The sequence below is a fragment of the Saccostrea echinata genome, unplaced genomic scaffold (genome assembly GCF_033153115.1).
Source record: "Saccostrea echinata isolate AGI-Se365-2 ecotype Australia unplaced genomic scaffold, CSIRO_AGI_Sech_v1 ptg000030l, whole genome shotgun sequence".
Lineage (NCBI taxonomy): Eukaryota > Metazoa > Mollusca > Bivalvia > Ostreida > Ostreidae > Saccostrea > Saccostrea echinata.
The window spans coordinates 18,768,521-19,056,878 of record NW_026889779.1 but is presented as its reverse complement, the minus strand read 5'-3'; the positions used below and the strand labels follow the sequence as shown (position 1 = coordinate 19,056,878).

The 288,358-nt window shown below is 32.8% G+C and overlaps 10 protein-coding genes and 4 long non-coding RNA genes across 17 annotated transcripts; 3 read left to right on the top strand and 11 right to left on the bottom strand.

The window, feature by feature from the left end:
* Positions 1-35,551: 35,551 nt before the first annotated feature.
* Positions 35,552-37,983, bottom strand: LOC133196495 (uncharacterized). Its single transcript, XR_009722363.1, has 3 exons — positions 37,901-37,983; positions 37,140-37,236; positions 35,552-37,041 (listed from the first exon to the last, which is right to left on the bottom strand). It is a non-coding gene; the product is annotated as an uncharacterized LOC133196495 (long non-coding RNA).
* A 39,067-nt stretch (positions 37,984-77,050) lies between these two features.
* On the bottom strand, positions 77,051-78,324 carry LOC133196493 (uncharacterized). Its single transcript, XM_061332376.1, has 2 exons — positions 78,228-78,324; positions 77,051-78,068 (listed from the first exon to the last, which is right to left on the bottom strand). Exon 2 carries the CDS (start codon positions 78,062-78,064, stop codon positions 77,435-77,437), a length of 630 nt encoding a protein of 209 aa, XP_061188360.1. The 5' UTR covers positions 78,065-78,068; positions 78,228-78,324; the 3' UTR covers positions 77,051-77,434.
* A 469-nt stretch (positions 78,325-78,793) lies between these two features.
* LOC133196494 (uncharacterized) lies at positions 78,794-83,514 on the bottom strand. 2 transcript variants are annotated; one of them, XR_009722362.1, is made up of 3 exons: positions 83,451-83,514; positions 81,996-82,065; positions 78,794-79,367 (listed from the first exon to the last, which is right to left on the bottom strand). It is a non-coding gene; the product is annotated as an uncharacterized LOC133196494 (long non-coding RNA). The 2 variants fall into 2 exon arrangements; XR_009722361.1 differs by lacking the exon at positions 83,451-83,514 and having other exon boundaries at positions 81,996-82,358.
* A 1,875-nt stretch (positions 83,515-85,389) lies between these two features.
* LOC133197474 (uncharacterized) lies at positions 85,390-86,537 on the bottom strand. Its single transcript, XM_061333534.1, has 2 exons — positions 86,323-86,537; positions 85,390-86,111 (listed from the first exon to the last, which is right to left on the bottom strand). The coding sequence occupies exons 1-2, from the start codon at positions 86,520-86,522 to the stop codon at positions 85,487-85,489; spliced, it is 825 nt and encodes a 274-aa protein (XP_061189518.1). The 5' UTR covers positions 86,523-86,537; the 3' UTR covers positions 85,390-85,486.
* A 708-nt stretch (positions 86,538-87,245) lies between these two features.
* On the bottom strand, positions 87,246-91,322 carry LOC133197475 (uncharacterized). The gene is made up of 3 exons (XM_061333535.1): positions 91,280-91,322; positions 89,263-89,386; positions 87,246-89,040 (listed from the first exon to the last, which is right to left on the bottom strand). The coding sequence occupies exons 1-3, from the start codon at positions 91,305-91,307 to the stop codon at positions 88,419-88,421; spliced, it is 774 nt and encodes a 257-aa protein (XP_061189519.1). The 5' UTR covers positions 91,308-91,322; the 3' UTR covers positions 87,246-88,418.
* Positions 91,323-120,214: 28,892 nt separating this feature from the next.
* On the bottom strand, positions 120,215-120,808 carry LOC133196905 (zinc finger MYM-type protein 3-like). Its single transcript, XM_061332752.1, has one exon. The coding sequence runs from the start codon at positions 120,806-120,808 to the stop codon at positions 120,215-120,217; it is 594 nt and encodes a 197-aa protein (XP_061188736.1).
* A 17,755-nt stretch (positions 120,809-138,563) lies between these two features.
* LOC133196903 (uncharacterized) lies at positions 138,564-167,613 on the bottom strand. Its single transcript, XM_061332751.1, has 8 exons — positions 167,405-167,613; positions 160,170-160,316; positions 149,071-149,154; positions 148,874-148,969; positions 148,573-148,671; positions 148,430-148,462; positions 148,210-148,321; positions 138,564-140,128 (listed from the first exon to the last, which is right to left on the bottom strand). The coding sequence occupies exons 1-8, from the start codon at positions 167,496-167,498 to the stop codon at positions 138,646-138,648; spliced, it is 2,148 nt and encodes a 715-aa protein (XP_061188735.1). The 5' UTR covers positions 167,499-167,613; the 3' UTR covers positions 138,564-138,645.
* Positions 167,614-182,224: 14,611 nt separating this feature from the next.
* Positions 182,225-183,352, top strand: LOC133196902 (thyrotropin-releasing hormone receptor-like). Its single transcript, XM_061332750.1, has one exon. It carries the CDS (start codon positions 182,225-182,227, stop codon positions 183,350-183,352), a length of 1,128 nt encoding a protein of 375 aa, XP_061188734.1.
* Positions 183,353-188,256: 4,904 nt separating this feature from the next.
* Positions 188,257-191,263, bottom strand: LOC133196901 (E3 SUMO-protein ligase ZBED1-like). The gene is made up of 5 exons (XM_061332749.1): positions 191,065-191,263; positions 190,763-190,937; positions 189,456-190,647; positions 189,033-189,311; positions 188,257-188,319 (listed from the first exon to the last, which is right to left on the bottom strand). The coding sequence occupies exons 1-5, from the start codon at positions 191,261-191,263 to the stop codon at positions 188,257-188,259; spliced, it is 1,908 nt and encodes a 635-aa protein (XP_061188733.1).
* A 9,989-nt stretch (positions 191,264-201,252) lies between these two features.
* On the bottom strand, positions 201,253-204,147 carry LOC133197473 (uncharacterized). The gene is made up of 3 exons (XR_009722430.1): positions 203,961-204,147; positions 202,131-202,213; positions 201,253-201,489 (listed from the first exon to the last, which is right to left on the bottom strand). It is a non-coding gene; the product is annotated as an uncharacterized LOC133197473 (long non-coding RNA).
* A 5,868-nt stretch (positions 204,148-210,015) lies between these two features.
* LOC133196492 (uncharacterized) lies at positions 210,016-211,531 on the top strand. The gene is made up of 3 exons (XR_009722360.1): positions 210,016-210,258; positions 210,885-210,953; positions 211,070-211,531. It is a non-coding gene; the product is annotated as an uncharacterized LOC133196492 (long non-coding RNA).
* Positions 211,532-216,584: 5,053 nt separating this feature from the next.
* Positions 216,585-230,293, bottom strand: LOC133197472 (negative elongation factor A-like). Of its 3 annotated transcripts, XM_061333531.1 has the most exons (12): positions 230,074-230,293; positions 225,339-225,510; positions 224,633-224,794; positions 224,205-224,294; positions 223,083-223,228; positions 222,717-222,780; positions 221,356-221,477; positions 220,691-220,820; positions 220,100-220,326; positions 219,060-219,159; positions 218,638-218,840; positions 216,585-217,575 (listed from the first exon to the last, which is right to left on the bottom strand). In XM_061333531.1, exons 1-11 carry the CDS (start codon positions 230,272-230,274, stop codon positions 218,662-218,664), a joined length of 1,593 nt encoding a protein of 530 aa, XP_061189515.1. In that variant the 5' UTR covers positions 230,275-230,293; the 3' UTR covers positions 216,585-217,575; positions 218,638-218,661. The 3 variants fall into 3 exon arrangements, with proteins under 3 accessions (XP_061189515.1, XP_061189517.1, XP_061189516.1); XM_061333533.1 differs by lacking the exons at positions 225,339-225,510; positions 230,074-230,293 and adding an exon at positions 225,244-225,259; XM_061333532.1 differs by lacking the exons at positions 225,339-225,510; positions 230,074-230,293 and adding an exon at positions 225,038-225,050.
* Positions 230,294-230,860: 567 nt separating this feature from the next.
* LOC133196900 (uncharacterized) lies at positions 230,861-232,960 on the top strand. Its single transcript, XM_061332748.1, has one exon. The coding sequence runs from the start codon at positions 230,861-230,863 to the stop codon at positions 232,958-232,960; it is 2,100 nt and encodes a 699-aa protein (XP_061188732.1).
* Positions 232,961-260,851: 27,891 nt separating this feature from the next.
* Positions 260,852-270,421, bottom strand: LOC133196062 (uncharacterized). Its single transcript, XM_061332010.1, has 6 exons — positions 270,415-270,421; positions 269,560-269,737; positions 265,053-265,276; positions 263,635-263,841; positions 263,046-263,129; positions 260,852-261,486 (listed from the first exon to the last, which is right to left on the bottom strand). Exons 1-6 carry the CDS (start codon positions 270,419-270,421, stop codon positions 260,915-260,917), a joined length of 1,272 nt encoding a protein of 423 aa, XP_061187994.1. The 3' UTR covers positions 260,852-260,914.
* Positions 270,422-288,358: the final 17,937 nt, after the last annotated feature.

Below are 288,358 nucleotides of genomic sequence, written 5' to 3'. Positions count from 1 at the left end.
GAATTAAAACCGTATGTTTAGTGTTGATAACTAAATCTAAAGGTGTTTCTCCACTTCTTCAGACCGGTCACGGTAGCTCAATCGGTAGAGCGAATCTCGGCCGCGACAGACCTAAGTCGATAAAAAAATAGGTAGCAACTGTTCCTTCGCCATGCACTCGGCACTTTGAAGTGAAAATTGCGGGTCCTTCGGATGAGACCTTAACCGAGGCCCCATGTCACGGCAGGCGCTGGCACGATAAAGATCCCTCACTGTCAATGAGAAAAGTAGTTCCATTTAATTAACTTCAGGTAGGGATCATTCCTTTTCAACTGAATTTACAAACAAAAATATGACATTTTATAGATTAAAGCATTTAAATGCACAGAGAATGTGAGGTAATTTTTATGTGATTATATTTGTCAGTAGCAACAGACACTGCATTTTACAATACCCGAATTTATTGCGAATTAACCTTTTAAAATTAGTTAAACAAAAAATAAATATAATTTACTATAGTTTACTATTAGTAAATACTTTGATTTACTATGAAATGTTACCGTTTAACTTTTTGTGAGATTTTAAAGTTTGAAATCTCTTTAATTCTATACCAATTACTCAGTACTTAAAATTTGTAAATAATATATTGATATACAAGAAATATTTCATTAAATATTAAAAAAAATATGCATGTATGAATTTTAGAAGATAAAATATAAATATCTTATCTCCATAGTAAAAATACTTTGCTTCACTTTGAAAACTTTGATTTACTGTAGTGAAACTTTGATACTAAAGGCTAAGCTAACTATAGTTTATAATACTATTTTTGTTAGAGTTAACATGAGCCTTATCCGAAGCTCTTAGATCCTAATATTTCTGTCATACTCCTGTTGTTTCCTTATTTATAAGAGGAAAGATTCTATGATTTCCTCCCACTCGCCTATATACTTCCTGGGGTGAAAGGTAGTATCAACATATCATTTTTACAGATAACTTTTTCATTAAAAATCTAATACTGATTACTGTAAACCAACTATTATTCGCGTCATCTTTTTTTCGCGATTCGTCTGTTTGAAATCAATCCGCGACGTTTAATTTTCGCGACTGAGGAAACATTCTCTACAAATACAAAGCAAAATAAATGGTTCACTGCGATTAATATTCGCGAGTTAAAGTAGGCCGCAAAACTCGCGAACCTTTCTCGCACTTGAATAAAAGTTGGTTCAAAGTACTTTGTACTGAATAGTCAGTATGGCATACTTGGTATGTATGATGAAATTTTCTCAATACCCTTTATATAGGGTATAAAGTACTTTGAATTTACAGTAACACTCTATTTTCTAGCACTATGCACATCTAGGGGCCGCAGCATTATTTTTTGTATCCAGATGGATAGAGCTCACGATCAAGCACTGTCATTATTCAAAAAGTTTAATTTGATTTATCAAAAATAATCACTAATCAAAGAAAGTCAAAATCAGAATTCAACATCGGGGTACATGCATGTATTTAATTGAATTTTTTTTATATACATACCTGCTTTTTTCGGTGAATTTGAGTATACCAAATCTGTAGTAATTTTATTTCTATATTAAACAATCAAACAACAACATGTTTTTATATAAATAATGGCGTTTCCTTAACTTCTTTCTGAACATTGGCATATTTATAAAAGACTTACCCTGGCAGATACGAGATTTTTCTCGGGAGGGGGACCCTTAACCCTAAAACACTTTTAACTCAGAAGAAATTTTATGCAATCAAAAAGAAGAAAAAGGGACGAAAACCGTATTTCGTAAGATTCTTTAAGGATTGGGGGGAGGGGGATGATACAGTTTTATATCATGAACATATTTACTTCATATGACCTTAAAAGAAGTTTGTGTTTTAAAAGAGACCAAGGTATCTTTTTATCAAAAAATACTATTTGACACAAATGTACAATGCATATACGGGATTTTTCTCGGGAGGGGGACCCTTAACCCTAAAACGCTTTCAACTCGGAAGAAATTTTATGCAATTAAAAAGAAGAAAACGGGATGAAAACACGAAAATCTTATTTTTGTAGAGAAAAAACGTTATTTTTTACCCCCATTTGATCTCTAGGGTGAAAATGAAAATTCCTAAACCTTAATGCACATCTGCAATGCACTCCAATTCGTCTTCCAAAAGATGATTTGGCTACTGGGTAAAATGTAAGAGTTCAGGGATCCAGGGGTTTTTGTAGAAAAACGTCATTTTTCGACCCCATTTGTCCCACAGGGTGAAAATATTAAAAAATCAAAAACCTTATTGCACATCTATAGGACACTAGCAATCATCTCTCAAAAGATAATTTGTCTAAGTAAATGTAAGAGAAGTTCTTGGAACCAGCTTTATGTGGAAAAGCGTCATTTTCGACCCACATTTGACCCCCAGAGTGAAAATGAAAATTCCGAAACCTTATTGCACATCTACAGGACACCACAAATCATCTTCCAAAAGATAATTTGACTACTGGATAAAATTTAAGGGGAATTCAGGGAACCAGATTTTTATAGAAAAAAACGTCATTTTTGACCTTTATTCTGCCACCAGGGTAAATGTAAAATTGAAAATTCCAAAACCTTATTGCACGTCTACAGGACACCCCTAAAGTATTCCAAATGATACATATAAATTGATTACTGCTTAAAATAAAAGAGGATTTTGAGAAAGAAGAAAGTGTTACAGACGGACGGACGGACCAGGTTTACAACAATATATATACCCGAACTTTCTTTAGAAATTGCGGGTATAAAAAGCAGCATAAATTCAAGCACATAGATTGCGCCAAATTTTACCATGATGACTTCATGTCTGCAAGTGCATTATGGTCAGTGACTTGTTGATATCTTGCTGTATGGGATTTAACAGGCGACAATAATGAATGTATTGGTAAGTTTCGATGAAGTTTAATTCTTTTTACTTTTTACAAATTTGCATATTATTTCATTCTCTGATATTATGAGGCATTGTTATTTTTGCGTGATGTCACAGTAACCATGTTCCGTATAAATTATGTCCCACCTCCTTTAATTGGTCTTAACAGTGCTGCTTTACCTTGAAATACATATAGAAATACAATGTATTAGTTAAAAGGAATTCAATTTCAAAAATCCGTTCAAAGTCAATTTTGTTGATGTTTTAAATAAGTTGCCAGTTATCTTTGCCATCGTTTGAGATCTCGAAAATATTTTTACACATGCTCTGTTCAATAACAAAAACTTAAATAGGAAATGTTTCAGGAAATATTGGACCAAAACAGAAATGTTTAAAAACATGTAATGATATTTCCTGATTTCATTATAACTGAAATTTCCATATGAATAGGATTTTATTGATTGATATTTCGGTCAAGCACTAATGATATTAGCAATTCGGAAAAAAAGTATCCTTGTCACTCACTGGTCTAATAGACTCAAATATTTTAAATATTTTAAATATTTTATTCTCTTTTTGGGTGTAATTAACATCTGTAATATAGATCTTCAAAAAAACACCTCTGTCATAAGTAAGCAAAGTTTCTTTAGACATAATGCTCACCTGAGTCTCACTAAATCTCTTTCTCTCTTTGATTATTATGCTTGATCAATGAACATGATAATGAAGAAATTGGGTTTATAGCTAGACCGATGGAGTCAACATGTTTTACAGATATGTTTTTAAAAAGATTACAATAAAAGCAATGTTATCGCTGTAGCAGATTGAAATGGGTTTGGGAAAGGTTTAATTAAATACAAAACTTGCATTTTATCCAAATCCCAGCCTTAGATATCATGTTCTTAGTAAATTTGAATCTCATTGAGTTCATAAAAATAAAAGGTCCTGCCAGTCTTAAGAACATTGTGATTGATTTTTTTTTAGATATTCTTATCAAAATTTGGATAAAAGGACTTTGATGTTACTAACATTTGCTACAAAGAGAAACTTTTTTATAACCTTTCTCTTATTTAATACATTGGGTATAAAACGTTGTAAAATTACGTTTAATGCGTTTGTGTTTTTCATTTTAACTAATTTACTAACTTCAAGCAGAATTTATCTCTTTGCATTTGATCATGTATCAGGTTGTAGATCTTTTAAAAAATAAACCGTGGGTTTTTGCTGAAAAAGATGAAGATAAGGAACAGAGATCGATCTCAAAACATCTACAAACAATATAAATCTGTGAACAGGGCATAAAACACGGAACCTCGAAAAGTCAAGAGGTGGGATTAGGTGCCTAGCAGGAGTAAGCATCCCCTGTTAACGAGTCAAAGCCGCCACGACCCCTATGAATTGATCAGGTAGAAGGAACATTCCGTAGTCAAATTTAGTATTAAAACAACAAAGGCCTAATAATGGCATGAAACACGTAAGCCATTGTACGACCCAATGACAGGTTATATTTGCAAAGTACCTAGAATACACTAGTCTTTTAAGGTACATATTTGATAAAAATAATGAAAATTTCTATCCTATGTGTGGGGTTAACCTTACTCATCATCACAAGAAACATTCCAAGTTCTCATATATTATTTATTCCTTTCTTTAAAATTTATACCATTGTTGGTTTCAGTTGTTGTAATTCCGATTTCCTGACTATTGTCTGTTGAAATTAAACACGTTTCCGTCAGAAATGTCTGGATAATCGCTTTTCCAGTGATGTTCACATCTTCTGTGTCGTTGGTAAAGTATTTCCGTTTTGCTATACAACCACAAACTGGATGACAGTACTCTATTTCTCCGTCACACCTGCATTTCATCTTACAAAGTCGACCGTAATATTTGTCAGGGCATGGTGTGTTGCAATTTTTTCCGAGAAACCCAGGCTTGCATTCTTCAAATGTTTTATTGGGAGTGAGATTAACAAGATAAACAACAGCAGCAACAATAAAAATTGTCAATTGTGTAATATAATACCACATAAATGAATCTGAGAAAATACCTTGCCGAATTTCTAAATCGATGCAGTAGACCTCTGTATTAGCTTATGTTATTTCTCATTTTAAAAAGTTCAAAACACACTTTTAACATACCAATACATTTGTTATCTCTTTCTTCGTAATTTTGGCAACAAAAGGTTTCATTCTCTCTGTAAAAAGGGATAGAAGAAAATACACGATAAATATTCAGTATGTAGCATTTTTCTTCTACTCCCATTTTTTCAATTTAATATAAGCATTAAATTACCTTCTAGATTTTGAATCCCAACATACGTTGTCCCCCGTCAAGGCATATGCTGTTTTGCTTACTAGATAAATCAGAATAAGAAAGAACGCCATATTTTTAACAATGCATGAATAGAAATATAAGCATTAAACATAACAACACACTAGACTGGTACCACATTTGAAGAATCACACTTCGATCAATAAAACACTCTACATTCAATCATGAAAATGATGTGATACACTCGAGACCTTCGTTAATTTTCCACAGCACTACAAATTTCAGGAAATACTGAAACTAACATATGCCAAAAATTAAAACATAGCCTATAATCAGTATGTTCCCCTTAACTGTTGTAATTCACAATCCATAAATATATTTTGAGGTTATTCTGCTGTGCATTATTGATAGTTTTTTTTCTTTTCAAACATGTAATCAATTAAAATGAGAGTTCTTTGGAATGCAAAAGAGAGATTTATACCAAATTAACATTTTAATCATTGTTTCAAAATTGGAAATCAAACTGATTTCCATGTATGAATAATGCTACAGTGATTTCGAAATTTATTTTTGTTTTTAACATATTAAAAAGGGAACGTATAATCTCCCGATTTCAATCTTATGTCTTTTCCTCCCAAGATAAAATAATGAAAACTTCATGGATGCAATGATTATCTTTTTATTCATAAATAAAACAGAAATATATTCATTAACATTGATGAAAAGGAGTAGTTAGAAGGGGGAAAAGGGAACTTTAGATTAGCTATCTAAATCGCTACAATTTATCTTGAACTGAAAAGGTCCTTCTTATAACAATAATATTTATTGTTCAAAATGTTAATATGCTAGGAAATACGATCAAGATATATTTCACCTATCACAAATTGGTTTTTATACGTTTCAAGTAGAATATTATAATATAGTAGAAGACCAAATGCTGAATTAGGTACTTTATCTTCACCTTACAGAGTTATAAAACTAAGAGAAAATTTACAAAATTATACACTTTAGCATGCATAGCTTTAAAAAGGAGAATTGGAACATGTGAACTCTTGGGAATTTAAAGAAGTACATGAAATATAGAGAGAACAAATAGTATTCAAGTTCAAAGTCCATTTAGACAATACAAATCGGGAGTAGAGCAAACATGGACCTCAAAAACATGAGATGTGGGATCAGGTGCCATGGAGGAGTAAGCATCCCATACCGATAGGCCATCCCCGCCGTGTGCTCCTTGTCATGATCGGGAAAATCACTAGACAATTCAGTGTGTAAATAATGGCCTAACAATTAATAATAAAAAAAGTCAGTCAGCATTTGACTTAATGATAGGTTACATTTGCTGACAAGGGCATTGTATCGACCATAGAACTTGGGAAATGATGACTTCAAACAAGACTGTTGATATCCTTGTTTCATCAACTTGTTTGTCAATAACTTGCTTCTTTTAAGAAATTGTTCATACAAAGAGCAGGCTCTTGCGTATCGAATCAACTGGGCGACAAAAAAAAACCCTCGTGAAGGTGATTTGAGTATATTGCTACATAAGTAAGGGAAGTTGAGGAGTGAAAAATTGAAGTCATCACGTTTATCATAAAGCTTTGTTGTTCAATTGACATTTAAGTCTATTTCTAGTAAAATATCCAAATATGAAACAGATGTGTCAGACTCTGTGGTATCTTTTATTTCAAGCTCACTGGGATTATCGAGTCGACATAAGAATGGGCGAAACTATTTTTATTGATAATAAGTCGTCGATATATTAAAATGTGGAGTTGAAGGTCAAAGCAAATGTTTTTCTTTTCATGTAGAAATTTTGAAATAAATTCTGATTCATAGGTTTGCTAACAAGGGAGCGCAATTGTAAACCATCGAAATTTAAACAGATTGTTGAGAGACTTGATCTCCAAATATGACATTAGATATTGTCAGTCAGAAACTCAAGCATCTTTTTAATATCAACTTCAGAGTACTTGTATGTACAATCAGAATACTTTTTAACAAAATAATTTTGCAAATGACCAATATAAGTATATCTACAAGTTCCATTTTTATTAATAAGCAGCTGTCTATTATATCAAGAAGCCTGGACTTTAATTCATCGTGGGAAATGGTTGTATAAAGTGTTGAAAAGTCGTTCGTTTTTATGTTATTGATTTTATTAAAATTGTGTGATTTCAAATTTTCTAAAAGTTTCTTGAAGTTTTTAAGTATCCACATCTGATTCACACCACTTCTCGAATATACTCTTGTACAGTACTCCCTTAGTTTTTCTTTCATTGCTGTAAATATTTTAGTGAGGAGTAAAGAAAGAGGCTTGGTAGAACATTAACTGGAGCCCACAACGTAACTTCGTAAGCATTTTTTATTTGTTTTGGATTTCAGTAAAGGTGTGCTTATTCAAATTTATTTTAATTGTTGGGAATATTAAGGATGTACATGTACTTTACAATTTACCTTTCCCGCTGATAATTTTTAAGATGTTCTAAGTTTAAAATGTTATACCATCACACGTTCGTAGACAAAAATTCAGCATACATTTTCAGGAGTTTTGAACAGATATTAAGTAATAAAAATCCTTGTATTTCAAAAAAAATCAGGGGAAAAAAAGATTTAGTAGATATTACTCAATACATTGAATCTGAAAAGGTGTACATCATTTCCAGACATCATAAAATTGTACAAAGGTCCCTCAATTATTGTAACTATTCAGTTATATAGGAAATATGATTGATTGATTGATTGATTGATTGTATGTTGTTTAACGTCCCTCTCGAGAATTGTTCACTCATATGGAGACGCCACCACTTGCCGGTGGAGAGCTGCAAATTTTGTCCTATACTCGGCACTTACGGCCATTGAGCAGTGAGGGGTCTTTTTCGTGCCAGCACCTACTGCGACACGGGGCTTCGATTTATATGGTCTCATCCGAAGGACCGGTCTCCACGTCCCACAGTGGGATTCGAACCCGCGACGTAAAGATCAACTCCTTACTTCGCGACTCTAGAGCAGACGCTCTAACCACTGCGTTACGCGGGCAACAGGGAATATGAAAATAAAGTTCAAAACTACGTTGCGTATGTCCTTAAGGAAGCGATTGATGATTGACTTAATGAGTTTTTCTCATTTTTACATATAATTTGCCTTACGTTAATGGTATCATAATATGAAAATTTCAACCATGGTCATCAGGGATAAAAGGATAATATGGTTGTCATGGTAACCGCAGTTTTTCAATATTTTGATATTTATGAGATGAAATTTTATATATCCCATACAGGTATCAAAATTGAAACAAAAATAAAATAAAAAAATTTAAAAAAATCCACTAGATATTAAATAATATGATTTATATTCAATGAAACTAAAAATTGTATCGGAAACTATTGATAGATATAGTAATGCCACCGCTGCTTTGGGGAGTATTCATTGAAAATATGCAGAAATATTTACACCTCTTGAGGAGTTCTCAACGTCTTGACAAAAAATTACCCAATGAATTTTCCGAAATCTATATATTTTGTACAAATTATTATAAGTCACTTATGGTTTAAATATGAAGTAAGATCATCACATTCAATTTGAAGCTACATGCATGTCAATACCCACCCACCCCCCTTCCTAAAATATAAGATTTCATAAATTTTCGTATGATGGTTTGCTGCTGAACATTAAATATATATAGTCTGTAAAAAGAATAAAGAAAAACAATAGGTATAGATTAATAAATATTTTTTTCTGAAAATTTTGCGTTTGTTGTTCATTTTATATGTAAATCAGAATAACGAAAGGAAAAAAAATCATGTACTAAAAAAAAATAACAACATGCACATTTGTTATACCCGCACTTTCTAACGAAAGTTCGGGTATATTGTTGTTACTCATGTCTGTTCGTCCGTCCGTATCACACTCTCCTTTCTCAAACTCCTCTTACATTTTACATAGTAGCCTAATCATCTTTTGGGAGATGGTTGGTGGTGTCCTGTAGATGTGCGGTAAGGTTTCGGAATTTTCATTTTCACCCTAGGGGTCAAATGGGGGTCGAAAAATGACGTTTTTTATGCAAAAAGCCCCTGGTTCCCTGAACTCCTCTTACATTTTACACAGTAGCCTAATCATCTTTTGGGAGGTGGTTGGTGGTGTCCTGTAAATGTGCAGTAAGGTTTCGGAATTTTCATTTTCACCCTGGGGGTCAAATGGGGGTCGAAAAATGACGTTTTTTATGCAAAAAGCCCCTGGTTCCCTGAACTCCTCTTACATTTTACACAGTAGCCTAATCATCTTTTGGGAGGTGGTTGGTGGTGTCCTGTAGATGTGCAGTAAGGTTTCGGAATTTTCATTTTCACCCTGGGGGTCAAATGGGGATCGAAAAATGACGTTTTTTTTATGCAAAAAGCCCCTGGTTCCCTGAACTCCTCTTACATTCTACACAGTAGCCTAATCATCTTTTGGGAGATGGTTAGTGGTGTCCTGTAGATGTGCAGTAAGGTTTCGGAATTTTCATTTTCACCCTGGGGTCAAATGGGGGTCGAAAAATGACGTTTTTTATGCAAAAAGCCCCTGGTTCCCTGAACTCCTTCAACATTTTACACAACAGCCTAATCATCTTTTGGATTGATTATGATTGATTATTATTGTTTAATGCCTAGGCGGCAATATTTCAGCCATATTTCGGCGATCAAATTAAGTGTATATTCCCATTTATGAATTTTGACACAAATTTAAGAAAAGTGAGGTCAGGGTTAAAGGAAAGGTAAAGGTAAAAAAATATTGATGCAGTTGAATAGCTCTCATTAGTATGTATCAGCATATGAAGTTTTATTTAAATATCTTGAATGATTTTATGAAAACTGAACTACATGTTAAATACTAATTTAAGAAAAGTGAGGTCAAGGTCAAAGGAAAGGTCAAGGTCAAAAAAATGTTGATTCAGTTGAATAGTTTAAATCAGTATGTATCAACATATGAAGTTTGATTACACTTTCTTGAATGGTATCTTTAAAATTGAGCTAAACTCTAATTTAAGAAAAATGAGGTCAAGGTCAAAGGAAATGTCAATGTCCAAAAATATTGATGCAATTGAATAACTGAGATCAGTATGTATCAACGTGAGAAGTTTAATTACACTATCTTGAATAGTATCTTTAAAACTGAGCTAAACACATTTAAGAAAAGTGAGGTCAAGGTCAAAGGAAAGGTCAAGGTCAAATAGTGTTTATGCAGTTACATAGCTCTCATCAATATCTATCAGCATATGAAGTTTGATAAAAATATATTTGATAGTTTCTTTGAAACTGAACTTTAAACAGAGCTAAACGCAAAGCTTGACAGAAAGACAGACGGAAGGATGAAAGGACGGAAGACGAACATGACAAACACTATATGCAGTTATGCACCAGCCATATTCATGGCGAGGCACAAAAACAAGGTAAAAAATTTTGTTTGCATGCACCCTTTCTCAATACCACCTCTCCATGTTCCAAGATTGAAGTTTAAATGTCAAAAGGTTCAAGTTATGGTTTGGAGGTGTTTTTCTCAATTTGACCTTGAATGAAGAAAGGAGTCAAGGTCAAAATTTTAGTTCAGTGCATCTTTTGTAAATGTCTTTTTTCTATGTTACAAATGTTACAAATCCTAATGTCAAAGGGTTCTCAGGTTATATCCTGGACTATATTTTTATGTAGATATTGACCTTGACCTTATTGTAAGGTCAAGGTAAAAAGAAAGTTTGGTGGCCTCAACCCCAATATCATACCACCTCTCCATGTTTCAAGTTTGAAGTCTTAATGTCAAAGGGTTGTCTAGTTAAGGCTCGGACAAAATTTGATTGAAGAAAACTGACAAAAACAATATGTAGACTTTAGTATAGTCTACTTGTTGCATCAAACCTGTAGGAGGAGTAATTTTGAAAGAACAAATTTGTTTCTACATTATGTAATGAAACTTTCACATAAGATTCAACTTTTCTTGCCTAGTGGTTCTTGAGAAGGAATTTTTTTCTTATACAGTAGAGCATGCTTATAGCGAAACAAGTCTATAATGAATAGACACTTACAGCAAAGCGATTTTCATTCCCCGTGACTTTAAAATATATTGTAAACTTAATGGATATAAGCAATTACACTTATAACAAAGCAAAATCGTCCGTCCCAGGCACTTTGTTATAAGCGTGTTTTACTGTACATTCCCATGTTTACAAAACTTTGATCCCCTATTGTGGCCGCACCCTACCCCTGAAGGTCATGATTTGGACAAAGTTGAATCTACACTAAGTAATGAAGTTTCACATAATTTTAAACTTTTCTGGCCCAGTGGTTCTTCAGAAGAAGATATTTGAAATAACATTAAATTTTCACTCATTCTTATCTCCCCTTAAAAGAAGGTTTGGCCCTTCATTTGAACAATTGTTTTACACAAGAAAGAATATTTTGCATGAGAAATAAAACTCTTTGTGTTTCTAAATATTTCATCACACCTCTAGTGTGTTTCTTCTTATTTTAACCAAGATAATGATGATTTAATTATGACTTCAATTTCGTACAGGCCTTTGTATGATAATTCTACCCTGAGGGGTATGTTTACCTGTCTTCAACAAGTCAGGTGATTGTTCACAGTGAGTACTTTTCAAGAATAATTGATCAAGTTCATTTCTGCCAACTGAAAATACTGATCTTGAGCAAATTAATAGGAGTTCCAAGTGAAATTTGTAACAAACCACGTTAAAAGACTTCTGACTGTGTCCTTTTGTAATTATAGATATAGATCAAAGACAAGACAGTGAGTAAACTTATTTTTTTCTGCGAGGGATTACATTCTTGCTGCAGTATGAATTAGTGTAAAATCCTAAAAAGTCATCAATTAAAAAAATGTCTTATAATTCCACTTTAATTTTGACTCAAGTAGATGTTAGAGAGAGAGAGATTACTCCAGGTATATAGCCCCATGCAAAATATATATATCTGTGATAGCAAATTCTCAGGAGACAATTTTTGAAAAGCAATTTTCCTTCATGCATTGTTTTCAGAAAACTCAAAGGTGAAAGTTTAAAATTTATACCCATGTCAACATAGTGCAACTTTCATCTATATTGATAAAAATGTACATTAAAAAAAGTATGATTAATAGCTAAATCAAAGTGTTTTGAATAGCAAAACCAAGCTATACCAGTATAGCTAATTCAACTACAGAGCTTAATCAATTTTAGGAGATTGTGTAAGACCTGTTCTTATTCTTAATCATTTTTAAAATATTTATATCCCCATTCCTGATTCAAGGGAGAGCTAGGCATATGACCAAAAAAGTCCATGATCTATTGATTTAATAAAGTCACATGTATGTTGTGGGAAGATCAGTAAATAATAATGATAAGTGGGAAACGACCGGGTTAATATTCACAAATTTGAGGAGTTTTCAACATTTAAAACCATGCAGACATAACTCCTTCCCGTTTTCCCCCTTCCCAGCCCCGGGCTTGTTTATTTATACAAATTATTTATAACTTGTTTTGGTATAAAATAAATTGTGAATAATACAAAAATGTACATGTACACTGTAGTATAATGATGGGTCTCTGAATGATTTTCATTTTCTAATTCTAGGAGGATGGACTGACCCTAGGGGGTCCTGAATAAAATGTCAAGCAGATTATCACTAACACACTTTTGACGCAGGTCATATTGTGATCATTTCCAGTTTCAGGATGAGAATGACTTCAAGGGGTCATAACCTTTATACCATTTAATGAATAATGACTCGAGGGAGAATATTATATATGGTTAAGGGGAGAGTTTTCAACCATTTTCAAGATACAATGTATATGATCATTTGAAGATTTAGGGTTTGGGAATGACCTCTGGGGGGTCATGATCCCATATATCCTATTTAGTGTGTTATAATACAAAGATGTCTCAGGGGATTTTGCTCTAATGACAGCTATTTTATTGTTTCCGGTTCCAAAGATCGAGTGGAATGACCCCAGGGACTTGCCTCATTGTATAATTTGTATAATTGTGGCATTCCAATGATCTTTGACCCTTTTCCATCTATAGGCCCCTAACCATTTTCATTTCCGATTATTTTACCCCGTTCTAGTCGCCCGTGTGGCGCAGTGGTTAGAACGTCTGCTCCATAGGGACTTGAGACAATCTTAGCAAAAATGGGTATATAGTATAGTAGGGGAGAAGGGACCTAACGAGCCGCCAATAATTCCTCGGTGCCTCACTTCAAACTCTAAAAACTTCGATTTTTATTCAAAAAACCCATGAAAAAGTTTTGCCAGTCGAAAGGCAGAATGTTGTCCTTTATTGTCATAAATTAATCATTTGCCTTACTTCATTAAAACTTCGAAAAAATATTCGAACTTCCGAGAATTAGGTCGCCGTCGTTAACCCTACACCATTTTTTCCATGCAATTTTCGTGCATTACCTTAATTTTTCCGCGCTTGTCATCTGTTGCACTCTATATTAGAGCAACGTTTTAAAATATAACTGCTTTTGGTCATCCTCACAGTATTTGAGAGACCGTTGATCGTCCGTCTCGAGAGATCAGCTCCATTTTCACCTTCGTTTAGCCTCCGAGTTCAGTCGGGTCAACCATATTGAATGAAATCCGCACTGAATGACTAAAGTTTAAACGGTGAAAGACGATTGGATAATATTGCTAGTTGTTTACGGAATCAAATATGGCTGACCCAATTGAACTCTGAGGCTAATCGAAGTTAATCGTAATTAAGGTAATGCACGAAAATTGCTTGGAAAAAATGGTGTAGGGTTAACGACGGCGACCTAATTCTCGGAAGTTCGAATATTTTTTTCGAAGTTTTAATGAAGTAAGGCAAATGATTAATTTATGACAATAAAGGACAACATTCTGCCTTTCACCTGGCAAAACTTTTTCATGGGTTTTTTGAATAAAAATCGAAGTTTTTAGAGTTTGAAGTGAGGCACCGAGGAATTAATGGCGGCTCGTTAGATCCCTTCTCCCCTATTATACTATATACCAAATTTTGCTAAGATTGTCTCAAGTCCCTATGGGTAATTATGTACATACACCGTGTGCAAAACAATAATGATAACGGTTAAAGCAGTGCTCGCAGTGTGACGTAATTCCACGCACGAGTCTAGAAATTTTCCAAAAAGGCGTGCATTTGTAAAATTTATATTTATAATTACATACAATTTTTTTTTCATAAGTTTGTGTTAAATCTATTCGAAATATGACAGGAAAACGGGTGAATCGTGGGTGGGGGTTGATTTTTGACAAAGTTGATTGGGTCAAGATTTGGAAAGGGGTTCTCCGAGTCCTACCCAAATTCTGATAAAAATTTTGCACAAGTTGTAATTTTGGCATCTATTTTTTTTAAGTTCATCAAAAAAGCTATGCACCAAATTAATAATATTTGTTGTTTTGACAATAAATTGAAGAAGTTCCAATTATGGGTAGAAAATTAACCACTCCCCTTTTTTACACAAATCTTTCAAAAATTCTCTCTTTATCAGAATTTACATTATTAGGTAATATCAGACTGGTAATGAAATATTTACATGCGCGGATCTAGAGGGGGGGGGTCCGGAACCTATATACGAAATCTATATACGAAAGCAACTAAAAGTGACCTTTGCCCCCCCCCCCCCCCAGAAATCACGGACCCCTGTTAAGTTGGTACGAAAAGTTATACATATGAAGCTTAAAAAGTGAGCAGCCAAACCCCCCTCTCCCCCCCCCCCACCCGTCACTTGACAAGCCAAAAAAATTCTTTTTTCAAAACTCAAAATACTCAAATATCCTATTTCGTGAGGTGGGATGGGGATGGGTTCCAACTTCTTTCAGTACCCCAATTTTATATGTACATTACTACATTATCTTTATTTGACTATAATGCAACAAAAAGTGGGGGAGGGGGTGGGGGGAAACAACCCTTTCAAGAACATTTTCAATAGTAAAAAGTTATGTTCCAAAAAAGAGGGGGGCAGGCCCCCTCCCCCCCCCCCCCCCCCCGATGCTTTGTGCCTGCATTTAGAGGCAAACACATTAGTGCGGGTATTACTGTCTTATGACAGCATCTATTTTATTTTTATTTTTATTTTTTTTTTTTTTTTTTTGCTTCTCAGGAAATTGGGGGCTGGAAATTTTTTGATTGAGGTGTGGAACCCCCCCCCCCCACCCCCGGAAAAATTCCTGGATCTGTGCATGTAACTGAATGTAATGTCGACAACGGGAGATAACTCTTCAGAATGTGAAATTCGTCTATTGTGGCATCCGATGATCTTTGATCCTTTCTAAACTTTAAGGAAGCTCTTAAAACTATTGAAAAATACTTTTTGGACTTTGAGAAAAATATATCATATAAAGGTGCACATATTCAGTGTATCTAGTTCATTTTCAACATAGGGTGCCTGCCTTATTTCTGCAGAAAAAATGTTCAAAGACAATGGACTATTTGTGAACAGAAATTACTGTTGTTTACTTGCATCGGGAAAATTAATGGAAATAATGTATTCAATTACTTAATCTTGGTCTAACATAACATTAAGAATACTTTAATTCATAAGAAATTGTGTCATTAACTGTAGATTCCCATTTATTCTATTTTTCTTCTAAGGGCAGATCACTCTAACTCAATAAAACAACCCTACAAATAGAACTCTTTAGTGTGCAGTGTTTAGAGCTTCCTAAACCTAACCATTTGCATTTCGGTTTATTTTACCCCAATCTATACTTAAACTTGTACTTACCGACTATCATAGGTCCTGTCAACTTCATGAAATATAATCCAATTAAAACAAAAAATGAATTAATTCCTACTGATATACATGTAATGATTGCACCATCTAAAAATAATAATGGTAACACTAGTACTAGTAGGGTGACGCAAGCCCAATGTGATGTAGAAATTTTCAAAAAGGTGTTCACGTACATGTACAGTACAAGGACAAATTTTAAATTATCATAACAAACGATGTTTTAACATAACTTTGCCATCTAGGCCTATTTCCAAAAACAGGCAAATTGTGTGTGTGTGTGTTGGGGGGGGGGGGGGGGGTGACAAAATTGATTGGGTTTGGCTTTTCAAGAAGGTTTTTGCCTAATCAAATACTAAAAAAAAGTTTGCACATTTTGATAAATTCATTAAAAACGCTTTGTACTAAAGTAGTATTATTTGTTGTTGAGAAATTAAATTTAAAAAGTTCAATTATGGGCCAAAAATTTATATCCCCCCTTTTATCAAAACCTATTTTACATCATTAATTAAATTCTGTTATTTCAGACTGGTAATGAATTAAGTAAAGGAAATACCTATAAGAGGCTCATAGGTCACATGGTCATCTGAGCATTTTATGCTCGATTTTACGAAACATGTACTGTGTAAATTATTTTGACTTTTTCTTTGGTAAGCCCAATATGAAGGAGTGTGCATTTAGAGGCAAACACCTTAGTGCGGGTATTACTGTCTCATGACAGCATCTAGTTTTTTTATTTTCTCGTCTCCAAAACATTCATTCCGTTATTATATCAATATAAATATATATATTCTAAACCAGTACACAGTGGTCCAAGGGGAAATTGTTCATGCGCTGAACAAACATCGAGGTCTCTGCACTGTGACCTGGAAGGGGGGGGGGGGGGTTAGACACCTGTCTGAACATATTGAATGAATAGGGGTTATTTCATAGAATTTGTATCTGCAATTTATATATAAAAATCCTTATATCTTATTTGGCAAAAAATAGTGATTTGCTATTTAATATTTACATTTGCAAATATTTTTCCTTCATATTCTTCGCATCATTTTCTCATGAACTAGGTACATGAGTACATGAGGGAACAAGAATATCTCCATTGTGACGTCATAATTCCACACTTGACGTCAAAACTAGAAACTTTATAACTTTTCAAAAATAATTGTTGAATGACAAATTTGCATCGCTTCGTGCTTATGCATTTCATAAAATATGCCGGCGTGAAGCGTCTTTGTTCATGTCCTCGTGAATTTTAAAAAAATTTTATTTTATAAATTATTTTTGCTAGATTTGCGAAAACTTCAGTGCAAAAAGAAACTTTTCTTTTCTGTCATGCAGAAGAAGTGTGTTCAGTTTCAATTTTAACAAAATATGACGTATATTATAAAACATTATACAACAAAATGTTTACACAATATATGCACCGATGAATCAATGTTTACATGGCAAATGTAAGTGTTGAAAATGCTAGAGAAGATCTTGTAGAGGAAAACAAATTTCCTTTGCAATATTAAAAAAATAAAAAAGATTTTCATGTCTAGCATGCAACCTCAAACTAGTCTATAACGTATACATCAAAATCGCATTCGTTCATCTCTTCATCCATATTCATTAATCACTGAGAAAATCACGCCGTCTGAAGCTTCTAGGAAATGAATATATACGTTGATGTAGATCCAATAGTAAATTCTAATATTTTAATTAATTAAAACAAGAGGACATAAAGATCCAGATATAAATTCAATTTATTAATGAAATAGATTTCAATGTTCAGAACTATATACACAAAAGCTAGCTGCGTCGACGCTCCCCAACACTCTGCAGCGCCACATCCTATTCTTTCTCTGTTCATGAAATATTGCCACGAAGACTTTTTGTCATTGGCGCAATCATATCACGCCCCTTATTCCGGAAATGGTTACCGTAAACTTTCTTTTTAAACATCACTTGAGTCGATCACGTGACGCCTTGCAATCGCTTCCTTAAAATAATTAGAACTGATATATGGTTTTGAAGAATTCCTCTTTAGAAAGGGAGCTATGGGTTAAGTTGGACTACCAGTTGCAGAATTAAATCCTAGTTCCTCTAAAATACAATTCAAATAAAGAGCCTTACAAACAAAACAATTTTGTTAACTGCTCTGTCTCTAATTCTTGTTTCACCTCTGCATTGTCGAAGACAGAAGGATAAATAAATTTCTTTTAAAAAACTGAATAATAAGTCAAAACACAAATATTAAAGTTAGTATGATGAAATAAACGTGAGATTTTTAACCTTTCAATGGTCTGATAGATCCAATTTTTGAAAATAAAAATGCCCATCAAAGAAAAAATTATATAGTTTCAGAAATCTTACTGGATGACAGTGTAATGAACAAGAAACATGCATTTTGACAAATTAACAAATATTCAAAGATTCCATGAGTACCAATAATGGCTTTTAAATGGGGACGTAATGGACTGATACAAACACAGCTGCATTTTTTTTTTCTAAAAACCTGGGAATGTTTCCGTTATCCAAATGCCTGGTGGGACTATATTGTTTTTTCTGTCGTGATTATGAAGGAAGAATTATCAATTTCAAGACTGACACCAATCAGTTCGATAGATAGTCAACATTTTTTCATGAAAAAACTACAATAAAAATTTTTTTTTAAAAAATAAAGAGCAGAAAAAATGTTCAAATTCACTTGTTTAAAAACTAAAAAGAAGTATATGTGATAAGGTACAAAAGTTTCATGAATGTTTACATGTATGTATTTGTAATTTTGAACTATACATGTAAGCATACCAAAGCAAATAGATAACAGGCACTTTAACATGATATTTTTATTGTAGTTGATTTTGTAAAATCAAATTTAAGGAAAGTGTCACATAGCAGTAGTGTTGCACATAATGTTAATTTAGAACCGCAGAAAATGCAACATTCAAGTTTCTTTTTATTCTTTTAGAATTTCTATGGGAACTTATTGTGCTCCTTTATTTATAATCCTGTTTTTATATTACTATAGCTATGGAACAAATTTAACTCTAACAGTTCTTCATGAAAAAAAAAATCTTTGTGTGGCCTTCAACTCGACATTTTTAAAGTTTTATTTATCAACGATGTTTTCTTTCTTTCCTATATAGACTAGAAATATTCCAGTGAACACTAAATAAAAGACAATACATAGGCTGACATATCTGTTCCATAAATGAACTTTTACTGACATTAGACGTTAATGGCTAACTAATGACTAGGCTCAGACAAACAGGATGATTATAGTTTTTCCATCGTCAATCTCTTGTTTATGTAGTAATATTCTACTACCAGCTGAATATGGTGTTAATTTATTCGGTACGCAAGAGCAATTTCTGAGTACGGTTTATTTTTAATCTGAAGTACACCATTGAAAATGTAAGTGCCCTTTTAACTTTTTGTTGTTTAAGGAGTAATGACCCTCTGCTCTAAATTTCACCAAAAAAATTAAGCTTCCTTACACTGATTTTCATCAAGAGCTATGACATCGGATTCAAATGAAAAATAGCATGATGTATGATGCGATGCTTATTTTTTTACGAGTAGCACTCGTTTGAGAGGGATCAAGTTTCGACAATTTCCACCAGAGAAATAAGCGAATTGCCAAATCAACTATTTCCAATGAATCGGATATGGAGTAAATGAAAGGGCAGGTGCAACAGATGTCGTTCAAGATGGATAGATACGAATGAAAGAAACAGGCAGGAAAACAGGAAGGTCCAAATTCATTTCAGCAGTAAATGTAAGACCAGACCATCATTTTACGCGGCTAGGATAAGGCTGTCCGTAAAATATCAAAGTGTTTCAACTGTATAGTAACTTCTCAGAACTACCTAGATATGACGACATTATACAGTTATGGAATGGGTATGAGGGAAAGCCGCCTCGGGAAATAGTTTCCTCCCTCGGGGAACAATAAATTTGCTATTTCCCTCATACCGATTCCATAACTGTTTTATTATACCGAAACAATCATGGGAGACTTACATGTATTAAACTAGAGATTCAGACATTTTTAAAACAATATAGAGGCATTTAAATAATCACAAATGCATGTGATTAAAAATATTGTAATATAACTAATGCACCAATACCGAGGAAAATAAAATTATTAAAAAATATAAAATAATTTCACTGACACTTTGAAGAATTATCGTTGTCTTCATTTTGGTAGAATTCCAGTATGATTTTGACATCGCATGTCGAAATGTTTTGACGTCATAGTTACATTGCGAATAACATTACGTCACAGACTCGAGATTCCTTGAACGCTCCGCCCACTGTTCATTTCAATTGGTTAAAATTATTAATAAATATTCATGAGGGAGTAGTCCCAGGGAGTAGCTCCGATTTTCAGGGAGTAGTCCCCAGATGAAGGAAATAATATGTTGTCAGGGAAATAGACAGTTTTATGGTATTAATTTTATAGTGAGTAGTGATAGAGAGTAATGACAGTAGAGGTTTAATAAAATAGCATATGACGTCAAGTCACTGCATACTTGAGCAACATGACGGGAAAAGTGTCATAACTTTTACATTCCTTTCACATGACATGTAAAGATTTTTAGCGTTGTTGTTTGATTCATTTGTACGGATTGTTCTTTAAGCATAAGTATGCTGTTATGATGTTGAACATTTGCAATTTAATATCGTTATTCCTTTAACTTGTCCGATATACATATATTTAAACGATAACAATTAAATTGACTGTGAAAAGCTCCACCTTACACGTCCGTGGGCAGAGTTAGAATTTATAAATCGTGTAAATATTTGACCGGCACAAGTGCTTAATAAGGATATTCTTAAGATATTCTGATTGAATCTACTAAAGAAGTATATATCCTCTAACTAAATTTTTGCTGGGGGATTGTATGTAATTTATCTTATTTTGTATAAATAACGATTAAGAGTGGAAAATCCCCCTTGTATGTGGGTAAGTTAAATTTCTCGTGGAATATTTTCTCAAAAAGTAAAATTCAGACTTGCCCCAGCACTTTTTATGTACCAAAGATCACGATGAATTGACTTATGTGACATTTTCTTCTCAAAAATGTTGTTTTGCACTTGTGCCGATCGATTTTTGTGCAACATTTAGGAATTTACAAGTGTCCATCACTTGATCGACAAAGTCATGTGACATCACAAAAATGCATTATTATAATACCTGATTACACTCTCTTCACAAATTGACTGCAAATTCATACAAGATTACACAATTGAAATTAAAATCCAGCTCAAAATAAAATGTATATTTTAATGCCTATTAAGCCTTTGGACAGCCTTAACATAGCTGCGTAGACAAAGATTTTCACAGAATAGTCAAAAACAGCTAAAGTTTATACAACAAGAGCAGCAGATCGATCATACAATTAAGACCATTTCAACCTCAATCTGACCAGAGGAGAGCACCAAAACAAAGAACACTTAATATTAACGAAGTACAATTTTTTGCTGTGGACAATATGGCCATATCAAAATATGGTGTGTGAAAATAGATCACCATTGGAGGAATTTAAACATGAAGAAGCCTATGGAACAGGGCCGCCAATAGACTTAATCTATATCTTAGGTCGTACAGACAGAGTAAACAGAGTGCCAGCAGGATTAACCAGTGAGCCTACAGAAGCAGAAATGTTTATCAAATTATAAATTGAGAACATCATGGTATTTGGCTTTTAGATGAATCACAATTTGGGAAAAAGAACTCAACAGGAACAATAACACTTTGCCTTTGATAAGAAATGTTTCGCAACATCCGATAATTATTCCGCCATATTCGGTCACGGAAATTCCAGGGGAAATGTACAAACTAATTCCAAATGTTGATGCATGTATTCTGCAAACATCAGAAAACTCGTACTGCTATCAGGATTTAGATGCAGAACCGCAGCTGATAGATTATGACTACGATGACAAGCAAACCATCAATATCTGCGTTTCAAATGTGACAAGGAGAACAATCAACATCTCACCCAGAGCAGTCATCTGCGAGGTACAATGCAACTTGTCACAGTAGAGGAAATGCCACAGAAAATGAAGACAGTAGATGTAGATGTCATGAAGGAAATTACCGATATGAAGTCAAAGTTATCAGATGAAGAATATCAGACAGAAAAAACGACTCGTAGATCATTCACAGATACAGAGATATATATTTCCCCAAGTGACAGTGACATATGACATACAGATCAGGTCAAACATAGAATTTATTTACTGGGCGAGACACCGTTAAAACAGCGGTACCGGAGTATACCACCATCCATGTACACGTACATGAAGTCAAGAAGCATACACAATAACTTTTAATAACTGGCATGAATAGACCTTTCCATAGTCCTCAAATGTTGTTCCGATGAGAAAGAAAAATGGAACTTGAAAACTATGTGTGGATTACAGACAACTCAATAAGATGACTATGAAAGACTAATGCTTTGCCAAGAATGGAGAAAATTTTTAATTGTTTAGAGGGCAGCAAATACTTTAGCATTAAAGACATGAAAAGTGAATACCATCAAATAGAAATCAAAGAAAGCCATAAAGAAAGGACGACATTTACGATTGGTCCTTTAGGATTTTTTTAATATGAGAGGATGCGTTTCGGTCTGACTAATGCAAAGGCAACTTACTAGCATACGATGGAAAATATTACCATCTAAACATTTGCTGCACATTCATTAATAACATCGTCATATTTTGAATAACATTCGAGGAACGTCTAGAAAACTTGTAGAAAGTACTTACTAGGATAAGACAGGCCAATTTGATGTTCTCACCAGAAAAGTGCAGATTCTTCAAGGATAAGGTAAGGTATATAAGGCACATTGTTTCATCTAAAGGAATTGAGATCGAAAAAGACAGAGAGGTCAACAAGTGGCGAATGCAACACCAAAAAATGCAGAGGAAGTGAAAAAAAAAATTCATTAAAAAATTCAGCAAGGTAAGTTAGCCATTTACAGATCTTTTGACATCTCCATAGAAATAAAACTAAGAAAGCAGAAAGTAAGAAATGGGAATAGGGAGAAAAATAGAAAGAAGCCTCCTTTTGAACTTTGAAACATTATCTAACATCCGCACCATTTCTTGCATATGTTGATAGCCATTCTCCGTTTAAGCTTCATACCGATGCATTTGGAGTAGGACTTGGAGCAGTTTTATATCAGCAACAGGTTGGAATTAACAGAGTAATGGCATATGCGAGCAGGGAATTGACAAAGTCAGAAGCTAGATATCCCCCACATAAATTGGAATTTCTTGCTATGAAATGGACCATTTGTGACAAATTTGAAGATTACCTATATGGACAGGATTTTACAGTTCTGACAGATAGCAGCCCGATGACATACATGTGCGTGCTAACGACAGCCAAAATAGATGCCACAGGACATCGATGGCGTGCCGCATTATCAGCATTTAATTTCAACATGCAATGATGCTAATGGACTTAGCAGAATATCACCACCTGTGAACATTGGGTCAATTTCCCTAGATTCAGTAAAGGCTAGCTGTAACTCGAGGATTTACATTGGACAAAGAGATAATAAACTTGACAAAAGCACAAAAACTAGGTCCAAAATTACACAAGATAAATCATTTTGTTAAGTTAGGCAGAAAACCAACAGTTGCAGAAATTGGGTCATCACCTTACATCAGACAATTTCATCATCTTAAATTGTAGAATGATATTTTGTACAAAGAGGTTATCTATTATGAGGGAATCAAGAAATAGTTTCACCATCAGAACATATAAATACGGTATTGTAGCACTAGACAACGATATTGGCCACCCAGGAAAAGATCGAACATTATCATTAGAACGCAAGAGATTTTACTGGCCAGGAATAGATAGAGATGTAGAGGATCGGATATATTCATGTGGAAGACGTGTTAAGAAAACTCATTAGTAAGCCAGAGAGCTCCGCTAATAAGCATTAAAACCTGTTTTCCTTTACAGCTCGTCTGTATGGATTTCCTGAGTCAAGAAAACTCTAAAGAAGGACAGGAGAACATACTCCTAATAACTGACCATTTTACTCGCTATGCACAAGCCATTCTAACTCATAATCAAACAACAAAAACAACAGTAAAAGCTTTATTTGAGAATTTTATAGTACATAATGGAATACCAGAAAGGATACACTCGGATCAAGGAACCAACTTTAAAAGTGCCATTATAAAAGAACTATACATATTAACAGGAATGAAGAAATCTAGAATAACCAGTTACCATCCAATGGGAAACGGCATATGCGAAAGATTCAACTTTAAAAGAGCTATTATTAAAGAACTATACATATTAACAGGAATGAAGAAATCTAGAATAACCAGTTACCATCCAATGGGAAACGGCATGTGCGAAAGATTCAACTTTAAAAGTGCCATTATTAAAGAACTATACATATTAACAGGAATGAAGAAATCTAGAATAACCAGTTACCATCCAATGGAAACGGCATGTGCGAAAGATTCAACTTTAAAAGTGCCATTATTAGAGAACTATACATATTAACAGGAATGAAGAAGTCTAGAATAACCAGTGACCATCCAATGGGAAACGGCATGTGCGAAAGATTCAACGGTACACTTCTAAATACAGGGTGTTTCAGAAAACATGCAACCATTTTCTTTCCTCACTTTATTTATATGCAAACAGGAACATATGAAAATTTTATATAAAATTCTGCTAAAAAGGCATAAGTTTTTATTAATAACAAAAATTTAGAAAAAAAATACCATTTTAATTAATTATGACGTCATATTTGACATCACTGAAAAAACAGATGATTTCATTCTTAATGTGGAATTTAATAAAAAGCAATCATCAGGAGTTCCGATACTGCTTTATCAGAGCATGTCACCAGTTCCTGTGATTAGGACAATGAAAATAAGGTTTACAGAATGCAAAGAACTTACTAACAGTAATACAAAGTGGAAGTTGTATAAATCTGTAAATTTTTGCAGCTAATGGAAGAGTAAATGCATGATCAAAGAAATCTAAAGGAAAAAAAATGGAAGAAAAAGACAATTAGAACACATGAAAACATTTAGAAAGTTACAAAAGAGGCATTGTTCAAGAGACTCACATGAAATCCTTTTGTAAAATAACTGAGTTTGAGAACAAATTAAGCAAGTCAAGTGTAGATCAGATGCTGAAATATGTTTTGAATCTTAAACCTTGGGCTTGTTAGAACAAATGCTCCAAGGACCACTCAACTCTTTCAAATCCGTTAAATTGGGTCTCCACACTCACCTGACTTAACACCCCCTGGACTTTTATCTGTGAGGATACTTAAAGGTCAAAGTTTTCAAAATACACCCCCAAAAACAAATGAACTCAAAATGGTTCGAGAAATGAGACCTGATTCATTACCAAGAAACTCTCTGCAATAGTAATGAGAACTTTCTTGCATCGGATAGATTTATTCATTCAGCAAAAATGACGCCATTTAGAACATATTTTGTAAGTAAGTGAAATTTTATAAGTTTCTTTTTTCTTTTGTAATTCATTATCTATTTGCCATATTAACTTTATTTTCATAAGAATAAATCTTGAAATTGTGACTTTTAATTTGATGTGCTGCTGCATGGTATTGGTTGAAACACCAATAAAATTTAATCATTCAAAATGGTTGCATGTTTTCTGAAACAACCTGTATGTTAGGAACAATAGAATAAGAGAAGAAGAATGACTGGAAATCATATGTACCATCACTTGTTCATGCCTACAACTGCACAAAAATATGAAACAACAGGAGTATCGTCATACTTTCTCATATTTGGGAGGAATCCAAGATTGCCAATAGACATTGCCTTTGGAAAAAAGAAAGAAAATCAAGATTCCAAAACAAAGTATATGAGTGAATTGATTGAAAGAGTTGTTAGTGCGTATAAATTGGCAGAGAAAAATGCCAAGGAGGCACAAATGAGACAGAAGGTAATGTATGACATTAATGCGAGGGGAATAACTTTACATGTACAAAAAGGAGACAGAGTTTTAGTCAAAAGTTTGGCATTGAAAGTAAAACACAAAATTTCAAATAAGTGGAAGGATACCCCTTATGTTATACTTGAACAACCCAAGAAAGACATCCCAGTTTTTACAGTTATAGGAGAAGATGGATTAGGGAAGAAAAGAAACTCAAAGAAATTTACTCTTACCCATTTGTTATTTATCAGAATCTACTAATTTTGTTCAGAATATACTCATTCCTAACAATGCTAACAATCCTAACAGGCTGACAAAAAAGAAAGAGTATGCAGGTAGAGAGGGGACGTCAGTTACTGATTCACATATGATGATTCTTCTCATCAGAAAACATATGAAGTAAAAACATAAGTCACAATGATTAATATATTAACATGCTTTTAGAGAGCTGGCCCAGCTTTAAAATTGAAATATTTTTGTCCCAATATTCTTTGATTTAGTGAACCCTTGGTTTCACCGACATAAATTCCCAGGTAGGCCCACAAACGATACCTAAGCTTCCGCCAGTATAATTTTGTTATCCTTTGTACTTCTCACGAATGAATAAGCGACAGACAACAAGTCGGGGTACAGACTGTCCAACATCAGAGATACATGTTCGGCGTTTAAAATAAAATATGAAGATAACTAACAGTAATCAAGTTCCAAAGTACATTAAAATAATATTAATACTGAGGAGACCAAACATGGGGTTCTTTATATCAACTTTCGTTAGGAGATCAAGGAACTTTATAAAATATAGGTTTTGCAGCATAAACACTTTATAAAGCAGTTATCCCATAAAAATGCTCTCATCTGGCCACAACTGACCATATATATTCAGTAATCAATAAGATTGATTAACATTTATACCATTTTACTTCTCTTTGATAATTTGATATCGCGATTTTTAATATTATCTACTTTTATGAGATAATATGATACACAATAACTGTTATATAGTGGAAACCCATCTATTATTAACCAGATAGATTGTTGCCAATTTTAACTCTATTCTCATTCTAAATGGAACATGCATGTTTCCTTTTGACGACGAATACATGAATCTATGTGTTCATTTATGTACATTCGACAAATTTATTTTCTGTCACGTGCCTAGAGAAAGTAAGAGAGACAAAAAAAATGATAATCAATAAGATATTATTTATTCAAGTTGAATTCAATATCCCCTTGCTGGATGCTACATGCTAGTTCGTATGGTCCCAGTTCTTTAAGCTGTAAAGCATAGTTGTTCCCATCTACTGGCATGAGGTCAAACCTTTGCTTAGTAGACTGACAAAGGAAAGATTTGAGATGACCAATGCTCCTGGTGTCTTCTTGCTGTCGTTGATCGGACTTAATTTCGGAAATTTTCGAGGTTTCTTTATACAAATTGTTATTATTGCTACAAGAACTATTATCTTTCAATCCATCAGTATTTTTTCCACCATTGAAAACGAAGTCATATGGACAACAGTTCCTCGGATCATTTTCCGATGACCCTTCAGTGTTACTTGTACACAGAGATCCACGGTTTACCCTCAGTACAAGAGTACTATAAGACGGCTCTTCATAGATGTCATACACAGGGTCCTCAGGTGTCCCTTCTCTACTTTGACCATCTTTAATAGCATTTACTTCCTCGTTACCATATAACAGGAAGACAGTGTCTTGAAAAAGAATGTAATACATCAAAGCCGGTAAAACTAGAAAAATGTAATTCTAATTCGTTGCTTTGTCAATGATATTTTCATCACGATTTATCCTTAATACAATGAATCATTTTGCATTGAAATTATTGTAAAGCAAAAGGACAAATAAATTTAAAAGAACATCAATCATCGTTATATAAAGAAAATTACTTTCTTACATGAAAACAAAGGAATTCAAAAATTATATAAAATGTCAGGGATTTTAGAATATTTATCTATTTCATTAACTGTGGAATATTCCAGGCATGCATATAAATAGTATATTAATACCCTTAGGTGCACCCTTCTTCCTTGACGAATAACAGCTACAAAAGTTTATTATAATCGTAATTTAATTGTGTCATAAGTGTCGGTGTGCTCGATTTGTAGAGATGTATGGAAAACTATTCTTACCTGTAAACTAATCCGGCAGAGAATAGGAAGAAGACAAAAACTAAGCTTGGAAGAAGGAAATGAAATGCGTTTTTCAGCTTCCTGTAGACTACATAATTAGCGGAAGCCTCAGTGCTATGATGTAAGTCTAATTAGAGAAATTGATGACCTTTTTAATATCATAATTGCATCTTATCATTTAGAGTTAGAGATGCTCGAATAAAGTAGAGGTGCACATCAGATAAAGTCTTCTGTACTTACATGTAGCCGGCTTTGAAACTGAAAGTGATTTTTTTTTCTTATCCCAATCACAGAAAGGACAGAATTATAAAATTCTAAATGTTTACTTAAATTCAATTTACTTTAAATTATATAATATAAATGTTTAAGCATTTTTAAATTTATTTTTTAAACAGATTATTATTCATTGAAATTGTTTTATTTTTTTGATTCATGCAGTATCTATCTGATGAGATGAAAAAAGGGAAAGATTTAGAAAAGACTTATAAATTCCTTAAATTATAGAAAATAATACAAACAGAGCAAACCACGGACTCCTTGAGGTGGGATAAGTGCCCAGGAGGAGAAGGCACCTGTCGACCGGTCACATTTACAACGGATATTTAAAGGATAAACTTTGATATTTTTATATTTTATTCTTACTTAACAAATATCGTATTTTAAATTTTAAAAAGAATCATCTGTGATCATTCGTATCCTGAATCAGTGGAATATTGGTTTAATTTATACACACAAGATGCATGCATTTACCTCAAAATCATAACTCCATATTACCGTTATTTTGTTCGCCTGTAGCAGGTCCCATTTCCTGTTTCTTGTCTGTTAAAATTAAACATGCTTCCGTCAGAATTTTCTTTGTAATCGCTATATCAGTGCTGTTGTTTCGTTGCCAAAACTTTCTGAATTTGCAACACAACCGCAAACTGAATGACAATACTCCTTTTCTATGATACAATTGCACGCCTTTAAACAGAATCGACCGTAATGGTTGTCAGGACATGTAGAGTTGCAATTTTCCCCTCGAAACCCTGGCTTGCACTCTTTAAATCAGTAAAATTTTATGAGAGTTAGTTAAAGCAGCAGTAACAATAAAAACTTAAATATGAAAACTACAAATGAATCTATAAGTCTACAATGAAAAAAGACTAGTGAAAATTTAAAGTTTTATTAATTGCCATGATGGAAACATTTTAATATAAAAAATAAACATACCGACACATTTGTTATTTCTTTCTTCATAATTTTCGCAACAAAAGGTTTCATTCTTTCTGTAAAATTAAACAGAAGAACGTATACAATATGCTTTATCTAAAACATTTTTTCTTATTGAAATACAATCAGTAATCATAAAAATCAGATTACCTATCATTATAGAAACATACGTTTTCTCCGGTCAAAGCGTATGTGTATCTGTTTACATGAAGATGCAATAAAAAAAGAAAATAGAACAACTCCATTCCGTTTATGAATCGGTAAAATTTAACTTTATCAGAATAACATAAAAACATGCTAGTTCCAAATCTCAAATACTCCTTTCCTTCAATCAGGAAAATTGTGTGATACTTTCTGAAAGTACTTTAATTTTTTAATCATTAGAGCTATCAGGAAATATCATACGGGTTCATGTCAGCCATCCAAACAATGCCTATAATTAAAATATTTCGTTGATGAGGATATGATGCAATGCAATATTGATGGCTTTTCTTTACTCAAATTGATAATTGTTCTGAAAAGTAAAGTTTTGCAACAACTAATTTACAGTACAAAAAAAACGTTAACTTTTAATTTCACCCTTGTCTTTGTCGTTGGTTCAAGAAAGAATTTCTCCTGTGAAAACTGTGCTATTCAAAACACACACACACACATACACACCCTCACACACACACACTCACACACACAGATGTTTTTAAATACGAAATGAATCTGGATCTGTTCAAAAATGAATATGGAACAAATCTGGATCCCCATCTCTATTTGAAAACTGTGAAAAACTGCAGCACAGGAAAAGGTGTAAATCATACTCTGAGTATAATACATGTATATAATTATTGATTATTTTCTGTGACATATTTATTTATAACCTTCATAATGGCAAAGGAATACAAGAAAATGTTAACGTTCATAATTATTTATCATATGCTATATCTACGTTTTAATATGGCATGTCAAAACAAAGAAATAACAAAGAAAAAATTGACATAACAAGAATGAAAAATAAATCATTGGATAAAGTAAACTAATTCTAGATATTTTTGTCTCGTTCGGTTGGGGGGGGGGGGGGATATTTGTTTCATGTCAAATTTTATAGAATGAAAGTAAAACATAGCCGGTATCCTTTAAATCGATGTGAATATCTATATGTAATGATGTATTGTTTATTGTTTAGCTGACTAATTTTATTTGTAATGGTCATGCAGCTGACTAGTAATGATATAATTGTTTAAGGAGTCATTAATTGACAATTATCTCTGATAAATATAATTGCTCGCGGACTTCCTCTGCACCCCTTCCTTCTCACACCGAATGATATATTTATCCCAAATTATTGTCAAAAGTTTTCGGCGATGCTCATTCATATAAAACTTTGTATAACATTTTCCGAAATCAAAACCTTTTCTTTCATTTTTCACAAGATTCCCTTGCTGGGTGAAGAATGTACATCTTACAATGAGTACATGTATTTTTGTCTGCCTCATCATGTATTCATATTTTTGACAATTGCACACAAAATTCATGGTACATTTGGATGGGTGTTGTCACAGGTAATGCGATACGATTGAAAAATTATCACCATTGTCACAATTTTTGAAAAGTAGGCCAAACTTAAAGGTCACGTGTAAAAAATCATAATACATCTGAAAAAGCCTTGTCAGAGGTATCCATGTGAAATATGAAAACCCTACCAATAATTCTCATTCCAAAGTTAACTCCAAGGTAAGCGTTGTGACAGACGGACAATCTTTCGCAAAAGTAGGGGACAAAAATTTTCCATACTCTGGGTAAGTATGGACACCCTAGAAGCTTGTCGATAAGAAGGTCCCCCGATAGTTTTTTCCACGTTTGGAGAGTATAATTTTTTTGTGATGTACCTTTGTGTGGTAATTTTTCAGTATGTCCCCGGTCTCCGCCCTAGGCAAAATTTCCGATCCACGTTTCTCGTTTAAAAAAAAATCAGACCACACTTCTCTAAAATGTACAACTAGCTTACATCATCAACTGTAATATACGAGCATCATTTAATTTCGGACCTGGGCAGGAGGGGGAGGGGGTACAAAAACTTTCACATTTAAAATCTGCGTATTCCTTCATCACCTTGCAGAATACAAAAAAGATATACAAGGAAAAAAAATTAGTTATCATATTCTCAATCTATAATTGAGAAAAATGATCTATGTGGAAACTATTAATTTTTTCAGTTTTCAAACTGGAATCGAGATGCCTTGATTACAATTCATTTCGTATTCATTTTCATTTTTAGATTCCTTTCATCACAGGATGAAATGCCCCCTTTAAGCTTGACTTAATGGTAGCTTAAAGTGCTTAATGATAGCTTAAAGACCTACTACTGTATCTTGGGATTTATCTAGAGACTTTTGTAATTCAGTGAAAGTAAATGGTTCATTATAACATTCCTTGTTATCAGATGTAAAATTTTATGTGTTTTTCCCTGTGATGTTTTATATGTAACACAATTAATGCTCATCTTATTTTTCGGGAAGTTTTCCGTAATTGTTTCAGGTATTTAATTAGAAATTTCTTTTTTTATCTGGACCGTCACGGTAACTCAGTCGGTAGAGCGCTCGCTCCGTGATCGGAAGGTCCTATGTTCGAACCATGGCCGCGACTGACCTATGTGGATAAAAATAGGTAGCAACTTTCCTTCACCAAGCGCTCGGCACTTTGAAGTGAAAGTTGTGGGTCCTTCGGATGATACCTTAAAAACCAAGGTCCCGTGTCACTGTTGGCTTTGGCACGATAAAGAAGCCTTACGACTCAATGGCCCTGAGTGACTAGTAAAGGTCTAAATTTGAAGCCCTTCACCGATATATGATGACGTCTCTATATGAGTGAAAACTTCTCGAACCGGACGTAAAACAACAAACAATCAATCAATCAATCTTTTTTTCTGTGATAATTTGATTTCCATCATTAAGACGTTGATATTTTTCGTCAGAACCTTGCCCTTTTATTTTCCTTATCGCATTCCAAACCTTCTGAATAGGAGCATATTAATTTAGATTTAATCAAAATTTTTCCAAGATTTTCATTTACTGTAATTTATAATTCTTCGAATTTTTGCTCCAAACAACCGAAAGTTATTAAGATTCATTGAAGATATGTTCATTGGTGATATGTTGAAATATTTCCGCTTTTTTTTTTTGCGAACTTTGCTGCATTGTATTCTTCTGTAAACCCTGGGGTTTTTTTTTATTCTAGTAAACTTTTGGAGGTTTAAGTATGCACTAATTTGCTATATGTAATAAAATTTCACTAATTTTTTGAAAACGATCAGGATGATTTCCAAATTTTTCAGCCGACATATTTTGTAAATATAAGAATTCTAATTCAGCCCAGTCAGCATGAACATAAATATAGAGATCTATTTTAAAGATTACACTCGTCTGATAAATTAATCCTTTATGATGAGATCTGACCTGGAAGTTTATGTAAAAAGTGTATATTGGAAAATTAGTAAATAAAGCTTAAGGTATATGTTGTATTTACATCTTATAAAGTTGTAACAAGGATAGATGTACAGTCTAGGTCCACAACTTGGCATATATCTGTAATTATTATCTCATTTTGAGATGTGTAAAATTTTTGGTAATTTATAAAATTTTACTTTAATGAGTTTTATGCATCTGGAGAAATGAGTTGTTTTCCCTTAAATGTAAAATAGGTGATCAGTACGTTAAGTAATTACATGTAATAGAATATCAGTGTAATATAGATTTAATGATAACTGAATAATTTGTGATAAAATATATATTTATGTTAATGATATGAAATATTTATTATGCTTAGATGTTCTGTAGAGTTGATGTATCAATGTATTCTTTATTCAAAATTAAAAGTCCTTTAATCACAACTGGAGTTTTCTTCATTTCACGTGAAACCTTGGTTGCAATGTATGTTTGTCAAATGAACTGAAAAAGACATGTTCACGTAGACTCAATAACAGATGATTTATGTGAATGGTGGACGAATATACATGAACATATTTAATTTCAATATTTTGATAAAGGGAATATATTAAAGAAGTCAGACATACTTATAGCTATCTTCAACCTTGGACGTAATATCATGTGTTGCAGATGACATGACTAGCAAATGATCCAAAGCAGACAAAAGGAGTTTGCATACCGATAAACCTAATTTTTTTTAAATAGATATACATTTTCAATAAAAAACAGCTGAAAACTATTGCCAATGTTAATCCAACGTTTCCGTAAATACAAACACTTTTATCTGAGCGTTTTTTGATGATTAAACAAGCTCTCGATTTATTATTATTTTGGACCAAATTGGCGTTTCAAACGTACATGTACGTCAGACATATTGAGCCAATGTAGAGATATCCTTAAGGATGGATTCTTCTCATATTTCTTATAATGGCAGAATCTTGATTTTCTGAATACTCAATATTCAGACTGTTTACACTTTTTTAACATCCAAAAACTTTGGTGTCATCGGCCTTGATTTTCAGTCAAGGTCATTTGAAAGTCAGTCCTAAAAATAGTACATTTACACAGAGAAGTTTTGAAATTTATGCATATGAATAAATTTTGCTGACTGAAAAAATATCTTTCACCATAAAATTAAAGTTGTTACTTATTTTTGATGACCAATTCATATGAAATGAGCTGGTGAAAAGATAACGTGAAATCCTTTATATTCAATAAATACATTTAATCCGAATTTCCTCGATATTTTTTCAAAATTCTCAGTTTTTATGAATTCACATGAAATTTCATCTCAATTTTTACAATTGACCATATAATGTCAAATATTTAGATTTTTGTCTGATGAATATTCAAAGGTTCAAGATTAATTTACAAGGTAAAAAAGATATAGTAATCAGGCAAATTATCGAAAGAAATTAGCCCGAATTTGCTCTATACTTTCTGAAATCTTCAATTTACAGAGTGTTTTTAATGTCTATAAGAAAGATTTTTAATCCCCAAAAATATATCAATTTGGTGTAATTGTGACATAAATACATGCATTTCTACCAGTTATACATTCTATTTTTATGGTATTTTACACTAATGATATTCAAAATATTCATTTCGAATTTCCTCTGTCATTTTAGTCTTATGAATGTTATGTTTGACAATTTTATAAAATACATCAATTTTCTAGTGGCAATTACAGAAAAATTATCACATACATTCTTCGCATGCACAGGACTAATTCAAAGCAACTTAACATTCAATATAACCAGGAATAAATAATAAACCTTCCAAAAAGTTATGTCAAAAATCATACAAAAAATTTTCACAGACTAGAAAAGATTTCAATACATTATTTATGACATAAAAATGAAATCAATAAACATGTATAGTGAACATGCCATTCAATGCTTAATATATGAATATCAGAGGGACTAATATACATGCCTATACATGTATATGTAGTTATATACATATAGGTCCCTGGTATTATGTTATTATTGGATCTTTTAAATTTGTAAACTGAGTTTTGAAAACAACAAGCAAATTCAAAGAATTGTGGTCCCCCGCTTTCAATGTCTTAGTGGATGGGATGCCATTATTTATGGCATATTGTAACTGTCTTGTTTGTTTGTCCTGTCTTATCTGTGCATCATACAAAAAGACATAAATTATTGAATTTATAACAGTTATGGCAAAGACTATAGCTTCTCAAAACTACATCAAACTTCAAGATCAAGGTCATAAGGTCAAATATCATAATAAAATCCAAAAGATCTTCTCACAAGTGATGCACATGTAAAAAAAAAAAATATCAGAAACCGGAGTATACAATCAGAAAGGTCTTGAAACAGGTAATGCACATGTCAAATGTAAATACCATATCTTCTCTCAATCAAATGTTATTAGCAATGATAAACTTTTTAAAAATTAGGTCAAACTTCAAGGTCAAGGTCATGGGATTAAAAATCATAGTACATCTGGAAATGCTTGTCACAGGTAATGCACTTGTCAAATATGAATGCCCTATCTTTGCTCCTTCAAAAGTTAGCAAACTGATGACAGAAATGTTTGAAAATTAGGTCAAACTGGAAGGTCAAGGTCACGGGGTCAAATATCATAGCATATTCAGAAACATTTTGACACAGGTAATGCACTTGTCAAATATGAACACCCTATCATATGTCATTCAAAAGTAATCACCAAATATAAATTTTTTTGAAATTTAGGTCAAACATGAAGGTCAAGGTAAAGGGGTCAAAAATTATAGCATGCTCAGAAACACTTTGTCACTACTAATGCACATGTCAAATATGAAAGCCCTAACTATTCTAAATCAAGTTATAAGCAAAGATAAAAAATTTGAAAAGTAGGTCAAACTTCAAGGTAATGGCCATGGGGTCAAAAATCATAGTACATTTGGAAAGGTATTCTTACAGGTAATGTTCATATTTAATATGAAAGCCCTATCTTTTCTCATTTAAATTTAATGACCAATTAAAGAAATGTTAATTTTTTGAAAAGTAGGTCAAACTTCAAGGTCAAGGTCATGGGGTCAAAAGTCATAGTATAATTTCGAAAGGTCTTGTCACAGGTAATGAACAGGCATAATATGAAAGTCCTATCTTTTCTCATTCAAAAGTTATGACCAATTTAAGGTAATGTTAATTTTTTTGAAAAGTAGGTCAAACTTCAAGGCCAAGGCCACAGGGTCAAAATTCACATTATATTTGGAAAGGTCTTGTTACAGGTAATGTACATGTGAAATACAAAAGCCCAATCTCTTCTCACTCAAAAGTTATGGCCAAGGTTAAAGTTTTTGTGACAGACAGACTGACAGACGAATGAGATATAATGTCCCCTCTCTTTCGCGAAAGCGAGGGACAATAAATACCTACACACATTTATAAGTATATAGTTTGTTCAGCACCAATAAATATAACTCCTCAATGTGATCATATATTGCCTAAAATTTGCTGGAGTTTTATGATAACAAAAAAGCCATCTATGACAATCAAATGCCCTTTGACATCTTTGCCTGAAAATGACATCCTTGAACTTTGTAACAATAATATGCATGCAGCTATCAAACTTAATTTCACATTCAGATTCAAAATACTTATTCAAGGATGAAATTTCTTTTTGAGAATTTGTAGCACAAACATTTATTGATCAGTGTCAATAACTTGTATTGAAATTGAATTAAAAATTACCTCTTGAGGGTTTCTACTGCAAGTACTTGTATATGTAGTTCATTTGTAAATTTTAACCCGGCCACTACCAGCAATTTTGTTTGGCATGCTCTTGCTTAAAATCACCCTTTAACTAAATGATCTAAAGCAGGCACATTTTTATGCATTTCACAACTGTATTTTAAGATTTTAACTGTATTTGAAAATGTAAAGCAACTGAATACATAGAGCTAGGTATATATCATTTACAAGTTGTTGTAATGCCAGTACATGTAAATCTTCACATTGTAATCTAATGAAAGATAATGCTTGAAAAATTCACTCTGGGAGTAAGATTTCAAATCTGAATCAAAGATTTTGTAAAGTAATCACATTCTACAAAGCGTGCACTGTATCGGGTACTTGGGAATCAAATAATTAAACATTATATAATTATAAATAAAAATATTTTTGACTGAAAGTTTCTGAAAAAAATCAAGAATGGAATCATGCAACAAGCAGCAGTGACTTTGATAACATGCATTGACTTCCACATTTCTACAAAAACATTTCTTTGATCAGATAAATATGTAATTCCTGCTTCTGACATGATATATTCTGAGAAAATCTCTTTTCCACAGACAGCCATCATTCATTTGATGTTAGAATTTCTTGCTGAACATGTGTCCACCTGGTGAAAGTCCAAATTTTTTGTTGACCTATAATTTAAAAAAAGTAAAATATTTTACATAGCAACACAGATGCTGCATTACTTGATAGTTAGAAAAAGTTGTGTCCATATTTCTTATACATGTACCTCAATAGTCCATCTGCCAGCACTCCATGCTCAATCATCCTGCATTCTGACCTCCAGTCTTTTTTCTAGTCTAGGGTAAAGTATGGTTGTTTTTCTCCTAAGAATTAGACATGAACATCCCTTAGACTATTTTTTTTAAATTAATGGAAATTGATTATAAGATTAAACAACTTATATCATCTGTATTTCATTTATTGATTTAAATGAATGAAGATATTTTAATAGATTCTACCACATGTATAATGTCTTGTATTATAGTGTATTGGATATAAGTAGACATTTTTTTATCCTAAAAGTACAGAAAAGTAAAAAAAAAAAACAAAATAATATAAATAGTTTTTTAACAATAATGTTTCATTTTGCTCTATTTATTAGACAATTGTGTGTTTCAATATTATTGATATTTCCACATACAATATCAAGTTATTTTTCCGTTTGATTTGTACCGAAGCGGAACACCTTACTTTTCTAATAACTTGATGATTGTTGTGTCTTGAAGTAGGCTAGTAGGCTAGTTAAAAATATAAAATTTGTTGTAATCATATACAAAGAATGCTATTTTTGTGAATTATTATTCATAACCCTGACGAACACACGAAATATATCCTCTTCAAATGTTGACAAGTCGCGGGAATAAGCAGACAAAATATTGATAACATCTATAATTTCCGTGCGAATTCCCATAAATCAATACAAACCAGCATGTAATTGAATTCAATTTCAAAATTATAAAAATCTTCAGACATATATAACTAACTTACATGCTCACTGCACACGACATGACATCAGTCGAGGCAACGTGGCGTGGATCTGCAATATTGCACAGCTGTTACACATGGTTCAAGCTTCCCTTTTGGCTGATCGGAATGCCCCGGGAATAAATAACTATGATTTAATTTGTCATAACTGTACCTGGGCTTCTGCAATGCTTCGATAATGTTCACAGTTTGTAGATTTTACAAACAACCCTCTCCGGGTTTTCTACGGAAAATGACCTGGACATGTTGACATTCGCTACCGAACTGCGAATATTATGGCGATTGTCGCAAATCAAAGAAAATAATACGAAAAATGTATTAATTTCAAAAGAAATAGATTCAACATTACTTAAACTGACAAATTAACTAATAGTTTTTCCTTCAGTATAAGTAAATATGAATTTTGCATTTTACGACTTGCATAATTTATGGAGACCCATTGACGACGTAAAATGCTGACAAGAATCCATCCTTAAGAGCTTTACCAATGTCATGATGCAAAAATATATGTCAGAATTTTAACTCAGTGCAAACCTGATGTAGTCAATAAGCAATGAGTTCTTTCCTTACCAGACTTCTTAGCCTAAACTATTACATCCTGTAGCTGAAGGTATTTTTTGTCCATACTTTCAATTAAAAAAAATAACTACTTTAGAAGCCTAAGCAGAATTATTTAATAACTACAAAAACTATTTTAACGTTTTTACGTTTTTAACGTGTTTATTATGTTTTTTTTATATATAGAATCCAGCCATTTAATGCGCAGGGTATAAAAGGAAAACACATGAAAGTGAGAGAAAAATCAAGAGTTATTCATTGACATCCCTTTTAACCATATTGATTCTTAAAGTGTTATAATTTATTCATCGCAATATACACTTAAGCACATTTGATAGAGGGTTGCTTTACATTAGGTTTGCAAAATTAAATAACATAAACAAGGTTTACCCATTCATATGTCCTAAACAGGGAAAATCAACCTGAATTTATAAGATATAAACATATGTACACATGAAAATCATCATTTACACATAAATGAAGAACGCCATTTTCAGACTGCTGAATTAACCCCCTAACATATTTACAAGTTTAGAATAAATGAATGCTTATTTCAGATGAGGAAATGTTTAATATTCAGCAGAATTTGAAAACAGGAAGAAAAACATTGTGATTTCATGTTGAAATATTTTTTTTTCTAATTTGACGAAAATGAAAAGTATTTTCCATTTGAATTTATTATCACATCGAAATCTTGTGGTGATTATTTTGATATTGTTATCACGTATTTGTTATATTTAGAGTTTTTAGAGAATGAATGTGCTCGTTAAATATATATTTAAAAAATCAAATGTACACTCACACAGGCCATGGCTTAAGTGAATCCTTTGTTATCAATGTGCGTCATCTTTTTATGTCTCTTAATCTCTCTGATTTTGTAAAAAATATAATATAATTAGCCTCTTCTTTTGAAGACTGGGCCTTTTGAAATATACTACTTACAACTTACAAATTTCGGTAAAGTTAAATAAATATAGTTAGCAAAACAAACCTTCATTAAAACAAAACATATTGAAAATGAAATGAAAGAGGTTTTTTCTAAAAAATGAAATCCTGAACAATTCTTTGGAACCATCGTTCCAAAGATCTTAAACATGTGAGAATATCCATGTATAAATGATCCGGATTGAACTATAATGAAGCCATGGTCTCGGGGTTACCAAAGCCAAAAAACTAAATCTAAATTCTTAGATCCGTTCCTGGTAACAATCTGAATGTTTGCATCTCAATGTAAATGTAAAAAAAAATACTATTTACTACTAAACGGTCACCCGCGTGGCGCAGTGGTTAGAGCGTTCGTTCTAGAAGTAAAGAGTTGATCGTTGTACGTCGCGGGTTCGAATCCCATTGTGGGACGTGGAGACCGGTCCTTCGGATGAGACCGTATAAACCGAGGTCCCGTGTCGCAGTAGGTGCTGGCAAGAAAAAGATCCCTCAATGCTCAATGGCCATAAGTGCCGAGTATAGGTCAAAATTTGCAGCTCTCCACCGGCAAGTGGTGGCGTCTCCATATGAATGAAAAATTCTGGAGAGGGACGTTAAACAATAAAAAAAAAAAAACATTAGTGCTAAATGTGTTATGACAAATTTACATGTAGCAGCTGGCAGTGTTTGGTGAACAAAATAGTCTGTCGTGTCAAAAATACATATGGTTACATTTGCTGAATGCCTCCCATTGAATCAACTGTGATCTGCCGAAGCCGATCACTAAAACAGAATATACTGAGTTTTTTAATCGCTATACACTTCGCAAATTCCTCTGAAAATCAGGTGACAACTAAATAAATAAGGGAATTTGACGATGGAAAAGCTGAAGTCAGCACGTTTTTTCTTAAAATTTAGTTGTCAGTGTGCCATCAATATCTTTCTCTTGTAAAATATCCAAATATGAAATAGGCGTGTCAAACTCTATTGTATCCTTTTTTTGAGTTCAATGGAAATCAACATTACTTAGAAAGAAATAAACATCGTCGATTTATCTAAATGTAGAATTGAGGACCACGTCAAGAGACTTTTTTATATAAAAGTTTCTGAACAAATTCTTCTTCATATGAATCTTCACAATGGATATTTTATAACACTCGTACAAGGTAAGAAGAATTCAAAATATAAATCAAATGAAGAAATGTTTAATATTCAGTAGCATTTAAAATATACATAAGGATGTAAAAACATAACTTCCTCTTTATATAATTTTTGATATTGATGTCGATCGGTGATAATAAGTTTCCATTTATAATATTATACATCATCGATATTTCTGATGATTACTAGTATATTGACATTGTTATCACATATGTGTAAACATTTTTTTTACGAATACGTGAGCTTCTTTTAGACATATGACAATAAAATTTACACTCACCAAACACGAACTTTTTTTTAATCAATGTGTGCATGTCATCTTTTTATGTCCGTCCCTCTCGGATTTTATAAACCTTTAATATATTTGGCTGCTTCTTTTTCAAAGATTGAGTCTTTTGATATATACCCTCAACTTTCAATGTTTAGAAACGCAAATTAAGTAAGGAATTACTTTTTTCAATTGAAAATATGAAATATTTACATGTCCTAAATAAGATAATTCTTAATGACTTTTTATAAGATAATCTTATATTTTACTGATAATGTATAACAAATATTGCCTTCAGATTTCCTTAACTTAAACTCCTTAGCTTTGATTCAAATGATATTTTTTATTATATGAAACGACATTGCATCAGTTACATACGATCCACTCTAGGGTACAGTCCACTGATACCTTCCCGTATGATATACATTCATTGAATGTTTATTTTAAGAGAAGTCTGAATTTTCTTTGAACAATAAAGCACTCCTCAGAAGAAAGCTAGTCAAATTTTGTCCTATTTTTGTCTGTTTAAGAGCCATTCTCTGTAACGACTTGAACTTTTATATAGAAGCTGTGGCACGCATAGTCTCAGAATTTCTCCAAACTCTCTATGATAAAAGTCTTTGATACCGTAAACTCAAATCAGACAGAAATTGGTTGCTACGAGACATGGTTACTATGGCAACATGTCCTAAAGTTTGAAAAATGGCATTTTTCAACATGTTCAGAGTCCCACAGTTAACGTTTGCAGCAAAACAAACAAGTGGTAATGATTGTTTCTGAAAGTTGAAGACCTGATGTCTTAAATGCATGATAAACATGTTTGGTAAATCAACTATTACATACGTTACTATGGAAACAAAGTATTCAAAAGTAATAATTTTGATCATTTAATTTTACATTATACACTTAAGAATAAAAAAAAATTATAGGTTGAAATGCAAGCAAATAATGGACAAAAGATCCTTGTAACATATACCAAGGAAGAAATATGATATTTCTTATAGGTTGGCAATGGTTGCCATGGTTTTAATACCAAGAAGGGATTTTAAATTTACTCTCTAAGACTTATTGATTAAATCTAATCCTATCTTTTTAAAAAGCATATTTCTATATAACTAATGATCAATTTTTAAAGATGTTCATATGACCCTAATTCTCACATTTCAAAAAATTCCAATTCAATTCTTTAAATAGAGCGTTGCTATGGAAATAAGCCGAAAAAATATGCATAAAAATCTTTAAAATATTCTGTTTCCTTGGATAAGTACCCTTGTATGTAGATTCCCAAAACTTTTATGATTGGTAATTATGAACAACTAACCTGACTTTCAATTTTGACTGCCACCCAATCTCTAACTGGATGCAAAAAGCTGGCACATAGGGTTTAATATTGATATAAAATTAACAAAATCGCACATTTTCCCTTCTTGGTTACCATAGCAACAGTGTTGTATTTTTCAACAAACGTTATCAATATATGATATTCAACTTTTGTTTTACCAGATAAGTACTATTCAAGGTGAGTCAAATAATATGTTTCTTGAATAAAAGGTAAGTAAATTCCTAAGGCAGCAAAAAAATATCACTTTAAACGACTGGTACATTATTTCCATGGTTACACTGCAAAGTAACAATTAATCCCAATTTTTCTTATGTTGTCGGTGTTGCAAGGTCCTAAGGATATATATGTGCCAATCATGAAATTTATTATTTTTCCTGAAGATAGTAGCATTAACCCAATCTTAGCAACACATTTTGGATGGTAACACTCAGTTACCATGGCAACCATGAAAGTTATTTTTAGAATAATATTGCCAATACCTAATTACTTAAGGTCAAATATTTTCATTGTTTTTTCTTAGGTTGTTGATTGAGTTTGATCATTTAACACCTATCATTAGTGAATATTGTGCATTTTTCTGCATTTTTCAGCATCTTAAATGTATTCCAAATGTACCCATGGTTACCACTTACTTAGAGATAAATTCTAAACAGCTTCTTTATAGCATAAGTGGCAACAAGGTGTCAGGTTTTGGGGAGAATGGTTTGTTATTCTTATTCTTTATTAAGGCTTAATAAAGATTCAAAGTTGCTGAAAATCTCAATTTTTTCAACTTTTCTGGCTGTTACCATGGCAACCAAGACACATAGCAACGGAATTTTATTTGATATATGTCTCTGGTGTCAAGTTTTAATAATTAGCAAAGTTTCATCAAAATCGGTGACCATGCGTGGCAAAGAAGTTTAAGTGTTTACAGAGAATCGCTATTAAAATCTCGAAGTAGGAAGTTTTCAGAGTGTGCATTCATCAAACAACAATTAAATTCAGTTTCTTTCCTTTCAAAGATACCTGAACAATGAGGATGCTTTTCATAGTGGAATATTCTCTTCTGTAAAGAATCTTTTGTCTATTCAGATGACCCACTTAATTTGAATACATGAAATGTTCAATTAAGAGTGGGCAAAGGGAAATATTCCCCTAACATTTCCAAAGATTAGGTTACATATCTATAATATAAAGGGCAAATGTGTAATTATATTTAATAATCATATCAAAATACTACTGGTCTTAGAAATTCTTTTAAAAGCCTTCACTTACCTTGAAAAATGAAGAAGAAGAATTGTTTGCATGTCAAAATGGAGATCGTCCATCGAAAAAAAAATTCACTTTACTTTCAAACGTTGATAAGACAATTTGAAGAATTTCTAAGGCAAGTAATGTGATAACATAAGTAATGAAATGTCTTAAGAATTTTTTGCATAAAATACGATAGACTGTTTAAGGAAATTAGAGAAAAAAAAGTCCAAGACAAGCACATGTTTTGTTTGTTTTTTTGTTTTTTTTTTGTTTTTTTTTTTTTGGGGGGGGGGGCGCAATCAGCAAGATTCTTTTGCATGTGTAGTATCAATTCTTTTCTGGTGAGCTACAGCTTTGTCACAAGTTGTGAAGATGCATAACATAAAGCAGTTTAGTAAGATTTGTCTATTATATAACATCATAATATAGGTTAAAATAAATATTAAATGTCTGTCTAAAATGATACGCATTATAATAATAAATGTGAAAGAAACTTTATACAACAATGTCATCGTTTCATGAAATTTGAAGATACTGACAAGGATTTGAGTGACGATTATATATATATATTTACATTCCACATGTATTTTGCTTATAAAGTATGTGGAAAGATACGGCATTCAAAACACCATAACACGGACAGGAAGGTCAAAAGTTAAAAGTCTGATTTTCTTGACGTCACAAATGTTGAACGCAGTGAAAGTGCATCATTTGCACAATAGTCTTTTTTACTCAATTTTTTTAAGCATGCACATTTTGACTAGTATTATCTCATTATTTGCAAATCTCACGAAGAAATGTGTATGTAGGGGTGGGGTGGGGGGGGGTTCAGATCTAACAAATATAAGAAGAGGGCTCAAATCACAACTCAGAAATATAAGAAGAGGGCTCAAATCACAACTCAGTGAGAACAAAAATGAAAATCAAAACTGAAGATAAACGATAAAAATCTTCCGGTGAAAAATTTTGCATAATTTGATAATTTTCATGTATACAGAAATATTAGGGGAGGAATAGCACCTGACTCCCTGTGACTACATCTACTGAGGCAAATTATAAGGTTAAATTTTCTCTCAAAATAGCTAGAATTGAAGAGCTTAGGGAATTTATGGCCCCTATTGTTCCAACCGGTCACAACTGAACCCGCATTTTCAATCATCAATATCCCTGATGAAGTATTTATACCATTTTCCTTCTCTCTTTGTTATTCTAATATAATGATTTTTTTAAAAATAAGCTACTTTATATTAGATAATCAGATGCACAATACTTGTATAGTCAAAACGTACAGGCATGTATTGCTGATCGGACAGATTTGTATTCATTTTTACATTCTCTTTTAAATTGAAACGTCTCCTTTAAGGTACGAAATGCATAAAGCTATTTTATTTCAATACAAGCCCCCTGCAGACAACAGATTTATTTTCTGTCAGTGACGAAAGAGATGAAAACAAATCCTTTAAAAAGCCATTAGAATTAAATGTCATTTATTCAGTTTGAACCCGATGTCCCCTTCTTGGTTGCTACTTGCAAGTTCGTATGGTCCAAGTTCTTCACCATGTAGAGAAAAACTATTTTCACCAACCGGCATGAGATCAAACCTTCGCTTTGTAGACTGACAAAGGAGAGACTTAGCATGATCATTGCTCCAGACGTCCTCAGATTGGCGTTGATCAGACTGAATTTCAGGAATTTTCAGTATTTCTTTATCATTTTCAATATTGATACAAGAACTATTGTCTTTGAGTCCGTCCGTGTTTCTTCGACCATCGAAAAGGAAGTCATAGGGACTAATGTTCCTCGGATCAGTTTGTGATGATCTATCATTGTTACTTGTACGAATGGATCCATGGTTTACCCTCAGTACAAGTGTACTATAACAAGCTTCTTCATAGCTGTCATAAATTGCATCCTCGGGTGCCTGAGCTCCATTCTGAGTTCCCTCAGCATCAGTTTCCTCCTCGTCACCGTATAACGCGTTGTGATGTGCAGTGTCTATTGAAAAAAAGGAACAGTAAGATTCAAGTAGTGTTTTATATATAAATTATTCATATTTTTTTCATTATAGAATTAATTGAGAAAGAAAATGCAACACAGTTGTTTAGTTATTTTTTTTCTTTATGATCACTAATACTATTATTACAGTGTAACTCAATGCTAAAAATTATATTAGATTGAATTAATTTTAAAGCAGATAGACACAATAAACGTTATATGAAAAAATTAACACATTATACATGTATGCTTATTATGGAAACAAAAAAGTCAAACCAGTAAGTAAATTTGAGGTATTTAAAAAATGTTTGACTGTTTCATCATGGTTGAGCCATACTTATGTTCTTTATATTACCTTTAGCTCCCTTTCTTTTCTTTGAAGTATACCGGCTATAAAAATTAATCATTATTAATCAAAATCATCATAATTTAATTAAGATCATACATGTTCATTTGCTCAATTTATAAGATATAATAAAATTATTCTGACCTGTAAACTAATCCTGCAGATAGAAGGAAGAAGACAAAACCTGCGCTCGCTACATGTAGTACAATAAGTAACATGCTTTTAATCTGTTTGAAGGCAACAGGACTGGTGGAGGATTCAGTAGTGTTAAATAGGTCTATCTAATTGAAGAAAACTATGTAGTTAAGACATCTTTATTGAATATTACATCTGGATTTCAAGATGTTTGAAAAATCTGATGTGTAAATAAAATGTAATTTTTATCCTCCTTCAATACCAGAATTGAAAGGAGAAAAGTACTTCCGATTACATATCGGACAGGACAGTAAACTTTCTAAACCTTGCTTGATTTAATAGTTCAAAAATGCTATTATGTTCGAATGGTCCCTATAATGACCCTGCCCTTGCAAATGCAACCCTTCGTTGTATTAATGACTTACATATTCTTTCTTAACAATTGTAAGGCTATTGTGTTTTCATACAATTTTAAAGAACTCTACTTTTAATAATAACCTCGTTTACTTGATCAGTACAAATTGCTCACGACGGGTGTAACTGCTCGATAAGGAATTTTTATTCCTCCTAGGCACCTGATCCTACATATGATGTTTCTAGAGTTCTGTGTTTTGCCCTTTTAAGCTTCGTATTCTTTAACAGATTTATGAGATTTATCTCCGTTCGTCATCTTCTCCTTTTCCTTAAAATTTATTTCCTTAAAATTTATACTACATTTTCAAATTAATTTTCAATAATTCAAATTTATTTTAAATTTTAATTTAAATTTCAAATTTAAGATTAATTTAATTAAAATTAATTTTAAAACAGTTGTATTTTTCATTTGAACTAATTTTCTAGTTTCGAGCAGAATATGTCAGTATTACAGCAAATTCAGACGTGGTGTAAATCAGATGTAGATTCTCAAAAACTCTAAATAACTCTTAGAAGATTTAGAATTAACCATTTTTCAAAAATCAGTAAAATCAAAACATACGACTTTTCTACACTAAATACAACCATTGCTCATGATAAAAACTTTTGATATCATAGACAACTGCTTCTTCAATGAAAATGAAACTCGGAAATTTTCGTATTTTGTTATTGGTCATAAACAAAAATAGTTTGTTAAAAATGACTCTGACTCTACATACAAGTTCACTGAAGTTGATATTAAGTTCCTCATTGACAACATTTATGTAGTCTTTGGAGACCAAGTCTTCCAATAAACTTAGCCGACCTGTTTTCCTATGCTTATGAAGGAGAATTTATTCAAAAACTTCTACATGAGAAGAGAAAAGAACTTGCTGTCCCCTTCATTTTTTACATTCAGACATATTAATTGACGACGTTTGATCAATTAAAATAGTTATTTCTCTACACATGAGGGCTTTTCGGAAATTATTGAGACTTTACTTCATAAAGGAAAGAGATAAATTCATGAAAATTCGTCAACATTTCATCAAGAACAAATTGGTAACATTTCTAATTAAAAGGATGATTAGGAAAGTCCTGGTGAAAGTAAAAATTTGCATATGTCCATTGACTCGGAACAGCATCACTACTTCATTTTAACGTCACGCCAGCCGTAGATCTTTTCTCATGTTGAAACGATAGGGAAGCGTTAACTCTTCTTTCTCTGTCATCACACATAACATTCTAGAAATCAAACTCTCTTTTCTTAAACGATTCTTTATTTAATAAAATAAAATGTGTGCTGTTGCTTCCCCAATGTAAAATTTCATAAATGTCATATGCAGGTTGACTTGGCATCATGCACAATCGACTTTTGCACAGCGGATCAAAGTTATTTAGTCCTAGCTGAAGAACTGTAGCTCTCTGCTTGAGAGAATCGGACAGATTTTCCAGAGGGCTACAGATCCAAGCATTAAAAAAAACCTTTCGATATACGGCGACGCTTTTTTGTCGCTCGCTTCGGGTTTTTTTCCCTTATATTTTATGCGTTCCCCGGCTTCAAGAATGGTATCGTTATTTAACCATATATTTTACGCCAGTTCTTAATACTTTATTTACCTTTCAACTGATCCAAACAGACATTTATGGTTTTGGAATGTCAGTTTTAAAAAATCGCATTCCGACGCCACTGGGAGTCGTGCGGAAAAAAGACTTTCAAAGGACATAGACTTTCCGAGAAAATGTTAATTTAAAAAATCGGAGCTTCAAATATCATGCAAACTGTTTATAAAAAAGACAATCTGATTTTTTAAATAAAAAAAAAAAAAGAAAGAAATCACATAAATAAAGCTCGGGCGTGTTATTTTAGCATGACACCAATATGGACGTTGGAATGCAATTTTTTAAAACTGATACTCCACGACCATAAAGGACTATTAGGAACCGTTGGAGGTAAATAAAGAAATTGGAATAGGAGTAAAATATATGGATAATTAACGGATACTGTTCATAGATTTTTATTGTTTGTGATTTTTTTTAGATCGATCACTGTTCGTTATCTTCACTTTTTTCATCTGTGTTTCAACTATGTATTAGGTGGTAGAACATTTAAAAGATGGACCGTGATTTTTGCAAACTACTGAAAATACACTTTCTCTTATACTATTACAAATTTAGGAGGGAAAATGAAACATTTGTATCTTGTGTGAGTACAATGTTAATCTTATTATCGCAGGAAGTATATACATATCACAATATCATTTTTTTTTTTAATTTACCGTTGTTGGTTTCAGTTGTAATTCCAATTTCCTGAATTTTGTCTCCTGATATAAAACACGTTTTTGTCTGAAACGTCTGGGTAAGTGCTCTCTCAGTGCTGTTGAAATCTGCTGAGTCGTTTTCAAAGCTTCTTGATTTTGCTACACACCCGCAAACTGGATGACAGTACTCTTTTTCTCCGTCACACATGCAATTCATGTTACAAAACAGGCCGTAATGGTTGGGTGGGCATGTATTTTTGCAATTTTTCCCAAAAAATCCTAGCTTGCACTCTTTAAATAAATTTTTATGAGAGTTAGATTGACAACAACACGAAGAAAACAATTGTTTACAACGAAGTATAAAAGTAAATCTGAGAAAAAAATACTTTGCAGAAAAACTTTTCTAAACATATTGAATCATTGAGTTTTTGTTCTTTCTCTAGACGATAAGCTTGAAGCACGATATTAACATACCGACGCATTTGTTATCTCTTTCTTCATAGTTAGGGCAACAAATAGCTTTGTTTTGCCTGTAAAAAATGAATAACATAAAATGAACAATAAATATTTAGAACATAGCATTTTTTTTTAATTTCGATACTCTTATGAAAATAAATTTACCTTCCAGATTCGAATTCCAAACATACGTTTTCCCCTGTTAATGCATATGCTGATTCGTTTACTATGTAAATCAAAAAGAACATCACTTTATTTAACAATACGTGAATTGTAATATAATGATTCAACATAACGACACACCAGATTAGTATCAAATTAGGAGAATGGCGCTCAGGCAAAAACACCCCATCTTCTTTCATGAAAATGATGTGATATATTTGAAACCTTCGTTAAATTTTAACAACACTACAAATATCAGGAAATATTGTGATTAAAGTACGCCAGCAATCGAAATAAATGATACGCGATGTTTTATTAGACTGAAGGTTAAATTGGCACATAATTAAAGTAGTGAATTGGATATTCAATTTTTGCTTCTATTGATATAAAGTGAAGGAATCCCTTACAAAAAAACATTGTAGTTAACTAAAGTTTGCTATAGTTTACTGTAGTATCAAAGTTTTTGCTATAGAAAATCAAAGTTTTTACTACAGTAAATCAAAGTATTTTTACTAGGGATATCAGATTCTTATTTTTTGTTCTCCAATTCAAACATGCACATTTTTTTTTATATTTAATGGAATTATGACTTGTATATTCACATATTATTTTCAGGTTTCACATACTGTTATCGAATTTAAGAGTTTTTAAGCTTTGAAATTTCAAATAAAAGTTCCAGAGTAAAGTTTCAAAGTAAATCAAAGTATCAAAGTTTTTACTATAGTTAACTTTAGTAAATTTTTATTAGGGGAACGTTTCAATGCCTTGAAAATTAATAATAAGCTTTACAATGTCCTTGTATCCATTTATGACGCTGCGATTGAAATTCAACAAAATAAATTTTAATACATCTTTTTTTTCGAAAATGAGGTTGTCTTAAATTGAAAATTCATTATACCTTTGAAAAATCTTTTATTTTTCCATAGGATATCTAGTAGGCATACTGATTATATCATTATGAGTTAATAACACTTTACCAAAGTTGTAAAATGTACTTCTCCTTCGTCCAGCTTTAATGCCCCATAGTGGGGCTATGTCGTTAATATATTGAAAATACATCAGACCATTGAAAATGTCTTTATTCATAAATATCTGGCAGACAAACTATTATGTGATTTTATTGAAGACATGAACCTCCATCAAAAATTTTGGCCATTATATATTTAAGTTTTCGATTTCCTTAAAAAAAAAAACATTGGATAGAAAATTCACGATCTTAAAGATATTGTTCCTCAGCCAGGAACAGTAATCCATGAAATAAACAGTTCTTTGAGTAAGTCTGAAAATTAAATTGAAATTGAATTTTCACTCTACGCTCCTAGACATTTCAAAGTCTCTGAAACAGTCTTGTAAAAATGTGAAATTTGCGTTCCATGAAAGTACGAAAATACAATGTAATTTCGTTTTGGATAAATCAAATTTACGTTCCACCTATTGAATAAACAAATGTTTAGTAACATGAAATGATATAAATGTAAGAGATCTGTGATATCTGGCAATGACCTATGCTATTTGTACATCTACACATGTTGTATAAGAATTGAAGTTAATCGGAAGAGTAAAATACCTCTGACTAACTTTAAATTTAAAATAGTGTTTGACTGCCCTCTCCCGATTCGGGATAAAAAGATTAGGTTGGTAAGTATCTGAGAAAATTTGTTTTCCCAGAAAATTTTACCATCAGTGCTGAATTTTCAAAATCTTTTTTCCAAAATGCATAAAAAAAATAACAATTTCTCCCTGAAGGTAAGAAAAAGTTTTGTTAAAGATGCTCCATCAGAATAAATAAAATGCCATTTTTTCGATGCCTGAATTCAAAGTATATTTGATTTTTTTTATATTTTCCCTTTATCAACTTTAATGATAAATTTGGAAGAAAATACAGTAACAATTGATTATCCGTACACCACTGGTTAAAAATTGCCAGATTGGACAACCTACCTGATTAGACAACATTTTAAACAATTGAATTTACTGAGATGGACTTACACTTATTTTCATGATAGACAAGATTTTGGAATACGAAACATCCTGAATAGACATGTTTTACTTCAACATAGGTAAATATATATTACTTTGTGAACTGAGTGACATTTTCATTACCATTTTCAGTTACTTAATTGCTGTTGTGAAGAACCCGAGGTACGGAGAACCTTAATTAATTTCAAAGTATTCTAAAATTTAAATAAACGTAAGAGTTTTGGGAACAATTATTAATAATCTGAGTAAGAAACTAGTATTTTGGATTAAAAATCAGCTCAGAAACATTTTAATCAAATATTTCACGAAGGCCTACGCTGAAAATATACCTATTTATATTATTGACCTCAAAAGTTTTTACGGAACGTGATTAGGGAAATTAAATGTGCATAATGACAGGCTTGCCAGATAAAGTTCTCCGATAACGATATAAAAAATATTACAGAAATAAGAAAAGCAAAAAATATGGAGAAAAAGAAAGCTATATGTATGAAATATAAATAAGATGTCAAATGTTATTCAACTTGAATAAAAGCCCCTTTTCTGATTGCAATATGCAATTTCGTATGGCCGGTGTTCTGTATTCTGTAGAGCAGAGTAGCCTGTAAATAATGTCTGACGTCAAATTGTCGCTATGTAAAGTAAGAAAGGTAAGAGTTGTTAGTATCATTTCTCCACAAGCCTCCACTGGTACATCTGACTTAATACTACGAATTTCTGAAGTTTCTTTATTGAGATAACTATAAATACATGTAAGACAGGAACTATTATCTTGAAAGTCGTTCTTATATCTATCTTGAAAGTCGTTCTTATATCTTCCAGCATTAAATCGAAGTCTCATGGACTATTTCTTGATTGGTTCAGGTAGTGACAATCGTTCAGTGTTATCGCTTTATAAAACCGATCCATGGTTTACCCAAAGTACAAGTGTCCTATTACACGCCTCTTCATAGTTACCATATAAAGGGTGCTCAGGTTCCTTAGCTCTACTTTTCCATCTGCAGCAGCATTTCCCTCCTCATTTCCGTATAACGCATCGTGATGAACAATCTCTGTTCTATAGAAATATACAATCGCCATAATAGGCACATATATTCTTTTCCTTTATCTTTAAACAGTCTAAAAATGGCAAAGACCGACGAACCCTCTAAATATTCAAAAATATCTCACATGCAATGACCAAATGTCACCACTTTATCCAATATATCAGTCATAAACATCGATGATCGTTTCTCATTGGACAAAATAAATTAATGTAAAGCATAAATATAAAATCATGTACATGGAATGTAACACCATTTACTGATTTACTAATGAAAAATTTTTTTAATGATCGTAGGGAATTATTTAAATTCCAAAATCGTATATGAGATGGGTTTTGTTTTTGTTTGTTTGTTTGTTTGTTTGTTTGTTTGTTTGTTTTTTTTTTTTTGTTTTTTTTTTTGTTTTTGTTTGTTTTTTTTGTACTGTTTAATCATGAACCCTCAGAAACATGCATTTTGAATGTTCTTTACATTACCTCTGGGTTCTTTATTCTCATTTAAAGTATAATATCTACTAAAATTCATTATTTAAAGAATAAAATGCTTTCTTTAGTTGTAAGTACGGGAATTAATGTCGCAGTTGTTGCAGAAAAAAGCAATAGCTGCGACGTTAATTCCCGTACTAACAAACAAAAAAAAGACATTTTATTGTTTATATTTATATCTTTATTAAAAAAAACATTCAAAGTAAATATTAAGTAAAAATTAAAATATGTGAAATATTGTATTATAGATGTGTACAAATCATTCTACATGTTGTATGCATAACTGATGGAATAGCCGTTGATTAGAAATCTAAGCAGGTGGTTTGCTTGGTGTTGTTTACTGACTGATGAACGGCAATGGTTTTGATAAGAAATAAAGGAAATAATATTCAGTGGATGTAAATATAATATAATTAAACATATTCCCCATAACTTAGATGAGCCAGATACGAGATATTTAATACTTTACACCCTATTTCCTCCTGCGAAATCTTATATTTTTGAAAGCAGGAAGCAACGTGGTATTATCAGAAATTTTAAAAATCAGTTTGAATTGAAATGCTGTAATAATGAAAGAAAACTTTGTGCCCGGAAGGAAAAAAAACGGAGATATGGGTTCGCCAGAAAGGGCTAAAGAAAGAAAACCAATACCACTCAAGGCTCTGCAGAGGTACAAAGAGTCCCCTGAGGAGGTTAATCTTCCTATCTTTCTTCTGTCGATGTAGTTAAAAAAAACTACGTGAACACATTGAAAGCTTACCCAATAAGCAAATATATGTACTTCTGATTGTATAGCATCTCTATTGTGGCATATATCTGCCCTCTACATGCAAGATAAATTATGTCAACGTGCAAGAAAAGTATGTCAACATGCAAGAAAATTATGTTGTCATGCAACTTATTTATGCAACATTAAATGTAAACATGAAAATCAGACTTTTTAAAAGGGGAGCTTGGCAAAAATAAGTTGCATGTCAACATAATTATCTTGCATCCCTCCATAATTATCTTGCGTGTTAACATAACTATCTCATATATATATTGATATAAATAAGTTGCATGTTGACATAAATAAGCCGCATACCAACATAGTTACCTTACATGTAGACATAAATATCTTGCATTTTAATATAATTAACCCGCATGTTGACATAAATAAGTTGCATGTCAACATAAATAAGTCGCATGTCTACATAATTATATCGCCTGTCTTCATAATTATATCACACGTCAACATAATTATATCGCCTGTCTTCATAATTATATTACACGTCAAAATAATTATATCGCATGTCAGCATAATTATGTTGCATGTATACGGAAGCGTAAAGGTTTCTACACTTGTTGTGTTATATTGTTGTACATCGTCTTACTTTTCATTGTCTTATCAAAATATGATCAGGCCATAGGGAGTTGCTATGCAAAATTTCATTTGCGAAAGCTCAAGGGTTGTCGAGATATCGTGCGGAAACGAAAATGTCACAGACAGACAGAAATACAGACGGACGGACAGACAGACCCAAATTAATATCCCCCATTTTCAGTGAAAGCGGGGGACAAAAATGGTCGTTTGTGTTTAGTCAAGGCGTAAACAGCGTTCACGGTTGAGCATTGAAAAGTGGACAGTCGTATCGTTGTTTCAAAATTTATTTAATTTAGAATTAATAACACCGGTCATTCTAATTAATTAAGCTGTTTGAAACATTTTATGATTTTTATCGTGTCAAATAAAAAAAGCCAAAATGTTTGTATTGTATAAAACAAAACGTAATTAATTACTATGAAATGAATTAAACTTGTTTATGATGGAACGAATTTAATTACCGGCGACCTGTCGTAATCTCTCAGAAAAAAGATAATTAGTTTTCTAGGTTTTTTTTTTTATTTATTTATTTTTTTATCTTCAACAGTTTTGTACCAAATTGTTTATAAAATATTGTGAGAGAGATAACAGCATTGCAGTCAAAAATTAAACAAAATAATTGAAAATCTTCATTAAAGAAACTAAAAGGACTATACCTTACAGTATTTATAACGCCTTCTGGAGCTTAATTCAGATTTTTTATATCTTCAAAAAAATCAATATTTATTAATTTTTTTAAAAATTAGATTCATGAAAAGTACTTGGAGAACATTTAATTATATTCGTAGCAAAAACTTTAAGAAAACTGTTTGAACAGAATTGTTTTACAACTTGTGCAGTGTTTTATTAGTAGGTGTCATGTCAAATATAAAATGATAATTTCTTACCTATATACTTATTTTGCATTAGATCTGGGTGATTATACATAAATTAAAGCATTTTCTTTTATTTGATTGATTTATTTGCTATGAAATATATCAACTTTAAAAAAATATAGATGTGAAAATATTGATTTCAACTTGAGTTTAAAGATTTCGATGCAGTAATCTCGACATGCAACAATAAAAATATATGTATAGTAGTATTATCGATATAAATATGCTAGTATTTCTAGGGGAAAAGTATGAAAAATTGTTCTGGAACTAATTCAACGGGGGCAGGAATTCTAATGAAACGTCACGTCACTCAGGATTTAGTGACGTTTTGAAGAAGAAGGTGGGAGGAGATGAGCAGACATTAGATTGTCCCCACTGAACCAGATATCAATTTACAATCTTCTTATAAATAAAAAATCAAATATTTGCAAGTCAAGTAAAAAAAAATAGTATTTCTTTTATTTACAACAGTCTTCAATCTCTCTTACCGTTCACGGTAGCTCAGTCGGTAGAGCGCTCGCTCCGTGATCGGGAGGTCGTGAGTTCGAATCTCGGCCGCGACAGACCTAAGTCGATAAAAAATAGGTAGCAACTGTTCCTTCGCCATGCGCTTGGCACTTTGAAGTGAAAGTTGCGGGTCCTTCGGATGAGACCTTAAAAACCGAGGCCCCGTGTCACGACAGGCGTTGGCACGATAAAGATCCCTCACTGCTCAATGGCCCTGAGTGCCGAGTAAAGGTCAAAATTTGAAGCCCTTCACCGGTATATGGTGACGTCTCTATATCAGTGAAAAATTCTCGAATGGGACTTAAAACAATATACAATCAATCAATCAATCAATCTCTCTTCGAAATAAAAATCATATGCTTGCAAAGTATGCATAATAGATATTGTGATGAGTAAAATAATTATCTACTGGTGCTTCCCCTACACGGTTTCAATGTTCTCTCACTAAATACATGTAGTACAAGGCCTATTCGTGGATGCATCGAAAGTAACAGTATTGTTATGGTGTAAAATATGACCTTTTTGGAAATAACATAAATTACTATGTGAATTAACTTTTCGGACTTTGTGTAAATTGTTATCAAAACTTTTCGTATATTTCCGCAAATGTGTTAAATTCTATAAATTCCGCACAGCCTTAATCCCACCCGAGGCACAATCAGAGATGGACACTTAATCCCTTGATTGACTTCTGTTTATATTTATTGACACTTAATCTTTCATCTACTTTAATTCTATTATATACATGTCGCTAAAATTTCATCATTCTCTCAATAATTGTTTGATACTTGATTTCTTTATACTTTTTGTTAATCCTTTTATTTTACTCTTTCTTTGTTCAGTATGTATGTTTTGTTGTTAAAAATTATAGTCAGTTGGAATCAGACCTTCGGTGCTGATAGTTCCCAAACCCATACCGTAAAAGTATTATAAAGGTGACGCTGGTTATATAAACTCTGTAAATATTTGATGTTCGTCATCACAGAGATAGGCCACATAGACCTGAATCTCTGTACGCTTGGAACAACTCCCCCCCCCCCCCCCCCCCCCTGACTGATCAATTCGATAATATATATGCATCTTATACTTACTCCTGGCAATTAATTATACGTTTATAACAGGAAGAAAAACTTCTCTTCAGCAAGTTTACTATGTCCTTTTTGTACATCGGGTTCGTTGCCATTATGCAAATTTTAATGCTAGACTTATTAGCACTACTTCCTAAAAGCTCTTCGATATATAAACATTTACATGACTCATAATGATATCAAATGCTTTACCATTATTTCCGTGCCCATTCACATCATTTTTTTCAATATTATGCTTTGACATAAAATGCCTCGTTTTTCTTTTTTTATTATCGCGTTCGATGTCATCTGACGTTCTAGAAGCTTCTTTTGATTAAGACTCAGATCGGATATAAACTGAAACGATTTGCACATTTTTTTAATCAGTAATCAAAACTTATTTCTTTTAAATAACGTAAATCAAATTTTAATTGAATAATTCATTAATAACGTCTTATCAAATAATTAAACAGTTGCATGTTGTCAGTTTCATTAAAAATTGTCACTAACTTGGATCCGCCAACCGGAAACACCACCTTACTCTCTTTTTTGCTATCTCACGGCTGTTTATCGAAAATGAAAGTAAACTTTTAATTTAATTTTCGATAATTACTATGCAAGTGAAATCTCAATATAGTTTACAGACATCATCTCATACCTAGTGTTAAATTAGAGTAGTAAGCATGAACTCTGGTACAGGCGATTTGGAGCTAATTTGCAAATTATAAGTCATGATAGAATATTAGATAAAATTTCAAAATCAGCAGATTAGATCTAATTTGTGATTGTTTTTAATGATGTAATATCATTTTTGTTCCATTGCTGATATTCTGCATATTAAGCTAAATCACAAGTTAAAAGGAGGGGATAGGGGTGTCAACCAAATGAAATATTTGACAAGCAAAAGGAAAAAAAGATTTGATAATTCAAATCGATTATTTTGGGGATAAATTTACTACTCAGATCAAAAACGCTGGAGGAGGGGGCACAAAAATACTCTTCCCAACCCCAACCTCTTCAAATGTAGTGATGGGCGCAGTAGCCCCTTATGACTACTATTATCTTACTGCTGATATGTCCCCTTCTTCCTTCTTTAAAACCTCAAAAATAATATATCTATCACATTTAAATCGTATACGTTAGCAAGTATACGATACAGATTTTGTCTCTGAATCCCGAATGAAGTGACGTTTCACTAGAATTCCCGCCCCCCGAGATGGAAATTCTAAAACAATATTTTTTTTTTAAAATTTCCCAGGAAATATCAATATATTTATATGGATATACCCATACATTTATTATGTTAAAACATCTAGATACAATTTAAAATATGTTTACGAATGAGTTCTAAAGATTTATATGTTGATAAGACAATAAAAATATGACAATGAACAAGTTATATCACAACAAGTGTAGAGACCTTAACGCTTTCATAAGATTGTGTTTTTATGAATGTATATAATTTTTTTAACATCTTCATCCTTTGCTTCAGAGCCATCAAACCAATTTCAACTAAGCTCTAACTTAAACAAATAGAATTCAAATTGTTTACATGAAGGGTAGATTGGAGACTGGGAAGTTGACATTTCACTTGTAACTCTTGATTATATAAATCATACACAGTTGGTCATGAACACATTTGCTTAAATTAATAAAATATATTTAAATGTTAAGTTCATTAAGCATTTGTTTCTAAAGTGATTTATGCATAAATTGATTGACACTCCAAATGATATCGCTTCCTCTAACAATACTTCACGGAGACAGGAAATACTGAAATAGTGCTGTATGCAAAACAGGAATTTCTGAAGTCTATCAATACAAGGGGTGTAACCGGTCGACAGGGGATCCACCTCGGCACCTGATCCTACCTAGCTCTGGAATTCCCGAGGTTCCTTGTTTTTTGGCCCTGTTTACAGATTTGTATTAAATATAGTATTTTGAAGAAAAAAAATCACTGTTCGTTATTTTCACCTTTTCCGTATCACTTCATAAGTTTAAATTCATGAAAAATATTGAAACTGTGTAGTCTTTATGAATTATAAAATATCAAACAATCTATTTTCAGAAGTTTTTAATTGTAACAAAATATGGAGATAAGGCAGTAAGCTCAAAAGTCATTTGAAACAATAGATATTTGGGGCAGAACAAACACGGACCTCTAAAACATCAGAAGTGGGATCAGATGCCATGGAAGAGTAAGCATCTCCTGTCAACCGGTCATACCCACCGTGTGCTCATTGTCTTGATCAGGCAGACGGATTTTTCCGTTATTTCCCGATCATGACAAGGAGCACACGGTGGGTGTGACTGGTCGGCATGGGATGCTCACTCCTCCATAGTACCTGATCCCACCTCTGATGTCTTAGAGGTCCGTGTTTGCTCTGCTCCTATTTTGTAATGTTTAATGGACTTTTGAGCTCGAATACTGTTCGTTATCTCCACATATTTCACCAATATGTTAAATTTTTCCCCATGCAAGTATATTTAGCATTAACCAACTATGAAACTTTCTTGTATTCTGATTTGTTGCTTCCTAAACAATTTTCTTCACAATAAAACCGGAGAACTTTTTAAACATCTTAACCCACCTAAGGAAGAAGGAGAAAGAGTGAGAAAGCTGTGGTCGTCGCCAAACGTATTTATAATTAATACGCAAGGGAATGCTTTGCATAAAACAAAGGCATGGACATAACAATGACTTTGTTTCCTAATACAACCGTCAGGGGTCAATTGATTGATTGTATGTTGTTTTACGTCCCATATAGAGACGTCAGCATTTTGACCTTTACTCGGCACTCCGGGCCATTGAGCAGTGAAGGATCTTTATCCTGCCAACGCCTGCCGTGACACGGGGCCTCGGTTTTTAAGGTCTCATCCAAAGGACCCGCAACTTTCACTTCAAAGTGCCAAGCGCATGGCGAAGGAACAGTTGCTACCAAGTTTTTATCGACTTAGGTCAGTCGCGGCCGAGATTCGAACCCACGATCTCCCGATCACCAAGCGAGCGCTCTACCGACTGAGCTACCTTGAACGGTGTCAGGGGTCGATGTTTTTCCTAAACATTGATAGTACAATGTTTTCGTGCTGATTTGTTTACGGGTCCTCCCTTTACTTGATCCAGACAAAGGCTTCATGATGCATGTGACCAGTAGACAGGGAATTCTTACATCTCGACACTTCATCCCATCCCTAGTGTTTTAGGGGTCGGTGTTTCAAATGTAATCAATTTTTATAATTCTTTATTAAATTAATTTTTTGGTACATTGTTGTTCTTTCAACATATCTTTGTTATGAGCTAGGACAAACATGGTAACTATATTTGTGTACATACATCGTTTTTTCTGTGTACTGCATATAGCTAGTAGCAAATGATATTACTTACCCACGCTGATAAATGCAGCTAAATGTAGTATCAGTAAAAATTCGTGATGTACAGCTTTTTAAAAGCAGATGTAGGTTGATTAAACTGGCAATTACTTGTTTCTTTGTCCACTCTTACCTTTGGGTGATTTTGTACAAAAGCTTTTTTTTTATTTACATGAGGTTAAAGCCGAGATCAAAAGTTCAATAAAAAACTCATCAAGACCCTTCTCTACCCACTCAAAACCTTAACGTGATGAATATTGCTTCAAATCGGATAATGATGTACTAGTACTATGAAGTACTACTAATATTCGTTACAGTTTAAATAGTTTACTTTATAGTTTAATTTCTATTGTAAATTAATAGGAAGAAATGTACCAAGAACAGAAAGACCCATGTTCAATATGTACTTTATGTGTAATTATAGATGTCCGAAAGCAAAAACGTTTGGGATTGTTGACCCCCCCCCCCCCCCAACTATACGAATTTAGCTTATTATCAGACATCGATCTTTCGATATCGCCCCTAATGCCTCTTCATATAATCGGTAATCTTCCATCGGTTTTCGTATTGGCACTCGTTTTCTCTCATCTGTTGCTAGTATCACTTTACTATAGTCATTTCACGTTACAGAATGTAAAAACCACTTCTTTGATCAAATGCAATATAAATGAAATTAGCACTGGTTTTGTTCTGGATAAGTTTGAATTTTTTATAATAATCAATAGCCAAAAAATCCCGATTATGGTACCTTCCGTGAAATGACCCATTTGATACTGAAAGGAACAGGGAAAATTATTATTTAGCAGCAGTATATACATATGTTTTGCCTTTTTTCTATCTAAATAGATGCACAGGTTTGAAATGTAATCAGAGAAATTTTATCAAGTTTCAAGCAATGTAAAACAGGTTAAAGAAAAATGTGTCTTGTTTTTAATGCTATTTTTATTTTTGTTTAATTGATATTAACATTAATTTTATTTTAAAGGAGTTATAAAGAAATCACAGAACAAAACTGCAACCTGACCAATTTCTCAAAGATCGAAAATATCATCAGAAGCCAGGGTATGTGTTGTACTAAATTTAACTGAACCTCTTTCATTTTCTTAAGAGTTTTCCGGTAAAATGTACCCATATTCTTAAAAATCTTCCAGTGAAATCTACTTTCTCAATTGTTTCAATTATGAGTTGATTCATCAGGACAATTGAAGGACACATTTCGTACGTCAGTACTTATATATCAAACCATGTACGACAGTATCTAATGTTTATCTACAAGTAAAACTTTAAATGGTATTCCATAAATTTTAAGCTATTAGATTTCTCTAATATTTAAGCAATACGTTGACATGTATCCATTTTTATCATACGTCAGATATGTAATATTGTCATTTCAGAGTTTGAAAATCATGGTATGCTTTCAATTCAACTCAGTGTCGGAATCACAGCTTTTGCCCTTTTTCTTGGATTACTAATTGGAATTTTCTTTGGGTATGATTTCTCTACAACCATGAAATTTCATTCAATTCTATTGGTTAAATAGAAATTTTAATAAAACAAACAATATAACTTCATTTTTAGAAAAAAATGCAAATTTACTGACAAGAGACTTGAATCAACGAATAAGAAGAATAACAACACATATGAAAGAGAACTACAATGTCAGCCTCGATTTTATCAGGAAATGAGACCAATTTCTGCCGATTCTGCTGGCAATGTGGACAATAGTTATGACGAAATTCCAGACATCGAAAGTCTTCCTATAATAGACGTGAGACCTCCTCCTTTACAGACAAGACTCTGAGAATTAATCTAGTATTCAGAGAGAGTTCACTGACAATTTATGATTATTTAAATCAAACTTGCATACTGGTAAAAGAACATTTCTTGCCAATTTGCTATTCAAATTGTATTCACATCGTTCATTTGACTGGCTTATTGTAATGTTACAATGTGAATTAAATATCTGCATGCTTTTTTGAAGCATATTTGATCTTCCCGTCGAACTCAGCTGGGCTGGTCAATATCTTTAAAAAATGTTTACCATTTCTAGATTATGAGTTTACTTGGTTGATTCTGTTAAAATGATCATTCTGTGTCCTAAATGACGAAGTTCCATAACAATAAAATACTTTATTGGTCTCTTTAGATCTCATTATGATACATGTCTGAAATATGGAGATAACGATCATTAATCAAGCTCAGAAGTCCACTGAAACAATAGAAATCGGGATCAGAGCAAACACTGACCTCTTAAACATCAGATGTGGGGTCAGGTTCCATGGAGGAGTAAGCACCCCCTGTCGAGTGGTTACACGCACCTTGTGCTCATTGTCATGATCGGGCAAACGGAAAAATCCGTAGACAATTTAGTGTTTAAATAATAGCCTAACAATTAGTATAATATATATATATATATATATAGCAATATGGGAACCATCTATCCTTCTGTATTCAATAATCCAGAAGTGAAAAAAAGAATTAGATTACATGATCAGTACGTACCGGTCCCTGCTGACAAAGCAGGTAACAACATTGTCTTTGTTTGTAAGGCTCATTATATTAAATGTATTTTAGAGGAACTTGGATTTAATTTTACAAGTGGTAATCCAACAAATACCCATAGTTCCCTTTCTAAGGAAGAAATTTTCAAAATCATATGTCAGTTTTGAATATTTTTAAAATTCCAAACAACCAAAATGAATTTGAATTACCATATCTATATTGGATTCCAAAACTTCATAAAAATCCTTACAAATACAGATACATAGCGGGTTCCAGTGAAGGTTCAACCAAGCCTCTTTCTTTACTCCTCACTAAGATATTAACAGTAGTGGAGGAGAAACTTCAAGAGTACTGTGCAAAAATATATTTGAGAAGTGGTGTAAATCAGATGTGGATACTTAAAAATTCCAGGGAACTTTTGGAATATTTGAAATCACAAGATTTTACCAAAATGAACAGCTTAAAAACTCCTTTTCAACTTTATGCACAACCATTCCCCACGATAAATTAAACTCCAGGCTTTTTGATATCATTGACAGCTGCTTTTGTAATAAAAATGGAACTTGTAAATTTACTTATCTTGTCATTGGACATTTGCAAAATTATTTTGTTAATTCTGATTGTTCACACAAGTACTCTGAAGTTGACATTAAAAAGATGCTCGAGTTTCTGATTGACAATATCTATGTGGTTTTTGGAGACCAGGTCTTCCAACAATCTATTGGAATTCCCATGGGTACCAATTGCGCCCCGTTATTAGCAGACCTTTTTTGTATCTATATGAAGCAGAATTTGTCCAAAATCTTATACGTGAAAAGAAAACTTTTGCTGTGGCCTTCAATTCGACATTTAGATATATCGACGACGTATTATCAATTATCAATGGTGATTTCCATTCTTATGTCGATACGATATATTCCGGTGAGCTTGAGATAAAAGATACCACAGAGTCTGACACATCTCTTTCATATTTGGATATTTTACTTGAAAAAGACGTTAATGGTAATCTAACAACCAAGCTGTATGATAAACTTGATGACTTTAACTTTTCAATCGTCAATTTTCCTTACTTATGCAGCAATAAACCTTCACCACCTGCAAACGGGGTTTATATCTCTCAGTTGATTCGATTACGCAAAAGCGAGGTAAATATTGACAAACAAGTTGATGAAACAAGAATATCAGCAGTCTCGTTTGCAGTCATTATTTCGTAAGTTCTATGGCCGATACAATGACCTTGTCAGCAAATATAATTTATCATTGAGTCAAATGCTGACTGACGTTTTTCATACTAATTGGTAGGTCATTATTTACAAACTGAATTATTGACGGATTTTACCGTTATTTCCCGAACATGACAAGGAGCACACGGTGGGTGTGACTGGTCTGCAGGGGATGCTCACTCCTCCATGGCACCTGATCCCACCTCTGATGTTTTGGAGGTCCGTGTTTGCTCTGCTCCTATTTTGTATTTTTTAATGGACTTTTGAGCTTGAATACTGTTCGTTATCTCCATATTTTCATACAAACGTCAGCATTCGACTCAATTATAGATTATATTTGCTTGTAAGGTCGACGTCATTGTATCTACCATAGAACTTGTAACATGATGACTTGAAACGAGACTATTGAAGTCCTTGTTTCATTAACTTGTTTGCTTCATTTTAGAAATTGTTCATACGTAGAACATGCACTTGCGTATATAATAACAGGGAGATATGACCTCATAATAATGAAGGTGATAAGGGTTTATTTCTAGATGTACATAAGTAAGGGAAGAGGAAGATAGAAAAGTTGAAGTCATCACGTTTTTCATAGAGTTTTGTTGTTGGGTTACCGTTAACGTCTTTTCTAGTAAAATATCCAAATATGACACAGATGTGTCGGATTCTGTAGTATCTTTTATTTCAAGTTCACTGGGTTATATCGAGTCGACATATGAATGGAAGTAACTATTGTTAATTGATAATACGTCGTCGATATATCTAAATGTCAGGTTGAAGGCCACAGCAAATGTATTCTTCTCATATATAAGTTTTTGAATGAATTCTGTTTCGTATGAATAAAAAAATAGTTCAGCTGATAACTGAGCGCAATAAGTACCCATGGAAAAAAATTCCGACAGATTGTTCGAAGACCTGTGAGATTTCCAAAAACTACATAGATATTGTCAATCAGCAACTCAAGCATCTTTTTAATATCAACTTCAGAGTACTTGTGTGTACAATCAGAATTTTTTTAACAAAATAATTCTGCAAATTACCAATCACAAGGTAAGTAAATTAACGAGTTCCATTTTGTATTGAAAAAGCAGCTGTCTATGATGTCAAAAAGCCTGGACAATAATTTATCGTGGGGAATGGTTGTATAAAGTGTTGAAAAGTAGTACGTATTTATGTTATTGATTTTGGTAAAATTTCGAGATTTTAAATTTTCTAAAAGTTAGTTGGAATTTTCAGTTACCCACATGTTTATGTCACTAATAATAAAATTGCTTTAATTTTTACATTGTGTATTTATTTCCGCCCAGTCATTTTTCTATGTAAATCGTACATAAACTTGATTTAACAAGTTTTATTTTTCATTTTCTTTTAATACAAATATAATATTTTTTGTAAACGATCCTTCAACCTCTACTCACAACAAAATAAATTCCATATGTGAGTAAATATGTTCTACAATTTTTCAGTACATATAACATTAATGAGAATTTTACCCTAGATTCCTCGGTTATTTACCAAACTAGTTTTAAGTATAAATTCTTTTTTTCCGATTTACAAAGTTCATCTAATTAAATGTTTATACGTACCTCTTTTGTAACTCGTATATTATTTTTCATGATCAAAAATGACACATCGAATATTAGCATTACTCATAATGTTACGATATAATAAATAAATCTGTGTATATATTTCAAATGTTTCAGGAAAGTTGAATTTGGTCACTTAAAAAATGAATACAACTACTTATTTGTCCTTCCATTTGAAAATTAAAGTAAAATATATGATTAAATAGTATTTGACCACTGAATAAAAAATACCACATTCTGAAACAACTTTTACCTGTCTGTGGTTGGCCCGACTCAAAAAGTTTTAAGTATCCTGGAAACGATTACTTTTTTATCTATTTATTCAAAATTTTCTCATCCAGTCAACAACTTTTGAAATGTTTTACTCTCATTTTTTTAAGTGTTATCCCTCCCTACTTACCTACTTAATTTTTGTTTATCCTGAGTCGGAAGAGGACATTCAGACAGAGTTTTTGAAGATGAAGATGTGTTAATAGCGGATATCTACCGAATTATCACCCAATTTTCCTGGCTCTGTTTGCATTTTTCAGTCTTTGGAGTACATTTAGGATAAAAAATAAAAGACAAAAAATTACCATGAAGTATAAATGTTGAGATATTATTTTCACCATGTTTTAAGCCAAAGAGGACATCTTTTCAATGTAGATACACTGTAATTTGATATGATGCATGAATATTAACAGGTTCTACATACGAGTATGTTGCATTACTTTTCCAGTAAAAGCTCTACATATTGTTCAAGAATTTTCAGGAATACCAATTTTCTTATTGTACGCATATTTGATATTGTACTCCAATATCTGACGTTGTACTCTTACTCGTGAACTGTGGACTGTAGGAACAAAGGTTTGACCAAATACTAAAGTTTAACCATTATATTAACAATATTGAACGTCGACAAAGCAGAACAAAGTGTGAGCTCATTACAATTTGAGAGAGATTTCCTCGGCAGTGCGCTGTTTTGTTATTTACTGGAACAGATCCATAATTAGTCGAGATAAAACCCACGTCAATGGTATGGTGTGTTCCATTACACTGAGAGAGACATCATTGGATTTACTGTTGAGCTTAATACCAAATTTTATTTTTATTCAAATGTTAATCACTTCATCCAGTATAACTTTTAATTTCATTAAAGTTACACCCATACATGTATGTTTTGTCTTTGACAGAACTAGTTTCATAGGGTCTTCCATTACCACACAAAGACGCTCGGTTAACCTTTAACATAAGGGTGCTGTAGCAAGGTTCGTCACAGCTATTATAAATAGACTCATCAGGAGTGTCATCAGCCTCATTTTCAATACCTCCATCTGTATTTTCCTCCTCTACACTATATAAATCATTGTGTTGGTCGTTGGTTTCTGAAATTTGAAGTAGATTCACAGGATTTTTGTGAAAACATTGACTCGAGCCAGGTTTATTATAAATATCAAAATAAATATATTCAGTTGAAACGAAATGCGTATGAATTGACCTGTAATTTTTAGAGTGGCAAGCTTTTGACACCGATGTTGGCTGAAATAAATTGCAAATAAATTTAAGGTTGTAATTAATATATAAAAATAGAGATACGATATGAAATATTATTCTTAATTATAAATTTAAGGTTGTAATTAATATATAAAAATAGAAATACGATATGAAATAGTATTCTTAATTATTCTTACCAGTATATTAATGATGCAGTTGATAATAAAAACACTAGAATAATGCACGGTGTTGCAACCAAAAGTGTCATTTGTAATGCGTCCAAAGTGTCAGTATTGTTAATATCTATTGATTGATTCTCTGCTATATAAAAAGAAGCGCTGTATATATATTTAAGTACTTATGTGTGCCCATTAAACGTTGATGTAAAAGTAAGAATATTTTACACGCAAATACGTTTTATGTCATGTATATGGTAACATTTTTTTAAGCAAACTGAAACTGAATATCATATGAACTTTCTTGTTTTACTACATTAAGAAAATGCTTCTTACAGAATTTTTTCCTCACAATTGCTATAATTTGTTAACATAAGAATAATTTTGTGATTTTTTATATAATGTATACGTAATCAAGAGAAATTGTACATTTCATTTTGCCCTTACGAATTTTTGTTACTCTTGCTTTTGATGAACTACTTGTTGTTGATCTTTTTCTTGTGGTTTTTAGTTTGCCTATGCAGATTTCTGTGGTTATCACATCTCTGCTGATGTCGGTTGTGTTTTCTACATCTGTTTGATTTGTTACCAAATTTGATTGATCTGACTAGACAACCACAAACATGGTGACAGTACTGTGTTTCCTCACAGTTACACCTTTCAGAACAGTCCTGTCCGAAGTAATTTTCTGGACATGTTGTATTACAGTATTTTCCCAAAAATCCTGGATTGCACACTTCAATTTAGAAAAAATAATAATAAACAATAGTCAGACCAAAGCACTGCAGATAATTTTTTAAAAAGTCGCTCAGAAGGTATTAATTAGTAGTAGTACATGTAATCTACATGTACAATTAATTATATATGTACATTAAAAAAAACAGAAATATGCATCAAAAAGACACAAAACCTTTTGGAACACATGAACCATTCACTTCTTTGTATCCTATGCAGCAATCAGTGTAGTTTTTCCCAGACCTGTACATATATGAAAATTGTAATGGAACGTTACTCAATGATTTTTGGAATTCTTTTAAAAAGTTAAAAAGAAAGCTTTTGTAATTACCTTGTATAATTACAGATGTTCTTGCCCTCTAACGCACAAAGGGGACAACATAAGGTAAACAAAACAACTATTGGTGTCGTCTTCATTGTAGGGCGTCATTTGAATACTTAGTTAATGTCCTGCTTATTAAATACTTAGCCACCTGTGTAATATAATTTTTCCAATGTTTTAATATTAATGATTACGGTCATACTCATATTGTCTAAACGTGAATGCTTGACAGAGACAGGAAGTATTGATACAAAATTATGTGAATGTGGAGAGTACTACAAGTTTCATTCATGTAAATAAAGTTCATAACTATCAAATGTAAGTGATAGAAGGTTATGCTTTGATTCATATTGCTTTATTATAAAGGCCTCCGATTTTGGGGTAAATTTCTTTCACATTTTGAAAAAAAATTACTGTAACCTATATTCATATATATAGCTTTTTACAATTATAATCTACAGGCACGTAAAGGGTAGAGGATAAGGGGGGTCTGAGAGAAGAGGGTCTGCCTTTTTTACAAGAATAGTATAATTTAACTATTAATTATCCATAAAAATTATATGCTAGAGCTTGCTGCTCCCTCCGAAAATACGTACTACTTGTAAAAATATGATGGAGCCCTCGATCTCATACATGTATTATCGAGCCTAAAAAAATCTGCAAAAATGTGAATTTGGAAATACCTTCCCTAATACGATTTAAGACTCTTTTTACGTTTAAGTTTCTGAGAATCATCGATACTATCATAAGATAGAAGATAGATATATAAAAGTATGTTGCTAGAGACAAAAAGAAAACTTTGATATCAGGTAATTCTGCCCGTTTTTCAATAGAGTCAAGAAAACCTAAATATTATATTTCATTAGCATTCACGAAACTAAAAATATCTATTTACAGGAAATTATATTGTAGGCTAGATATATGATACACATGTACATGTATGCATGTATGAATAAAACACTCAAATCTGGATTGGATGTATGGAGAACGTTTTACCTTAACACCCATCAAGCAACAAGCTCGTTGATAAGAATAATGTACTCAGTTTCATTCTTTTTTTTTTCTTTTCTTTTTTTTTTTTGAAGAATTTTTTGTTGAATCAGGGAGATTTTTAAAAAAAAATATTTCAGATTTAGTTGATTTTCTACTTCAATACGATATTCGGTAGCAACCATTGCGATATGCAGAAACTACCATTTTTCTAACATCTTGGTCTTTCAGTGAATTGAAAACCAAATAAAATTTTAATTCACATTGTATATTTTGTAAAGCATGTATATGCAGAATTTTAGCAATGATAATAACTGTCACGCCTAGTCAAATTTCTTAATTCAGAAATACAGAACAAAACCAGATACAGAAAGATTATGAAATCTTGCACAAACTCAAAAAGCGCCGGTTATCCTTCTTTTGATGTAGCATTGTTGATTCTCTCTATTTAAAGAGTAGACTTGTTTGAGATGAAAATTTTCAAGGTTCACATGTAGGAGGTCTGCAATCAGAAGTCTTTTAAAAAATTGTAAAGTATATTTCTGATATCTGCATTAAAACTTCCTTGAAAATCAAACGAAAATTGGAGGTCAATATGCTTCTTCTGGCACTGTAGTGATTCAATATGACCTCTCTGCACTGTAATTAATCATTAAACAAATCACTTTAAGGAGTTTTCCTCTAATATTTTTTTTATCCGAATTTAATATTGACCCAAATATAGCCTTTATCTGTGTCACAAAGACAAATTGAAAATTGAGTCAAAGCAAAAAGTTCCGAATTACTTAAAAGAATGTAATTTTTAGCATAAAAAGTTAATAAGCCATAAATTAGTTAAACGCCTCAGGAATTATCTGAATTAACGCCAAACTTGTTAAAGCTGTCATTTATATTCAGAGAAGAAACTAAAAACGTAATGGTTTATGATGTATTTTTTATATTGGATTCCGAATCTTCATAAAAATCCTTTCAAAGATGCATAGCGGCTTCCAGTTAATGTTTTACCAAGCCTCTTTCTTTACTCCTCACTTAAATATTAACAGCAGTGAAGGAGAAACTTCAGGAGTACAATATATTCGGGAAGTAGTGCAAATCAGATGTGGATACTTAAAAATTCTAAGGAACTTTTGGAAAATTTGAAATCACAAAATTTTCCAACATCAATAACATAAAAACTTACGACTTTTCGACTCTATATACAACCATTCCCCACGATAAATCAAAGTCCAGGCCTTTTGACATTATTGACAGCTGCTTTTTCAATAAAAATGGAACTTGTAAATTTACTTACCTTGTCATTGATTATTTTCAAAATTATTTTGTTAAAAAAAATCCTGATTGTACAAACATGTATACTCTGAAGTTGATATAAAAAAGATGCTTGAGTTGCTGATTGACAATATCTATGTAGTTTTTGGAAATCTCACAGGTCTTCCAACAATCTGTCGGATTTCCATGGGTACAAATTGCGCCCCGTTATTAGCTGACCTATTTTTGTGTCCATGTGAAGCAGAATTTGTTCAAATTATTATACATGAGAAGAAGAAGACATTTTCTGTGGCCTTTCGACGACGTATTGTCAATTAACAATGGTTATTTCCATTCATATGTCGACACGTTATATCCCTGTGAACTTGTAAAAAAGATACCACATGGTCTTACATATCTGTTACATATTTGGATATTTTACTAGAAAAAGACGTTAATGGTCATCTAACAACAAAGCTTTATGATATACGTGATGACTTTAACTTTTCAATCGTCAACTTCCCTTACTTATGCAGCAATATACACTAAAAACCAGCATATTGGGTGTATATCTATAAAATTCATTTCGGTGTTTACTTGCCATTAATATTCATAGAGCACGTGACTAAGTAACTATAAATACATGAGGTCATTCACATTCGTTATCGACTCTCGCTATAACCTCGAAACACGTATATTCACGCAAAGCATGTAATTTTGCAACAGGGACACATTCTTTGAATACCAGTGTATGTATATTTAATTGACAGAAATAGTCAAATGTTATAATTATGTATTGATTTCATAGAATGTATGTTAATTGATTAAAGGTTATAGCGAGAAGCATTCCTACATTGGTCTTTATTTGTTATTACTTAGAATAGAATTAATTTATATTCGGACGAACAAAGTGAGGGAGAATTTAACTAAGTTGATTCGATACGCAAGAGCATGCTCTACATGTACCTATGAAATTTTTTCTTAACCATGGTAAATTATTGGCAAAAAAGTTGATGAATCAAAAATAGCAACAGTCTCTTTTAATGTCATTGTTTAGGTAGTTCTGTGGTCGATACAATGACCTTGTTAGAGAATACAGTCTATCATTAAGTCATATGCTGACTGGCATTTTCATTCTAATTGTAAGGCCATTATTTACACAATGAATTGTCGACGGATTTTTCTGTTATTGCCGATCATGACAAGGAACACACGGCGAGTGTGACCGGTCGGCAGGGGATGCTCACTCCTCCATTGAACCTGATCCAACCTCTGATGTTTTTGGAAGTCCTTGTTTGCTCTGCTCGGATTTGTATTGTTTTAATGGACTTTGAGCTCGAATACTGTTCGTTATCTCTATAGTTTATTGTATTTGGACATAACAACAAATTTGCTTAATTTAATCTAAACTTTGTACTATTTTCCTGGACTTTCACAATATATCTGTTCTATTTGTTACAATTTTACGATGGTCTCCGAAGTATTTGCTATTTAATTCAAGCAAAATAACTCTTAGTGTAGTCTACATGAAAATCTTGGAGTCCAAATTTAATAGTACTGTACTTTTTTCCGACTTTTTTAATTGATTTTTTTTCTAGAAAATCTTCCACCAAACAAAATAGTTCCTAACTTTATGCTTTTAGCGTGGAATTTGAATGTGGATTTTTATTTGAATATTCTTAAATTGACATTGCAATATCCAATATTGTTAGAAAAATATATGATGCAGAATTTTCAGTCTACAGGTTCAGAAAAACATCTGCTCCAACGTTCAGGATCGACCCTCCAATAGTACATATATGTGGTGCGTTCATCCATCATAACTAGATGGCCAACATTTACACATTCTTATTATTTATACTATAGAATATTTAGGGTCATTATATAATCTATGCTAATGGTTTATAAATTCAAAGGTCTTGAAGCGAAATATTGAAGGTACAATGTGTTTGTATCAACAATTGTGACGTCACAAACGATACCTCATATACCGTTTTAAAAAAGGTTGCAACTGTTGGATCAAGGTGCGTAATTGAGTAGAAATCTGTTTTTGCAATTCTTTAGAGGATGGTTATCCTAACGTATGAAAACTTTCATTTTAACAAAGAAAACAATAGAAGAAGGAAGACAAATTTTTAAAAAGAAAAATAATTGTAATTTTAGCCATTTCTTCTGTTCTAGACTTTATACAACCATTCCCCATGATAAATTTAAGCCCAGGCTTTTTGATATCATAGATAGCTGCTCTTTCAATAAACATGGAACTCGTAAATGTATTTACCTTGTCATAAGTCATTTGCAAAATTATTTTGTCAAAAAAAATTCTCATTGTACACACAAATACTCTGAAGGTGATATTAAAAAAGATGTTTGCGTTTCTGATTGACAATATCTGTAGTTTTTAGGAGATCAGGTCTTCCAACAATCTGTTTGTAATTGTCATTGGTACCAATTACACCCATTTTGTATTCATATGAAGCAGAATTCATTCAAAAAGTCTGACTGGGAAGAAGAAAACACTTGTTGCCTTCAACTCGACTTTTGGGTGTGTTCACGACGTATTATCAATTAACAATAGTTACTTCCATATGTCGACTCGTTATACCCCAGTGAGCTTGGAATGAGGGATACCACAGAGTCTGACACGTCTGTTTCATATTTGGAAATTTCACTAGAAAAATACTTTAATGGTAACCTGATAGCAGGGCTTTGTGATATACGTGGTGGCTTCCCTTTCTTGTTTGGCGGTGTGTCTTTGTCGGCTGCATGTGGGTTTTTTGTCTCCCAGGTTTGATATGCAAGAGCATACTCTACATATGAACAATTTCTGGAGCGAGGCAAACTGTTCGCAGGCGGGTTGATGGAGCAAGAATGTCGACAAACCACATCATTTTGCGGGTTTTGTGGTCGATGCAGTGACTTTGTCCGCAGGTGCGGCCTATCGTTGGGTCGAATCCAAACCGGCGTTTTTCGTGCTGATTGTTAGGCCATTATTTACACTCTGAATTATCTACGGATTTTTCCGTTTTTCATGATCAGGACAGGGGGCACACAGCGGGTGCGACTGGTCGGTAGGGGATGCTCACTCCTCAATGGCTACTGATCCTACTTCTGATGTGTTTGCTCTGCTCCCGATTTGCTTTGTTAAAATGGACTTTGAGCTTAAAATATTTCCAATATCATTAAAATAAAGTGATTTAACTGAACAAGAAAGTGCAAAATAGTAATAATATGATTCTTTGTCATTCAAAATGAAAATATAAATCAAATTCTATGTTCCCTAAATGTGGCAATTTCAGGCTATTTTTCATGTATTTTGTCTAAACATGAACAGAAACTATTTATATTTCTGCATACCCCAAATATTTTATTCTCGTTAAGAGGAAAATCATACTAGCATTGATTGAGGAAGTACTTATAACAGAATGGGTAAAAACGTACTTTATCGTATGATGAAAGGGAAAAATAATTTAAGTGCTTGAGACCGAGGAAGAAATTATTTCCTCTTTTCCTGTCTTTATAAATTTATTTATATTTTCGCTTTATGTTCTCCAGATGCACAAGCCATTAAATTTTAATTGGCTTTCCTTTGAAATGTGTTATGTACTTAAAAGAAAACATTCCGTCGATTTGTTCCGATACAAGTCAAGTTTTAAGTAATACTTTAGAATTTTATCATAGACTTATGTAACCACTTCATGACATATTTTTATATACATACACTAAAAAGCTTAAATACGTACTAGGAATATGTCCTTTAGTATATATATTTTCTTGATATAGTTTTATACCTTTGATAATTTCATTCTTATTTTGTTAAAGAAACTTAATTTTGCAAGTTGTTTGACCAAATTGAAATTGTAATAAATTCTATAGTTTATCTTTTTTTTTTTTCGAAAAACACCTCACAAATTGAAGAAATGTTGACTATTATAACATTTAAAAAAATATAGAATCATCACTCATTGCACCGTATAAATGGAATTTTATCGAGAAGCAAATTTAGCGATTTGTCCTCAAAAATCAGCATTTAATTATCACGAGAAGTGATTTTAGCGACTTCCTGGTGGATAGAAAGATAATGGTAACGGAATATTTTTAGCGATTTTTAAATTTAGCGAACTCAACTACCCGCTAAAAATTGAATCTGCGCTAAAATTTCTGCTTATATGGTATTTAAAATGGTAGATTCATAAAATAAATAAGAATTTTTACTGTGTCTTTTCATTTACTAATTTGATTTTTAGAACGTAAAAAGAAACGGTTTTAAATTAAAAAAAAAATGTATTACAGTATGACAATGAGTTAAATTTTTTTGCAGAGAAAGATCCTTAAAAGTAAATTTAAAAAGAATATTTTTTCTATCAAAACTTTTAAAATGTAATAGTTGTTGTTTATAACTTAGAGTATTCATACTTTCTAACCTATAATCAGAGAATATTGGTACATTATCAAATCTATATGGGGATAATCCTGCATTTTGGTATACCTCTCATTCTCTCTTTTAACGATAACAGGTATTAACAAATGCCATAAAATTTACTTAAATTTGGTTTCCTGTTAATTCTTGTTAAGCAAGACTGACCCACATTTGATCCTAAAACGAACATATCAACGAGAAAAAATATCATTTCCTTGTTGACTTGGTTTCTAGGGATATAGCAATAGTTGATCAACATAGATTATCGTAGCTTAGAAAAAATATGTTGTTGAAAGAAAAATGAAATCTGAAGCAAATTTTTGGATAGGGTGTTTTCTTTATAGAAGATACGAGGCATCTCCACTAATATTGGTTTTATCCTTTCTAAATATTATGCATTTTATTTTTTTTTTTTTTTAATAGAAAGGGGTGGAAAATAACAGGTTATTGAGAAGATAAAGTGTTTTTTCCTATAAGGTAACGTATTCTCAATAAAAGTCTATTTTCAGAACAATTTCACGTTGTTTCATGATATATAATGGTTTCTTTTTTGTGCTTATATAACATCCTGAAGGCATAATATATACATTATGTTAAATCAGTTTTGAAATACTAAAGGAAGACTTTTTTCAATCAAGTCCGGAGGACAACTAATTTAGAATATAATTCCCTTTAATGACTCTTAGCATATTTACATATTAATAGGTTTTAGTCTAAAACAGCCAAACGAAGTCGAATAAATTTAAATCTATAAAAACCTTCCAAATTATTGCATGATCCATTTCTGACTACTTTACCCTAAATAAAAGAGAAATGGTGCAAGATTGAAGAAAAGTTATGGATTCAAACGCTTTTAAATCGGTGTTTCATTTGTGAAAATTCCAAACTGGTGATATTGTGCAGATATGTCGAAAAATGCTTATAAGTCCTTGATTTTTGATCGGTATTCCCTGAAATACGCATTTTGTGCATGTTTTGACCACAAAAAATAGTAAACAGGGAACACATTCTAAAAGTTTTGGTTTATTTTTTAACAAGCATATATCCAATATTTATAATCAGTTAAGGCAAATTTACACAAGTAAGCTTATAGTTATCTAGATAAGAATAAATCATACTACCCCAACAAGAAATTACTATCATTACCTATAGTTTACTATAGTTAACTATTTTAACCATAGTAAATAATTTGTTACTCTGACTCATTATGATTTTTTTTACTATAACGAGCCTTGATATTTTTTTAAATTACATGCAAATGATGTTCATTTAAAAATAATATGTGAATACAAGTAATATTTCCTTTTAATATAGGGAAATTACTTGTAGGAATTCTTAAGAAAAATTACAAATGAAATTCATATTAAAAATATTCGATTAAGTGTAGTAAAGACTTAATAATCTATAGTACAAACTTCTTACTATAGTATACTATTGATAATTATAAATATATAGTACACTACGAGGGGTTATCAAAAAGTTCGTGGACTAGCGCCATAAGATTAAAACCGCTTTAGGTACATCAACGAATTTTAAGACATTTAGTAAGCATCATCTTTTCTATCTATAGAATAAACCATACATCATAAGTTTTAATTTTTAATAAATTATTAATGTTTTTGTAAGCAATGGTATGTCCAGGCGGCGCAACCTCAAATATGACGTTTTTTCTACCTGAGTATAATTGAGAAAAACTCTCTTGATATGAGCATTTGTCATAAAAAAAATCCCTTTAATTCAGGAATGTGGTACGACACAATTGTTCCGTAAAATTTGCAATTTTTACCCCATTCTGTAAGTTCTATGAAATTTCATCGTTAATTTTATATGGAGTGTCCAAACGATTAAGGGTTTGAAAATGACGTCAAAAAGGGGGAGGGTTTCTTTTTCCAAGATCCTATACAGTTTCGCACCTGGAAAAACTGGTAATGACTTAGGGAATGTTTAAAGGGGCTACAGAAAAATAAAATGCATCCAGAGTACTTGCTTTTAATACCCACAAAGATTCAGAGAGATGAAATACGCACAGTTAATGTCGATTTGTTGTCAGAGTGTCAAAAGTTAGTCACGTCGAGAGTGACGTTGATCATGTGTGGTAGAAATTGAACTCCAACAAGCTAAGTATTCTGGCATGATCAAGTGAGGATCTTTCCCGATGTATAGATTCATTTACAATATTATGTGCACTGAAATCAGCTGTTCATGACAGTGTAAAGTAATATAAACAAGAGACGGGCTTAGGTCCTTACTTAACTCCAGGTAATCTCATCAAGATAAGTGTATGAGGTAGAGAGAGCGGACATTGAGAAACGATGACGTTGTCGGACGTCATGAAACTAAACGGCGACAGCGCCGGATGATCATATAATGTCTTTTTTATTTTAGAATAATTTGGCAAATTATCAACGTATCAAGCTAAAATTTTCAACATTTGTTAAACTTTTATTGTTTTATGTTCCTTATAAATTTTGTAAGCACAGACTGCCTAGTATTAATTTTATCGCATCAGTCCACGAACTTTTTGATAACCCCTCGTATACTGTAGTACTTTTTGGTAGGGTAAGAAGCAAAAACACTGTACTAAAAACAAGTATCTGGAGACTTTAAACATTCAATTTTCATTAAGCTTTTAGGTAAATTTATATTTAAAAGTAATATTAAAAATTCTATTCAAAGATTCAAAGATTTTAAATCATAATGCAGTTTTTTTTAGCTTAGATTCTTATGGACTTCATAAACACTTGCATGTGTCTGAATAAGAAATCACCAGTCACTTCAAGGGACTTAGAATTACATGTACCATAATGCAGCTTCCCTGATTTTATCTTATCCCGGATTGCACTTTTCACATTGATCCATGTACTTAATTGGATCAAAGACAAAAATAACGTTTGCATTAGAAGAAGACATCCACTTTGTAAATAACTAGTAGCAGACTAGGATGTGCTTGTCCGGAGTTTTACGTACTGATGTTGTTTACTCTCGTCGGTAGTTTTTATCACTTCATAAGGTGTTACTGCTTGGGACGAAGAATCGCGAGACGGCTCGTTTTCATATTTTCTTGACTTGTCCGATTTTTCAGATTTGTTTGAACTAGAATCGCTGTTGTTGGACACTAATCTCTCTTCAGCTTCTTTTTCCTCTTGTAGCGGAGAAAGATAACCTCCATTTCCTGGGGGTGATGAGGAGTCATTCGATGTGCTGCTGTTTCTCTGTTCCAAAGGCAGTTCATCTCCAGGAGACATATAGTCATTTTCTTCTGCTTTAATGGGAGGCAATGGCCGATTTAGACTTCGGAATTCTGCTGTAGAGTACCCTTTTTCGTCCCTCCATTTGGCCTCTAGTTTCTGATCTTTTATTTCATCATAATCAGCATAGTCGTGTGAGGGGTCCTGAGACTCCTTAAACCTGTAGGCAGATGAGGTTCCCGGATGTCCCTCTGTATTAAATGACTGCAGTGTAAAATTTTCGTCATCATTGAAATAATGCTGATAATCCACCGCCTGTGTATTTTCCTGGGATCGAAGCAAAAAGCGTTTGCGTTCTTTCTTCTGACCTTTTTTCATCCCCCTTTAATTAAGTTATAGATTTTTTTTTATTTTTTAAAATGTCATTAATCATCCAAAGAAAATTATTCAGAACACTACAACAGAACTATTATAATTTAACTTTTTATATTATTATCAAACATATCAATAATAGGTTATTCTTTAATAGGAACTATGTTACCATTTATAAGTGATGAAATTGACCCCGACACAAAGAATTAGAATCCCTGGCACAGTGATAATGTAGGCTATGGTAATCACAGGAAGTCCCTTCTCTACTTGGACCGTCTCTATTTCTGGAACGTCTGGGGAAAAAAGAAACATTACATGAAAAGCAGAGTAATATTTGATTTCAATACAGACCTAGATTCAAGGGTAAAATTCATTTATTTAATCAAAACAGAAAAATCAATGCATTAAAACAGTCTTAGAAAAAATCTTGTTCATCATGCATTTCATAAAGAATTGTCAAACCATAACATAAACAAAGAGTTAGTTTACAACTCTTACATGGGTGCATAAGTTTTTTGTGACTGTCGTGTGAATTTTTCTTTTCTGCATAGCTTAATAACTCGTGTTCTAATAAATGCAAGTGTGAATCTAATACATAAATTACATGTTTTATTTTTATTGAATAAGTAACTTGTTAACTGCATCGAATAATTGCATCATTCGGACAACCTACAAAAGCTGCGCAATTTGAATATCTTATCAATGCATGCCCAAAAAATAACACAAAACACAAAATCATGACTCTTTGATTTACTAGCAAAATTGTTGATTTACATAAAGATTAAAAATCATATATGTGAGCTTCAAGTTGTAAGATTCCTCAAATCTAACATTGGAAGCATTTTAAAGGAAATACAGAGAATGTTGGTTCTCTATGGTACGTTTCTGATTTGTACACGTTGAATTGAAGAACCTAAACTACAACTGAATGTCATTTATTTTAAGAATGAAAATATACATGTGTATAAAACAAACATTGAAGAGGAGGAAAAGCATTAATCAGTCACGTAATTATCTTTAATATCGTTTCAACGCTATTGTGATACAGTACTGGCTAGTTGTAATTATTTAAGATTCCTATCTGGTTTTCCCAGGTAACGTCCATGACCTGGACTTATTGTTCCCAAGTAGATTTTCTTTACATGGTTGTCCTTCAGTAGATTACCAGTAGACCTGGTTATCCATGTCTTTGACCTGATTGTAGTCCACCTGATTCTCTTGACCTAGTTGTTCCCCAGCAGAGCAGATTTCCTTAACCTGATTGTCCACCAGTAGATTTGTTGAAGTATTTGGCTCTTTTTTCCTCACACTTCAATAAACAAATGAAAGGGTCAACAAGATGGCTTAAAACCTGAATACAATAAATATTTCAGATAACTTCATACATTTCGAGGTGACTATGCTTTGAATTGTGCTATTATTTGTTAAAAGTGAAAAATGGTTGTTACAGTTTTTGTATTTAAATCTAGCCATACTGATTAGAACTGAATGAATGATTAAATTTAATGAGAATTCAATACATCCTCATAGGAAGTAATAAATGAAAACACTGCGGTTTTAAATAGCACATAAGTGGGAAAACTTAAAATAAATCATTTTTTTTTATCACAAACACTGATAAAAATTTAAGTTGTTCCTAATATTTAAACCTAATAATATTGCAGGTGAAGTGCTCAAAAGTATAGGCCTGTTGCATACTCTTTTAATGTAAATAGTTTCCTGGTATGATTATAGATCATTTGAAATTTAAGGTGCATGGATACCATGCAATAGTTCGGCATAAAAAATAAGGAAATTCCTAAGTTTTCCATGGTTTTATGAAAAAATGTTAAGGTGATTGGATACCATACAAAAGTTCGGCATGAAAAGTAATTTCCAAGGTTTTGCTTGGTTTTATGAAAATTTTATCAGAAATATACAAAGTCATGGTATATGCATGCTGTACATATATGCTAAATGCTATTTTAAAAGCCACTCTTAATTGACAATTTTGTCCAAAGTTCATTGTAACACTTTGAATGATTAAACCTATCCCTTTTATCAAATTTGAGCGGAAAAAATGGATGAGTAATGAATTGTTCTAATCATTTATGTCCGAATACTACATTTATTACACAAATTCTTTGATACTGATTGCTCGGAATCAATACAACTAATTTTTAACTTTTTCATGATTCATTTTCATACATGAAGTTTTTTTTTTCTGAAAAAAAATCAAAATATTGATAATTATTTATAATCAAACAAAATAACATAGTTACAACTGCAATTACAAGGATCTTTCAATAAGTAATGCAAAAGGTCTTTAAAAACCAGAAAAGTGCGGAAAGCAATTTCTTTATATTCTTAATCCAATGTATCCCCTGTTAATCTTTACATATGTCTTTGTCTTTGGGGAAGCTCAACAGACACTGATGTATAGCACTCCCCACTACATTCTTGCAATTGTGGTGTCTTCCTATCATAATGACTGAGATCTAGCGAATACAGGGGCTTGCTTTGCTCTGTAAACGTTCCTTTCTTAAAATTTTCTTTACATCTCTATGCTTATATGCAGCAGTTTTGTCAGGTAAAGGAAAATCACCAAGATGACTGGCAGTTGGACTTTTCTTACAGGAAACCTGCTTATCTTTCCGTAGTGCAGTTTTAACATAAATCTACCATTGAAGGTTCTTACTTTTGGTGTAGGAAAATAGATTACTGGACTTCTTGAGTAAACAATAAAACCTGTATAAGATATGCTTGGAGCGCTGGCTTCTCTTTGCAAATAAAGGACGACGGATTTCTCTCCAATTCCACATTTTATAATTGATCTTCTTTTTGGACTATAAGCCCAAAGGAAATCTCAGCGAACAAGTTTTTCATACCTTCTTTTGTTTAAAAGCCTTAATTTTTTAATAGACCATTGGCATATATAACGCATGTTTTCTCTTTGGCATATGTAATAGGAAATAAGGCACCCAATTTTTTTAGATTCATTTCCTTTGTCAGAAATCTATATAAAAACTATCCCTTTCTATTGGTTCTTCAGTTATTTGTTATATAATAATGAATAGTTTTCACATACGCCCCCATTTTCATCTTCTTGGCAGGGACCATTTTAAATTAGTGTTCAACTCAGTGTATTGACCATGCTTGTCTTGAAACGTGAATTTCCTTGCGAAGATAGTAGAAAAATGCATGCGGTTTTCGGTGATAAGGGTTTCTTAAATATAACTTTTCTAATATTTGAAAAAAATAAGTGCTTCTACATTTATTATGATAAACCCTATGTTGCATTACTTATTGAACGACCCTCGTATATTGAGGTGTAGAAAGCAGGAAACACACTGGTTCTTTAGTTATATGCATTTATATAAAATGTATAAATAACGCCCAACTACATTTGTCATATTCCAATCCAAAAACATATCTGTACAAAGTAATTGAGGTACCCAAAGGAGGTTAATATCAAGAAGAACCGTCTTTAAAGCTCACCATTTCAAATATATTCTATTTAACTGGTTTAGTTACCAGCTAAGTTACTTCTAATGGAACGAGAGTACTTCACCTAGATATTATTTCTTAACTACCAGTAATAGTAGATCTTGTTTTAACATTAACAAAACACTGTTCTGAAAAGAAAACAATAAAAATTAATAGATTATAAAATGTATATGAATTGTAATCGAATTTTTCCGATTATGTGAGATTTAATGTTTGATTCGAAAGCTCTGTAATATTAATTAAGTGCTTATCATTTCAGCAATATAATTCAAACACAACTTCGTAATTATCTTTCAATATCAATGCTTACGCAATTGGCAAACATTTTGAATTGGCGTCAAAAATATATGGCATTCAATTTTGTTCCTGTTTTTCTCTAATGTGTCCATTGCTTTAAAGGGGAGGTTTTTAAAGCTTTATTGTTAATGATTAATACATAAGGAAAATATACCTAAGAGAACACCACATGGTCCCCCACTCCTCCTCCTTAGGCTTCATTGGCATTTGTATCCATATTTCAACTGAAAATCAGATGCATTAGTAAGATTAAGGTATTTCAGAGCATGTCTTTCTTATATACAGTTGAACTTCGATATCTCGAACACTGATATTTCGAAAACCATGGATATGTCAAACTGATTTAGAAGTCCCGACCACTTATTCTTTAAGTATTTTTTCCCCTGATATCTCGAATCTTCGGATATCTGTAATTACATGTACCTCATTCTAGTAATCTAATAACTCCCTAACATTATTCCAATCAGTGCACTTTTGTTAATTCTTCCTTCTATCAGAAAATTGAGAATAAATTTCTGTTGGATTTGTACACTTTATCTTTGAGGTGAGGGTTGTTATCTAAAGCATATTTTATAAACATAAACACTAACACTTGAAAATAGAGATGACATTTATTTAAAATACTTTTTTCCTTTAAAAAAGAGTGGTCCAATTTTCTTTGATAGAAAACTTGACCACTCTTATTAAGAACACACTCTTGCAGATTTTATCCTTTTCCTTAGACCACCAAATGAATAATGATCTTTTTTTAAAAAAAATTGTGTACATTATGCTTTGATTTAATTAAAATACATGTAGCATATACATGTAGTTGTGCTGTTCCCGAAAAGCTGCATTTTATCAAATAAAATGTCAAGGCAATTTTTCGCCCAACTGCTTTTCATATTATTTGTCAATCAAAAATCTCAAAACTACCCTGGCTTTCTAGCTAAAATCTCTGAGGAATGTTAATCTTGGTCTCAATATAAACTCGGTAGAACAATATCCTCGTAGGTAGAATGGTTTGATTAATCTTGATCTAACGGTATCTACGGATATGTAAACATTAACTGATCGACACTTTGTTAGTTAGATTTGTTAAAGAAAAAGAAAAAAACATTAAAATTTAATTAAACGCATATTATTTGAATTTTTTAAATTCAACCTTTGAACTTATGACTAACTAATATTCCTCAATCTCAATAAATAATAATCATTTTTTATGAAACATTATTGCGTAGGAATATTCCCAAAACTTACTTTGCCAAAAACAAAAAAAAAAAATTAAAAAACTCTACCATTCAATAAGAATTAATTTTTGGTCAACGATTTTTTTTTGTTGAAAATTGTCACATATATAATTATCAAAGAGAATTTCAAATTGCAAGGATACCCACTAAAACCCGAACCCAAGAAGTTGACCTTTTGACCTGCGGAATCTGTCTCCTAGCCGTTCAGGAACAGCGTGCTCGACTGCACGACTAACTAGTCAAGTTAAAACTTGCTTCCGATGGCGATGGAATATTCACAGATCAGCCATAAGGAATGGTAGTTAGACGACGGTATTTCAACAGCAGTTTTTAGAGGATCGTTACTGATATTGTACAGATATTTTTTAAGGTATACTTACACGAAACTTCTTGACTTACATAGCTGAAGTGAAGAAAGAAACTTTTTCAGGGAAAAGTTCGTTGCTTTAACAATTTTTTTCAATAATAATTTCAAATAACTACAAATGAATTTATTGATAGATTTATCTAAACTTTAAACTGTACGTCATTTATCGTTATTCATAAACTTATGAACTATGTATCAAGGACTGTACTTAAAGGCTTTTTTTTCTTTATGTGAAATTTTTTTCAGTACTTTTGTATTAAAGTTATTTTCACCAGCAATAAATCCGAAATAGATTATTTAGTCTACAGATAAACACTATTCTATTTCCATATAAACCATTTATTAGTGAAAAAGCAAAATGAGTACTCTTTGAGCTATACTACAAGCATGGAATAAGGTATAATAATACAACACTCAACCATAGAAAAAAGTGAGAAATGCTTATTTAAGTTTTTATAGCAAAAAAAACCCATATCTTTAAGCACATCATTCTTACAAATTAGGAAATGTCCAAAGCAATTAAGCATACATAGAAAGCTTTACAGTAAATATATACTTAAGCTCATATCAAGTAAATAAATATCTAGACTTTTTAAAAATGAACTTGAAAATAAATCTGGCAATAAGAGCTTGAACGAAATAGTCTCACTTGTGGCATCTCAAAAATATTTCTGCAAGTATTCTAAATAAATGCAAAATATTAGTATAGTATGATAATTGTGATAATCTATATTTTAGTATGATAAATATTAGTACTCTTTGCAAAATATTCTTTAAAAAAATTAGGATGAAATATAAAAAACAAATATATTATCGTATATTAGGTATATATTAGTTTGAATGAATAATAATTTTAGTAAACTAATTTTTAAAAATAAAAATGAAATATACAAAAAAATACCACCAAAGCATGTCATATTTTATAGCTACAGTAAAACACGCTGATAACGAACACGCGTATAATGAATTTGCGAAGTGATTTATATTCACCTTGACGTTAAAATACATGTGAACTAAACGGATAAAACGAATTACACTAATGACGAAGCGAAATCATTCGTCCCTTGCACTTCGTTATAAACGTGTTATACTGTACTAGTTTTAATTAATACAATTATTCTTCACAAAACATTTCGAAAAAATTGGATAAAATAAACAATGAAAAAAAGTAAACAAAAAATGTATGACATACTAGTTTGTAGTTCAATATAAGGATGCTCTTGTTTGAGCTGGAATCGCTACTGCCTGACAACAATCTTGCAGCCGCATCCTCTTCTTAGGGGTGAATGTTACCCGCCATTTCCAGGTGGTGATGGGGAGTCATTTTTATTTCGTTGTCTCTGGGCCTGTTTAGCTGCTGTGACCGGGGATACGTAGCCATTTTCCCTGGATCTTACAGAAGGAAGTTATCAACTCGGGTCTTGAAAAACTGGTGTCAAATAGCCTCTCTCTTTCCTCTTCTGAGAGTTTTGCATGCGTTGTAGCTGGTCTTCGATTTTTGTCTTTGAATCAAAACACTATTTCCATAATAACCGTTCAAAAGTGAAATTGCAAAATGAATAGTCTTTAAGCTATACTACAGCATGGAATAAGGTATAGTAATTATACAATACTCAATCTAACAAAGTAAAAAATTGAGAAGTGCTTTTCTGAGTTTATCAACAAGCTTATTTTAAAGTGTATCATTCATACAAATTAGGAAAAGAAAATCTAAAGCGATTAAGCATATGACGATGGTAGAAAGCTTCTCAGTCAATATATACTTAAGCTCATATCATGCAAATGAATACATGTGTAGCCTTTTTGACAATGAACTTGCAAAAAAATTTGATAATAAAATCTTGAACGAAATATTAGCATGAATATTATTCTTAATAAACTTTTCAAAATTATGATGAAATATAAAATCAAAACTACCAAGGCATGGTCATATTTAATATCCACTAATTGAAATTAATACTGTTCTTCTTTACAAAAAAAATCGACAAATGAGATAAAATAAATGATAAAAAGTAAAAAAAAGAAAAAAAAGAAAGAAAGAAAGAAAGTCTAAGACATACTAGTCTGTAGTTCAATATAAGGGTGTTCTTGGGTGATACTAGCATCTTTGATCGCCTCGTAAAGTGGAGCTGTTTTGGGTGGAGATTTGCGAGGTGGTTCATTCTGGTATTTCCTAGATTTGTCTGATTTATCTGACTTGTCTGAGCTGGAATCGCTACTGCCTGACAACAACCTTGCAGCCGCATCCTTTACCTCTTGTAAGGGTGAAAGATACCCGCCATTTCCAGGTGGTGATGGGGAGTCATTTTTATTTCGTTGTTTCTGGGCCTGTTTAGCTGCTGTGACTGGGGATACGTAGCCATTTCCACCTGATCTTGCAGGAGGTAGTGATCGACTCGGGTCTTGAAAAACTGGTGTCAAATAGCCTCCCTCTTTCTTCCTCTGAGAGTCTTGCATGCGTTGTTGCTGCTCTTTGATTTCATCATATGCAGCATATTCATGCGATGGATTTGTAGATATCTGGCCTGCAGAGGGTCCTGGGTGTTCACTTATCGTCTCTAGCCCTATGTTTTCATCCTCATTATGGTAATGTTGGACATGCAACGCTTGTGTGTCTTCAGAAAATTCCATTTTTAAGCGTTTTCGCTCATTTTGAGCACCACTTTTCTGACCACTGTTGAAAATTAAATTGTCATAAGATAACGACATTGAATATCCCTGCCTCTTAAGAAAATTGTTTTGTTATTACAAGTCATTTTCATGAAACACACAAAATTATCTTAGTATATCTAAATTTCATTTCTTATTCATGTTTTCCTCCATATAAATCTTTATGCAAGACCAAAGATATGAATATTCAGAGAACTAATTTCGATAGCAAATACCATTTAAAGCAGATATAGTTGATTCCAAGGGAAACAATAAGCATCCCTGACACAGTGATAATGTAGGTTGTAGTTATCTCTGGACAAGCTTTTTCAGCTACATCCTCTATGATAGGTTCATCTGTATAGATCGTCAAACGTTTTTCCTCTGTTACAGAAGTTGTTTCGGGAACAGCTGAAAGGAAGAAAAATGCAGCCATTAATACAAATATACAAATCAGCTCCTGGGACCTAATTGAATTCAATCACATTACTTTAGATATTTAACTATTACTTTAAGGTCAAGATTTAGCTATTGAAAAGCTATAAAATATCGATTTATTTTTCAATTTTTATTTTTCATTTTTTTTTTCGTCTTAACGAAATTTCAGACTCAAACAAGTTTAACAGGTGTTTAACAGGTCTCGTCTGATAATATTTTAATTACATCATGATAATGATATTCACCGACGCCTTTTTAATAAATTTTACCATTATATAATATATATGGCATTATACACACACAGTAATTAAATACCACAAAAATACATAAAAACCCTGAAGTATTGAAATTAAATTATTACAGAATTTTTCCAAATTTTCCAAAATATTCTTAATTAAATTTTATCAAAATAAGTATTGTAGCTGATTAACATTTAACATTTAAGCTCATTTTAGTGCAATTTTCAGTTATTTTTTTCTTTGTCATTCTGTCGCCATGATCTCCGTGGCTTCTATATTAATTGCAAAAATCAAAGTCTGCAAAATGCTTTCTAAATCTTGACCTTATGATTAAAATAGCTAAAAGATTTTTTTTGAAAACATTCTTCAATTTCAAACATATTACATGTAGGAACATTTGCAAGATTCTAATTCCTAAATCCTAAAGTGTTACGTGTGTGTTTCTTAAAATGTGTCATGTTCTGATGTTTCCCCCTGCTTACGTCTTAGGTCTTCAAAAATGTCGTAAATTTATCTCATATCTTTACGCGTTGTGTAGGTATCCAATCCCTAACTAAAAATCTACTAAAATAACCCTAAATTGCGTCATTTGGATACCTAGCACGCACTGCGTCATTTAAGCACCTATTTAGGACATGCTTAGATGAAGTGGAACACGAATACGAATGATTTATTGTCAAAACTTTGTAAGTAATATTTACACAAGAAGTGTTTGAATAACAGCTACGTGATTTCTGAATGAGGATTCATTTAAAGTACATCAAATTTGTTTTAATTAAACAAAACATTCTTTGTCCTACATGTATGAATCATTAATTGCATTAGAAATGGAAGTTAATAGTCTCCTGATAGTCATAATTTCCAGTAACATAATGCTTGAGTAATACAATCTTACAACTCAGATTGAATGATGAAAACTGGATAATATAGATATAGCTACGTTTTTAAAATAAAGTTCATCATAATCAGTCAGTTTTTCAGCTTGGTGAGCGTTAAATCAGAGGTCATTTTCATATAGTTTTTTTTATTGTATTCCATGTTTATAATTATTTTATTATACTCACTTGATACCAAGTACGGTGACAAGATGTTATTTCTATGAAAACTGTTTATTGATGAAGAGACAAAATATGAGAAATAGTACATTATAAGCTTTGATACATGATAAGGCATACAGTACAGACACAATTAACCCACAAACATAGAATAAAATTAAAAAGCAAAAGAGCAAGAAATTTAAAAATTAAAAATTTATAAAGCAGTGACATAATTTTTTACCACAACACATTTAATCCACATTTTGGCCAACGAAATCTTTAGCTTCCTGTGCATATATCAAACTGATATTGAAAAGCGCTTAGATGGAATATACTTAAACATGCTTATTTTAAATATTAGATGAAGATGAAAATTTGCTGGCATATAACTATCATGCAAAAAATATAATATAGCAAAAAATACAGACAAAACTTTCAAGAACACAAACACACCTGAAACACCATGAAAATATCAAGGAGTCATTAAATAATAAATATTTTATGGTATTTATATGTTTTCAATGACACGTTTTTAATCTTAAAAGGAATGATTAGTAACAATTTAACGGTAAAAACAAACAATGAAAGAGAATAAAAAGAACAAAAAGTGTTTTACAATTAAGTCTGTAGTTCAATATACTGGTGCTCTTGAGTGACACCGGTATCTTTAAGCGACTCGTAAAGTGCCTTTGTTTTAGGTGAGGATTTGCTAGACGGCTCGTTCTGGTATTTTCTAGATTTATCCGATTTATCAGATTTTTCCGAGCTGGAATCGCTATTGCCAGAACCCATTTTTTCAGAGGTATTCTTTTCCTGTTGTAAAGGTGAAATGTAACCCCCATTACCAGGAGGTGATGGCGAGTCAGATTTGCTAGTTTTCCGGCTCTCCTCGAGTGATTTTTTTGCTGCTGCCTTTGGGGAGATGTAGCCATCTCCATTAGTTCTTACAGGGGGGAGTGCCCGACTCTGATCTTGGGAAACTGGTGTCAAATAGCCTCCCTCTTTCCTTCTCTGCGACTCTTGCATGCGTTGTCTCTGGTCTTTTATTTCATCGTACGCAGCATAGTCATGGGTTGGGTCGATGGATACTTGGCCAGCGGAAGGACCCTGTTGTGCTAAAGGTCGAGCTTCCGGGTTTTCATCATCATTGTGATAATGTTGATAATGAACCGCTTGTGTTTCCTCTTGGAATCCATGTAAATTGTGCTTGCGTTCTATCCTCCGACCTTTTTTCACGCCACTTCAATTAAATTAAATTAAACAAGTTATCTTGTTATGTTTTTATAAAGAGCACAATAAAACCCACCTATATTACAAAAAATACGAATAAAATGCAAACATTGAAATCAACGAAAGAAAGCATGTACATTTCCTGATTTAAAAAGAATAAGATCAAAGATAGGTGTCTAATTAAAATTCATTTCTTTGGGTTTTCAGAAATCGATGTATGTGTATTACATACCATCTATAGGTTACAACGTTAACTCCAATACAAATGATGATAATCCCCGGGACAGTGATTATATAGGCAATGGTTATCGCCGACATGGTGTCTTTCTGGGCTGCATTCTCGATTTCTTGAACGTCTGAAAAAGAAAAAAAAGAAAGAAAAATTAGTAAATTGAATCAAATCAGCTTCAGAAACAAGTCAAGGACGTTAATCTTTATCGTTAATCTTTTAACGTTAGATGAAAAAAAAATCGTAATTATTTAAAAAAAAAATTAAGGTCAAGATTTAGTTAATCAAGATGATGTACAGCATTTTTGAAAATAAACGTTTTTTTTTAATAATTCACGAAACCAAAGAAAAAAAAAGCATTTAAAAAAATCTCAATTTTGAAATAAACTGGTTCTCGGAAATCTCTAATTCTTAAAATAAATATGCAAGACTTTTTATTAATCTATTTTTATTCGTGTAAAACTTGTAGAACTTAGATTCTAAATGTAGCAGATTAAACAGATCCCTTCATTAAATTGGATTTAACATCTAGAAGTGATGAATAAATCTATTAAAAAGGACAGTACAGTCATTAGAATAAAATTACTAAATCTTGACCTTAAGGGAAACTTATCAATTCAATAATCAATTCAATTTACGAATTATAACATCAGGCATTGCATACAAAAGCCTACTGTTCTAGCCCTAGTGTTATGTAGTCTGCTTTAACTGAATGTGTACTTATTTATCGGCGATCACACTTTCGGGCGCTTATGTTGGAATACAGTCTAAACATAATTTGATACATTATCATAATTTGATATATTATTATAATTCAGAAATACTGAAGGAGATATCTCAGCGTTATTTTATTCATCCATGACCTATATTTGCGCCAAATGTATTCACGCTAAGATAAGTACACATGTATTATAAGCATGCTCGTATTCACGTCTATAAGTTAATTTCCTAACTTTACACGTTTTGTAGGTGTCTCAGTCCTAACCTTAACCGCGTTTTCTTTTCCTCTCCCATGGCAAAAACAACCGAAATACCGATTGTAGACACCTAACACGCACTGCGTTATTTAAGCTCCTATTTAAGGCATGCCTAGGACAAAAAAACACGGAACATAAGTTCGAATAATTTATTGCATGAACTCAATACAAAATTTACACTCCATTTTAAGAAAATTTTGGCGTAGAAATGGGGCTAATATGTCAAACATATATCATTTTCAACATAGGCGATAAAATATTTCCTTGTTTTAGACGACGAAAGAATTTTTTCTTAAGACTTGATTCAACAAAATCAAGTACATTTTGTATTGTTTCCTTCTATCTGTTAATAGATGGGTACTTCTTACAGCCCTTTCATGACCTTTGATGAATTAGGACAATACAGAACAAATCAGATGACCATGACCAAAGATGTATCTTTCTCGCCTTGCCTGCTTCAAAGCAGGGTCTTTTCAAATATTGGTTAAACCAATTCGAATAATTTTTTTTGGTCAAAAGTGCTTAAAAACTGCCAAATTGTCAGGAATTTTTTTTAAAAAAATACTTATGTTTAAAGGGTACATGATCAGATTGTCCCTGTAGTTCTAGGAAGAGTTATTCTACAATAGGTTCAAAAATTAGGAACAATAATGAAGTTACCTGAAAAGCAAACAGTGAATTAATACAATTCAAAATACAGTTTAAAAAAATCATTATATTTAAAACAAACATTTATTTATTTTAATATTGAATAGCTTTATTTTCACTTTGCAAAAGCCAGTAAAGCATTTAGTTGATATTGTTATAAAATCAATTTTAAATTACGTATAAATAATATTTATCGGTCAGTGTTAATCAAAAGTAATATCTGACGTTAGATAACTTATTAAGGTGTTCGGAACTATTTATTTTAAAATTAACTCGAAGTGAAAGTTGGTTTTTGATAAGAATGACAGTATATTTATATGTAGTACTAAGAATATTGTATTAGTTGAATAGTGAAACTTTTAATTGTAGAATTAATATATTAGTACAGAGAACACCTAGTAATAAATCTTTGTCAACTTTCATCAGTGTGTCTCATCATCTCCCTGTAACCATCTGACCTGCAACTGAAAATAATTAAGTTTACGAAAATATTAGACAAACTGTTATGTAGTTTTCATTTTTAGAACTATAATTTAAAATCTGTTAAAAAATGTTGTTATTTTTTTTGATTTATATTTCAAAACTAAACGCCACTTACGAACCATTATGCATACAAAAATAATATGTTTTCCCTTTTTAAATAAAAGTTTTTTTAAAATAAAAAAATTGATAAAAACAGATTAGTTGTGTAATGCTTTCATATTTTTTTTTAGATTTATTTATTTATTAAGATGCAAAATGCTCTTTTATATCAGTTCGTATCATGCATCGACATCGCTTAAAGCAATGTTAAAGATATGTTAAAATTTAATAGAAGAAAATAAAATGATACACTTAGGTCATCATCCTCTTTGTTTTCACTGAAAAATAAAGTGTAAATTCACACTAGAATACAGAGTAAGCAAACCATAAGCTTCCTGATAAAGAAACCATTTATAAGGAAATCTTTAAGAAGAGCAGATATTTCCTTCCTGGTTATTTTATTTTTATCACAAACACATTTTTTGCAAAATTAATACTTTAAAAGCAGATGTTTTACAATTCTGTACGTTGAGTATTTTACAGAACCGAAAGATAACAAGTTGCCAACATTTAATGTTAAATATAAAGTTTTTAAAAAAAATTTAAAAAATAATTTCTCCAATGTAATATTTATTTCTCGTCTATTATATATGTAGTAAGGCATACTCATTCGCATTTTGAAATTTTTAAAATTGTTATTTACTTACAAATTGAAAAAAATTATGTAGTTTTTTTGTTTTTTTATATGTAGTTTTTCATATTTACTTACAAATTGAAAAAAATTATGTAGTTTTTTGTTGGTGAATAGAAATAGGAACTTTATTATAATAGTAATCAACCAGTATAACTATGTGAAGCTGTCAAATTGTTCAATTTTTTATAAGCCATATAATTTTGTAAGGATAATATCTGTACACCAAACTTTGATTCAATATAGAATACAGATTTAGTTTCAGTTCATAATGCATATAAATAGAACATTTATTATCCCTTTTAAATAAAATCAATTAATATAATTATTGATGCATATCAATCTTGTCTTTTTTTTCTTCAATCAATTCTTTAATCAGTGGGGATGATCATTTCTACAATTTGTTTTGTAAAAGAATTTTATTCTGTAAAAATTAAATAATTATTATTATATTTTATAAATTATTTTATAAAGCGCAGAATTAGATATAGTTGCTATGCGCTGTACAATGTTTGTGCTAATAATTAATCATAATATACAAATAAAAGACCTGTCAGAACTATGAAAAAATTATTATGTAAAGTAAGTGATAAAACAATAAAAAGAACTTTAAATAAAACATGATAATAAAATGTCAAGGTGGTTAACTTTGACTAGACAAGATACAAAATGGCATATAGATTATTGCATTCATATATATGCTAGTACTGGATCGAAGTTAAGGTTGCAAGAGATTGCACATGGAGTCCTTGATATCCTCATTATCTAAACATCTGAACTAGTGAAATTACTGCAGAGATCGGGAAGTTTCAGTCCTAATCAATGCAAAACTTTTATCCTTGCAAACTTAAATGGCTTATAAAGATTTCTTTTGGAAAGAATTTTTTAAATATTCTTTTCGTGATAGAAATAATTAAAAAAATATTTTTCTTTGTTTTTAATTTCAAATGTTTTTTTTAATTTCGTTTCTCAAGCATTTTTGTGTAAACGTTTTTAAAAAAAAAATAGTGAAAATGTTGATCTTTTAGAAAAACTCTTATAGCACCTTTTAAATCTGCCTATTGGTTTACTTAGTGCTTTGAAATAATTTGTCGTGTTCCTTAAATTGAGTGGAATGAATAGAGATATGTAAGGTTAATAAATGAATAACAAAAGACGTGAGCCTTACTTCTTATGTCTGATATAACACAAGAACAAAATCATACTACGTGTTTACAGTTTGATACAACTCAGATAAACAATTTTTTTCTTAATTTATTTGCTTTGTTTTAATTCTAAAATCTAAGTTTGCTCGATTAATAAAAATCCTTTCAATTAAAAAAAAACAGGCGTAAATTTTAAGGAGCAGATTTCAGAAACAGCACACTACTTTGTAATTAAAAGAATCCTAACAGTTGTTTTTCAAAGACACAAAAATTTACCCGGTTCAAAGATAAATTTGATTCTTGATGGTGTGGACAAATGAAGAAATGCTACCAAAAAAAATAAATTATACTTACAGTAATGTTTCTTTTCTCTACGGGAAAAAAATAATGGTATAAATCTAGAAAAAGAATCTTGATAAAGTTGTGCTCTCTTTTATAATGTATTGCCGCAATCAGATGATGGGTTTTATGCTCTTAACAGGGTTTAAATAGTATCATTCCGGAAGAGGACACTCGAACTTTTGTTCCTGTCCTCGAAAATTTCAATTCACATTTAAATCCACCATATCTAAAAGGCTTCCTCGTTTTATATATGGGAATAAGTGGAATCAAATTTATTCATACTACAAGCCTCGTAATACCAAGCTTGCCATTTGGTCCTTTCATCCTGTTTACGAAATGTTATACTTTTATAACCACTCTACGAATGGCACACACGTGATTGCACTTCCAAATTCTAAAACAGCCCTCTTTCGACATCCATCATAATTATGTAGATCGTTTAGAGACCTGACCTTGGAGTTGTATATGTATATAGTGTTTTGCGCTATCATGATTTCCTTGTATATCATTTTCAATATCTACATATAACAAATGCAAACGTCGGCATTATCCGTCTCAAATTAATCCGCATTTCAACACCGCATTACAAATTATGCAAAATGCTATCAAATACAGGAATAGAGTTCCATAGAAATAAGAGAAAATAAACCATAAAAATCTCTTTTTAAGAATTTTGCTTTCTTGCGTTAATGGCATTCTGAAATATATATATTATGATTCTAAAGAAAATGAAATTCATTAAATAGGAGTCTTTGGTTAAAGAAATATAATATTGTTGGTATTCCTTTCTTTTTTTAATTAAAAGACTAAGGGATCATTTTTCCTGTCATCTGTTTGTCTGGGTAATCGACCGTCGGTCTGTAAAACTTTATATTTTGAAATTTAGGAGACAGGAAGTCGATATTTTGCTCGCTCAAGTATTGCAAGGCACGAAGGCTTTTGGAAATTACCATATTTATTGAACTCATGATATTGAGATTGGTCTTTGATCTACCTGGTACTTTTAAAATAGGTCATAATTTTCATATGCAGGAAATTCTTTGAGATGTCTAGATATTTAGCGTATGCAGTGCAGCAGTCTATTTGACCTTTCATATACTTTTCAAGAAACATCCTAACCCGTTAATTTAGCATATCTTTTGAATCTTGAGAGGTAAGGTTTTGAAAACTAGCATACGTTTGCATATCTATGATCTCATGACGCGCTTTCAAAATATAAATAACTGTGCATTTACCATATAAACAGAAAATTTATATGTCATAGGTCAGTGTATTAAAATGAATCAGGATCGGAATATCAGATCGAGTTCATAAGACATAGTGTGATGGGTTCCACAAGAACAATGAGTTTAAGTGTTTCCGAATACGCGGAAATCATAATTTTAACCTGCAACGTAACATTCGGGTATGAACCATCGGATTTCACCGGCTGGAAGATAAACTTTTGTAATCAAAATTAACTGGATATTGCCGGAACATATGAAGCAGCAATATCTAATGGATTAATAATGAAGAAAATTAAATCTAAAAAAATTGTAAATTAAAGATATCATAATAATAGTATTATTACCATATATTCTAGAAGCAGTATTAATGAAAGGTAGTTTCTCAAAAACTCAGAAGCAATAGGAAATTTGATCATATATTTTTTTTTCAAATTCAGCAGCTTAAAAATAGGTTACCTTTAAATACTTGATACGACCAGATCAGACTTTAAATTTTGACGCCATGAACAACTACTTCCACAATAAAAATGGAACTTTTTTTTTTATCTTGTGATTGGTTATCAACAAAAATTCTGTTGGTTTAATACCCGCTTGATCAAGCATCTTCGAGTCTCTGTTGGCGTTTTCCCGAGCGTTACCCAACGTAACAGCGTACTTTCATAAGATTTCATAAAGTTTTGAGTAACGCTCGGAACCACAACGTCATTGTTGCAGCTATTTTTGGAAGGAACACTTCTGAGAAAAAATTCAGTATTTCTATTTCTACTCCAATATCACGTCAAAAATTTAAACCTGTTAAGACGTAACAATAAAAAGAAACTGCAGAGAAAATTGTTGAATTTTCCCGTGAATTATAGGAAATAAAGCCTTTATTTTTTTCTTTTTGCTAGGCCAAATAAGGCATATTGTGGGTCGAGTTCTTTGTTGCCGTGCTTTGCACATCAACATTTGCAATATCATGACAGCAATATTTTCGATAAATAAAATTATTAATATAAGAAAATAATACAAAAAATTATTTTGAGACATTAAGAAATATATTTCTGTAAAATTTTATTGGTATCTGACGTCTGTAAGAGTAGATATTACGCGAGTCCGCGTTATTTTTTGAATGGCCTTCGTATAATATGTTTATGAACAATGGATACCTGTATCTTGTGTGATTTTTTTTTCAGATTCTGCGCATCTACAAAACTAAGACGTGTTGTAACCAAAAACTGAAGAAAAAAAACAGGTGCTCCTGATATATTTGCTTTGTGTTTGAAAAAAAATCAATTTCTCTATACAACAAATGGTACAAGTACCTGTAATATAAATGGAATATATGATAAACAGCTGCATCAATTTAATTCTTTGAGACATATTCTTATATATTTGTGTTTGAGGGAGTGTGTGTGGGTAATGGGTGTTTTTTTTTTTTTTTTGGTTGTTTTTTTTTTTTTTTTTTTTTTTTTGGTCATGTCATTTTAGATTCTTCTGGAATAGTCTGCAGAGATGAATGCACCTTATGTTATTATTCCTTTTAGTAATACAGGCATGATCGAACTACATGTATGATACATGCATTCTTTGGAACACTCTAGTTTCGTGGTTTGAGCTTTTTAATTTTTTCCTTTCAATCCTCTTAAAGGGTAATGGAAATGGCTCGCAAATCTTTTATACATTAAAAATTACGGTGAAATAAATCCAAGGATAAAAAAAACGCATCAATATCTATAAAGAATTAAGGGAGATATCGGATTAAAACTACGATTCACACCTGAGCGATTTTCTGAATCGACCTTTGGTCACTATCATGACGTCATTACATGGACAGGCCATTTAGAATGCTAAGAAAACAGTGGAAATTATGCTGATGTTTTGAGCGATTCTTTTATTTTTTTAGTGCCTTTCACAAACAATAATTCTAAATTGACTGTAGTATTAGTTTCAAGTTAAGTTTGTAATTAGTTTTGAGAAAAAAATTTAAATGTTTGCTTGTATGTAGTTATAATAAATGTTACGATACTAAATAACCTCAATGCTCATGAGTAGCACTAAATGAAATTTTAATAATTAATCGCTATGTCCTTTGCAGGTTAAAGTCCATTTTTTGATTCCTCGATACCAGAATACAGGCTCGGATCTGTGGTTATGGATATTACAAATCATCGGCTTTTTAAATCGCTACGTTTTACAGAAAAAAAAGAAGATAAAACAACCCGTTTTTTCCTTAAACTCCAATATGCCAACAAAGGAACTTACGCGGTTAATATAAGTAATATTCTTCATCACAAAAGAGTCCAGTCTTCTATTCCACCATATTTCAAGTATAAGACTACACCTTGTATTTCCTACAAATATGCACAGACTATTGGTTCCAAACTTTTAATTACAAGAAAACTTTACAGAGCCTGGATATTATGCATATGATACATAATCCTCCTTCCTGTTCATGTTCTTCTTCACCCTACAACTAAAGTCCTGCTGGACACGTTATTATATGTACTGGTGACGTAAATATAGTTAATAATGAGGACCTGAAATCATTAATTTTAAAAGAGCCAAAATTTAGGGAACCCCGATCTTTCAACTGCCGTCAAAATGCCATTAATATTATGGATACTGTGGAGGATTACGCCAGGCGATGGGCCAGACATGAAAAAGAAGACCTTAAGGTCAAGATCTAGTAAATGACTTTAGACTAACTTTTTGGTGCTAGATCCATTATGACGTCATAATCATTTTCAACTTTCTTTTTCCCGTACTTTACGGCTCTAATAAAATTATGTAGAAAATAAAGTATTTTCATGGAATCCAATATGAAATCATGTGAAAAGTATCCCGATACCTATATTCAATTTAATATTATTTTAAAGAAGAGGCCAAGAACATACAAATTACCGTTTTCTGAGAGACTGTAGGCAATCTGGATACATTTCATTTAGTCTGATTTGGAAAAAACTCCCGTATTCATGACAGGTTTTCTTAATTTTTCATTGAAAATGATAGTTTAAAAAATGATTTTTCGTCTTATTTACCTACAAATTATGCCCCGAAACAACTTCTTTGACCAAGCTAAAATTATAAAGCATCATTAAAGGAATTTATTTCTCAAATTTGAGAAATCTGTAGGCACCTTTCATTTACTAGATCTTGACCTTAACACGTTGTCAGAATGGATTAAATGTATCGGGTGTATATTAAAATCTCGAATTAAGCGATTGAGGGCAAATGAAAACCAACTATCCTTCTGTGTTCAGTAATTCAGAAGTGAAAAAAGAATTAAATTGATTACACGATCAGTATGTACTGGTCCTTGCTGAAAAAGAAGGTAATATCATTGTCTTTGTTTGTAAGGCTCGTCATTTAAGTTGTATTTTAGAGGAACTGGCATTTAATTCAACAAATGGTAATCCAACTTATACACATAGCTCCCTTTCTAAGGAGGAAATTCTTCAAAATCAAATGTTAGTTTTGAATATTTTTAATATTCCCAACAACCAACATGAATTCGAATTACAATATCTATATTGGATTCTGAAACTTCATAAAAATCCTTACAAAGATACATAACGGGTTCCAGTAATTGTTCTACCAAGCCTCTTTCTTTACTCCTCACTAAAATATTAACAGTAGTGAAGGAGAAACTTCAGGAGTACTGTGCAACAATATATATAATTCAAGAAGTGGTGTAAATCAGATGTGGATACTTAAAAATTCCAAGGAACTTTTGGAAAATTTGAAATCACAAAATTTTATCAAAATCAACAACATAAAAACTCAACTTTATATAGAATCATTCCCCACGATAATATAAAGTCCAGGCTTTTTGATATCATTGACAGCTGTTTTTTCAATAAAAATGGAACCCGTAAATTTACTTACCTTGTCATTGGTCATTTGCAAAATTATTTTGTTAAAAAATATTCTGATTGTTCACACAACTATTTTGAAGCTGATATTAAAAAGATGCTTGAGTTTCTGATTGATAATATCTATGTGGTTTTTGAAGACCAGGTCTTCCAACAATCTACTAGAACTCCCATTGGTACAAATTCCGCCCCGTTATTAGCAGACCTATTTTTGTATTCATATGAAGCAGAATTTGTTCAATAATTTATACATGAAAAGAAGAAAAAACACTTGCTGTGGCCTTCAACTCGACATTTAGATATATCGACGACGTATTGTCAATTAACAATGATTATTTCCATTCTTATGTCGATACGATATATCCCAGTGAACTTGAAATAAAAGATACCACAGAGTCTAACACATGTGTTTCATATTTGGATATGTTTTGAACATATTTTATTGACAATGTGTCAAAGGGATTGGACACAAGTTAGATAGTCCTCTCCCATACATAAAATCTTAATAGCCATACAACATTTACAAAGATTTACAATTTTACAATAATATACATGAACGTAGAAGAACAAAGACAATAGTTATTATTGCTAAGGAATATCAGTTGATATAATGATGATTATAATGACGTCAATAACCATATTAAAATAGTTTCAAAAGGTAGTAAATACAAGTACATGTAAGTGTTAATTGAAACGACCAGTATCCTGAATAAATTTTTGAAAAATACCAAATATTTTTTCATTTTCCTGCAAAGATAATAATTCATCTCCCCATAGCAGTTTATGTACATTTAACATTTTTACATTATTAATTACAAGTAATGCATTCAACATTAAACATCTAGCTTCAATATATTTTCTACACACAAAGAAATAATGATGACTATCCTCCTTATATCCACAAGAACAATTTGGATTCGTTATAAGTTATTTCCCTTGTTTCGTTACTCAATGAATTCCATTTGCGAATAGTATCAGGGACAAATGACTTATTTATTAATTCAAGCCTGCACTTCGGTAAAAAATAATTATTTGAATTACGAGTATTATAATTTGAAACACTGTTTCTGACTACTGTTACTATATTTTTTAAATAACCAGGAACTAGGTTATTGTGGATTTTAAACATTGTAAAAAGTTTAGCTTTATCCCTTCTTATTATAAGAGGTTCCCATCCTGTTTCAACATACAACGAGTTTCTTGACGCTAATACTGACAGACCTGTCACAATTCTTGCAGCGCTCAACTGAACCTTTTCAAGTTTTTCAATATCTTCAAACGAACAGCCTGACCAAACTTCAGATGCATACTCAAGTTGTGGTCGAATAAAGGAAACGTAAATTTTGGATAGAGTATCTCTAGACACTGAAAATTTAAGTTTCTTTAGAAGTCCAAGTTTTTTGTAGCCTTTACTGACAATACTATCAATGTAATCAGTCCTGCCTAACTTATATGAGAAAATAACACCAAGATGCATGTTTATGTTGTGTCACATATTCTAGCTGACAGTTCCCAAAAAATAATGCAGGTAATTGATTTGTATTTTTTAAGCTGAAAAACACTACTTTTGTTTTACTTGGATTAAATTTTAATAGCCATTTTTTGAACCACTCATCCAGAATTTTTAAATCATGATTTAGGTTATGTTCAATAAGGCGCACATCACTTGAACTTTCTTGTAAAGAGTTATCGTCTGCAAATAGTCTGCAAACAGATATCATATTTTCGGCAACATCATTCACGTATATTAGAAATAAAAGAGGACCTAGGACAGAGCCCTGGGGAACCCCAGCATGCACGTTTTTCTCGGAAGAAAATAAATTTTTATAGATGACTTTGTTTTCTATTGATAAGGTAGCTTTCCAACCATTCTAACATATTACCTGAGATACCATACATTTTCAGTTAATAAATCAATCCCCTATGCCAAACTCTATCAAAAGCTTTAGATAAATCACAAAAAACCATACAACAACGTTTCCCTTCATCAATGCTTTTTACAATAGTATGATAAGTCTCTAAAAGTTGGTACACAGTTGAGTGACCAGGCAAAAACCTGCCTGATATTTGTAGAACAAATTATTTGTATGAAAAAAAATATATACATGTTTAAAAATAACTCCTTCAAATATTTTACTCACACAACTCAAAAGAGATACAGGTCTATAATTTGAAGTCACTGATGGATCATCTTTTTTAAATAAAGGTAGTACATGTGCTAGTTTCCAACTTTCAGGATAAATTTTAAGTCTTAGGGATTTATTAAATAATAAACAAAGTGGCTTAGCTATTGTTTCTTTACAAGATTTTAACATTTTGTGACGAATACAATCAGGGTCTACAGCTTTATTTAGGGGAAGGATAGAGATAATATCAATAATCTCACTTTGTTGTATATACAAGTCACTAAATCTTTTTACATCTTTGGATTCGAAAGCTGATAACTCATATTCTTCATCTTTTATATCAGAGATCGATGTAAAAAAAATTATTAAGCAATTCAATTTTTTCTCTATCGGAAAATGCATATATAGGATCACCGTTACCATTTATTTGTTGAATAGGGGGTATTTCGCATGTAGTTTTAGCGTGAAAGACATCTTTTAATAATTTCCAGTATAATTTATTATTATTTTTATTTGCGTCATTTAGATGTGAATCAATGTTGTCATAATAATTTGCTATTGCATATTTCTTCATATTATTTACTTTGTTTCTAATTTTCCGGAATTTCTCTTTATCTGATTCTTTTTTGGTCTTTTGTGCTTTTTTTCTTAACCTATTGCGTAGTCGCATATTTCTTCTTCACGAAAAATCCATCCATGGTTTGTCGTTGGGTCTTATCGTAACAGTTTTTTCAGGTATACATTTGCGTATGATCACCATAAATTGTTGCGTAAAGTTTGTTGTTGCGGTTTGTTGCAATTTCCCAATCAAAGTCTCTTAACAGTATATTAAGTTCTTCTAAATTTGCTTCTTTATAGCTCCATATTTTTTGTTTATATGAAGAACTATTACAATAATTTTGTTGTATATATATATGTACGTAGCTTTGTGGTCACTAATATTTTTGTCAACCATTAGTGTACCTGAATCGTACACAAATTTTTCTTGACTTATAAGAATAGGGTCTATTAACAATTTGGTATTTTGTGTTTCTCTCGTAGGCTCATTTACTACATTTGAAAGCCCAGCAATATTCATAATATTATAGATTCATGATTTGGATTTATTTGAAGAAAATCAACATTAAGATCTCAGAGTATGATAATATTACTAGACATATCACTTATTCTTTCTATGGACCATGAAAATTTTTCCCAAAAATCAATGTTTGAGCTTGGTGGACGGTAAACACAACAAAGAAATAAATTATTGTTCGGTTGCTCAATTTCAATCCAAATGCTTTCCATGTTTAATGGCTCTAAATCTTCCCAAGTAACTTTTAGAGAGTTAGAGACATATATCATTATTCCTCCTCCAAATGAGTTCCTATCCTTTCTAAAAATAATTCCGAATCCCTCAATATGGAGATCGTCATTGGATATGTTACTAGCAAAAGACGTTAATGATAATCTAACAACCAAGGTTTATGATAAACGTGATGACTTTTACTTTTCAATCGTCAACATCCCTTACTTATGCAGCAATATACCTTCATCACCTGCATACGGGGTTTATATTTCTCAGATGATTCGATAGCATGCTCTACGTATGAACAATTTCTAAAATGGGGTAAATTATTGACAAACAAGTTTATGAAACAAGAATATCATCAGTCTCGTTAAAAGTCGTCATTTCGTAAGTTCTATGGTCGATACAATGACCTTGTCAGCAAATACAATTTATCATTAAGTCAAATGATGACTGACGTTTTTCATACTAATTGTTCGGCCAATATTTACACAATTGCTGACGGATTTTTCCGTTATTTCCCGATCATGACAAGGAGCATATGGCGGGTGTGACCGGTCGGCAGGAAATGCTTACTTCTCCATGGCACCTGATCCCACCTCTGATGTTTTAGAGGTCCATGTTTGCTCTGCCCCTGATTTTTATTGGACTTTTGAGCTTGAAAACTGTTCTTTATCTCCATACATTTCATCATAACACGTGTAATTAGTGGTAATAGAGTTTTAAGCTTGGCCTTCCATCTGATCATGAAGTTCCATTCTACATTAACTATAAACAGCTGATAATTCTTGTAGAGTGTGTGGTAGTAATACTGTGTTATTATAAATATTTTCAATTTAATTACACTTCTCTATCAATATAATATAAATTGATATCTTCATTCAAAGTCCATAATCAAAATCATTAAGCAAAACATTTATTCAAAACACTTATTTCGAAAAAGTAGGGATAGTAAAAGTAAAATCCCTATAGTTTAGACACTACATATATTCACAACATATATTCACATGTCTTAATTAGTTAATAGGGAGTTTTATGTGCATATAAACAGCTACTTGACCATTCAGAAATTACGAATCGAATCCGCTAGCTGTTTAAAGCCTAAAAACTTTTATTATTATATATATCACATATGAAGAACAGTATATGATAGAGTTCAATCTAAACTTCTTTTTGTTCTCAACGCCTTGCGCCTTGCAATTGACAAAGGACTATTATCACATTATACAATTTCCTAGTTGTTCGGCTTTCAAAACAAGGATATTTATTGCATCAACTTCCTGTCAAACAATATATTAAGTAAGGAATATAAGAAAGAATATCAAGCAATCTTAAAATCAAAGAAGACTACTTATCTATGGAATAAGCTATTCGTTGTGTAATATTATGTCTTATGTACTTGTACTTGAAAAAATAAATGAAGGAGTTGTTAAACCCTTATAATATCATCTTTTTGAGTGGCATACATCCGATCTGGGGCTCTAGAGGCACACTACATGCATGTTTACTTTTAATAATTTTTATTGTGTTACACTCACCTTTATCCTTCATTACAAATACAAATATGAAGAAAAACAACACTTAATATTATGTATTTTTGGACATTCTAGCCTTTTAACTTCCCTTCAGAGATAAAATGTTTCGAGAGGGAAGGTTTTTTAAAGTTTTGTTTTAGTTGCTTGTATATCATTATAAAACCTATTTCCTTTGCGTCCTTCACTCATTTCCTACGGAAAGATTTTTTTGGTCTTATTTTTATCCTGGTTTTATTGCGATATCACGCCTTTGCTTTGCTTTTATGTGTATCTAACCAAACAAACTCATTTCTCTCTTCCATATATTGTTTACATAGATCTGAGGTGTTAAATTTCGGCTTTCATTTGTAAGTACATGTATTTTAATTAGGTCACAATGGATAAAGCCATTGTGAAAACCAAAAAAGCCGAATGGACAATTTTATGATATACTTATTGGGAAATGAAGGATGTGATACAGTGTTGATAACCCTGAAATGTTTGCATATTTATTAAACAACAGGTGTTACCTATATATACAACCACGATATTTGAACATAGCTTAATACAACTTGCATTTAAACCTAAAAGCTTCCTCCAGTATTTTTAGACATAAAATTTTGGACTTCATTTTTGTTAATTATGTTTACCTAACAACCTCCATATCAGAAACTTCTTGTAAGGAGTAGCTAAGAAAAACATGACTTAAGTACATTTATGTACATTTATATTTACATGTAAGTTTTAGGCATTCGATGGCATTATCTTACTAATGCGTATGGAAAAAGATGCATTGACTTTTTCACTATTTTAATTATACTTTGATCTGTTCTATAATTAAGCATACGTGTAGTGTACTGCAAAAAATGTTTCATATGGAGGTCATAATTCTCGCATATTGCAGCTGTTTAATGTAACTATGTTGCGCAAAAAGCTCAATAAAAAATTTTGGCATTTATCAGAAAATGGGATCAGTAAATAAATTTAAATTTTTGCCTATCATCATATAATTTTTTTGCGGCATGTACCGCGAAAGATAATGATTCTCTCAAAAAACAAAACAAAAAACATTGATCATTCTCGTCTAAGTGCATCGTGTTCCTGTGAAATAGGAAAGGGAAATGTTTTGATTTGCTAAAAATAACTTGAATTAAAGCTAGACGAGTGGTTTGTTACAAGAACATCAATATTCTCGTTTCAAATTAAAGTCATATATGGCGTATTTTTTAAAAGTTCAGATTAAGGAAGCTCTAAACACTAATGAAAAATGCTTTTTGGACATTGAGAAAAATATATCATATACATGTAAAGGTGCACATATTCAGTGTATCTAGTTCATTTTCAACATAGGGTACCTCCCTTATTTCTGCAGAAAAAATGTTCAAAGACAATGGACTATTCATAAGCAGAAATCACTGTTGTTTACTTGCATCGGGAAAATTAATGGAAATAATGTATTCAATTTCTTAATCTTGATCTAACATAACATTAAGAATACTTTAATTCATAAGAAATTGTGTCATTAACTGTAGATTCCCATTTATTCTATTTTTCTTCTAAGGGCGGATCACTCTAACTCAATAAAACTACCCTACAAATAGAACTCTTTAGGTGCAGTGTTTAGAGCTTCCTTAACTAAAATTAAAAAGATCTTGTTTTGTTTTATTACTTTATATAAAATACATGTAGGACTTTCCTGTAAATTACATAATTTAAATCAATCACGTTTCAAAGATATTAAAAATTTAAAACAATAACCGATTTATTTACCGACTCTGCATTTAATAATAGACACGGTTTAAAATCAATTTAACAATGGAAACATGAGATAATTCAAGTTCAAAATCGGTGAAAATTTTAATTTGAACGTAAATAAAATATATCAACGGCATATATAGCTTTAACATTTCGCAAATTCTATGGTTGATACAATGACCTTGTTTCAAACAAAAGAATGAGTGCACTTCAGAGTGTCATTTGGAACCTTTTCGGCCACCCATTTTAAGCCTTAAATTAGACTATATTGCTGAATTAATCTATGATTATTGTGCCAACATATACTTTCAATATTTATACTTCGATTTTTTTGTGAAACATATTTCTATAAGTCCACACAACGTCATTGAAAAGAGCATGTATAAGTCTTAAATTCCGGAAGTTTGAACTGGACCACTTTCGAATTTAAGGTACCCGCAAATGGGCGGAGATATTTAAATCGCATGGAAGTGGAATGTAAACATTTGCACATTATTTCAAGGATGAATTTAAATGGAGGAGAGAGAGAGAGAGATTGTGTAGTTTCATGATTCACACAGATAAATGATTCATGACCATACATATTGATCATTTTCATGATTCGTATCCATATGTTTGCTGCCTAGCACCGAATCAGCTCAATCTATACTAATATGTATTAAAAATGCCCCCTCCTTTTTTTTTACTTTAGCGTTATCATTTTTCGTTTTATATACTGAATGCTTTTCAATTCAAAGAATGAATGGATGTTTTAGGAAAGATTCACATTTACCTGACTTCGACGTCACACTACATTTAATTGTAAATCACTGTAAATGTAGTATACGTAGTAATACAAACATGTGTAGTGAAACAATCAAAGTATACATGCATGTAGTACTCATGGTGAGATATATTTTATTATATGCATGTATAGATTAATACATGCATACAATGAAGTATAAAATTTTAATTAAAAATTTGAGTTGCTAGGTTATTATGAAAATTCCAAGAAATACAAACTATCTGTAATTTAAATTAACATTTTATTGACGGAACAATTATGTTTGACATTAAAAATCATGGTCAACAAAAATTCTACAACGTTACTATATCACTTGCTCATGTCTTCAATATCTGTTTCACTTCGGGAATCCAAATATTGTCAGGTATGATACACAGGCACCTGACGTTACTTATTTCTTTTTTAAATAAAAAAATATATATACCCCCTACCTAATAATTCATTACGTAGGGGTTTTTTTTTTTTTTTTATTAAAAGAAAAATAAGTAACGTCAGGTGCCTGTGGTATGATACTAGTGTTTAGGGATGTGTCTGTAGAGGCTTGCAGACCATAATACGGAAGGCGACATGAGCTAGCACAGCTACCTACAAATCGTGCACCTGATTTGCACTGGCAATACAGTTACGGATCCAGGAATTTCATAACGAATGGTGCAGTAGTAGGCAGGGGGGCTGGGGGCTGCATCGAAGCCCCTAGCGGTTCCAGGGCAAAGCCCTGGTAGGGGTTCAGGGGCGAATTGACGAATTCTAACAAATAAGAGGTGTTTTTTCCCTTGATTTTAGGATAATACAAACAAAATATATAAAAAATTCAAAGGGGGGAGGGGGGGCACGCCCGGCGCTGAAACTGCCTTTACAATACCAGAATTTCCTTCAAAATACCAAACGAAAACCACAATTTAGTGAAAGAAGACAAGGTAAACTTTAAGACCCTAATAAAATTTTCGCAAAAATTCTTTAATATTTTGAAGTTGTTCAGGCCGGTACACACGGTGAGATTTGTAATCAATTTGTAATGCAAGTATTATACATGTATTTGTATTATAATACTTTCCTGTATACGTACACACGCTTATCCATGTCTTATTTGTTAATAGACTTTAGGTATTTCTACGTGTTTCCCTCGCAATCTCTCTCTCTCTCAATAATGGAAAACGAGGTTCTATTAGCAGTATCTGTTATCGTATTATGCACTGCATTAAAACTGAAAAGACCATCAAAATGGAAACAGCGGCGGAATAATTGTAAACGTATTTGGAGGTGCAAAGAGAAGACACCAGAGTTATAAAAACTTCATGAAAAATGCATTCAAATGCAGCATTTGAGCAACCTTTACAATCACATGTAGTTACTCCTTTTGATCTCCTTTCCATAAAACATAGTTTTACTGCTAAAGTCGACCATTATTTACCATGTGCTTTTTTGTTATGATAAAAATAGGATGACCCCAATGTGAGTACTTTTGATTGGTTTAAAAATGAAAGGTAAGTTAAGACTTGTATTAAGAAATAGAGTATTGTCCTATTTCTAATACAGTTTTATAAGATTCGAAAAATCTTATGATTCACTGTATTTAAAGTCTATACATAGTAAGATTTTGTACTTAATTACAGCCCTGAGGTCGATTGACAGACACAAAGAAAGCATACCTAACAGTGGAATGTCACGTGAGTAAAGTGATTATAATATCAAACGGGTCAAAATAGGTTGACACTCGGTGACCTGTTAATTTAGTAGCTAACTTGACCGTAGTTTGGAGAATTTTTCAAAAAATTACATATGAGCCGCAACTTGTCCAACATTGCCCTTTGGATATGTATAAGTTTAGATTAAAATACACATTCTGTGCAAATGAGACGAATGGACAAGTTTTGGCTCGATGTAAACAATGTCGTTGAAAACTGGTATGCATATGAATAACAACAGAAATGTGACAAAACTGCTAGACTCCCGTTGCAAAATCAGTGTCGCTCGGCATTATTTAACATTTCCATATGATATAATATATCAAACCCTGCTCTTAAGATATTGTTAAATAATTCTGATTCAAAAGGTTTATAAATTTCGGAAATTTATTTTTGGCAAAGCACCGGTACCCAACTCTTATAGCTTAAGTGCACTGGTCCTTTCATTAGGTCAAAAGATAACCAACGTCTTTCATACAAGTTGCTAGGCCGTTATTTAATAATTATATTTAAGATAATCAAGCTAAAATCATAATCTAAGTTCAATATGATTTTTTAAGTATGAATGCATTATTGCACATATCGAAACTAAAAGAAGATATTTAATATGTCTCTGTCTCCATCTTTCTCGGAAGAACTGTGAAAGTTGTATAGTCATGTTTTTTTTTTTTTTTTTTTTCATTAATGTCCAAAGTATCGATTTAATAAAGACATATAGTAACTTCTTACTTTCCAGGAAGATATACATTGTAAGTTTATGTTTACATTTAATTTCAAGCCTTTAAAATATTTTTGCCTACGACTTTGTCGTATGTACGTGTGGTGTTCCACTGTATATGATAAATTAACGATTGGTTATCCATTCTACCTGTATGACGTGTCCTAATACATGTATAGTTCATATCAAATTTTATTTTTGATATATTCATCACATTTTGATTCATATGCTTCATTTACCTCGTTGAATGAAAAAGTTACACAATGATTTTCTTTCTTCTGTTGGTTGTATAAATACTTTGATAACGTTTATGCGATTTCAGATTGTGTTTCACAATCTAAATATTGTTCCTCCGCAAATATTAAAATAAAAACGGCATTTTCCTTTCAAACCTTAATCGTTTCGCATGTCATAGAAAAGGAAGAATAACTCTCATTTCATTCCTGATTTTATGATGGATAAAAATGCCAAAATCACTGAATTCATCCAACAATGTATATATAGTTATATACCCATGTTATTTTTTTAAGTTCATCATCATATTTAATCATATTATAAAGAAAAATTATTCATTCAAGGCTGATTTTTTTAAAGTATACTCTCAATTCGCTTTAAATAATGCACAATGTAACATTTCAAATAAATTTTATTTACTGCCTGTCATATGAACCTTTGTTGGTGCTTGATTAAAACACAATTGTTTGTTGGTACTTTAGGAGAAAATCACATTTTATAGTAGAAATCGATATTTAATTTACTGTCACCTATCATTGTGTTGTTTTAATTTTGAACTGAGATGAAGCTTGATATCATTACTGATTTATTTCTCAGTTACATTGTCTTACGCATGGGCTATATTATCTGAATATCACATTCTTTACACATATGCGTGTCAAAATTTAACAAAAAAACCAAACAATTATATGTATAGTTTTGATGACACAGCAAAACAAATACTTTCCCATCTGGATTATCATACATAAATGGACTTGTAACTTTGCTGAAATGCTGAAATATAATTAAATTGCAACTTTTAACCTCAAGAACATTAATACTATTACATATATATATATATATATATATATATATATGTTATTTTACAAAAGACTTTATCTGTATTTATCAAATATAGCCCCCCTTTTACTATAAATCCAGTGGTAAAAATTTCATTGATATTTATTATGTTAATATTTATTCACAAATTACATGTAAGTAGGAGAATATCTCAATGTTTTCTATGGATCCAATTGACCTACACTCAAGCAATAGAATATGCCTTTAATTAACAGTAAAAAAAAGAATAAACAACAACATTAAAAGATCTAGATGCGATAATACTCATAAAAATATGTACGTTACCGATATTTGCGTTACCATGTTTAAAGTTAATTGCATTTACTGCTATGTGCAGTAAGTGCCAGTTATCGAAGAAGAATAGCCTAAGCGCGATAACTCTCCTGGCTTCAACCAAATTTCCCAAATAACTCCAGGTTATTAAATGCGCTTGCGCGCACATCCTTTCCGCTTCATCAATTTTGAACAATCAAGAGGATTATTGTATAAGTATCGCTCTACAGGACATCGAAAAATGCTCCGTACAAAGAGTCTCCAAATCTCCATACGCTAGACCCGGACGCGCCCAAGCTGCCGCTAAAAAGGCGAAAATCTCTAATACTACGACTTGACAGATCCAGGTCACACCTGTTGTATCAACCCAGCATGGCATCCAGGAAAACCACACTCCAGTGTTGACAGCACCAGCTCCATCAACCCAAACTTCAGTGGTGACAGCACCAGCTCTATCAACCCAAACTCCAGATATGACAGCACCAGCTACATCAATAATGGCAGCATCTGACCCCTCCGTCTTCTCTGCAGGTACATCAGCATCATGTACTAATATCAATTTTGATGCAAATACACCAAATGCTTTAAACAGCGTTTCAGATGCTTTGGGCGTGCATGTCTCGGATAACTTGAGGCAAAATAGCTTTGATAATGCATTCATTCACCTGCACAAATTGCTCCCCTTCAAACCAAATGACGAGCCACAGCAACAGCTGGCATTTGTTAATGGTGAGCTAGTTTTAAAACCTAAACATAAGGAAATCAAAATAACATCAATAGAAACATGGACAAATGCATTCCTAATATTTACCAGCATATACCTAACTAAGTTCCCAGAACACATTCAGTCAATCCTTAAATACATTAACATCATACGCACTGCTGCAAAGCGATCAACAAACTTTAACTGGCTCAATTACGACATACAGTTCAGGTTAAAGCGATCTAGAAACCACACACTGGACTGGGGGTCTGTCGATGCAGAATTGTGGCTTTTGTATGTGACCCATGGCCAAACCACCCTATCCCAGCAAGCACCTAATTATACATCTAAATCACCCAAATGCTTTGACTTCAATTACAAAGCTACATGCCTCAGATCATACTGCACTTATCAACATGCATGCATAAAATGCTCTAATAGTCACCCACTCATAAACTGCCGCTGACACAATAATCAGCCATTTCGCACAGAGAGCTCTCGACTGTCCCAAGCAGAACAAACCCGCCAGCCCCCGAGCAGATTTCAGGGTAGAGGGCTCCAAGGCCTATTGGACTTGGCTCCAACAACAGTCAACGTTAACATCTTAAAATCAATGCTTAAAAGTTACCCATTGCAACACATAGCTCATGAATTAATCAATGGTTTTCAATTTGGTTTCAACCTTCACTATTCGGGTATTCGGGAATTTCAAAAATCTAAAAACATGAAATCTGCGCAGACAAATCCACATCAGCTTCAAGGAAAAATCGATCAAGAGGTAAAATTGGGCAGAAAAGTTGGGCCCTTCAAAAATATTCCCATGTCAAATATCAAGTGCAGCCCAATAGGTATTGTTCCCAAAAAGCAGGGGGGGGGGGGTGTTGGCGTATGATTTGTAACTTATCTGCACCTGGAGGAAAGAGCGTTAATGATTTTATCGACCCAGATCTATGCACTGTTCATTACACATCATTTGATTCGACAGTAAGAATGATAGAAGAACTGGGCCAGGGAGCTCTATTAGGTAAAAAAAGACATTTCTAGTGCATTCAGACTCCTTCCTATTCGCCCAGAAGACTTTTCCCTGCTTGGCTTTCATTTTAAAAATTATTATTTCGATAAATGCCTCCCATTTGGATGCTCTATAGCTTGTGCCACATTTGAAAAATTTGCGACAGCCCTTCATTGGATCGTACAAGATCGAGCCAAAATTGACACATTAGTCCACTACCTTGATGATTTCCTTTTTTGCAGGACCCGAAAACACACTTGTGTGCAAAAACCTCATGCAAACATTTGACACAATTTGCGAATCTCTCGGCGTTCCTTTGTCAGAGGAAAGAACCGAAGGTCCTACAACATGTCTAACATTTCTAGGGTTAGGGATCAATTCCAAAAACCAAACCATCTTTGTCCCTAAAGATAAAGTTCACTCCCTTAAACTCCAACTTCTAAATGTTGCCTCGCGTCGCAAAATTACACTTAAAGAAATGCAATCATTAGTCGGATCCCTGGCATTTATTTCCAAGGCAATACCTGCCGGGAGAGCCTTTTGTAGACGATTCTATGACAGCCTATCACAGGGACACAAAAAACATCATTATATTACTATATCAAGGGCACTTCACGAAGATGTAGATATATGGCTCGAGTTTTTGTCTGACTTTAATGGCACTACTGTATTCCCAGATATTCACTGGTCAAATAAGGACACTATCCACATATCCTCTGACAGCTCCGGCTCACTCGAATGTGGGGTCATATTTGGTTCACAATGGTCCTACCTACAATGGCCCTCAGAATGGTCACATCATGATTGTAGAGATCTGACCTATCTGGAGTTAGTCCCAGTCGCTCTTGCAATTTACATATGGGGCCACAAACTCCGAGGTTAAAAAATAATTTTGCATATTGATAACATGGCAGTTGTCGAGATAATCAACTAAAAAACATCAAAGTCACCAAGAGTTAAGTTCCTTCTCAGACACCCTTTCTTTACAAAATATTAAAATAAAATTATTAAAATTCAAATGCGCTGCGAACACATACCAGGTCATTCTAATTCTATTGCTGATGCCATATCTCGTTTTCAGTGGCCAAAGTTCAGCCCCCCCCCCCCCGACTACTATACCTGCCAATTTCCTCCGGAATTCTCATCAATCTCCCATAACACTCAAGAAATATACCAGAAAGGTCTCGACTCATTTTCATAATTTAGAAAAATTTTTAACTTGAAGGAATTGTGGCCCCATCCAGTAGACCAATTAATAAACTATATCGCTTACCTATCATCAAAGGGGACAACATACACTACAACCAAAACCTACCTAGCAGGCTTAAGCTTCAACATAAAGCTAGGTAACTTCCCAGACCCATGCCAATTTTTCATAGTCAGGAAAATGCTCCATGGCTTTAAACAAATCAAACGTAGAAAAGATTCAAGAAGCCCGATAACATTTTCCCTATTAGTTATGATAATAGATGCGTTGCAACACATATGCCGAAATTATTACGAGAAATTGCTCTTCTCCTCTGCTTATAGCCTTGCATTCTTCGCTTTACTTAGAGTCGGGGAGATAACTACTACTAAGGCAAACCCCTCCAGTTCCCCACTGTCAATACAAAACGTATCCATATCACAATCATCCATACTGATCACATTAGGGAAAACAAAAACAGACCAGCATGGCAAGGGCACAACAAAACAACACAAAGCAAAATCAGGTCCTATTTCACAACATACAAGCATACATGACCCATAGACCATCACAAACTCAAACATCTCAGTTTTTATGTCACATGGATGGCTCGCCCATGATATACTATCACTTCAATCAAGTACAAAAGAAAGCTCTATCATTCCTCAAGCTTGACATATCAACATTCAAATCCCATTCATTTCGCATAGGGGCGGCAACTTCATTGTATATGCAAGGTACACCAGAGCAAGAAATTAAAACAATGGGAAGATGGAAATCCAATGCTTTCAAGTCTTATGTTCGCCCGAATACTGTAGTCCTGTAAATAGTCAGTCTTACTAACTGTAAGCTAAGTTTGCAGGGACTTGCTTGCTGGATCGTTGGATCTTCCATTTTGAGACGAGCCGAAGATTACTGCCTACGTTCAACAATTGACGAAAACTTGTCTCTGGAGCACTTAAAGATAGATGTTACCTGGTCTGGATCTGGGGGACTAAAATGGGAGCAACTTGATCAACACATTGCCAGATTGATAAATCGCCATAATGATATCATGCCTGAAATAATAAGAGTTCACTGTGGTGGTAACAGTATTGGCCTTCAGTCCCTTAAAAAACTACAACTAGCCATGAAGGCATTATTAGCCTCCCTTCATAAAAAATTACCAAACAATTGAATTGTTTTGCTAATTATTATGTTGCATTAGACATGAAGTCTTGTTTGCCAAATTTTCCGCCACTTGTTGGCGGATGGATTGCTGTCTCGAAATTCGCGTACAGCAATCCACTTGGCAGAATTTGGCAACAAGCCATCGCTGGCAACTTCTGTTTACCCTCCAGGGTTGTCAGCACCATATGGCTCCTCGTTTCTGCAAACTGTATGCGCCAAATACCAGATTAAGGAATGGCGCTTACTCCATTGTTTTGATACCATTGTTTTATTATGCAATTACCTTATAATGTTAAACAAGAATAAAGCCATGACAGATACTGCCATTCTGAATTGTTTATTCTTTCGAGATAATTAAAATTAAATCCAAAGCTGTTTGAACAAATTTGAGGGGTGAAACTTTATTATTTAAAAATACAGAAATATATTGTTTCTTACATTGGCATTTTTTCTGGAACAACAGTACACAGATGCAAATTGAAGTGCAAAAGTGAAAAAAAAAAATTTAATTTTTTTTTATCTGTATGATTTTAAAATCGAATTGACACAATATCATTCACAAGTAGAAGTATTAGTCCATGAGCCAGGCCATGAATTTTTCGGTATAGGTACCATCTTGGGTGAATAATTTTCATAGTCATTTTTTGAAGGACATACATCTCTACCTTTAGAAAATGTATGATAGCATTCAATTGATTGTGGCTTTAATGGTGTATCAACCGTTTATATACACCCAACCGATATGTTAGTTCTCTCAACTGTGTCTATGAAAGGAGAAGGTGGGTCTATTCAATGCGCAATTTCTATCTTATTTAGATTGATATTTTCTTGGACATTCTTTCAGATGCAGACCATGCTATTAACCTTTTCAATAATTATTCATTATTGACTCTGTAATGAGCCCTCATAATTATATAGGTATATAGTCCTACCCATGATCATAAAGTGGAACATGCAGTTTTGGAATTATAATCTGCTGAAAGAAATTACTTCTGTGACAATTTTCACATCAAAACATATTGCACGGTCATTTTATTTAAGGAATTTTATTGATTGGCAAGTCAAAACATATTTTCAGTAACAAATAGATATCACTTGATTTCATAGTAAGTCTTTATCCCTACCCTAAAAATGAAAATTGACGAAAATTTCCCTTGATTTATTCTGTGCGCATATTCTTTACTTACATGTAACATAGATATATTATATTATTATAACATTTGAATAAAAAAAATGGGGGTATTTATGAAAAGAATATGTGCACTTTTCACACATTTTGCTTAGGATGGGAACATTCCATACTATTTGTAACGCGTTATCAATTCTTGGAAAGCGATTTAGAGATGCCGGTTTAAAGGACATATGCATGGAGTCAGGGGTAGTTGCTGAGGGGTCCATAAATGGTGTCCTTGATGGTAAACATGACAACCGTGCTGTTAGGGTACACAAGTGTATCTATGAGGCGCTCCTGAGATTGGCTTGGTCTGTGTTCATACCTCCTTGGGTGGCGGAAAATTATCCAGACAAGACTGCTGACATAAGAACATTCCTGGATCAAGTGAATGACATGGCAAGTGACATCAACGAACAAAATTACAATGTTTTGCTGCAAAGTCAATTCTTCAAGGGCCTTGTACTTTTATGGCAAGAATATCTCGAACATCTTCGTGTTAGTCACGGGACACTGTCTGCATTCTGGATGTTATACATTGATTTTGTTGAAGATGTCATCCTTGGTCTCCTTCGTGCGTCACGAGAAGGTAATTGGAACCTGCATCTCTACGTTGTACGTAAACTTATCCCATGGTGTTTTGCATACGATAAACTGAATTATGCGCGATATCTTTCCCCATATTTTGCTCAGATGACAAATCTAAAGGAGAGTCATCACTGTGTGTATGAAGCCTTCCAAAGTGGACAATTTACAGTGCAAATTTCAGTAGCAGTTATTAAACGCTACTCTATAACTGCAGAGTATCGATGTTCCTTTTTTAGGACTTCTAATGCACATGGTTGGAAAAAAATCATCAGTAGTATCTCATACAGAATTACAACGTCCAAGAATTCAAAGGGACGAAGAGGCTGTGTCAGCAATTGTTGATTTGATAAAGGAATGGGTCAACCCTTTTGCAGAGAAGCAGGATCTTGTTAGCATATCAACTGCCAGGGTTGCGCCAAGAGAAATAACAGCGGACTTGTTGAATGCATATCAGGCTGGCGAAGAAGCTTACATAACCTTCAGAAATGAAATACTGGGGGCAGATCCACCGGATATAAAGTTCCATGACCCGATTAAGACTCACAGACTTCAGACATTCAGCAATTTGAGCCAAAAGCGGGAAGTGAAATCAAGTGGAGGCGCAGCAATTTTAAAAGCTGACAGAACATTGTTTGGTCACATAACAGTGATGTCACAAGGTCGTAATCTGCAGATGGAAGATATTCCTTCGTATCCACTAGGGCCATTACCATGGGCTCTATCCACACCAGATGGGATGCTGCAAAAGACAAATAAAGCAGCAGTAGCAGTAGCGTTACAGAAAAGTGTTTCAGTAGCTGAACAATTGCCAGAGAACTCTGTATCAGTGATTGACGGGATGAGTTTAGTTCAGAAGGTGAAAGGTGATCAAATTACATTTGGAGATATTGCAAACACAGTGTTTTCAATGGTACTAAGGGCCGGGTTGAACAGTGACAGGATAGATGTTGTATTTGACACTGATATAGAAAACTCAATCAAGAACAGCGAGAGATCACTTCGAGGAGGAGAAAATAGTCATCAACTTCAGAATATTACCAGCACTTAAATAGTCAGGCAGTGGAGTAGCTTGGATGAACCCAGAATTTACAGAAAGGCTGCATGGAAAGGTTCTCTATGCAAACGTGATAGAAAAATGTTTCAGAATAACATCTCAAGCCCACGAGGAGATAGCAGATCTCCAGAGCCTGTGCACTAAAACTTATGACCGGTAGCAAAGATATACAAGAAATGTTCCAAGAGCTAGGGAAGGAATGGGAACTCTCTGAAGATTTAATGACCAAGTTAGAATCATTTACTTGCCGTCTTTATGCTCTAAAGGCATCATCCAGAAAGGTTAATGACCTAAGATACGACCTATTTTGTGCTAAAAGGGCGAGATAGAGAGCCACCAGCTTTCACCTTGTTTAGACTGTTTGAAGAAGCATTGCCTGAGAGCAAATTACCAGGCAGCAATATGGCAAAGGTGTCTTTGGCAGGATCCTGAGGTACCTAGTCCAGTTGGGAGAGGTTGGAAGATGGAAAAGAAAGAGGGTGTACAACAGTTAGTAGTACATTGGATGGACCTTCAGCCAGCTCCTGAGGCAGTGCTTGATTTGTTATCCTGCAACTGTATAAAAAATGTACATTGCCGAAATGTGTGTGTGTGTGATAAATGGACTTAATTGCACTGATATGTGTAAACTTGCTGATTGTGAAAATCGAGAATCACTTTACGAATCGGACAATGAACTAAATGAGGATGAAAACACAGAGGACAATGAAAATGAAAATGATTGGTAATGATGATGATGATATTGTGAATATGTCAATTCAGGCATCCAGTAGAGCCTTCATGCAAAATGTTTTATTTATATAATTTCAAACTAAACCATAATAATAATGGACACTTTTATGTTTTTCTAAGTAAGGACGGTAATTTGTTTTACATTTTGGACATCAAAAATTGAGCAACACATGTGCATAATCATTTGCCTCATTATATATATGAACTTTGGTATTTAACTGGTTCTATGTTATTAAGATTTATGAGGTAATGGTTGAATAAAAGTGAAAAATATGCAATTTTTGTTAGAATCAGGGCCAGTAACTCAGTTTATGCTATTTCAATCTGGTCATCCTCATATCTTTAACTAATTGCACATTCTAGTCAAACTTTCTATCACGTTTGGCGACTGTGAGACAAATACTTCCGAGGTAGCAAAAGTATTTAGATCAAAGTACCAAATTTGAACACATCAAGGGCAATAACTCTGTCTCCAGTATGGAAGCCACAACGGATTTGATGCTATCATACATTTCCTAACTAGTTAGGGGTATACCTTACCAAATATCACTATTAGGTTTATTCACTCAAAATGGTACCGACCACCCCCAGTGGCTCAAGGACTATATGGTTTAACACTGGATTTTTCCATTTTGAGCAAGTTGTGCACTTTGTACAGTTTTAAGTGCAAAGTTTCTACGTTACCATTCGTAACGTAAATATTGTTTGTGTTTAATTATTTGAATTATTTGTATTTTGTTGCTTGTTTGATCTGATAATGTATCGTCAACTTACAAATGGTTATACACCAGAAAATTTAAATTTAAAAAAAAAGTATACTGTATCAAACATTTATAATATAAAAGGACAAATTTAAAATCTTATTACATGTATGCCCAGTTAATTTTACATAAAACAGGACAACTTAATTTGAATTGTTTGAGTTGTTAAACAAAGTGTTCGTTTATGAAATTTCATATATATCTTTCAGAAAAAATTTGCAAATTAACATGATTGTGTTATTAAATGCCTATAGATATTAATTGTCTATCAATTAAATGACTTTTTAACAATCCAGATTCGCTAATTAAAACATATGCTTTTTTAATAGGGTTCAGACTTATTAATGATATCACAATCAATATTCACAATATTAAGCTTTTTTCAAACAACATTCTTGATTAAGCGTTGAATAACACATATACTAGTATACGGAAAGGGACAAGCTCCATTTTTACATTCTTATCTTTTAGATAATGTGGGTTTCTTTGACCTGATAAATATTGAAACATTTATTTCAATCTAATTAAGTCGAATGCAATTTTTTGATCTAATCGTGACTTGTGTTCAGTCTAGCGAGATCTACTCACCACCTTATATCGATTTCAAACAGTGCCCCGATACTAAACGTAAAAGGTCTATCGAAGCAAGTTTCACGGAGCATTCATCATCACATGTATCATAGCAGGGGTAATTTTCTTTTGATCTTAACTGTGGGTATCTGTACATAACCATTGATACCCAATAGGCGTGGCAAAACTGCTATAATAAAATCATGACGTAAATCATTTGCATAAATTTCTAACTTTAATATTCATTGCAAAGGTACATTTTCCTCAAAATTAATTAACAAAGAATTCACATACATTTGTAGTCCGCCTTTTCTGTCGGGGGAGAAATTATCCACTGTATAAAATGAAACGAAAAATTAATACTTCATCTCTACTTTTACAATGAACACCCTTTTCAAAGATTGAAATATACTTGACGATTGTTAAATGTGTTTTTACACTCGCAATCTCCATGCTTTGGATTTTCAATTTCGTCCAAGGTTTTTGCCGACCGGTTCATCTCAGGTTCCAGTGCGTTGGAAATATCACGTAGCATCTCCTCACTTGGACTCTTGTATTTACGGACACTATAGATCTGTGGCCTGTACGTTCCATAATTTCCTGTTCCGGTACCCCAGCTTGGTAGAGAGAGGTTGCGCAAGTGCGCTTACCCGAATGATTAGAAAAGAATCCGGGAATTCCGGCTTTATCACACATATTTTTCATAATTGTAGATAATTTGTTGACTCCAATGGGTTGTACTCTGAAATGGACTACGCTCTTTTCTCCGTTTGCCAATGGTCGCCGGTAAAATGTTATTTTCTGAATTAACCACCACCAGATTGAAGTATTCCTTGTAGATATTGTATACTTTTCCCCCTGGAAGTGATGTCTTATTGATTTCGCGCTCACATGTCTTTGATACAACCCACCTTAAAAAAATGACATTGTACATTCAGATTGTAATTATTCTAATAAACATTGCACAATTTACTTTTATCAATAGTTTTGTTCGCAATTATGTATTTGTAATTATTAATATAAATTCTATATAAGGTCAAAAGTAAATTAACAGATCGATATAGAAATTAAATTTTTTTCAGCATTTTGCACCACATGCATTTACAAACCCGATTAACTGATAATGTTTTGTGTTCGTCAATAGCTCTCAGGCCAAAAACTTTGCAATTGTAGAAAAAGATAGTATTTAGCATAGATTCTCCTGTACTGTTGCCGAGGAGACCCTTTTCCCAAAGAACATTTTCTGCCTCTTCAGAAATCGGCTCGGCCTGTTTAGTAGACGTCCCCACTCCTTGTGCGGTAAGTTCTGCCATTCGCGCGCTAAGAGTCTTCCGAAATTCGTAAAATTGGGAGTTCTTTTCATCTAGAAAATTCAAATGCACACCATTATATTTCTCGCAAATGTCTTAAAAGTCCAGTACACAGCATGTAAAGTGTTTTAGGTGGGTACGCCTTGCCATCTTTGCGTCGCGTTTCAACAACAAATCTTGACAACCAAAAATTAAGTTCCTCTGCAGAGAACGACAGAATATCCGGAATCTGGTCGCCTGTTGTCAAATTCCGAGCGGAGCGCCAGTCGTTAAAAGTAGTTACCGACCAATTTGTGTTCTTGCGGGTGTTCTTGCTCTCTGTTGAATTAAACAACTCTTTTAAATCACTGTCATTTACAAAATGACCATAACGACCCACCGACATCTTCGATCCTCCCTCCTTTTTTGCGAGCAGGTCAAAATCAAATGCGTAGTCCAATTCCATGTCATCGGGTGCGGGATTGTACAAGGTGATTGCCTTAGATAATGTGATGTTCTCTAGAAAATTTTCGCACTCAATCTCCTTCTCTATCTGCTCAGTTGCTTCTGAAAGAGTAATGTCGTCAATTGTAGTGTCCTCAGTTGCTTCTGAAAGAGTAATGTCGTCAATTGTAGTGTCCCACAGGCTCCCCAAATCAAATAAACCCTCGCAGGTATCGTCCACGTCCATTTTACTGCTTTATTACCCGTCCACATTCACTTCTAAGCGGGAAATGAAGCGCCGAAATTTCTTTTTGCACGTGCAAGATACTTTGTAGGGATCTGATACATGTGACTTACACAAAAGGTTTTAATTGGTTATGTATAGAAGGACGAAGGCGGGGCAAAAATGTCACGACGCTGCGCGTCCTCGTGACATTTTTTCCCCACCTTCGTCCTTCTGTACATAACCAACTAAAACCTATTGTGTAACTACTACAAAGACGTATAATGACTTCTTCTTCATTGCCAGACGATGTTTCTAATTTATCTACAAAGCTATACAAACGCCACCTTCGGCCATCAACAAAACCCCTCATCTACACTTTGGACGCCAACTTCCAAAATATTTTTCATCTTCTTTAGACCCACAAAAATCTTTAATCTCCAAAATCTGTACAAAACCCCATGAGGGAGAATGTGATGAAGTTGAATTATGCTGTTAAATTAGTTTTGTTATTTTGTGTGTAAATAGTTGAAATTATATCGCTAGTTTGGTTCCGTAGTTGAGAGTGTTCGTGAATAGGGCTATTTTTATTTTAACTGGTTTGGTCACTGAAAGTCGTGGCTGTTTGTCAAGTGTGAGGCCATGTTTTGATTTTCTCCTGTAGTCGATGTTCCATGGCGAATTCCAGAAGTTTGTTAAACTGGTAGCCAGGGAGTCGGTAAATTTACTACATGGGCATTTCTTTCTCCAGCTGGTAAGATATTATTTTCTTTTGTATGAAATATATGGAGATAACGAACAGTATTCAAGCTCAAAAGTCCATTAAACAATACAATTTAGGAGCAGAGCAAACACGAACCTCCAAACATCAGAGGTGGGATCAGGTGCCATGGAGGAGTGAGCATTCCTTGCCGACCGGTCACACCCGCCGTATGCTCCTTGTCATGATCGGGAAATAACGGAACAATCCCTCAACAATTCAGTGTGTAAATAATGGCCTACAATTAGTATGAAAAACGTCAGATAGCATTTGACTCAATGATAAATTGTATTTGCATGCTGACAAGGTCATTGTATCGACCATAGCACTTACGAAATGATGACTTTAAACGAGACAGCTGATATTCTTGTTTCATCAACTTGTTTGACAATAATTTCCCTCGTTTTAGAAATTGTACATACGTAGAGCATGCTCTTGCATATCGAATCAACTTAGAGATATATACCCCGTATGCAGGTGATGAAGGTATTACTTTGCTGCATAAGTAAGGGAAGTTGACGATTGAAAAGTTAAAATCATCACGTTTATCATGAAGCTTGATTGTTATCTAGATTACCATTAACGTCTTTTTCAAGTAAAATGTCCAAATATGAAACAGATGTGTCAGACTCTGTGGTATGTTTTATCTCAAGCTCACTGGGATATATCGTATCAACATAAGAATGGAAATAGCCATTGTTAATTGACAATACGTCGTCGATGTATCTAAATGTCGAGTTGAAGGCCACAGCAAGTGTTTTCTTCTTTTCACGTACAAGATTTTGGACAAATTTTGCTTCATATAATTACAAAAAAGGTCTGCTAATAACGGGGCGCAATTGGTACCCATGGAAATTCCAATAGATTGTTGGAAGACCTGGTCTCCAAAAACCACATAGATATTGTCAATCAGAAACTCAAGCATCATTTTAATGTCAACTTCAGAGTACTTGTCTGTACAATCAGAATGTTTTTTAACAAAATAATTTTGCAAATGACCGATGACAAGGTAAGTAAATTTACGAGTTCCATTTTTATTGAAAAAGCAGCTGTCAATGATATCAAAAAGCCTGAAGTTTTCTCCTTCACTACTGTTATTATCTTAGTGAGGAGTAAATAAAGAGGCTTGGTTGAACATTTACTGGAACCCGCTATGTATCTTTGTTTGTAAGGATTTTTTATGAAGTTTCGGAATCCAGTATAAATATGGTAATTCAAATTCATTTTGGTTGTTTGGAATATTAAAAATATTCAAAACTGACATATGATTTTGAAGAATATCTTCCTTAGAAAGGGAACTATGAGTACAAGTTAGATTACCACTTGTAGAATTAAATCCAAGTACCTCTAAAATACATTTAATATAATGAGTCTTACAAACAAAGAAAATGTTCTTACCTGCTTTCTCAGCAGGGACCAGTACGTACTGTTCATGTAATCTATCTAATTCTTTTTTCACTTATGGATTATTGAATACAGAAGGATATATGATTCTCATATTGCCCCTCAATCTTTTAATGCGCGATTTTAACATATATCTGATACATTTAATCCATTCTGACAAAGTGTCAAGGTCTTCTTTTTCATGTCTGGCCCATCGCCTGGCGTAATCCTCTGCAGAATCCATAATATTTATGAAATTCCGACTCCAGTTGAAGGATCGAGGTTCCCTATATTTAGGACCTTTTAAAAGTAGTGAACTAAGGTCCTCATTATTAACTATGTATATCTACGTTACCAGTAATAAACGTGTCCAACAGGACTAAAGTTATAGGGTGAAGAAGAATAAAATAGAACACGATGGAGGATTATGTTTCATGATATTCGATATCCAGGCCCTGTAAAGTTTTTTTGTAATTAAAAAGTTTGGAAGCAATAGTCGATGTATATTTGTAGGAAATACAAGGTGTAGTCTTCAACTTGAAATATGGTGGAATAGAAGACTGGACCCTTTTGTGATTAAGAATATTACTTATATTAACCGCGTCAATTCCTTTGTTGGCATATTGAAGTTTAAGGGAAAAACGGATTGTTTTAGCTGCATTTTCTTCAGTAAAACGTGGGGGTTTAAAAAGCCTTTGATTTGCAATATCCATAATCACACTTCCAAGACTATATTCTGGTGTCGAGGAATCAAGAAATGGACTTTTCTTGGCCGTTTGAAGAAGACTACTTAAAAGAGTAAAGTTTGGTGCGAATATGATGTAGACCTAACTGTTGTTTACGTAAAGTAGTAATGAATCAAAAGAGACATCGTGTATTAAAGGTTTATTGTAAGACCGATGTCCATAATTACGCTTACGTCTCTGTGTATGGTTAAGAAGTCCCATCACATTTACATTGTTACACTGTGGACTGGAAAGATTTCCAACACTATCGACATTGTCATTACATCCATAGGGAAAGGCTGTCCCTAGCTTTCTAATCCAAAACTCTTCTCGTTGTCTACGGAAAATAAAGAGCTAGGTTCACTTTATGCATAAAATGGCCCTGTAGATATACAGTCAAACCTGTATTAAGAGACCTTCCAACGGAGAAAGGAAAAAAGGTCACATATGACAGGTGGTCTCTTAATACAGGTTGCTTATTTTCAGCAGTGTTCAAATATACAATGCTGAAAATATTACACGTGTATGTGGAATGTATTTTATAGGTACTGCTCAACTCTAAATGCTTTTATATTATAGGTATAATTGTCCTGCTCAGTAATAAAATTTGCTTGATCTGCACATGAGTAACTTGATTATAATTGGGAAATATTGTGAACATCTGAAAATATTAAATAGTTTTTATACAGTATAAAAAAAGCTGCATAGATTTTTTCTATATTTTTTTTTTTTTTTTTTTTTTACATGATAACTTCGTATGTTTTGCAAGTTACTAAGAATTAAAACTGTATCATGATTTTTTGTTATGCACTTGGTAACAAATTAAGTTATATTTATGACTAAAAATTTATTTAACCTAATTATTTTTTTTTTCATTACTGAACTACCGCGTCTAATTGCCTGTTTGTCACCTACTTCAATTATCACCTGTTATGGGTGCTAGCTAGCGTGTGTTTACTTACCCCGTTGGTGACACATTTCACTTAAATAAACATCTAGGATTTAGTTTCTTGTTAATTAAAAGTTAAACAGGCAGGTTATATAGTTGAATATCCATTTGGCCCTTATAGCACGAAATGATATCGGGATCGACCTCGAACGTCTATATTTTCAAAATGGCACTCAATCATTGGAGAGAACAAACCTGAATGTTTATGTATTGGATTTTAATGTTTATTCAATAAATATCAAAACGTAAGTAAAAATATTTATTTTGATATGTTGTTTTATTCCTAACACTCGCATGATATAATTATTAGATGAAATTAACGCGTGTCTGTAGATGTTTTGAACCAAAAATACGTAGCATACTCGACCGAAATCGAAAGTAGGAATCGGAAATATATAGTCGTTAAATCCAGGTAAAATTGCCTGAAATTACAAAAAATGGTCAGGAAAATCACGGTCGCTGGTCGCATTAGACAGGTGGTCGTTAAATACAGGTATAATATAAAGGAAAAAGCATTGGGGGGAATTCTTACGGTCACATATGACAGTGAGTCGCTTAATACAGTGGGTCGCTATGGCAGTTTTAACTGTACCAATTTATTGACTAACACTTTATGTTCCATTTTAAACATCAAGATAAAGTATGAATTTAGTGCTTTCATTTTCTATTAAAAATTTTCTTCTTAAAGCCAAGGTCTTGGAAAACTAGCTTCATGGAATTGCAATGTTCTTGAATTTTAAGGAAAACAAGTATATTTGAGTACATTCACAGAAGAGAAATAATATGAGCGCACCCTCTGATCTAAAAAATAAAACATGTTTTGTAATCCTCAGAAATAGTTCTATCATTTAATAGTTGCATATTTTAGATCAGAGGTTGCGCTCTATATTAAATATCGAAAAATAGCTTTAAAAATTGATTGGCTGTTTTTGTAGAATTTTTCAGGATATGAGGAAAATGACGCATTTCATGACGTCATAATACATTGACTAGCCAGAAAATTACGTCATTTTTAATTGATATGCAGTCACCAAAGGTCTAAATGATATTAAAAGTATTGTCAACAAAAATCAAGCAGTTTCAGTTTTTTCTGAAATTCACAGGGCCAAAAAAGGCCTAAGTGAACCTTGTGGGGTTTGTTCCAACTTTACGGGTGTGTTGTTTGTTATAACTATTCGTAGTTTAACAGTGTTTAAGTGAGTATTGTATAGGTTTTAGATAAATTAATTATTGTTTCAGTCCGGAGGGGTTAGATTATAAACCTGGGGCTGAAGTAGGTTTTAGGACCTCAAGAGGGAGTTCGGGCCGTTTGTCGAGACGGGGGCCAAAACAGGATGGTGACGCAGGGCGTGGTGCACGCGGACAGTGCGTATAGAGAATTGGTGATAGTTCATGACAGTACGATGGGGAGTAAATTCTAAAGTTGTCCAGCGGGTGACCTGTGAGTCCAGGGCTGGAATCGGAGGGGCGGAGTGTTCGTTGTATGGAGGCCCAGTGGTGTAAAGTTTAATGTAACAGTTTTTATACGATATTTAGTAGCCTAAAACCAAACCAGCTCTTTTCCAGATTGTTTTGCTGAGTTGGCTGAATTTTAAACTTACCTCTATTATTCTTTGAGGTAATATTGGGTTGTATTCTACTCGTTAACACCGACCCACGATGCACATTCTGATAGGCTTCTGCAAGCTCGATCATTTCATCTGCTGATTTTGGTTGTCTCTCTTTCAACCATACCTGCATATCCTTAGATGAACTATTGACCAGCTGTCTTCTCAAAACTACATCAACCAACTTATCAAAGTTCCTGTTAACTTTCTCTAATTGACATCAATGCTCAAAATAGTTTAGCGCACGAGTGTAAAACTCTCTGAAAGTTTCGTTTGAGTATTGTTTACAAGCCCTAAACTTATCCTTATAAGTGCTAGCTGTCAAATCATACCTCTTCAGTATTGCCTTTTTGATGATGTCACAATCGTTGGACTCGTCTTCCCCCAACCGTGCATATGTATCCAGCGCCTTATCTTTAACTGAGGAACTAGTCGTAGAACCCATTCAGGTTTCAGCCACTTGTGCATATTTGCCAGTCTCTCAAAAGATCTGAGAAAAACATCAATATCCCCATCTTCTACATACTTAGGAAACAAATACTTAACATCATGTTTCTGCTCCTTTTTCTGTGCCTCTGCTAATGTACCTTTGGATTTCAGCTCTTGCTCTTGTAAATCTAACTCTCCCATTTTTACCTGTAACCTCTTTTCCTCCATTTCCTTTTCCATAAGCTGCCTTTTCTCCTTCATATCCTTCTCCAGTATCTGTTTTTTTTTCTGTTTTTTTTCTGTTCTGCTTCTCTTTCCATAGCTAACCGCTGCAGTTCCATTTCCTGTCTCTTCTCTTCCCTTCTTTCCCTCTTCTCTTCCCTTCTTTCCATACGTTCATCTCACTCAATTGAAGATGCATGCTTTCACATTTCCAGACAAATCTTGGCCCTTAACAACTGCCTCACGAATCCAACTAGGCAACGACATTGTAACCAGACACAAGACAAATAAATATGAAAAGCCACAAACTTTCAGTTCACTGAATATAAAAATTGCGAAATTTGATGATAATCGAACTTTTCCTGCGACACATAAATATTCTACTGAATATCTTCCTCTCTACACCAATGACCATAAAATCCCACCGCTGCCACCATGTCATGAAGTTCTTTTGGATTTTGTGCAGGCAGTAGAGAAAACGATAAGCCGTAGAATAAATAAAACAAATTTAATTTATTTAATAAAAAAATAGAAAATTTCAAAACAAACACACTCTCGCGCACCCTCTCTCACAAAGAAACAAATTATAACTTTAAATTGCAAACCAGATAATATTGACAATGAAAGAAAGATTTAACTTCAAACACAATCAATTGTCAATAAAACAGATGTTGCTTTCAAAACATAAATTATATCTTTAAATGGAAACAAAAGTTCAACACGGTATTAAGTTTCCGCAGAAAAAAATTCTCTTTTAATTAAACAATATCTGTAAATATAAAATCCGTTAAATGTCAAAATGTAATTCTTATCAATGTTTTATTTCTGTAAACTGAACTGGAAGTTTGGCTTTTGGCTATAAAAACTGTTACATTAAACTTTACACCACTGGGCCTCAATACAACGAACACTCCGCCCCTCCGATTCCAGCCCACTCACCGGTCTCTCACTGGACAACTTGAGAATTTACTCCTCATTATACTCCGTGAACTGTCACCAATACTCTATAGAGACTGTCCACGTACACCACGCCCTGCGTCACCAACTTGTTTTGGCCCCCGTCTCAACACACGACCCAAACTCCCTCGTGAGGTTTTAAACCTACTTTAGCCCTGGGTTTATAATCATAACCCCCCCCCCCCCCGCTCTGAAACAATTATTACCTTTTCTAAAACCTATACACTACCCACTTAAACTACATATAGTAATAACAAACAACACACCCGTAAAGTTATAACAAAATCCACAAAATATACACAAAAGAAAATTATAACTTACCGGCTGGAGAAAGAAATGCCCATGTAGTAAAATTACCGACTCCTTGGCTACCCGTTTACCAGACTAACTTCTGGAATTCGCCATGGAACATCAACTACAGGACAAAATCAAAACGTGGCCGCACACTTGACTAACAGCCACGACTCTCACTGACCAAACCGGTTGCACTAAAAATAGCCCTATTTACGAACACTCTCAACTACGGAACCAAACTAAGGATATAATTACAACTATTTACACATAAAACAACAAAACTGATAAGCAACATAATTCAACTTCATCGCAATCAAGAAGGCAATGCTGAAGAGGTATGAATTGACAGCTAGCACTTACAAGGATACGTTTAAGGCTAATAAACAACATTCAAACGAAACTTTCAGAGAGTTTTACACCTGTGCGCCAAACTATTTTGAGAATTGGTGTCAATTAGAGAAAGACAACAAGGACTTTGATAAGTTGGTTGATGTAGTTTTAAGAGAACAGCTGGTTAACAGTTCATCTAAGGATTTGCAGGTATGCTTGAAAGAGAGGCAACCAAAATCAGCAGATGAAATGATCGAGCTTGCTGTTAGCATAAATTTGTAAGAAAAATTGTGTTATCTTCACCCAATTGCCCAGTATGACAAGTTTAAAGTAGTTGGATAACGAAGGGATTTGGGCTTGTATACCTCCAATATGGCGACCATCGGGAAATAACTCTTGCTAAAATCGTGTCAATTGAAAACTTATCTATAGTACAATGTACTATATAGTACGTCAAAGGATAATAGAGGTAAGTTTGAAGTTCAGCCAACTCAGCAAAACAATCTGGAAAAGAGGTGTTTTATGCGTCAAAGGATTGGACATTTTATAAACATTTGTCTATTACGTTAAATAACTGATAAGGACTTAAGGTCTGGAAAACAATCGGTAGAGAAGCCTATAAGACAGTGTAACCTACCGAAGGTAAGAGTAAAGTAGGGTTAGTTCATTCACCAACGATGACGAGGAAGGTCTTTGCTTTGGAGTTACCCGTGGTTGGTAAAGCAAAGACCGGGAGTTACGGAGAAAAATGTAGTGGGCTGAAAAATTGAGACCGGAAGGGTGAACGGTAAGGAAGCTGCTGTGTTAAGGGGCACGGGATGCACTTCAATTCTGGTGGCAGAGAAGTTGATTAGGAGAGATGATTTAACAAGGGGCGTGAGCGAGGTCACTCTTGCGAATGGATGTTTAGAGAAATGTCCGGAAGTGTGGGTTGAAATCGAAACACCTTATGTCACCGTTAAGGTAATTTAACACACCCGGTGGAACGTAAACTCTTGGAGATAACGACAGCACTCGAGCCCAAAAGTAAAATGTTTTGTAAACAGGGCACGAGCTCTATTACTGTTAATGTTTACGTTTCACCGGGTTTGTTCAATTTGTTAAACTCCGCACACATCACTGAGCATGGACTGACAATATATACAGATATTTACAGGTGGTATATCTTGGATTTTCGGGATATTTTTTCACAAAAAGTGGACTTTAGGTGATCGCCATATCATTTTAGAATAGATTAGAATGACATGTTTGGGTTTTTTTTTTTTTTATATAAAACTCGCCATTTGTATTTAGTGTAAGGTACCGGTACCTTTGGCTAACAATAAGTTATTTCATACTGACAAGCAATCGGTCATGCAAATAGTCAATTTTGCTGAAGTCAGGCTATTGGTTAGAAACTTAATATCACCTATTTCACTTTTATATTTAAACAGAGTTCATTAGTTAGTTATTATATCAAATTAGATTGCAGATTCTATTTTGCATTGACATCTCTCTGTTTTCCCAAATAAATTATGTTTTATGAAAATTCACATAAATATCCATGTAAATAAAAAAAAAATCGTTAAAATATTAAAACTTTTGAAAATTGACTTGGAGGTAGACGGCAGAACAATACCATCGTTCGGAGTTCTTTTTGTGATCACTTGATAAAGCATCGGATATATCCAGTAAATTTATTATTGTTCTCTGTTCTCGTTTAAATCCGAAAATAAAAGATGTCAAGATATAAGGACCCTCTATAAACTGCACAATAAAAATTCTAATCCCATGGCATTTTTATGCAGTTAACCTGTAGAGTGATTTGCCCTTAGACCTAAAATTCAATAAATTAAAATCTTTTAAGTTTACTACTCAATTTGTTATCAATTCAAACATTTCAATCATTTCATTTAGCCTAGATGAATTAATTGAACATTTTATCTGCATGTTGTTTTCTCAATTAAGAAGCTAACAGTCTTTTCAGTTGGTTACTTCATTGTCTTTGTCTTTCCTGGAGGTAAATGACAGGTACCCTATGTTGAAAAACACTGATAAGCTCCAGATTTACATTTTTATATGATATAATTTCCGCAGAGTTCAAGAAACATTTTTTTCATTGGTGTATAGAGGGTCGTTAAATTATCACATGACAAACATAATCCGAGAAGCCACACAAATTACAAAAACCTCGAACACCCTTATTGAATATTTGCCAAGTTTTTAACAGCACAGACCTCGAAGCTCTCCTTTCAGGCTTGATAGACACAGACAATACACTGAGCAATCGTAAAGCTACATATGTTTTTGTGAAAAAGTCAACCTTATGTTAGAAAATTATGGGATTACAATGCGGATATGATAAAACTGAACGCTATTGTCGAAACTACTGACCGGGAATGTTTTATTTGCAACGCTGAATCAATTGACAAAGCAACTGAAAATTTTACGACTACATACTTAAAACTCTTTATTAATATGTTCTTTATAAACACAAAGCTGTTTTTACCTAGTCATTCTACTGTGTATTTATTAATGGAAACACACGAATCTATGTCGGGGTACCTCAAGGTTCTGTGATAGGTGGATTATTATATTTATCTAAATGATGTAGCTGACAAAATGTTTTTAAAAGATAATTTCCCTACTATACGGTTTACAGTACGCACCAAAATATGTAAAGTCTATAGTAGGTAATTTAAATAATGATCTTAAATCTCTAGAAGAGTGGTCTAAGAAATGCTTACTAAAATTTGATCCCTCCAAGACTAATATTGTTTAACAGAAGAACAAATTTAGAGCCCCCAATAAGATTTTTTACAAGGCAACCCACAAGAATGCATTTAGGAGCAACTCAACTTAAGTTGGTCATTTAATATTGAAATCTTACTTCTTATGCATACCTAAAAATTGGAAAAGCTTAAAATCTTATGAATCGAAAAACTCCTTCACTCCTGTGTAGTTCGTCATTTTTCCGCCCTCAACTCGAATATGCTTGATCAGTGTAGGATGATTGTTTAGTTATTGATTCTGAAAATTACAACTATACACAGTCCGAATTTTTATTTATCTGATAGCATCTAGAGATTCTTTGTATTACGAAACTGGCTGCACGAGGGCCGCTCAGATTCACGCAAGCTACACAGATTAAATACTACACGTATGTAAAAATTCAAAATATTTTTGTTCCTCCAGGTTATCTTTGTGATATTATGCCTGGCATGCGAGGCAACGCTTCCGTTTATACAACACGACATTTTCAAAACTGTAAGATACCCTCTGTAGACTGCAAACTTACAAATAATCATTTGTTCCAACTGTAGTTACCGTTCACGGTAGCTTAGTCGGTAGAGTGCTCGCTCCGTGATCGGGAGGTCTTGAGTTCGAATCTCGGCCGCGACTGACCTAAGTCGATAAAAAATGGGTAGCAACTGTTCTTTCGCCATCCGCTCGGCACTTTGAAGTGAAAGTTGCGGGTCCTTTGGATGAGATCTCAAAAACCGAGGCTCCGTGTCACGGCAGGCGATGGCACGATAAAGATCCCTCTGCTCAGTGGCCCTGAGTGCCGAGTAAAGGTCAAAATTTGAAGCCCTATACCGGTATATGGTGACGTCCCTATATGAGTGAAAATTTCTCGAATGGGACGTAAAGCAACATACAATCAATCAATCAATCCAACTGAAGTTAACATCTGAAATTCACTACCGCTGTACGTACTACAGAAACTCGAGCATGCAAAAAATAACAGTAGCTCCGCCTTATTTTAGTTTTGGAAAAGGCGATCTTATGCATGTACATGTAATATAGTACTCACTAGACTAAGACCTATTTGTGCACTTAACATTGATCTTTATAGGTGTAACATTATATCTAGTTTATTATAAACAGGTAGAAGACACACTTCATTATTTTTTTCTCGTGTCCCAATTATACTGAGGTCAGGAAAGATTTTTTCTTTTCGATAAGTTTTTGAGATTTGATTAAGTTTATATTATTGACACCAATACTTTCAAATTACTTCAGGGGATACTTCACTCAGTGTTGCTGAATATGAGTAGTGTGCATTCATGCATTCAATATTCTGATATTTAATTCATTAATCTTTGTACTCTATTATTGTATATTAGCCTATTAGAGTATACAGTTATGGAATGGGTATGAGGGAAATAGCAAATTTATAGTTCCCCGAGGAAGGAAACTATTTCCCGAGGCGGCGAAGCCGCCGAGGGAAATAGTTTCCTGCCGAGGGGAACCATAAATTTGATATTTCCAGAGTACCCATTCCAGAACTGTTTTATTATACCGAAACAAACAAAGGAGATTTATTAACTATAGAGACTTAGACATTTTAAAAACAATAGAGAGGCATTTATATAAATAATCAAAAATGCATGTAATTCCAATTTTGTTAAATATATAATGCATCAAAACGGGAAAAATAAAATTTTTTTTTTTTAATTTCACAGACATTTCGAAGGATTATCGTTGTCCTCTTTTTGCTTAGAAATTCCAGTATGATTTTGACATCGCATGTCGAAATGCTTTGACGTCATAGTTACATTGCTAATAACATTACGTCACGGACTCGAGATTCCTTGAACGCTCCGGCCACTGTTCATTTTAATTGGTTAAAATTAATAATAAATATTCATGAGGGAGTAGTCCCAGGGAGTAGCTCTGATTTTTCAGGGAGTAGTCCTCAGATGGAAGAAATTGTATCTTCTCGGGAAAATAGACAGTTTTATGGTATTAATTTTATATAAAGTTAAAACAGTAGAGGTATAATAATAGTATATATATTCCTGTTGTGAGTTAATTAGGGAATGTTTTTAAATTTTGTGAGATTCATGAAGCGCGCTAGCGCTTCATGAAAAATATGCCTACATGCAAGTCTGTGTGATTTACACACCAATAATTCATATAAAGTTAAAACATTCCTTATATTTACATTTAACATGTCATAAAATCAACAAAAATATACTTCGTGTTCGAATTATTCGCTGCCCTATATCGTTACATTTTAATTAACGTCTCAGTAGCTTATTATGACGTCACTTTAGCGCAAGTTTCTCTGTGCATATTTCTACGCGTGAGTATACATGAAAACGGCATCAAATCAATTTCACAGTTGCTTAGTAGAAAAACACAGCAAATGTGAATATTTGAATTTATTCTATACAAGTGTATGTCACATGTAACATAAGTTTCAATTTTGTTGACATATTTGTTCCATGTAGGGAGAGGGCGAATTAGGTTTTGAGAATGAAATATGTGGAGATAACGCACAGTATTCGAGCTCAAAAGTCCATTAAACATGACAAAATAGGAGTAGACCAAACACGGACCTTTCAGACATCAGAGGTGGGATCAGGTGCCATGGAGGAGTGAGCATCTCATGCCGACCGGTCACACCCGCCGTGTGCTCCTTGTCATGATCGGGATATAACAGAAAAATAACGGAAAACAATTCAATGTGTAAATAATGGTCATACAATTTGTATGAAAAAAGTCAGTCAACATTTGACTTGATGATAGATTATATTTGCTGACAAGGTCATTGAATCGACCATAGAACTTACGAAATGATGACTTAAAACGAGATTGCTGATATTCTTGTTTCATCAACTTGTTTGTCAATAACTTACCTCGTTTTAGAAATTGTTTATACGTAGAGCATGCTCTGGCGTATCGAATCAACTGAGAGATATAAACCCCGTATGTAGGTGATAAGGGTGTATTGCTGCATAAGTAAGGGACGTTGACGATTGAAAAGTTAAAGTTATCACGTTTGTCATAAAGTTTTGCTGTTAGATTACCATTAACGTCTTTTTCTAATAAAATATCCAAATATGGAACAGATGTGTCAGATTCTGTGGTATCTTTTATCTGAAGCTCACTGGGATATATCATGTCGACATAAGAATGGAAATAACCATTGTTAATTGACAATACGTCGTCGATATATCTAGATGTCGAGTTGAAGGCCACAGCAAGTGTTTTCTTCTTTTCACGTAAAAGATTTTGAACAAAATCTGCTTCATATGAATACAAAAATAGGTCTGCTAATAACGAGGCTCAATTGGTACCCCTTGGAATTCCAATAGATTGTTAGAAGACCTGGTCTCCAAAAACCACATAGATATTGTCAATCAGAAACTCGAGCATCTTTTTAATGTCAACTTCAGAGTACTTATGTGTACAATCAGATTGTTTTTTAACAAAGTAATTTTGCAAAAGACCAATGACAAGGTAAGTAAATTTACGAGTTCCATTTTTATTGCAAAAGCAGCTGTCAACGATGTCAGAAAGTCTGGACTTTAATTTATCGTGGGGAATATCTGTATATAAAGTTGAAAAGTCGTGAGTTTTTATGTTCACTTGTTGATTTTGGTAAAATTTTGTGATTTCAAATATTCCAAAAGTTCCTTGGAATTTTTTAGTATCACATCTGATTTACACCACTTCTCGAATATATTGTTGCACAGAACTGGTACCCAATCCCCTTGTATATATTTATTAAAATAAAATATGTTCAGATCAAATCAAATCAAATTGTTGCACGACAAAAATTTTATTTCCAGGATTCGTTTTGTGACTATTTAAAATAAGAGTTATTGTTCCTGGCTGTGGAACAAACATCCTTGACAGAAAATATGTTTACGTAATTGTAAATGTAAGTGAAGTGGTAGGTATTAATTTTAATTAAAAACTATGTTTACTACATTTCTCTTTGAAAAACTAATGTTAGCATTGAGTAGTTATGTTAATATTATCAGAGATACGATGGTTATTCAATTAATAATGCAAAATAAAGTTTATCAAAATAAATGTAGAAGTATTCAATTTTATTCTTTAACAGTTAAAAAGTTCTTTTAAAGAACTCCTATTCTCAGAAACCTCATGCTTTTCCTTATTGTCTTCGCAAAGGAATTTACTTTTTAAAGTTAGCAATGTCACAGCACTGAGGTAAAAATTGTTTTAAAATGATTAAAATGATCTCTGCCAAGAAGATGAAAATGAGTGCGTATGTGAAAAGTTTACTTTATTACATAAATTGCTGAAGAACCCATATCAAAGATATGGTTTAGATATGAGGAAAGAATAGTCTTTAACGCTGTATTGTTTTCAGATGGATTCCGAAATCCTATAATAGAAAAGAAGAATTAAAAGATCTATCGCAGTTAAACTCGTCCAAATCTGTAAGGACACCAATATATATCGATACTGTGAACAATATGATATCTGAAAATGCCAGATTTACAGTGGGAGACGTTTCTAAGACACTTGAAATTTCATCACCACAGCAGTTAAAGAAAATGAATCAGATTAACAGAAATTCTATAAGATGGGTGCCATATTTTACTTACAAATGCCTATGAAAAAACACGCTTAAAATGTGCCAATGGTCTATTTCAAAATAAACATTTTTATTAAAAAAAAAAAAAAAAGATTTGATAAACGGGGGATAGAAATGACGAAACGTGGGTGCACTTTTTAAAGCCGGAAAGGAAGATTAATTTTAAAATTGTGGATTCGGAGAGAAAGCTGTCGTCCTATTATTGCAAAGAGAAGCAAGGGTTCCAAACACGTTTTATTAGTTTTCTTTTTATTTAAGAGGTCCAGTAAACATGTATATATATACCCAAAGAAAGGACCATCAATGGTAAATGTTTTTGTTGAAACTACACTGTTGAAAGTTGAGCAGATTCCCTGCAAAGGAACTCCGAATACGTTCTATTTCCACTATGGAAGAGTTATACTTCTTAGTGCGCTCTTTTGTGAAAAAGTCGGAAAATGTACAAATCTCGCGGGATTTCAGGGACAAACGTAACGTAAACATGTAGACAATATGTTGAATGTCGATGAACAAATCCTAAGAAAATGCAAATGAAATATTTTATTGTTGTGGACTTTATATACATCAAGAGTAGGAATGACAACGATATCAATTTATATCTATTGTTGATCGTATGTATCTATTTATCGTATGGTACATCTAAATACAATACACATGCCTCGGAAATATATTTTTTATTAATGCATGATAAATTTAGGATTCTCGCTCTCTTACATATGTCTTTTAGTTCTTCTATTCTTCAATTGGAATGACAAATACATTTAACATTAAAAATTGGATTGAGATTGGCATGTTTTGTATTATCCGCAACGCCATGCTGTCCCATTCAGACGACCAAACGCGCCTCTAATTTTGAAGAGTTCACTAATGGAAATAGAACGTATTCCGGTCCCCAGGGTAATTTTCTGTACCTGACAACGCCGCTGCAAATACGCATAGAGAAATAAATGAAATTTTGAAGAAAAGAACATTTACAGAGCTTAGGTTTCCTCATCTTCGCTAGCCAAGGGTTTCTGATCCGCTACTCACCTCACAAGCCCGTGGCCTATGACGCTGTCAAAAGTCGGAATTGTTCACCTCACGTGATCTCAAATCTTACCACATACGCACAGATTGCGTCATCGACAGAAATAAAAGCTATTAAAAAATAAATGTACATGTATTTAAAGAATAATTAACATAAAAAGATACAGCGATGTTTTGTCATGTAAGGTGCAAAATGAATTCCTGGTGAGATAATGTGCACATGCATCTACCGAAAGCTGGATGACAAAAAGCTATTTATAGAATAGCACCTTATCTTACGGAACGTTGTTTACTTGTGTTTTAAACTAAAGACTCACGTTATATCCCAAAAGGAGATATTGTCATTTACAATAACATTCGCTGTTTGGTCGAACAATATCATTTACTACAACCACATCTCAAGAAAAATATCCCGAATTTTGATAGCACCATAGGCCAAGGGTTTGTAAGGAGAGTAGTGGATCAGAAACCCTTGGCTAGAATGATGATCCATCCCCCATACTCGCTAGATCTTGGCCATATTGTAATATCTTTTTATTCATAAAAACGCATGAAAACAATCTGAGGAAGACGTTACTATTTCAAATATGTAATGGGAATTGCTATTCATCAGTGTCTTTAGGACATCCCTAAAGATGAATATGCTGAGGTTTTCTGGTCATGGATTCAAAGACTTAAGAATTTTTTAGATTTTGAAAATGTTAACAGGTAATACTTTGAGGGGTTGAAAGTATTCAGAATCTGCTTTACGTGTTTTTAATATTTTTAGATGACCTTAAACATTATTTATTGAACGACCCTCGTATGTATTCTTTCAGCTAAATTGATTTTGTTACCAGTTCATGGAAGAAAGTTATTTTTCACAATTTTTACACATACATGTACACACCCTCACATATCCTCTAATAAACTAATGTCCATATAACTGTATCTCACTTCCATTCTCAATGATCGTGTAGTGTAGGGCAGCGCAGGTTCATTTTTTAAAAACAAATTCTTAAGTAGTACGGAATATAGTATTCCAGGTAGAAGTTTTAAGAAACAGGTCAAGCATTTTATAAGAAGATCAATCAATCTGGAGTATTATAATTTCATTTATTTTTTTCCTTGCCTAAACCTTTCTTAAACCATAAAGTGAAGCGACCTCCAGAATGAGAACATTATATAAATAGCTACTCAAATGAAAATTTGTTCGAAAACATGACTCATTCTGGAGTCAAGAATAAATAATTAGAATAAATAATAAGTGGGAATAACTGGGTACTCTTTCTGTGGATATACAATATATTCAGTTATAATAAATAAATCACTCCTACATGTACCAATAAGATGTACAATAAATTCAACATGTAACAATCTTACATACATGTAAGGTTAAAGGAAGATACATAATTTGATACCTACCGGTGACATCATAATATATATATATATATATATATATATATATATATATATATATATATATATATATATATATATATATATATATATATAAAATAGTGTCTAAGCAATGGCAGACTATATATATCTCACACGAGATTGAGCGCATGGAAAAAGCGAATCAGATACGTGTATGCATATTTTTAAATTTTTTTTTCAATAGAAGGTACGGTCCACCCAGCCATCACACTTAAAATCACGATATTGAAATATATTGTAAATAATCATTTTTGATTCTTACATTAAATATAAGTGATATATGAAATGAAAATAGTCAGGTTTTCATCTAATGAAAATGCTGAACACACAACCAGTATAAAATTCATTTCAAAACTTAAATATATTTCAACAGTTATGTAGCAAATGTACATGTATAATTTCATCATTTTAAAAAATCACAATTTCACTCGATGTACATTGTTGATCTACCTTGTTCTGACTCGTTACCTACTACCCGAACCCTAATTTCTTCGTTCTTCACAATCTTAGATTTAGCACTTCCTCGTCTGTACAACGCTTTAAGGCCTCCTCCCCGCGGTGGAATGTCTGGTTTATGAAATTCAGATATGTTAACATAAACAACTTTTTCATTATATTGGCAAAAAAGGCAATCATTGTTTTTTGAGTCTTCATCACTTAGTCCGGAATCTGAGCTCTCTATTGACAACCTCTTTACACATGATTGGCTATGTTCTAAAGACTCTTCAAAACCCTTATTTGTGAACTCATGAGAGGGCCCTACAGGCAGTTTTGCGTCTTGTAGTCCATCAAATACGTATGCGAAGTGTGCATTGTGCGTACTTTCATGCACATTTGTAGAACTTCTAAAGATCCCATCAAGAGCAGAAACATAAGAGAGACGATCGAAATCCGATCCCGTGCCGATACTATCTGTGTTGGATCTATCGTCAAAGAATACAGAAATGTAGTGGGGTTCTAGAGAAGAGTGTTTTGATGTACGAAATTTTGTCCACCTTTTCCTACTGTTAACCTCTTCTCTTGCATCAATCTTTGTAATATAGTTATATTCTCTCTCTCTCGTTTTTACATTCCATATAACAGGTCTTTCTGGGTTTCTGTCTTTTAAATTCCCTAGAATAGATTCGCACTCGGCACTTCCTATCTCATAGTAATGAGCTTCTTCTTTTCCTATTATTCGACTACACATATGTTCGTTCTTTTTGTCAGCTCGACCAATCATTTGTCCGATGCGTCTCAAGGCCGTCATATTTTCGTATATACCCTCCTCGTCATTGTGTCGCCTCAATTTTTCCATTCCAGACATGTCCATGTATGTGCTACGCTTGCATTTTTTATTTAATACTTCAATATGTTCTATCTCAGTAGATACAATACGGCTGTCTCGATCAAAATTGTTTTTAATTTTAGTACGTAAAATGCATCTTTGCTTCTGTTCGAGTTCCAGTAGAAAACCAGGAATAGCTGGTATATTTTGAGGAGCTTTAACCATTTGTGTTCGTGGTAATTCCTCGGTTGTAAGTGGAGAAGAATTCACATTTAGCTTTGGATGATCTAACATTTTTTCTAATTGTTTGCGAATGGGTTTAGGGAGTGTTTGAGGTGGTAAACGTTTTGTTTTGTCCTTCACCTTGGTAAAAGGTGAACCCTTTTCTACTGTTGGAACAACGGGATCTTCAACAGGTAACGGAACTGTATCAGCTTCATTTTCCAACGAATTTCCCGGTTCCTCCCTATTCTCCTCTGCTGAAGAATTTGAAGGGTGTTCGGATATTTTACTAGATCTTCTAGAAGATATATGTGATAATGGTGGACTTGGGAATAATCCTGGCGTGTCGGTTATAATATTTCTCCCGGACCTAACGTCAAAGAAGTCCATTTCTGTTTTATCGTTAAAACATCGATATCTGAAAATGATATTTGAAAACAATTGGTAATATTGGGCAATATACAAAAAAATGTTATTTGGAAGACGAGAATACATCCAAAAAATTAGAAACATCTCTCCAGTACTTTCTCCCGAACGTTCTTTTTATATATTCAGTTACAGTATGCTATCCAACACGTAAAACTTTATTTTCAAAAAAAGCTTCTTTCCTTTTTTTCAAAAAAGACATTTCTATTAGTTCAAACATTTTTTTTACCTCTTGGCCTTAACCTTGGATATTAACCTATTTTTGAAACAACTTTGCCAGCTTTTACTTTGGACATAACTTTTGAGATGTGCTAGGACTTTCATATTTCACATGTGTATTCCTTGCGACAGGATACCAGTATCTTTAACCATTTGACCTTGTGCCAAGAACTTTCTTAGGGGAAAATATTTCAGACATCTTGACTTTGACGTATGTACTTTGAAAAGCTTTAACCTTGCATCAAACTTCTTAGCGATTAACATTGGTGCTAAGGCTTCTTTAAACAAATAGTGTTACTTATTAGTGACAGACAAATGAAATCAAAGGTTTATTAATCAGGATGGACATTAACTGTGTACTAAATGTACAGTGACTAGGAAAAGAGACTATAATTTCATATACTAATAATATCTTGAGAGAACAAATTGGATTTTGATGTCGGTGCAATGAAATATAAATTGGTAAATTATTTTGTAATTTAATTGATCAGAATAGACCAACTAAACCCTCGATATTAAGTAATAAAATTAGAACAGAAATGCAGGTACTACTGTATTAATATTTTTGACAAAGAGCCATAAAATTTTGAACTTTGTAGTAGATCAGTAAGAGAGCTTAGGGCTAGAATTCCTGAGGTGCTGAGATGGGAACTGAGCACAAAAATCTTGGATAGGAGGGTGGTTCCATGTTAGCGTTAATTGGTCAACGGACAGAACTACGGGCAAGCGTAGTTGGTAAGGCAATGTACATGTAAGACACTAAATACGTTTACATCCTGGACCATGAATACCCTCTGAGCATAATATCCTGGAACAAGATGTGTTTGTGAAACACTGATGCCCCCGTATAGCAGCTTATGGCGGAGGTTAAAGTTTCTCAAATGCAAGTCAAAATCCAGGCCAAAAGATGAAAGATGCTGGTACCCAAAGAAAGGTCTTGTCTCGAGGAATATACCTGTGAAATTTGAAAGCCCTAGCTGCAATTTTCAAAAGTAGGTCAAATTCCAAGTTCAAGGTTTTTAGGTTAAGAATCCTGGTATCGAAAGAAAAGACTTATCATAAGGAATACGCTTTGAATATGAAAGCTTTCGCACCAATAACTCATAAGTTTTGGGCAATGTTAATGTGTTTTCAAAAGAGGGCTAAATGTCAAAGGGTAGAAAATGTTGGTGCCAAAAGAAAGGCCTTGCCACTGAGAATACACATGAAAAAAATATGAAAACCCTATTACAAATGTTCAGAAGTTATGGGCAGTGTTAAAGTTTTCAAAAGTAGGTTAAACTCTTAGGTAAAAAAAAAAACAATGAAAGGTCTTTGCAAAAGGAATACCCTTATGAAATATGAAAGTCCTAGCACCAATCGTTCAGAAGCTATGGGCAAGGTTAATTTTTTTTTTTCGAAAGTAGGTCAAACTTCAAGGTCAAGAGGTAAAAAATACTGGTATCCAAAGGGAGGTAAAAAATACTGGTATCCAAAGGGAGGACGTGTAACAGGGAATACATATGTGAAATATTGTAAACCAATAGTAAGATCTTGTGTCTATTTCAAACGTTTTTTAATACACTTTGATCATATATAGAGTTTTTAATATGAATGTCACCAGACTACATGCCCAATTTATATAAACAACAGTTATTAAGATAAATCCTAAAATTATCAAAAATACAAAATACTCAAGAGCTGAGAGCTAGAACAAATAAGAGTTGTAACGTACAGTCGTTTGACCAGTTGCGAATAGGGAACCAATTAGGCGATGCTATGAATATATGAGGCATTATTTCAAAATCTAATTTGTTTGTCAAAGTAGTTCAATGACTTGCGGAATAAAATGAAGTTTCATAAAGTTCAGCCTTTCAAAAAAACTTTTTTTATTTTAGCAAGTTAACATGGGTACTCATTTAAATAGTTAAGAATAAGCCGACGAGTTCCGAAAACCCTAGCGGTTCCCATGCAAATCGACCCTAAATTAAGAATATCCGTCCCATACATTATCAATAGACATGCCTAGGAAAAGTGAAAGTAAATACTTACCAGTAAGTAAATGGTATTTCCAAAGGATAAAGAAAAATAACATTCACATTTACAATGAAGAAATAACAGAAAACTAACGTATTATATAGTGTTTATAATGGGTATTCGGATTTAGTAAAATGACAACACGAAAATATTCCGATATCTTCCGGTGGTCTAATTATTTATTTTCGGCAAGCTTTGGTATTTGTTAAAATACATATGAAACTTACTTTTGATAGTTGAAATGTTGTTTTATGTGAAGAATTGACGTATTTACAGATACTTTTCTGAAGCAAACGCGTCGCAGTGATTCGGGTTTGTTCCATTGTCAAAGTATGTCACCTGATTCAAGTACGATAGCGAACACAAACTGACGGCAAAAAATCAAAACTTCACATAATTCTAACACTCACAGATAAACCTTCATACCATATGTATGAATTTATTTTTACACTTTTGAATTTATTAATTATTAGCTCTTAAATTATTTATTATTCGGGACTGATCATAATTCGGAACTGGTCAAACGACTGTAAGAGTCAATAAAGAAGCCAAAAGTAGTAAAAGAATTAAAAAGTTCTAAAACATCCAAAAAGGCGTGTTTGTATGCCCCCCGGATCGAAAGACCTAGGGGGTATATTATTTTTATCTTGTCTGTCTGTTTGTCTGTCTGTCGTCAACTTTAACCATGCCCGTAACTTTTGATTGGTTGGAGCTATGACTTTCATATTTCACTTGTGTATTCCTTGTGACAAGACCTTTTATGGGTACCATCATATTTGACCTTTTGACTTTGACCTTGGAGTTTGACCCACTTTTGCAAAATTTTATGAGACTTTAACCTTGGCCATTACTTCTGAACAGTTGGTGCTTGGGGTTTCAAACTTCACATGTGTTTTTTTGTGACAAGGCCTTCCTTTGGATACCAACAACTTTGACCGTTTGACCTTGACATAGGAGTTTGACCTACTTTCGAAAAACTTTAACCTTGGCCATAACTTTTGAACAGTTGGTGCTTGGGGTTTCAAGCATCACATGTGTATTCCTTGTGACAAGACCTTTCTCTGGATATCAACCTCTTTGACCCTTGACCTTGACCTAGGAGTTTGACCTACTTTTGAAAAACTTTAACCTTGGCCATAACTTTTGAATGGTTGGTGCTAGGGCTTTCATACTTCAAATATGTTATCCTTGTTGCAAGACATTCCTTTGGATTCCAATCACTTTGACCTTTAACCTTGACATTGGAGTTTGACCTACTTTTGAAAAACTTTAACCTTGGCCATGACTTTTAAATGGTTGGTGCTAGGGCTTTCATACTTCACATATGTTATCCTTGAGACAAGACGTTCCTTTGGATACCAACCACTTTGACCCTTTAACCTTGACATTGGAGTTTGACCTACTTTTGAAAAACTTTAACCTTGGCCATGACTTTTGAATGGTTGGTACTAGGGCTTTAATACTTCACATATGCAATCCTTGTGACAAGACATACCTTTGGATACCAACAACTTTAACCTTGACCTTGACGTTTTACTTACTTTTAAAACACTTTAACCTTCGCCATAACTTTTGAACAGTTGCAGCTAGGGCTTTCAAATTTCACTGGTATATTCCTCGAGAAAACACCTTTCTTTGTGTACCAAATTTTTTATCTTTTTGCCTGGATTTTGAGTTGCATTTGAGAGACTTTTACCTTCGCCAAAAGCTGCCATAAAGGGGCATCAGTGTTTCACAAACACATCTCGTTTGAATCTATAAGCATCTTTATTTTATTATTTCCAAAACATTCGCACCTTTCTGCAGTGGTAGGATTTTCCTTCAGAGTAATTGCAATCAAACTTCGAAAATTAAAGTTTTAAGGCTATGCATGACCAAACAGTTACTTTTTGAATGAAATAACAAAGACCAGTTCTAGTTAACTTCCTAATTGATCGGTTATAATTCCTACAATGTTGAATTAATCATACTTATCCATGCCTCATCGCACACAAGTGCTGTACTGCTACTCAAACAATGAAAATACATGTACATCTTCTGCTTAAAAGTGTTCAAAAGCAGCAATGTTTATACTATCTTTAATAGGGTTTGCTCTTTCAATGTTCATAGTACAAATATTAGTAGTTTCAGACTATGGAATTTTTTTCTATTTTAAATAAAATGCCAACTAGTGTAAACGTGCGTTAAATAGTTTCAGATATGTTTATACTATCTTTTATAGGGTTTGCTTTTTCAATGTTCATAGTACAAATATTAGTAGTTTCAGATTTTGGAATTTTTTCTATTTCAAATAAAATGCCAACTAGTGTAAACGGGCATTAAGGTCAGACGACACATTCCTGCTGAAATACATGTTTTATATACCTTGATATTATATCAAATATTATTCATAATTGTCATTCTCTTGAGATTTCTAAATTGTTTTCAATATGTTTTAAAAAGTAAGTACACCAAAAATTGTTTACGTTAGAAATTCAAAAGATTACCCATGAAAAAGTGAGCAAGCTCACATACCCCACGCTCCCCCAAAACTCGACAATGCAACACGTAATGAATGGCACAGTGCATTTTAAATACACAGTATAATTCAAAAAGGGGCATTACTTGCATAAAATCATCACATCAAGACTTCTTGCATATAAGGACATTCAAATCTTTGTATGTTACAAATTTAATTGGGCTGAAGTTTCTAGATAAAGCAGCACCAATTTGAGAAGAGGGTGAGAACTATCCAAGATTTTGTGTATGTTTGTGTGTTAAATCATTAATATTTTGATCTCAAAATCAATAGGGGTCTTTTAAGGTCATAAAATATTTCACATAAAATTTCATTACAAAAAATGATTCCAGTGGATTTCCTTATTACCTAGCTGGAAAGTTTCTTCAATAATAGGCAAAACTCTTAGTGCAAAAATAAAGGAATCGAAATTTCCTGGTAATATGCACATCTACACACTGTGTACTAAATATCTGCAAAGTTTGACGAAATTCTTTGCAGCGGTTTATGAGGAGTTGCACTGACAATCTGTTCATCTCTATATTCAAGATATGACCAAAAATCTAAGTTGAAAAGTGCCAGAATTCCCAGAAAAATAATGGAATCGGAATTTTCTGGTAATATGCACATCTACACACTGTGTCCTAAATATCTACAAAGTTTGACGAAATTCTTTGCAGCGGTTTATGAGGAGTTGCGCTGACAATCTGTTCATCTCTATATTCAAGATATGGCCAAAAATCTAAGTTGAAAAGTGCCAGAATTCCCAGAAAAATAATGGAATCGGAATTTTCTGGTAATATGCACATCTACACACTGTGTCCTAAATATCTACAAAGTTTGACGAAATTCTTTGCAGCGGTTTATGAGGAGTTGCGCTGACAATCTGTTCATCTCTATATTCAAGATATGGCCAAAAATCTAAGTTGAGAAATGCCGAAATTTCCAAAAAAAAAAAAATTAAAGGAATCGGAATGTCCTGGTAATATGCATATCTACACATTGTCCTAAATAACTGCAAAGTTTGACGAAAATCTGTGCAGCGGTTTATGAGGAGTGGCGCTGACAAAAAAAAAAGGGCTGACGGACTGACTGGCTGACTTAACTTGTTGCGTGGGGTATAATAAGGATAATATAAGAAATATCACCCTTTGGTATCTTGCCCAAAGGCCTGGTAAGTTACCTCAATTTGGTGAGGAAACTTCTTTAAGTAGCAATACTTCAGTAACAAATTCGTGGGAAAAATTATATATTTTCGAGGAACATGTTGTCTGACCTTAAATAGTTTCAGATATTTCTTTTAAACCGTGTATTTACAAAGAACAAGCTACGCTTTCAATACAAATCTGGCCCTGTATTTTCTAAAATATGAAACATAAGAATTTTAAACCTTTCTGAATCCTTGAAATTCCATGTAGAAAGTACATATTAATTGTTTTTCTCACATAACCTCCTAAATGCTAATTGTGACGTCATGAACTTGTGCATTTTCATGCATTTTCTTAAAAAGTTGCAGAAGACATCAATTTTCAGTGGATATTTCTTTCAGATAATACATGTGTAGAGCACATGCATCGCACACAAAAATTTTGATAAATATGATTTTTTAAAGAATTTTATACAATATATCCAAAATTGAAGTGGGCGACGGCTGTGGACACTTTTTTCTTAAGGAATATAACCCCAGAAATGAGTCATTTTGAGGTTTTCTGTTTAAAACTTAGGAATGTCATTACCAAATTAATGACGTCATATCTCCAGAATGGTCCTCCTTCATGCCCTTTTCTTTTATGATTTATCAAATTCCTATACTCAACTCATATTTAAGCTGATTTCATAACTCTCTTAAAACACTGAATTTTTAGGGCACAATAGAGCCCAAACCCTACCTACTTCTTTGATCAAATAATAAACACTCAACCAAATCAAAACTTCAAACAGAAGTACGTCATAACATGGAGGTATCCCATACTACATGTACCCTATCTCCCCAAATGGATAATGTTTTTTTCAACTAGTCATTTAGTGTCTTTACAGTAATCATGAAAATGGAATAGTTATTATTTTAAAGTAACCTTGAAATTTTGTCCTCAACATTGTCTAATCCTATCTGCTGATCCACAAAGCTACAGAGTTATAACAAGATTATGCTTTATCTCTGTGGAGAATATATAATACTGAAAGTCTGATCATTCCCTTCAAATTTTAATAAAATGAAAGATAAAGATTACGAACAGCAATCAAGCTGAAAAGTCCATTGATGCAATACAAATTTAGAGCAGAGGAAACACGGACATCTAAAACATAAGAGAGATGGGATCAGGTGCAATGGAGCAGTAAGTATCCCCTGTGTGTGCGGTGTCGTGTGCTCCTCGTCATAATTGGGTAAACAGAAGAAAATCATTGTGAAAATAAGGATTAAACCATTGATATAAAAAAGTCAGTCAACATTCGACATAATGATAGATTGTATATGTTGACAAGGTCATTGTATCGACCATAGAATTTGCAAAATTTTGACTTTAAACGAGACTGTTGTTCTTTTTCCATCAACTTATTTGTCAAAACCTTGCCTCGTTTTAGAATTTTTTCGCCGATGGGAAATGCGCTTGCGTATCTAATCAACTGGGAGACATAAACTCCCTATGTAGGTAATAAGGGGATATTGCTTCGTAAATAAAGGGAAGTTGACGATAGAAAAGTTGAAGTCATCACGTTTATCATAAAGTTTTATTGTTATGTTACAATTAACATATTTTTCTAGTAAAATATCTCAATAATTGACAGATGTGTTGGAATGTTGTATCTCTTATTTCGGCATCAAAGGGATATATCAATCAACGTAGGAATGAAAATGAATATTGTTAATTGATAAAACGTCTTCGATATATCTAAAATGTTGAATTGAAGGCCACAACAGGAGACTTCTTCTTTGAAAAAATTCTGCTTTATATGAATGCTAATAATGGGACACGATTAGCACAAACATGAATTGATGATAGAATTGATCTCCAAAAACTACGTAGATATTGTCAATCAGAACCTCAGGCGTCTTTTAAATTAGGAGTATTTGTGTGTACAATCAGAATGTTGTGGGTTTTTTTAAAATGATTTTGTACATGACCAATGACAAGGTAAGTAAATTTACGAGTTCCATTTTTATTTAAAAAGCAGTTGTCTATGATGTCAGAAAGCCTGGACTTTAATTTATTGTGGGGGAATAGTTGTATAAAGTGTTGAAAAGTTTTGATGTTATTGTTTTTGGTAAAACAACTGCTTGTCCAATATTTTGATGTTCGAAAAGAGCAGTAAGGGTGTAAATAAAATAAAATTTTACTTACTTTCTCATTAATTGCCATACACCAAGAAATACAAGGATAATGAACATTTCTGCAGCAAAGACAGATAACATGATAACTGTCGGATTTTCTCGTTTAGGTACATCATCAGAAGCTGTAGCGATATAAAAGTTCTCATTAATGTGTTTTGTTTTGTAAGAGTATTTTTAGTAGGTTTAAATCCAGCTTATAGAAAAGATATTATACGTTATTTAATACTTACATATATCACCTAAGGAAAATGTCATGGCTTCACCTTCAATAATTATTAAAACTATTTGAATTATATCGATTATAACTCAAGTATGAATCCATAAACTACTGCTTTGTTCCTTTCTTTCATTATCTATTCTCATTTTGTCGCATTTTTAAAAAGAAAATCAAGATATATACACTTACCTGTGTTCGTTGTAAATTCACAGGTGCCACAAGTCTCGTCCTTAAATTTAATTCTAACTTTTGATTCTAAAATTTAAAGTCAAAAAAGGGAAAATACCTTTCCTCCAGAGTATCAAATGTAATTAATTTCATCGTTCTGCTACGAAAAGTTTAAGATATGACTTTTGGTTTGGACGTTTGATTAAATTGAAAGGCATCTGATGCTGAATTGAGACTTTAACATTCATACTTTCAAGGTTAATATTCTACCGAAAAGTATTATTCTTACTATTATTAATCCAGTATTCATTAGATTCTTTTATTTGATCTTTTTCAGAACAATGGTTCTCGGTTTTATTATATTCTCCTTGACTCAAAACTACTTCTAAAAGAAAATCATACAATTGAAGTAATATAATGGGAAAAGACTTTTTGAAAAAGAACTTTGTTGTTCTATAATGGACTGCAATATACAGCATTACCGACCAGGCTTTCCAGTTTCGTTGTTGGAGCAAAAAAAATGGAATATCTGGGTTATATTTCTTGTCCGGAACGTGACAACAAAAATATCTACAAAGAAATATACATGCAACGCATTATATTTTTCGAAAGGGAGTAGTAATTATGAATATTATTTTACAAACATTATCATAATTGCAGTTTATTATAAGCAAAAAGTGTGAATTGGAAATAAAATAGGGCCATCAATCTGCATTTCTACATGCCACTGTTAAACAAAAATTCAATTCAAATTCTTATAGTACGATAAGTAACAGTTCAAATAAAGAAGTGGGTATTGTTTTTTTTTAGCAAAAAAAAAAAAAAAAAAAACACGTCTCCCCTTCTTTACCAACATAAAAGAGTGCAAATATATGATCAGGGTCAAAAATAATAACTGCAGTGCATCTCAGCTCAAATTCTGTGTACAAAATTTCAAGTCTTCATGTCAAAAGGATCTTAAAAATGGTCTAGTCGTGTTTTTCTTAATTTGACCTTGAAAGAAGAAAGTGTTCAAGGTCAAATATTTTGATGAAGTGCATTTAGTCTCAGTGTTGTCCTTCCTTGTTCCAAGTTTGAAATCCTAATGTCAAAAAGTTCTCAAGTTATGACCTAGACTATATTTTCATGTAAAAGATTGACTTTGACTTTATTAATAGGTCAAGATGAAAAAAAAATGTTGGCATTCATCTTTCCTCTATACCACCTCTCCATATTCCAAATTTGAAATATTAGTATAGATTAAAAATTGGTCAAATCAGGGGACGGTGGGGCGACAAATGGGATCAAAGTTTAACAAAGAAATATGTAGGACAGCATCTTCAAAAAAATTTCATCTAAGCTATTACATGTATAATTATGTCATATTAACATGCAATCAACATCGGATATATAGAGCCGATTTAAAAGACTCCAAATCATGGAGAAAGAATGCCCTCAACGTTTTAATATGTAAAATGTATGTGTAGAGGAAAAAATCTTTATAATCCTTCTTATAAAAAGCAGGATCATTAGTCGTACTTCATTAATACCCAGTCACTCCAACGAAGTGCAGATCCAAGTTTGTTCAAATCATGGCATTTGAGGCTATGGTGCGGCTTCAATAAGTATTCAGATTTTTGAAGGGAATTATATACCGGTAAGTAATTTTTTAAAAGCCTAAAGACACTTTTCAAGGTCAACTAAATCATGAAATTTGTAAACTTTTTACAAGTTGGAAATAAAGACGGAATTATTTAAAAATATATTACTTGGCACTAAATATAGTCCTTGAATTCACGATTTGAACACATAGAATCTGTTCTACATAAGGGCGTTTTCAAGTAAGGTTTCATGTGCGTAGTGGTTCATGATATAAAAGACCAAACCCCGTTTTCACTACTTTTACTACTTCTAAATCATGTCTTCTTGAAAAGACAGGTACCTGCCCTTCATATAAAGATACTAGAATCCTCTTTACCAAACGATGCTCTGTAGGGAGCTTGGTTGAAATTGGCAAAATGCTTCCTGAGAAAAATTGATGTAAAAATTAACAGAAGACGGACAAACATTTTTCAGCAAAGCTCACCCGAGCTTTTTGCCAAAACATTACACAATGTACATAAGGACGAAAAGTATCTTTAAATTTACAATAATAGGTTGATTTAAGGAGTAGCATTTTTAAAAATTGTTTATAGACAGACGGACATACGAACGGACGACGGACACCTTAACATCGCATCCCTGACCAGTGAGCTAAAGACTTGTGATTAGTAATTTTTTTTTGGTCAGAGTTGTCTTTCTTTACTTTGAACTCACAGACCGCATATTGTCGCCCGCGTGGCGCAGTGGTTAGAGCGTCTGCTCTAGAGTCGCGAAGTAAGGAGTTGATCCTTACGTCGCGGGTTCGAATCCACCTGTGGGACGTGGAGACCGGTCCTTCGGATGAGACCGTATAAACCGAGGTCCCGTGTCGCAGTAGGTGCTGGCACGAAAAAGATCCCTCACTGCTCAATGGCCGTAAGTGCCGAGTATAGGACAAAATTTGCAGCTCTCCATCGGTGGTGGCGTCTCCATACGAGTGAAAAATTCTCGAGAAAGGACGTTAAACAACATACAAACAAACAAATAGACCGCATATTGCACTAAAGCATAAATCACATACCTAAAATAAGTTGTTTGGTCTGACTCTCATGTATATAAATCGATTTCTTGTCATATGAAGAAAATTGATACATGTACGAATAATGGAGTACAATGTAACATGTGCTTGAAGATTGAAACTATTTAAGAAATTTGTAAACTCAGCGACATTGAAAAGGAAAAGTCATACATTTGAGTAAAAGGAAGGTCGGCGCTAGCTAGAAGTTGATAACTATAATTATGTATATTTACAGTTTGCAATTGTCCCATTTTTATTGAAAAAGAGAGAGAGAGAGAGACTCGCAATTTCCAAATCCAAAAATACTCAATAAAATTTGACTAAATTTATTCGTTAAATTGGTTTGATCTTATTTCTTTCAAGGTTATTCATCTCTTAGACCTTAATTCAGCACTTAATTCCTTTAAGATTTGATTTTATGAACGATTGGGATAATTATATGCACACTTTTATAAGGCACTTACAAATACATTTATCATATGAAAATGTGCAGAAATATTCTAAAACGTTTAATTGTAGAAAAAATGTCATAATGTAAATACATGTAGAATTAACAATTGAGATAAACTGTTCATTCTTAAACTCCGTTCTTTGTTTGAAGTCCAACAGGTCTTTTTAGAAATCAGGGTCGTTACCATGTTTCTGGAAAGGGGATGAGAGGGTACACCCTCCTCTGAGCCAGATTTTTCTCTCTCGGATTTAAAACCTTAACTTTCTGTTCAATTTCCGAAAAATTTAAACCTTATCTTTTTGTTTCAAAAAGTAGATATTTTAGAGTGTTTTTTTTTTTAAAGGGGTTCGTATCCAACGCACTCCCCGTTCCGACGGTCTTCAGCACAGGCACTTGGGGTTGCCCCCCCCCCCCTCCATTTTTTTTTAAATCAGGGGTCGACACACTTTTTCCCTATTTTTGAACTCTAATATGCACTATGTACCTGCTAATTCTTTATTCAAAGCAAACATAGAATATGCATACATCAATAATTTTGTTGCACACTAACAAAATTTCGCCTAGATGCGAGCGATTTAATCGAAATTTTCACAAATCGCTGGCACTTAAAAATTAAATGAAAATATGAAAAGGAAGAGGAATTTGTAACAAAATTGATGTATGCAAATTCTATGTTTTATTATGCTTTGAATAAATAATTGCGCGAAGTTTAAGCGAGGTGAGGCGAATGACGAGAAAAGAGTTGCAAGCCTTCTCTTTATGTATCAGTCGAAAACGATATATGTAAAAACAGATTATTGAGACAAAAGGGTTACATTGTCGATATCAAGTAGTGCATATTGGAGTTTTAAAGGGGGGATTACTCCAAAACTCTTGAATATATTATATAGCAAAGTGACAACAGATAAGGGATTACTATATGCAATAAAATCTCTTCTAAAATCATCAAATACATGTAACCTACATGTATGCATGCTTTAGGATAGTTCCAAATTTCATTAAATAACAAATGTATTCTTCCTCATCCTTGGAATCTAGCAAACAGACTCTCTTTATACTAATATCCATGGCCATAAATATGAGTAGAATACAGGTCTAGGGTGGGGTTACTTGAATATATATAGTTGACAATAATTTTAATCATTAAATATCTGCTCTTAGAATAGAGTGTTGGTTTCCGTACCATTACGGGAATGGTTTAATATTGGAATTTTATACTTTGACCATGATAAAAGAGAATGTTTTTTGTTTAAGCTGAAAAAAATCATTTGTTGGTCTGAAAAAATGGAGACTAAAGAAAATCTGATATTCGTCTGATTCAGTTTCTCTCATCTTTCGCATCTGATTGGGCCATACAGCTAACTGGTAAAATTTTGCATATGAGTGTGTGTGGTAAGTGGGGGAGGGGTGATTAGCTTGTGCCATATGACATTCCATGAATTTACAATATGCTATGATATCCGGCAAATGAAATTGGGGATTTTAATAAGACATACATGTATGTATACGCACAAATTAAAAAAATATCAATCCTTAAGAAATCTTTCTTATATATAAAGAATGGCCAGATTAACACTTATTTCAGACAATTAAAGGGGACACAGTTGCATTGTTTACTCTTTAATTTTCTCTGTTTGTTCAAAAAATAAAACCAGTTAAATGAATTGAACTTACATGAATATTCTTAGAATTCAATGACAACGACATTATTCTTTACTTCACGTTAAACACTTGTGTTTTTTTAAAAAGAGGGCACGAGCTCTGTTAATGTTAAAATTTACGTTTCACCAGGTTTGCTCAATTTGTTAAACGCTGCACACATCACTGAGCACGGATTGACAATACAGGTTAATTGGTTTTGCTTTCTTTCAATTCTACTCTGAACTTTCTGGATTATAGTTTTAATATTTTTCATTTATACACAACAAAGTTTCTACTTTTCTTAAGTATTAAGGATAAAGATTACTTCGTGAAAGTCCAAGTATATGTGTCAATCAAACGCGTAGTTTAAGTAATTTCATGTAAAAGAAGTTCCTGAACACTCTTTTATTATATTTCCGTGTCAAATGTTATAGCAACATTTAAGTCATGATATTATACAGGAATTTAGAAAACATTAACTTCAAATCTTTGTCCCTGTCCCTCGGGATCGAGAACGATCGACGCAGGCCATCTCGTCGTGAAAAATAATACAACCCTACTATTTTAATACAGCTTAGTAAAGCTCCAAATCTTTGATGCAACAAACTAGTGTCCAGGTTCGTCTTGTGGTTACACTATGAATGGACAGAGGTACTGTTCTTATTAATACTTCACTGTAAACCAACTACATTTTATCCAACATGGCGACGCCCATGATTATCATTCTGAATTTCCTCTGTCTTACAAATTTCTGGACAGTTGCTGAAAATCCGATCCCTGAACATTCCAGCTCATTTGATATTAGTTTTTCAACATCATCTGCAATAGTATGTTATGCTACATCTGGCAAACTTGAGCTGAAAACCCCTAAGAGAAATACAGCTTTTGTTATACTACTCATATTGAGCGGGGACATATCACTAAACCCTGGACCACCAAAGGAACCATGCGGCGGTTGCTACAAATCTGTGGCCTCTACTCAAAGAGCTGTCTTTTGTGAATCATGTTATTATTGGTGGCATATCAAATGTGCAAATATTTTGCCATTACAATACCAGGAACTAGGTAAATCGGATGCCCCTTGGACTTGTAGACCCTGCTGTACATTTCATTTCTCTGACTCCTTCATGAATCATCTCTACTATATAATACATCAATAAGTGAACATCAAGAACTATCGGGACAAGGTATACATAGATCAAACGATGACATTTTTTTATGAATTAGTGAATATCCGACAATATAAACCAGCAAATCTACTATGCAGATATTTAAACATCAATAGTCTCCGCAACAAACATGAATATGTAAAAAATCTTCTGTATAGAAACATTGTAGACCTTCTATTTATAGCTGAGATTAAAATTGGCTTTTCCTGACGCTATGTTTAAAGTCGATAATTATAACTTGTGGCGTGCAGATAGGAATGCACATGGTGGAGGATTAGTAGCTTATTTAAGATCAGACCTTGCAGGTGACCGAATAACAAGTTTAGAGTTTAAAGAAATTGAGTCAATAGGTATTGAACTGATAGTGGACAAGCAAAAATGGTTTTTCTGTGGGGTATATAAACCCCCAATCATGACAGAAAATGCTTTTAGTATTGATTTTAGTCAAACTGTTGAAAAAATTATTTCAATGTATGAAAATTTCACTTTTATTGGCGATTTAAATTTTAATTTTTTAGACAGAGAGAAAAGTGGTGTTTTAGTAGATCTTTGTGATGTTTTTGATATAAAAAAATTTATAAGCAAACCAACTTGCTTCCCAAAGAATTTTGAACCATCTCTTTGGACGTAGTGTTATGCAATAGTAAAACAAAATTTTCTAAAATTGGAAATTTTTGTACAGGCATCAGTGATGTCCACAATTTTATTTCTATACAACTAAACTGTGTTCTTCCAAAAACTAAAAACAAAACCAAGCTTTTTAGAAGCTTTAGAAATTTTTATCCTGATAATTTCTTACAAGAACTGCAAAGCCAGAATCTAGATATGTCAGAAAAAGGGGATGTAAACCTAGCTTATGAAAATTTTAATTCATGTTTTTTGGATGTTGTAAATAATCATGCAACCCTTAAAGAAAGGAAAATTTTACAAAATCAAGTACCATACATGAACAAAAATTTGAAGAGAGAAATATACAAGAAGAAAATGTTGTTTCATAAATTTACTAAGATAAATTCAAATGAAAATTGGGAGAAATACAAGAAACAAAGAAATTTAGTTACTAAACTTCAGAATAAGTCAGTAAATAATTACTTTGTGGAAAGATGCACAGGGGGTCCTAAATCTAGTGATTTCTGGCCCAATGTGAAACCTTTTTAACAAACAAAGGCTATTACACCACAGTAAGTGACACTATTCTTTCAGAGGAAAATAAACTTTTTACCAAACAGGAAGAAGTCAGTGAAATTTTTAATAATTATTTTGTTAATGTTGCCAAAGATATAGGAGAAAATAGTGTGCAAGTTGATGACAAACACCCAGGTATTGCAACTATTCAAGCAAATTCTAAAAATATACCTGAAGATTTTTCTTTTACTAGTGTGACCGAAAATTTCGTTAAGAAAAGAATCAGTAAAATAAATGTAAAGAAGGCTACAGGAATTGATGGAATATCATCTAAATTACTCCATTTAGCAGAATCGATTATAGTTAAACCTATTACAAATATTATAAACTTGTCCTTATTATCCTCGACTTTCCCTGACAAGCTTAAGGAAGCTCAGGTTACACCTATTCATAAGAAAATTAGTGCTCTTATGAAAGACAATTACAGACCTGTCAGTTTGCTCCCTGTCATTTCTAAAAATTTTGAAAAAGCCATTGAAATTCAATTGTCTGGCTATTTTGAAAAGATTTTTAACCCATTTTTGGCTGCTTTTAGGCCAGGTTTTGGATGCCAATCAACCTTTTTACGGGTTATCGAAGACTGAAAACATGCCCTTGATAATAACGAATACATAGCTGCGATATTGATGGATTTATCAAAGGCTTTTGATTGCCTTCCTCATGATCTGCTCCTTCTAAAACTTAAAGCATATGGTCTCTCCAATCAAGCATTAGATTTGTTAAACAGTTATTTATCAAATAGGAAACAATGTGTTAAGATTGGTTCTCATTTAAGTGAAATGCTGGATATTCTGAAAGGTGTAACTCAGGGATCCATTCTTGGACCTGTATCTTTCAATATCTTCATTAATTACCTGTTCTTTTTTGTTAAAAACTGTAACCTCTATAATTATGCAATGACAATACTCTAGCAAAATCTCACAAAACATTACAAAATGTTATAGGAGGACAGTTTATCTCTTATTAAATGGTTTTCAATTAATAAAATGAAGGCAAATCCTGGAAAATTTCAAGCAATTGCAATTGGGTGCAAAACACAAAAACAACAAATATCTTTTAACTTGGAAAATGTTATCATCAAATGTGAAGATGAAGTTAAACTTTTAGGAATTACAATTGATTTTAAACTAAATTTTAATACTCATATCTCAGAGATGTGTAAGAAGGCAGCATGACAACTAAATGTTTTGAAACGGATTGGGAAATACTTGAAAAGATTGGGAAAGCTTACCATATATCATAGTTTTATTATGTCGAATTTTAGCTATTGCCCCTTGAATTGGTATTTCTGTAGTGAGAAAAATACTCAGAAAATTGAGAAAGTTCAGTTAAGAGCGTTGCGTTTTATTTATAATGACTATAAAAGTACATATGAACAATTATTGGAAAGATCCAAATTGCCCTCTTTAAAGACTAGAAGAATGAGATTGCTGGCATTAGAAACATTTAAAATTATTAATAAAAAGGGTCCAGCCTTTCTCCAAGATCTGGTTATAATTAGAGAAAATTCATAAACATATGTAATTTTGGGTATTCTAAAGCCGCAGATATTCCTAGACCAAAAACTACAAGGTATGAAAAAGGTTCTTTCAGATATGAGGCAGCAAGGATATGGAATACTCTCCCTAATGATATTCGAAACACAACATCCTTTAATTTATTTAAAAACTATATATCTACTTGGTGTGGAAATCAGACATGTAAATGTAGTTTACGTAAACACCAGTCCATGCTGCCTATGTCTGAGAAGCCTTTTTAAGTGTTCATCTGTGGTGTATCTTAAGTTTTTATTTCCAATATGAATTTGTTTTATATTTTGTTTTGTTTTTATTTTCCTGTTCTGTGATTGTCCAAATGCATGCTAGTCATATGTATAATTACTGTCTATGTTGCTTTCCTTGTGTTTTCAGTTTTCTCTTCTATCGGTGCTAGTAAATGTGCTATGTGATTGTACTTACATATGATAGTAATATATGTCAAATGTTATTTGTGCTCCTTTGCTTATTTTAGTTTTTATTCTTTCCATTAGCATGATCAGTGATAGTAAATGTGTGTTCTGTATTGTGCTTTGTCAGATTCTTTCTTACTTGTGATAGTTATACATGTGCATTACAATTTCTGCTGTTATTGCTAGTATATGTGCTTATTTCCTATGGTTTATTTAAATTATGTTTTTTTTTACTAACTATGTATACTTTTACTAACTTTTATCTATGTAAATTTGTTAAAGTCGGTTAAAGAGCTATCATAGCTCATGTTATTATGTTATACTGTATATATATGCCGACTATAAATAAAATTTACTTGACTTGACTTGACCTTTAAAATCTTTCATTAGAGATCTCTAACAGCTGTGCAAGATCATTAAGTGAAAATCAAGGCCATTGATTAAAAGTTCATACATGACAAATGTGAAACACCTCATTTAAGCTCGGGATAATTCGACAAATTCAAAGCTTTTCGGAAAGAAAAATTGATAGTTTTTTCTCAATCATGGACGTTTTAAAAAAAGTGAAATCTGTAAAATAAAGTTGAATATGGGGTTTACAACAAAGGGCACATTTTGAGGTTTGACCATTTTGATAAGCATCTCAGCATGCAGTGTATTCTGTAGGTAATTTACCCCTTCCCTTTCTGCTTTGACAAATTATTTCTTCCATTCCAATCATCTAGGTCTTATACGGTCAGAAATGAGACATGGTTTTCATGACAAAAGGCCATAATTATGTAGAACTTTTGTGCAGGTATGTCCATCTCTCTATGTTACCATACTAAATAAGAGTTACACACATGTAAATAAGTCCTGATCTTTAAATTTGCATCAATATTTCATTTCTATTATGAATCTGTCAAGGATTATGCCACAAGATGGGCGAAATATGAAGGGGAAAGACCTGAACACTTTATCAGACTGGATAAAGTCTTTTAGGAATATATTAAAGATAAAAGGCAATATGCGAACCACATATCCTTTCATTTTCACTAAGTTGGAAGGATAAAAGAATTAGAAAGATAACATGAACAATATGTTACGGTTCCAACAGACAGTGATTATATATATAATAATATCTTCTTTGTTTGTAAGGCTTAATATTACAACATTACTGTCTTTAAGAAGAATTCTACATCTAGAAATCCAACTTGTACGCATAGTTCACTTCCTAAGGATGAAATTCTTCAAAAACACTTTTTCTAGTCGACTCTTTAAAACGTTTACCATTCGAGTTAACTAAAGTTCGATCTACCCTACCTATACTGGATTCCAAAACTTCATTTAAATCCTCACAAACAAATATACATTGCCGAATCCAGCAACTGCTCTACCACACCTCTATCTTTATCAAAAATGTTGGTACCCAAAGGAAGGTCTTGTCTCGAGGAATATACCTGTGAAATTTGAAAGCCATAGCACCAATCGTTGAAAAGTTATGGCGAAAGATAAGTTTTTTCAAAGTAATTGAAACGGCAAGGTCAATGTCAAACAGTGCACAAGGGAAGGTCATGTTACAAGTGATACACGTGATGTGAAATGTGAAAGCCCTAGAACCAAACGTTCGAATGTTATGGCCAAGGTTAAACTTTTTAAAAAGTAGGTTCAACTCCAAGGTTAAGTTCAGTGCCAAAGTTGTTGGTATCAAAAGGAAGGAATGCAAATGTCTAGTATGAAAACGTTCGACAGGGGATGCTTATTCTTCCTAAGCAGCTTATCCCATCCCTGGAATTTCCAGTGGTCCTTGTTTTATGCCTATTCACAGATTTGTATTGTTTGTAGGTTTTTGAGATCGATCACTGTTCGTTATCTTCCCCTTTCATTTTGTCCGTTACAAAAATACGGTTTTTAGTATTCTTATTGTAGTAAAGGTTTGTCTGATATCAGCAGACAGATATTAATTATCCATTAAACATTAGTAATTGTGCAAGTCTGGGCAATTTCAATACTGATCAGTTTTATGTTCAAAGGGACAAGAATATCATTATTTCGAAGAAGACGTCTCGATATGTCTTATAAAATGTAAAGAAAATGAATTTAGAAGATCAAACACTTTTTCATTGTCCATCAGCTTAAACCCTCCATTTATTTAATTTTAGTTAACGCTTGAGTGCCTTGAAATAAAGAAAATTCTAAAAGGTATGTAAATCTGCTTTAAATAAATATCTGATATTTTTTACTTCAAATTGGACCCCAAACCTCTGAAGAAAGGGGCGAAAATTTCACAATTTTTTGTTCATTTGTATTCCTGTAGGTAATGGTGCTAGATAAAAATTTCCTAAATAGTGGTCATTGTAATTGGTCTAACCTTTTACACCTTAAAGGATGACCGATGGAAACACTCAAATGTATAGCTGATGTACCCAATCCACTCAATGATATTTACTTTTTTCAGCTGGTTAAGGAATTTCAAGAAGAGGCTGAAGTATTCAAAATCTAATTGGCGACGTACATACATGTACAACAAAGTTTACCTGAAACTTTGACGAGTGTTCCTAAAATGATCATTACCTGATTCGATTGGTTTTATTTTTATACCAGTTGATAAAATCAGAATTTCACGAGCAGGGATGGTACTGTGGAGAACGCATTTTTTCTCCGAAATTCCCTTTTTACATGTGTCGTTGTCCAGTTTAGCTTGAAAATTGAAGGAGAATCCTGTAAAAAATATGTATATTGATTATCACAAATACACTAATTCAATTAAATATAGAATGCTTAGGGGAAAACACCAAAGACTTAGATTTATGAAAGAACAACAGACCCAGGCCTGACTCTCCTTCCGCTTCTGGCGTAATTTCTTCCGCTTTCTATCACTTAATGACGCTAATCAGCCATAATTAATTTTACTCTTTTAGAATGCTTAAAAATTGTGTTATGTAGAGGTTTTTTCCATGAATGACTTACTTTTGTATTTGAATAATTATGACTTACTTGTATGCATTTACAAGATCTGTAAAATGCTTCATATATTAAGGGGCAATGCAATAGTTCATGGATCGAAAAACAGAAAATGATTTATCGCAACTTCGACTAAGATGGCTTCTAAACTTTATCACTCAGCACATCCCAAAGAGTGTGGAATGTGGAAGAGAAAGCAGATGCAAATACATGTACATCATATACTTAATAAATAGTTATAAAGATGTGTCCTATTAATAACAGAAAGAAAAGAATATGCTGACTATTAACCTAATACGCTATTAAGAGAGAAATTAAGGACATGTTTGAATACAAGGATGCGGATATTTTACAGAACAAATAATTTAAGTTTATAAATGATTTGAAAAGATGTAATACACAGGGTAGGATTTAGATTATAAGAATTAAAGTGGGATGCCAGAAGAGAAAAAGGTCTGGATTTGGCACAACAATCGATATGTAGAAATTTCAGTCAGATTAAACGTCCTTTTCTTTATATATTAACATCTGCATTAAATGAAATATGTGGAAATAACGAACAGTATTCGAGCTCAAAAGTCCATTAAACATTACAAAATAGGAGTAGAGCAAACACGGACCTCTAAGACATCAGAGGTGGGATCAGGTGCCATGGAGAAGTGAGCATCCCCTGCCGACCGGTCAAACCCGCCGTGTGCTCCTTGTCATGATCGGGAAATAACGGAAAAATTCGTCGACAATTAAGTGTGTAAATAATGGCCTAACAATTAGTAAAAAAATCAGTCTGCATATGACTTAATAATAGATTGTATTTGCTGACAAGGTCATTGTATCGACCATAGAACTTACGAAATGATGACTTAAAACGAGATTGCTGATATTCTTCGCAGCAGTGTTAAGGCGTACTTCGAAGAAATCAACAGAATATAAACGTGCATAAATACATACATGTACCTTTTTAAACTGAATTATTTTTGTAAAGGTACTATATTATCACATGACTTTAAATATTATTTGAAATAACATTGTATACCTCGCTCTGTACTGAATTTGATTTGGTCACGTTATTTGACAGTCACGTGATAAATGCATATAATGTGTACTGTATGTAGGTCACAAACAAATTTCAATATTGCAAGGGCATACCCTAGTTAAAATAAAAAATTTAAGTAATAAATTGTTTCTACATAACTTGTAGTTTATGGAAAGTGCTGCTGCTTTAAATAGAATTCGCATTTTAATAGTTTAAATTTCAAGTTATCTAGCTTATGTCGAAATATCTGTGACCTTTATCAAGTATTTTATGTAATAATTAAGTAATGCTCTCGATTTCAGGAAAGCAGCAGCACTTTTCAAGTTAAGGAATATGTCCGTTATGTATATTCAAAAAATGGTCAAGATCTATTAAGTGTATGCCCTTGCGAAAAGGCGATTTGATGAGGCACCTCGGCGTGAAACATGCACACCCTGTAGACAAAAAACACGGTAGAATTAATTCAATGCATTCTCTCGATTCTTTTTAAATAATGACACTCAACAAACGTTTCAGATTTGTATTAATGGTCTACCTAAGATTTGCAAATAATATTCTGTTTTATAATAAAATGCATTTTTCACTGTGAAAAAATTACTTGATCCGCCTCTCACTGCACATAAAATGCGTTAAATTTTACCATGATGACGTCATGTCGACAAGTGCATTGCGATCAGTGACTTGTTCGTATCTTGCTGTGTGGGATTTAACTAGCGACAAAAATGAATACAGTGGTAAGTTTTGATGTAGTTCATTACGCTTATGCAGTTTAGAATCGCAAATTATTTCATTTTCTGTTATTGTGAGGAATTGCTATATTTCTGTGATGTCACAGTAAACTTTTTCCGTATAAATTAGGCCCCGCCCCCTTTATGCAGCCTTAACAGAGCTGCGTTGTTTCATCAACTTGTTTGGTTCATACGTAGAGCATGCTCTGGCGTATCGAATCAACAGAGAGATATAAACCCCGTATGAAGGTGATAAGGGTATATTGCTGCATAAACATATTTATGTGAAGAATAATAGGAAATTGAATAACAAGTACAGATCAGTCAATATTCATACGACAGAGGTAAAATAAGACGGTTAACAGATGAACCATTGATCAGAATACTTTGGACTTATAGACATCCTTAGTCGATGTCTCCATAACTAATTTGCTATTTCTTATTGTCAGTCAACTACGTATTGCCGTAATGAATTAACTAAAATTGTTATTATACCTTTAAACATTGTTTCCTTTATAAATCTACACTAAAAAGGTCTAAAATTTCCAGTGTTTTTGAGCGGTCCACAAAATATCGATGTTGAATCGCTGAGAAAGATATTGGACCTGTCAATGAAATATCGGACCGCTATGACGTTATTACGTAAGATGGGATCCGCTATATCCTATTTAATTTATTTTGTATTTTTTTTTTAATTTACTGGGGGGGGGGGTAAATGCAAAATTTACACTATGATAACTTAATATCATGTTAATTTTGCATTTACCTCCCCCTATGAAATTCAAAATTTACAACAGTTATCGCAAAATTGAAGTCAGCGCATGATACGTCAAAATAAAAAGGTATAACAAAACATTTATTGACTGTTCTCGGACAAAATGCGTTTTGTCGACTCCTTGAAGCAAACAGTTAGCTTCTTCAGTCCGACAAATCGCATGTTGCCCTCAAACCCAGTCAATAAATGTAAAATGTTACATGTATATTGCAATGATAATAATATCACTAACATTTTAAAATGAAAATATGACACAAAGACAACTAGTACTATATAATAAACAACTCATATTATTTTTTATTATTTTTTTCATGAATATGGGTCGTAAAGGGGGTAGGCTTAACAATTTACAATAAATCGACATACTAATTCAGTTCAGGATTTCAGTGTGGGTTAAGCAATTCTACAGGAAATTTCTGGATTTGTTACGATATTGTGAAATTGTGTGTGTGTGTTTGTGTATTTTTTATCAAGCAGAGGTGTGTAAAAGTTGAAAGCAAACTCGAGCGCCCCACCACTCACAATTAACAAAATAACTGAACAAAATCAAAATAATCTTAAAATTTGTGAATAAAAAAAAAGTTTAGAGTCATGAAAATATACTTTGGTGGATCTATCGTTAATTTTTCAACATTACAAAAATACATGATAACGATACACGTACATGTACGATGCTTGGCTCTGTGCCAGTGCAATTTTAGAGACATGGTTATCTGTAGAACTATTAAAGCATGAATTAATATTAAAAATTGTATTTGCAATTATCGTGAAGTGTGAAAAAATGGTTTGTCTCTTTTCATTCAAGTGTCCAGCGAGGTCTAGAAGATAATTGCTTGTGCAAGCCAAACAAAGGGCCCTAATTAGAGTAAATTAACGGCTTAGCATTAGAAACTGTAAAACGGTACATAACATGGAGGTTCGTTGGTTTATAAATCTAATATATTTATCTTACTGACGGCGACGATCTTACTGTGGCGCTAATATTTTAACTGTGGGGGAACTATGGCGCTGATTTTTTTAACTGGGCACTAAGGAATTTAACTATGGCGGGGCGCCACATTAAACGGCACATGGAGAGCCCTGATTGACCATAGAATGCGAAATGTTGACTTCATATTCTTTTTTCATCAACTTATTTGTAAATAGCTCGTCTCGCTTTAGAAATTGTTCGCACGTAGAGCATGCCCTCGCGTCTCGAATCAGCTGGGAGACATAAACTCCATAGAGCAGGTGATAATGGTATATTGCTACATTAATAAGGGAAATTCACGATAGGAAAGTTGGAATCATCACATTTAACTTAAATTTCATTTATTTATTTTATTTCTTCGAAATTCGTCGTGCGTGTAAATTTATGGGTGAGAATTACCCACTAGATCTGCGAAAGTTTATTTGATAACGTCAATCTGACAAATTAAAATGATATCGCAGATGACTGTTTTCCCTATGTAACAGCTCCAAACTTTGCCATATCCCGTTTCGTAGGAGGAAGTATTTATGTTCTAAACGTTTTTAATGGAAATTAAAGAGACAGGTGGCGAAGCCAAATTTGACACACACACATATATATATATATATTAAAGGACGTATTTTTTCCATCACAAAAATTTTTAAAAATGGGCTAAAAATCAAAACTACTTTCGACACATGAATGAGCAATCTTATACTTTCCTGGAGGAACAGGAAATATTTACATAAAATCTAATTTCTTCCGCACCTCAGGAAAGACTATGTGCGTAAAGTAATACCTCTAATAAATGTTTCTTTACATTTCTTGATCCAGTTGATAAATATTTTGATATTGTTCTAACAGTAAATTCCTTGATTAAACTGGAAAACTACAAAATCTAAATTTTAGATAAGGAAGATATCTGAGTATTTTTTGAACTCCTCCGACTTTGCTTGGAATGTATAGTGTTTTAAAACTACGTTTTCAATTCACGAAATGGGAGTGTGTGGGTGGGGATGATATGAAGTACAATATAGGACCAGGATAAATGTTTTTATAAGTACCAAATAATTTGGATATTATCACAAAACTTTAGATCACCAATTAATTTTCACAACCAATTAATATGAATTATATTTATGAACTAAAAGAATTACTTGACTAATTCATTTTTTTTTAAATGTCATGTTTTCTAAACAAACAAGATGTGTTTGTGAAACACTGATGCCCTCGTTTGGCAACTTATAGCAAAGGTTAAACTTTCTCAAATGCAAATCAAATATGTTGGTACCCAGAGTAAGGTCTTGTCTCGAGGAATAAACCTGTGAAATATGAAAGCCCTAGCAGCAACCATTGAATAGCTATGGAAAAGGTTAATTTTTTTTTTCAGAAGTATGTGAAACATCAAGGTCAAATGGTCAAAATTAATGGTGCCCAAGAAAGGCTTTCTCCTAAGAAATACACAGATGAAATATGAAAGCCGAAGCACCAATCGTTCAAAAGATATGACCAAGGTTAAAGTTTTCCAAAAGTAGGTCAAACTCCAAGGTCAAGGTCAAAGTTGTTAGTATCCAAAGAAAGGTCTTGTCACAAGGATTACACACGTGAAATATGAAAGCCCTAGCACCAACTGTTCAAAAGTTATGGTCAAGGTTAAAGTTTTCCAAAAGTAGGTCAAACTCCAAGGTCAAGGACAAAGAGTCAGAGTTGTTGGTATACAAAGGAAGGTCTTATCACAAAAATTATACATGTGAAGTATGAAACCCCTAGCACCAACTGTTCAAAAGTTATGACCAAAGTTAAAGTTTTTTTAAGAGTTGGTCAGACTCCTATGTCAAGGTCAGAAGGTCAAAGTTGTTGGTATCCAAAGGAAGGTCTTGTCACAAGGATTACACATGTGAAGTGTGAAAGCCCTAGCATAAACTGTTCAAAAGTTATGGCCAAGGTTAAAGTTTGGTAAAATTTTGAAAAACTGGGTCAAACTCCAAGGTCAAAAGGTCAATTATGGTGGTACCCAAAGAAAGGTTTTCTCACAAGGAATACAGATGTGAAATATGAAAGCCATCGCTCCAACCAATCAAAACTTATGGGCAAGGTTAAAGTTTTTGCGGACAAACAGACAGACAGGTACACAGACGGACGGACAGGGCAAAAACTATATACCCCCGAATCTTCGATACGGGGGCATAAAAATCATTTTGGGGGGGGGGATCACTTAAGTTAATTGCCTCTATTTTCTGCAGCACTTCAATAGTGTAGAGGGAAAGTGTGTATCTTGTATAAATTTGTAAACAAATTCCAACTGACAATTAATTCAATTTAAGTCAACTTCGCTGGAATAAGAATAAAAAAAAAGATTATGCGCTATGAGAAAACAGAAGTTAAATCATTCTACGATTCACTGGTAAAATTACATGTTACAATAGGTGGAAATATTGTTGAATAAAACACTGTCTAAATGTTAATGGGGGAAAAACGCATCCATTTATTTTCTCTATCTGTGGGCTAAATTTCATTCAAATTTGAGAACAAAGACTTAGTTTTCCGGGTTTTTTAATTTTCAATCATACAGGACAACTATCTATCCTCGATTTGAAAAAAAAATTCTCAATTTTTTCCATGTAAAGGAAGCATACTTTTATGCATATACATGTAAGTGTGTACATAAATTCTACTCTCCCACGAACATTCATTCCGTGTACATCAATGACATTTCCCTTTGAGAGTATTTTAAATTTATACATGTACATTTAATCAAGGATATTTCAGGTTGGTTCGGTGTCTGATATGTTCTAAAATTCCGAAATTCAGTTGTACTTTGAGTGATTTTTTAATAACTTAAACTTGTGTTTAATTTAGAACTTTAACAGGGAAATTAAATGACTGTTTGATTTATTAACGCGCGGATATGCCATTTTAAAAAAAGAACACTTAAGAACACTTCAAAATACACTTTGATGTATCCTGTTGATTTTTTCAAAATTCATCTAACTTTTATATATTATATAAATAGATGTTGAAAAGCTATACACTCTTATCTAGATCTGCAAGTGCATTTTCCTCATATTCCATAAACAGATAGACAGCTATGAATATCACAACATAAACCAATACTTGCCTTTTGAGGAATTTATACATAGTTAATAACAAACAATTTTTTCATGTTTATCTTTATTTTAATCTTTTTAATTTATTTATCATTACCTACATGTATAATAAATATGCATTTATGAAGTAATTAGTGCATACTTTGTGTGTTATGATACCTGTATCTTATTTCATGAACATAATCATTCATCCATAGACCTCTAGGATTTAATATTGCATTTTTTAAATTTCAATTTTTGGAAATTAACTTACCACAATCAACAAAAGTTCCAAAAATCAAACTCCTCATTATAAACGATGCCACCAATTTAAGCATTATGGTCAAATTGTACTGTTTCCCAAACATTAATCATCCACCATTTTTCATCGAGGAAATTAATGCTTTCATGATTAATTTTCCCTGATACATTTTTTCGGTGAGAAAACGTATGTTTAGCAACAGGAAGGCATTCGAAGTCTCCACACGTGACGATAAACTTCCGATCTGGATAAGTTTAAAATGTGTTAGTTTACATTTAGTTCGACGAATGAAGTGTTTGAAAAAAATAAGATTTCTGAAATAGTGAAAATAAACAGTATTACACATAAATGAATACTACAATCGATGTTTTACTGGTTCAAAAGTATTTGGAAAAAAAATACCATTTAAATGCTTAAATTATTCTGATTAATCTAACTTTCATTTTAAAATATCTTAATCGGTTACGAGTGTGAAGTATATTTTCCTGTAAAATGTTTAAACAAACCCTTTGAATATAGTTATTTGAAACGGAAATAAATATCAAAATATCACTATTGTTGTTATAATGCACTATAGTTAGCTCTGGTAGGGCTATTAAGTGCCCACTTCAACAAGATACAAAGAACTAACAGTTACTTTGTAAAACAAGACATATAAGATGAATTGTGTTTTAAATCCTGATTCATGCACTCTTCTTGTGTGTGTTATATAGTAAAATTAATGTACGTGTAAATACACGAAGAAAAATGAAGAACATGTAGTTTTGAGAGGTACTCCCATGCCAAAGCTAAGACAAAAAGTTGAATTCATAAGTTAATTTTTTTTATTAAAACAAATAAAGAAACCTCCAATTTCTTTCATACGTGTTAAATAAAGCACTTATTAAAGCATTGCATCTCTACTATTTTTTCGCCTGCAAAAGGAGATAAGAATGCAGGAAGCAGTCGCCCGCGTGGCGTAGTGATTAGAGAAGAATTCTCGAAGGGACGTCAATCAAGACAAGGAAGGTGGGATCACGTGATAATGCATCCACACACACACACATTATAGGCAGCAATTCGGCTTTAAAAAGAATTGCTACATCCTCCGATATCGGCGACATAATTCCAATTTACCCCATTCCCATCCCCGCCCAAATAGTAATTTATTGCTCATATTTTGTAACTTCTGCTACTGTGACAGTAGACATTTATTGCATCGTCCTTATCAACACATGATCTCATTTGAATATATATATAAAGACAGACTAAAAAGTCACTCCTGTAGTATATTTTAAGGTAACATCTTTAAATTCAATAAATTTGAGCTACAAACTCTACAGATAAGAGGTCTCCCTATATTTATTTCAAAATATATGAAAAGGGGGGTTGTCATAGACGCCTACATTACACATTCGAGGCTGTTTTTCCGCTTGTCGGAAAAGCCTGAGAAGTTTCGATTGAGACTTAGGGAATATTTAAACGGGCTCCAGAAAAATAAATTAAAATAATAAACTCTGCATCCAGAGTATTTGTTTTTAAATGCCCAAAAAGATTCAGAGAGATGAAAGATGCAAAGTTATATTTTATGTTTCTTATAAATTTTGTAAGCACAGACTACATAGCATTAATTTTATCGCATCAGTCCACAAACTTTTGATAACCCCTCGTAAGTGGTTTTTATTGACTAAACATTGACATATGTAATAACGTCTTTTCATATTCCATATTTATTCCTTCATGTCTAGAAAATATGCAATGAATGTTGTGCGTCGATAATTATAAACATCTCTAAAGGCATATTTGATCTCAAAAATCGCAGTCAGTACAAACTATCTCCATGCAAGTATTAACTTTGCGTTAGAAACATTATATTACTACATGTAGGTGTTTATTTTCTTTAAAGAAAAGCGAAATAACAGTAACTTTATTGAAATTTTTGTAAAAAAAAATCCAGAAGTTGCTGGGGGCTGGGGACTCTGCTCTAGATCATGATTTGAACAAAATTTAATCAACACTACTAGTGTTCTAGTGTTCATATCAATATGACTGCTCATGTATTTGCTGTTCTTAAGAAGATTTTTAAATGAATTTTTCTCTATATATACTTTATAAGACTTCCATTGTCTTTTAATGACCAATGACCGACCATTGTGGCCCCCTCCTACTCCCGGGGTTCATGACATAAACAAACCTGACACTACCTGACGATGCTTCCATGTCAATATAAATAATCATGCCTTTCATATTTTGAGAAGAATATTTTTAAAGATGTGTTTTCAATTTATTCCTATCTAAAACTTTTATCCTCCTTTGTGGTCCTATCCTACTCCCTTGCAGGTTCATGGTTTGAACAAACTTGAATATACATGTACATTATCTACATAATTATGTACATGAGAAGTGAGGATGCTTCCATATAACTTTGCATGATTCATCATTCCTTTCCTGTTATGCATGAGAAGATTTTTGAAGTTTTATTTCCCTACATATTCCTATGGAAACGTTGATTGTCCATTGTGGCCCAACCCTACCCTAGCTATAGGTTGTTAGGGATTTGAACAAAATTTATTCTACATTATGATATTAAGCTTTCTCATAAGTTTCAACTTTTCTAACCCGGTGGTTCTTGAGAAGACGTTTCCTATATACTTCTATGTAAAACTTTGATCTCCTATTGTTGCCCCGAAGATCATGATTTGAAAAAAAAATTCTTTCTACATTTTAACTTTTCTGGCTCAGTACATGGTTCTTTAGAAGTAAAATTTTTGAAAGATGAACTAATTTTTCACTTATTCTTAATTATCTCCCTTAAAGGGGGGGGGGGGTGGACCTTTAATTGTACAAATTGAACTCTCTTTACACAAGAATACTTTGTTTCCAGTTTGGATGAAATTGGACCAGTGATTCAGGATAACAAAATGAAATTGTGAAAAGTTTAAGATGACAGACATGCAACGGACAAATTTGGTCAAGAGCTTTAGGCTCAGGTGAGCTATAAATGGAATAACTTTAATTTTAGAACGTATGTAATGATAATGAAACCAATCAGTTATCTACTAGTCAGGGACAAACATAATTTTAAGTTTGATCTCTATCATGGCCTGAATATCATTAGATGTAATTTCCTTCCAAGAGGGTACCAGTGTACAGTATTAAAATTTTGAGATCTGTAATGCTAATGGTTCTCAAGATACCGAGCTGACAGTATCTTCCTATTTCTAGTATATATTTAACTTTTGACCCTGTGACCTTTAAATCAACTCCCTAAGTGGAACCAGTGTACTAAGTGTAATGTCTGTCAAGCAAAGGATTCTAAAGTAATTGAGCGTTCAAGATCTTTTCGTGTCAAGAGTAGTTTGACTCTTGACCTTGCGACCTTGAAATCTACAGTGATCATCTTTTCCTCAGGAGAAAACAGTGTATCAAGTTTGAAGTCTGTTTAGCAAAAGGTTCTAAATTAAGATATTCAGCGGTCAGTTTCTTCCTTTTACTAGAGTAGTTGGACCTCAAAATCTGGTCACTTACTCCTCAGGAGGAATTATTGTACATGTTCCATATTTCATGTCTCTTAAGGAAAAGGTTCTCAAGATACTGAGCGGTCAATATTTTTTTGTGTCCAGTTTGAACCTTAACCTTTGTGATCTCAAAATCAATAGGTGTCATCTACTCCTTAAAGGGAAGAAGTGTACAAGTGATGTTTGTGAAGCAAAGGATTCTCAGATATTTAGTAGTCAAACTATTCCTGTATGTTGTTTGACCCTTGACCTTGTGACCTAAAAATCGATAGGCATCATCTATGTTTTAAGGGAAACCAATGTCCATCAAGCATAGGACTCTGTCCGAAAATATCGAACGGGCATGATATTGCAATGTCTAGAGTATTATAGTTTGACCCTTGATCTTTGACCTAAAGATCAATATGGGTCATCTTCTGCTCAGAGGATTCCAGTGTACAGGGTTCTCAACAAATTGAGCGGACAACATATTTGCTCATACTGACCGACTAACAGGTTCTAAGCAATAAAGCAATATGCTTTCTTTTTCAAGGGGGGGGGGGGGGGTATGAAAATACCTTTGCACAAATTTTGAATTAATACTGTTATAAAACATTTAAAAACTTTGAACGAAATCATCCACCCCTCTGCACTTGTTAATGATAAAACATATTTACGAATGAAAATTAATTGATAGACTGGGTATCAAATTCTAGGGTCGATACAATGACTTTATCATGTTGCCTGACATCTTTATGCAAGTATTTAAGGCTTATTTCTCACTCTGAATAGTCTATGGATTTATTAATCCCTCCTCTGTTTCCAGAGGTCTGAGTTGGCTCTGCTCAGAATTTCTATTGTTTAAATAGACTTTTAAGCAAGATATTATCACTGTTCGTTATCTTCACATTTCAATTAAGTCCAGACCATCCTTTCATAAATCCCTCCGACAGTCCCTAGTTTAGTGTCTATTCCTATATGTAGACCATTACAAATACTTAGCAGAATAAACAGAATATACTTAAACTCATTTCGATTATCGGATAATGTAAACAAATCGAATAAGCAGTTTGGATAATTTTGGAGGAAATGAACAAAATTTGATGTTAATTAAGTCTCAAATAATACATAGAATCCGTGCATTAATACAATAAATTTGATGGAATTAACATGAAAGAGGATCTTGAAAACATAGGAAAAGGAAAGGTCATATCAAAAGAATTTGCCATATTATTTATTAATTTGCAAAAACCGGAACATTAATTTTCTTAGTTTTCAAAGAGAATACCTTCCATTACTAATTTCTTGTACATCCGATCTAATCGATTCTATTTTTATATAAATGACAAAGTTACCAGTCTTTGTGATTGATCCATCCTCTAAAACGGTAAGTTTCTAGGAATCATTCTGTATTCCTTATGTTTACTATATGATACCTGTAAAGTTGTATGTCTGTTCTTAAAGTTCTCTCTCTCTCTCTCTCTCTCTCCCTCTATATATATATATATATACAAGTATTTTTTAAATCTTAACATTTCTTTTAAAAAGGCAAATATTTTAATTTCCATCAAAATTCACATGTAGTATATATATACATATACACATTTATGTTTTCTAATCTAATACGCAAGTTTATTTATCATATGCTTACGTTTCAAATGACATTTTTTTTTTTCAGATCATTAATTACAAAAAACATAAACGTACCTGCATTTCATATTAAATCAAATGTATGTTTCAGTAATATGAGAATTCCATCCAATTATGCATCAAATATATGTAGGATTTTTAAAAAAAATTATAATGACATGTTATAATCGTACATTAATATTATTCATCATCCAAATGAGCGTTACATATACACCCGGCCCACTGGACTTGTTACATTCAGTAACAAGGCGAAGCCGAGAAGTCTATGAGATTTATGATCTCGAGCTATTTCTGTAGAGAATCAGTAACAAATCTAATAAATGAACCATTTTTAGTGTGAAAGACACATATTATACATGTATAAATACAAGGCAAGTCCGTAGCAATGTTTTTTCAAACAAAAAAAGGCGGGGGGGGGGGGGGCAAAACGAATGACAAGCCAAATAACCCCTAAACTGCCAAGACTTGGAAGAAGGGTGTTTTTTAAGAAATATATTAAATGTATGATTTGACACAATCTTCATGAATTTTTCATGATTGCGCTTGCACAAACACAGTTTGTATTACTCATCAAGTGCAGAAGGATGTGCATGGACTTTGAATTTCTTAACATCAATTCTCTGTAAGGACCAAAATTTTACTGTAGGGCTGTGGCACACACCATGAGCGATTTTCTTGAAACTTTTTCAGTTGATTAATGCCCATACACTATGACATAATCAACATTCAAAATTAAAGTTACTACCTTGGTTGCCATGGTAACGGGCTAATATAGATTTTGTCCCCATTTACTCTCAATTCAAGCATAAAAATGCCATATATTTGATTTCTTGTGGTTTAATCATCTTTATTATTTTGAGATAATTCATACATTATATGAATAGAACAAATGAAGCACTATATAACAAAATTAAAAAAAAATTCTACAAGTCACCTGCAAATTCTTCAATTGATGGCTCAAAGATGACCAAATTCTTACATTTTGAAAATGGTCGTTTTTACCCTATATTTCAAGAAGTTTTTCAAGAAATGCAGGCAATTCAAGAACAAATCACCTTAAATTTTAGAAACAACATAATAATATTAGTTAACTTTTATGAAAAGTGGAGTGGGGATTTTTTTCGTTTTCGGTATTTTTAACTTCGAAAATTGGCATTTTGCCAAAAAATATTTTGTTCAAAATGTTACTAGGCACTGGTTGTTTTATAAAATTTCTTTTCCAAACATTTTTCTCACTAATAAATAAGACAAACGGAATGATTAGTAAATATTATTTAAGATGATAAATAGGATAAAACAAAATTAAATGAATTATTATTGTTTCTCTATGATCCTTTACAAAGGGCAGATAACTCAAATTCTAAAGAAAATTAGCTTTTCAACTTTTCACTGGAACTTATTTCAGTAAACAACATTTTCAAATACTAGGTAAACAAGATGTGTTTGTGAAACACTGATACCCCCGTATGGCAGCTTATGGCGAAGGTTAAAGTTTCTCAAATGCAAGTCAAAATCCAGGCCAAAAGATAAAAAATGTTTAATTTGAAAGCCCTAGCTGCAACTGTTCAAAAGTTATGGCGAAGGTTAAAGTTTTTCAAAAGTAAGTAAAACATCAAGGTCAAGTTCAAAGTTGTTAGTATCCAAAGGAAGGTCTTGTCACAATGATTACATATGTAAAGTATGAAAGCCCTAGTACCAAACATTCAAAAGTTATGGCTAAGGTTAAAGTTTTTCAAAAGTAGGTCAAACTCCTATGTCAAGGTCAAAGGGTCAAAGTGGTTGGTATCCAAAGGAAGGTGATGTCACAAGGATTACATATGTAAAGTATGAAAGTCCTAGCACCAACCATTCAAAAGTTGCCAAGGTTGAAGTTTTTCAAAAGTAGGTCAAACTCCTATGTCAAGGTCAAAGGGTCAAAGTGGTTGGTATCCAAAGAAAGGTCTTGTCACAAGAATTACATATATGAAGTATGAAAGCCCTAGCACCAACCATTAAAAAATTATGGTCAAGGTTAAAGTTTTTGAAAAGTAGGTCAAACTCTTATGTCAAGGTCAAAGGGTCAAAGTGGTTGGTATCCAAAGGAAGGTGATGTCACAAGAATTACATATGTGAAGTATGAAAGCCCTAGCATCAACTATTCAAAAATTGTGGCCAAGGTTAACGTATTTCAAACGTAGGTCAAACTCCTAGGTCAAGGTCAAAAGGTCAAAGTGGTTGGTATCCACACGAAGGTCTTGTCACAAAGATTACATATGTGAAGTAGGAGGCCCTAGCTCCGACCGTTTAAAAGTTATGGCCAAGGTTAAAGTTTTTCAAAAGTAGGTCAAACTCCTAGGTCAAGGTCAAAGGGTCAAAGAGGTTGATATCCAGAGGAAGGTCTTGTCACAAGAAATACACATGTGAAGTTTGAAACCCCAAGCACCAACTGTTCAGAAGTTATGGCCAAGGTTAAAGTCTCATAAAATTTTGCAAAAGTGGGTCAAACTCCAAGGTCAAGGTCAAAAGGTTAAATATGATGGTACCCAAAGAAAGGTCTTGTCACAAGGAATACACATGTGAAATATGAAAGTCATAGCTCCAACCAATCAAAAGTTATGGGCAAGGTTAAAGTTGACAACAGACAGACAGACAAACAGACAGACAAGACAAAAACAATATACCCCCGGGATCTTTCGATCCGGGGGTATAAAAATGGAAAAAGATAATGGATTAAAACTCTAATGATACCCTTCAACCAAAAATAATGAATAAATAATAAATTATTAGTTTTTCATGCATAGGTAGGTAGATACAGTGTATTAATTTAGCAGGTTTGAAATTTGATAAGCTAATGTTAATTTCCTCCTTTTAAATTTTGCTTGTTCCCAGATGCAAATCTTTAGATGTCAATTTTATTTGGTTAAAGAAATTTAGAATTATTTAGACTGACCATAAATTGACACCCCATTAAAAATAATACCATTAATGTATAGTCTTACAATCAGAAAACATACACATATTCATGTGAATATGTATAATTTTATCATTACTTTTAAAAACAGTTTGTTTTTTTTTTCAAATTATTAATCAAGCAAGAATCTACATCTAAACATTATCCAAAATGTGTATTTAGAGATAAACAAAATGTAGAAAATAGCTGCTATATAGCAATTTTGTAGAAAATAGAAACAGCTAGGCTTGATGTTTCCATGATTTCTCTTTACATCAGAGGTTGACCATTATGTGGTGTTGTGTCTGACCAGTCAAGAAGAATTTTAAATGGGTTTGAAAAGTGATACTTGAAATAATCATCTTCATCTTTTCCCCTGAAAAAAAAACATACATGTATACTTTAATCAAAAATCAATTGTTTAATATCTACTACATTTTTCATGTGATAACAAATACAAGTATATAAGCATATCTATTTTTATGAAAATGTATATAATACTAAGTTAGTAGTTAGTATTTACATCTTGAAATAAATTGCCTCAAAATTCCTGCATGTGTACTTAAAAAGCAGTCTTCATATCACAGGTGCTTGGGGACGGGACCCCCCCCCCCCCTCCCCTATAAAAATTCATACTCTCTGATATAGCTGCAATAATGTAGCCCTCTCCCTTTTTTTTTTTTTTTTTTTTCCGAGACAAAATTAAAAAAAAATGTTTTATTTGCAAATAAGTTGCTTTATGGTTTAAAATCTGCTGTTAATAAATGCATAATATATATGTCAAATAAAATATGTAAAGAAAGGCTGGATAAACATTTTAATTTTTTAAACAAAAAAAAATGATTGATGAAAATAAAACACATTATTTGTGAATATTTTTAAACCTATGGTTAAAAGCTTCATTAAACTAGTCACAACTATAGAGAACATGTTAGTCAATCATATTTTTAAAAAAAGATATTGAAATGTCAAATGAAATTGCAAAATTTTAGGGAAAAAAATTTTGTTTTGAATATTTGGACCAATCCCGATCAAAATAAAAGTGATCTCGATCAAAATGAACACAAAATATATGAAATAAAATTTATTGCCTTATTTATGTATTCACCTCCAGGAAATCTATTTGATTGTCGAATTCAATTACCTTTTTACCCGTATTACACCTAAACAAAGTAGTATATTTGTGAAAATGTTATCTATTTCCAATTATTATAAAATTCTGGCTGGGATCATTTTTATGAAAAAAGTGGAAAAAAATTTTATTAAAAAAATAAGAGCTATTAATATCGGTTTTTCAATGCTGAAACCATAACTTAACAGGGATGTCTTAAAGATCTATAAAATAAAATTTTGGTGTAGAATTCCTCCTTAAACTATAGGTATATATTATAAAGTTCTGCTATATGTTTTATATGGAAATTCTTGAAAATATGCGTGCACGTTTGCTGCAATTTGATTGGCTTAAACTTTAAATGGCTATTACTTCAGTTTTCAGCAAGAAAAGGATGAAAATTGATATATAAATAGGTATAATGAGTTCCAATATTATGCTTCTATCAAAATTGAGTAAAAGGACATGCATCCACGTCTGACGAAATATGACTGGCTAATACTTACAATGTATTAGGTTACTAGTATATCACTCTTACGATTCAATATAATTTTTTTGAATTTTAAGATATTGGTATGTATTGTAAGGCACTAAAAGAACATATATGTAAGAAATCTAGAAAATGAGCGCAAGCACGTGTGCTCAAATCCGATTGCCCAAGGTTGTTAGTATTTATAATTTTCTTAGTTGTTAAAGAAAGAAGATGAAATTCGGAGTATATGTAAATAATAAAAGTTCCTATATTAATCAGTCTCCAGAAATGAATCTCCAGGACATGCATGTATGTATGCGTGCTGATTCTGATTGGTTAATATTCATGTTGCTGTAACTTTCTACGTTTTCATTGAAATTCTTTAAAATCTAAACTGAAGCTCTTTATGAGAACATGTAATAGGTTAATTTTCAAAATCATATGCATGCACATAAATCTGATTTGCGTATGCTCATTCTGCTATTCGAGCGTTGTTTTCCCCCCAAATTCTCTGAAAATAAGTTGTAATAGTCTACAATTTGCTTAAATAAATGAAGGTTAAAGGGAATAGGGCCCTAAAGAGAGTGGGGGGGGGACATCGGTAACGGTCTCCGTACAATTAGAGCTAGTTTAACTTAAATTAAAAGGGCTTTTATTAATTCTTGTTAATCTTTTTATTATACTACTTGGATCTTTTTATTCAATACAAAAAAGCAAATTAAGAACACAATTGTAAGTCATAATTGTAACACAATTAATTTGTATTTTTATGTCCCTGTATCGAAGATTCGGGGGTATATAGTTTTTGCCCTGTCCGTCCGTCTGTCTGTCTGTCTGTTTGTCCGCAAAAACTTTAAACTTTAACCTTGCCCATAACTTTTGATTGGTTGGAGCTAAAGCTTTCATTGTTCACATGTGTATTCCTTGTGACAAGACCTTCCTTTGAGTACCACCATATTTGACCTTTTGACCCAGTTTTGCAAAATATTATCAAACCTTAACCTTGGGCATAACTTTTTAAAAATTGGTGCTAGGGCTTTCATACTTAATCCGTGTAATTCTTGTGACAAGTCCTTTCTTTGGAAACCAACAACTTTGACCTTGACTCTGGAGTTCGACCTACTTTTGAAAACCTTTAACCTTGGCCATAACTTTTAAACGGTTGGTACTAGGGCTTTCATACTTCACATGTGTAATCCTTGTGACAAGACCTGTCTTTAGATACCAACAACTTTGACCCTTTGACCTTGGAATTCGACCTACTTTTGAAAAACTTTAACCTTGGCCATAACTTTTGACCTGTTGGTGCTAGGGCTTTCATACTTCACATATGTAATCCTTGTGACAAGTCTTTTCTTTGGATACCAACAACTTTGACCCTTTGACCTTGGAGTTTGACCTACTTCTAGAAAACTTTAACCTTGGCCATAACTTTTGAACATTTGATGCTAGGTCTTTCATATTTCACATGTATAATCCTTTTGAAAAGACCTTCCTTTGAATACCAACAGCTTTGACCCTTTGACCTTGAACCTGGAGTTTGTATGTTGTTTAACGTCCCTCTCGAGAATTTTTCACTCATATGTAGACGCCACCACTTGCCGGTGGAGAGCTGCAAATTTTGTCCTATACTCGGCACTTACGGCCATTGAGCAATGAGGGATCTTTTTCGTGCCAGCACCTACTGCGACACGGGACCTCGGTTTATACGGTCTCATTCGATGGACCGGTCTCCACGTCCCACAGTGGGATTCGAACCCGCGACGTAAGGATCAACTCCTTACTCGGCGACTCTAGAGCAGACGCTCTAACCACTTCGGCACGCGGGCGACGACCCTGGAGTTTGACCTACTTCTGGAAAACTTTAACCTTGGTCATAACTTTTGAACGATTGGTGCTTCGGTTTTCATATTTCACCTGTGTATTTCTTGGAAGAAGGCCTTTCCTTGAGTACCATTAATTTTGATCATTTGACTTTTGAAAAAAACTTTTAACCTTTTTCATATCTATTTAATGGTTGCTGCTAGGGCCTTCATATTTCACAGGTTTATTCCTCGAGACAAGACCTTACTTTAGGGACCAACATATTTGATTTGCATTTGAGAAAGTTTATCCCTTTGCTATAAGTTGCCATACGGGGGCATCAGTGTTTCACAAACACGTCTTGTTTTTTTTTTTTTTTTAAAAATGGGCAATTATTCAGTAAAAAGATATCATCTGTAGATCACAAAGATAATAGACAAATTTGACTCTGTATTTCATTTGTACATCAATCGATACTCAAGAAAAAAAAAACACGTATATGAAAAATGATTGTTTTGTGCCTGCAAGTGTTTTTTATTCGAAGACTACAGTGGTGGTCCATATAATACACTGTTCAAACAGAAACAGGAAATCATTTCTTATGAAAAGGACATATTTTGTGAATAAGATCATGACTTATGTACGCTTATTGCATTCATTTTGTTGAGATATGATACCGAAACCTTGTACAGCTATTTACCTTTCGTGTTAAAAAGTATGTTAAAAAATAAAATAGACATTTCTCGTTACAGAAATTTTCAGAATTAGTATGTTCATCAAGGCACAAGAACGTTAAATTTACACTACATGTAAATAAAATCGCTTTTTGTAAGCGGAACGAAATGTAAAGTTCACGAACAGCAATCATTCTCAAAAGTTCAATTAATACAAATTGTAAGCAGAGCAAACACTGACCTTTAAAATCAGAGGTGGGATCAGGTGTCATGGATAAGTGAGCATCCCTGTATCGACCGGCCACATCTGCCGTGTGCCCTTTGTCATGATCAGGTAAACGGGAAAATCCGTTGACAATTCGGTGTGACAGTAAAGGCCTAACATTGTGTATGTCAGTCAACATTCGATCTAACGATCGATTGTTTATGCAATAAATCAGGTGAAGATAACGAATAGTGATCGATCTCCAAAACCCAAATAACAATACAAATCTGTGAACAGGGCATAAAATACGGACCCCGGATATTCCAGAGCTGGGATCAGATGCCTAGGAGTAAGCATCCCTTGTCGACCGGTCACACCAGCCGTGAGATCAATATATTGATCTAGTGGACGGTATAATTCTTAGTCGAATTTGATATAAAAACAAATGGCTAACAACTGTTATGAAATATGTCAGTCAAAATACGATCCAATGATAGTTTGCATTTGCTAACAAAGTCATAATAATAAAAGAACATAGTGTTTAGTCTATTTACGAAATACTGACTTTAAACAAGCTAAGATTGTTGATATCACTGAAACATCGTCGTACTTGTCAATAGCCTACCTCGGTTTAATAATTAATAGTACTCAGAGAATGTTATTGAGTATCGGATTAGTTGGGACACGTAAACAGCATATGCAGTGGAATACAACTACATAAATAAAGTTGACGATGGTAAAGCTGAAGTCACCTTGCTTTAATACAGTTTAGTTAACTATTTATTAACCCTTATCATCTAGTCAATGAAACACGTAGCAGACTCTGATATATCTGAATGTCGAGTTGAAGGCCACATTAATTGTTTTCTTCTCATATAGAATTTCTTGAATAAATTCTGCTTCAGAAGAATATCAAAACATGTCAGCTAATAAAGGAGCACAATTAGTGCCCTTTTAAATTCAAGAGATAGTTGGAAGACCTGATCTCCAAAGACTACGTGAACCTAGTCAATCAGGGAACACACCATCCTTTCAATATTTACCTCAGAGTACTTACATGTATGTGTAGAATCAGAGTGGCGATCGTGAATCGAACGGGGGCCTCCCGATCACGACATCTTTATTAGTTCCCTACCGGTGAAACCGGAGGGGACTATAGGTTTTCTCTGAGTCTGTCCGTCCGTCTGTCTGTCCCTCTGTCTGTCTGTCAGTCTGTCCAACTTACTTTTCCGCACTTTTTTTCTAAACGCTTGCAGATATTGAGCTGATTTTTGGTATGTGAGTGTATTTTGATGAGTTACAGATCAAGTTTGCATTTCGATCCGCTTCAATGATTTTTCACGGAATTACGACCTTTTCAATTTTTCAGGGTTCTCCGCACTTTTTCCCCTAAACACTTGCAGATATTGAGCTGATTTTGGTATGTGACTTTACCTTGATGAGTTATAGATCAAGTTTGAATTTCGTTCCGCTTCATTGATTTTTGACGGAATTATGGCATTTTCAATTTTTAACGGGAACCAGATTACACTTGCCGGTAGGGGACTAGTATTGCTATTGCAATACTCTCAGAATGCTTATTGAAGAAGCAGTAGTCTATATGATATCAAAAAAGCATCATTTTTAATTTTTTGTGAAGCATTGTCGTTTAAAGTGTCTTTGAATGTCATTTTATCGGCCACAGAAATGCAAACTATTGAGGTAAAAAGAAATTGTTGATATTGTTTTATCATCAACTCATTTATCAGAAGCTTATCTCTTTTTTCCGTACGAACAATCATGCTCTTGCGTATCGAATCAATTGAGAGACATAAACCCTACATGCAGATGATAATGGTACTTTGCTACATAAACAAGGGAAACTGACGATAGAAAAATTGAAGTGATAACATTAAAATTGATATCTATCTAAACATCCAAATATGACTGATTGATTTTATGTTGTTTTACATCCCATTCGATATTTTTTCACTCATACGGAGACGTCACCATATACCGGTGAAGGACTTCAAATTTAGACCTGAACTCGGCACTCGGGGCCATCGTTCCAACGGGACCTCGGTTTTTCTACTCTTATAAAAAAAAAACTGACTTTCACTTCTAGTGCCGGGTGCTTAGCGATGGAACAGTCACTACCTATCTTTATGTCTTAGGTTAGACGCGGCGCGGGAACAAGAATCGAACCCGATTTTCCGATCACGAAGCGAATTCCTACCAGTATGCTACTGTGACCGGTTATCCAAATGTAAAAATGGCTTCAGACTTTGTTGTGTCTTTTATGTCGAGTCCAATGGGACATATCCAATCAACATACACGTAGGAACGATAACATGTCCTCAATCTATTTAAATGTCCAGTTAATGAATATCTGAGATTATAAGCACAGAAAACCTATGTAAGTCTTTTCACTGTTTTCCGAAAACAAATATTTCAGCGCAATGGATGCTAGCATTGTAGATATTTTAAAGCTCTTTTTGATGTAAATCTCTTTCTTATTCTTTCAGAAGCAGATATGGACAAAAACAGCACGTACAACATTTCTGGATTTAATGCATCTGATGAATCGGGCACTTTTTCGAGCGACGTTAACCGCGTCCTCGAAGTACTTCATTACACCAACTACTTTTTCCTTCCCACCTTTCTCGTCCTTGGTCTTGTAGGTAACTGTTTGTCCATCATCATAATGATAAGACCCAAGTTTAAAAATATCACATCCAGCATGATTCTTATGGCACTCTCAGTTTCCGATTCCGTTCTCCTTTTGACGCAACCGTTCAACAAAAGATTTATCATTCAGCTCATTGGTACAGATCTTAGGGCACTGTCCGATGTAGGATGCAAAATATTTTTTGTTATATTCAAAACATCAAAGATGACATCATCTTGGTTGGTGGTCGCAATGTGTGTAGAGCGTTTCGTAGCAGTCTGGTTCCCCTTAAAAGCCAAGTTTATCTGCACCCGAAAAGTAGTTCGTGCTGGAATCATCAGCATTTACGTCTTCATAGGTACGTACACATCTATTTGGAGCTACGCTTCCAAGATTAAAAACGGGATATGCCACCCAGACGTTTACAATGCAAGTAATCCAGATGAAGTGGAACAATTCGGTAGATTTCTTCTAGGAGGAGTCAATTTGTACTCTTTCATCCCTATTATAATTCTCTGTATACTCACACCACTGATAATTTTCAAACTCTCGCAGTTAACACGCAAAAGACGCAGACTGACTGGAAAACACAAGACAGTAGACCAAAAGCAACAAGCTGAGTCTAATAGGACAACCATGATGTTGCTGGGGGTGATGATTGCCTATATCGTACTTATTGCCCCCGTCGGATCACTTCATCTGAGCGCATTCATTCTGCGTAAGAATGCCTTCGGAGTTCAAAACAGCGGGTTTCAGATTTATACCGAGGTCACACAGATAACCGAACAAATTAATTACGCCATCAATTTCTTCTTGTACGTTGTCACTTCAAGAAATTTTCAACATGAGCTTAAGAACATCTTCCGTTGTGACCTGGGTTTAAAGCAATCTCTTACATCAAGCATAAAGAGACGGTTCACTTCTGTTACAACTACCAAAGAGAGCTCGAGTGATGTACCATTGGATGAAAAATGTGGCTCTAACAAAATTTAGATTTTTCATGGGTGTGCCTACGGCAGCACATATTCAGACAAACTAGACTTTGTTGAACATGTGCACGTACATGTATTTACTATATGTTTACTATATGTTGTTGAGGTATACGACAGGAGAGTTAATATTTAAGGAGGGATTCTTGTCTGGTTTCTGACTTAATGAAATACTCAAAGTATATTTGCTTTCATGTCTTTTATATTTAGATGATAAGGGTTTTAAAGATCATATTTTTCTTAATTTTTTCATAATTGTACAGTTTGAAATAGTAATGGTAAACTGACTTTAAAATCTAGTAGGGACTATATTTTTGGCGGAATGGCGGCGTATGAAAATATCTCCTTTTCTGCTTCTCAAAATTACTACAGAACAATGAATTTAAAAAGCATTTTTAAACAATCAAAGGCTTAAGGAAATTGTTGTAGTGGCTGAAATTAATAATAATGGACTAAAGTTTTAAAATAAATCAATTAAATATGATTTTGTAGACAAATGTCAATCTTATAGTCTTTAAAAGCTAAGGATTCTAAGAACAGATTTGAGTAAAAATTCATTAAGAAATGTTTTTCTCTCTTATTAAACGGTCAAAACATTTGGTTTATGTATCATTTTGTACCTTTACATGACTACTTTACCATATGTAAAAATATTAAAATTTTAAATATACGAAACATATTAAAGCAACTAATATCCTCTAAAAAATTAAGAAAAATAGAGGAAATTCGGGTTACTCAATATCTATTTAGTTTAACTGTTTATCTCAATTTGATATTATCATTTGGTAGACCTTTTGTTGTATCAACTTTTTATATAAAAAAAAAAATTAAATCTTTTAAAATAATAATAAGCAATAGCATTACATAATTGGCAACAATATTTTTTTTATTCTTAATGACACGGAAAAGATAATGACCTTGACATGACCTTGACCTTTTCATTAAACGGTCAAATATAATGTAATTTATGTCATCACTTAGTGATATTGTCTTCTTCAATCTGTGAAAATTTCATTAATTTTTAAATATGATAAACACGAGAAGAATCCCTCCTTAATTAGCCATTGTTAATACTTGATAATCAAGTGTGTGTGTGTGTGTTTTTTTTTTTTTAAATTTCTTTGTTCTTTGTTGAGGTATACAACAAGAGAGTTAATTAATTTTTAATAAGCCATTGTTTTTACTTGATATTCAAGTGTTTTATTTATTATTTCTATGTATTACTAACATGTATTTCTCCATTGTCATTCATTGTAGTAAATATTTTTTCAAATGGAATGGCGTTGAAGTTATGTACCAAGATCGCAACCTTTTCCGGCGGGGGGAGGGGGGGGTCTACAATCTATTGTGCATGGCAGGGGTACTACTGGATTAATATCTCCCTGCATATATCAAATTAACATAGCAATCCAAAATAAAAGCATGGAACTTTTGTCAAGTTTCTAAACTGAGACTGTAGCTCTTCAGTTTTTACGTATGACGCATATTTTACGCACAGGCTATTTGAAACGGCGCGTCGACCCTGCCGCGCAACAGATTCCGTTTATAAAAATATTGCTTATATGATTTTGTCAACATATTCCACTTGTTAAGATATTCCACTTTTGGTTTTGGTCTGTACATACGGTCTAGTGTCATCCATCACATACCTTACAACACGATAATCTTTCTTACAACAAGATAATTTGGCTGCAAACTCTCTACTTGAAACCCTGAATCTACATGTATCTCACGTGATGGTGCCAATATGCTGCTCGGAGCCATGATTCGCCTGTAACAATAAATGTGAAGAGTCGAAAAAATGTCATTCTCTCTTTACATCAGTAGCATATTCAAAATAATTTGATCACCAACTTTTGTATATTTTTTAATATTACTGCAATTATCCAGAAACACTTCAAGAGTCGCCTTTATACTCTATACTTAAAAACGGGAGCAATTCTTGTAAACTATCTCATTTATTTATAAATCCGAAAATAGCTATCTGATGAAAATGGAAACATTCATAATAACAACAATTAAGGCATAACGTAAAAAAATCTACACACACACACACACACACACACACACACACACACACACACACATATATATATATATATATGTATATATAAATATATATATATATATGACTGCCGTCATGAGAAAAGAGCCCTTAAGGTCAAAATTTCACAAATTGACTATTTGTTAAATTTTGATAGCCTGACTCTTTCTGAATGCAAATATACATCAATTTTTAAAATATCTGACTTTATCAGTATTTTATGAGCATTTTAGTAAGGCCGCTTCAAAACAACGTTGACGTTACTTACTGAAAATGTAATGACGTCGCATGCGTCAAATTCAGTTTCCAAACATTCTTTTAAAAACTACACTTTTTAAATAACCTTAATCGTTTTGTTTGACTCATATAAACTTTAAATTTTTTTTCCAAGCAACTAGTATATAATTATTCAGGAGGGAAGTCGCATACTATTTTCATACTATATTAGAGCAAGTCAAGTATTTTCGTAAAGGGTGGGGTGGGGGTCTAGACAGGATATAGGAACAGTCTTTATTCAGGCGAAAATTTAATACTTGTTGAATTCCACATCATAAGGTATTCCTTTTAAAATTCCTACTCTAGCTCAATTTATAAACGATATAAAGCACTTGGAATATTATAAAATGGAAAAATGTATATAGATGTCCCAGAAGGGCACCTCGTGCAATTAAAGCGGGACATCCCCTCGCGAAAGAACACATCGATACCGATATAAAAAAAAATATTTTCGGATATAAGCACGCATTCACTCACCCACATACACGCACCTTACTCTATCCCCTATAACTTTGTTACGAAGGGATAATAACACCTCATGTATTTTCTGTATCATCAACAAATTCTAACGGGAAATAAATTCAGATACGCCATGATGTGTAAACTTTTTTTCCCCTTTTTTAAAGTTTCATTAAAAAATCATAATTAATATTTAAAAAACTGTTCACTACTTCCAAGGGGATTTTTTATTTAGCTTTTCTTAATTCTTTAATAAAAATAATTAAGTTTCCATTGTTTATACAATTCAATTTCTTCGCCTGTCTTAGTTATGGAGTAGAAACATAACAAAGAGGCACATAACGATGTCAAAAGATTGTATTATGAACGTTTTTTCTGTACATGAAAATTTAAATGTTTTTGTCAACTACTAACTTTTTTCAGTAAATCACACTTAATCAAAAGCGGTCAAAAATGTTTCTGTCCTTTTTTTTTTTTTATTTTGAGGCACCTGTGCCCTCGACGCTACTGCTGTGTCACTTGAACACAAGTATCGTTTCTTAAAAGGGTCGCTAATCTTAAAAAAAACCCTGATATACATACAAACTAAATGGACTTTTCTGAGCGAAATGAAATACAGTTGCATTACAATTTCAATGAAATCTATTTGAAATTGAAACCGAACATCATGCGAGACTTAACAGGTCCGTAAAACGCGGAGGGGGGGGGGGATATTTTCCTCTTATACGTGGTTGTCCCCCCGCCCCCTATATTTGTTGTTGTAAGGTGGAGCAATGGTAAATCCCAGTAAGTTTTTCCCTTTTTTCTGCTTGTCAGATTATTTTGGGAAGTTGCCCCCCCCCCCAACTCTTTAGTCAGTATAGGTTTGTTTGATTTTTGGTTTTTGTTTTTCAGATCTTTGGAGGAAGTTGCCCTTCCCCGACCCCCCACCCCACCCGAACTTTTAAAACTTACTACAGACCTGCTTGAATATATGTATTTGAACATAATTAAGGTCATCTATTCATCTTCCTCTGTGGCATCAGCTAACCTGACACCTAATCTTTTCATTTTTCGATGCGATGAAATGTACATAAAATTAAACATGATTAATTAAATATTATGTCCAACACACAAGTTTATACTTTTTTTGTATATGAGACGATTCGATTAAGCAATATCCCATTGAATGTTTGTAACTCTACCACTCTAACTCGAACTTCATGGGCGATCGACTTAGTATCTGCTTTTGTCTTGAAAGCTAAAGATAAAATAAACAAACCATTTTTTCCCAGTTATTGTTTCAAAAAATAATAATTTGTCAGAATTTCGAAATTAAAGAGCAAAGCTCTTATTTTTGCCTGTTATTACACGACTGAAATAGAAACACATTTTTTTTCTTTAAAATCGGAAAGATGTGTGTGCTTGTTTAATATTTTTCCTTCAGTATCCCTACATCAACGGAACTTTCAAAAATTGTCGAGATATTGTCGAGATATCCGGGGTATGGAGATATCAGAGCGGAGACTCGACGTTCAAGATTTCAACACGAAACATGACTAATTTATTACGTACAGATGTACATGAATACAACAGTCCACAGGCACTTGACGTTTTTAACCTTTCTTTTCATAAATAAAAAATTCTCCACACTATTATAGTATGGATAATTTTTTATTTATGAAAAGAAAGGTTAAAAACGTCAAGTACCTGTGCAACAGTCTGCCAAAAAAAAAAATGGCTTTTTAAACTTATTTTATGGTTATCAGAGTTTTGCCTGAACCTCCGTTTTTCCGCTCGAAACATCAGCAGTGTGAATTTTTTTTCAGCTTTTTCAAAATATAGATTTCTTCACTGTCTTTGTTGTCTTACGACTGGTGTGGTCGATATTTTTGAAAGCTTTCTTAACATTCGAATTTGACACCCATAACCACTTGTTGCTAGTTCTTATTCCCCTATCAAGTGATTTATTCTCAAAAGATGTCGCCAAATCAGAATCTATCAGAAGTTTGTAATTTCTTAACAACTTAATCTGTTGTTTAATCTGCTGTTTCTTCTGTTTCATAAATATTTTTAATCCTAAAATCACCGTCGATGTAATTGTTATTTTCTTCAACATTGATCATAATGCTTTTGGAAAAAAGTCCACATTAGCTGTATCTATCTCCAAATGTATTGCAATTCAATTTCAGGTCAGCTTTAATCGGAACAATCTAAGAAAATTGATACAATAGTCATTTTTATCAGAAACTACTTTTTATGTATTTATTTGATCATTTCAAAATGTTTTCTTAATCATTATTTTTTGCAAAATTTCCGTGGCATCCCCCTCTTCCGTTTTTCTCCTTAGCATATTCTCTTGCTGTTAACTTAGCAAAGAAATATCTATATCGGGGCCGTTTGCCCCCCCCCCCCTCTCTCTCTCATTCGTTGCTGTAGTAGGAGGTTCGAATCTCCCATAGTACCAGATACTAGTACTATAGGTTCTCTTTTTTAGATTGAACTTCTACCGATTGCTGTTTTATTAGGAAATTTTTTATTTATTTATTTTTTATTTATTTTATTTGATTTATTTATTTATTTATTTTTTTTTTTTTGCTTTTCAATGATCTGCACCCCACCCCTCCCCTCTAGGGCTGTGTATTGGTCTCAAAAAATCGATACGATACGATATAAAATTTAACGATACACGATATATTGAACTTCATTTTTATTTAATGAAGACTTAAACACAAAAAAGATAACAATAAACAAAATGTAAAAAAAAAAAACAACTTTTACGATGTTTCTTCCTGAGACAAGGTAAAATAACTAAGAAAAACAATCAACAAAATCATAAGACAGCCACAAATCCTGTTCTCACTTGAGTCACTTCTCATAATCAATTACAATATATTTAAAACTTGATGTTCTTTTTTAGAAATACCAGTGCATTAACATTTTCTGCTTTAAGGCATGCACGAGTAGCTGACACAATGTCACCAGTTGTACTAGAGACTCTTTCTGATGCTACTGATGTAGCCTGCACACAACAATATCTAATTGCAAGCTTGGACAGGCGAGGGAAAAACAGTTCATTAGCTTTCCACCACAGCAATGGGTTTTCTTTCATTGCAGAGAGTGGAGGTTCCTCTCCTGTAATAGTGATTTCTTCATCAAACAGAGATTCTAGGGCTGTTTTTTTTGCAGGTGGAGGCTTGTCAATCTGAAGAAGAAACATAAAATTTAAAAAAAGAATTGCATATACATTAAAAAAAGAACAACTCATGTTTTTTATTATAATTCTCAAACTCAGCTTTACATAGTATTTTTAATAAATCAATCTGAAAGATGTCTCTCAGATTCTCACCTCCTCAGCTGCATCTTTCATGTCCTCATCTGCATTCTTCTTGGCCTCACCCAACATCACAGGCAAATCAGGAATTGCAGCAGAAGTGTGAGGGATGTCATCATTATGAGCAATCTCAGATTTTACTGTAACTTCCATAACATCAAGAACAGTCATTTTATCCTCAATCCTGTCCCATGTTTTCTCACTGATACATGCTTTATTCTTTGTGCGTGGATCTAATGCACTGGCTTCCTCAAGAAAATTTTTCAAGTTTGGATCTGTGTATCTTGTAAGCAAATTGGAACCTACAGCATTTTTTAAAGACTTCACAAATGCTGAATCATCTGCCTTTGCTTTAAAGTGGTCTTTTAGCTTGTTCAGGAGTGGAAGCAGAAGACCAGCTGTAGGAGACTTCTCTTCACATAAAACAAGTGTAGCTGTCAGCATTACTTCCATATTCAACACAAACTCCTCACAAATCTGAATGTCTGAATCACCAAGTCCACTAACAACCCTACTCTTGTCTGCTTTTTTCACCCTTTCATCCAGAAGAGCGGCTAGAATTGCAGGTCTTTGCTCCAAAAACCTCTGCAACAGTTGATAAGTTGAATTCCAACGTGTTTTGCAATCCATGATCAGCTTGTGCTTTGGCAACTGAAGGGCCAACTGCTTTTCTTTCAAAATTTCTGTGGCAATATTGCTTTTGTGGAAGTAGGTAACAACTGAACGTACTTTACCGAGAATCTTTTCAAGAGAAGGAATACCAAGAACCTTGTTAGATGCCAAGTTCAGGGTATGTGCAAAACAACCAAGTTTCAGATTAGCACCTGATACTTCAACTGCAACTGTCATGTTACTTGCGTTATCCACTGTAATCACTTCAACTTTGTCAGAAATACCCCAGTTTATCATCATTGTTTTGAGTTCAAATCCAACTTTCTGGCCAGTATGTGACCCTTCAAAATGATCAGTTTGTAGGATTTTTGAACACAAATCCCAGTTTTTATTTATGTAATGACAAGTCACTGTGAGAAAGGACTCTGTTGCCCTGGAGGTCCAGCCATCACAGGTAAGCGACACTGCTTCAGAGCTCTGTAGTTCAGAATACAGTTTGCTTTTTTCATTTTCATACAAGGCAGGAATCAATTCCTCACTCATTCTGGCACGATTTGGGGGACGATAACGGGGCTCGAGTGTTGAGAGCATTTTCCTTAATAAGAAATTGACAAATTGTCACTAAAGTTGGAAATAATAAATATCAAATTTAAGTGCTTTTTGTTTACACATTTTCTTGCAAATTATATGACATTTATAAAAATTCTTACCTAAAAACAGGGCTCTCAATGGTAGCGAAGGGCCGCAGATCATGAATGATGTAGTTTAAAATAGCCGTTGTTATTTCGTTAGCTCTTGCAAGTGGCAATTTGTGTGAAGCTGAGAGTGTCCACGGATTTGTAGGACAAGGGTTGAGTATTTTCGTTTCACACTTAGGTTGTATGGCTAAAATTATATATAAAAAAATGTTTATAATAAAATTTAATTAAATCGAACAGGTTTTTTTTTAATTTTCGTAAGCTAGCATGTTTTTTTTAATGTTTTGGTTACGACTTAACGAAGATCTACATACCAACATCCCCAGAAGCCCGAGTAGTCACGCGGGGAGTAGTAGTACTGGTCAATAAAATATTGTGATGTCTATTCAAATGGAATAACATATTTGAAGTCCCTCCTGAAGTTGCTACTTCTGCTGAACAAAGATTGCACTTAGCTTTTCTGTTGCTTACTTTGTTGAAATAGTTCCAGCATTTTGACTTTTTAGACGCCATTACAAGTTACTAATTGTTGTGAAGTCGAACCCGATCAAAAATACGGTAAAAAAGAACGATTTAATTTCGGCATGCGTATCGAAGGTTGTGTACCGATATTCGAACCTAAGGTGAAAATCGGTACGTATCGAGATATCGATATATCGGTTCAGCCCTACTCCCCTCTCCCTCAAACACATTTGGATATCGACACTTCACCCTGAGCTGGTCTACATGTAACTGCGCATATCGATATTATTAACTATGGATCAATTAAAATGGCTAAGTACATTTTACATTAGATTTTTTTTTTTGAAATTAAGATGTGTAAGTCACTATACATTTACGTGCATTGCTCTCCCTCTCTCTGGAAAAAAATATATGTGTATGCAGAATACCATTTAATATTAAGACTTAGTCTACTTATGAGTCAAATTTAAACATTTGCAAATTCCTCAGAAAACTTAAGCCATGCATCATATATACAAATCGCTTTAAATGGTCGTAATTAACAATGAGTTAAATGTCGCACTTTACGTAATTATGTGATATCAATTAAATACCTAAACAGAATAATTAATAAATGCATGTACTGGTGTGTAATTATATTATTTATTAAAAATGTCCGCATCAAATTTCAGATGATTTAATGTTTTTCTTGTAACACCTGGAAATCCAATTGTATTTTTTGTTCACAAAACGCAGTCGACAAAAATTACTTCCGTGTTTACAATACCGCAACTTTGACGTCGTTTTCTGGGCATTAGAGAGGTTGAGATTTCATACGTGTACGTGTACGGGTACGTCTATTAGGGGAATTCCCTAAATTTCTTGCGTATTACGTCGTCAGTTTTGGTGTTGATAAGTTTTCTACACGTTCCTACAACTTGTAAAAAGGCATCTACACGTAGGTGTAAACTTGTAGCTTTTTCAATGAAAACTAGTCAATTTATTTGTGAAATTGTTATTGTTGTTAATTATTTAGGTTGTTAAGTTTCATGAACACTTATTTTAACCATGTTTTGATCACTAACTAAAGTCAAACTAATGTCACAAAACTACTAAATAGTTGAAACAGAGACACCGATTACAGTCTACACGTTCATGTTACACGTCATTGAAATCTCAACAGACAAATTACAAAAAACGTGTACGTGTACGTCAAAGTTTGTGCACACGTACACGTACATGTACGCGTACAAGTTTAAAATCTCAACCTCTCTATTGTGACGTCAAAAGATAAGGGCCCTTTTCTCATGACGGCAGTCATATATATTTATATATATATATATATATATATATATATATATATATAGATATAGATATATATAGATATATACTAGATGAAATCCCGCGCAAGCTACTACTACCGACAGAAAATATTTTGTAGTTTCTACTGACAGTCTACAGGCTTATTGCAGGAAGGAATACTTTGTTCAAAATCCCGCATGAAGTAGATGTACGTCTCCACCCCACCCCCCTTTGTAAAAACTTGAAAATTAACAATTTCATTAATGGACGTTTATTGTGAAACCTGTTATACTATGTTATGGATATTGTACTTCAGATGCTCTTATTTCATTTCCGTCAAGGATAAAAGCAGTGAATATGCACATTTTACTGATAAATTGATTTGGGGGGAGGAGGGGGTCAAAATGCACAAGTACTTGGGTCTTGGTTTATAAATATGTTTGTACCTTACTGATATGTAAATAATGTATTTTACTTTTTCACATATCAATAATGTACATACATATTTATAAACCAAGACTCAAGTACCTGTGTAAAATAAGCTTTTAACGCCCTATGAATAGGCCGAGTATTTGATATAAAAGACTTTTTTTCAGAAAAAAAAAATGAAATGTATTAATTAAGGCACAAAATTTAACATCTTTAATTGTTTTTGAACAATACCTTAGTCATTAATTTTCTCTTTACATGTAAGCAAGTTTATTACGAAGTACAAATTGTACTTCGGGTCCGTTGCCACGATGCTCTCAGTAAGGAATATATACATTATACAGATATTTTTTTTTACGAAAACCTACTATACATACATGTATATATATGTAATAGTCTTTCGATATATAAATACATTCACAACTTATAGTGTTATCAATGATTTACCATTATTTCAATGACCAATCACACAAAAGCTCTATTTATGTTATGCAGCTATAAGCGCCTCGTTTTTTTAACATCGGACTCGATGCTATATGACGTTCTAGAAGCTTCCGTCAATATTAAGATCGGTGAATGACGAAAATAATTTGCACATTTCCCTTTTTAATCGATTATCACAACTTACTTCTTTTATATCATTTAAATCAAGTTTTGATTGAATAATTCAGTGATGACGTTTTATGAAATAAATAAACGATTGCTTGTTGTCAGTTTCATTTAAAAATTGCCGGTAACTTAGATCCGCCAACCGGAAGCGCCACCGTATTCACGTTTTTGCTATTCATATCATGGCTGTTTATAGAAAATAAAAGTAGACTTTTAATTTAATGTACGATACTTACTATGTGAGTGAAATCTAAATATAGTTTGCGGACATCATCTTGTATCTAAAGTAATGTTAGAGGAGTAAGTAAGTAAGTAAGAACACTGGTGCACCCGTTTCGGAGTTTATTTGCAAAATTTATTAATTTATAATTTTGGATATATATATATATATATATATATATATATATATATATATATATATATATATATATATATATATATATATATATATATATTATACACCTATATACTGGCTATGAGGACAATAGCAAGTTTATTGTCCCCCAAGACAGCAACTACATTTTTTGTACTAGTATTTCCCGAGGCGCAGCCGAGGGAAATAGTTGCTGTTGAGGGGAACGATAAACTTGCTTTTGTCCTCATAGCCAGTAAATGGGCGTTTTATTATACCGAGGCCGACTTTACTTTTGTTACGTCACAAACCGGATATGTCACAATACCACAAACCAGATAGATTTGAGATGAAAAATGAGGGAAATGGAATGCTGCCGGTGAATAGTTTAATGACTATTTCACTATGGGAAAAAAGCACAAAAACTATTCCACAGTAGGGGTTGTTTAGAAAAAATATCAGAGCACCATATATATATATATATATATATATATATATATATATATATATATATATATATATATATATATATATATATATATATGCCTCACAATAGCATTTGATCTGTCTTGGGTGACAAACAAGTCTTTTTATATTACTTTTAAGTAATGTCTTCTACTAATTAACAATTTTCAATTGACAGTGAGTAAATGACTAATTATTATTAGTAAATCTTACTAAAAAATAAATTCATCAATTTATTTCTTCACACATACTGATATATTTATATTCGTTTCAAATATATTTCCAACATCAACATGTGTGACTATTTAAGCAGAGATATTTTATTTATGTCTCTGGATTAAGCCAATTTTCTGCAAGAGTTTCCAACTTCTAAAGGGAGGGAGGCCAGCTAAAGCCCAGGAGATATAATTTTAGAAAAAGCACAAGGACTTAAAATTACTATACAGACATTTTATTCTGCAAATTAGATTATTGATATTAAACGATGAAACATAAAAGTCGACCGAGTCGAAAATGCTTGAACAGCTCGCCTAAGAACGGTCAGAATTATTTGTGTCATACTAAAAGAAATGATAACGCCAATTAGTAGAATCATGTGTCTTTGTTTAGTACATGTACATACTTGCGTTCTAGCTTTTATTAAATTTAGGCCAAACTGTTGCAGATGAACCGTTCTGAAAGAATTTCACAAAAATTTGAAATTTTTTGTCAATGCAACATCGTTCGAAAACAGAATTAACAAGAAGTCTGTGAGCCAATGCTCACTAATAATACCCTCGTTCTGATGTAAATACACAAGTTCATTTATGGACAGACACAGGGATAAACAGGAAGTTGACATCAGATTCGTACAAAAGTAAATTCCACCATATGACATGCCTAATCAAAGAGTGTGCTAATCTCTCAAGCATCTGCGATAAGTAGATGCTGAGAAAACTGCGACCAAAATTTGTTATGTATGGTACGACAGACGCACGGATAAACAGGAAGTTGACATCAGATTCGTACAAAAATGAATCCCATCACATGGCATGCCTAAACGAAGAGTGTGCTAAAATTTCAAGCATCTGCGATGAATAGTTGCTGAGAAAACTGCAACCAAAATTTGCTATGTATGGTACAGACAGACGTACTGATAAACAGGAAGTTGACATCGTATTCTCACAAAAATGTATCCCACCATATGATATGCCTAAACAAAGAGTGTGATAAACTTTCAAGCATCTGCGAGAAAACTGATTGCTGAGAAAACTGCGACCAAAATTTATGTATGATACGGACAGACGCACGGATTAACAGGAAGTTGACATCAGATTCGTACAAAAATGAATCCCACCATACGGCATGCCTAAACAAAGAGTGTGCTAAAATTTGATGAGTAATTGCTGAAAAAACTGCGAGGAAAATTTGTTACGGACAGACACAGGGAAACACGGACACAAAGACAGACAGACACACAAGGGTAAAACAGTATACCCCCTCTCTTCCGGAGCTGGGGTATAAAAATTTTCTTTTTATTATTTTCTAAGGTACCACGTCTTATTGAAATTTGACCAGAGCTGTAGGTTTTGAAAAAAGAACAGAATTACTGTTCGTCAAAATCAGAAATCGATAAACAGAATTATGTATCTATTCTTAAATTTTTACTGATGTACAAAGTTTCATTGAAACTTTTTATATGATCAAAACTGTATACGTAGGAGGCGTTGCATTTTGAAAATTGTTTACAAACAAACAGATGGGCAACTGAACAAAACTGCTACGACGCTGATATCATGCACTTAAGAGTCCAAAACAAATTCGTTAAAGCACATATACATTAGTTATACTAAGCAAGCACGCAAAAGTTAAGAAATTAAAGTCGCTTCAACAACCAAAACAAAGCCAATAGTATATAATCATAAGCACGTCTTTCTGTAATTTTAAAAGCTTCATAAGCGAATCTCACTCAATACAAAAAGAGATAAGAATATTTTACTATATTCAATTGCCTTGTCTAGGGGAATATAAGATAACAAATTCGAAAATATGATTGATCGAGCGTATAAATTTAAAAATAAACGTAAAGACATGTAGACGATAGTAAATATATTTTGGATATTTCACATATTTTTCAAAATGATGTTTTTTTCATCAAGTTGTAAATTTATTCCTGATTAAATATACTACTATATACCTGCCTTTCCCGTTTAAAATATTCCAATAGTATTTTTTTCACCAGCTTCAATATATATTTGCAATGGATAAAGAAGTGGGGGTTTCTTTAACTGAAGTGTGAGTGAAGTTAAGTATTAACATCAATTCTCTGTAAGGACCAAATATGCTTGGCCACGCACTATCATGGAATTTTATTTTATCACAATAATATTAAAGAGTGTCCTATATAAAAACTATTGGTAGGTAAATTTTCGACAGTATCTCCTTGGTTTCCATAGCAACGACTTTGAAATATTTTGCTATCACAAAAATGACCTGATTGTCATCACCATGTAAAATGATTCCGTGCTTCTCTAATGTAGAAAAGTTATGAACATTAATAACATGGGTTTCACTTTAAAGCTAAGTAATCAAAGTTTCTGTGCATCTAAATTTTATTCAATTTCAGTCAAGGTTTTTAATACGATACAGAACAATTTACATGAATGTGACATAAAAATGAATACAAAGGTGCCTATTTCTTGATATGCATATAAAGAGCCATAGCTGCCTCTCCGACGACACGGCCGACTCAAGAATTTAAAAGGAAATCACCTGTTTCTATTTATAGATATACCTTTTCAATTCAAGATCAAACTATGTAATATGGTTTGGGGACGAGTATTATATTTTCATAGTTGCAAGTATGTCAAATGACATTCTTTTGATTTGTTCAATACTCTAATTCTGAGACAAAAGATTTAGAAAATCAATGAAAATAATACAAGTACAAGTAGCTATGAATTTACAAACTTTAAAGCTTTATATGGCGTATCTAAGCTAAAAAAAAAAATAAAATAAAAAACGAGATTGAGTGAAGATAAACGTGATATATGTTTTTTACGTTCAAATAAAAATTTTCACCGATTTTGAACTTAATTGAATAACCTAATGTTTCCATAGTTAAATTGATTTTAAACTGTGTCTGTTAATTAAATGTGGAGTCGTTAAATAAATCGGATATTGTATTAAATTTCTAATATCTTTGAAACGTGATTGATTTTTATTGTGTAATTTACAGGAAAGTCCTATCTTTATATAAAGTAATAAAACAAATAGAAAGATCTTTTAATTTTGGTTAAATACGCCATATATGACTTTAATGAAATACATGTCGTTTAGGACTGTCTTTTCCCGAGATACTTTCAAAGTGTAATGTGTATATTATAACTTTCTGAAATTATGCATATTATAAAACGTAACAAAGAAAAACGTAGAAAAGATTCACAAAGAAAATTAAAAACAAAAAAAAAAAAGATAAATGGAATAATGTGGGGTTCGAACTCGCAATCACCATATTTACATTCCAGCAATCATATCACTGCGCCAACGAAGTCAATGACGTCGAATGGATAAATTTAAGACAGATTGCTAAATCTTACGATTATATGAGAAGAAAATTTGAATATAACAGTGCGACATTTAACTCCGGACACGACATTTGTCCGGACTTTCGCCAACCACTTTTCAAAAGATATGTGGAAACCATTTATGTCATCTGATGGGATTTTTTAAAACTTAACACATGAACCAAAATTTACACCTGATTATCTTCTAGGTAAAAAGATATTACACCTGAAACCAAGAAATCCCATGGGATAATGGTGGGTTTTTTCTCCTAACCAATATCCCACCATTATTCTGTGGGAGAAAAAGGTATTCTGTGGGATTTTTTCTCCCACAGAAGTTTGAAAATCCCATGAATGCTTTATAATGGGACAAAATCTCCCATATACTTGTATATAGAAGATAATCTCCCATCTCTTTATAAATGTGGGATTTATCCCATATTCATTACAAAATAGAAAAAAATTCTCCCATGGGATAAAGAAACAACAGTTTTAAACCAAATAAAGAAACTATTGAACAGTTTAACTACTATTAATTATTTATTTTTATTTAAGTTATGTGTTTCCTAAACCATTTTTTTTAAATTTCTTAAAATTAACCAATTTTGGGGTAATGTTTAATTTTTTCAATGATTAAAGATCAAAAAATCAAAAGTGGTTTTATCTCTATAACTTTCAGTTTTTTTTTTTTTTTTTTTTTTTTTTTTTTAAGTAAAAAGGCAATTTCCCTTGTATGTAGATTACCTTCTTTTATTCCTTGTATGTAAATTTTGAATGGGAAAAATAAAAAATGCAATTAAGAAAGAACAAATCTTTTTATGTTTATGTTCCTCCTAATCATTTAGGTTCATTTATTGCATAAGTGCCATTTGTCAAGCTTTACAACATGATCAGATCCATGCACGTTGTTAGATCTTTGCCTGTTTGCTGCACTAAACTGATAGGTTTCCAATTAAAAAATCACATGAAATTGGGTCGTATCAGTCACTCTGAGATTCTTAAGAGAGTTTTAAAACTTATTTAGATGCACAAACTGTAATAATTTACCTAATTTTTACTTTTAATTTTCTTTGTATGATCCTGATCATGCCTTGTTTTGTTCCAATGACAGCTGGAAATTATTTTACACATAACGAACCCGATCTGACAAATGAACAGAAAATAATGTTGAAAAAAATTCAACCATCTTCATTATGCACATTTACTGGTAGTTTGCATTAAAAATATTTAACAACCTTTTCACTAATTTCAAAACTTTCTACCTACACCTACTAAACATATCAAGAATTTTTGACAGTTCATTGAACCCGTTCAAAAATAAACATGATGAAAGGGCATGGATCCAGAAATATTTGCGGTGGTACTCTACTCATTGTTTCATATCATCCAGTAGAAAACAAGTTTTCCTTAGTTCTGTTACTTCTTTAATAAAAGCACTCTGCTGATCTTTTACTTGTTATTTTTTGGTACATATAATAACCATGCACCATTGACATGTATTCAACTGATAATAGCCAAGTCACCTTAGGCCATTGCAAGTTTCTTCTTTGTTAAACGTCAGCATGCACCTTGTTTTGGACACCCCATAACACATAAAATAAGAGGTCCAGGCCACAGTTAGTTAATGCTCACTGTTAATACCCACGCGGATGCAAATATAGCAGAATGATATTGGGTACATGTATTAAACTTTTACCTCAGCAATCTATGTGTAATTTAAATAAGATGTTAGATCCACACGCATACTCGCTAAACTGACTGTAGTGACTATGTGAGCGGATCTAACATCTAATTTTAACTAGATTGGTACTTAAGTGGCTTAAATTTATTCAACTTCTTTCAGGAAGATTTTCAATTTTCTTGTCATAAATGCATATTGTCAATTATTATGCTTCCTGTCAGTTTGTCTCTACATAACCCATACCCTACTATTCTTGCATAGTGTTCTAAGGATTTAAATAGCATAAGCATACTATGCCGAAATAGTGCACGACTTCATTTTCTGAAGAAAAACTGACTGCGCCCACGCCTGGGAGCGAACTCACAACCCCGAGATTGTCAGTCCGACGCGCTACCGATTACAACACAGACGCCGTTATAAATATCAATGTACTATAATATATATAAACTTAGTTTCAAATATTTTACACTTAAGTAGCTGCAGAACTGTAGCTCTCAGAAAAAATATATGTTGACAGACCAGAGAGCTACAGTGCCACCCATTGAAAAAACTGTATATTTATTGCACACAAAAAAGTGCGCTCGGTTCTGAATTAATTCTTCGAAATTCTTACCTCAATTGAAAAAAAAGCTACATTTCAAAAAAGTCCTTACTCCTCTATAACTTTCGTAGTTTACACTTGTACTAAGTGCGTTGGACCAAATTCTCGTGAAGACCAAAATGGCAGTATAAATAGGCAAAATTTTCAATGATTTCAATTTCAGGGCCAGGAGGGCTGTTAAAAACAATTATAAGGAATGTTTTATTGTGGAAACAGTGAAAGAATATGTTAGAAACACACGTTTAGTAATATTTTGAGATGACAGTTTTAAAAACACTGAGAAATAAATCGAGAAACAGCGCACAAAAAGTGCACAATAAATATACAGTTTTTTCTATGGGTGGCACTGTAGCTCTCCCGTCTGTCAATATATATTTTTTCAGAGAGCTACAGTTCTGCAGCTAACACTTAAGATGAAAAATAAACAAAATAATTCTTCTAAAATAGTTTCTTGCAATTGACCCCATCACTCAACTACTATTCTCTAAAACTATCTGTACATTATACCTAAAGCCTCCGGCTTGTGCACCATGTGTCAAACCCTGACTACTTTTTAAGAATAGTGCATGCAAAATACAACACTATTATATAAATATGCACACTTCATGAGTTCCCTAGTTCATTGAATAAAGGTACACATACCTTCATTTTACATTTAAGGACATACGCAAGATACCTTACCTACTGATAATTTTTCAAGATATTCTAAATTTAAACTTATAATACATGTACCATATAACATATTTTTAAACAAAAAAATCAGCATGCATTTCCATGGAATTTTGAAAAGATATTAAAGTTTGAAAAATTTTGCATTATTCAAAGAAAAATGTACAAAAATTACAAAACATAAATTCCAGATTTTTTTTTATCAAAATTGTTTTAGAAGAGATTTACCAATCCATATATAGACAATAAAAATATTGCACACAGGTCCTTCATTTAGTGGAACTCTTCAACTCCAGAGAAGAACCCAATAAAGTGCAAACTACGTTGCGTATGACCTTAAATGCCCGTTTATATAAGAGAAAAATAAATTAAAGAACTTGTTCTAATTAAAATAATGAAAAAAAAATCCTTATTTAAGCCTTTAAGTTTAATTTTTAATTAAGAAATTTGACAGATGAATAAGAAGAGTAATATACAATATAATACTTCTTAAATTAATTCTCCTGGTTCCATTCATTAGATATTCAATATTCGAGTCAACACTCCATACATGAATGAATTATCAAAAGTTTTGTCCTTAAAGTTTTCAATGGATCCACAGATCATGAGGTGATGTCTCCTTTTATGTGTATGTATCTGTGTACACTGAAAAAAAAGAAAGTCCCTGTGTGATGAAAAGGATAAACCAGAAGTCTCTGATGAGACTGTAGCTCTCCTGGTCTATATGTATAACAAAGAAAAAGTAACACTTGGATTTGAAACTTTGCAACAGACAGCAATAAATAGAATTATGTATCTAAGTGTAGTCTACTTGTGTGCCACATTATATTGAAATCATACCAAAATTGTAGGTGGAGTAGCATTTTAAAGGAATTTTACAGAAATTTCTATTTTTAGTAACCATGGCAGCACCGTTCATTGAAATGTACCTTAGTGCAGTCTAAGTTATATTGAAATCAGAATAAAACTGTAGGAGGAGTAGTGTTTTGAAAAATTACAAACAGATGGACAGCTAGACAGACAGACAACTAGACGCCATGGACAGACAGACAGACGGACAGCTAGACGGATGGACGAGGGACACCTTCCTATCCCATAAGCTCTTCTGGTCTCTGACCAGTAGAGCTAAAAAAAATATCAAATTTGATTTTTTTTCAATGTTAAAGAAATAAAACTGCAAAATTAAATTGTAAATGGTTGGTTGCGTACTAATTATTCAAAGTAGTTTTTGTTGTATGGTTTGAAAAATTTTATTATTCATTCTCTCTATTTTCACAAAGAATTACCTCTGCATTTCTTGTATCTACAAGGGGGACAAATCTTCAAGTGGTACATGTACACTATATGTCAGCTACTATACCTTCATTTTCTGTTAAAGAAAAAAAATAGAATAAATCATACAATACCAATTACATGTATAATAACAAAGCATGGATTAAATTTTTCACTAAAATTAGAAAATGAATTGAATATCGATCACTTAAATTTCTCGATCCAGCCAAAATGACTGACGCTAAAATTTACCCCTACTGAGGTCGAAGTATAAAAGTATAAATTATTTTTATCTATCAATATACCATAAATGAAACTTTGTGCATGTTCTGCATTCATTTACCGGTATCTGTATATAGTAGTTTTATGCCCTTGAGAATTTTTCATGATGTCATGCCATAATATTTCCATGTCTGTTTTTTTTTTTCTCTGTGGTAACTCTTTGAAAGTTAGCGGAATTGATTTCTTGATAATTCTATCGGAATGTAAATTAGGCAGGTCAATAGGTCAGGAGCTAAGAAGGCCTAATATGCATGAAAATCTCGTGCGCACCTGTCTCTGTGTCTGACGCTAAGGAGGCTAAATATGCACGTAAATCTCGTGCGACTACCTTTGTGTTTGACTTCAGTGGGTGAGGACTATTGAAATTGGCATGGGAGTCCTTGTGTAATTTAAATCTATGTCTACATTAACATTGCACGTTATCCTGCAACATTCACGAGAATGCGGTCTTTATTTCTTAAACATCCAATATCCTATCAATTCTAATAAAAAATCATATTATTAGTAATAAAGCTAGAACTTTTTTTTAATTTCATTTCCAATTAATAGAAAAAATATTTTTACAAATAAATATGTAAAATAAAAAAGTCCTAGCATTTTTGTCTTTTATAATTTACTTACACATAAGCATCTACATGATGTATATTTTTTCCCCTCAAAAGAACATGAACATAACTTAATAATGATATTCCTAAGTATGTATTCATGGTATAAAAAATGAGTTTAGCAGTATAAAGATTGATTTTTCACTCAAAGTTTTAAGACTGTTTTTCAGAGATTAAAAAAAAAAACATTGATTATATCAATAATCATGTGGGTACATGTCCTATGTAAACTTCAGAGGATCAACCAATTTTCTAACAGAGAATTAGTAATTTGATATTTGGATACTTCCAAACAATATAAGTAGGAGTTTTGGGGGTTATTAATTATGTCCATCATGACATGTACTATAAGCACTGACCCCCCATATCTCAAAATTTATCTTGACACCAAAAAAAAAAAAAAAAAAAAAAAAAATAGTACTTGCAACACATGCAATGTTTGTTAATCCCTAGTACACTACAGTAGTAGGATACTTTTAACCATGTCTGAGAGAAGATAATTAATTTTCTAATCAGTAATGCTGATGACTGTGATCAAGATACTTATAAATTGTAACTTGCAAATTACAGACAAATTTAGACATGACAGTATAATTTTTTAAGTACAATCATCAGCTAGTGTACACATTGAGAATATTCGAACGAACGAATACTAGCCTACAACGTTGTCATTGAGGAAATTCGAACGAAAGAATACTATTCCGATGTGTATAATTTTCTGACGATTATTTACTTTGTTAACTTGTATAATGTACTACTGAATAACCCCATCGACTGCTAGCTCTGCAAACACTTTACAGTGACAGAAATTCATAAGATTGTTTCATCAGTTAACGAGGAATAAGGATGATCTATAGATTTTTAGACTTCAAAAAAAAAAAAAAGAATCTATGAGCCATGTATTAACATGCTTTAAATGAAATAAATAACAAATTCAATAATTCTAGATCTACTTACAGAAATAGAGCAGGTCTTCGTCATAATTTTGTTTACAAACATCATGTGGAAATTCCAATATCCTCATAATCTTGTCGCCGTTTTTTTTTCTTTGGTTGGTATTGGGTAATTCTAGGAATATAATGCATCCGTCTGCACAGAATTTTTAAGAAGTGAATCCATAGATAGAATATTACTGCTTCTTTTTATTTATTGGTTTATCTTTTTTTAATTTAAACAATGCATAGTTCACGAGAAAACAAAGAAATGAAATAAATTATCAGGCCTATTTTTTTTCAGATTTTTTTTTGTTGTTGTTGTAAATACTGCCATGGGTAATAATGGTAATTAAAATGCCCAATACCAAAAATATTAACATTTTATATAAATGGGACATCATCATGATCATTGAGAACATGATAAGAAGGAGGAGGGGTAGTGGACGGGTGGGTAGTCTCTCTGTATCTCTAAAATAAAAATTAATGTTTCCCTTGAAAAGTCAAGAAATTTTATTTGCATGGTCAGTGGGATATTCAGTACAAGTTTAAAAGTCCAGTCAGTACATAGCCTCAATAAAGCCCCTTCTTCTTCTTTTAATTCACGACATTTTGATATATTGTTAACTTTCTATGATGTTCAAAATTGTATCATTCACCAACCATCCTTCATGTGATAATCAATAGTAACCTATAAATTTTTGTCACTTCAAATCCCATTTTTGTGAAACGTAGAATGAAAAATCAAAAGCTATACGAGCATTCATTTTACTTTCATAAACATGATTCAAGTTTATATTTTCGAATTTTTTGACAAACGTTTGTTTGTATCATCTGTCCTTAAGGGGGGGGGGGGGGGTATGCAATTTTATATTAATTGTTTGCTATCAATTATGAACGATGTAAAATTGTTTGGATTTAATTTTTAAATTGAAAATGAAAAAAAAATTATGACTTAATCCAAAGGTTTAGTAAAAGCATGGAGTTTGTTTTTCATGAATTTCTATTGTAGATTCATTTGTTAAATCGACTTGCTGTGTGTTAATATCCCTTGTGTATGTTTTGTTAGTTCCAAGCAAATTGTGACAGTTTTGCTACCTGGGGAAAACAAAAGACTCTTAAATGCCTCTAGGTATATACATACATGTATCATACCCTATGGAGATCTGGGGTGAAGATATTGGTTTCTTGGAAGTTAGCAAGGGGAGGGGGGGGGGTAGGTTTAACAGCAGACTTAAGTTGCTTTATTAGTATTCAAACATTTACTGCAAGATTAAGAAAAACAGATAATACAACAGAAGTTGATTATTTTTCTGTGAAATCAAACTCAGATGACAAATATCAAAAAAAAAAAAAAAAAAAAAAAAAAAAAAAAAAAATCAGATTGAGCTTAACTTGGGATCGACACCCCCGTCCAAATATATAGTCCCGTCCAAAGCTAAAGCGTTTAGGAGTCAGCAGAGTCAATATCTCGAAGTGGGTCTTGTGACGCATTTATGAATATGTCCTATTATTGTTTTTTATCGATAAAATAAAAATAAATCATTTATAAAATTATAGCTTTAACTGTAGCTTAAAGAATATCTATGTCCGATCTAGGACACTATAGCATAATACGATACTCTTTACAGAGTTATGTCCCTTTCTAGAATGTAAGTTATAGATTTTAAATACTTATGGTCTTTACGTTTACGTGATTTATTTTTTTCATCTAAACAATAATAGCCAATGTAACTTTTATTTTAAGAAACTTTGGACGAAAAGGAATTTTTTTTAAAGTTTAGTAGAAAAAAATGACAATTTATAGATCCTTGATTTAAATTATAGTAAATAATCAAAGCGGTCCCCTTAGGACTGTTGGTATATAAAGAAGATAATATGTCATTCTACTATATAACTTCAATCACCTTGTTTTAATGTTATCCTGTAGATCACATTCGCATGTAAAAATATCTTTCTTGGAAGACCAAACTGATTAAATTGTAAATAGTAAAAATGAATAAAAATATATTATTTGATATTCGAAAGTTAATGATGTACCAAATGTAAATTCCGTGTGAAAAGTATACACATGTACTTAACTTTCCTATCAATAATCTTGTATTCAAAGTGTACAAACAGTACATTTCAGATTCTAGATGCAGGACTTGTGAAATAAAACAAAGGGCTAATTGCAGCCATATGTCTGCCGATAAGGCCACTGTTGTTTAATTTCAAGTCTATTTCAGGTTTTTTTTTTATATACATGTATTGAAATCTTACGAGATTGTACAAACTTAGCACTGCACATCAACACCAAATACAGAGTAAGAGTGGAAAGCTAACGATTCACACATTTTATCGTTATTCAGTAAAACAAAAAATAAAATTAAAACAATTTTTAAAAAATCAAGCAGAAGAAATGTTGCCCCCATATGCAGACGTCTCTTTTACGCTACGAGTATTATGCAACAAAATTATAAAAGTTGTATGCTTCTATAAATTCTTCATCAGTTGAGCCCACCTCCTTACATGTACCCCACCCCATCTCAAAAGAGTACTGAAATTGCTTCCAAAGGCTTGATTGTATTTCAGTATCTTTGATTTGCTGAAGAATTTTCAAGAGATCTAGAGTAATTTATTGATTCTGGAAAATCTTATATAATGTTGTAAAAGAGTGATCAGATTGAAATCATTGAATGGATTCCAATTTCACACCTTTGAAAATATATTGTAAAATTTAGCCTGAAGGGAATATTCTCACACCTTTTTTTTTTCCCCAGAACTTCAATGTAAACAGTGATATACACATATATTCAACAATTCATCTCCACACCGACTGATGATGACTCGAGCCATTTCCTGTTTATCAATTTGTGTATATACTTTGTTTTGGAGTACCTACTCTAAAAATCATTTTAAAACATTTTCCAAGAAAAAACAACAACATTTTAAAGTGTTGATTAATGGACATACAAAAATATGTATAGTTATAGTTTTTTTTTACTGCAAAACAATGAAGATGACAATGGCTAATAATTAGTAAATATAGTTAACCTTGTTAATTAAGTTTAGGTAACAACATGTTTGACTAATTATGTTGTTAGTGCTATTATCACATGAAAACAGTTATTGGTATCTGTTTCAAAAAAAAAAAAAAAAAAAAAAAAAAAAAAAAAAAAATTCAAAATACATGTATTTGAATGTACACATGAGGCTTCATGGTTTGCTCATTCAAAGATCTGTTGCAACTCATTTTCTTAATTAAAAAACCATCATTTATTCAGCATTTTATTTTTTTCTTATTTAACAGATTAAAAATATATATTCATAAAATATACTTTTCTAACATTTCAATTTAATTTTACCAATTTATATATATGCATACATATAATATGACCTTTCCTATTACAATGCATTCAGTACTGTCTTTTATGGTGCAGATTACAATCACTTACAGAATTTAGACTCAATTTACCAGAAATTGTATTTTTCATTTCATAACTAATTGTTTGGGAAATTTAATGATAATAATAAGTGTATAAATTAAATGAAGAATATCTAACTGTGCCATATTTCATCGTAAGTTTTTGTATGAAGAAAAACTATATAGGTATACATCTCAGCTCTTTGATTCATTCCTTGAAAAAATTATCAATATAATTACAATCCTTTAAATTTAAAAATGACCCAAAATTTAAAGTTATACTGATATAGAAAAGAGTAGAAATTCTGATATTGTAAAAATTAAGACTTCAATTTTCATAGGGAACATTTGCCATGTTAATTAAACTCACCTAATCATACTGGTGTGTTCTCTTAAATGGCTATATATAACTTTTTTTATTTCTGAATGAAATTTTGCCAATTTGATATTATTTTGCTTGCAATAGCATGTACTTTCTAAATGTAAAGTGATAAATTGTAAAAGGACTGAAATTTTCATAGGGAGAATCCATCATCATATTATACTCCGTCAATCGTACTGGTGTGTTCTCTTGAATGGCCATAACTTTTTTATTTCTGAATGAAATTTTGCCAGTTTGATATTATTTTGCTTGCAATAGCATGTACTTTCTAAATGTAAAATGATAAATTGTAAGAGGACTGAAATTTTCATAGGGAGAATCCATCATCATATTATACTCTGTCAATCGTACTGTTGTGTTCTCTTGAATGGTCATAACTTTTTTATTTCTCAATGAAATTTTGCCAATTTGATATTATTTTGCTTGCAATAGCATGTACTTTCTAAATGTAAAATGATAAATTGTAAGAGGATTGAAATTTTCATAGGGAGAATCCATCATCATATTATACTCTGTCAATCGTACTGGTGTGTTCTCTTGAATGGCCATAACTTTTTTATTTCTCAATGAAATTTTGCCAATTTGATATTATTTTCCTTGCAATAGCATGTACTTTCTAAATGTCAATTGATAAATTGTAAGAGGACTGAAATTTTCATAGGGAGAATCCATCATCATATTATACTCTCCCATATCAAAAAATAATACATAAAAGTATATTTTTAATATATTTTTAATACAATCATTTTCGTATTGTTTAAAATTAATACAGAAAAAATATATTATTTTTGTATCACCAACAAATAGGTAGATTATTTTTGTATTAAAATCTGACTTTGATTTTTTACAGGGTATTATTTTTGTATTTTTTGGGACTTAGATTATTTTCAGTATATCATTTTTGTATTTTTGTGGACTTAGTTTTTTTCAAGTGTATTTTTTCTGTATTAAAATTGAACTTAGTAATTTTACAGAAAATTACATACAGTTAATCTGTATTATTTTTGTATTAAAATTGAACTTAGTAATTTTACAGAAAATTACATACAGTTAGTCTGTATTATTTTTGTATTAAATTTGGACTTAATAATTTTTCAAAAAATACTATACAGTCAGTATGTATTTTTTTTATATTTATTTTGGACTTAGTGTTTTCTTTTACTGAAATTTGTATTTCTTTGAACTTAGGAAAATTTACAGAAGTTCTTGCAATAAGTCTGTTGGAATTAATATTTTTTCTCAGATTTTATTAATTAAGACCACTGCTATAAAGGTTGCTTTTATACTATTTACATTTAATTGCTATTTAGAACAGAAAACTTCAGTAGTTTAAATTTGTTAACTAAACAATTTCATTTTTAAAACATGTCTTTACTAGGTGTGAAATTGTCATTTGGAAAGAGATAGATACGTCTAAGGGGACACCTGTGCTGTACATGATACTTGTAAACACGCGGTAAATTTTGAAGTTTCAGAGTTTCAGACTTTCTTTTTGTGTTGAAAATTTTACAGCGTGTTTACAACCGAGTGTTTACAACTATCGCCAACAGCACAGGTGGCCACCTGCAGGCTAACAATAGACGAGTACATGTTATACTACTCAAAGAAATAACATGATTTACCCGTGAAAACACATCCCAACCAAAACCAAAACCAAAACAAACAACATGAAGAGTTCCACTAAATACAGTACCTACGATGTTTTCTTGACTATACAACTCAACGTAGTATACATTATATATTTACTTCAGTACGTATTACAATTACATGGAATAGAACTATTTAATTATCCGCTTTTAGAAAAAAATTAAATAAGAAATTATTACGAAAGAATATCATAAAATAATATAGAAAATGTTGTGAAATTGGTGTAAAGGATAGTTGTTAAACATTATTTCAATCTCTGGTACCGTATGTATGAGTTAAGTTGTCCATCAAAAAGGCTATATATTATGTATCTCCCGCTCGTTTTGATCATTATATTTGAACTTTATGGTCTACTTCACAGGTCAACTTGAATATAAAAATGGCTGCTCTCAGCGGAAATAATGACCGGAAATAACGATGTTTCGTAATCGGTAAATTCCGTAAGGAATAAAAAATGATTCTGATAATTAAATTGAACATCGTTTTTTTCTAACATAATTTTAGGTTTGTTCAATTGATTCAAGATATTTAAAACCATGTAAATATGTTTTCTCTAACTGTTCCGTTCTGAACATCGGTAATTTTCGTATATGTGACACAATATGATTGGTCAGATTTTAAAACTCTTCCGTACTCTTCTCTGATTGGTCAACAATATTTCACCCACGCCATTTTGAAAATTCTTCCCGGGACGTGTTGAGAAAGCTGGAGGTGATTTTGAATAAACTCTCATTTGCTCGCGAGTAAAATGGATTGAAAAACAGAAGTGCAGCATAATAATGGTACACAGGATCATATATATGAACCAAGGAAAGCAAATACATAAGGAGACTGACGTTTTTTAGGCATCATATCTGGACTTTTCTGGTGTAAACAACGACAGTTGCGGTAAGATTATGTATATTTTAGCACATTAAAGTTTCAGTTTTTTAAATAATAACTTAGTACAAAGATAGAGGAACAAAGAATGCCTTTTTTACCCATTTTGTAGTATTGTAGAAAGATAAAATAGTACGGTTATTGGCCATATGGGGAACAAGGGTTTTTGTGATAAATTCTGATTGGGGAGAGAGGGGTGGAAGATGGGGGTAATTTTCAAGCCTTTGGCTTCCTAGTTCTATTTCATTCCAATTTTTTCAAGTTTACCATAGACGAATTATTTATTTTCCCTTCAAAAACAATTCTGTAATTTGTATAAACTCAATTTTTTCGGGGGGGGGGGGGTAGGTTGGGTTCGGGGGGGGGGCAGTTTATTTAAATAACATTGGGGCACACATTTTGTTTACTCTTTCAACATTTTCAAGGACAGATTGTTTATTACAAATATTTTTTTAAAAATATTTTATAAATCAGTCCCCCCCCCCCTTTTTCTTCTCCAGATTGTCAAATCAAATGGTTGTCCCCTAAGAAACCCCAGATTAAAGAAAAGTAATTTCAATGGTACAATTGTATGGAATTTGGTGAACTCCGCTGGATCTTTTGGAATTTCAATTTATATTTATTGTTAATTTTAGTCAGCAGAACATTGAAGAAAAGCTGATTAGTCATGGAGGAAGAAGATCCCTCTCAAGAAAGTATTGCAGGTGTGTGAGCTAAACAAAATCTATATAGAATTATTTTGGATGTGAAAATGTGTGTTTTGTTGAGGTAATGGTTCATTAAATTTTATCATTATATCATTCTGTTCTATATTTCACAGTGATGAAGTCAGATGAGATGACAGGTTTTGTGATTTGAAGATGGACTTCTGCAACAAAGTAAACACTCCTCTACCTTTTCCATACAAAAGAAACAGCAAAGCAGAGAGATCGAAACATGTGGTAAAAATACAAAGAAAACAGGATTAGTTAAACTTGTGAAAAATATCAAGACTATTGAAGAGCAGATTATATGTAAAAAGAAAGACTACAATTGGTAGCTGAATCAGTAGCCTGGCCACATTAATTACTTTTTAATTAGCTATTTGTACATTTAAGGTAATCTGACTGAGTTACTAAAATTGTTATTTAACAAATATTTCAAATAAATAAAAGATTTTTGAATAACAATCAATAGATGCTATTAAGAACCTCAATCTCCAACCCCTTTTCTTCAAATAACAATTTTTGCCCATGATCATTTTTGTAGTTTTTAAAACTCTGTTTTGTATTATTTTAAGCATTTAAATGTATTTTTTGTCTATCATTCTTGTACTTTTTTGATATTTTTGAAATAAAATCCTTCATGCTGATAAAAATACAAAAACAATACAAATTAATACAAAATTAATACATTCTATATTTTTTTCATACTTTTTTTGTGTACTGTATTATTTTCATATTTTATATCTTTTTTGTACTTTTAATTTATCCAGATGAAAAAATACAAAAATAATATATGTGATACAAAATTAATATATTCTATATTTTTTTTGTATTTTAATTCTTAAAGGTGAAAAAATACAAAAATAATATATGCTAATACAAAATTAATACATTCTGTATTTTTTCTATACTTTTCTATGGACTGTATTATTTTTATACTTTGGAGAGGAAAATAGAGAAATAATACAAAAGTACAAAAACAATACGTTTTTACAGGTCATGTGTATCATTTCTGTATTATTTCGAAAAAATAAAGTATATTAAAAATATATTTTTCTGTGTTTGGCTTTTAAAAAGTCTATTATTTTTGACCTAAATTGGAACCAAGATTTAGAGGGTTCCAAATTTGGTCATTAAAAATATACTTTTTTTGTATTATTTTAGTATTTTTTTCTTGTATTATTTTTGTATTCATTTTCGATATGGGCTGTCAATCGTACTGGTGTGTTCTCTTGAATGGCCATAACTTTTTTTATTTCTGAATGAAATTTTGCCAATTTGATATTATTTTGCTTGCAATAGCATGTACTTTCTAAATGTCAATTGATAAATTGTAAGAGGACTGAAATTTTCATAGGGAGAATCCATCATCATGTCATATTACTCCGTTAATCGTACTAGTCTGGTGTGTTCTAATGAATGGCCATAACTTTTTTATTTCTCAATGAAATTTTGCCAATTTGGAATTATTTTGCTTGCAATAGCATGTACTTTCTACATGTAAAGTGATAAATTATAAGAGGACTAAAATTTTCATACGGAGAATCCATCATCATGTCATATATTACTCGTTAATCATACTAGTATGGTGTGTTCTCTTGAATGGCCATAACTTTTTTATTTCTCAATGAAATTTTGCCAATTTGATATTATTTTGCTTGCAATAGCATGTACTTTCTAAATGTCAAATGATAAATTGTAAAAGGACTGACATTTTCATAGGGAGAATCCATCATCATATTATACTCTGTCAATCGTACTGGTGTGTTCTCTTGAATGGCCATAACTTTTTTATTTCCCAATGAAATTTTGCCAGTTTGATATTATTTTGCTTGCAATAGCATGTACTTTCTAGACTAAATATAAAATGATAAATTGTAAAAGGACTGAAATTTTCATAGGGAGAATCCATCATCATATTATACTCTGTCAATCGTACTGGTGTGTTCTCTTGAATGGCCATAACTTTTTTATTTCTCAATGAAATTTTGCCAATTTGATATTATTTTGCTTGCAATAGCATGTACTTTCTAAATGTCAAATGATAAATTGTAAAAGGACTGAAATTTTCATAGGGAGAATCCATCATCATATTATACTCTGTCAATCGTACCGGTGTGTTTGCTTGAATGGCCATAACTTTTTTATTTCTCAATGAAATTTTGCCAATTTGATATTATTTTGCTTGCAATAGCATGTACTTTCTAAATGTCAATTGATAAATTGTAAGAGGACTGAAATTTTCATAGGGAGAATCCATCATCATGGTATACTCCATCGATAGGAATTGGTGTGTTCACTTAATTAAATTACCATAACTTTTTGTACTTTTCAATGAAATTTAGCCAGTTTGGAATAGATTTTTTTGTCATAGCATTCACTTAGTAAATCAAACCTAATAAATGAATTTGTGTATATTTTTTGAAACATTAAGAAAATGACCAATGGGAGACTTTTTTTTCTACTCAAGACCAGGTTTTAAAATTTAAATAAATTATTCGAAAAGGGAGAGCTTTATCTGCCTTATAAATACAGTCATAATTACTATTCAAAAATAGAAATTAAGTTTTTAAAGTCAGATACCTGCATGCATATAACATATGAATTTATTTGACCCCTAAATTCATTTGTGAAACCTGAGTGGACTACAAGTTTTCTCCTTTTATTTCATGCAAATTCACTTGGCTGAGTACTTTTATTTGATAACGCTCTCCGAGTGAAAACGCGACCATGATTAAAAATAATTCAACATTCATTTAAAGTAGAAAAATATAGTCGTTATAGAACAATTGAATACTTTATTTAGAATGAAACGAAACGCCCGGAGTGAATCCACATAGTCGAGACGAATCCACCCAATACCGATCAAGATCTCCACTGCGCTTTGTATTCGTAGTAAAATTACACATTCTGTAAATGCATTGTTGCAACTGTGATGCAAGAACAGGGAAAGATGCAGTCTGCTGAAAGGATTAATTCACGTACTTTTAAATCAATTTAGTCTCATTTATATTCATTTTATTGAGATATTGGTTTAATACGTAATGCTTGAATTAGTCCACAATCACCTCAGCGCAATTAATAAGTCAAAAAGAAAGGTGCTTTAGTTCAGTTCAGTTATGGAATTCCCTCCTATGTATAAGGAGCACCCGAGAAGGTGGTTTCATAAAATACATTTAAAGGTCGGAAGTATTTCAGCACTTATAATTATAACCCATTACAAACCTATTTCAATGATATTTAAAAAAAATATTTTAGTTACCATTCATTATGAAATCATTTCAAGATAGATCCATGCAGAAGTCTATTTAAGGTTTATGATAAACACTGATAAAAGTAAAGAATAGCAATTTTATATCTAGACCACAGCATGTATATAATATGACAGTAAAGTTTTTTTTATAGTGATATAAAGCTAGAGTAGAAATATTAAAGTAATGATTTTAAAATGTTAAGTTTGCAATGAATTATATGGCAAAAAGCTTTCAAAAATAATTTTGACCCTTGACTGTATTAGATTAAAAGAAGATGGACTGTTTTTCCCTGTACATTAAAGAGATAAAAACAATTTCCATTCTCCTGTAGGATAAAATATTCTATAAATCATTTTGTTAGAGAACTTTTAATCCTATTAGTGACAATTATAGAACTTCTTGTCCTATTTCACAAATTATGGGATAAAAAATCCCATGTAAGGTTAAAAATGGGAGTTTTGCTTCTATAGAAGAAAAAATCCCACAGAACTCATTTTTCTCCCACAGAATAATGGTGGGATATTAGTTAGGAGAGAAAATCCCACCATAATCCCATGGGATTTCTTGATTGCAGGTGTAATATCTTTTAATCTAGAAGATATTCAGGTGTAAAGGTTAGTCCATGTTGTGCGATTAAAAAAATCCCACCAGATGACATAAATGGTTTCCATGTATCTTTGGAAAAGTGGTTGGCGAAAGTCCGGACAAATGTCGTGTCCGGAGTTAAATGTCGCACTGTTAGATATAATTTCATTTAACTTAAACAGCAGGCACGTAGTTCATTGAAAGGGGGCAAACGAAGAAAAAAGAAAACTTAATAACCTGATCAATCTTTGACAAGCAAAAAAAAAAAAAATAATAATAATAATAATGATAATAATAAAATAAAATAAATAAATAAAATGGGGGTGTCCAAGCTCGACATGTACACCTCCGCTACTACGTGCCTAAAAAAGAGAGTAACTTTAGGGAAAAATCATTATATTCTGTAAAGTTAATTGCAATGAATTAAAAAAAAAAGAATAGAAGAAGTATTATACTATTGATCAATCTAAGTAGCGAGTATGCGAGTGGATCTAACATATAATTTTAATTAGATTGTATACTTTTATTTCATTTTTGTAAGGAAAATAATTAAGAAAAACATAAAATGGAAAGGATGGAAATATATATATACAAACTCTGTACAAACTCCCATATTAGATTACTCTGCTCTATAAAAATGTTAACACCCCTCCCCCAATATAATTTGGAATCGTTATCAGCAATTCAGTGTCAAATAATCCTTAAAAAATAGAAAAAGGTTATGTATTCTTGAGAATTACACCATGCAGAAGGTATTTTGCATTCTTGTTAATATGGTCCTGGGGTCCCTTCTTTTTCAGAATCTACACTTGGTGATGCAATAAACGAAATATGGAGATAACGAACAGTATTAAAGCTCAAAGTCCATTAAAACAATACAAATCGGGAGCAGAGCAAACACGGACCTCCAAAAACATCAGAAGTGGGATCAGGTGCCATGGAGGAGTGAGCATCCCCTGCCGACCGGTCACACCCGCCGTGTGCTCCTTGTCATGATCGGTAAATAACGGAAAATTCCGTCGACAATTCAGTGTGTAAATAATGACCTATAACTAGTAATTATACTAATTACACTTATCGTTATATCATTCTCTTTCCACACTAGAACCGTAGACGTGGTCTGGTGTACATCAGAACTGCACTTACCCATCCATCACTTCATTTCTCTGGAATCTTTATTTTAATCTTAGACTTTGGTCAAATCAATACCATATTTTTACACCGCAAACATTCTAGTATTTTGTACTTGCATAGATAATGTCATGATTTCATTCAAAGGTCAAGGTCACTGCTGGATATGAGCCAGAAATTTTTGACACAGTATTCGGACATCCTCTGGTAATATCCATATCAAGTATTATATCTTAAAAGTCAAGATCATAGAAGCCATTGTCTTAATGGCCATGCTATGTAAAATAGTATAAGTTTCACAAATTTGTTTTAAAAACTTATCAGGTGATTCAAGGTCGTATACAGAATGTCACTGTAAGGCAGTATATAAACTGGTCTTAAGAATCAAACGTTGTCACTATCGCTATTGCCACAAGTGGAAATCTCTTGATAATTTAGAAATTAACAGCATGAACAGTATTTAACTAGAGATGATTCTTGATCACAATTTCAAATATCTATTTATCTAGCCAATATCTGTAAAGGGTGAAATAAAAGTTAATTTTGATTTAAACACTAGTTTAGATGGTAAGACACAATGATTCATGGTCACATCCAAAATTTAAAAGTATCTGATAATGGTCACCCTAAAAAAACACAAACAAACAAATAAAACAGAAAGAACAATGTAACAACTTTTAATAAAAACAACATACTTCTCAGTAGGACTGACATTTATACAATGAACATGTCACAATCAAAACAAAAAATGATTGGCCAAAGATGTCACATGTCACAATCAAAACAGAAAATGATTGGCCAAAGATGTCACATGTCACAATCAAATCAGAAAATGATTGGCCAAAGATGTCACATGTCACAATCAGAAAATGATAGGCCAAACATCAGTTAAAAACAAAGAAAAGAATGCATGGCACAGGAACTCTTATCATATATATAAATAATTTATGAAAAAAATGAATTTGATCTCATGCAATTCTTAGCTCACCTGAGCTTAAGTTGTTCAATTGTCTTTATCAAAACATCCCCTGAAGATGTTAATGTATACACAAGTTGTAACTTGTGTTACAATGTTGTTGTAACAAATAAAACAGAGAGAACAATGTAACAAGTTTGTTGTAACTTGTGTTATAGATAAATCATATCTATCTAAAGTGGTACAAGAGCAAAGAAACATTTTCTGTGAAAATGCGATAGGAAAATCTCTTAAAAGCTGACAGTAAAGATAAAATTTTACAAATCAAATACACGTTAGTTCGTGTACTTGCATCTATAGGTGTTTCATAAATATCGTCATCAGGAGACCAGTCTAGGAACAGGATATGTTTAAATATGAAATATGATCTTTGAAAAAAGATAAACTGTAGATTGAAGTTTGTTCAAGGTCTATCCCTATCAAAAAAAGACTTGTATGGAGCGAGATAAATTATTTTTAAAACTCAGGTGAGCATTGAGGTTCTGTTAGCCTCTTATTGTTAAACAGCAGTGTCCCATGACAATCATTGAATACAACAGCTGTCCTAGACATCATCTTTACAGCAGATGACGGGGGTGACAAGCAATAAGAACATGTGATTTGGCTGCAGATTCGTCAAGGATTGGTGGATTCCGAGGATCTGACTTCTTTATCTGCCCTCATCTGATACTGCTTCCTATAAAAAGACCAACTTTAAAACATTACCTATTTGTGTACATTGTCTGTGATACTGGATTTTATTACATTTTCAACAATGAAATATGTGATTTATTTATTGAATAAAAGTGATATTCTCTCACAGTGTGAAAGGATACCAAAATGATATTCTTTCACAGTGTAAAAGGATATCAAAGTAAGTAAAAAAATAATTTCTGGCCTGTAATAAGATATAGTAACTAAGCCATCTTGATAGAGACTAAAACTGTCATTTTCTTCCCAAATATGTTGCTAAAATCCATGTTACAATGTTTTCAATGCTATGATGTCTCAACTGCTCAACTATGACGTCGACGTCACAGCCTATGGCACTGTGTTAAGAAAAGACACAGGCAAAGGGAAAAGGAAAGAAAATGTAATAAACAGAAAATTCAATGTTTTGTAGCTGGATACTGTAAATTCCTTATTTTACGCGAGTACTTAATATCGCGAAGTGGCCCAAGGGCATCAAACCATGAGAACAATAATTCGCGAATGGGTGATTTATCTAGAGATTTTACATACATTAAAGCACCATAAAAATAAAAGCGAGTAATTTTATTTCGCGAGTGGTGCTTCTTGCGTAATTACACGATAATTTATTCCTCGCATATATTTAGGAATCTACAGTATAGAATTTATTTCACTCGTGAGACAGGATTTTTTTAAAATATTTTCACTCGTGCTTCGCACTCGTGAAAATAATAAAAAAAAAATCCGGTCCCACTCGTGAAATAAATTCCATATCCAACTACAAAACATTGAATATCCTCTATTTATAAAAGATATCAAAGGCTGATCAGAGATGTGGGATATAGTGTATACATGCTATTAAACTTTGAATGTATCATTTGATCCCAATGATATTTAACAAGGCACTGGGTTTTTGAGAGGGTAGAGGGTACAGGTTTCAGTTACATCTCCACACTGTTTCAGGTTTCTGGGAGGGTAGAGAGAGATGCTTACCATAATTATCAACAATTATATCTCTGCATCGTTTCAGGTTTCTGGGCGGGAAGGGATAAATGTTTCAGTTAATTACCATTAATTATAAGTCTGCTCCGTTTCAGGTGTCCGGACACTCGCGATATTTTTTGATTCTCTTCCACTCTCCCGTCTCATAGTTCATCTGGAAGAACATGTCTGCCAGCATGGCTTTGGATGAGCCATCTGTTTGTTGGATAATCTCTTTGTTTTCACTCAGTCGTATACTCAACACATTACCCTGCTGGGGACATGGATTGTCTGAAAAGAAATTTGTTCAGAAAGACTTAACTTGTCAATAACTACAACTAAAATTTTTGATATAACTAATTTTTTCAAGACTTTGAAAGAAAACTTGTTGAATGGAATTAACTTTGTACATATCTGTGTAGATGTCATACAGAGATCACAATATAATTATCATTGAGCCTCTAAGATTAGCCATAAAAAAGACTTCCAGAGATAAGATTAATATTATACCTCTAGATCCAGCCATAAAGCCGAGAATGAGGGCTTTTTCTGGTCGAGTGACTTTGTTTGATGTCCGAAACATTTCCTGTGCCTCCAACATCTGTTCTTTCTGAAGTGAGAGAAGATTTTATAGTTTAAATTGTTTCAAAAAAAATTTCATAAATAGATTATCTTGCTGTGATACATGTATTGCAAAATATCTTATGTTTAATTTAGCTGAAAATTTTTATGCTACCATAGATTCCAATTGAACTTTTGACATACAAGCTAAATTTAAATTATTACTGTTGACCAATTTCTACTTGGAAGAGAGAAACATCCAGAAGTTTGGAGACCTTCTTTTACTCAAATGTTTCAGGAGTGAAACAGTTCACTGTATATAGATACATGTACATGGTACAAAATCTCCATTTTCTATTCAATTTTTGACTGGGATCGTTAATCAATCAGGTTTGACATTCATAAAACAAGCTAAAACAGCATGATTAAATTTTTAAAAATATGAATTCTTGAAGACTAATAGTTTGTAGAATAATCATAACGAGTCAATTACTTTGTCAATTTTTCCTAGTCAACTTAAATGTCAATTAACATGAATTTATGAGAAAACAACTTGGTATTAATTTGTGTCCTTCAATCAATGTATTGTATTGAAAATAACTGTTTCATGACATATTTTAAAACATATTGAATCATGAAGGAAGCATATCCTTTCATCCCTAAAATTTTCCTTGCTTTCAATCATTTCAATGACATACATATATTGCAGATTAAAGTTGTCACACATAATAGTTGGTTTACAGTATTTGTTTTTGAGAAAGATCTCTAAATAATGAGATCAACAAGTACAAATTTTACTATTTAAAGAATCTGACAAGATCGATGTCCACAAATTTACATTTCAAAGTTGTCTGCCGAAACCATTAAATAAATTAACAAAATCAAAGTGACCTGTCCTTTGAATTACTACACATGTATTTTTTTTTATTATAGAAATTTACATAGCCAATACTTAGGGTTACATCAAGACAACCTCTTCTTTAACTTACTGTGAGAGAAAGCCCTTTCTTTTGTTGTGGAGCTGCAGCTGCTGTGGGCTGGGACTGTGGGTGAGAGTTCTGACTGGGTAATTGCTGTACATTTGTTTGTAAGGCTGTCTGTGGTTGGTTGGTTTGTATTGATGTTTGTGTCCTGATCTGTGATTGGCCGAGCTGTTGCTCTAACTGTTGTTGGAGATTATCTCTGGCCTGTTGTTGTGTAGCAGTGACAGGGGAAACTGTAAAGATAACACAAAATAAACATAATGCACAATGGAGTGCAAATCTGTTGTTATTGCTTCCAAAGGAAACAAAACAAAGAAAGAAAATTCAATGTTGGTACAGGATTAAATTATCAGGAACCCCTAACGCTAACCCATGGTGAGGAACTAATACTTTTCATACAAGTTTGAAGTCATCCAAGGCAATAAAAAGATGTAATCCCAACTTTTTTACCTTGACCTCTCCAATTTGACCTTTGAAGAAACTATTCAAACTCTATCAATTTTTTCCACTAAAATCATCTGTTTACACTGTGAATATACATGTTAGTTTATACAGAGAGAGACACGTTGACACTGTTAAGGTTAGGGGAGTACTCACCAAAAGAAGTGGGGGGTGTTGGAGCAGCGAGGCGGGAGGCAGCAGGAGGGACGTAAGTCACTGTGGGGGTCGGAGTGGATAGGGAGATCGTCGACACACCCGGTAATGTTGTAGTAGATGTGGACAGCTTCTGCAAAATAGTAAAAACAGAAAAAATTAATCAAAACACAGACTGTATCACAAGAAGTATACCAAATGACAATTTTCTCTGTACACAAAAACAAAACCTATCCCTTGAATCAATGAGGATCCTTTCTAGACTTACTAGTATAGACTGTTTAATGAGGGAGCAAAACAGATTAGACCTGCAGCATAATCTGAAGTATGAGAAGCAGTGGTTGGGTTGGTCTATATACTTACAGAGGGGGCAGGTGAGACTACACCTGCATAATCTGGAGTATAGGAAACAGTGGTTGGGTTGGTCTATATACTTACAGAGGGGACAGGTGACACTAGACCTGCAGCATAGTCTCGAGTATAAGAAGCAGTGGTTGAGTTGTTCTATATACTTACTGATGGGGCAGGTGAGACAAGACCTGCAGCAGTCTGTAGTATAGGAAGCAGTGGTTGGGTTGGTCTATATACTTACAGAGGGGGCAGGTGAGACTAGACCTGCAGCAGTCTGGAGTATAAGAAGCAGTGGTTGGGTTGGTCTATATACTTACAGAGGGGGCAGGAGACACTAGGCCTGCAGCATAGTCTGGAGTATAAGAAGCAGTGGTTGGGTTGGTCCCTGCTGCTGCAGCTGCTTCTTTTTCTTTTTTCCTTTGTTCCATCTCTTCCATTTCTGAAATTCATTATGTTTGCTAGTTATAACTTGATCATTTTGAGCTTCAAATTAATTCCACTGAGAAATGTTTAAAGGTGCTTAGACACATATTTGAAGTTTATATTTTCTCAAATTTTCTGTATAATATCACAACTTATATGTTACTATAGCATTTCACAAGAAAATAAAATTAAAAACTTTAATCTGGAAATTATTGAAACTATGAATTTCGGGAGGCGTTTGATTAACACATCCTTGCACTTCCACAATTTTTAACTTTATCCTTAATACTTAAGAAAAGTAGCAATTTTGTTGTGTATTAATGAATAATATTACATCTATAATCCAGAAAATTCAGGGTAAAAATGTGCAAAAGCAAAACCCATTCACTTAAGTATTTTCAGCCCGTGCTCAGTGTTGTGTAGTTGTGTCAGAGTTTAACAAATTGAATACACCCGTGAAATGTAAACTGTTTTTGTAAACAGGGCACGAGCCCTGTTATTGTTAATGTTTACGTTTCACCGGGTGTGTTCAATTGTTAAACTCTGCACACACCACTGAGCACGGACTGACAATACTGGTGAGAGGATTTTGCTTTCTACATTTCTACTCTGGAATTTCTGCATTATAGTTTTAATATTTTTCATTAATAAACAACAAAATTGCTACTTTTCTAAAGTAATAAGGATAAAGTTAAAATCTGTGAAAGTGCAAGGATGTGTCTATCAAACGCATCCAGAAATTCGAAGTTTCAATTACTTCCAGATAAAATAAGATTTTTTATCAAATTTTCGTATGAAATGCTATAGCAACATATAGGTCATGAAATTATACAGAAAATTTAAGTAAATATAAACTTCAAATCTGAGTCTAAGCACCTTTAAGCTGATATAGAATGCAGTAGGATTGCAAAATCTTTATAATTTGATGCAACGAAATTTTTTAAACTACTGTGATCACTCCCAGAAAACCTTCATGATTATTCATAACATTGGATTTATAAAAATTACATCATCTAGTATCATAATACTGTAAATCACTTTTTATTTGCAATAACTTTATTTTCGTGTAATTACGTGAGACCCTCTGCTTGCAAAAATTTCTTTCTCGCACATATTTTTATCATTAAAGATTATTTACAACAACTATCAAAATTTGTGAAAATTTTGTCTCGCTTGTAAATACCATATGATTTCCTCACATATATAATGTGTCATTAAAATTTGGTGATCTACAGTTACTTAATCCTGTCCTAACCTTGTATTTTCTTCCTTCGTTTTGCTTCCTTTGGACCCAGAGGAAGAGCTTCCAGTTCCAAAAGCTAAAATTCACAATATAATGATTGAAGATAAAAACATGAAGAATAAATATTACATGTTGTTTTTTTGGACATGTAAAATAATGTTCCGGAAACACAACCATGATAACACAGTCAGGAAACACCAAAAAAAAATTTCCTACTGATAATTAAAAAAATCTTAAGTATACTTGTTAATTCACATTATTAGCACCCCCAGCACATATACTAGTACTCTGCCCTTAATTCCCCCTCCTTTTTTAGAGAGTTCTTATCCTTTATTCCTCCCTCCTTGTTTTAAAGAGTTCTTAAACTATCAATCTGACCTTTATTCCTCCCTCCTTTTTTAGAGAGTTCTGCCTGTGTCCTGCCAATGGGTTGCCCTGCAGTGAATTGGCTCGTCCTGGCACAGTTCCTGGGGATCGAAATCCTGCTGAGGGTGGCGTTCTGCCAGGAAGGCCCTTCAGAGGGGCTAGAATTAAACATCAACAAATCAACAGGCAATTTTTACTATCAGTGGAAAATAATATTAAAAAGGGCAGAATTATGAAATCAAATGAGTTATCTTCCCTTGGAACAAAAATGGCCAACTGCAATGAAAATGATATGAATGTGTACATGAAGTAAGTAATATTAGGCCATAAAAAAATAATTAATAGTTTCTCAGGCCAAAAATTTCATAATTCAATGCGGCAGGCAGGTTTTTTTTTTTTTTTTTAATTTGAAGCAGGTGATATACCTTTTTTTCATGTCAGTCGTTCAACAAAATGATGATATCAACTGACTCTTACTTTTTTTGTTCTCTTACATTAATAAAAATACGTCTTCAACTTTTAATAATGTTATTCCAAACAAAGTTAATTCAAAAACTACCGTATTAACAAGAAATGTATTGTTTATCTTATAAAAACGTCTATCTATTAGCATTTATGAAAAGGGGAATAACTCTATTTTCTTTTTCAACTTAGAAAAATAGAAAATTGTGCTATTTCCCTTTTCACTATGTCAATAAAATTGATCAATGAGGCAGTGTTTAACCTGATGCGACGGTGCCTGAGAAACTATTGATTAATTTTTTTTGGCCTTATATTAGCAGTTTTTAAATTTCAATACTCTTTTCACTTTCTTCAATCCTTGCATCATTTACAACATACACGTATATGATTTATTATGGCTCTGCTTTTCATCTCGACAGTGTTTACCAGTGACTCTTACTAGGTTCGATTTGTGTTTATTATATTTACTAGTAATTAATACATCAACAGTGTATGATTCTGTGCACTCTGCACATGTACAAAGGATGAATTTCATCAGATGAATATAAATGTTTTGGGAAGAGACATTTCTTTTTCACTATTTGATGCTACAAAAAGAGAACTTCATTTTTCGATCAGGGGTGAAAAATGAGTTTTCTCCTTTTGCGAAGTATTTCATTGACAAAAACTTACTAGTGTCATCCATCTTTTTGGCAAAGCTGCGGACTTTATATGGAACACTGTTAGGTGCATTGTTTTTCTTATTGTTCGCCACTTCTGAGGCTGTGAAAGAACAGAAATTAATAATATTCTCTGTCTATGATTTAATCAGTGAAGCTTGAATGTTAACATTGGTGTCATTGAGAGGGTCACTGGGCACTGGGACTTTCAGCTCAGTTGAGCTAATGGTTGTAAAAATGCACAGAAATTTTCCAGATCAAATTTTCCCTTTTTCAACATTAACTTACTGAAATTACAGGTTTTTGATAACATGACAGAGTTGGATTAATTGTACATTTCAAAGCAAAGAGACTGACTGCATCACATAAATATTGGATATGTTTGTCTACACTCTGTGGTAAGGGTTGTAATTAGGTCAGACCTTTAGGGAGGTCACTTACATTTCTGTAAAAGCTCCGCTCTGAGAATAGCCGACTTGGGTTTACGTTTCAGGGCGAAGTGTTTGACGGGTTGTGGTAGGGGTCCAGTGGTGGCTACAAGTGCCGTTTTATTCAGAAACTGACACTCCATTGGTAACATCCTAACTCCCGCACACTTCTTCACTAAAAAATCAAGGTACTATAAGTATTGTAACAAAAAGTAACAAACAATAATAAATATATAAACCTTGGTATAAATTTACAATAAATTTTTCACAGTAATTTATGCAGCCATGTTGCTGGTCAAAATGAATAATTGCTTTTTTTTTAAAATTTCATGTTAAAGAAGTTAAAAAAAAAAAAACAAAAAAAAATTATTCCCCCTTTTGTTCAGACATTGCTTTTAAATAAGAATTCTTCACTTACCCACTTTACTGAGGTCAGTGAGGAATTCTCCACTTTACTGAGGTCAGTAAGGAATTCTCCACTTTACTGAGGTCAGTAAGGAATTCTCCACTTACCCACTTTACTGAGGACAGTAAGGAATTCTCCACTTATCCACTTTACTGAGGTCAGTAAGGAATTCTCTACTTATCCACTTTTCTGAGGTCAGTAAGGAATTCTCCACTTACCCACTTTACTGAGGTCAGTAAGGAATTCTCCACTTTACTGAGGTCAGTAAGGAATTCTCCACTTTACTAAGGTCAGTAAGGAATTCTCCACTTACCCACTTTACTGAGGTCAGTAAGGATCTCCATGAAGGTAGAGTTACTGTTATCCAGTTCTAAATTTAGACAGCCGGTACTGGGGTACGTCTGAAGGATTTCAGCGATGGTGGATACCCATTGATCCGTGTCGTGTGTGGCTAATGCCAGGATATCCTCAAGGTCACCTTTCCACTGAAAAAATACAATTAGTCACTAAGTAAAAGTAATTAATGCTAGTGAAATCTTAATGTAATCTAATCAAAATTAGATCCTTTGATCGGCTCCAGTAATTACTAGTCACTACAAAAAGTGTAGAAGAGCAGATCAAAGAAGCTAGTTTTAAACATTTTGGAGCTAGAGAAATGTGTTATTTTGGGGTTTGAAAATGGGTAATTTTAAATAAAGTCACATAACATAATGAACATATGAATAATGTTACAAGACTTGTAAATGCCATTAAAACATCATTCAATGGTGGCAAATTGTAGATTGTGAAGCCCTGTTCATGTGTGGCTCATTTACCGTTGTAAATTTTATACATATGCAAATTTTATTCTTGGTGTGTAAATGTAAATTTTGTGATGCATTCAAATGCACTCTCATACTGTTTGTAAATCAGTATTAAGCATGTTAAGTTGGCAATTTCAAAGTATTCTGTAAACATTTGTTTGGGTTTTCTAGTTGCTTTTAAACTTTATGTTCCTCCCTAGAAAAACATTGCCATTCCTTCTTTAATTAAAAGCTACTTGAAATAATTATATTTTGGGTAGACTTTACCAGTCCCCAGATCCACAAGATTCACACACTTATTGCACTATGATGTAAGATTTACATCATTTATGGTTTGTCTTGCGAAGTGCCACTCACAGTGAAAGCTCTACAGACAACGCCTGGGCAAAGAGAAAAATTCGGTCTAGACATTCCAAATGTCTTGTGGGTTTTGAAGAGGCGGATCTTAAAATTAAGTGAACAACTGCACTCGCCTCAAGGGTCGCAATGCCAACATATTAGTACAATAAGAGGTCACTCTTTAGTCTAATGAGCAAGAAAAAAGATGCATTTTTAAATGAAATTAATGATGCTGTATATATATATATATATATATATATATATATATATATATATATATATATATATATATAATTATATATATATATATATATATATATATATATATATATATATATATATATATATATATATATATATATATATATATATATATATATATATATATATACATGTATGTATAAAATGGACAATTTCTCAATATTTCCATAGTCCATGTGTAAATCTTTCCAAGACATTCACTTAACATAAAAATACACCAGGAGTAAATTTATTTATCCCATGTTTACGCCTTTATCCCGTGGATATGACTCATTGGATATTTTTTTCATAAACCACAGTTAAGTGCAGTTGTGACGTCACAATGGTTTTTGCGTTAGAGTGATGAAGTAAAATAAAGTGGATTCCTATATAAAACAGTGTAAAACATTAGTTGTGAAGTATTAAACATGGGATAAAAAGAATCTCCCATGATTTGTAGTTGAATATGACTTTTATCCAACTCGTGTGTTTTTATCCCCTCGCCACGGCTCTGGGATAAAAAACACACAACTCGTTGGATAAAAATCATATCCAAATACAAATCATGGGAGATCCTATATATATCATATATAAATTTATAAATTATATGAAGAGTTAAGGAAGAAATTGCAAGGGTCCGTGAAAAAAAGCCACTCTATGAATTTTTTCTCATTTTTACATATAATTTGCCTTTCGTTAATGGTATCACAATATGAAATTATCAACCATGGTCATCAGGGTTATAATGAAGATATGGTTGCCATGGTAACCACAGTTTTTCAATATTTTGAAATTTATGTGGTAAAATTTTAAGTATGCCATACAGGTATCAAAATTGAAACAAATTAAATAATTTCCACCAGATATTAAATATTATTATATATTCTATAAATAGCCCCTATATAATCTATACAAACGCAAATGGTTCATAACACTACATATTCACTGGATTTGAAGCCGTATTCACCGGAGGGTCAGTGCGCGTGCAGCGGCATTGTGACGTCACAATCAATACCCCAACGTTGAAAACAATATGGTTATAACGGCCGGAGCAAGCTGTGTATATGAGCAGGAAAAATGTTAGGCAAGTCTATCGCATGAATATTTTTCCAAACTTTTCGATTTCTTATACACAGCGAAATGAAACCACGGAAGTTATAAGTTGTAATCTGTGGTTTTTTGTTGTTTTTTTTTTCTGCGACAGAGGTTCGTTAATGAAAAAAGGTATCGTCATGCAGCCTTCAATGTCTTATTTATTCAAAACCGGACTATATAATAAAACAATTACGGACTCTTTTACTGGTGAATATGGTTTATTATTCACCAGAAAAATATCAATATTGACCTCGGCTTCGCCTCGGTCAATATTGATATTTTTCTGGTGAATAACAAACCATATTCACCAGTAAAAGAGTCCATAATTGTATAATATGCTTTATATTCATTGAAAATGAAAAAATTGTATCGGAAACTATTGATAGATGTAGTAATGCCACCGCTGCTTTAGGGAGTATTCATTGTAAATTTGCAGTAATATTTTCACCCCAAGAGCAGTTTTCAACATCGTGACAAAATATTGCCAAATGAATTTTCCTAAAACTGATATATTTTGTACTAATTATTCTAAGTGACTTATGGTTAAAATATGAAGTGCGGTCATCACATTCATTTTGAAGCTACATGCATTTCAATACAACCCCCCACCCCCCCACCCCTCCTAAAATATTAGATTTCACAAATTTTCTGATGGTTTGTTCCTGAACCTTTAATATGCATAATCTGTTAAAAGACTATAAAAACAATACATATAGATTAATATATATATTTTCTTCTGAAAATCTTGCGGTGGTTGCTCATTTTATATGTAGAGCAGAATGATAAAAGTATAATGTACACAAAAAAAAAACATGCACATTTTTTTAAAATTTAATTTCTCATCTCCAAAACATTCATTCCATTATTACATCAATATATTAAAATATATACATTCTAAAACAGTGCACAGTTATCCAAGGGCCAAATTGTTCATGCTCTGAACACTCATCAAGGTCTCTGCACTATAATGGCGGGTGGGGGGAGTCACTTGAACACATTGATTGAAAAGGTTATTTCAAAGAACTTGTATCTGCAATATGTATATATTGAAATCCTAGCTATTATCTTATTTGGCTTGCTATTTAATATTTACATTTGAAAATATTTTTCCGTCAGAGAGATTCTTTGCAAGTTAGAAAACAGTTCATTTTCTCATGAAGTAGGTAATCCTACATATCTCCATTGTGATGTCATAATGCCACACTTGACGTCAAAAGTCAAAATAATTTTCTCTCTCTGGTATATCTCTGTTGAACCTCGATTGTCAGATTTAACCTATCTTTATTTCGTCTGTCATTCTTACATGCGTATTTTTTGCTAGATTTGTGAATAATTAAAACTTGTAAAAAGAAACTTTTCTTTTCTGTCAGAAGAAGTGTGTTGAGTTTCAATTTTTTACCAAATACGACACATAAAACATTTTACAACAAATGTTTATGCAATATAATGTGCAGATGATTCAATGTTTACATGGTTGATTTAACTGTTGAAAATGCTTGAGAAGATCTTACAGAGGAAAACAGTTTCCTCTGAGATATTTTTAAAAATACGTTCATGTCCAGCATGCAGTCTCAAACTGGTCTCTACATGTATATATCAAAACCGCATTTGTTAATCTGTTCATCCATATAGGTCTGCATATATTCATTATAATCACTGAGAAAATCACGCCGTCTGAAGCTTCTAGGAAATGAATATCTATTCATAGATGTAGATCCTATAGTAAAGAAATTGATCTCTAATAAAATTTTAACATTTTAATTAAAACTAGAGGACATTAAGATTCAGATTTAATTTAAATCTATTAATGAAATAGATTTCAATGTTCAGAATTATAGGCGTGTCAAAACAGAAAAACAAAACATGTGGATAAAAAAAAATCTGCGTCGACGCTCACCAACACTCTGCAACGTCATATCTTTATCTTATTCTTTCTCCATTTAAAAAATATTGCCACGAAGACTTTTTGTCATGGGGGTAATCATAATCACGCTCCTTATTCCGGAAATGGTTACCATAAATCTTCTTTTTTTAAACATCACGTGAGTCGATCATTTGATGCCTTGCAATTGCATCCTTAATTTGCATCCAATGAATTTAATTATATGTAGATTTTGCACTAGGAGTGAATTTATTCACATGCAAATCTTGCTTACCACCCATTCACATGTGTCAAAATACAAACAGGTGCAAAATTTGAATATATGTAAAATTTGCTCACTGTTTACTGTAGCAAGTGCCATGTGAACAGAGATTCAGAACAAAGCTAGCAGTGCCTATATATCTAACATACACTGTATTAAAGTTTAGACCTTCTATGCAGCAGTATTATAACATATGAAGCTTGAAAGCTTTTTAGTTCAGTGCTCGACTGCAAGAATCCAATATTCTCTTATTCCACAATAAAGAAAGTAACACCAAGAAAAGAGACCAGACAAACACATTTAAAATCTTCTGCTTCTATCACAACTTTACTGGTTTAATTTCTTCATGGCAGACATTTTAAACACTCTGAAATCTAAAATACGAACAGAAATTGCTAAAACAACTTCAATGTTTACAATTTTTTACCTGCTCTACGTTTCGTCTGGGGATGTGCAGGAATGACAACATAAGTTTGACCTTTACATGCGGCTGTAAGGTGTGAAAACACGCATGGATACTTTGTAACTTGTTCTGACTCAGTTGGGAGCATATTGTCTTGCCTGACCATAAATCGTCCGTAGATCCTAATTTATTGTGAAGCCATAGTGCTGTGTCGCCGGAAGCCATATTGAAAAGAAATTTTCACCCAATCTTACGAAGTATGCGATTGGACGGAATGTAATGTGACGTATTTACCGTTTACACTAAAACCCGTAAAACCCTTGAATATAGAAAAGACGCATTCTTTATTCTAAATGATAAAAATGTGCGATGTAAAATTTAGATATTTCATATATTGTATTTTTATGTAAATTTTGCAAGAAAAATCAACCAAAAACAGTCAAATGGAATAGCAGGAGAAAGACAGGCACAGCAAGGTGGCAAAGGCACGTTCGGTTTCCTATCCAGTTTTAGAAATTTCATGTTTGAAGATTGCATCTTTCAAAAATTGAATTTGTTCAATGTCACAGAATTTTATTTTCATAAAGCATTACGTATACATAGCAGAGATAAAAAATTTTGTTTCCTCGCTAATTTTATTCATCATTCTTACCGTAGAATTTATACAGGTGTCAAACGCACCTAAATACCTGAGCATTTAAAATATGTAAACATGGATTGCTTAACATGCGCTTTTTGTGAAAATCTGTTTGTTGATCCACTAAAATTGGACTGTTTACATACTTTCTGCAAGAAATGTATCGATCGGGAAATGATAGATATAGAAAACAATGTGGCGAAATGCTGTTTGTGTTCAATGGAGACGACACCAGGAAATATTCAGGTAAACCGACTAATCGCCCTTGCCCTGCAGGCACAAAACGCAGACCAGAATAATTGTAACAAGGATGAAGATACCATAAAGGAGTTTGAAATGCTAGCTAACGATTTAAGGAATAATGTTTCAGAAAAGCCCAACCCTGGAGAAACTGTCTCTCTGAAGAGAGACGAACTAAAACAAAGCATAACGGAGTTCTACTGTAAATTTATTGAGGAAGTCACTACTTACCTGAAAGAGCAAAGTGCTGACATTCTTTCTGAATTAGACTCAATATTTGAAAAATACGAACATGAAAGTGCCATGAAAGAAAAAAGAAAGCAGATGTTTGCTGAGGAAATAGAGACGTTATTCAAATTATTTAGCAGTGTTTACACTGACAAAACACAATTATTAATGGAAGATCTTGTCCACGAGATGAGTGCCTACTTTGGAAAATGTCGAAGCTTGCTAGATAAAATTGGAGTTGTGGAGTGTGATGTTAACTTTCTGTCAGGATATGAACAGAAAGATCTTGTTTTAGCAACCAATTTCGGTGCTTTAGTTGATCAAACAACCACCGAAGAAAGAAATAATGTTGATGACTGCACTGAAAATACCGAGCCCTCAGTCAGTACCAGTCAGCCCTCAGTGGCCAATACGGAGGAGAATTTCTCCGGTGAAAGGTCATCTGATGACGTCACAAATAATGCAACATGTGACGTGGCATCAGAAGCATACCCACAGACAGAGTCAGATTTAAACACATCACACGACGAGGAGATAGAAAACGAAAGTCAGACAGTCGTACAGGGAACCGAGAATTCAACAAATTCTGATGATTATGCATCAGGCTCTCAATCGGTGCTATCTCCAACAAACGATATTAACTCAATCACAATTTGTCCTACCGACCCTCAGTCCATGAATTCATCATCTAATTATGCAGAGGAAGAAGAACCCCCTCCTCCGTACTGGATGGCTATCGGAGAGAATGGGCCGAGTGAGCAGTCTTCATTTTTATCGAATATAGGGTGTAGAAACGTTAATCCCAGGAGGTCACCTCGATTATCAAGCTCATCTTCCTCTAGTGTGTCATCCTCAAGAAGATCAGGTCAAGGAACAAATATTCCACAAAGAGGTAGTTTTAATTTACAAAATCAAGGCACTGTTCATACTTCCAACCCCCTGCAGTATGCTACTCACGGGTTGTCAATTCGAACACAGCTACCTGACGATTTTAGAACTGGCCCAATCGTTGCCATAGCATGGATGAAAGACAGACTGGTGCTGGTTGATCGTTTCAACAGTAAGCTCAAAATGTTTTTGGAAACTGGCGAATTTCTCCACAGCTTGAAGTTCGTGGATGGCGAACCATGGGACGTTTGTGCCATTAATGTTGTGGAGATGTTGAACAACCCATTGACATGTGGTATAACTATCCCAAGAAAAAGATTTGTCATGCTAATCCAAATACTAGATGGAAGAACAATGCTGATTGGTCACCGTCTTGCCACTAGAAGAGGATATTCCTGTCTTGCTTACGATCAGAAGAATGGAGCACTAGTATGTGGAGTTTCTTCCCCGTTTGGAACTGCAGGTATTGACGTCATCAACACATCCGGCGTTCTTCTAGCACAGTTTCCGTTACCAGCAGAAGTTCTGGTGCGGTCAATCGACGTTTCAATTAAAGATGTCATTATAATTTGTGATTGGAGAAAAAACAATGTTATATTCTTGAATAAAAGCGGAGCCGTCATTGGACAATTCAGCGGGTCATTAGAGCCTGTCGGAACATGCACTGATGGTCGTGGGTTTTTACTGGTTGCAGATTCGAAATCCAATGCGATACATATTTTGACAATGAAGGGGGAGATTTACGGCAAAATAAAATCAAGCTGTCCAATTGTACGACCAAAAGAAATTAACGTTCGTCCTGACGGACCACCGAGACTGGCCCTGTCCCACGGATCTATGTTTGTGGAAGTGTTCGATTTGTTTGAAAGTGAAACCTCCCTCCCAATCATTCCCACAGCGCCTCCATCACTGCAGTGAATAACAAATTAGAAATGGAGGTTTGAATCAGTATGATGGATTAAAGCATGATAGTGATTCTGATCACAGTATATTATTTGTACACCGACGATAATATAGAAATATTGAAATATTAAAAAAGGAATAAAGTATATATATGACAGAATAACAAAAAAGAGGTTGAAACAAGATTACGTAATATATATATATATATATATATATATATATATATATATATATATATATATATATATATATATATATATATAATTTCTCTATAGCCTGTCGTGAAGAAATTCATGTTAAAGAGAAATATGATTTTTCAGAACATAACACTATGAAGAATATTGCATTAATAGATCATGGTAATTTCTATTCATCGTGTACTTTTTTCCGAACGTCAAATAATTCAGATAAGGTGAAAAAATCTATATCAATATAATTGTGCAAACAAATTTAGTGCATTTTATAACAGTAAATATTCGACATCTAGCGTGGTAAATGGTAAATTATAAAATTAATATAGTATTAAAGAAATACATGTATATGGTAAAACTGAAGAACAAACACGTACTTTTTTTTATATATTCAAAGTTCGAATTCTCAAGAAAAGCATCTTTAGATCAACTGCAGTAGGGAACACGCAATGTTCAATGAATTCGAAATGGTCCTTAGATATATTGCAGGAAGAGAAGTACTTGTGTGCACGTAAAAAAAAGCACTGTAAAAGTATTTGAAAAAAATATTCATTTTTCAATAACTAATAGCCAAAGCAACTAAAAAGGGAGTAACTATACTCTGTCATGTTGTGCACGTACTGAAGAATCATGCAACTTTATAGCCGGACCAGTTTTTGAATAAATATACACCCGTATTTTTGATTTCTGTGTTATAGTTATTTATGTTATCCTTTAGCAGTGAAGGAGAAACTTCAGGAGTACTCTACAGCAATACATATTCGAGAAGTGGTCTGAAGCATATGTGAAAGCTTAAAAACTCCAAGGAACTTTTAGAATGAATCTTGGAATCACAAAATTTGAACAAAATCAATGACATCAAAACGTACGACTTTTCAACACTTTATACAACTATTCCCCACGATAAATTAAAGTCCAGGCGTTTTGACATCACTTATAGCTGGTTTTTCATTTTCAATAAAAATGGAATTTGTAAATATACTTACCTTGTCATTGGTCATTTAAAAATTATTTTGCTCAAATATTCTGATTGTACACACAAGTACAATTCATGTACTCCGAAGTTTACATTAAAAAAATGCTGAAGTTACTGATTGACAATATCTATGTAGTTTTTTGAGACTATAGGTCCTTCAGGAATCTGCTGGATTCCCATAGGTACCAATTTTGCCACTTTATTAGCAGACCTATTTTTGTATTCATACGAGACAGAATTTAATCAGAAACTTCTACATGAAAAGAAAAAAAGTCTCTTGCTGTGACTTTCAATTCAACATTTAGATATATCGACGACCGATATAAAAATACTACAGATCGAGCTAGAGTCTGGCACATCTGTTTTATATTTAGATATTTTACAAGAAAAAAAACCTATAGTCCCCCCGGTTTCACCGGTAGGGGACTAAAAGACGTTAATAGTAACCGAACAACAAATAAACTTTTTGTTTAACGTGATGACTTCTTTATCCTCAGCTTCCATTATTTATGTAGCAGCATACCATTGTCACCTTCATATGGAGTTTATGTCTCGAAGTGGATTCGATATGCAAGAGCATGCTCTACGTACGAACAATTTCTTAAACGAGACAAGCTATTGACAAATAATTTGATGAAACAAGAATATCAAAAGTCTCGTTTAAAGTCAACATTTTGCAAATTGTATGATCTACACAATGCCCTTGTCAGCATGCAAATACAATCTATTATTAATTCGAATGTTACTGACGTTTTTCATACAAATTGTAAGGCCATTATTTTCACAATGAATTTACTATGGATTTTTCCGTTGGTCCTATCATGATAAGGAGCTCACAGTGGTTGTGACCTGTCGACAGGGGATGTTTACTCATCCATGGCACCTGATCCTACCTCTAATATTTTAAGAGGTCCGTTTTTGCTAGCTCTGCTCCAAATTTGTATCGTTTAAATGGACTTTGGAGCTTGATTGCTGTTCGTTATCTTCATATTTCATCTATGTAATATGTTTTATAGATATTTTACATACGCGAATGTCACATAAGCAAGTATTTAATAAAGCTGAATCTTCCAGTTATTCTCTGTTTTTTGCTTCTTTTGTGTGAGGGTGTGTGTGTGTGTGTGAGGGTGTGTGTGTGTGAGGGTGTGTGTGTGTGTGTTTTGCCCTTTTTGTGTTTGGGCTGGGTTTGAAACCAACAGACTTCTACCCCCTGGCTACGATGCATCGCCGTAGCAAGTTTTGGACTAAAAATTCAAGCGATATCCTTTTAATTGTCTCCAAAACTTAGTTAACATTCATCATTGTTATTTATCTTGACGTTTGGACCCTGAACAACTCTGGCCACCATGCATCTCTGTACAAGTATGAGACTAAAATATCAAAATACTCATTGAATTTTTGGTCGTACTAGGACCCAAGGAAACGACAAGTTTCCGTGATGACACCTATTCAAAACAGTGGTAAGAACTGGAGATCCATTGTGCGGCAGAATCTTGACTGGAAGCAAACCTGTTGTGGACCATGCAATCCCTGTCGACTAGAACAATTCTTAATCTGCAATGCAATATACTTAGTCTATAGTATATATAAAGGAGGACTGCACTTAACGCCTGTTTTTGGGTCTTTTTCGGTTGCCTCTGTTGCTTTTATATCTAAACCTTATCTCACTTTTGTATGTTTATGAAAGAATATTGTCAATTTGGAACCACATTTAAATCTTAAAATGATTTTAGGCTGTAATACAATAAAATGATTCAATGTTTTTTGTCCTTACTGCTTTCCAAATATAGTGAATTTACACTTACCTGCCCTTGATTGAACATTAGATATGCATGAGAGGTGGAGCTAACATTGTAAGAATGGGTCTAAAATTAGACTTGATAAATAACAATGACATGTTTGGAAAAGCGAACGTGATCACTCATTCCAATCTCCATCTCCATTCTGTATGGCACAAATACACTTCTGACAAAGGTTTCAAAACGAAACTAACAATATGAGCACGTCAATGTAATTAAAGCAGATTTTATATCAATGCCAGATGACTTAACGTGTTCGAACACAATGTCCTAGTTAGCACAAAACATGCTATCTTACAAGTCACGTGACGGAATTAAATATTCACAAAGTTACCTGAGGTAAGAAATCACGTGGTGAATTATAATATTCAACATGTCACAGTCCTTGGTAACAACAAGGAGAGCGAATGTAAGAAGAAGCAGTTTTTTCTCTTTTTAACTATGAGCGCATGTTTGTCTATTAATCTCCTTTTGACACATTGTTATTTATGCAAATATACAACTACTGTTAAACGTAGAACAATAGACAAACATGCGCTGACTATGTATAAAGTCAGTAGAAAAGTGGGCGTCCTCATTATCGAACGGAGATCCAAGAAATTGCGATGACCCCTGCCTTTGAAAACAGATTCGAACTTCGTAAATACACACTTTTATTAAACGTAATTACATAAAGTTGTAGATTGGATGTTGACCATTCTTGCAATGAAAAGAAAAATGCTTGTTTTGAAATTTTATTTTGTCGCAAATTCCGCATGTCCTAAAGTGCAGTCATCCTTTACCGTATGAAGCTAAGTGTTTTTAAAACGGATCTTCATAAACATTTCTATTTGATACCCATGTTTTACTACATGTAGTAATATAACAATTTCCCATGCAGATTTGTCGTTCGTTCCTCTCTAAGACACCTCTGCAATGGGTTCACGTCAAGATCTTGACATAAAATTAAAAAAAAGACCATGATACATATATACTAAGGACTATTTCAAACTAAACGAATACATGTACTTCTGGATCTAATTAGTAAATAACTAAATATCTCTCAAAGGACAAACATTACAGTGCACCGCAGGCATTTAATTATAATGAATTAAAACAAAATTTGCTCTATTTTTCCGACCTATCACTGTGATATACGCGAGCCAACGACAGAGGTGAATGTATGAGCCAATGGTAGAGAATGGTACTTTAAATACCCTTTGTGGCTTAATTAATTCTGCTCGATCCTGAGCTCTGCTTTGCGGAAATGTGACACTACTGAGAATGTTTCATATAGTTTGATAATCTGTATAGCTTTATGAGAGGAGATTTTAAAGATTTCTTTTTGTACATATCATTTCACCCTTCAAACACCTAATAAGTTAAACTGTTATAATTTGGTTTGAAAAGTCTATTTTTCTTAATTATTTAAAAGTCTATTTTTGATGAATCTTTAACACTTTCCTAGTGAAAGGAACATTTAGACGAATTATAATCCTCATCACGTAAGAATGTTTTGCAGATAATTTGGTCGAAATCGGCAAAGTTGTTCCCTAGAAATCAAAATTCTTAAACGTATTACCTTGACAGACGGACGGTAACAAGAGGACGGGGATAGGTCTGCTGAGTGAAAATTACAATCAATGAAAATAAATAAAATTTGCTTTTGTGTAAGAAAATAGATTGTTTTAAATTTTAAATATGCTTATAAGGTTATTAAACTGCAGTTAAATAATGGAAGGTACATGGCGTAATATGACGTTTGTACATAGAATCTGAAACAAAAATAACACATAATAACAAATACTTAACGTATATAGAACAAATAGTGTTCTCTTAAGTAAATATTGAATTTCAATTTACTCAGGATAAGTGTTTGTAAAGTCTGTAAAATATTAGGGAAATGCAGTGAAATTCGATCACTGTCATTTCTTGACGCCTTTCGGTCGTTTGTTCAGTTAGTATATAAGATGTACTATTCATAAATAAAATAGGCACCGTCGTTATTGATTAATATAATCGGCAATATGTATGTATTCTGATTTTTTACTCTACATAGTATTGAAAATAATTACCGACGATCGAGTTTGTAATTTGTGGGTAATTTTTGCAATGTAAACAGCAATGACAATAATATATAAAAATATTTTGTCATATTAGTAGACATCACATCTGTTTCATATCTGGATGTTTTTAAGAGCAAACTAACAACTTAACTATACGACAAGCAAGATGACTTCAGCTTTTCCATTGTCAATTTTCTCTATCTTTCTACTAATATTCGGCAATTACCTGCATATGGTTTATGTCTCCCAACTGATTCGGTATCCAAGAGCATATTCACAGTACGGCAACTTTTAAAGGCAGGTGAATGAAAAACAAGTCGATGTTAAAGGGTTTTTAACATTTTCTTCAGGAGGCAGCATTTTGCATATTTTATGGGTATCATAATGACCTCGTTTCCTAATACAATATATTGTTGAATCGTTTTTTGACTGATATATTACAATCAACTGTAAGGCAATTGTTTAAATACATTCATGACTAGTGTAGACTAAAGTTTATTCGGTTTACATGTCAGATCAATAAGGAGGGTTCTCAAATGTTGTGACCGATCGATGGGGGACGTTTACTACTAGGCACCTGGCAAATGGAATACAAGTATATAGTGAAAAAGTAATACTTAGATCAAAAGTGAGCTCATCTAAATTTTACGGCCACACGATCTAGATCCCACAGTTGGTTTTCCAGGCCCTGTTCTCAATTTACAAGCAAGATTAAAGGACTTATTAGATTGATAACCGTTATTTTCACCCTTTTTTAGAACAGGTGGTAGAGTATGTTTTCGAAGGGGAAATGTGAGGAGGGGTTCTACTTTTTTTGGTATCATTCTTAGAGTCTGTCTTCCTACAGGAGGAATTCTTACTTTAGAGCATGACGTCGAGGAGTTGTCTTACACTTGAATATGACTTCAAGGAGAATTTTCACACTTGAGCTTGATTCAAGGAGAAGTCTCATTCTTGAGCGTGACTTCGAGGAGAAGTCTCACTCTGTACCTTTAGCTGAAAGAGGAAATCTCACTTTTGGGGAAGAGTCCTAACTCAACTATTTAATGCTTTGAGGGATAAAACTTCAGACGTATTGTTTTAGAACATATTCAAGAAATGGCGCTAATATTTGGATTCTTTAGAATTAATGCTGACGTGTTTCATACCAATTGTTAGGCCTTTGTATTTATACTAAATTTGACTACAGATTTCTCTATCTACGTGATCAATACAAGGGGTCGACAGGGGATGCTTACTCCTCCTAGACCCATGCACTCAGGAATTTCAAGGGGTACGTGTTTTATGCCCTGTTCACAGATTTTTATTGTTTCTAGTTTTTTTTTTTAAAAATTTTTTAAATTTTTTTTTTATTTAGATCGATCACTGTTCGTTACAATATGTGCACTCTACGCCAATAATACACCGTTATCGTCAATTTGGGATGACAAACTTTTTGCTTTCCAAAGAAAGTTTCTGTTTTGCATTGAATATTGATTACTTATACACGAAACACATATATGAATTAGAGTAAATATTTCCATAATATAAAATGGTAAACATGACTACTAAATAATGAATATTAATGAAGCTTTAAAAACTGAAATCAACTAATTTTTTGACTGATTTATCTATAGCATGACCGCAGAAAAAATACATTATGAAGCATTACACAAATTTTTAAATATCTTTTCAGCAGTGATGTTTTAAGCGTCCAGACTGATGGAAACACAGAACTCCTTATTACTATTATATATTGTGATATACGTCAGGTATGGATGTCTGGCCTTGGATATATGTAAAGTTATTTTTTTATGTGGCTTACTTTTAATAGATATTGTAATTTTATTTAACTATATGGTAATTAAAATAAAATATGTAATATAATCATACTATTTTCCTAGTTTCACCAGAAGGTAAGCTTATTTCTTGTTTTGTTTTCCTTTAAAAAAATCTCTCTTTTCCTACTTTACAGCATAACATTTATTGTAATTTCTTGCCTTACAATCCGTTTGCTGAATTAAATGTAAAAGACGAGAAAGGCAATTGAATCTAATGTCAGATTTAAAAATAATGTTTCTTATCCAGATTTTCAAAATTGATTATTAGTAGCACATTTCTTCTTTATGGATCTGCCAAAATGTAATGCAGTTCAGCTAACGTGCTATGTGATGTAAACATAACGTGTAAAAACTATAAAAGTCAGTAAATTTATTTTCAGATTTTATTATTGCACATGTATATAAAACAAAAAAAAATCTCTATTTTTGTGAGTTCAAAACACTTTTCCTATCGTATAAAAATGATCTGGTATATTAAAACAACATTTACTGTTATAACGTGCAGATATATTTACCTTTTTCATTGACGCAAAATTATGCAAAAGCATTGGTAAAGATGCTGCGGTATTAATAAAAAAAATGCAGTTATATCAGTCGCTTGACTAGTTTTCAGCCTGTTGGACAATTTGAGAGAAAAATATATGATTTTTCGGCAAGTTTGAAGAAGTTGACTACTTTACAATGTTCCAGGATTTTTGATACAATTAGTCATACTTATAAAGATGTACTAATTTGTGTGGCGTCATATTAAAACTTTTTTTTGGGGGGGGGGGTATTTTTTAGACAATCAATTTCTTTATCTGTGCTGCAAAATTTATTGTTTGCAATTTTTAGTTTTGGCTGTATTTAAAAAAAATATACACAAAATCTGCCACATAAAGCACACCATTTTTTTAATAGAAAAAATCTAATTCATCTGGTTGTAATTAGTATGTAGTCTAACTTTATAGTAGATATACATGATAGGAATATTATTATTTATCAAATAGTCGACAAAACTACGGCTTTCTAGGTAGCATTCCTCTATGTAAATATATGTAAGCACTACATCACAGAATATACAAATAGTTTCTTCGAAAAAAGCAACAATATGGGGGTTCAATGTAAGTAAATTATTTACTTTATATCAGATTGTGTAGAAGGTGATCTAATTGGAGAAGGTGATGATTGTTACATATATTGTAACCATTATCAAGTCATAAAACTATATACAGTAGAGTCCATGTACCACTATCATGGCATCTATAGTTTAATCCAATATCATAAAATACTGTGACATTCTCTCCCTGTGTCACTTACATATACCAACTTCTTGATTTCTCTGTGTCACTTATACATACCAAACCTGCTGATTTCCCACATACCAACTACCAAATCTATCAGGAGGTTTTTTTATTCTGGTAGATCTCCTTGGAGATCTGGGCGGTGAAATTACTGTAACAGGACTTACACTCCTAATATCTCCATTTTGTAATAAAGATGGGGATAAAGGTGGTAAATCAATGTTGGGTACAGACAGATGTGAGACTCTTTGTCTGTCTTTACAGTCAAATCTGGATCGAACTGTGTTGATTGACGATAACCGCGACTTAAGTTGTCGGGACTTACTTTGCCCTCGGTACCGAAAGATTTTTGAAAATCATTTAACTGGTAGATACTTGATGTATCAGGCCTAGTCCGACCTCTCTTACCTGTACTTACTCTATACAGCTCATCCTGACTCGATGATGAGGTATCCTCTGAATCCTCCTTTTCAGCTAACCTAGTAAACTGTCTCGTCTGTTTCTCTGTTTTCTTTGGATATCTTTTTAATCCTTCTGTGGGAACAGTGGTATCTGAAATATACATAAATGGTAATAATAAATTTCTATGTAAAGTTTTGATCTTTCCTTTACCTGAATCTTTTTGAACTTTGTAAACTGGTATTTCTGGATTTGGAATGTCAATAATCCTGTAAGGTTCTTTTTCCCATTTGTCTGATAATTTGCTCTTTCCTGACTTTACTAAAACTCTGACCAATACTTTATCTCCTATTTCTAGTTGTGAATTTCTAACTCTGCTATCATACTTCTGTTTGTATCTGTCTGTGTTTTTATCCATATTTGTCCTGGCAACTTTGTAGGCAAAATCTAAACGTTTCTTTAGTTTATCCACATAATCTTCCCTGCTCTTAGGCTTTTCAGACAACTCATCCAATCCTAGGTAAGCATCAATGGCAAGTCTTGGGTGACATCCAAACATCAAATAATGTGGAGAATACCCTGTGGTGTCATGCTTAGTAGCATTGTAAGCTTGCACTAAAGGTTTAATGTAGGATTTCCAATCCTCTTTCTGATAATCCTCAAGCGTACCTAACATTTTCAATAGAGTCTGGTTAAAGCGTTCCACATTCCCATTCCCCATAGGATGGTAAGGGGTTGTCCTACTTTTACTTACTCCTGCGATGTTACATAACTCTCTCACTAACTTACTCTCAAAATTCCTGCCTTGGTCCGAGTGTATTCTCTGTGGAAACCCATAATAACAGAAGAAATTTTCATAAAGCGCTTTAGCTGTTGTTGAAGCTTTCTGGTTCCGTGTAGGGACTGCAACTGCATACTTTGAGAAATGATCTGTTATGACTAGTATGTCCTCGATGTTACCTTTGGACTTCTCTAAAGAAAGAAAATCTATACATACCAGTTCCATTGGCTGCGATGTTTTGATGGTAATAAGCTCTGATCTAGGATGTTTCCTGGTCTTACTTCTAACACATCGGCCACAATGCTCAACTTTCTCTCTAATATCAGTATCCATTCCTGGCCAATAGAAACGCTTCTTGACAAGCCAACTGGTCTTTTCCCTTCCCTGATGTCCTATATCTTCATATAAACCTTTGAAAATTGTCCCTATCATACTCTTTGGTAAAACAAGTTGCCTAATATTTATTCCATCAATCTGTGTATTCCTGAACAATACACCTTTCCTAATCTCAAAACTTTTCCTCTCTCTAAGATACTTCCTAATCTCCTCTGTCTCTATATCAACATTCTCAGTATCTAACCTCTCACCAGTTGTTAACAAGTACTTAACCTTACTTATCACTGGATCCTCATCCTGCTTCTCTTTCCAGTTAATGGTACTCAGTTCCTGTGATTCTATTTCAGTCATATCCGGGTTGAGTTGACCAGTGTCTGTAATGAGTAGACTCTCCGCTAATGGAAGTTGTTCTCGGTCAATGAGAGCTGCTTGACACACTGCTTTGACAGCCTCTGGAAAAATCTGGAGATGATATGGACGTCTGGTTAACCCGTCTGCATCTTGATTTAATTTCCCAGATCTGTAATATATCTTGAAATTGTAATTGCTCAAAGCAGCAAGCCAACGGTGACCTGTGGCATCGAGTTTTGCCGAAGTTGTGACATAAGTCAACGGATTATTATCCGTTCTAACTTCAAAAGAATTGTTGTATAGATAGTCTTTAAACTTGTCGACTACTGCCCATTTTAAACACAAAAACTCAAGTTTATGTGCTGGATACAACTTCTCACTTTTCTTTAAACCGCGACTGCCGTATGCAATCACCCGTTCTAAACCATTTTGGTTCTGATAGAGAACGGCACCTAAGCCCTCAGTGGAGGCATCAATATTCAAGACGAATGGTTTAGAAAAATCTGCATAGCCGAGAATAGGGGGATTTGTTAACTTACTTATAAGTGTCTCAAAAGCAAATTGTTGTTCCTTACCCCATTACCATGGTATTTTCTTCCTGTTTCCCTGATTCTTTCTTTTCCCTGTTGGGTGTCCCACCAGTAACTCATTAAGCGGCTGAACTACTCTGGCATAGTCTTTGATGAAACGCCGGTAATATCCTGTGAAACCTAAAAATGAGCGTAATTCTTTAATATTCTTTGGTACTGGCCATGACTTTAGTGCCTCAATCTTATCTGGGTCGGTTTTGATACCTTCCTCCGACACTATGTGACCTAAATATTTCACCTCACTCATAAAGAATGCACACTTGGATGGTTTAAGCTTTAAGTTATGTTTCTCAAGTTTCTCAAAAACTCCCTCTAATCTTTTAAGATGTTCATCAAAAGACTGAGAAAAAACTAAAATGTAATCTAAAAATATAAGACATTCTCTAAGATGTGAATCACCCATGCAGGTTTCCATTAAACGTTGGAAGGTTGCCGGGGCATTGGTCAGGCCAAATGCCATCCGATTGCATTCATAAAACCCCAAAGGCCCTAGAGAAAAAGCTGTTTTATGCTTGTCTTCTTCCTTAATTTCAACCTGCCAGTAACCTGATCTTAAATCAAGTTTAGTAAAATATTTGCTTCCAATCAAAGTATCAATAGTCTCATCTACTCTAGGTAAAGTGTAGGCATCTTTAATGGTTTTGTTGTTAAGTTTTCTAAGATCGATACAGAATCTTAAGGACCCGTCAGATTTCTTGACTAACACTACATTTGAACTGTAAGGACTTTGTGATTTCCGTATAGCACCTGCTTCAAGCATTTCTTTCAAGTGCTGTCTTACCTCCTGATACATCCTAGGTGAAATTCTCCTGTAGGGTTCCTTAAAAGGTATATTGTCAGTTAGCTTGATTTCATGTTTAACCTATATCTGTAAATGATGTTGAGAAGATATGTTTCCATCTATTCAATAACTCTGCTGTTCTTGTCATTTCTTCACTTGTAAGATTCTGTTTGTTTATCTTCGCACCTAAAGACTCAATAAAAATATCTGAGTTATCTCCCTTATTTTCAGTGGACTCTTCCTCTGACTTGTGTCTCCATGAATCGACTACCTTAACAGGGCTTACTGAACAGATTATAGACTTTGGTAGAATCTTAATTGATTGTGCTGATAAATTACAAACTCTAACTGGTATTCTAGATGTTTTCCCAATCTTGGATATCAGATAAATGACTCTAGGACAAATGACTGAACTCCCTGACTGTGAAGTATCTAACTGTTCAGTCATTGCTGTTTCTAAGTCATAAGATTTTCTGACTAACCCAGTTATCGTTTTGACCTCATTAGGACCTAAGCTAATTGGAAAATGGTTTGTTGTTTTGACCTTCAAAGCAGTGTCACACATACTTTTAAATGCTAAGTTCCATACTTCAGGTATTTCTGAAACACTTTCCAAACTACTAAAAATCTCTTTACAATTTCTGATAACATTGGTGCCAATTATTAATGGAAACTCAGAACCACCCTTTTTATTTGATGAATGACTCACCAATATAGGGGCAAAAATTGTACTCTGACTTAAAAATGGGATTTGAAGTTCACCCTCTATATACCAAGAAAAGGGAAGTGAGTGACCCCCTGCTCCATAAACATCCAGTTGAAAATCTTCCAATTTTCTAAGTTCTGGCTTTGGTTCTAGAGACTCGTAAAATTGTTTTGACATACAAGTTATCATTGAACCAGTGTCTACCAATGCATCAGTTTCTCTGTCACGTAATTTGACCTTACATTGGTTAGCATGTCCAACCATTCTAGAAATCAACTTTTCAGTTTCAGGGCAATGACCTTTGACCTCCTCAGTTTGCCCTACAACAGAAGAGGTTGCCCTTTTGGGTCATTCTCTCCTTTCCTACTCATCTGACCTTGACCTTGAGGCTTTTGGTAAGTCTGACCTCTAAAATTGCCTCTAGACAGATTTCTACTCTGACCTCTAGTAAAACCTCTACCTCTATTAAAACCTCTGTTTTCTCTGTATGGACGTAGTGGACCATTAGAAGAAGTGTTTCTACTGTGTTGTACCTCTAAGTTACTTAATCTCCTACAAATATCTTGATAATCAGATGACTGAGAGTTTATGCTATGTTCTAACCTTTCCATCTTCGATATCAAGACTCTGAGCTCTTTCTTTAGGTCTTCCTGACTCTCTTTCACTTCTGCTCTCTCTGCATGAACTGCTGCTGGCTTGGATTTCAGTAGGTGAGAACTTGCATGAACTTCCTCCTGTTGCACTTTTCTGATTTCCCTAAGAAGATGTTGAAAATCTTTAATAGAGTCATACAAATGTCTGGTTGAATTTTTCAATGACTGACTAGCTAAACCTGTCCAGAATTTGTTTCTTAACATGGCATCTTTAGCTATCTCATCTATGAAACCAAACTGTATTGCTTTACAAATTGTTTCTTCAATGCGAGATGCATAAATAACAATTGACTCATTCTCTTTTTGAAAATCACTGTAAAATGATTGCATAAGATTTTCATTTGTGGAAACATTTCCAAAGAAACCATCTAACTTGTGCATAATATCAGACAAGCGTGCATTTTCACCTAGAGGAACTAACATTGAACGAGCTAAACCCTTCAGAGATCTTCTAACTGCTTCTAAAAGTACATGTTCTGAATACTGTTCACTCTTTCTTAAGCACTTAACCTCAAAACTCCAAACCTCATATTTCACTTCACCTTTATGAGGTTCATCAGTACCACTGAAGATAGGTAATTTAGGCACACTCAGTTGACTGGTAATAAGTGAAACATTGTGATTACTGGGATTAGGAGTTTCAGGGACTGGGTTGGAAGATTCAGTCTTAGGCTTAGCCTTGTGAATGACGTACAAACCTTTCATTCTTGGCCCTAACTGATCCATAGGGGAACCAAATGTAAATTTTGGTGCAGTAATTTACCTGTCTTTGGAGTACTAGATACAAGTAAATTATACTCCTCCATAGTTAATACCCTATAGTTAGGATTTTGATTCACCTTTTCAATGTGTTCAAGAATGTCATCAGCATTCTCTTCTTTCTCAACTACAGGTATTTCTGGTTTTTTACCAGCTGTCTCACCGTTAGCCATGGTGAAAATGATAACAATCAGAAAAAGAAATTCTGATATTTTAAAAGATTTTCTAAAACAATACAACCTGAATCACTCACCGTGTTTTTGCTGAAAAACCGTTCTTCGAATTCGCATAATTTTCCGAACGTTCAACAGAGTTGAGCCATATCGAGGTGCGGAATTGGATTTCAGTATCTGGTAGCTAAACACCTGAATTTCTTGCAAAAATAAACAGTCAATATAAATCAGTAAAAATTCTCTTAAACCATAATATCAACTCTGACTTGCTGACTTCTTATACCCGAGTAACACTAAACTAAACTCAAAGTGATTCAAATTGCAGATATTGACTACAGTACTCTTAAAAATTGAATCTAGAATGAATGCTATAACACAGTGACTGTAGATCTATGTTACTATATTTAGACTGAATAATATCTATTTGAAGTAGACTGCCTTAAAATTCTTAAACTAATATGCGCCGAATATGCTATATGAAATGATATTATATGAAAATGAGAATGAAACTGAAGTGAAGATCACTATCCAACTGACTTACTTACACTCTCCCGAATTTTCTCTAAATCTGCTCTGCTGCTGCGGTTAAGTGTTAGTAAAACTGAATAACTACATGCAGTGAGGGATTGTTAGATAACACACAGTTAATTTCAAATGTCTTCAGGTCAATGTGTTTGCATAAACTTTTGAAGATACTTCAGAAAATAAAGTTTTCGCGAATTTTACCAGCACTCAACTGCAACACACTTGCGAACATGAAACATGACAAATGAATAACAAAATGACATTGACAACAAAATACAACAATACAAAATAAATATAAGAAACAGTTAATAAATTCACAGGAATTGTTTATCCCAGAAATGTCCGCGAACCGCGTGAGATCTCAATGTGTATTCACAGTTGTGCACAAGTGTCCAGTTCCATGGGCGCATCCATCTTGGTTGTGACGTCACGCAATAGGAAGTACTTTTCCCGGGAAGTCAGGTTTGCTCCGCTCAGATAACGGTACTTTCGTTGAGTAGTATTAGTGAACTGGTTTGACTAGTGGCAGTGCGCACTCAGGCCGTGAATGAATTTTCACAATGAATGGAATTAAATAGACACAGAAAACTCTCCTTTCACAACAACCACCATGGATTTTCCATCGATGAAATATTAATATAAGAACTGAATATTACGTTTGCGCCGGAGTCCCCAACGGTGGGCGCCATTGTCAAGGGTGTTAACTTTTTTAATTAACAGTTCTTGGATAAGAGAAAACTCCGGACAACTCTTCAATGTAATTTATTTATCTTCCATCAACATGATGGTATTTGATGAAGTATTTATGTTATATCATCAATGACATGGTGATCTACAATAAATATGAAAACTTACGTACCATCCATCACACAGTAAATATTTAAATGAAATTTATATCAAATATTTAATTCATAAATTAATTTACTGAAAATATAAAATAGTTTAATTAAAATATCTTACCATGTAGACAGAATTTTAAGCTCCTAATTATGAGGCTTTGTTACGGACAATGACAGTCCTCGTAACGTCCGTCTATATCAGAGGGTTTTCATAAAGTGATTTAAAATAATATTACTGCATGCAAAGGCTAATAAAATTCGCGCCAGCCATGCGCAATGACTGGAAAAACCAGTCAAACACACCCATACACATCCCATACTCACCGTATGACATCAGAGGTCATGAACTTACAAACCATGAATGAATGAATGAATGAAATGACGCATGCGCAAATTATCATACATAGTAACATATAGTAAATACTAATCCTGTGACAATACTATTGTTATAAAGCGAAACATCCGCCGGAAATCATGACCTAGAGTGAGCTCTTGTTCAAAGGTTAAGCCCCTAGAAGAAAACTGACTTAGTGGATAAATCCTCATTGGTGGAGTCTCCCACTGAATCCACACCTTCCAGGTGGAAGATCTAACCACTAGTTTTAAGGTCTGACTCTTCCAATAGTAGATCTTCCACAAACTTTTCTTATTAAATATATTTTAAGCAGAATCCAATTCATCTTTTGAAATATAAATTTTGTCCTGTATGTGTCCAACAAGCGTTTGGAGTAAACCTTTTCATCACAGGGGCTAATGTGGGGTCGTAAACCGACGTTTTCCGACAAAAAAAAACCTCATTGGTGTCAACAACTCTTGTTGCGGTTTTAACAGCAGCTAAATCATCATTCGCAATATTATTGGTATGGTTATATTTTGGAATATGATTGTTAGTGTTTTGGTTGCGGAATTTTCATTTACGTCCAAGGACAATTTGGAGGTCGAAAACAGATGTTTTTCTACAAAAACCTGGTTTCAAAAACTTTCTTTAATTTTGGAAAAAGAAACATATCGTGGAATAAAATAATAGTAATATGAATTATTATTACAGTCATTTACATACATGTATAATAAAAGTACTCATATTAAACTACTAGTATTAATATATATGCATTTACAAGAATCGTTTAAGCGTGTGTGGTTATGTAGCAGTGAGTTCAACGGACATGGAAGTAAGAGACTTTTCTAATGAATGACACTAGGTGAAATGATTGGTTGTCTTATCCAGATGTGCAGTTAGATTTCGGAATTTTTATTTCATAATGAAATATGGAGATAACGAACAGTATTCAAGCTAAAAGTCCATTTGAACAATACATATCGGACTCAGAGCAAAAACGGACCTCCAAAAAAATCAAACCGGTCACACCCGCCGCGCGCTCCCCGTTATGACTGGGCAAACGAAGAAATCGGTAGAAAACGTCAGTCAGCATTTGACCTAATGATAGATTGTATTTGCTGACAAGCTCATTGAATCGACCATAGAACTTGCGAAATGATGGCTGCAAATAAGACGTTTGAGATGAGATGATATATGAGATGTGATATCGTTGTTTGATCAACTGGTTGGTTAATACCTTGCCTCGTTTTAAAAATTGATCGTACATGGAGCATGCTCTTGAGTATCGAATCAACTAGGAGACACAAAACCCACATGCAGGTGATAAGGGTATATTGCTACATAAGTAAGGGAAGTTGACGAAAGAAAAGTTGAAAACAATACGTTTATCACAAAGCTTCGTTGTTAGGTTTACCATCAACGTCTTTTTCTAGCAAAATATCCAAATATGATACAGATGTGTCAGACTCTATGGTATCTTTTATTTCAAGCTCACTGGGATATATCAAGTCAACATATGAATAGAAGTAACTATTGTCAATTGACAATACGTAGTCGACACATCCACATTTCGAGTTGAAGACCACAGCGAGCGTTTACTTCTTCTCATGTAGAAGTTTTTGAACAAACCCTACTTCATATGAATACAAATACACATCCGCGAACAACGGGGTGCAACCGGCACCCACGGGAACTCCAACAGACCGCTGGAAGACCCGTTCTCCAAAAACTACAAACAAGACAATGTCAATCAGAAACTCAAGCATCTTTTAAATATCAACTTCAGAGTACCTGTGTGTACAATCAGTATGTTTTTTAACAAAATAATTTTGCAAATGACCAATGACAAGGTAAGTAAATTTACGAGTTCCCTTTTTACTGAAAAAGCAGCTGTCTATGATGTCAAAAAGCCTGGACTTTAATGGAATGGATGTAAAAGATGTTGAAAATTCGTATTTTCTGATGTTCTTGATTTTGTTAAAATTTTGTGATTTCAAACCCTCTAAAAGATCCATGGAGTCCACCAAGCTTCCACATCCAATTCACACTACCTCCGGAACATACCGTAGTACAATACTCCTGAAGTTTCTCCCTCACTCCTGTAAATATTTTAGTGAGGAATAAAGAAAGAGGCTTGGTAAAACTTTTACTGGAACCCGCTATGTTTCTTTGTTTGTAAGGGTTTTTATGGAGTTTTGGAATCCAGTACAGATTTCAATTCATTTTAATTTTTGGGAATACTAAAAACATTCAAAACTGACATACGGTTCTGAAGAATTTCCTCCACAGAACGGGAGCTTTGGGTATAAGTTGGATCACCACCTGCACAACTAAATCCCAGTTCTTCCAAAACGCAATTCAAACAACGAGCCCTACAAACAAAGACAACGCCGTCACCCACCCTGTCCGCCGGGACCAGCACATACCGATCGTGCAATCGTGTAATTCTTGTTTCACCTCTGCACTGTGGAATACAGAAGGATAGATGGTTTTCATATTGCCCCTCAATCGCTTAATGAGAGATTTCATATATGAATTTAAAAAACAAAAACAACAACAATGTTTTCCTCAAACATTTTACAAAGTGTTCCCAACCATTATTTGATGGTGTCCTAAGATATGTATTAAGGTTTCAAAATGTACATTTTAATCCAGGAGATCAACAATTAAAAACGCTTAAAAACAGGTTGGGTACACTACCTTCTAAAGAAGGCATTTTTCATCACGTAACGATGTTTTCGTCAAACCTATTCTTCAGTCACAAAGGATGAGGGTCTATGATTCAACAGCAACACGTGTTTTGTCGATTTAGCATAATATTTAGTTGATCACCGGAAAAAATTCACTTTATAAGGCCAAAATTGAAAGGTTGTATGCCAAGACATGAACTATTCTACATGTTATCTCACATTAAATATTGGAGATGTTTTAAATGGTTGGTTCATATACCATGTAAATGCTCTAAAGTATACATACATTAAATATATTTTGATGATAATGAAGAGCAATACAAAAATTGCATTCTGGTGTATTGATGTCTAGATAAAATGAAATATGGAGATAACGAACAGAATTAAGCTCAAAAGTCTTTTGAAACAATGCAGATCAGAACAGATCAAATACGGACCTAAAAAACATCAGAGTTGGGATCAGGTGCCATGGGAGTAAGCATCTTCTTTTGACCGGTCACACCCGCTGTATATATAACATACTGTAGCCGAGCGGTCTATAGCGCTGTTCCTGTATTGCTAGGAGACAGATTCCGTAGGTCGAGAGTTCAACCCCGGGCTGGGGCGGAAGTGGGTATCCTTAAAAAAGTGAATTTCTTTGTGCTTTCTATATTAATATTTCTTCACTTAGGGCAGTTATGTTAGTTTAAGAGTTGTTGTAAAATGCGCTTTATATATATATATATATATATATATATATATATATATATATATATATATATATATATATATATATATATATATATATATATATATATATATATATATATATATATAAATTTACTAAATCACGGTCTATATTGTAATATTATCGTACACGCTTGCCAATGCGGACTTTATTAAGAAAATTATAACATTTTCCACGAACTTTATTGCCAACCCTCGTATTTAACGCTTCAAACGAAAAACGAAACCCGCTATAATATATTATAAATAAAAAAAAGTTTTAAAGCTCACATTGATATGTCATTATTGAAACTCACAAAATAAATCAATTTTAAAAACGGTGCATAAAGCTTCTTCCATCTCGGAGAATGTCAGGAAGATATCGACCATAACAATTAATTCTAATAAGAAACGTTTAAAAATATAAGTAATTGGTAAATTAATGATCTAACCTCGATCGCTTTTAATTTCATTTTATAAATCTGTTCTTTTCTTTTCTTTTCTTGCATTTACAATCAGATTTTAAATTAATTGAATTAATGTTCTCACACTTTAACTTATGAATAAAGTATGAAGCCGAAAAAAATTCACAAATTACCTGGTTTTTCTGAAAGATTCAATGACATGAATTCATAGAAATTCCATGAATCTAAAATTCTTTTCATTTCATGTGCTACAAAATACCTCACTTAAGCAGAATTAATTTTTTTCTGGACGAATAAAACCATGTTTTATTGGCAAAGTGAAAAAAAATGCTTTTACGTCTACAAGAAAAACACATTTATGACTTATTTTTCAGGTATATCAAATATTTATTCCGAAGTTTGCAAAGCAGAGGACACAAATTACGGTATGTGTACCTGATATTAAAAACATTTAAGATTTAACATTTATTACATGTTCTGTTGAATTTTATATAATTTATTTATATTAATAAAAGCATTTCGTCACCTCTTTATTTTGATTTAGAACATAAAGATTACGTGCTAGGTCTCGCGTGGAATTTTTCAAACTTTTCTTCCTCACCAAATAAAACAGGTATGTAAAAACAAAAAACAAAACTATGTTAATATTTCACATGATTTCAATCAGAATCTGCCCAATTTTGAATTGACGTTAGCATGGAATTGATTTACAAGGAATTTTCAATGGAAACAAATACATCTTTGCAATTTTAAACAGAGAGAGAGAGAGAGAGAGAGAGAGAGAGAGAGAGAGAGAGAGAGAGAATGGAAAATAAGATAATAATGTCAATAAATCTACTTGATAGGATAATTTCAAACTTTTACAGACCTCATGGACACGTCATCTTAATTTGAGTATACCATTGGTTTGTATGTTATTTCAAGGTGCTTAGACACAGATTTGAAGTTACTATTTTCTCAAATTTTCTGTATAATTTTATGACTTATATGTTGATATAGCATTTCATTCTAAAATATAATAAAAATCTTATTTCATCTCCAAGTTATTAAAACTTTCTGGACGCGTTGGATTGACACATCCTTGCGCTTTCACATATTTTAATTTTATTCTTAATACTGAAGAAAAGTGGCAATTTTGTTGTATATTAATGAAAAATATTAAAACTTTAAACTATAACACAGAGAATTCAGAGTAGAAATGTTCGAAAGCAAAACCCACTCACAGTATTGTAAGTCCGTGCTCAGTGGTGTGTACAGAGTTTAACAATTGAACACACCCGGTGAATCGTAAACATTTACAATAACAGAGCTCGTGCCCTGTTTACAAAAACAGTTTACGAATCACGGTGTGTTCAATTTGTTAAACTCTGCACACATCACTGAGCACGGACTGACAATATCTGGTGAGTTGGTTTTGCTTTCGAACATTTCTACTCTTATTTTTCTGGATTATAAATGTTATATTTTTCATTAATACGTAACAAAATTGCTTCTTTTCTTAAATATTAAGGATAAAATTAAAATTTGTGTAAGTGCAAAGATGTGTTAATCAAACGCGTCCCGGAATTCGTAGTTCCAATAATTTCCAGATAAAATAAGTTTTTAATCATATTTTCGTGTGAAATGCTATTGCAATATATAAGTCGTGATATTATACAGAACAAGATGTGTTTGTGAAACACTGATGCCCCCGTATGGCAGCTTATGGCGAAGGTTAAAGTTTCTCAAATGCAAGTTAAAATCCAGGCCAAAAGATAAAAAATGTTGATACCCAAAGAAAGATCTTGTCTCGAGGAATACACCTGTGAAATTTGAAAGACCTAGATACAACTGTTCAAAAGTTATGGCGAAGGTTAAAGTTTTTAAAATAAAAGTCAAACTCCTAGGTCAAGGTCAAAGTGGTTGGTATCCAAAGGAAGATCTTGTCAGAAGGATTACATATGTTAAGTATGAAAGCCCTAGCACCAACCATTCAAAAGTTATGGCCAAGGTTAAAGTTTTTCAAAAGTAGGTCAAACTCCTAGGTCAAAGTCAAAGGGTCAAAGTGGTTGGTATCCAAAGGAAGGTCTTGTCACAAGGATTACATATCTGAAGTATGAAAGCCCTAGCATCAACCATTCAAAAGTTATGGCCAAGGTTAAAGTTTTCAAAAGTAGGTCAAACTCCTAGGTCAAGGTCAAAAGGTCAAAGTGGTTAGTTTTCAAAGGAAGGTCTTGTCACAAGGATTACATATGTGAAGTATGAAAGCCTTAGCACCAATCTTTCGAAAGTTATGGCCAAGGTTAAAGTTTTTCAGAAGTAGGTCAAACTCCTAGGTCAAGGTCAAAGGGTCAAAGTGGTTGATATCCAGAGGAAGGTCTTGTCACAAGGAATACACATGTGAAGTTTGAAACCCTAAGCACCAACTGTTCAAAAGTTATGGCCAAGGTTAAAGTTTTTCAAAAGTAGGTCGAAGTCCAAGGTCAAGGTCAAAAGGTCAAAGTTGTTGGTATCCAAAGGAAGGCCTTGTCACAAAGAATACACATGTGAAGTTTGAAAACCCAAGCACCAACTGTTCAGAAGTTATGGCCAAGGTTAAAGTCTCATAAAATTTTGCAAAAGTGGGTCAAACTCCAAGGTCAAGGTCAAAAGGTCAAATATGATGGTACCCAAAGAAAGGTCTTGTCACAAGAAATACACATGTGAAATATGAAAGTAATAGCTCCAACCAATCAAAAGTTATGGGCAAGTTTAAAGTTGACAACAGACAGACAGACAAACAGACAAACAGGCAAACGGACAAACAGACAAACAAACAGACAAACAGATAAACAGACAAACAGACAGACAGGACAAAAACAATATACCCCCGGGATCTTTCGATCCGGGGGCATAAAAATTGAGAAAATATTAAGTTCAAATCGGTGTCTAAACACCTTTAAAGTAGAACAATGTATATTGTAGGTGGTTGCATGGAAAACGTAGATGAACAGACAATGACGGGGAAAAAAGACAAAATCGGTAAAAGCAAACTTTTATACCTCAAGGTCAGAAAATGGAACAAGTAAAAATTTAAAAGAAAACAATATTTTCTAAAAATACATTTTAGTCATACTTTAATTTAATATGTCCATATGCGATGCATCTTTCTTTTTATAAATTCAAAAGATCAAACAAAGACCTTTCACGGAAAGAAATCTGGAAAACTATATAAATATGTAACTAAGTCATGAATATTTTAAAAAAAAAAGACACTTGTGTCAATGGTTATTAAAGTGGGCTGAAGCATGTTCCACATTTTACACCTTTGACTGAATATCTATTGAAAATAGGCGACAGGAATGTATTTATTCATTTCAGAATTAACCTACTGGTTACCGATACATCTACATTCAAACATTCACTCCACAACCCATTACACGTGCCTTCCTGTTTATTAAAGCTTTCATTTCTATTGCTATTGCACGTCGCAGGATCATTTTGTTTTTTTTGTTTTACTTTTCATTTTTTATTTATTCAAAATCTAACCTGCTTCTTTTTACATAGGGTAAAGATTATAATGTAATTACATGTATTTCTCAAAAGTGTGGCCTTCGATATCATACTAATATTGCTGTCCTCAAATATTACAAACATCTATATGTACTTTTCTATGGTAATAAACTCAAATAATTGAAGATATCATTGATTGTTTGAAGATATCATTAATTTATATGATGAAACACACTAATTCAATGAAAGGTCTTCAAATTCTTATCGAAATCATTTCTGAACTACTGCGAGCATTAATTCAATTGTAAATATCATTAATTTGCTGAATTGATGAGCACATTAATTGTATCGTTGCTCTCTTCAAATGAGATTTTGATATAAACAAATGAATTCATGCGCAAATATTTCATTTCAAGGGACCAAATCCAATAATGTGGGAAATGATTAAATGATTGCAATCCTCAAATGAATGATATCGTGTTAACGCATATATTATAAAGTACAACAGAAAAAAGAATAATTTCACTATAATGTCGATAATCAAGGATCTTTGTAAGAAAAAAATAAGCTGTGACATATTTTCACCATATTTTGAAGAAAAATTAGACATCCTAAATAATGATCAATCAGAAGCCTACATTTGGGATCGTGTTTATGCCATCTACATGCCATATGACTGTCTGTTATTAAATGCAAAGTAACTTTCGATCCATTTAGTGTAGAGACCCGATATTTGGATATATTTATAAGGAGTCTCCATTCTTTTTGTACAATAAAGGTCAAGGTCATATTAAGAGGCCAAAGGTCAAATATAGTGACGTCATCTACTGAATCTTTTAATTTTTTTTGCATTGATTTATTTAAAATCGCGAAAATATCTGAAACTGCCGGTTCAGATTGCCCCATATCGACTTATTTTAATCTGGGTTCCATTTCAATTATATTCTGTTGATTTTTTGTAAAATTTAATTGATAAAATTTTCTTTAATGTGTGGCATATTTACACGTGAATTTCAAATTCCGAGGTTATGTATGTTCTATTTTTACATCAGTTTTTACTCAAATATACCAGTATGAAAATATTTTACTAAATTTTAGTACAAAAAGGTTCTCTTTATAAACAACACCAAACAAGTTTGCTATAGATCAACTGTTTATTTTTAAATATTGCACAATCTCAGGTCTACTGCCTGATTTCACAATCTTCTTACAGGGGCCTGAAAGGCCATATTTCAAACTGTGTGGGATAAATATGTATGGTTGAATTTCTTTCATCTTAAACATGAAGAGAGATTTTGTATCCTAGAACAAAATATCAAAATTTGAACAAAATTGAATTTGAGGAAAAATTTGGCCTATTTATTATGTACTACCTTAAGGTCAAGGTCTAGTAAAAGAAAGGTGCCCACAGATTTCTCAAATTTGAGAAATTAATTCCTTTAATGATGCTTTATAACTTTAGCTTGGTCAAAGAAGTTGTTTCGGGGCATAATTTGTAGGTAAATAAGACGAAAAATCATATTTTAAACTGTCATTTTTAATGAAAAAATAAGAAAACCTGTCATGAATACGGGAGTTTTTTCCAAATCAGACCATTGAAATGTATTCAGATTGCCTATAGTCTCTCAGAAAGCGTTAATTTGTATGTTCTTGGTCTCTTCTTTAAAATAATATTAAATTGAATATACGTATCGGGATTACTTTTCTTATGATTTCAAATTGGAATCCATGAAAATACTTTATTTTCTACATAATTTTATTAGAGCCGTAAAGTATGGGAAAAAGAAAGTTGAAAATGATTATGACGTCATAATGGATCTAGCACCAAAAAGTTAGTCTAAAGTCATTTACTAGATCTTGCCATTAAATGCACAACTCAACATCGAACGACGTATTATGACGTCACAATCAACGTTGTTGAGTTGCTATACATTCAAATAAACACGGCTGATGAAGATCGGTAACACGGTAGAAATATTTCAAAAAGTAAAAGTTTTTTATTTTATTATATCATATTACATTATATTATATCATTATATAATATAATATAATAAATATAATATTACATCATATTATATTATTTTATTTATATTTTATCATTAATACTACAGGCAAGGCATTTCTCAGGAAAGTCTCGTTCTGGAGCGATCCTGTAAATCAAAGAAATCAGCAAGAAAGCTTAAATGATACATTGGAGGAAATCAAACGTAACTTGACGCTTCAAAAGGATAGTCTCCGTTCCAGCATCTACAAACGCATTAGTGCCTCTGATCCTAGACAATCAGCTGCTGTAGCAGGTTATATAGGAGCCTCTGTTATTGGTTTTGTCATCAGCCTCATGGTTATTTTTGACTTTATTACCTTTTGTAAGAAATTGATAAACTGAAAAAAAAAAACTTTATTTGTTTCAAGGTAATAAATGATGATTATGGCATATCGAACAAAATGTGTTACTATTTTAAGATAAATGTTGCTTCTTTTGGATTCATAAAATGTGAAGATAAAGAGGTGGGATCAGGTGACAAGGAGGAGTAATGAAATATGAAGAAAACGAACAGTCCTCAAGCTCAAAAGTCCTTTGAAACAATACAAATTGGGAGCAGAGGAATCGCGGACCTCAAAAAACATAAGAGGTGGGATCAAGTGACAGGAAGGAGTAAGGATCCCTTGTCGACCGTTCGCACCAGCCGTGTGCTCCTTGTCATAAGTTGGCAAACGGAAAATCCATAGACAATTCATTGTGAAAATAATAGTCTTGCAATTTGTATGAAAAACGTTCGACTTAACAATTAAGGAATGTTTTTAAGTTTTGTGTGAGTTATTGGTGTGTAAATCACACTGACTTGTCAATTAGTTATATTTTATGAAGCGCACTAGCGCTTCATGAAAAATATAACTACGTGCAAGTCTGTGTGATTTACACACTAACAATTCACACTAAACTTAAAAACATTCCTTACATTTTACATGCTTAAATGCACCAAAAATATACTCAGTGTTTGAATTTCTTGCTTCCCTATATCGTCATATTTTTATTAACGTCTCTGTAGCCTCAATGTAACGTCACTTTAGCGCGAGTTTCTTTGTGTATATTTCTACGCGTGAGTATACACAAAAATGGTGTTCAAATCAATTCTACAGTTGGCTTAGTAGAAAAACATAGCAAATGTAAATATTAGATAATATTCGTGAATAAGATCATTGCATCGACCATAGAATTTGCGAAATGGTGACTTTAAAGGGGACTGTTGATATTCTCGTATCATCAACCTATTTGTCAATAGCTTGCCTCGTTTTAGAAATTGTTCGTTTGCAGAGCATGCTCTTGCGTATCGAGTCAACTGAGAGACATAAACCCTATATGCAGATGATAATGGTATATTGCTCCATAAGTAAGGGAAGTTGACGATAGAAAATTTGAAGTCATCACGTTTATCAAAAAGTTTCGTTGTTAGATTACCATTTAAGTCTTTTTCTAGTAAAATATCCAAATATGAAAGAGATGTGTCGGACTCTGTGGTATCTTATTCAAGTTCACTGGGATATTTCGGGTCGACATTTGAATGGAAGTAACTGTTGTTAATTGATAATATGTCCTCGATATATCTAAATGTCGAGTTGAAGGCCACAGCAGTTGTTTTCTTCTTCTCTTGTAGAAGTTTTTAAATAAATTCGGCTTCACATGAATACAAAAATATGTCTGCTAATAGTTGGTACCCATAGCAATTCCGACAGATTGTGGGAAGGCGATCTCCAAAAACAACATAGATACCGTCAATCAGAAACTCAAGCATCGTAAGTTTTTTATTTTAACTTCAATTAACCTATTAAGCATTATATTGGAAGTCATTCCAAAGTTTTACAAACATTGAAAGTCAAAGTGACAGGATGGACTATTTAATTATCTGTGCTCTTTAACAAAGAAGGCCAGCATACACCGCTTTCATTTGTGTATCGTGACTTCCGATATTAATTGCATTATATATGTAATATATTTACTGACCCGAAAATTAAGGAAGGATACAAGGCTTTTCAATAGATAATACATAAGATAATATAAAAGAAACATGAAAGCAGGTTATTTCTATTATTTTTATTAACTCAAATGATATTAACTGCAAGCCTGAACACATGTCTCAAGTCTTTTTGACCAAAACCAGAAGGTATCAGCATACTCTTCTATGGGGATGCTTAAAAGATACTGATGGATGGCACTCCCCAGTGAAGATCTGGAAATGTAACTTCGTCCTGTCAGGATTTTGCCGACTTTTAGGAAATAAGAGAAGCCAAAAGGGACAGAGATCTTGAGAATCCGATGGAAAGCTATCCTCTTTAAGCTTTTTCCTTTACATTTCTATGCCTGTTTGCAGCATCGTTGTCAGCTACAAGGAAAAAACACCACGGACACCTGTATGTGAAGTAAAACGTTTCAAATAGAGAACATGATGCAAAAATTTCTCTAATTATGAATTTAAAATTCATACATCTTAAAGTTGCCGAAATTCCATTGTCACAAATTTTCTTGGTATTATCACACTGTACTTTATACAGTGGACAAACCATCGCTTGCAGTCTCCAAATCTAACATTCAACCTGAGATATCATATTGGCTTTAAAAATAATTTATTCCAATTTCGAATGTAATTACTCTTTATAGGCATGCCTAAATGATGACGAGGAAGTATGAAAGTATTGCACTGCTTGAAATAATAATAATTAGTTATCATCATTATAATAGGTAATTAAATATATAAATAAAGATACATTTTAAGTAAAAAAAAATTCCATTTAAGTTAAAATTTCTGAGGTGAATGATAAACATCACCTTACCTATTCAAGTCGAAAAGTGATTAATTTATTGTGCTTGGCGTACAAGTCTACATTAAAACATTTTTTGAGTCATCATCATTTAATGATATTATCTGTTACCTTTCAGTTTTTGAAATTTCAGTGTGAACAATTTAACAAAGTTTAATACACAAAAAAGTTTCACACATCGTTTAAATGTATAATTTCACTGTTATCTTCGCTATCACATATCAAAACACTGATCATCAATTTAATATAAACATCCACAAGATATTTGTCTTGCAAATGATAAAACTAATTCATTTCTTTTAAGATTTACGCTTGGTAAAACGTTTTCATTTATTGATATAACAAATTACTGTCCAATCCACCCCCTTGGAAGATTCAATATTGCTCTTTGATTATGTACATGTACTATCTTCTATCACACAGCATACAATTATGAACTATTTCAATGCTGATTCGGTGTTGTACAATATCATGTTATATGAATTTCATTTTCCTTTGGCGTGTTATGATTTAAATCTAGCGGTCTTTACGACAACATTGTCTAACTGTTTCGCTTAGCTGCAAATAAACTTGATGTAGGTCAAGAAGGAAAATCAATCCAAATGGAACGGCAATGAAAACGATTCCAAAATACCCCACGGTTGCAGAAGAAGTTCGGTCGTCCTCGGCACACGTTTTCGATCGTACATAAGAACTTATTGTTGTCTTGTCCACATATAACGCTTTTGTGATGTTTTCCACTGCTTCTTGTATATATTGTGTGTTTGTGATGTTGATAAATTTTGTTTGATTGTTACACGTCGTCAGCAATGGCGTCACTTCCACTGTCACAGTAGATGGCGCTATGTATGACGTCATAATGACAGTAGTTGGAACTACAGTTGTCATGGTAGCAGTGAAATGTGATTGGATGTAAGAAATTGTGGTTTCAGGAATATACGTCGTGAGATTATGATACGCAGTTTCTGTTGCTGTCACAGTTATGTTAACACAGATCGTTGATTCATAAACGGTGGTGTACGACGGCGTCATGGACACAGTGGCGGTACTTGTGGTGCTGACTATGGTTGTAGTAGGAACATTGATAGCTGAAAGTTAAAATATGCATCAATGTGTAAATAAAAACATCGATTAATATGTCAATTAATAAACAATTACCGGTAGAATCAAGTTATATTTGACATATCTATAACGAATCAATAACAACGAAAGTTAAAATTGCATTGTATTTATATTATTTGCCTTATATATGTGGTAAAAGTTTTGAAAATGTTTCATTTAAAGAAAGTCTCTTATATTGAAAATATTTTCAAGGTAGTATCATTTAAATATATCTATGTAAAATTATGATATTTAGTGGTAAAAATAACCAATCTTGAACAGATCATAATAACGATTCTTAAAAAGCAATTTTGATTTAAAGTTGACCTTAACCGTCTAAAATTGTAAATTTGTCAGAATTTACTGATATGTGATCGTCTTTATGATATTTTTTTTAAGCACGTATATAAAAATATAAATATGTTAAAGATTTTTAGAGTGTTAGATACATATGGTACATAATAATTTGATTGTTTCAGAATACGAGGTAAGTTAAATATTACATTCTTCTAGTAAAGCCACAAAGAAAAAATTACTTGATATCTGGACGGAAACTTTAGGGAACGCCAAATTATCATATATTCAAATATTTGAACCTATCTTCAATTCATAATACCTATCTCCAAATCAATTGTATCTATCTTCAAAGCAATTGTACCTATCTTCAAATCAATCGTACCTATCTCTAAATGAATAAAAGATAGGTTTAATTCAATCGAACCTATCTTTAATTCATTTGAAGATAGGAACAAACGATTTGAGGATAGGTACAATTGATTTGAAGATAGGTACAATTGATTCGAAGATAGATACAATTGATTTGAAGATAGGTACAAATGCAATGAATTAAAGATAGGTGTAATTGATATAAAGATAGGTGCAATTAATTGAACCTATCTTTAATTATAAAGACACTGGTAGTAACAACTACTCCCCGTAAAATGCTTTGTTCGGCTCTCTCTGTGTTCAGGTCGCTGTTAGAGGGAGCTCTCATTATTTTCAGTAACACAAAACGAATTGAACCTAGGTATAAATGAATTGTACCTATCTTCAAATCCCTTGTGGATATGTTTCAATTGTACCTATCTTCAAATCAATTGTACCTATCTTTAGATAAATTGTACCTATCTTCAAATGAAGAAAAGATAGTTATAATTCAATTGAACTTATCTTTAATTGAATTAAAGATAGGTATAATTCCATTAAAGATAGGTGTAATTTATTTGAACCTAGGTTTAATAATTTAGAGATAGGTATAATTATATACACCTATCTTTAATTCATTTATACCTATCTTTAATTCATTTATACCTATCTTTAATTCAATTGTACCTATCTTCAATTCATTTGGAGATAGGTTCAATTATTTGAAGATAGATACAATTATTTGAGGATAGGTTCAAATATTTGAATATATGTTGATTTGGCGTTCCATAAAACTTTATTATATGTATATCATAAACGATAATAATAATAATAATAAAAATAAGAGAGAGAGAGAGAGAGAGAGAGAGAGAGAGAGAGGCTATTTTGTATGTTAAGTTACCGAGGGAGTTAGAGCAGGTATAAGAGGGTGTTTTGTCATCATTTTTTGTTGGAACCAAGACTTCATCTGTCATTTTGACTTCACCTACAAGAAAAAAAAAATTAAGGAAGTAGATAAACTTCATGTAATTTATAGTTCATATCTATTCATTGAAAAAAAAAAAAGGAAAGGAGGACCAGACGTATCTTTTTTTTTTTTATTATGGCTTATCTTTAGAATCCTTGAAAATATATGATGATATCAATTTATCATGCTACATTTTTCCCCGGTATATTGAGAATGTATATTTCTCATACTGAACAATGATCATTATAGATTTAAACGATTATCTGTATCTACTGATGATAATTATGCCAATGAACAACAATTTAAGACAGAAAACATATAATTATGTGGTAAACACGTTATCATAGATACATTCCGACAAAGAAACTATATTCTATGGTCAAACAAAATAACTTTTAACTGGATTAAAAAAAAAGAATAGAAAGACTTTTTTTCTCTCCTTGGATGCTAGCTATAACTGAGTTGGACTGGTATCACTATCAAATATTCGCTATAACTGTGTTGATCTGTAAGTGGTACTTACCTTTCGCGCACAGTTTAATCGCCACTTTGGCCTGATTACTGGTAGAGGTTTTTCTCAAATGTAAGCAGTGGTCACTTCCGTTTGAGTAGGAAATCATTGCGTAACAGTTGTCATCGGCGTCACATGAATTCTGACAGCTGTCTTCGTCCTCTGATTTGTATTTGTAAATGTCTACCTCAAAAATCGTGCTCAAAGGACATACCACTCCTATAAATTGATTCATTCATATATATAGTAACATGTAAACAGTTTAAGGCCTATAAGTAAAAACCATTCAATCTACAGTCAAATTGTCGTTATTTCGAACTCGACGGGAACAAGATTTAGCTACGAGATATCCGAGGAGTCGAGATAACGAGGGTAAAAAACATAAAGAAAAGGTGGTTGGGACTGCAAACTACATGTAACTTATTCCTGGTATTCGAGATATAAGTGGTCGAGGTAATGAAATTCAACTGTACTTCCCAAAAAGTCTGTGAGTAAGAAAAAGCATTCAATCTCATTTTTTAGCTGTCATTATTCTTATTAACCATCATTGGTAGCCTGCGTTGCGCAGTGGTTATAATTAGGGCGTTTGCTCTAAAGTCGCGGAGTTAGGAGTTGATCCTTACGTCGCGGGTCCGAATCCTACTGTTGGATGTGGAGACAGGTCCTTCGGTGAGACCGTATATACCGAGATCTGATGTTGCAGTAGGTTCAGGAAAAACATTCCTCATTGCTCAAAGGCCAAAGTGCCGAATACTGGTCTAAATTTGCAGCCCTCGACCGGCTAGTGGTGGAGTGTAAAATTCTCGAAGGGACGTTAAACAAACCAAAACAAAAATTAACAGCTATTGTTAATATTATCGCTGCATTTCAAAAAATTACAATATTAGATCTTTTTCATTTGTACTTTTGGAACATGCATGCATTTGTATTGTGTATTTCACAATCTTCATTGTATAATGTTTTAATTTTTATTCTATAATTGTCAATTTGTATTGTATATTTTACTGAGTATTTGTATTGTATAAGTCTATAATTGTTCATTAGTATTCTTTATTTCATTATTTATACGGCAGCGAATTACCCATCACACCCTTTTCAATAAAAACTAATTATTGCAATTTATTGCATTAATTTTAAATATCATGAATTGAAGCTGTAAATGTTAAATATACAGTAAAGTGATATCTAAGAGGAAATTTAAACGCTAGAAATCGTTTTAATAAATAGGAACAATATGCCTTAAGTAAAGAAAACTTCTCTAACCTGGGCATCACTGGTTCTTGAGAAATTGGCCAGATTATACAACATTTAAACCAATTGAATGCATATAAAAGAACTCAAAGTTCACACCATTATAGACATGATTTCGGAAAACAAACCTCCGGATTTGTCAGCTGTTACTATGTCTACTTGAAGCTAACGATTTTTACCTTGGATTTTTTGCTCACAAATCACTGCAAACTTGTCTTCACATTTCTTCTGTTTCCATCGGTAGCTTTCATGTTCCTTTGTGGTATAGCACTGATGGTCATGCCGAAAGTCTATTTGTTTGTCGTCCTTGAAAAATACGAACTGCGAAAAATTCAGAGGAGTGCAGTCTACCCAGTTATGACCATAGATTGTGTTTGTCAAACCCATCCACGCCTCTTCATGTCTAGTATGACAAAAAAAAAGAAGAGAATTTAGGTCATTATTTTTCTTCAAAAGAAAGACTATATGACAGTTACGTAAGATTTTGTAATTTCTATTATAATTAGATGACTATTTCTGACCTAAGTCTGGGTAATCAAAATATTACAAAATGAGCCCACCTAAAAATTATTATTATTTTTCTACCCATTAGCAATCATTTGCAATGCAGTAAAACATATCTTGTAGCTATAGTAGTTCATACAATTTCATGTACTTTCTTTTTTGTAAAGAACACTTCTTTTCCGGAGATTTGAATAGTCTTCGGAAAAGAAGTGTTCTTTACAAAAAAGAAAGTACATGAAATTGTATGAACTACTATAGCTACAAGATATGTTTTACTGCATTGCAAATGATTGCTAATGGGTAGAAAAATAATAATAAGTTTTAGGTGGGCCCATTTTGTAATATTTATAATATGGCTACGGCCATCAAATCTTCTAAAATTACACTAGCTTTCAGAATGTAATGATAATTAATTTTCATTACGGTATAAAAATAAATTCAAAGTAGAAGTTGAAATTTCTTAACATGTGAAGCAAGCAGGTTGAAGGTTTTTCAACGAGTTATACTAAATCATATGTTGTTAATGTTGTGATCAAGATCGACTCAATTCACAGTTAAATTCTCCGGTTAGAGATTAGAATACCATTATTCAGTACTAAACATTATCAATAAATTAATTAAAATAATACTTTTAAGTTTACCTATTGCTCATTTAAGAATGTATAACATGTTTTCAGATATTTAATTATTTACATAATGGGTACGTTCAAGTTCAGTTTGTTCACTCTAAGCATATCAAATGGTACATCGGAAACATAAAGCTTATAAGCATGTCTGAATTCAAATCGAAGGAGGTACAATATAAACAGAGCTATACTTATTACATTTTTAGTTTATTTCATCAGTATAAGAAAATAAACAGCATTTTAATTCTCATTCTTTAAAAAAAAAGTATGAGCATGCTCAATGGACTTTTGCGAGAAGCACTGACTTTTACAGTCGACGGCTTACTTTGACATTTAAGCCTGCCTTATGTACGGAGGTACGAAATTGATTAAAGAGAAGGAAACCATCATAGTGGTTAAAGGTATGGTGTTAGGGGTACTAACATGATTAACTGATATGCAATCAATGCAAGAGATGATGGGAGGCAGAATTACATAACTTAAATCACCTTACTCATAAGGGGTAGTATCTCTTTTCAATCATATTTTCTGAAGAAATTAAATAAGGAAGAAAAAACATTTCGAAAGGAAAAGAAGTAACAGTATGGGAAGGGAGGTGATTGAGGGCAGGGTGGATGCCGTTCCCTTCCTAGACAACGTAATATGTGCTTTGAAATGGCCCATTATTATCGTTTAATTAATTCTTCAGATAAATATTTATATCGCATAAGAGCTTCCATATATTGTCATAGTGTAAAAGTAAGCCGTTTATTATAAAAAGTCAGCAATTCTCGCAAAAGTCCAATATTAGTCCGTAAAAAAATCAACATTGCCAGGGATCATAATCGTAACCATTACTTTCAGTCACATGGTCATACATCAAACAAGGCAAATCTCCGTATTAGGAATATCAGTTATATAAGTGCAGATATGGCTTCTTTTGTTGACATACATTAATCTCCATTACAGACTTATTACTAGAAAACGGTCGATAACATTTATTATTCCAATGCAAAAATTGCAATACAATGTACTGATATTCAAAATGTCTGCTTCCGGTAGCACTGACCTGAAAGAATCAGCACTAGAACTCAATGACAAGCAAACATCAGCAAACGCAGGGATATTTCTATCATGAAGCCAATCCTGGCAATGTGTTGGAAATCTTGTATTTTTGGGGTATTCAGACCAACGTCTGTGTTGGTCATTAGCATAAAAACAAAAACAAAAACAAAACAAAAACAAAAAAAACAAAAAAAAAAAAAAAAAAACAAAGAAAAAAAATTGAAAAAATACTCGTTTGGACATATTTCAATCAGTCATTCCTAGGGTGAATCCTTGACAACATCATTTTTAATATTTCCAATAATCAAAGTGAATTTGAATTACCATACCTATACTGGATTCAAAAACTCCATAAAAATCCTTACAAAAAAGATACATAGCCCGATGATAGCGGATGCCAGTAAATGTTCCACCAAGCCTCTTTCTTTACTCCTCACTAAAATATTCACAGCAGTGAAGGAGAAACTTTAGGAGTACTGTACAACAGTATATTCAGGAAGAGGTGTAATTCAGATCCGGATACTTAAAAACTCAAAGGGACCTTTAGAAAATTTGAAATCGCAAAATTTTACAAAATCAATAACATCAAAACGTACGACTTTTCAACACTTTATACAACCATTCCGCACGATAAATCAAAGACCAATTTAAGTCCAGTCTTTTTGACACCATAGACAACTGCTTTTTCAATAAAAATGGAAATTTTAAATATACTTAACTTGCCATTGGTCATTTTCAAAGTTATTTTGTCAAAAACATTCTGATTGTACATACAAGTGCTCTGAAGTTGATATTAAAAAGATGCTTGAGTTTCTGATTGACAATATCTATGTAGTTTTTGGAGATCGGGTTTTAAATTCCAAGAATCTGTCGGAATTCCCATAGGTACTAATTTCGCCCCTTTATTAGCAGACCTATTTTTGTATTTATATAATGCAGACTTTATTCAAAAACGTCTACATGAGAAGAAAACTGCTTGCTGTGGCCTTCAACTTGACATTTAGATACATGTATATCGACGACGTATTATCAATTTACAATAGTTACTTCCATTCATATGTCGACACGATATATCCTAGCCTTGGAACTTGAAATAAAAGACACCACAGATTCTTACACATTACACACTGTGTTATAAATGATAAACGTGATGACTTCAACTTTTCTATCGGCAACTTCCTTATTTATGTAGCAGTATACCCTTATCACCTGCATAAGGGGCTTATGTCTCCCATTTGATTCGATGCGCAAGAGCATGCTCTACTTAAGATCAATTTTTAAAATTGAGCAAGCTATTAACCAACTTGTTGATGAAGAAGGATATCAGCATTCTCGATTGAAGTCATCATTTCGCAAGTTCTTTGGTCGATACAATGACCTTATCAGCAAATACAATCTATTATCAGGTCAAATGCTGAGTCATGTTTTTCATTCTTATTGTTAGACCATTTTTACACATTGAACTTTCTACGAATTCTTCCGTTTGCCCGATCATGATAAGGAGCACACGGCGGGTGTGACCGGTCGTCAGGGGATGCTTACTCTTCCGTGGCACCTGATCCCACCTCTGATGTCTTTGGAGGTCAGTGTTTGCTCTGCTTTGGATTTGTATTGTTTAAACGGACTATGAGCTTGAATACTGTTCGTTATCCCCATATTCCATTCGCTATCTCATAACCCAATGAAATTGGCCTTTAGATGACATGCAATTGTTCCGTACATGGGTCACCCCTTCTTTTTCTTACAACAAAGTATCTGACTCAATTTCAGACATCCTCATTTAAAACTTTTTTATTTATTTATCAATCATTAACTACTTTAACAAGATATAGTTTGCTTCTAAATATTTTTTTCTTTTCTAATGAATCGTTCCAGACGTCCTTCGTCGAGCCTGTTTATTGTTAACCACTCATTCATTTCTCAAAAATTTTCTCAACATATTTTAAGACTTTACAGAGGATACATAGACTTCCGGTTATGCTTATAGGATGAAACCAGAGACTTCAGAATGAAAAGATAGAAAGTCTCTGGTTTCTTATTTATTAAAAATGAAAGATACTAATGTCTCCTCGTGCTAGTCACTTCCTAGCTACACTTCCGTGATTAATTTATTTTATCCTCTAACAGTCTTTCTGTAGTTTTACTACGTCTTTAAGAGTTACTGCGAACTCCTCGGTTATTTTAATTTACAGAACACCGTAAAATGAAAAGTTCTGAACACTTATGTAGGGCTGTTTGAGCTCAAGTATTATAGGATGTTGTGAGGCAGGTGATAATGCAGACGAACCAGACCGACCAATATCAATGCCTACATCAATATCAATGCCTTCATCAATACGTCTGTATGGATGATCATTACTGAGATATAGCAGAAACACAAAATCATATTTCCCTACTTCGGCATATTAGGAAAATAAAATACTTTTTTTCTTTTTGTGGTATAAACACAAAATCAGAATAAAAGATAAAGAAACGTTTTGCAAAGAAAACAGAAGAAAAGAAATGGACTTACGGTACGTTATTCCAGTCCTTTGAGGAGTTGTGTATCTGTTGTATGGTATACCATTTCTGCCATGATTGCACAGTCAACATGGTAGCATTCATACTGGTACAAACTTCCATAGCCTCATTGTAAGTATAAGCATCTTTCTCATTTATATAAATATAATTCGTTACCTGTCCCAAGTCATCTAAAATAAAAAAGACAATGAGGAAAATTATCAATTAGAAATTGAGTTATGGTGAGATACTTATAGTAAATCTATGGATACCTATAAAAATTCATAATTTGTCTGAGGATATCCATTTTAAGTCTGAAGATATTCATCTATTGGATAAAGATAAGTATAAATAATTAGTCAAAGATATCCGTAATTAGTTTGAAGATATTCATGATTTGTCTGAAGATATCCATGATTAATTTGAATATATAATAAATCTGAATGGTTTACAATTGAAAAAACTGAAGATATTTGAAATTCAACTGAATAATTCTGGTAAATCTGAACAAATATCAGCAACGAACCTGAACAAGTACTGAGGAATTTTGCAAAGAATCGAAAGATTTCAGCAGTCCTACAAATTTGAACTTTCATAGCATTTAAAAATCGAAAAATGAGTTACACTTACGTAACAAAATAATGTTTCACTGAATGTTTTCCTTACATTCTAAGTCATGCAAGTATTTCTGATAACACAATTTTTATTCGCAGTCATTTCTGAGAACTTGAAAAGTACATACATTTGTATGTTATTCCAGAAATGCAAAAGGAGGTTATGATGCAATTTTACCATGCAATATCCATTCTTTGAATAATAGCCTTTATAGTACAATGGAGATCAAGTCCTAATACGAAAACCCTCTAACGGTCCATCATGCATTAGAAAAAGAATTAACATTGGTTCAGAAAATTCAGCATTTTTAAGAACATAATTACCTTATTGCCTAAATATATGAACTACCGTATCAGCAGATCTTTTTTTTTTTAGCAAGGATTAAATTTTGGCATTATTAGCGAGGGTTTTGAGATCGCTAAAATTGAATATCGCTAAAAATTAATTGCTTACCGGTTGTAATACTTATTTTGTTGGCATTATTAAATCGCTAAAATTGCTTCTTTTTAGAAATATATACCGATTTTAAGGATAAATCGCGAAATTTGCGTTTCGCTAAAAATTCCACTTATACGGTATTCAGTCGTATTCAAGACGCCAAATACTGTGGAATCATTATTTTTCTTGGGTAGCCAAACTTTTACTGGTTCCTGGGTATGTAATTCGCGAGTCACTTCCATATTTTGTGAAGATAAATAAATCAACTGTGCTAAAGGTATGTGTGTTTCAATGTTCGCGGGGATGTTAATTCGTTGCTGAGGGCTACCCAGGAAATCCACAAACACTAATCTCCCACGAACAATGATGATTCCACAGTAGGCCAAATAAAAACTTATTGACTATACAATAAGCAGTTCCTTCTGTTTTAGTTAATAGTATGTACTAATTTCTTTAAGAAAACCTTAAAGCATAATTTGGCTCTTGTAGTTCTTACCTTTTTAAATTGTTGTTTTGTTTTTGTTTTTTTGTTTTGTTTTGGAAAAAGTTAAAATATAAAAATATGGATATTCAATTTACAAGGACAAAAGACTTTTAAAGTTGATGGCAATAGGTCTCAAATTTATGGGTAATCCACTATTTGTTTTGTTTGTTTATTCAGGAAATGGCCCACAGAACATAAGTTGACACATGAAATCTAGAGAAATTATAAAATACAAGTAAAATTACACTGGTTCTCAAAACAGTAACATTATATTATAAAAAATAGGTAATTATAAAAAAGAATTTAAATCAATATATTTTATTGAACATAAATATAGACACTGTGTATAGCCATTTTCCCGAGGATGACCCATGAAAGCCATAAAGGCTTATTTCCAATGGGGTCCTCATACAAATTGCTTTAGCACTAGTGTTTTGATATAAATAAAAATAAATAAATCATAAATAATTAAATAAGGCAAGATATGTATTTGAAGATACTAATAATATAAAAATAATTTTCAGACATTGATCTCATTTTGAATAAAAGGTGTTTTTTAACTTCTTTTTTTAACATAGGTTTGTTGTTGATGGATTTATCTTATCTGGAAGTGAATTCCACTCCTTGATACCATTATAATAGATAGTTTCTGACTCTGGTTTTACAATTCTAGAGACAAAGAAAATCAACTTACTGGACCTAGTTGTTCTTGTAGAATTTTGTGTAAAATGATAAGATAAATAACTAGAAAGTCTGTTATTGCAAGCAATAGCGTATGTCGCCCCGAACTGGCTTTATTACAAATGGTCTTAAAGTGTATTGTTTTGGGTTTTTTCTTTTAAAAGAAGCTTAAACACATTTTCCAATTGGTGGGATTGGACTACCGACTTGGATTGTGTAGGATTGGTTGTGCGGAGATAATAGTTCCAACAGGCAGGATTGATGATTTATAAAAATTTTGATTTCCTCAAAAACCCTTTTTTTGTTTTATTTCTGATTGAGTGAACATGAAATACACTAGAACACAGATGTTTATACATGTAACAAAAACTAACATATCAGGAGAAGAATTGGATTGTAATGAAGAAATAATATCGCTAGTTTTAGTCACTACTGATACCGGAAATAATTCAACTAATACAAGTGCGTTTATATTAAGATGAAGTAATCGTAAATGATATGATTTACACACACATAACAGAAAAAGCATCACAGCAGTGGAATATAGACTTATATATTAGGGAAACTTGATTTTATTAATAAGTATCAGAATAACTTTAAGACAAAAAGTAAATTCTATATCTTTGTTCATCTGTACAGAAATTCGCCAATGAACTAATTGAGTCAAAGGCAAACAAACTTTCAAGAAATTTTATTTTGGGTCTTTAGTAGATTTAAAGTCGAGGAAGTGAAATATTTTTTATTTTTCTTCTGGGAGAGGCGCGCGTGCGCTCGCGCGCGTGTGTGTGTAGGGGGGGGGGGGGTGTTGTTAGTAAAAATGTACAATAACTTTTTTGACTTTACATTTATTAGTTAACAGAATTCTATTTGAAAACTGTATGTAAAAATAAAGCATAACGTTAAACTAAAATGAGTCATTTTATCATGTCAACGATACTGCTTATAAGTTTTAGTCGCCCGCGTGGCGCAGTGGTTAGAGCGTCTGCTCTAGAGTCGCGGAGTAAGAAGTTGATCCTTACGTCGCGGGTTCGAATCCCTCTGTGGGACGTGGAGACCGGTCCTTCGGATGAGACCGTATAAATTAACCGAGGTCCTGTGTTGCAGTAGGTGCTGGCACGAAAAAGATCCCTCACTGCTCAATGGCCGTAAGTGCCGAGTATAGGTCAAAATTTGCAGCTCTCCACGGGCAGAGGGTTGGCGTCTCCATATGAGTGAAAAATTTTCGAGAGGGACGTTAAACAACATACAAACAAACATAACTTTTATTTCTGATCGAATTATTTTTGTTTATGTTTAGCTCATTTTTAAAATTAATTTCCGCTTGGACGGTTTTTGACCTTCTTTTAAACAAAGGTTAATGACTTTCAACCAGTTTCTTCACCATCTTCGCCTAATGTTCGTAACAAAGTTATCAAAGACTGTCAACAAACAGACAGGGCCAATATTCATTAAACACAATGTATATATATATATATATATATATACAAAAATATTTCAAAAAAGATAAAATATAGGAAAATGCGTTGGAGAATGCTGGCCTTGCCATTTTGCAGTGCATAGATTAAATACGAGAGCTAATTTGAAATGAATTTGAAGGCTTATTTAATGAACAAACATGGGTTTCGTCTGAAAAATATGGACTTCTCAATTGAAAAGGAACAAAATTGGATCAATATTTTCTTGTTTGTTCATTTTCCAAAGTTTACAAAAAACAAATACATTTAAGGAAAAGGAATTCCGAAATACTATTTGTAAAACAAAGTTTGATTATACATTGTAAAAAGAATTTTGATCAATCTCAGAAAAAAATTCAATATATTAACGAAGCGAAAGAGTTACTTTGTAAAATTAACAAACATAAGGAAGTATCGACCTGTCTGGCTTTTGCTATCTTGTATAGCATAAACTAGTCACGTTTCCCTGTCAGTGAATTAGTATCTAATGTTTGTGGCCATATTAAACTTCTTCGTTTTTTCTTTTTTATTTATTTCTTTGCTTTTCTTTATTTTTTATTATTATTGTTACTTTGTTTTGTTTTCTAGTCCTTTTGTGAGTTTGATTTTGTTGTACTTCCATATTTACTTTCTCATTTTAAGTATTAAATAAATTTATCAAATTAATGAAATAGCAACAATTGATTTGTATCGGGCATATTAACTTCCATTTATTATTTGCTTGTATGATACAATGATACAAAATCTACATAAAATAATGACACAAAATCCACATGTAATAATGATACAAACGGTATCAGTTATGGTTAATGATATCATCTACAAATCCCTCTAATTTGGATTTGTAGAAGTTATTCATTGACCCTTCCCTAACAAAAAAAAGTATTATAGTAATCTGTAGTGTCGAAGTTTTTCCTATAGTGAATTAAAGTTTTTACTTTAGTTAATCAAAGTACTGTATGTGTACTCAAAAAAAGCGGGCTTCATATTTTAGGGGCATTTGGCGCAGACAACGATGCGCTAATTCATGAATACCGCTAAGAAATCATTTATAAATACAATATATAAATCACGGACATATATAGTGCTAATTCATGATTTCGCCAACAACTCCATACCCAGTGATTGTGCTAAATTTGAATACGCCAATATATGTACAGGTATAGTATTTTTACTATATGACCATCAGATCGTTAAATTTTATAATTTTAGATTCCTTATTTTCTTGCATCAAAAGGAAACATTACTTGTATATTTACATATTATTTTTCAAAAAAATACATCATTGGTGTGTAATTTAAAAAATAATTAAACCACAATTCAGATCAGAATGAAATTTGACACACATATAGTCATACACGTTCTATAAATAGTAGATGTTATGCAATGTTTTGCTCCATGTTTGTGACGTCACAATGTGAAAATGACGTCAATATGTAGGTGACTTGTTACAAAAAAATGATTGACTCAGTCGTACTCGAGCAACGAACGGCTGTAAAGTCTAACGTGTATCTTGGAAATTCATTTGCAGTAGAATATGATAATTTGTACAAGGTTTAGGAAGACAAAAGACTTGCTAGAAGTTCAATCATAAATTGGATCGATTGTTTTAGTGAAGGAAGGGAGATGGTTGAAAATGATGTTTGTTCTGTTGCCCAATGAAAGCAAGCTGGGGGAGGAGATGTGTCCGTAGTTGAGCAATTTCTTATAAAAGATTGCCAAGTTACAGTTAGAAAAGTAATTGAGGATCTTAACAATAATAGAATTATTAAATCCCTAACATTTCGTTTAATTTAGACTTTAAACATATCAGATAAGATAAAAAGAAGGCGCCTATACTTTATCCACAATGGATAAACGACGCTTCCAAGACAGAGGACTCGGGTTGTGATGGTCACCATGCTCATTCTGGGAAAGGATATCCTTATTCACCATACTATTGCCGAGATTTGTCCATTCCTGACAAATGGACTGTTCTTGTTATAAAAAATAACTTGCATGGTAAGAAATATAAGACTCGGAAAAATCTTTTAGCTTCTGTGATCAGAACGCTACGGAGCATGTCACGTTAGCTCCTAAATCACGTGATTCGTGCATGTGCAGAACGCTGGCAGATGTGCATTTAAATTGGAGAGGACAACGTTAAAAAATAATGAACACTGAAACCTAATTTCATTTCTTTTATGGAAGTAATTCAATTAGTTCGCGAACTTTTTGATCACCCCTCGTATCTGTTGGAATTCCCATGGGTACCCTTATTAACAGACATTTTTTGTATTCAAATGAAGCAGAATTTATTCAAAATCTTATAAATGAGAAAAGGAAAACACTTGCTGTGGCCTTCAACTCGACATTTAGATATCTTGACGACGTATTATCAATTAACAATAGCAATTCCATTCATATGTCGACACGATATATCCCAGTGAACTTGAAATAAAAGATACCACAGAGTCTGACATACCTGTTTCATACTTAGATATTTTACTAGAAAAAGACGTTAATGGTAAGCTAACAACAAAGCTTTATGATAAATGTGATGACTTTCATTTTTCAATCGTCAACTTCCCTTACTTATGCAGCACTATACCCTTATACCCTGCTACCTGCATATGGGGTTTATATCTCTCAATTGATTCCATACGCAAAAGCATGATCTACGTATAAACGATTTCTAAATCGAGGTAAGCTATTGCCAAACAAGTTGATGAAACAAGAATATCAAGAGTCTCGTTTAAAGTCATCATTTCGTAAGTTCTAAGGTCGATACAATGACACCTTGTCAGCAAATACAATCTATCATTAAGTCAAATTTTGACTGACGTTTTTCATACTAATTGTTAGGCCATTATTTACACACTGAATTGTCGACGGATTTTCCCGTTATTTCCCGATCATGACAAGGAACACACGGCGGGTGTGACCGGTCGGCAGGGGATGCTGACTCCTCAATGGCACCTGGTCCCACCACTGATGTTTTAGAAGTCTCCGTGTTGTTCTGTTCCTGATTTGTATTGTTTGAATGGACTTTTGAACTTGAATACTATTTGTTATCTCCATATATTTCATTTGTAATGAAACTATAACTGTAACTGCTATTCTTATAAAATTATTTTTACCGAAGAAAAACATAGAAAGGAAATATTATCTTACATAGAAATTTCATTTCTGGTTGAGTTGATAAGCAAATACAATCATTTTACATGAATGCAAAGTCCATTTTTCTAATATTCCATTTGCTTTTGAAAACAAATTGAGAGAACGTGCATATGCGTATGTCATGCAAATATGTATATTGTTCTAAAGAACGTGACCTGGTATCGTTTTATTTGAAAGGAGGTTAACAAACAAATATGCCTTTTCAGCAAGCAAGAACAAAATCTATACTCAGAATCACTTGAAATTAATTCTTATTCTTCACTTTAATGAGTCTGAAATATTTCCATACTCGTCAATGTTTTGTACTCTATGCAATATTTTGTTTTTCACGAAAAACAACGAATATTGATATATGTATTAAATCTCACAAATTCTATAAACAATGCAAACATGGCAAAAACACGGATCATTAGGAACACAATAGGTGGGATCATGTGCCAAAGATGAGTAAACATCTCCTGTTTACCGGTCACATATTTAAAACGATCTGTTTCATGTAAAAACTCTTTCCCTTTCAGATGTAATTACATCGTAAATGAGATTGCAATAATTATTTAGAATTTTGTCTGTGTGTCCGTCTGTCTGTAAACAATTTTTCAAAATGCTACTTCTCCTACAGATTTGATCTGATTTCAATATAACTCGGTTCACAACTAAACTACACTAAGATATATAATTCGGCATATCGGTTTTAGACTTTGATGAACGGTGTTTCTACGGTTACTAAAAATAAAAATTTCTGTGAAATACAATAAAAATGGTACTTCTCCTACAGTTCTGGTCTGATTTCACTATAACTTAGCATACAACTAGACTACACTAAGTTATTTTATTCTACTTCTTGGTTTTTGATTTCGATGAGAGTGTTGTCATGGTTACTAAAAATAGAAAATTCTGTGAAATACATTTAAAATGCTACTCATCCTATAGCTTTTGTCTGATTTCAGTATAACATGGCAGAAAATTAGACTTCACGAAGACACATAACTCTCTTTATCGGTTTTTTATTTTTGTGAACAACTTTGCCTTGGGTACTAAAAATAGAAATTATCTTTTGAATTCTTGCAAAAGGCTACCACCCCCCCCCCCCCCCACAGTTTTAGTCTGATTGCAATTAATCTTGCCACAAAAAGAAATCAAACCAAGTATCGTTATTCTATTTATTGCTGTTGCTTATAACCAAAGTTCTCCTTTTTTTCTTCCTTTGTTTTAAGTACAAGCCATTATAGTTACAGTTTCATTATAAACTTCGGGTTAAATAAAGATTATAAATTGTATATACATGATTAATAAAGATGTATGAAAAGTTCAAAGTTCCATTTTTTTAAGAATCAGATGTCTGTTATATCATAAAGCCTGCTCTTTCATTAATCGTAAAGAATGTTTGTATAAAATGTTGACAAGTCAAAGGTTTTGAGGCTAGTGATTTTGGCAACATTTTGTGATCTCAAAAGTCAAAAAAGATGAGCGAACAATGCAAGCGATATGCCCATGGTGCGCTGAATATGAAGGTGTAAAATTGAATCTCAATTATAACAAAATGTTCTTTGATATTTCATCTAATATCAAAAAGTATACTTTATGTAAAATCTCTATAATTTACAAAAATCTCACGAACATTGAAATTATTTGTCTATGAAATAGCATACACACACTAAAGATGCTAAAAAGGATCTTTTTCTCATAATATAACACAGCTCTTCCATATAAGATGGTCTTCGCTCCATCTTGTTAAGGGTTTATCCTCAAAGTATGCATAAATATACGCATTTTTGGTTAACAAAACATGGAGCAAAGACCCAATTTACCTTTAAAATCACTTTTATGACACATCATTTGCGAGAAATACGTAAGTCCATTTAATCACGGGTCATATCACATACATGATTCAAATGCAATGATTTATCAGGAGTTGTGTAGCTTTAATTTGTGGTAAGCGTATTAGTCTCAAAGGAAACGGATTTTTATTGCTAGGGTTCGAACCAAAAGAATACGACCTTAATTTTATTAAAAGAATAATTTTTGCCTTGAAAATTTTCCGCAGAAAAGTTAAGTTTGTCTTACTTTCATAAATTTCAATAATAAAACTTTGAATACTTAATCCACAAATTGAATATGATTTTCATATATATAAAGCTATAAGCATTCTGCACGCTTTGTTCGTCCATTATCTTTTCTAAAAGTTCTTGGGGAAATTTAAATCATGGACATATAATAAACACCACTTCTTATATATCTATGCTGTTGCAAAGTACTGTCGAATCTTTCCTTAACTGCTGTTAATCTTTATGGAGTAAAGTAAGAAGCTTGGAAGAACATTTATAAGATCCTGTTATTATTTTTATATGTAAGGATATTTGGGAGTGTCAGATAATTTGAAGGGTATAGGAAACGAAATGAAAAATCTGTTCTTTCATAAAATGACATTGTTATGATAGGTGTTCGGGTTTTTCAATTAATGCTTAATTATTCAAGTATTCAATTAAATATTAAATATCAAATTTTATTGATTTTATTGTAAATTGATAAAATATCGCTTCTTTGAATACATCTTTCCTGTTGAAATGATACATACCCCACTTATTTACTTTAATTGGGAAGCAGTCATTACTGTTCAAAGTGAGCGTATATTTTGATTTTCGTTTATGCACGTATTTAGGATTTCAACGTTTGTGACTGACATCAAAATAAAAATCATATCTTTAACCTCCGTGTTATGGTGTTTTGAATGTCGAAGCTTTCTACACGCTTCATAATAAATAATATTGTATGAAATGTATATATACAGCCTTCATTGTTTGTTATCAAATCCATATACTTTCTAGCAAGTAATATTGTATTAACGATTCATCAATTTATTTGAATGTTTACATTGTTGCTCGCAGCTTATCTTAAATCATAAAAGATATTAAATATTCCATTCTCATAAGAATGTCATAATCTTGAATTGGCGAGAAATAGATATTGAATCCATGAATTAGAGTCCTTCTCCTAAGTTTCCTTTTTTCTTATTTGCAAAGTATAAATACATGTATTAATCAATTCCTGTAAATATTGCTAATTAAAAGACTTTGGTCGATAGTTGGTAAAATCAACGAACAATTTTCTATTAACCAAGAGGAACTGGGTCTTGAAATTCATCTAAGTATGTTTTTCTCATGCTATAACCAACTCAGCCTCATCTTATACCGGAACTCTTGACCCAGGTGACACGAATGCTTCAATTTGATATTTGACGATTTGCCCAATATCCCATTGCGTATAGTTTGTCCCTTACATTCCCAGAACTTAAAAACGTCTTAAAGTTTAACATATTTCAATATATGTTCAATTTAACTTCATCCAGAGTTCTGAACCCATGGCCATGGAGGACGTATTCAAAACTTGGTTAAGGGATCATAAATGTTATCACATTTAGTTGACGTGCTATATCTTTTAATTTTTTCACCAAATATTTAGTGAAATTTTTAATGTACATGCACAACAACTTAGCTAAACCCTGAGATCTGACCATGTGGATATGAATTTCATAGCTTTTATTTAGAGGATGTCATGTTCTTGCTTATAATATGACCAATTTATGCTGGAACCATAATTATAAAGTGAGTGAATTCACCGCTTCTTGAAATTTTGAAGAAAAAAACATTGCCCAACAGTTAGTCTGCTAAACGTCTATGAATAAATAATACGATTTTAAGTTGACGTATTTTCAATAGATGATCAAAATAGTTCAACCTTGGGCTCCGATTCTGAAGCCAAAAGGACATGAATTTCAGAGTTTTGGAAGAGGATGAACTATATAATATATATTCACTCAAACACAAGTTGCCTGTTAAAGTCCAACAGCTAAGAAAAAAGAAAGATGATTGCATAGTTTAAAAATTTCTTTTTTTTATTGTCATCCCGGAGGGGGATGAACTATTACATTCATAACTTTTTTCCCCTCATTTTGCAGATGCTTCACTCGAAAACTAGGAAATATCGGATCACCCATTTAAAAAAAGTCTGTTAAAATATTCAAAAAATATTTAAAAATTACCTGGAAGAATTGGTGCCAAATCCATGAAATCCATATAAACTTGTGTATTATAAGCACTCAGAATAGTAAACACCACGAGAAATTTCATGTTATTTTACATCCAGGATGTTTAAATGGCTTCCACTAGATTTCAAATCAGAAAAAAAAAGATTTTTGGCTAAGACGTTTGACAAACTAGGAGATCCTCGAAATAAACGATTGTAAATTTCCAAGGTAAGGAAATAGTATGTAGTTTTTCAGTCATGTAGAGAAAGCCGTTTTCTTATTTGTAAAATGTTTTCCGCTCTTGGTTCCGGAAATTGGAAATTTGTCGAAAATAAAATGACAAACAATTTGTAGAATCCTTCAAACATCTGTTCTTAAACTTTTTTGCATATGTACGAAAGATCTGTGGTCTTCATTTTGGATTTTCTGAGTTTTCCTTATTTTTCCTATTGTTCTCTGAAAGACTCAAGGAATGGTAAAGTCTTATCCCTAGAATGGTATTGAAAACTGAATTGAATTGAAAACTTGTATTTGCTTAGTTTGTGCCGCTCTAAGCTAAAAGTAATCAATTCGCTTTTAAATATTTTTGGCTTAAGAGTCTGATTTAAAACTTTATATATTAGTTAAATATTTTAATTAAAGCAAATCATTACTATAGAAGTAATTGATTTGCTAAATCAGGATGATTGAAATTTATGAAGAATACCTTTAAATTGCAACGATACTGTCTTAAAAAAGATTACATTTAAAACGAGACACCAACAACAATCACACATACATGTACATTAGTATGATAACGTTAAGTTTCTCTCTGTTGATTTTAAAATCAATGTAAAAAGAACAAGTGCAGAGCAATGGAGGATATGCAAAAAATCAAAATATTCACCCTTTACGAAAAGACAGTTAATAGTTAATTTGTAATAAATATGTCTGTGCTTTTAATTAACCACATTAAAATGCGGATATGGTGTGAATGTTCAAAAGAAAAATTACAGAATTGTTGGAAAAGGTGCAAAAAAAGTGATACAATCTTTTCCAGTAATCAATTCACCATTCGTAATTGTATGAATTTTCCCAGGTTTCGTGTATTATTTTTTTAAAATACTTTAATCTCTTTCAAATTCTGTTATTTTATGAAAATTATTTCATTTTTCATCCTTCAAGTTGCTTAAAACTATCATAGAATTAGAACTCTTAGAACGGTTTCGGGGACACTGCTAGAAGTGGAAGACCACTGTAATTTGATATGTCCCTATTCATGACGTTATTATAAATCTGGCGTCACGTGGGACGAGGCCGCGCAGCCTCTGTATACATATGAAGTATATAATACTGAGAATGCTTATTTTGTGTTATTTTTCATTTTAAAAATTTTAGCAAATATGGTCTATATTAAGATATTATCGTGCACACTTGATAGTTTTGTATTTTAAGGAAAAAATAGCGTGTGTATACAAATATATCGCATGTGATAAAGTACAAAAAGCCAATATATTTATGCTGAAGTTTATTTCTTATAGTTATCTGTCAAAACATAATCAAATTATACATGTATATGTACGTATGAAGATACCTTCACTGAATGTCTTTGTATCTCTTCCTTATACACAATGATATTTATTATTACTATTATCTTCTGATTTCTAAATATTTTCAAAATGTCAAAAAATATATGTATATCAACTAAAATTGTAATATCAGCAATTCAAGTGATGCCCAGTAGGATTATGTATTGGATGATATAATCTGGAATTTTGTATAAATGTCTGGTAATGTACCTCAACTTTTTGTGAGGAAACTTCGTAAAATAGCTATATTTCATTAACGAATTCTTGGGGGGGGGGATCATAATTTATATTGTTAATGAATGTATCGTCTGACCTTGAAATTTAATTAGAAGAGATGAACTATTTTGGAATTGTATTTTGTATGTCCTCTACAGTGTAAATGAAGATTCATGTAAATATTTACACAAGGACAGTAATAACAAGATATTTACATTGGCTGACCCTTCAAATAAGAAAGAATATTGAAATGAAATAAGCCTGTATTTCATAGATCGATTTAAAATTATGGGCCTGGAACGATACGTTTGAATTGAATATTTTTAGTATTGATTGCGTCTCTTGTTTATTTTTATATTCAATAAATAAAAAGGATGAAACGAAGTTTCTTTGTGAAAACAGTTCCATTGTATTGCATAATATAGGAAGTCTCTCTCTCTCTCTCTCTCTCTCTCTCTCTCTCTCTCTCTCTCTCTCTCTCTCTTGCATTGTTTTTTTCTTGTTGAGAGATGCCTTCTTACATGACGTCTCTTCTGAGTAGATCTACACATCTAGAAGCAGATCTATGATGTTTATTAATTTAATACAAAGGAGGAAGACTTATTCTTCAATTCAAACCGAACCAGGCTACTGACAAATAAATTGATGTTACAGGGCTTCACAGTTTCATAAAATTCAGTATATTACAAATTCCATGGTCGTTATTATGACCTTGTTTGTAAGAAAACAATATTGTTGAGTAGAATTTAGACTGACATATTTGATACAAATTGTTAGGGCAGTATTTTCATACTAATTATTAGTTTCAATTGTTAATACGGTTACAAAAGCACGGGAAAAAAATGTAAATAGTAATTCTTTATTTTACGTAGCATTGATATAATTAATTCTTATAATGTTCAGTCTCCTATATTGAAATGGATACAAGTAATCTCCCACCTTTATTCACCTTCTTGATGATGTAGTATACTGCAAAGTCAATTATGGATTCAAATTAATATTTCGCCTAACAGGACTAGTAAGTCTTTCTACACATGTTCAATTGTTTAATTTAGCGAACTGCAGGGGATTCAATCTGCAGAACAGACATTATCTAGCAATCAATTATTTTTGCATTACGACTGCAGAGGAAACGCTGCATGTTGTTTTGTGATGTCACGAATATTGTTATAAAAATTATAACAGTTACAAACATACCTTTGATTTTAGCTGAATAGCAGGGTTTACCTGTCTACAATAATTCATTCCAATGTACCAGAATGTTCATTTTTGATATTTTCTCATGAAATTAACTAATGTAAATACTAGTATTAAATGGACTGCTTTGACTTGAGAGCACAAGCAAGATAACCTTTGATTTACAAACACAAGATGTGTCTGGTAGTGGAAAATGAATTAATATTCCTTGGCACAAAAGCCGCCTTGGCAATTTTGCTTCACAAGGCAACATTTTCTCTTAAAATGATGAAAAAATGAATATATATATATATATATATATATATATATATATATATATATATATATATATATATATATATATATATATATATATATATATATATATATATATATATATATATATATATATATATATATATATATATATATATATATATGTGTGTATATATATATGTATATATATATATATATATATATAAAAGATGAACGCGCTCAAGACATTTTAAAATCTTTATGTGTTATGTCACTCAGAGTAAATAATTTTGAAGGAGTTTGGCTAACAAGGGATTATATTGACGAATGCTGCATTATTCTACGAATCAAGTAAGAAAGGGATCTCAGGCCTTTACCTTTCACAGGAATTATGACGTCTCATGTCTATTAAATATTTTTAAGCAAATTACAAGAAGTAGTTACACGACAAAGGAAAGATCGACTATTTCAAAGAAGGCAAACATTTCAGTTATTTGCTTTTGTGTGGCCATATTCTCTGTTCACGGTGTACATTCCTAACCTTTTTGAAATTTGGATTGCTTTTTGTGAGCGTTAACACACAAATGATAGAAATGTGTCTTTTTATTGCTTTTTCCTTATTTTTTGTAGTAATTTATTGCTTGACATGGTTGACAATTTAATGACCATTGTTCTATGTACTCGTGGACCATAATTGAAAAATCTATATATTTAACATATTTTATCTACATTTAACGTATTTTTTATTCAGCTTATATTTGTCAGTCGTTCTAAAACCTTGACTGGAAACTACACTCAATAAATAAAATTATTTTGGGATTTATACCACTAATTGTCACCAACTTCAATATCAAAATAAAGGTAATTTATGTAAAAGTTCAATCTTTAACCTTTACAAGTTTTCAGCTTATTTGAATCCGTTCAAATGACAGGGGTTGCTTAATCCTTGTAGACACAAGTTCCCAGAATTTCAGGGGGGGGGGTGTATTTCTATTTTTAGATCGATCACTGTTTGTAGTCTTTACCTTTTTTCATAATACAAAGAGACAGAGTTGTTAGTCATTATTGCAAAAATGTCTTTTTCAGTACAAACAGGAATCTTATTTTCCTGAAACTGAAAATAACTTTCAGACATTTTTTTCTACCAATTGTTCGTTTAATACACGAAACGACTCGGTAAAGAATTTAATCAATATCGGAACAAGAACTGTAGTAATTAAGTGGGGTCTGAAGAAAAGAACATAATTTCATGCTTGCTCTTGAAGTTCTTTAAGAAGTTTGTTAATGGTAAACAAAAACGGAAGTCTCGATTTCATAATATTGACTTAATGATTTTGAAACAATGGAAGACAACAACCTTAAGAAAAGAAATGTCAGTAAGGACGTCGACGTCGGCAAAGGGACAGGAAGCTGAAAATTACTGCAACTAAACAACACAAAGGCTTTCTCTCAACATGTAATTAAAATATACACTGTAATATATATAAAAAATCATGTTCTAAAACATTGTTTTAAGTGTAGGACAAAATTTTATATTTTTCCAGCCCGGGAAAAAAACCTTGTGGTTTACATGAAAAAAAAAAATGGTTGTGCATAATCAAAATTACTAGTTGTGAAAATAACTGATATGGAAATAATTTTTGTTCTTCTGTTAAGAATGTACGTACTCTACGTTTAATTCCAATTTCTGATTTAATTGTTTATCTCTATCGAACATTTATTAATTATAAACTAAAACTCACAAAGTATATAAACAGCCTGAGTCTTGCAGAATTTATTTTGTTAAAACGTACATAAAATCAGTTATCTCCTCTTCAATCATTCAAAATTCTGCAACAGAAAAACAATATCAATAGCATATAAAATAGCATATGAAATCATATACATGTAGCGCAAGGGTGGGTGGATTACCTGTCAATTCCTGTATCAGAGAACGGAGAAAACAGAGATAATCTATCAAACAAAATAACCCCAACCTAATCTATCTCTATGAAGTCCGATTGCAAATGTGGAAAACCATTTAGGTTTTTTGGTGACAAAAATGTATAACACTATATTTTCTATAATTTCATAGTACATTTTCGTCAATGAGCTCAAAAAAATCTTGGCTACTTCGATCGCAGTGGCATTGAAGGAAGAAAAAGTCAAGCAAAATTTATGCTTCCAAACCTGCGCGTATGCCATTTTTAGAATGCCTAGGAAAAAAAAATACCAAAAACAACCGACGGCCAAATTTCAATGACAATATCATTTAACAGTCAAATAACAGCTACGTAGCGTTTATAAACTTCATTTGCTTTACTTACAATGTCAAAAACTTAAACCGAAAAATTTTAATCTCGAGAGAAAAAAAATCAACCAAAATGCTTACATGGCTGTATGCATACAAGTATGTATATATTTAAGGACATGTCTTAAGTGCTTGTAACATAAAGAAAACAAATCAATAAAAATTCTCAGAAGTTCAAAGTTTGACAAGGATTACTATAATATTTGGGATCGATCTATCTGCAGTTTAAAAGGATTTTAAAAAAAACCTCGGACTTTTTAAATTTTTCATACGCAACATAATCAAAATTATTCGGTTTTTGCACATTGTTTCGAAATTTTCGTTAATTTGAATACTTAATCATCTGTTTAAGCCATTTGGGACAAAATAAAACTATGTGCTATGTAAGCCTATAAATGATATAGATAAATATAAATAAAACTAAATAAGAGAGTTTTCTTACTTTTCTACAATGAGAATTAAAGCATATTGCCTAACAAAAAATCGATTCGTCGTTTCCTCTAAAAGATAAACACGTTTAAATTAAACAGTGCATGCATTAAAAATTTAAAGAGAACACTTCATTTATTTAAAAGCTTTGAAAAGCTACAGCTGAAAAACCAAAGCTTTGACAAAAATTGAATGTCCCTCATATATACATGCATATTGTTTTCCATGAAACATGTTGGTATACAATATGAAATATTTGAATTTATATGAAATATGGAGATAACGAACAGTATTCAAGCTCAAAGTCCATTTAAACAATACTAATAGGGAGCAGAGCAAACACGGACCTCTAAAAACATCAGAGGTGGGATCAAGTGCCATGGAAGAGTGCGCATCCCCTGCCGACCGGTCACACCCGCCGTGTGATTCCAAAATCATGAATGGCAGTCCCTAAAAAATCATATTGATGAGTGTCAAATTAAATAATATAGTCTAAAATTAAAAACATGGATATATGGTATTAAACCTGCAGTTATTATTCTTCAGAGTTTCTGTGATTGATAAACTGCAAGAAAATGCAGCTTCAGATAAATTTTCATGGTTTATAGGATTTTTGTCAGCAACAACATGTATCCGTTTTACATAAAATACAAATTCCAAATTTTGCATTTTATACCTATGATAACAGCATACAGAAATGAACCCATCGAAAGAAAATCTTTTGCACTCATTTGTGGGGCCTCCATTCACTTTTCATCAAGAAAAGCCGTAATATTTTTAAGAAAAGGTAGAATCCTAGTTTTCTTTCCATGCCGTTTAGGAATTTTATTAATTAATTTTCAACACTAATGTACCACCCAGTTCTAGGAATCCGATAGAGTATCTCTCTCTCTCTCTTTGTGTGTGTGTGTGTGTGTGTGTGTGTGTGTGTTTTGGTTTTAAGTACTAGTGTATAATTTTCATATTGTTCGGACATATGTAAAAGATTAACTTTTTTATTGAGGATTTCGTCTATTTATTCCAGTTTATCTTGTCTATTCTTAGGAGAGGGCTACATTATATTCTTATCTTCGGAAAGATGCAGAAAGCGTGTCCAGTTCTTGCTGTTGTAATCACATTTCTGATTACACCTGATGAGCATACTTGTATCCATTTAAATCAGATGACAACCTTTATCATTAGTGAGGTTCTGAGATACAGAATAAGTGATGGTATAGTCGAGATATTTGTCATGACTTTCCTACTGATCAATTTATAGGGCTCACAGAATGTGTGACCAGTCAATAGGGGCTGAAATTTCCGGGGGTCCGTGTTTTATGCCCTGTTCACAGATTTGTAGTGTTTGTAGATTTTTTTTAGATCGATTACTGTTAATTTTCTTTATCTTTTTCATTCTTTATGAGATCTCTTTATCTGACCTCTTAAAAGTGAGATTTAAACAACAAAGCCGATATTTGTTCTTGGCTTAAGAAGAATATTTCACTCAGGAAGAGATGTCAGCTACGTATTAAAAGGTGATGTGCCACGAATTATGACCTATGCATGTCGCTTTATTCTATAGCAATGAGGGATTTTTTTACGCTTGAAGAAGGAACAGTCACTATCTTATGCCTATACCCAAATATATCTTAGGTCAGACTTACTGATGCTGAAGCGAAAGCATAATCATTAATTCTGTACATAATTTTCATTATGCATGTACTCTAAAACTGGTATTTCCTGGCATTCACCTTGAATTTCAAAGTATCAATCAAATTAAAATTGTATCGGAAATGATATTCATTCTGAAAGTTAAGCCACAAGTAAATATTTACACATGTGCAGTACTTAATAAATACAATGTTTAAATAGGCGGATACAGAAAAAAATAACAAAGCAACAAAAAGGACAAAAATAATACACGTGCTGGTTCTTTTCGATTTAAAGTAAAGGGGACTTTAAACTTGTTTTCGGGCCAGAGCTGACGTAATGATAATGACAGTTCTGATGGATTAATCTCTACTTTAATATAACAGGTTGTTTG

What these genes read in the sequence shown, in the direction of transcription:
- LOC133197475 (XM_061333535.1), bottom strand. Translation starts at nt 91,307, where the DNA reads ATGAAAGTTGACAAAGATTTATTACTAG. An exon ending in TGACAAAGATTTATTACTAG is followed by an intron (nt 89,387 to 91,279) that starts GTGTTCTCTGTA and finishes TTTCTTTTTCAG; the next exon opens with ACGTTCAAGAAATCGAGAAT. An exon ending in AACGTTGTAACCTATAGATG is followed by an intron (nt 89,041 to 89,262) that starts GTATGTAATACA and finishes ATTTAATTGAAG; the next exon opens with TGGCGTGAAAAAAGGTCGGA.
- LOC133196900 (XM_061332748.1), top strand. Translation starts at nt 230,861, where the DNA reads ATGATAGATATAGAAAACAATGTGGCGAAATGCTGTTTGTGTTCAATG.
- LOC133196493 (XM_061332376.1), bottom strand. Translation starts at nt 78,064, where the DNA reads ATGAAAAAAGGTCAGAAGAAAGAACGCAAACGCTTTTTGCTTCGATCC.
- LOC133196062 (XM_061332010.1), bottom strand. An exon ending in AAGGACTGGAATAACGTACC is followed by an intron (nt 265,277 to 269,559) that starts GTAAGTCCATTT and finishes TTGTCATACTAG; the next exon opens with ACATGAAGAGGCGTGGATGG. An exon ending in TACCTGCTCTAACTCCCTCG is followed by an intron (nt 261,487 to 263,045) that starts GTAACTTAACAT and finishes TTTAACTTTCAG; the next exon opens with CTATCAATGTTCCTACTACA.
- LOC133196901 (XM_061332749.1), bottom strand. Translation starts at nt 191,263, where the DNA reads ATGGCGTCTAAAAAGTCAAAATGCTGGAACTATTTCAACAAAGTAAGC. An exon ending in TCGGGCTTCTGGGGATGTTG is followed by an intron (nt 190,938 to 191,064) that starts GTATGTAGATCT and finishes ATATAATTTTAG; the next exon opens with CCATACAACCTAAGTGTGAA. An exon ending in TGAAAGATGCAGCTGAGGAG is followed by an intron (nt 189,312 to 189,455) that starts GTGAGAATCTGA and finishes TTTCTTCTTCAG; the next exon opens with ATTGACAAGCCTCCACCTGC.
- LOC133197472 (XM_061333531.1), bottom strand. Translation starts at nt 230,274, where the DNA reads ATGGCTTCCGGCGACACAGCACTATGGCTTCACAATAAATTAGGATCT. An exon ending in AGCGGAGCTTTTACAGAAAT is followed by an intron (nt 224,295 to 224,632) that starts GTAAGTGACCTC and finishes GTTCTTTCACAG; the next exon opens with CCTCAGAAGTGGCGAACAAT. An exon ending in ACGAAGGAAGAAAATACAAG is followed by an intron (nt 221,478 to 222,716) that starts GTTAGGACAGGA and finishes AATGAATTTCAG; the next exon opens with AAATGGAAGAGATGGAACAA.
- LOC133196905 (XM_061332752.1), bottom strand. Translation starts at nt 120,808, where the DNA reads ATGGACGTGGACGATACCTGCGAGGGTTTATTTGATTTGGGGAGCCTG.
- LOC133197474 (XM_061333534.1), bottom strand. Translation starts at nt 86,522, where the DNA reads ATGGCTGCATTTTTCTTCCTTTCAGCTGTTCCCGAAACAACTTCTGTA. An exon ending in AACTATATCTGCTTTAAATG is followed by an intron (nt 86,112 to 86,322) that starts GTATTTGCTATC and finishes AATTTTCAACAG; the next exon opens with TGGTCAGAAAAGTGGTGCTC.
- LOC133196902 (XM_061332750.1), top strand. Translation starts at nt 182,225, where the DNA reads ATGGACAAAAACAGCACGTACAACATTTCTGGATTTAATGCATCTGAT.
- LOC133196903 (XM_061332751.1), bottom strand. Translation starts at nt 167,498, where the DNA reads ATGTTTGGGAAACAGTACAATTTGACCATAATGCTTAAATTGGTGGCA. An exon ending in TGGAACTTTTGTTGATTGTG is followed by an intron (nt 160,317 to 167,404) that starts GTAAGTTAATTT and finishes TATTTTTTACAG; the next exon opens with GATTCTCCTTCAATTTTCAA. An exon ending in TGAATACTGGATTAATAATA is followed by an intron (nt 148,672 to 148,873) that starts GTAAGAATAATA and finishes TTTAAATTTTAG; the next exon opens with AATCAAAAGTTAGAATTAAA.